The sequence below is a fragment of the Gopherus evgoodei genome, chromosome 2 (assembly GCF_007399415.2).
Source record: "Gopherus evgoodei ecotype Sinaloan lineage chromosome 2, rGopEvg1_v1.p, whole genome shotgun sequence".
NCBI classification, from domain to species: Eukaryota; Metazoa; Chordata; order Testudines; family Testudinidae; genus Gopherus; species Gopherus evgoodei.
The window spans coordinates 277107984-277396341 of NC_044323.1; the positions used below are offsets into that span (position 1 = coordinate 277107984).

At 44.8% G+C, this 288358-nt stretch overlaps 1 long non-coding RNA gene and 1 pseudogene across 2 annotated transcripts; one reads left to right on the forward strand and one right to left on the reverse strand.

The window, feature by feature from the left end:
- Nucleotides 1-56818: 56818 nt before the first annotated feature.
- LOC115647104 lies at nt 56819-187161 on the reverse strand. Of its 2 annotated transcripts, none has more exons than XR_003999211.1 (7): nt 187046-187161; nt 154273-154372; nt 95389-95461; nt 93554-93677; nt 92381-92552; nt 76994-77119; nt 56819-56942 (listed from the first exon to the last, which is right to left on the reverse strand). It is a non-coding gene; the product is annotated as an uncharacterized LOC115647104 (long non-coding RNA). The 2 variants fall into 2 exon arrangements; XR_003999210.1 differs by having other exon boundaries at nt 92381-92569.
- A 3073-nt stretch (nt 187162-190234) lies between these two features.
- LOC115647369 lies at nt 190235-190430 on the forward strand (annotated as a pseudogene).
- Nucleotides 190431-288358: the final 97928 nt, after the last annotated feature.

Genomic DNA, 288358 nt, shown 5'->3' on the forward strand with positions numbered 1-288358 from the left:
ATAGCAAACAGAGGTAAAATCCTTCCAGCAAAAAGAAACATTTAAAAGTTGAGGAAACAAAAATAAGACTAACGCGCCTTGCCTGGCTAATTACTTACAAGTTTGAAACATGAGAGACTGATTCAGAAAGATTTGGAGAGCCTGGATGGATGTCTGGTCCCTCTTAGTCCCAAGAGCGAACAACAACAACACAAAGAGCACAAACAAAAGACTTCCCTCCACAAACATTTGAAAGTATCTTGTCCCCCTATTGGTCCTCTGGTCAGGTGTCAGTCAGGTTTACTGAGCTTCTCAAGCCTTTACAGGTAAAAGAGACATTAACCCTTAACTATCTGTTTATGACAGGGGGACTCTCAGAGGTGACCGTCTGTTCAGAGGCTTCCCCCTCCTGCAAGGAAAGAGGGCTCAGCTGTCTCTCCAGGTCCTTGCAGGTGGGCAGTGCACAAGCTGAGATTGCTGGCTTTTCAACTCTGCCTAGTGGTGCAGGTGCATTTCCCTCTTGCTTCCCTTCCATCCTGGTCGGCAGCCAGTTTATGCAGCCCACTGTGATGGTTAGGCCTCACAAGTTCTAGTTCCTCAGTGAGATACTGATCAGTAAAACAAAAGGAAATGCAGGTGGCAATGACACTTGGGGGCAGGAAGTGAAGCTTATTGGATCAATTTCCTTAGAAGGCCCTTATTACCATAGTAACTGAGCATCTCACAATCATTAATGTATTAATCCTTCCAAGCCCACCCTCCATACAGAAGTACCATTATACCCATTTCACAGATGGGGAATGAAGGCACAGAGAGACTATGTGACTTGCTCAAAGGTACATGGGAAATCTGGTGCTGGAGGGAATTTAACTTGTATTTATCAAGGCCTAGGTTAACATTCTAACCAGTGGAGTAGCCATCCTCTTTACAAGTCCACTGAAGCCAATGGATTAATAAACTGGCCCCTATGATAGCCCCTCTAAAAATAAATCTTCATGTTATCATGTCCTGTCCTCTTGAAGATATGCTGGTCTGTTGTGAGATTTGCTCTTGTGTAACTATAGAGTCCAGTATTAGATGGATGTATGGCACTCCAGAAGATGGAGCATATACTTAGTCACAGAGACCATGAGTTCTGTAGCTTATTCTTCGCTGTCCTGAACCTCAAAATAAGAAAGTTCTGATTTGGGTCAGTTTGCATCGTGGGCAAACATTTGTGTTTATTCTTATTTAATCACAACCATTTCCCCTTTCCCTTTTGCAAAGCACGGAAAGTAGAGAGTTATAAAAGAAACACTTCAACCATAGTATCACTGAAATGATATTGGGCTGTAGTTCAGTGTGGCATTTTGTTCACGCTCTCAAATAATTTACTGTTAATATGTGCATGACATTAATTTTGTTGAAACAGGTGTGTCTGCAAGTTGAAATACTTACTTTAAAGAAAACAGATTTGTTTCTAGTTAATTGTAGCCTGAACAGATGTACAGTATCAATGCTGGAGATCTTATTAGATGGCTCTTCACAGCTCTGGAAATGCACTCGGTTAATTGTACAGCCACCTGCGGTTGTGCAGATGGAAACATCTCTACTCCAGCTGTAATGCTCGCAGAAAGCTCTGCTGGCCTTAACAGAAGCAGCTGTAGGCTTCAGAGAGAGAAGAACTCGAACAGCTTGAGATGTTCTCACTTCTGGATTCCATGCTGCCAGTCGTCCCTGCAGACTGGCTCTTAGGGTCACACTGCACGGCAATCTTTTTATGACTGTAACAAGCCAAAGCAAAGTAACAGCTAAAATATTTAAATCAGAAGAGACTGCTGAACATAAATGCTCAGCCATGGGACTGTGCTGCATATTCAGCAGCTGCTGTGATGTGGGATATTTGTAGCCCTTCTGTCTCGTGTGTTTATGTAAATACTGAGATAAATTAGATCTTATTTGAGGACTAGGAAATACCTGTGTACGCTCAGCTCTCAGATTCTCTGTTATACAGCTTTTAAGCCTGGCACTATGAGTCACTGTTTCCTGACGCAACCTGCAGTGCATTAACATTTATGTCCATGTGATGTGGGGTCTTAACTTACTGAAATGAGGCAGATTAGAAAATGTGACAATTTTGGAGTATTCCACTTGAATTGGAAATAAATTGGAAATTAAAAATGGACACACAAAATGCCCTCCAGCAATGGTGCCCCAAATTTTCCTGTCACCTCCCTCCCCCACCAGTATTGGACTCTGTCCGCCCCTCCCCCATAACTGCATAGTTGGCTTAGCAGAGAAGCTTGGGCTGAAGGTGGAGCTGGAGGCAGAACTTGGGATGTAGATGGGGAGGAGCTGGGGCTAGAGGTAGAGCTGGTCTGAAGGCAGAGTGGGGCTGGGTGGGCATGCCCCTCCTGAATGTTCCTCCACACACACCCCTCAAAGGCATGCCCCGCAGTCTGGGGACCACTGATTTAGGGTCTGACCCTATTCCTCCGGAAATCAATGGCAAAGTTGATGTTACGCTTTTCCTGAAACAGCTTGGGGGCAAAGGTGGTTTTATGCTGGCTTTGCAATTCTCTGGTCCTGGAGCTAATTGAAAAACAAAGTTGGAGCTGTCTGAAAGACATTCTAATTTATGCCCAGAGCCCCAAAGGGTTGTACTGTGGGCTTGATATCACTGTGACCTCTAGTTTCTGTGTTATGCGAAGTGGTAAATAACACTTCCCTATTCACTTTCTCCACACCTCTATCATATCCCTCCCCTTAATTCTCTTTTTTTCCTAAATGGAACAGTCCCGGCCTTCTCAATCTCTCCTCATCTGGGAGCAGTTCCATAGCCCTAATCATTTTTGTTGCCCTTCTCTGCCCCTTTTCCGATTCTAATTTGTTTTTTTTTTAAATTGGGCGACCAACACTGCACAGTATTCAAGGCGTGGCTGCACTATGGATGTATATAGAGGCATTATGATATTTTGTGTTTTATTATCTATCCCTTTCCTAATAGTGCCAACTGTTCTGTTAGCTTTTTTGACTGCTACTGCAGACTGAGTAGATGTTTTCAGAACGAGAGGGCTTCTTCCGTCAACATAGCTACCACTTCTTGGGGAAGTGGAGTAACTATACCGATGGGAGAAGCTCTCCTGGTGGCATAGGTAGCATCTTCACTCAGCACTACAATGATGCAATTGCATCAGTGCAGCACTGTAAGTGTAGACAAACCCTATGTCTTGGCAGGATTGGGGCCTTATTAAGGGCTAGAACAGAATGTGGTCCCTTTTTGTAATGTTGAGTCTTTGAGACATATGTGTTTCACACCCTGGTGCATTACAATGGCTACAAATCCCATTACTGTTCATTATGAGCTGATTGCTTTATGACTAGTGAAGACACATTCAATGCTAATTTCAGTAACACCGGCATAAATATGTAGTGATTCCACTGAGTTTACAGTTTTAATGGAATTAATCCAAATTTACACCAGTGTAATTAAACTCATAACCTAATTTATAATTAAAACTAAAAAAAAACCAGTGTGTCTGATTCTCTTGCTTATTCTGGTTTTACACTATAGTGACTGTAATGGAGATAGTTTTTCTTTATGGTAGCGTGACTTCAGAATCAGGCCTATTGCTTTGAATTACTTATCCAATGGGACTTCAATGAGGGCATGATCCTGCAGTCACTGAAGTCAATGGGAGTCTTGCTAGTGACTTCAGCGGCAGCAGGACTGGGACCTAAAGAGTGTTGCCTGAACTAGGCGTACAGGATTTCTTCCTTCGTTTACAAGAAATAAACCCAAAGTCTCCTTCTCAGAAAAACAGAGCCCAATTCTTCTTCGTTACACCAGCTGTTGAATTCCATTAATTTCAACTCCCCAACAGATGGCATTGTTATGAACAAAACAGTCACTGGGTAATAGTAAGAAACCATTTATGCAAAGACTTGCATGAATATGATGAGACAAGAATTGGGTCCACTGTATCTAGCTGAGTCATCTTATAAGATTAATTTCAAACCCTATTGTCCTTTGTGGTACAAGAACTGACTGGTTAAATAGATTCTGTTGTTTATTTAAGGGCAAGAAATATTTAAACCCCTAATAAGCAACTTGTATTGAAGTACCAAAAAAATGTACACCAAACATTGGAGTCCCTAATTATATTATAATTCCAGAATGTAAACTCTGATTTGAATAAATGAAGGAATATATTAGACTTCTGTTATAAACCATTAATATATGTGTACACTTTAATTCTTCTCAGATATGTTTTTGAAATAAAATTACTTGTATTCACTGACCTTGCCTGGAATAATCTGTGTGCATGTGTGGGTAGGTTATACATTATTTTTAAAATTAATTTTCCAAGCAGAACGTAGGCAAAGAACATAAATTAAAAAAATCATAAAATATGGCCAAGTGTCATATAACAATAGTAATTTAGCTCCATCTAGCTGACAAGCAGAGATCTCAAGTGGAAGGCGATAGTGTAGACCGAAAACAATTCAATCTAATTCTAAACACAGTAGCTGCATAAATTTTAATACTACAGATCATAAAACCATTCTCCAGTGTACTTAGGGTGAAATTCAGCCTTGTGCAGAGGGACAGCCCAAGACATTTGCACCCTGAGGGGGAGTTTCAGAGAAGTGAGTGAGAGTTAATTGCTTAACTTCCTGTCATGGGGCTAGTACCCCACCATCACCCTGGGGTGGGGTATGTGCATGGTAGCCTTGCGGTTAAGTCAGTATGGTTGTGCTCAGTCACTGGGCTATATAGTCTAATGGCTAGAGTCAACAGGACTCCCCTTGTCTGCAGGGAAGCATGGCCCTGTGGCCAGAGTCAATAAGACTCCCCTTAACTGCAGGAAAGTGTGGCCCAATGACCAGAGTCAGTAGGGCTCCCCTTAACTGCAGGGGAATGTGGCCCAACGGCCAGAGTCAAGACAACCATCCTTGACTATAGGGTAGCATTGCCTAATGGCCAGAGTCAATATAATCACCCTTGGTGGCAGGGTAGGGTGGCCTAGCAGCCAGAGTCAATACAGCCACCCTTGGAGGTAGAGTAGGGTGGCCTAGTGGCTGGTGCCTGGGGCCATCACGGGGGGGGTTGACATTGGTAGGGGGGCCCCGACCCAGTGCCCTAACAGCAGCGGTGTGGTCCGCCAGTAGGTCAGCGGAGAATCCCAGCGAAACATGCTGACCTCATGAGAGTGGGAGCTACCACTCCCTCACCCTCCCTGGCTCACTTCCTACTGGCTTTCCTGCAGCAGCGGTCCATGGGGTATTTGGGCCTCCAGGCTCCTCAGCCCTGGACGTTCCCTGGGGTTCCGATAGCGGCAGGCCTCTGGTCCAGGTCTCAAGCTCTTCGGCTCCCATAGGTAAGGGCTGTAATGACTCCTGGGCTGAAGCCCCTACCAAATGTCCTTCTTCCTCAGCAGACCACCCAGACTGAGCTATGCTGCTCCCTTTTATACTGCAGCAGCGGTTGGAGCATGCCTAGCAGGGTCAAGGGGGTGTGGCTTTGGCTGCTGAGAGCGCTGCTTTAACCCCTTCTGTTCCAGTGTGAGGTGAGTCTACCTTGTCACACTTCCATAGACTTTCAGTGGGAGATGGTTATTTAACTCCCATTTATTCTTTGAAAATCTTCCCACACAGAAGAACTCTTTGATCCTTCTGAATAGGATTTGAGTAGGACATGTTTGGTGTGTGGACCCTGTGTTAGTCCTCTGCACAGGGCTAAATTTCAGTCTTCTACTGTACCACCAAGAAGACAAGAGTTGGCTGTTTTTTTGTTTTGGAGTTCATAGTTCTGTTGACTGGCATCAGTGGTAGAAAAGGCAATTTCACAACTAATCTGACTAAAACCATTAGCCAACTTCCACCTACCCTTTTACAACCATTTTCCCCTGATCACATGCGATAGGGTGGACAAACCCCACACTGGAAAGGAAGGTGTTAAAGAGCTGCTCTGGGGTCAAGATGGCCCTGCCCACAACTCACCTGCAAAGCCTGCACAGGCTGGAGGAGGATCTTAAAAAGGGGAGCAGAGTAGCTCAGTGGCAGCCTGCACTCTGAGCTCCTGAGAAGGCGCACCCCAAGAGCATTTGCTGCCTGAGGCCTGGCTGTCATGACCTGACCAAGCCTACAAAGGGACATGTGACTCTCAGAAAGTTACAACTTTATTTTTGTGTTTCAGTTCTTTACCCTGGGAGAGGAGATGGGGTTGGCAAGGAGTGATCCTGGGAGACAGCTGCATAGCACCCTAAGGTGCTGCCTACCATTGTGTCCTGAATCAAAGCCCGGTGGAGAAGATGGGCCCTGGCTCCCCTACCAACTTCTAAAGAGGAACAACTACAGAGGCATATTCCTGATGTGGAGAACTCAGTTTGGGGTAGAAGACCCTGAAGATAAAAGGGTTTGTGCTGCAAGATCGTAACCCAAGATGGGGAGCTCTGAGGCCTTCTACTTAATCCCGAAAGCTCCTGCATTGCTGGACTCTTTATATGTGTCCTGAATATGTGACCTGGCTGGAGGACAGAGTCTCTGGAAAGATAGACCACCACAGGGTGATATGGCAGTCAGAAATGGGGATGCTGGGGAGGAAGACAATCTGCCACCTCCCTGTCCGACAACGAGGTGGTGAGCATACCTCTTCACACCACATGATTTAAGAAAAGAAGAAAAAATATCGTGTCAGCTTCTGACAGCCTTACTGACATCAAGAGAAGCTACTGTCAACATTTCAGTACAGGCACAACATTTGCCAGTCAGATTCCTACCCAGGTGTGGAGGTAGGGAAAGCGCTTTGCCAGTTAGAAGAGTGAAGCTGGGTGAATGATTACCCACACTTGCCTGAAGGTTGGAGAAAAAAGCAGTCTGAGGGTGAGCTCCTCACCCCTGCATCAGCCTCTCTATGCCTGTTAAAAAGACCAGAGTTGTGCAGAGGGGCCCTAAGAGCCCTGTATCCAGCTGAAGAAGATTCCCTTAGTATAGGTACCATGGAAAACAGCTTTAAAGTTGCCTTCTGAGACCCCCTCAGAAAGGCTGGCTTAGAAAATGGGCTGGGGGTACGAGGCTAGAGGTAGAGATTCCATTCAGTATGGCTTCCTATCAGGCAGACCTGGGAGGCTGCTGTAATTTAGACAGGCCTCCAGGGTTGCTTAAGCTACATAGGGGCACCCTTGAGTGCCCAGAGCATCCCAGGATGAGAAGGGAACATAGCCTCCCCTTCTCTTATGCTGTACCTTCTGTGATGCGCCTCTTGCAGGATGTCTGGTTAGAACTAAGCAGCAGGTGCAATAGAAGCAATATAAGCTCTAGCTGGCACCACAGGTGCTAATGGTTCTTATTTATCCAGTCATATTCATTCTCTCTCAAGGTCAGAGGCGGAAGGGGAAAGAGCCTAGTTCCATCAAAGTGAAAACTACATTGATGATCTTTGATTTATTCCTTTAAAAGTCTGGAGGAGGTGGCTAATCACGGTGACACTTTGGCTTTGTCCAAACTACAAACCTGAGTCTTCATCAGTTACATCAGCAGATAGCTAGCGGAGTTTGTATGTTGCTCATGTGCGTGCATACTTGGCTGCTTGCATCAACACTGTGCATGCTCATCAGGAATGCTTGTGTTGCTGCAGACTGGGTAGGTATCCAAGTGTGCCACCGTCCAGCACAATGCTTTTTGGGAGATTTTTGCAATGTGTTGTGGGATAGAAATAACTTGCCCAGGGGCTTGCTGGGAGCTAGCAGCAAGTTCTCAGCATGCAATTTTCATCATCCCCTAATGTCATCCATATCCCATAATCCGCATGGCACTTTTGCAGATCTGACAGATACACAGAGCCTGCAGAGCTCCACACTACTTTCATGAATGCTGCAGGTACAGAACTCATGATTCTCCTAGATTTGCAGACCTGCCGGAAGTACCACAACAATGGGGACATGAGGATTTGTTCGAGGACAGTTTGCTAAAAGACATTTCAAAGTTGTTGATCATGTTGATGGAGCAGCTGACAAGGATGTAGCACTGCTTCTGAGCCTGAGAAATGAGCACGGATTGATGCTATTGCATTGGAACAATGAGCAGTGGCCGCAAAACTTTTGGACATGAAAGGCCATATTCCTAGATCTGTGTGCTGAGCTTGCCCCAGACTTCCAGCAAAGGGACACCAGAATGAGAGCTGCACTGATACTGGAGAAGTGAGTGGTGATTGCAATGCCAGATTGCTACACTGGACTGTTCAGAAAGCTGCAAGCAGGAACATTCTTTCCCGACTGGTGAATTACCTGTGCTGATACTGAAATGCCAATAATGATTCTGGGGGCCCCAGCCCGCCCTTTGCTCCCCTGACTAATGAAGCTCTACACCAGCCACCTGGACGGCACCAAGGAAATATCCAACTACAGCTCAGCAGGTGCAGAATGATGAATAAATGTGCATTTGGTAGACTGAACGGACTCTGGCAGTGATTATTCACTCAATTGGATCTCAGTAAGAAAACTATCCCCATGCTTATAGCTGCTTATTGTGTCTTGCATAATATCTGTCAGGGAAAGCTGCGGCTAGGGTGGGGGGCAAGGTGGAGTGTCTGTCTGCTGACTTTGAACAGCTAGATAAAAAGCCATTACAAGTGTCCAATGTGGAGCTATGTGGCTGAGGGAGCCTTTGAAAGAGCATTGTAACAACCAGTCACAGTAGTGTTCTCTGGGTCTGGAGCTTTGGGTGCTGCTAAGAACTGTGTAGTGGTTGCTGAACATGTGTAAACGTGACTGGTGATTTCTTGAATGTATGAGATATGTGGTGCTTGCTGTACATGTCCAAGTACTGTTTGCTTTGAGTACTGCTGTGCATTCTACAATTTTTGTTGTGAACTAATAAAAACAATGTGAACTTCGCTGAGTGGGAAAAACAGTGCAGAAAGACTGTGCAAAAATACAGGCAATGTAATGCAAATTTTTAACAAATTAAGGGTGGAACTTTAAAATTGGAAAGGTACCAAGCATTTCTGTCTATTTCAGTGCACAAACGTAGTCCATTGTAGCTACATATACACTGATGTGTGAGACTCATGGCTGGTGTTTTCCTTGCTGTTTCTCACTGCTCTGTAAGGATGTGGCCCAGTGACTCTGGGGCAGTGGAGTTTAAAATTGTGACCAGAGTGGTCACTGTTACAGCAAATGGGGCATTGTGGGACAGCTGCTGGAGGACTGTTTGGGTCAATACAGATCACTCAGTGTTTACATTTGCACTGGATTAACCTCAGTATGTGGACTGTGTCTCCACACCATTCAGGGAGATGTTTTCACTGTGTTGCCTTAATGGGGCGCTTATGTTGGCACAAATTGGAATGTAAACACAAGTACAAATAGGTTGATGCAAGGCTACTGACTTCAACCTCACTTTGAAGTGTAGACCAGGTCTTCGTTAAGTAGTCTGCAAAACCAGCAGAAGTAAGGTATACAGGAAATGATGTTCCTTGTAAGCCAGGCTACTGACCCAGCACAGAACCAAGGTGGTTTGGAAGATGTAGGCTTGGAAACAATGCACACAGGGAAGGAGATGGGGCTATAAAAGTGCTTCCATTTGCCAGTAAAACACAGATAAGGGTAGAAGAAAGGAGAAGCACAAATAGCTCAGGAGTGTCTGCACTGATGAAGCTGGGACTGACTGATCACACAGCACCTGTCATCCTAACTGGAGACTATGGGTGTTCCTATAAGACAATATTGACTCATCTATATGCTTGCCCTCCTGATATCTGGCAATAATTCCAGTTCTGTTTTAATGTCAGCCAACCACATAAACACAGCTGCAGTTCCGAGCATCAGGAATAACCATTAAATGACACGTGCTCTTTTTCTGATTGTAAACGTTCCCAGATCCCAGTGCATCTTTAGCAAAGATGCCAATTTTCTGCAGTTATCCAAAAATGAGTAAAAATGAAATTAAAAAGAAAAGATAAGCATCATGTTGGATGCTTTTACCTCCCTCCTGATGTTCTCTTTACCCTCTAAGCCTTTAAACATGATTTCTTTTATTTAAACTAAAAGAAGGACCTATAAAGGGATACAGAAATCTCTTCTGCCAACCAGCTTCCTTAGTTTCTCCTTTCAATGCTTCCAAGCAAGATTGTTGCTCTGTTTCAAACTCCCAATCTTCCAGCTGCTGCCAAAGGATTCTCAGCATTAGAAGGGCTTTGAATTTGTTGTTGTTGTTTTTTTTTAATGTAAAGGTAACTGTTTTTTTAAATCTGATAGATTTCCCTTAACCATATGCCCTATCGCTGCCCACAATGGCCCATTCCCATCACAACATTCCCATAACATCACAACCTGTTGAGCTGTATTCATTGTCACTGGTGGAATGAGCAGCCAGTCATGCGAAAATGGCTGTGTGGAGAGTGGAATGTGAGCAACTAGTTCTTGGGGGCCGGAGGGAGAATGCTGCATCATACCTAGCCAGACAGCAAGAGACTGCAAACAAAGGAAGCATGCTGTGCTAGAGTTTTCCTTTTCATCCTTAGGATTCCCTTGGTTAACAGATATGGAGTTTCAAGTTCTTGCATCCTCAGAGCTAGATTCCTGTTTACGGTCTGTGACAGCTTCCAATCTTCCTCCCTGATTGTTATGTGCCCAGCTAGGGTTGCCAGGTGTCCTGGTTTTGTCCTGAGAAGTCCACTCAAAAGGAGACCTATACAATGTCCGGTCAGATATACTGACTGGACACCAAAAGTCCAGTTACCGTGCCAGCACCAGCTCAGCTGGAGCCGCCTCCTATTTGCATTTCCTGGGCCGGAAGGCTCCGCATCAGGAGCTACAGCTCCTGTCCTAGTCCCAGAGCAGAGGGAGACCAGCTGGGTGGGAGGGGGGAGGTGGAGAGGATCAAGCAACAAGGAAGAGAAAGAGGGGAAAAGCAGCAGGGAAGAGAGGCTGAGAAGTAAGTGGGAGGCTCTTGGGGGAAGAGGCGGTGCAGGGAGGGGGCCTTGAGGAAATATGCAGGGAAGGGGCAGAGCCTTGGGGGAAGAGGTGGGACCGAGGTGGGGTTTGGGGGGGAAGAGGCATAGTAGGGGCGAGGAGGTTCCAGATCTGCTGTTGTAGTGTCCAGTTTTCAGAAATTAGAAAACTGGCAACCCTATGCTCAGCCTACAACCAGACATGTACAACTATAAAACTATAAAATACTATACTATTGTAAGCAAATTCAGGATGAGCTCTACCCTGATATCTGGTGGTGAATTATGGGGAGTGTGGAAAGGAATTTTAGGTATTTGCATTGGCACACCCACCCCATCTAGCATAGCCCATGGCAGCCTGGGATGGTTATTTTGACAGTTCTGGGATCCCCAATTTCTTTGTTATTGAGGCAGGAGGAATAAAATGTTGTCACCCTGATTATGTGAATGAGGAACTATAAGACTGCTTTATGACAGAGACGTCTCAATATCAATTAAATAGCACTTGCTAGAGAAGGGATATGGGTGCCAAAATCCATTGAAATAAGAGAGGTTGGGGACTGGAGTGTACATCTGATGGTATGGGCCCTCCTCTCCTCTCTTGAGGGCCTGGAAAACCAATTGCACATATTCCTTTCTCCACTGTTGAAAAGTAGAGCTAATTTTGATTCCATTAGGAGTCTGTCTAGAGGCTGCTGAGCTGAATTCATGTTGGGCTAATAGTACACCAGCACTAGGGCTCCCCTATTACAAGCTGAAATCACTAAAAGAGTTAAGTTAGCTGAGATTACTGAGTGCTGTGTTAACTAGTGAGGGAGCCTGAAGATTTATTGCTAAGTGGCTGGCAGGGTGGAGCAGTTTGCAGCATGTTGGAGCAGCCCACGGAACAGTGAGCGGAGTGGAGCAGTTTGCGGGGACAGCTGGAGGAGCAGCACAGCAGGTGTAGTGGAGCTGGTCGTGGTGAAGGCTGCAGCAGAACTCCATGGAGAGGCAGAGCAGTTGGCCCTGGCCCACGTAAGGTGCCCCTTAACACCCTGTGTGTGTGCTCACCATTTCCACCCAGGCTGGGGGAGGTAAAACTCTGCAGATAAACTTTTGAACTCTGGGGTGGTAATGACCAGAGACTTTTGGGTTGTTGGACTTTGGGGTGATTGGACTTAAGACCCTAAGGGGGAAAGGACATTGCCAAACGTACTTGGAGGTGGGTTTTTGCTTATGGTTTGTGTTATAATCCTGTTTGTGGTGTTTCTCCAATGTGATGCCGCATTGTTTCCCTCCTTTATTAAAAGGATTTTGCTACACTCAGACTCTGTGCTTGCGAGTGGGGAAGTATTGCCTCCTAGAGGTGCCGGGGGGGCTGTTTGTAATTGTCCCAGGTCACTGGGTGGGGGCTCGAGCCGGTTTTGCATTGTGTTATTGAAACGGAACCCCTGGATACTGAACCCGGCCCTTGTTGCTGCCAAGTCAGAGGGGTAGAAGGGTTACACTATATAGTTATATTAAAACTCTAAAATACTCTTGCTGGAAGGTTGCAACATAACATGACTTTATTTCTTAAAAGCCAGATCTTTACCACAACCACAACAACAAAGAGACAGACAGACAAAGCAGGTTGTCACCTAAAACAAAGAGGCACATCTCCCACCACTTTACCCTAGGCTGTCTCTCTGCAAACTGATTTCTGTTAGGTCCAGAACACATACTTCCCTATAGCACTGCTTAGCCTGCAAACAGGACCAGGAACCCCCCACCCCCAAAATTTAAAGTGACAGCCTACAATTTAGCACAGTTTCAAAACATCTTACTGGCCACTTAGCACAAATACGGCATGGTTTCAGAGCTGTGGTGCTGGAGGAAAGGGGACAGTCTTCATTATCTCCCTCTAGACACCCCTCGCCAATAGAACGCTAGGGTCACTGGCAGTGTCCTTCTGGGCTTCATCTGTTCTGTTCCCAGGGGTGACTTTACCTATGTCAGCTATGCCCTATCCAATGAGAAACAAAGGGGGAGAAAGTGTAACAGAGGAGGTCTGTCTGGGGATGGGAGGCATTGCATGGAGAAGTGCTAGGTCTGGCTAATCAAATATAGAGCCAAGATGGGTAGTGGTGGTCGGGGACTCCCTCCTAAGGGAGATGGAGTCATCCATCTGCCATCCAGACTAGAAAACTCGTGAAGTGTGCTACTTGCCTGGAGCTAGAATTCAGGATGTGACAGAGTGTCTGCCAAGACTGAGCAAGCCCTCGGATCACTACCCCTTCCTACTTCTCCATGTGGGCACCAATGATATGCCAAGAATGACCTTGAGCAGGTCACTGCAAACTATATGGCAAGGACTTTGAGGGGCAAGTCGTGTTCTTGTCCATCCTTCCTGTTGAAGGAAAAGGCCCAGGTAGGGACCATTGAATTGTGGAAGTAAATGTGTAGTTGCACAGGTGGCATCAGAGAAAGGGCTTATTCTTCGACCATGAGATGTTGTTCCAGGAAGAAGGATTGCTAGAAAGAGATGGGATCCACCTAACGAAGAGAAGGAAGAACATCTTCACAGGCAGGGGTGAGGAGGGCTTTAAACTAGGTTCACTGGGGGATGGAGACGTAAGCCCTGAGGTAAGTGAGGAAGTGCGATACTGGGAGGAAACATGAGGAGGATGAAATGGGGGAGGCCTCCTGATTCATACTGAGAAAGCAGGGCAATCGGCTAGTTATCTTAGATGCCTGTACATGAATGCAAGAAGCCTGGGAAACAAGCAGGAAGAATTGGAAATCCTGGCACAGTCAAGGAACTATGATGTGATTGGAATAACAGAGACTTTGTGGGGTAACTCACATGATTGGAGCACTGTCATGGATGGTTATAAACTGTTCAGGAAGGACAAGTGGGGGAGAAAAGGTAGAGGAGTTTCACTGTATGTGAGAGAGAGGTACGATTGCTCAGAGCTCCAGTATGAAACTGGAGAAAAGCCTGTTGAGAGTCCTTGGGTTAAGTTTAGAGGTGAGAGCAACAAGGGTGATGTCGCGGTGGGCGTCTGCTATAGCCCACTAGGCTCTCTCTGGGTATGTTGACAGTGAGCAGGAGGGCATGCTTCCCAGCATGGGCAGACAGACACATGCTAGGATAGGTGCCAACTTCATGGGTGCTCCAGGGCTGGAGCAACCATGGAAAAAAAATAGTGGCAGCCCCACTGGCAGCCCGAAGATCAGTGTCTCTCCCTCCCCCCCAGCACCTCCTGCCTGCTGGCGGCCCCGCCAATCAGTTCCTCCCCTCCTTCCAGCGCCTTCTGCATGTTTAGTGGTGTGCAGGAGGTGCTGGGGGGGAAGGAGCGAGGATGGAGCATGCTTGGAGGAGGGAGCAGAGCAGGGGTGGGAAGAGGCTGGTGGGGGCGGGATGGGGGTGGAAAGAGGCAGGGTGCCGGTGGTGGCTTGGGGATGGGATGGAGTGGGGGCAGGGCCTGGGGCAGAGTGGGGTGTCAAGCACCCCCCAGCAACTCATAAAGATGGTGCCTGTGCATGCTAGTACTGCTTGAGCTAGCGCACTAAACACAGCAGTGTAGCCAGAGCACCATGGGTGGCAGCCTGGACTAGCTGCCTGAGTACAAATCCACCTGGACTCCTGGGATATGTACTTGGGCAGCTAGCCTGAGCCTCTGCTCATGCTATCCCAGCTACACTGCTGCTTTGGCATTCTAGCTTGAGCAGTTTGAACGTGTCGGTCTACCTAACCTTGGGAGCATGCTCCTAGCTGCAGTGCAGGCATACCTTATGTCAGCCTGTCTTCCCTAGACAGCTGCTGACAAGTGACCCTCCCCACCCAACTTCTTCCCTTGAGAAAGGCTTTATAACTGTGTAGTGTCCTTTGGATCTTTAAGCTTCTTGCTGGGGCAAAACAAGTCAGGATCCTTCAAGGAAACAGCTTTTCCCTTTGTCTTTCAAGTGTGTGCTGCAGTGTCCTTAACTAGATCTACTGTGCTGCTTTCTATTTGCTCATTCCAGAGCTCCTTGTAAGTTAGAATTTCCTCTAATCATATCCTACCTCTGGGATGCTTAGCTCACTGACCAGGTCCCTTTCAATATTCAGACCATTTTTATGTATAGGTATCCACAGATTAATACACAGCAGCTTCTATTCCGTCACACTCCCCTTGTTGCTGCACACCCAATTCAGGTCCAAAGCTAAAATTGACAATTCAGCGCTAACACGTGTTATATCTTCATTGTCACCATCCGTTCAGTGGGGGCTGCCAAACCACTCATTGAGCCTACAAGGGAAAAACCAACTGCAAGAGGAGGATGCCTGGCTCCTGAACAAACACCAGTCTGCAAGATTCAGTATGGAAATTGTTATGTTCAGTGCTATGACAAATCTTTCCCCTCCATGAGAGGGATGCAGTACATTTGCAAGACAGCTTTGGAAGTCCTGAATAAATTAGGGTTGCCTTTTTGAAGTAACGATCAGCTATTAAATATTCACACACAACACACATAGGAAAAGCAACTCATTACTTTAAGTAATGAATTATTATTTCTAATTACTTATAGTAGTTAATTTCTTCTAATTATTACACTGGGTAATAAATTACTACTTCTAACTATGCTGTGGGTACAGTCATAGCAGTTAGAAATGCAATTTGCACAGTTGTTTACATCACAAAACATGTTTAAGTAATTGTGCTTCCATAATTATATGGAATGGTTGGTGCTAAATAATGTAACTCATTTTGTAGCTTCAGCTGCCATTTGATTGCAGTTTGTGGGTGGGTGACTGGTTTTTAGGAGGTGCCTATCTGAGGAATACCTATTATTATTTAAAGCTTACATGCTTTGCAGTGTGTGAGTTTTCCTTAATGCACTCTTTGGGGAACATGAACTGCATTATTAAACTTCGTGTGGTTCATATTTCTGTTCAGCCTGAGCACAGCTGAATTCCCTAGAAGCATTGGCCAAATCTTGCCCCCCTACTCAGGGTAAGTCACGCTCTACCCTTCACCCCATTGCCAAGAAATACTGGAGAGCAGAGAGAGCGGGAGAGAGGATAACCTTCCACATAAATCTCACAGGAGTTCCCGCATGCCCTGCCTGCCCTCCTACCCCTGGGCTGAGTTAACGGGGCCTGCTCTCAGACCGAATTGGTTTCCTGCAGATCCACATGAGCTGCCATACTGGCCCATTTACTCTGCACCAATGGAGCAACTCCCGGTAATGGAACTTCCACTGGTTATGGCTGCAAGCAAGGGCTTCCTGGTGAAGGTTGTATTAATTTCCCAGATCTTCTCTGTGAGGTTGGTAGGGAGGTGGGTTGTACATCTCTCACTTGAACAATGACCTTTCCAACCCAGAACCCCCGCAAACCCTGCCCTGGAGTTGTTCTCCACCCTGCAGAGAGTCTTCTATATTAATCCAAGAAAGGGGTGGGAGAACCATACAGCACAGATTGTCTGTCCAACCTGGGACAGGCAACATTTATGCACAGAAGGTCCCACAAGGGAGGTGTGGTCTGAACCCGAGTTATCACTCAATCCTTACTTGCACATGGACCGCAGTGTGAGCTTTGCTTGAGTCAGGCCTTCAGGATTTAGCCCTCTTTTATTTCTTAATTTCTCCTGCCCCTCATTTTGCATCTGCATTTATAATAATCCTCTGTAACATCAGCACTGGTTGCTGTGGAAACGATGTCACAAGCAGAGAGAGACATAGCATGCCATCCGGGGAGGCATCAGAGACAGAAGCAAATAAGCTACAAAGAATCAGCAATCCTGTTTATAATAGACACATCCCTACTTTTGGGGAACCAGAGAGGGAAAAGAAATACAGCACATTTATGAAACATGATAAATTGCTTCTAAAATAATTTAAAGTTTTCTATGAGGCCCCTATGGAACTTTTAAAAATTAAGACACTGAAAAGTTCACTTCACCCCCAACAGTGCATAATAGCAAAGAAACATTTGAGCTAGAGGAGGAATACCCAGCAGTGCTGGGAAAAGCAAAACCCAACTAACACTAATATTTTGTCGTCAATGGTGGATTGTGCCTGAATCTCATGTAGGGGGGCAGGAAGGGAAACTATCTGCCAATTTGTTGGGGTGAGAGGGATGCTATAAAGCACAAAACAATGTTGGAAATGTGGATTACCTGTGAAATGGACTCCAGGACCTTCATGCTGCTTTAAAGTGAGCTAGTCTTTGTTGTGTCTGCATTATGGGCTAATGCATCTTCACCCTACAGTGGTGCTAAATAACATAGGAGAAAATAGTCTTTGAAATCAAAGCCTTCATATTATGGAACACACCTCAGTAGGGTTGCCAGGTATCCAGTTTTCGACTGGAACACCAGTCGAAAAGGGACCCTGGTGGGGACCAGTCGAAAAGGGACCCCAGTGGCTCTGATCAGCGGTGCTGAGCCATTAAAAGTCTGGTCAGTGGCACAGCAGGACTAAGGCAGGCTCCTTGCCTGCACTGGCACCGCTTGGCTCTCGGAAGCATCTGGCATGTCCCTGGGGCCCCTAGGCATAGGGGCGATCAGGGGGCTCCACGAGTTGCCCCTGCCCCAAGTGCTGTCTCTGCAGCTCCCATTGGCTGGGCACCACAGTGAATGGCAGCTGCGGGGGTGGTGCCTGCGGGTGCGAGCAGTGTGCAGAGCCCCCTGGCTTGTCCATCTGGGGGCTCCCTGGTTTGTCCACCTGGCTCTGCACAGCCGGATGCTTTTGGGAGCTGTGCGGAGCCAGGGCAGGCAGGGAGCCTGCCTTAGCCCTGCTGCACCATGGACCGGGAACTACCTGAAGTAAGTGCCACCTGGCTGGAGCCCATACCCCGAACTCCCTCCAGCATTCCAACCCTTTCCCCCAGGTCAGAACTCCCTCTTACACCCTAACTCCCTCCAGATCCCACACCCCAACCCCCTACCCCAGTTCTAAGCCACCTCCTGCACCACAACCCCTCATCCCTGGTCCCACCCCAAAGCCTTCACCCCCAGCTGGATCCCTCACCCCTTCCCACACTCCGGTCCCAGCCTGGTGAAAGTGAGGGTAGGGGAAAGCGACTGACAGAGGGAGGGGGGATGGAGTGAGCAGGGTGCAGGACCTCAGAAGGGGTGGGCAGGGACAGGGCCTCGGGGGAGGGGCAGGACAGGGGGTAGGGCAAGGGTATTTGGTTTTGTGTGATTAGAAAGTTGGCAGTCCTACATCTCAGCAGTCAAAATCCATCAAAACAAAATATCGTTCTGGATGTGCTTAAAGATTTAATGGTACTTTCTCATCTCTGAAAGGGCCTGATTCCAGTGCCACTGATGTCAGGGGGAGTTTTGCCCTTGACTTTAATGACGGCAGGATGCTGTCTATGGGTCTGATCCTGAAAATACACCCAGCAGAGTGCTTACTACCCCAAGTATTTTTAGGAGTTGGTCCATGTCTTCCAATCCCGTCCTATTTAACATTCTAACCAACTTATAAACCAGACGCAGCAATTGTGTTAAAACTGCCTCGCTAAATTACTGTTTTGTTCTGCCTTTGGAGATCTCCTGGGTTTTCATTTCTAATTGAGGTGTTGGTTTCTGTTTCCAAGGATGTGGGGATACACAGTGTAAAGTAGGCAGTGATAAGATTATGACTATTATACTCCCAAATGGGGAATAGAGAGCTATAATTCTGCTAATTATCATGAGTAATTAGCTGTATTCAGAAGTGAAAAATCAGAAGGCCTAGATCACTGCCTCCAACTGTTAATAATGGGCTATTGACTGGCAGTATATGAGACTAGAGGGATGGCTGCTACCTCCATTACCACCGCTGATGAGACTGGGATGAGTTTCCAGTATCATAAAATCATTTGGCCCTGGAGTTTGAGAACATTTCAATATGAAGACGGAAAGTACATGCTGTTACTTGAGTTAACCCTGGTGAAGTTCAACACAGTGAGCTCAGCTGTCAAACTTAGACACCAGCTGTAAATCAGGTTACCCAGTTCCACACAGAGGGTCAGGTCCACTGAAAATGGGCTCTGGTGGATCCAGTGGAGCAATGGTGACTTATTCCAGCTCAGAATCTGTCCCTGAGTTCTCAAGTGTGCACTTAGTCATCCATAGCCAGTTTTTAAAGGTATTTAGATACCTAAAGATGATCAGAAGTGCCTAGGCCCTTACATCCCATCAAGAATCTGCCTCTTAAATAACAATCTGTGGGCCTGGACACCTGCTATTAGGCACTTCTGATTAAGTTTCACACTGGGTATGTGGAAAGGTTGGGGTCATGTCCAAAACAGCCAGCCATTTTCTTGTACAGAAATAATTCCTTTACGCTGTATGATAAAATCATCAAGGCTTGTGAACAAGCATGAACCTGTCATCTGACCTGTCAATCCGCTCCTGAATTTCTCCTCTATGGCTGTGTTCTCCCATGTACTGTGAGAGGAGATGAGACTTGGATTCTTACTTCCAGTCTCTTCCTAATCCTGCAAAAGTTAGGACACCTCTGTACAAACAGCCCCTGTGAGTGCTTGACAGGACTCAGCATTGATCCCTTGACCTAATTAAGACATTGCCCAGATCCTCAGACTTGGTCTTGTAACCATAGGGTGCTTCATTGACTTCAATGGAGTAATGATGATTGACACTACCTGAGTATCTGGCCTATTGTATTCACAGGCTCCAAAGCGAGTTCAGTGTAGTCTTCAGACAGTGAAGGGGAAGCTCTCTAGAGGGCATCTGTTTAGTTCCCTAATGACATCTATAAGATCACTGTTATCTTTTTTTCAGGTACATTCAAGATTACCTGGACTCTGTGTTTTTAACCAGGAATTCAAAAAAGAGAACAAGAAACTTCACTGGGAGTTGCTTATACCCGAGGTAGCTGGCACATAGTCAGTATTTGAAGTCAAGTAGCTGTTTGAAATCTAAACAATTCTCTTTGATGTGGAATAATTTTGCCATGGGGCTCCCCAAGTACAGCAAAAAGCTTGGTAACCCAACTGCAGACCCTTTTGTGGTCAATTTCACAGGCAATTCCAGCTTGGGTGGGAGTGGGGAGTCTTCTAATGCAGTGGTTCTCAACTACCAGTACGCATACCCCAAGGGGTATGCAGAGGTCTTCCAGCGGGTACATCAACTCATCTAGATGTTTGCCTAGTTTTACAACAGTCTACAAAAAAAGCACTAGCACAGCCAGTACAAGCTAAAATTTCATACAGACAATGACTTATTCATACTGCTCTCTATATTATGCACTGAAATATAAGTACAATATTTATATTCTAATTGATTTTATAATTATATGGTAAAAATTAGAAAGCAAGCAATTCTTCAGCAATAGTGTGCTGTGACAATTTTGTATTTTTATATCTGATTTTGTAAGCAAGTAGATTTTAAGTGAGGTGAAACTTGTGGTATACAAGACAAATTCGACTCCTGCAAGGGGTACTGTAGTCTGGAAAGGTTGAGAGCCACTGTTCTAATGGTGCACAGATGGACCTGTGTGTGCTGTAATTGATGTTGATAAAAAGTTATGATTTGTATATCCAGTATCCATCTGACCCATTAACAGAAATTATGTTCTTTCTCTTGATATGTGGCTTTTCAAAGAGTTTTGAAAAGCTTTAAAGTTATCTTTAACTTTTAGACGTGATATGATTCAAAAGTACCTTGATAAACTTCATACCTCAGTTCCTCATCTGTGAAGTGGGGAGAATACTTTCCTGCTTCATACGAGTGTTGTGTGGATAAGACACTCAGATACACTGATGGGAACATAAGAAAGGCCACACTGGGTCAGACTAAAGGTCCATCTAGGTCTATCCTGTCTTCTGACAGTGACCAATGCCAGGTGCCCCAGAGGGAATGAACAGAACAGGTAATCATAAAGTGATCAATCTCCTGTCGCCCATTCTCAACTTCTGGCAAATAGAGGCTAGGGATACCATCCCTGCCCATCTTGGCTAATAGTCATTGATGAACCTATCCTCCATGAACTTATCTAGTTCTTTTTTGAACCCTTATGTTCTTGGCCTTCACAACATCTTCTGGCAAAGAGTTCCACAGGTTGACTGTGTGTTGTGTGAAAAAATACTCCCTTTAGTTTGTTTTAAATCTGCTGCCTATTAATTTCATTTGGTGACCCCTAGTTCTTGTGTTATGAGAAGGAGTAAATAACACTTCCTTATTCACCTTCTCCACATCAGGCATGATTTTACAGACCTCTATCATCTCCAACCTTAGTCATCTCTTTTCCAAGCTGAAAAATCCCAGTCTTATTAATTTCTCCTCATACGGCAGCCATTCCATACCCCTAATCATTTTTGTTGGCCTTTTCTGAACCCTTTCCAACTCCAATATATCTTTTTTGAGATGGGGCGAGAACATCAGATCACCAGATGAGGAGAGCTGTAGTATTTGTGTGCTAGGCAGGCAATGGATAATTTCATTATGACTGTGCCTAAAAAACCTGGGGCTTAATTCTGATCTCACTTACATTGTTCATCTGATGTCAGGAATAGCAGTGTCTTGAGTGACAGTTCAAAAAAAAATTCACCACAAATATATATAAACACACAACAGAGCAATTTTGATTAGTTTACAACCATTCACTCACACCAGTTCAAACTCTAAGTGATAAAAGAACTGGCAGAGATTCTGAGCTCTGTAAGACTGGTGCAAATAAGAAGTAACTGGTGTAAATCAGGAGTAAATGCACTTACATCAATGAAGTTTCATTGCTGCAAAGCCTGTCTGAGATCAGAATTGGGCACATTGACTTAAATTATAATTAGCAGAGAACAAAGTCTCTTACATGGGTCTTATAGCTCAAAAATATTTACACTTAAAATAATTCTCTAGGAATAGCACATTGGCTGGTGTTGCCAGAAGCCTCTGATGTAGGATCTATCCAAATTTCTCTCTCTAACATTCTGGTCCTTCCTGTACAATTGTCTAAAAGTAAATTATTGCAGCGCATAATTCCCAGCATTGTTGAATCCTGTGATAGACGCCATATGTGCAATTATGCCTACATATATGAGGGTTGAGTTAAAAGTGCCAGCCAGACCTTTAATGTTATTTCCTTAATCTTGAGCAGCTGTTATCAGACATAGAGGGCTACAGAACCAACATAGCAAGCTTCAACTATAGAGTCCCAGCAGCCATGTGCCAGAAGAGCATATGCTTGTCATTCCAGAACGATCAGTTCCTTGCCTCTGGAACCATTCTGAGCACCACGCTGATAGCTGCTGGGTTTCTCACAGGTTCTCAGTACGTAGCATCAGGAGGTCCAAATGGCATGACTGAGCAGTAAGGCACTGCTGTGTTGTACTGTATTGGTACACTGGATACAAGGCTTGAGGGCCTTCAATCAGCCGAGAAATTGGATTATGGGAGGATGCACATCCCAGAGTGCTGACAGTATTCACAGAATAAACTATATTGTAAAGAGATTAAAAACAAGAGGCTGAGACTTTTAAAATGACTTCAAACTCTGTGTTTGGATACTTGGGCTGGAGGTGTTAATCCCGGTGATAGATCTGCCATAATTGTACAGCTCTGGCTATTTATTACCATCCTGCTTGCTGGACTTTGCAGGGCCTATTTATTACAATAATATGCTAACAGAGCACTTTTTCATCTGAGGATCTCCACACTCCTTGAAAAGATTCAAAAATATCATTGTTCCCATTTTACAAATGAGAAAACTAAAACATGGAGTGGTTGAGGCTTGCATTCAGCAAAACACTTAAGCACGTGCTTAACTTTAAGCTCAGGGGCAGTCCACTGACTGCAAAGAGACTACTCAGAAGTCAATGAAGTGTTTAAAGTCAATACTAAAATGCAGCCTAAGTGATTTTCCTGGGATCATACAGCAAGTCAGTGACCAAATCCAGGTGTCTGACAGTGAAGCCCCTCTAATAATTATACCACGAATAGAGATACAGTACAGCTTTGATTTTATGAACACCAGTCTTACAAATGGCCAGTTGCACAAACCAATTTTCTGCCCAGGAGATGTGGGTAAGAGAGGAGAGGAATCACATACCAAAAGTGATGTTGATGGAGAACAAATCAACATCCTGTCACATTCTGATGCCTGCAGTGCACTGGAAATCACTTTGCGGTGATTTGAAGAACAAGAAGAATGCCTTGCAGGCCTCCATACTTCCGCTTATGCACCATATCTATCGTCATTCTGAGACTTCTGATTTTATGAGCTTCTCAATCTCTCATTCATTTCTAAAATAGGTGTTCTGCTGTAAATGGTATTTTCATTTGAAAATAACAAGTATTACAGTAAATGCATTCTGTCCAGAGACAGGTCCCAAAGGAGTCTTACACATATCTTCCTGCAAAAAAAGTCAGGGAGTAAACATCATAATCAGCCAGAAGAAGATGTGCTCTGGTAGGTCTTGGGTGTCTTGTAAAGTATGTCTATACAGCAAATAAATTAATTAATAAATGAATTAAGTACAAAGAAAAAGTGTAATCTTAACTCAGGTTAGCTAACCCATATTAAAATAGCAGCAAAACCACTGAATTTAGCTTGGGCCAGGTCCACACTACAGCGTTAAATCGATTTAAACAGCGTTAAATCGATTTAACGCTGTACCCGTCCACACTACAAGGCACTTAAAATCGATTTTAAGGGGTCTTAAAATCGATTTCTGTACTCCAGCTAAACGAAAGGAGTAACCCTAAAATCGATATTACTAAATCGATTTAGGGTTAGTGTGGACAGAAATCGAAGTTATTGGTCCCATTCTTTTACTGAGCTACCCAGAGTGCACTGCTCCGGAAATCGATGGTAGCCTGGGACCATGGACGCACACCACCGAAGTAATGTGCCCTAGTGTGGACGCGTAAAATCGATTTTATAAAATCTGTTTTATAAAATCGATTTTATTAATTTCGATTTTACTCTGTAGTGTGGACGTGGCCTTGGATTAGCAGCGCAAATTCAACCCCAGCCTCCCATATAGGTGTTAACATGAGCTGCTAACCTGAGTTAAAAGCAAAGTTGCTGTGTCTTCAATGCAGTTTTGGAATGTTAGGTTACCTGGGTTAAGAACAGATCTTTTTTTGTAGTGTAGACATACCTATGGAGACACGAGGCCAAAAGCAGACTGCCTGCAAAGCACACCAGTAACCTACTAATATGCATCCTAACTTATTGTTACTGTATGGCTTGCTCAGAGTGGTCTGTTTTGAGGAGTTTATGCAACTAGCTCTTGATTGATTCCCTTGTCCTTATCTTAGACTACCCCTATCCTGCAACCAGAGATGTAATCTGCAGCTTGTTTGACATATCTGGGCTAGCTTTAACAATAACAGCAAGGAGACCCAGCCCTCAGAGTACATACTTGCATTGCTAGCATGCGCTGCAGCCTGCACCACCATGTACTTGCTGCTAGTTTTAGCATGCTAGTCAGATTAATGCTAGCGCAGGTACATCTACATGAGCAGCACTCTTCACCCCTGCTTGCAATGGAGAAATAGCCTTAGTGTAGCAATTAAACACTAAGGAACAGAGATAGAGTTGCTAACTTTCTGATCGCAGAAAACTGAACACCTTTGTCCCACCTCCTTCCCTGCCCCTATCCCCCTCCCTCAGTTGCTTGCTTTCCCTCACCCTTGCTCACTCGCTCATATTCACCGCAGGCTGGGGCAGAGGGTGGGGTGCGGGAGGGGGTGAGGGCTTTGATTGGGGGCATGGGCTCAGGGTGGGGTCAGAAATGAGAGGTTCAGGGTGCAGGAGAGGGTTCCAGGCTGGCATAGGGGGTTCAGGTGTGGGGGTGAAGGCTCTGGCTGGGGGTACAGGCTCTGGAGTGGTGCTGGGGATGAGAGGTTTGGGGTGCAGGAGGGGGCTCTGGGCTGGGAGGTGGGGCCAAGGGGTTCAGAGTGTGGGAGGAGACTCAGAACTGGGGCAGGGGGCTGGGGTATGGGAGGGGGTACGGGCTCCAGGAGGCAGTTTGGGTGTGGGAGCGGGCTCAGGGCTGGGCAGGGGATTTGGAGTACAGGAGAGGGTGCAGGGTGAGGGCTCTGGGAGGGAGTTGGGTGTGGGGGGGGCTTTGGGCTGGGACAGGGGATTGGGGCACGGGAAGAGGTTCAGGGTGCGCTTACATCAGGAGGATCCTGGAAGCAGCCAGCATGTCCCTCCAGCTCCTAGGTACAGGGGGCTACACACGCTGCCCCTGTCTGTGTTGCAAGTGCTGCTGTGAGTGTCGGCTCCGCAGCTCCCATTGGCTGGAAACTGTGGCCAGTGGGAGCTACAGGAGTGTGCCTGCGGCCGGGGAGAGTGTGCAGAGACCCCTGGCTGTTCCTGTGCCTAGGAGCCAAAGGGACATGCTGGCTGCTTCCGGGAGCTGTGCGGAGCTGGCCGCTGCACCCAGTCAGACTTTTTGCAGCCTGGTCAGCTGTGCTGACCAGAGCTGCCAAGGTCCCTTTTCGACCTGATGTTCCAGTCGAAAATGGATTCCTGGCAACCCTAAGCAGAGAGTGATTTGGTAACAACAGTGATTCTGCTGCTCCTACCATGCAGCAGAGTAGGGTGGGGCATTATTAACCTTGTGCTTGCAAGGAATGAATTGTTCCCCTTTCCAAATCAGTCTGTATAACAATGTAAGTCGCTGAGCATAAGAAGGAAGATTTAAGCTGCAGGAGAAGCAGTGGGGAAGATGAAATCCATCCCTCATCTCAAATTCAGGGATGGAGTATGCGGCTGTCTATGTGCTGGAGTAGCAATTGGAGCTGCTGTGCAGCAGTGGCATAGTGTGTGGGCCACAGAATCTGTGTAAATATGGATCCTTCCTCAGACCCTCATCACTGTCCTCCATGTTGGCCTGTGCAGTGAGACCCTTTCTGCATCACACAGGGCACAAAGCCACCCCTGCATGGCTGCTCTGTCTCCAGCAGAGTCCCCAAACGAGGGATTTTAAGCGCTGCGGAGTAACTTGGACTGGGGTTCCACAGCGGTAAATGGGCAAATATATCTCCTGAGAGTTACAAAGCCTATGTTGCGAAGGGAGAAATCAGGATAATGGCTCTAACTGGAGAAAGGAGAAGCAACGGGGAAGAGTTGAACACTTGAGGACATGAGACTCAAACACTGGAGACAAAACTGCCACTGGAAAGGGAAACAAGCCAGGGATTGTGAGGGAGCTGTCAAAGCCCAGATTGCTCCTGCTGTTTGTGCTGACGTACAGAGAGCCAGCTGCTGTGCTATTTGAGTGGCTTTGGCTTGTTTTATTAAATGGTTTTTGCCAAAGGAAATAAAACAATGCTGATATTGAACAGAATTGCTGAAAGACTAGTGGAGCTGTGTGCAACGTGTGCGGTCGTATCCTTCTGGTTCTTGCCATCACTTGGATAATTTCTTTTTAGCAGCGCTTTGGGGCTGTAGGTGAGAGCCAGAGAGAAAAACTGGACAAAGGCACGTTAGACTGCTCTGGATCATTTCATTCTTCCTACCTAACCTCACTCATCTCTGCTATATGTTGTTTTGGGTGCGTTTACTTGTACCCTTAGCATCTGCTGCGTACTATAGGCTGCGTACTACAGTCTGCCTCACCTGATAGAAATATACTGGCTGATCACGAGGAAGAAGAAAGAAAAGACTTGCAGCTCCCTGAACTGAGCCAAAAACACCATGCGTGATAAAAAACACCCAGAGAAGAGTCAGAAAAGTCGGATGGAAATCTTCAACCAAGTCAACATATATTGTGTATAGGCTGTGAGAGATCAGAAGTCATCAGGTGATAATGACATTGCTAAGCACCTAAAGAGTCAGCAGCATCAAGCATTGTCTGTTCTAGCTCAATGCCAAAATGCATCAATCCTTTCAAAGTGATTGTTCTTGAGATTCAGGTACCAGGGCTGACATGCTTTCGTCAAGCTTTCTGGGTGACTACACTATATCTAATAACTCTGTCAGTCGACATGTTTCATTGTAATGTAGGATACCCCATACAGCTCCATTGCTGTGAATATGCATACACCACATACGCTACACTATACTACATACACTACAACTTCAACATTAACCTAATGAAAAAAAAACAACAAAAAACTAGCAAAACGGAAGTCAATTTAGTCCAGTGAGAATATGAGGTTCAAAACCTTATTTTAGAAACACAACCAAATGTTCTGCCTCTGTTACTAACAATAGTTTAGACCACAAAGCTGAAATCCTTATTCAGACATAACCAGCTTTTCACTCTTGGTACTTTTTTTTTACTTTCTGCACCTTGTCCTTCTTGGGCCATGAATCAAAACTGATACTCAGGGAACTTGAGTTCAGTCCCTGGCTCTGAGATAAAATGTCTGTGTCACTTTGCTCCCAGCATTTAATCTCTCTGTGACTCAGTTCCTCATCTGTAAAATGGAGATAATAGTACTCCCTTAGTAAACTCTTTCTATTTAAGCTGAAAGCTTTTTGGGAAAGAGTGTGTGTTTTAATATGTTTGTACAGTACCTAAGACAGTGGAGCCCTGATATTGACTGGGGCAACTAGGCACTGCTGCAATATAACTAAATATCAGTGCAGTGATCTGTCAATCCAGAAAGAGAAAAATGTGGCCATTTTTGGTATGATGGAGGAGGGGAAATCTTACCCTGATACATGTCTCTGTGTAAAGCTCTCAACAGTAAAAAGCATGTTCTAAAATACTATGTAAGGGAAGGCCTGGGAGTAGGATAATACTTCTGGAGGCTGAGCAGCTAGTTCTTTTGCAATGAATTGGGACTATGTCTAGACAGTTAATAACTGTGTGAGATTATGAACTCAAGGGGTCTGTGGCAGGCTGTGTGAAGGGGGTCACTCACTGCAGAGTGGTCAGGCAGGGTGTGGCAGGTCTTTTCTTTCCTGACAGCCACTTTGGTCCTGCAGTGGTTCCCCTTCTGATACTAAGCACCTCTCCAAGGTCATGTGTTTTATTCCCCACTCCTTTCAGCATATATAAAGAGTCCAGCAAGGGGATAGGCCCCTGGCTTAGGTGAGAAATGTAACATTTCCCAGGGTACAATCTAGACTGTTGAACAGCTGTGTCCCCTTAATTCTCTAATCTGGGGGTGCCTTTTACACTGCTGTGCTGTCAGAACATCCACTCCTGGCCTTCTCACACAGCCTTCAGCATGCAAATTCACTCCCAGCTAAATACATGAGCACTCTGACCAGTCACTCATGAATTACATACAGGGTAACACCCACAAATTCCTAGTCCCAGCAGAAATGTGCATCTTGTACTACACAGTACAGTAATTCTGAACAGTATAAGCTCAGAGGAAGTCTCATTTTGTCAAAGAAAAATGATAATGCACAAGCCTTGCTATCCAAAATGGAGTTTCCCCATACACTGTTATCCAAATACACTAGTTAAGATAAAACGATAAGGTAAGTTTGTTAACTACAGTGATAGATTTTAAGTGATTACAAGAGATGATGCATAACAGTCAGGATTGATTAAAAAAGAAAATAGAGTAAAATGCAAGTTAATACTTAACAAACTAAGTGAATTTAAAAGGAAAAAGGGTTGTCTCACCATAAGCATCCTGCAGTCTGTACTAGCTGGAGAGCCTTCCAACTAGACCCACCTCTCCCCCATGTCAATGATGCTTTTTTTGTCTTTTGAGGGTAGTAGCTGCTGTGAGTGGAGATAGGAGGAGAGAGAAGTGAGTTAAAGGCCACTGTCTCTCATTCTTATATACCTCTCTCCACTTGGAGGATTAACCCCAGCTTGTGGATGTGAGAGTTGAACTGGCCCTGTGATGAAATGTAAATTTCTTATTCACATCTTCCCCCAGCTGGAAAATGACTACTTAAACAAGTGATAGCCCTTTAACACATGGCTGGGGCCAATGTGTCTGTCTCTGAAAAACTGGCTTGTGGGTTTTACCCAAAATTACAGCACATTTCAGTAACAATCATACTGTAGAATCTTGTAACTTCACATATAGTGTTGCTACATATATTCCATAATGATAATGATATTCAGCAGATTATGACAATTCACATGATACATCACTAAGTATAATTTGTACAAAACGTATCATAATCTTGTAAAACTGGTGAACATAATAGTACAGACTGTCACAAGGGGGCTATGGGTCTCCCCCCTGAAATGAGGCCTCGGGATCTTGACCGCTCCTAGACTCCCCATATCATGGTCAGCTTCTGCCTTCAGCAACCCCTCCAGGTTAGTTGGGGAACCCAGGCCCCACTCTCTCCTCTGGGCTATGATCTAGAGCCCTGTGTAGGCAGCTAAGTCTTTCACCAACAAAGTGTTCTGCTGCCTCCCTGGATCATTTCCTACCAGACCCCTCTTTCCCAACAGATAAAGGACCTGGAATCAAAGATAAAGTCTCAGACCTGCTGAGACTCACAAATCTCTTCCCCTTGAATTTGGCATGGTCCCTATAGCCAGGACTCAGGCAGCAGGAGCTCAGAGGGCCAGTGACTTCACCTCTACCTTCTGTCTGCTGCCCTCCTGAATGGGCTGCTCCTCCTCCAAGCCATGCATGCTTTGCACATGTGATGGGGTTGCCTGGGCTCAGAGCAGCTGCTTAACCCCTTCTTTACTGGTGCAGGATTTGTATACCCTGTCACAGGCTGCAAACTCCATTGTGAAGGAGTAGCCTGTTGCTTTCAGTTCCCTGTGGTCTGTTTGCCTCCATGTTGTGTTAAAAATTCAAAAGGCTGGTGACAAAAGAACAGCAGTAGAGGAGAGATGACTCTTAACTACCCAATCATTAAAAATCTGTCCACTCTAGGCCCACGTTGCTTCCTGCAGCTCCTATAGGCCAGGAACGGCGAACTGCAGCCACTGGGAGCTGTGAGAGGCCATAGCTGCGGACGCTCAGGTAAACAAAGAGTCTTGTGGCCCACCAGAGGCTTACCCTGAACAAGCCGCGAACCAAGTTTGGGAACCACTGCTCTAGGCAAAAGACTCGTCCCTGCTCAGAGAAACTGGTTTAGCAGGGGGAGATTGTTTTAGATTATTGTCCTACATTTGTGTTTTGGGTGGATTATTTATTAATGAATTTCAAAATGTTTGTGCTCAAAATATAATTGGTATCTTAGTTAGTTGTGGAAGTATTAATCAATTACATTTTTGCTGTTACTGCTGGACTTCTAAAATGATTCTTTGCTTGCTCAATATAATCAAACATCCTAAGTGAAGATTTCCTGTTTAAAAGTAAAGTTTTATTAGGGATGGACAAATTTTAACATTTATTTTTTTTTCAAGCAGTTTGGTGTGTTGCTAGAGCCAAGGTTGAAATAGATTTAGATAATCCTTATGATTTATTAATAATTTTTTCTATAAAACTGCTTACAATAAATGATATCATTTAATCAGTAGTACAAACAGTTGCAGTAGGAGGAATCTTTCATTTAGAAACTCTTTTTTTTGAGTAATAGTAAGTCAGAGTGACTTTTTAAAAACCATTTAGTTTCACTGTTTAGCTTAGACATAAGGGGTTACGAACATCCATCATCGCAATTCTACCGCTTCAGAGTCATCTGCTGGTACCACCAGCAGTACTGCCACTCAGCATACATCAGACAGCCTATAAGAACATAAGAATGGCCTTACAGGGTCAGACCAAAGGTCTATCTAGCCCAGTATCCTGTCTTCCAACAGTGGCCAATGCGAGGTGCTTCAGAGGGAATGAACAGAACAGGCAATCATCCAGTGATTCATCCTATCGCCCATTCTCAGCTTCTGGCAAACAGGCTAGGGATACCATTCTTGCCCATTCTGGCTAATAGCCATTTATGGACCTATCCTCCATGAACTTATCTAGTTCTTTTTTTGAAACCTGTTATAGTCTTTGCTTTCATAACATCCTCTGGCAAAGAGTTCCACAGGTTGACAGAGGTGTACTCTGTGTAAAGAAATGCTACCTTTTGTTAATTTTAAGCCTGGTGCTTATTAATTTCATTTGGTGACCTCTAGTTCTTGTGTTATGGGAAGGAGTAAATAACATTTCCTTATTTACTTTTTCCAGTCATGATTTTATAGACCTCTATCACATCACCTCCTTAGTCTTCTCTTTTCAAAGCTGAAAAGTCCCAGTCTTATTAATCTCTCCTGATACGGAAGCTGTTTCATACCCCTAATAATTTTTGTTGCCCTTTTCCAATTTCAATATATCTTTTGTGAGATGGTGTGACCAGATGTACATGCAGTATTCAAGATGTGGGCCTACCATGGATTTATATACAGACAATACGATATTTTCTGTCTTATTATCTATCCCTTTCCTAATGATTCCCATCATTCTGCTAGCTTTTTTGACTGCCGCTGCACACTGAGTGGATGTTTTCAGAGAACTATCCACAAAGACTCCAAGAGCTCATTCTTGAGTGATAACAGCTAATTTAGAACTCATCATTTTATATGTATAGTTGGGATTATGTTTTCCAATGTGCATTACTTTGCATTTATCAACAATGAATTTCATCTGCCATTTTGTTGCCCAGTCACCCAATTTTGTGAGGTCCCCCTGTAACCCTTCGCAGACTTCTTTGGACTTAATTATCCTGAGTAATTCTATATCATCTCCAAATTTGGCCACCTCACTGTACAGTAAATTATCTGTATACAAATAAACTTTTTTCATTATCCAGTAAAACCATGGATTAGTTCATAATCAGGACCAGCAAATGCCAGCAAGACTCAGCAGATGAAAAGATTGCTCAGTTCATCTATGCAACAAATTCTCCTTTTTGTCTTGTTCAGAACAAACATTATGTCATTATGACCAGACCACAATCATTGCTGGAAGGCTGTTGGATACAGTGTGTGAGAAGGAAATTGAACAGTGTTAAAAAAAAATTCATGGGAAATTCTTTAATCTGAGTCTTGATGGCTGGTGCAGTGTACACAATGATCCAGAATATGTGCTTGTGTGACAACAGAAGATGGGGCTCTCTATCTTACAGAAACAACTGATACATCAGGAAATGCCTTTACAGCAGAATACTTTAAAGAAGTAGCAGTAAAAGCTATAACAAACTGTGAACAAAAATTCAAGTGTCAAGTGCGTAGCTTTGTCATAGACAATGCTGCAAATGTAGAAAAGATGAGAAGAAATATTGAGGAGCATAAGGAAGGGAACCTGAAACTTATAACATATGGATACAGTGTTCATTTGATGCATCTTTTAGCCAAAGACTTAAGTACAACTCCAGGAATAAAAGAAAATGTTGCTGAAATTGCAAAATACTTCTGTAACAATCATTTTACTTCAGCTTGACTGAAGAGAGCAGGAGGATCCCAACTAATTCTTCCCCAGGATGTACAATGAAATTTAGTGGTTGAGTGTTTTGTGCTATTCATTAAGACCTGACCCATTCTGATGATAATTTGTGAAGAAAATTGTGACAAAACAGATATAGGCGGCGAGTTATATGAGCCCATGGTACCCGTGCTCCACCAATATTCAGGAACATGGGCCCAGCTCCATCAATGTTTGGGCTTATATTTTCAGAGCCGTCCCTTCCATAGGATGGACCGGGGCAACTGCCCTGGGCCCTGTGCTTTGGGGGGCCCCCGTGATTCAGGGGAACGCAGGGTCCTGGGCAGCCTGTGGGATTAGCAGGGGGCCTGGGGCTGGCAGCAGTGAGTGACCTGGCCCCAGCCACCCTGTTCTGCCCCATCTCTTCCTGCCCCTGATCCGCCCCCACCCCCACTCCACCCCTTCCCCCAAGCCCCTGCCTCTTCCCACCCCTGCTCTGCTTCCACCCTGCCCCCATTCCACCCATTTCCTCAAGCCCCCAGCCCACCTCTTTCCTGCTTCCGCCCCCTCCCAAGAGTGATACCGGGAACCAGTGGAGCAGGGTGGGCTGGGGCCGGGTCGCTTGCTACTGCCAGCACGAGGCCCTCACTAACTCCCCAGGCCACCCTCGACCCTGTGTCCCCCTTAAGCACAGGGCCCCCCCAAAGTGTGGGGCCCGGGGTGGTTGCCCTGGTCCATCCTATGGACAGGACAGCTCTGCTTGGACCCATTCTGGGCACCACCAAAAATGATATAAACCTGGCACCCATGAAAATAGATGGAACTATTTCATTCAAAGTTGTCAACATCTAGCTGAAGAGAATTAAAGAACATATGCCGAATATACATATTTCCAAAGCCTTGGACAGACAAGAAGATGACTTCTGTATTACTGATGCCGTTGAAATTAGGAAAGAATTTCAAGAGACATTGAAGAAAGAAATACCCAACAACAAAGTTAAATTGCAGGCTGTAATGAAGCAGATTGATCAAGCACTTACACCACTTCATTTTCTTGCCAATATTCTCGACCCAAAGTACCAGGGGAGATTCCGAACTGCTGCAGAAGAAGATGTTGCTATGACATGGCATTTAATAATCACCCATCAAACATGCCAACCATAATAAATTTCAGGGCTGGAGGCAAACCATGTAACCAGTATACGTTTGCTGATGTTTTACAGGAAGCCACACCACTGAACTGTTGGAAATCACTAGCTAAGCAAGCTTTTGACAGCAGTAGCCTCATTTGCAGGCACAGAAAAAATATTTTCTTCATTTGGATGAATTCATTCAAAGTTGAGAAATTGATTGGGAATTGAAAAACCAGAAAAAAAATGCAGCAAAGAATCTTGTGGCACCTTATAGACTAACAGACGTTTTGGAGCATGAGCTTTCGTGGGTGAATACCCACTTCCTCAGATGCATGTCATGACATGCATCTGAGGAAGTGGGTATTCACCCACGAAAGCTCATGCTCCAAAACGTCTGTTAGTCTATAAGGTGCCACAGGATTCTTTGCTGCTTTTACAGATCCAGACTAACACGGCTACCCTCTGATACAGAAAAAAAATGGTTACTTACCTTCTTGTAATTGTTGTTCTTTGAGATGCGTTGTTCATGTCCATTCCAAGCAGGTGTGTGTGCACCACGTGCATGCCAGCTGGAAGATTTTCCCTTAGCAGCATCTGTCAGGTTGGCCTGGGTACCCCCAGGACTGGCGCCTCCAAGGCACCCTATATAGGGGTCCGCCAACCCTCCACCCCCTCAGTTCCTTGTTGCCAGCACTCCAACAGAGGGGCAGCAGGGTGGGTATTGGAATGAACAGCACATCTCAGTTACAAGAAGGTGAATAACCATTTTTTCTTCTTTGAGTAATTGTTCATGTCCATTCCAAGCCGGTGACTCACAAGCCTGAGTTTAGGTGGTGGGGTTGGAGTTCACTGCAGCTTGATGCACTGCGCTACCGAAGGCTGCATCGTCTCTGGCCTGATGTGTGATGGCATAGTGCAGTGTGAATGTATGGATTGAAAACCACGTGGCAGCTCTGCATATTTCCTGTGTTGGGACCTAAGCCAGGAACACTGCAGAAGAGGCCTGTGCCCTTGTGGAGTGGGCTGTAATCAGCGGGGCAGGCACCGTAGCTTGATTGTAGCATTCATGGATGCAGGCCGTGATCCATGAGGAGATATGCTGTGATGAGATGGGGTTCCCCTTCATCCTGTTGGCCACAGCTATGAAGAGTAGGACTGACTTCCTGAATGGTCTGGTTCTTTCAATACAGAATACCAGAGCCCTGCGAACGTCCAGGGAATGCAGCCTATGCTCCGTCCTGGAGGAATGTGGCTTAGGATAAAACACAGGGAGAAAAATATCCTGTCCCAAGTGGAACTGGAAGACCACCTTAGAAAGGAACACCAGGTGTGGCCTGAGTTGGACCTTGTCCTTGTGAAAGACAGTGAAGGGAGGCTCGGATATCAGGGCTCTGAGCTCTGATATCCTCGTAGCCGAGGTGATAGCCATGAGGAATGTGACCTTATTAAGAGAGATACATAAGTGAGCACATAGCCAGGGGCTCAAAGGGGGGCCCTGTGAGGGCAGAGAAGACCAAATTAAGGTCTCAGGCCCGGACAGGTTGTCATGTATGCGGGAAGAGTCTATCCAGGCCCTTGAGGAAGTAACTAACCAGTGGGTTTGCAAAGACTGAAACACTGTCAGCTCCTGGGTGGAACACAGAGATGGCAGCCAGGTGGACCTGAACCAAGAAGAGGGAGAATCCCTGCTGTTTCAGATGAAGTAGGTAGTCAAGTATGAGTGGGGTCGCGGTGAGCAATGGAGCCTGTCCCTGCTGTTCTGCCCAGATGGAATACCATTTCCACTTGGCCACGTAGGTGGACCTGGTGGAGGGTTTCCTGCTACCAAGGAGGACTTGCCTAACCCGTTGTGAGCATCGCATTTCTACAGGGTTCAGCCATGGAGCATCCAGGCTGTGAGGTCGAGAGACTCCAGGTTCAGGTGCTAGAGGCGGCCTTGATCCTGTGTGATCAGGTCCAGGAGCAGGGGCAGCGTGAGAGGCACCTGTACTGACATCTGCAGCAGCGACGTGAACCAATCCTGGCGTGGCCATGCTGGCGCTATCAGAATGACTCAAGCGCGATCCCTGCGAATCTTGAGGAGTACCCTGTGGACCAACGGAATCGGAAGGAAGGCATAGAGCAGGCCACCTTCCCATGAGAGGAGGAAGGCATCTGCGAGCAACCCTGGACTGTGCCCCATGAGGGAGCAGAACTGTTGACACTTCCTGTTGTCCTGCGAGACAAACAGGTCTATCTGGGAATACTCTCAGAGATGGAAGATTGAACGTACCACATCCCAGTGGCGGGACCACTCGTGACCATGGAATGAGCACCTGAGGGTGTCTGCTAGGCCATTCTGCACCCCCTGGAGGTAGGATGCCATCAAGTGAAGTGCATTCTGCATGCAAAAGTCCCATAACGCGAGGGCTTCCCGGTACAGGGGAGAGGAGTGTGCACTCCCCTGTTTGTTGATATAGAACAACGCCGAGGTATTGTCCATGAGGACCTCAACACACCTGCCCATAAAGTAAGATTTGAAAGTCTGGCAGGCAAGACGCACCGCCAGCAGTTCCGTGACACTGATGTGCAAGGAGAAGTCCTCCGAGGACCAAAGGTCGTGGGTCCTGAGGTTCCCCAGATGCACCCCCCACCCCAGATCCAACATATCTGTTACCAAGGATAGGGATGGCTGAGGTCTGGCAAAGGGTACTTCTGCACAGACCTCCCTGGGGTCGAGCCACCACTGTAGGGAGTCTAGCACCACTCGGGGAAGCATCACCACAGAGTCCAGCGTGTCCCTGGCTGGTAGGTACACAATCGTTAACCAGGACTGGAGAGGGCGCAGTTTGAGCCTGGAATGATTCACCACATAGGTGCACGTGGCCATATTCCCCAGCAACTTGAGACAGTTCCTCGCTGTAGTGGTAGGAAACCGCCGGAGGCCTAGAATGATGTTGGACATGTGCCGAAACCTGGACTCTAGGAGGTACGGTCTGGCTTGAGTCGAGTCCAGGACTGTCCCTATGAATTCTATCCACTGGATGGGGGACAGGGTAGACTTGGCCTTGTTTAGCAGGAGGTTGAGCTCTAGGAAGGTTTGTCTGATAAAGGCCACCTGAGCCTCCACCTGTACCTTAGAGCGGCCCTGGATGAGCCAATCGTCCAGGTAGGGAAACACCTGAATCTGGTGCTTGCGCAGGAAAGCTGCTACGACTGCCATGCACTTTGTGAAGACTCTTGGGGCTGTTGACAGACAGAACGGCAGGACTGCAAACTGTAGGTGGGCATTGCCCACCACGAATCTGAGGTAACGTCTGTGCTGAGGTATTATTGCAATATGAAAATACACATCCTTCAAGTCGAGGGTGGTGTACCAGTCTCCTGGATCCATGGAGGGAATGATCCAGGACAGTGAGACCAAGCAGAACTTGTGTTTCTTTACAAACTTGTTCAGACGCTGCAAGTCCAGAATGGGTCCGAGGCCCACTTCCGCCTTTTTTATTAGGAAATACCGGGAATAGAACCTCCTGCCCCTGAGTTCTTGCAAAACTTCCTCCATTACCCCTACAGCGAGGAGGGACTGGACTTCCTGAATTAGAAGTTGCTTGTGAGAGGAGTCCCTGAAGAAGGATGGGGAGGAGGGCTGGTGTGGCGGGAGGGAGAAAACTGGATGAAATATCCCCTCTCTACTGTGCGGAGCACCCAGTGGTCCAACGTGATTCGGGACCAGGCATGGTAGAAGGGGGAGAGACGAGATGAAAATGTAAGGTTGGTAGGAGCCAGAATTCTAACTGGTAGGTCGTCCTCAACCACACCATCAAAGTTGGGGTCTAGGTCTTGATGGAGGCTGCAGTTGGCCTGAAGATTGTCCCGCAGATGGGTGTTGTCTCCTTCTGCCACTCCTACTCCACCTATGCGAGGCCTCTGGGCCGTTCTGGGGCTGATACGGCTATGAGGCTGGATTCAGTCTGAACTGTCTGCGCTGGGTGGCTGGAGTTGCAGGCTGAGCAAGCGTAATGCAGCCCTTGAGTCCTTTAGGCTATGGAGCTGCTTGTCCATTTTTTTGGAAAACAGTGTGGGGCCCTCAAAGTCTTGGATGGTCTTCTGGACCTCATGGGGAAGGCTGGAGACCTGAAGCCAGGCCCCGCCACATCACCAGACCCGTGGCTAGCATGAGGGAGGCTGCATCCGCCGCGTCCTGGGCAGCTTGGAGGAATGCATGCAAAATCAACTTGCCTTCCTCCATCAGAGCGGAGAATTCCGTTCGCGAGTCCTGGGGAAGTTCAGCGAACTTGGACAAGGCCGAGTATGTGTTGTGTCCATACTGGCTCACTATAGCCTGTTGGTTGGCTATGCGCAGTTGCAGGTCCCCTGTTGAGCAGACTTTTCTACCAAAGAGGTCTGGCTTCTTGGCCTCCCTGTTCTTTGGTGTTCAAGTGTGGCCATAAGGCCACCTCCATCAGGAGCACTTTAAGTCTCTGCTCTCTGTCCTTGAAAGTCCTGGGACGGAATCCCTTACAGATACGGCATCAGTCTCTTTGGTGGCTCTCTCCGAGGCACCTCAAGCAGGAAGAGTGCAAGTCACTCTTCGACATAAACTTCCTGCAATCTGCACAGAGTTTAAATCCTGGGGAGCCGGGCATGTCTCGGGGTGGACAAAGATTAAGTTGCAAGGGGGGAACCCCCAACAGCCACTAACTAACTTACAACTAACACTAACTCTAAGACTATGAGCAACAGAACTAAATACACAAATACAGATACTGCTAGGCTTGCTGCGAGACCGAGCAAAGTTCCAGCTAGCCATCACCAGTGGTAAGAAGGAACTGAGGGGGTGGAGGGTCGGCGGGCCCTATATAAGGTGCCATGGAAGTGCCACTGCAGGGGGCAGGGCCAGCTCCAGGCACCAGCGCAGCAAGCAGGTGCTTGGGGCGGCCAACAGAAAGGGGCGGCACGTCCGGCTCTTCAGCGGCAATTTGGCGGAGGGTCCCTCAGTCCCTCTCGGAGGGAAGGATCTGCCCCCGAATTGCTGCCATTTGGGGCTTTTTTTTTTTTTTTTTTTTTTTGCTGCTTGAGGCAGCAAAAACGCTGGAGTCGGCCCTGCCAGGGGGCACCCAGGCCGACCCTACGTATGTAACTTAGTAGTTGTCTCATTTTCAAGAGACTTTGGTGACTAGGAACTTAAGTTCTGGTCACTTTCACTTGGGCATATTTGAAAATGTTATTAGGCTGACCTGGAATTCACTGGTTTAATTCACTGACTACAGTTAGTGCTTCTGTTCCTATAATAAATCGTCTAGCTGTAAATTTGAAATATGTTTTGAGAAGAGAAGTTTATATATCCATAAAATTTAAGGTCATTTTTTAAATAAAAATTTATATGCTGCTTTGTGGATTTAATTAAATTCCAATTACCATCCTAATGCTGCTTGACACAAATCATAAGCAAAAAGTTAATTATCTAGTAAATAAACAATATATCATTCACCATTTATTAACATATTAAAATTTACAATTAGTAAGAATCTGATAATATTAAGCTATATAATTGCTTAAATAAATCTATATAGTTATGGTGTGCCCTCCTAAGTAGCAAACAATGCACCAAATATAGAGTAGAAGCTCTATTTAGTTGTAAATATATGTTTTAATGGTTATATCAACCTATGAGAATGCACCTTTCTTAAGAAAAGAACTGAAGTACAAATGAAAAAGTTGATTAAAGTCAATAATTTAAGTCTAGGCTTTCCACTTGGTGATTCAAATCATGATTTAAATTGCTCATTTAGATAAGTCCACCTGGTCCTCAGTTGTTCCAAAATTCTGGTTAGGAACATGGAGGGGATGTTCCTAGGCACTGCTTTAGTAAGTGTAACTCAATGTATTCATGTCTGAAAGTCGGTGACATCATAGCAGAATTTTCAGAAGCCTTCAGCCTCCATCACTAGCTTCAAGCATTCAGCAGTGACCTTTCAGTGTTCTGCTGCACACCATCCATCCATCCACACATCCATCTCCTTGCTGGTCGCCCTGTACTGTGATGACCCTCCACCATTCCTTCCACAATAACTTTCTCAAAGTTATTTCTGAGGTTATTTCTATCTCTATGCCTAATGTGACCAAAGTACATAATTTTGCATCTGTTAATTTCAACTATCCAGGTCTGTTTCTCTCCAGTCATATTTCTCACATAGGCATTCATCCTTTTTTCCCACCCAGGAGATATGCAAGAGTGTATGCCAGCACCACCCTTCAAAAGCTTCAATTTTCTTCTTGTCAGCAGCATTAACTTCCCACTATTCACATCCATAAATTGCTATGGAAAAAATTAGGCATTTCATCAATTACACCTTCATTCTTGGGAGATGCCACGTTTTTTCCAGTTTCTGAGGGGAGGCCAGAGTTGAGTGAGCCATCCCTAGTCTTCTTCCAATTTTTTTGGAATAATCACATTGGTCGGTCATATATGATCCCAGATAATTAAATTCATAAACTGCCTTTACAGCTTGTCCATTAACTGTGATGTACACTTGCATCCTGTTTTTGTTAGTTGTGTCAACGTATATTCATTTTGTTTTCATTAGATTCTGGAATAGTCCATATTTCTCACTGTTTTTACAGACTCCAACTGTCATAAACAGACACTAAAGGGCTAAGAATTTCACCTACCCTAGCTGACACCGGACCAGAGGAACCAAGGGGGGGACAAGATTTTTCAAGAGGAAGGAGGGAAGTTCTTCCTTTGTTCATTCCATTAAGTTCTGTGCTGGAGTGAAAAAGATCAAGGAATCACCCAGGGTAGTGAGTATTAGAGAAGGAATGAATTAGCTTAGGTTTATTTCCTTTTGTGACTTTGTCTTTTTACATTAGAGGGATAATCAAATTGGGTTTTCTTTTGTGTAACTAAGGTTTTGCCCAGGGAAGCATCCTCTGTGTTTTGAATCTGTTGTCTGTGAGATTTCCTTGCATGTTAATCTCACAGAGGTTTTCATTTCATCTTTCTTTTTCTTTAATTAAATGCTTTCTTTTTAAGAACCTGATTGATTTTTTCCTTGTTTTAAGATCCAAGGGGTTTGGATCGGTGTTCACCAGGAAATTGGTGGAGAAGTCTCTCAAAGTTACCCAGGGAAGGGTTACAGTATTTGGGAGGGAGAGATTTTTGGGGGGAATACAGAGTTTCCCAAATGACTCATAAACAGCTGTTTTAAACGATTTGGGTGGTGGCAGCAACCAGATCTAAGCTAGCACTTAAGCTTAGGGCTTCTCATGCAGGTCCCCACATCTGTACCCTAAAGTTCAGAGTGGAGGTGAAACCTATGATACCAACATTTGTTGCATTGCATTGGTCATTGTAGCAAAGAGCATTATGTCATCAGCATGTCTGAGGTTGGTTAAGAGGGGACCACCAATGAAAATCCCAGCTCCTTCCACTTGTCAAAACCTTCCAAGGCTTGTCTTGTAATAAATTCTGTTAAAGAGGCTTGGGGACAAAATACGCCCTTTTCTCACACCCTGCCCAGTGGAAAATTACTTGTTGCCTACTACTGTTTGCACTGTGGTTTGTTGGTGGTAGAGGCTTGCGATGAGTTCAGTGGGATGTTTTGGAATTCTCATGTCTGCCAGTGTCCTCCAAAGAAGGTTGTGTCAGATGGTATCAAATGCTTTTGAGCAGTCGATGAACCACATAATCAGTGGGTGATTGTAGTCTCTGCATTTTTCAATGATGTGACAGATATTTGTGATTTTGTTACTTGTGCCTGGGCCCTCGCTGACACCAGCTTGTTGTGGTGGTAGTTCTGCTTCTACTCTTCATTTCATGCAATTCTGGATTATGTAGAGCAGAACTTCATCTGTGTGAGATACGGAGATGGCACGATAGTTCCTACACTCTTCTGTCTCCTTTCTTTAGTAAGGGTAGAAAAATTCCCTTTGTCCAGTCCTCTGGCCACTATCTAGTCATCTACACATCATTACAAATTTTCCACATAAGATCAGTACTGCATTTACCAACTGCTTTTGATAATATTGCTGGCACATTATCTACCCTGATGCTTCATTTTCATAATAGCATGCCCTGCTTCCTGTCGCAGGATTGATGGCTCTGGCACCATGCTCTTTTTTCTGTTGTCCTGTAGTTCGAGTGGCTCTGGTGAGGCATACATATTGTCATACTAAGCTTGCCACCTGCATTTAATATCATCCTTCTCAGTGGGCAGTCTGCCATAATGTTCTTTTATTATGTTTGATCACAGGGAAAATCTTTTGTATGAAGTCCAACCATTTGAACATACATTTTGTATTATTACTCCCTTTATAATTCTCAAGTTCCATACATTTTGCCCTTATATATCTGCTCTTGTCTTGTCTAGTCTGCCTTTGAATCTGTCCGCTCATTTTATAATCTCTCTTACGTTCTTCTGTCTCTATGCTGTTCTCATCCACTCTGTGTCATTTTTCTGCCAGCTCAAACACCTTCCCCGTTAATCATGGTGTGGTCCATACTGACTTTTCAGAATGTGTGCTTGAGGTTATTCTCCTCTGTCACCTGTGCCAATGTCTCAAATCCATTCTTGAGAGAAGTTCCATAATTTTTGCTGATTCTTGACAAGTCCAAGCACAATGGACCCATCCAACACTGTATCTTTTTAAGTTTTACTTTGATGTTTGAGGCTGATAGCTGATGGTCTGACCCATAATCTGCACTCGGGAAAGTTTTTGTCCATCGGACACTTGATCTCCAGCATTGCTGTGTGATTACAAAGTTGATTTGCTTCTTTGTCATGCTTTAGTCAGGTGGTATTTTCTTGCCTATGGACACTGATATTTTTATATCTGCAAGTTCCAGACAGTATGCTCCCTTTAACGAATTTTTCCAAGAGAAGAGCTGGCTCAGCAGTCTGCCACTCTGCCATTTGAAAAGAAGGTTCCAAAACACATACCCTTTGGTTGTGGGGCTTGCCAAAGGGTGTCAATTGACACACAGTCTTCAGCAATGAGAGAAGATTAATTTGGCTATGAGCACATGTATCTTTTCTGAGCCACTTTTTTACTTGAGAGGGGCTCAAAGCAAATCCCCAGATCTCAGCACAAACAAACAGAGAAATTGTTTTTAACATCACCCAATGCAGTTCAGGGTAGGGCCAGAGGCCCAGATTCTGGGCTGACCTACAACCACCCCATGCAATCACTGCTCCACACTGGGCTTCCTGAGACAATGTTCTCTAGCAGATACTCCTTTCGTAAACATTGTGGCTCAAGGCTGAAGGGGCTCTTCTGATGCCAGTAGTTTCTCACAAGCTCAATTTACAGACATGAATGAGTGGGAGCACTGGAAAAGCTGACTCGAGTAGAACCCACTCCTGAACTTGGCTACATCTGGCATTTCAGATCCTGCACATACAGTACAGGGGAAGATTGGTAGCTAATGAATTCAGATGCATCTTATGGATTCTGATTATGAATCCGATGGTGACTGTGCAGCTACAAACTGCCCACAATGCAGGGTTCATTGAGTCCTTAGGCAATTGAGATGCATCAAGAGAAAGTAGGGCGTTACTAACAGTGAAGCAAACGTGACTGAAAGCCAGGGAGAGGTAGGAAAGTGCTTTGGTGTAATAGAAAATGACCAGCATACACTATGTGATGCACTGTTACTCATGTCTTAATGGCAGTAATGGAAAAGGAGACTTTTAGGGCTAATCTAATTTACCCACATTTTTATTGAAATTATGCATAACAATTCCACCTACCTATAGCACAAGTTAAGTTTAGATAACCCTACTTAGTAATGCAGTGCAGTATGTGCTCTAATCTAGTTTTTAATGAATAAAAGTCTGCATGTTGGCATGTTCTATAAATAAAAAGCACAGGCCAATAGCTGAACACTGAAAGTGCTAATAATTCTGGAGAGTAAGCAGTTGCTGAATGCTAACATAAAACCAAATGCCCATTAAACTGTATATTTAGTGACAAACCCAAGTTGCAAAATTAATGTCCTAATTTGAACACCTCAGAACTTTAAAGGAATATTTGGATCTGAGGTTTTGGTTTGGAACAGTGTAAAAAGAAAGGCTATTTGCAAGAACTGGTCTTGGATCAAGGTTTCAATTCTGAGTTTCCCTCAGGGTTTGAAGATATTTGTCCTATGGCTTCATAAAGCACTACAGTCAAAGAAGGTCAAGCTTCTCCATTCCAAAGCACTACGTATGGAATATAGAGAGACACCAATGGACTAAGGAAAAATGCAAAAGGTTAGAGGAGCCTCTCTAAGGCTGACTGGCAACTACTTTGAAGATGAACTTGTGACTCATGCAGACATACAATATGTCATTCTTCAGTGCCTTGTGTTGTCATTTATACCTGTAGAAGGTGGGGAAAAAACTCTGTAAATCTAAGTGTAACTCTTCTGCCAGGGGAAGCTGACAGCAACAAGGGCTGAGTTCACTATCTAGGGGTTCTTCTCAACAATACAAAACAGAACTGGCCCCATAATCTGAGAAAACTTAACAGCGCCACTGAGCACCTCTAAAAGGCAATTCTTCCCCACTCACAAGCACTGAGGGTTGATTCACACTACTGCTAAAGTCAATGTAATTTATATCCCTTACGGGTGTGAAAAAGACACCCACCCGAGTAATGCAAGTTAGAGTGATCTAAGCGCTGGCCACACTGGTGCTGTGTTCGTGGAAGACATTCTCCCATGGATATAACTTCTGCCTCTTGTGGAGGTGGATTAATTCTGCTGACAGGCGAGCACTCTCCCATCAGCATAGCGTATCTGAACCAGGCGCACTACAGAAGCGCAACTGCATCGGTACAGCTGAGCGCTGTAACACTCTAGTGTAGACTTGCCCTGAGCCTCTGTATAACAAAATAAAACACTGATTAAAAGGGAGAGGGAACTCAGCATTAATTTGGGAAAATACTGGAACAGTGATTCAAAAGCATGTAAACTGCAAGTAAACACCCACCCCACTGTGCGTTGGGCAGTGTCCTTTGACTCAGTTACCCATCTTGTGGTGTGAAAGTCTAACAATGGGAAATGACTTCTCTTTTCCCTCTGCTGCACCCCACTCAGAGTTTGTTATCCAAGGTTAGCTACATCTCCAGAATCAGGGGATGCCTTTTGGGGGGTTCACCTCCCATTCTTGAGGGGAGCAGGTGGTTGAGTGATGCCTCTACTTGTGCTTATTAGTGTATCTGCAGCTTCTCAGGGGCGCTACTATCGCTGCTGTCTCTTGCTACATTGCTGAGTTCAGAGATTCTATCACTTAATCATGTTCTTAGCAATACCAGCTCTTAATGATTGTTGTGGTTACTTCTTCCACATTGTCTTTCACAGCCACTGTCTAAAGCTTAGTCACATTCAATTAGATTATCACCGGGAAAGAACTAAGACTTTCAAAGAATTTAAACAGCTCTGGTTTTATACATTGGATAGAGGAAGCATTAAATATTTTACAGAGCCTTTTCAACGAGGCCACACCATCAAATGAGAACCTCCATCCTCCACCCCTTAACTCTTACTTGGATTTGGCATCACTACCTCCTACTTAGTGAGTGAGTTTAAAATTAGGGTGACCTCCTCAATTAGTGCTTGCTAAATAGTCTGCTGCCATTTACTCATACAATCAAGATAATCACGTCATTACCCCTGCATTCAGCACTAAAGGAAAATTTAACCCAAAACAGCCAAAATTTGATCAGTTTGGCAAAGCAGCTGTATCCTGTACAGTCAGCTCCTGAAGTCCCCCCTCATTTCCCCCCAGTTTGTCACTAGATGTTAGGGGAGAGTTCATTTAGACTCTGGCTTACATCAGTGACAGAATTTTACTCTGCATTTACCCAGGAGTAAATGATGAAACACAGGGGAAGGCACTGAAAAATCAGGCTCATATTCTGAAATCCGCATTTATAGCTGTTCTTTGGCTTCAGTCACATTTTCCTCTTCTAAAAGTTCATACCCAAGATTTCAACTCTAGTAAAAGAAAGGCATTCTATTCAAATTTCCCTGTGTACTTTTTTAGATGAAAGCTAAGCTCTATAATTAGTGCCCACTTCAAAAACGAAGGTTCCTGAATTATTTATTGGCATAGCAACACAGGAAATGGCTAAGAGAGCCCGTAGATATTCTCCAACAGTCAGGCTGGAGGGATTCAATTTAATAAAAGCAGAAAATAGTATAGCATTTTTCTAAAATACTGAGGGAGGAAAAAAAGCAAAAGTTATGCTAAAGTCACAACAGTATCATATGCCTAAAGGCTTAGGTATAATGCTATTGAGATAAAATTGGAGGAGGCTGGACATCTCTGGGAAATGATACATATTAGCTACCCCAAGGGAACAAGCAAGTTTCACCAAACTTTGCTGAGAAGAATCATGAAGTATGACTTCTGATTTCTGCTTGTAAAAATTTTGCATTGCACTAATTGTCACAGCTCAGCTTTAATTATGGGACAAAAGCAAGTTTAAGTGCTAATTAGGAGAGTCCTTTTTTCTTTCCTTTTGTATGAGTTACAGTGAGGATGAGAACGTCTCTTTGAGAACTAGCAAAAACAATCAAGGGAGTCCACTCTAAGAGAATGCCATTTGTGATGCTTATGTGTCTATTAAAGATTAAACCCCAGCTGCGAACAGAGACTCAGATATTACAGTGGTGCTGGGGGACATATAAGAACCTGGATATGCTCTCTGTCCCTACTTGTGTTTCTGAAAATGGGCGAAGGGAGTATTTTTAAAAGAATCATTTTCATTTTACTGTAACACTATGTGGTCTAAATCTCTAGTGGGGAGGAGCTTTCTGCTGTCATCCCTTGATGAATTGGACAAAGCATCAGAGAATGAGTCACATCTTATTGCAAGATTGTTACCTATTATCCCAGTGTGAACATTATGGTCCCTTTAAAAAAAATTAATCATTTAAATTTTGGGTGTAGGGGTAGTGAAATGTTATCTTATTGTGTGACAAAAGGGCAGCAGAAATGTACTGAATAGGTCCTGAGTGAGAAGTCACTATAACTAAAGTCTCAGTCTTGCGTGGCTTGGTAAAGGAACTCAGACACAAGCCAGAGAGAAGAAAGAGTGAATGTATGTATATTTATCTATGTCTCTGTCTGCCTTATGATGGGGAGCTTATTTGAGTTTTATACCCTAGTGAACTTTCTTCTTCCACAGTATAATGGGAGAGCTGAGCAAATTCTGGGAAGGATCCTCCTATTTCATATTATTAGAAACAAAGTTTTTATAGCAGAGTCAGATGGTATGTGAGGATCTACAATTAGTATTATGGCAGGAGATAGCATTGAGGGGGAGTTATTGTAAGAGGTAATACAGAGGTGGCCCAAGACATTCCGTTGCTATAGCTAGGTGAGGTGTTAGAGTCTCTAGACTGAACTGACTGTAGAGCCAACATTGTGGTAAGAGATGGTGTAGATGCAACATCCATGGTAAGTGAGCACAGAGGAGGCATCAAGGCATCTTGTCATGGAAGTCAGACAGCATCTCTAGGGACTAGAGGTAGACCTGCCTGAGGACAATCAGCAATTCTAGGGCTCCCCTAAACACTGACAACAAACCATGAGTGGGGTGCAGTGGAGGGAAGGTGGGGAAGTGATGTGTTAAAGGGAACTTTTGTCTATCAGACGCTCACATCAGCAGATGGGGGAAACTGAGGCAAATGTTTACTGCTAAAAATGAGGGGGTGATGTTTTCAATATTTGTTTACATGCACTGTTGATTTATTATTGTTGTTTTTGCCCATATTAATGCTGGCTCCTTTCTGCCTTAATATAATTGTCCTTGTTATACAGGCTTAGTGGTTGCAGGAGGGGAAGTATTGCCTGATAAGGAGTCCCAAGCGAAGGTATTTTGTTTGCTCTGCTTCCTGGGGGTTAAGTCAGAGTATTTGCAAACGTTAAGAGGAACCCCTGGTGCTCCAGACAGAAGGGTAATATTATCTTTTGGTTAAGGTCAAGTGTGGTACTGCTGTAGCATATGATGTGTCCCTCTTCCTGGGGGACAATCGCCTATCTTGTGAGGGGAATTGACGCAACAACCTATTCAGTCTTTTCAAACTCTATGTCCCTTTGGATAACACACATGCATACCTGCAGAGCAGTGTTTCTAAACCTTTTCAGGTTGGTGACTAGTTAGCAAAGTAAAAAATGTCCATGACTCCTTTACATTTTCTATAAATAAGTAAAAAAATATCAGTGATAACAATGATAAAAGCCTCTATAACTTATTTGTGTAAGATTTGAGAGGCTGACAGAGAATACAGGATCTTGAAGAGCCAGGGTGTGTGTGGACTCAGGGAGTGAGATTTTCTCTGCTTTAGACAATAAAATTTTTAATGCGTCACAATCCCCGTCATTGCCCTTTGTGATTCTTCCAGGCGCACACGGGGGGTGGGAACCCATCTATAGAGAAACATTGTAGAGAATGTGCACTTTTTACGCAGCTGGTGGTAGGCCTGAGACACTGCAATGTCCTAGGCTGATGTGTGAAATGCCCATAATTCTTTGCAAGTGTCAGCATGCAATAGAGCTAAGATGAGGTTTTATTATCAGTAGAACAATCCTAATGATTGTTCATTTTTATTTGTTTATTGTAGCACATGCGTGTGCTAGGCACCTCAACACAGATAGACATGATCCCCTTCCCCAAGGAGTTTGGAAACTAATTCCAGGCAGAAGGGGGGAAGTGTTTAACCAAATCTTAGGGCAAAGGAGTACATGGGCCACATCCATAAGAGTATGGGTAAAATGTTCAAAAGCACCTGTGTGACTCCGATACTGATTTCAATAGGAGAGAGGCGCCTACAGACCTTTGATAACCAAGGCCTAACCCCCTATGTAGACTCCCTCCTATATGGATGCTAAGCCTCAGACCCTACACTGCTCTGCCTACAAGGTCATTCCCACTATGGTATATCTATGCTCTGAGTTGGGGGTTTGCTTCCCAGCTCGAGGAGACATTGCTCTGCTAGCCCGCAGTGGGCTGGTACTCTAAAAATGAAGCATATTCACAGCAGCTTGAGCAGTGGGAAAGGATAGCCATGCATCTATTATCTCTGAGGGGCACACGCTCAAGGCAGCTCGTCCATCTTGTGGCTTGCGCTGCCATAGCTACACTCTCTTATTAGCATGCTAGCTTGATGAGAGCTACTGTGGGTTTGTGTCCTTGATTGGGGAAGCAGATGCCCCAGCTCCCAGTATATAGACACCCTATGCTGTGGTTAACTAGCTGCACCTGCTGCAGTTAGAAGGAGTCAATTAATGTCTCCCAGCAAGGTGAGATCACCTTGTATCAGGGTGGGTCAACTAAAGGGCCCAAACTCTCAGGTAAAATGATCTTTTGTAGGTTTGGAAGGGCACCACTATATGGCCTGGCCATTACACCACTCCCAGTGGTGATAACCAGGGAGCCTAGTTTCCTGTGATAATTTTTTTTCCCCATTAAAAACCATGAAAATGCGCAATTAAAATGAAATGCTGAACTTTAGTTTCCCTAACACAATATAAATAGGTATGAGTTGAAAACAATGTTTTATTGATATACAGTAGATCCTCATTTATCCAAGCCTCTATTATCCAGCCCTCTGTATTAACCAAACCTCAGCCCTCCCAGGGCTGACAGTGACAGGGCTCTGGCTCTCATCCCCAGGTAGCTGGGGCAGGAGAGAGACAAAGAGAGTGGACACTAGCTCTCTGCAGCCCACTTCGGGTGTGTGTGTGAGGGATGTGGGGGCAGGTACTTTGGAGTGGGGAGAAAAAGAAGATGCACAGAGCCCCTGGCATGGGGGAGAGAAGGTAATGGGGGCACACAGACTTCCTAATATGGGGGAAATTGGCAGTCCTAATGTGGGGACAAGGGGGGGATAAGGACATACAGAGCCCCTGGAATGAGGGGAGGGAAATGAGGGACCCTAGTAGAGGGGAACAGAGGTAATGGAAGGCACACAGACCGTGGAAGGGAGAAAGTTATAGAGGGAAATGGGGAGCAATGGTATGAGATAGAAGGCAGATGTAGGGGCACACAGTACCCATGGTATGTGATGGAGGGAGGAATGTAGGGGGATGGGAGGCAAATGGGGAGCCTGGAAGGAGGTGGAAGGAGAATGGGAAGTGATAGGGAGTCTCTGAAATGGAGGGGCTTGTGGGAGTGACACACAGGGAGCTTGTGGGTGGTGGGAGGGAATAGGATGGCAGAAGCCCCCTGCTGTGTGCAATCAGCTTGGCCTACAGCAGCACTGAAGAGTATGACCCTATAGTCAAGGTAGAAATTTGGCCATATCCCAAGATTCCACCTCTTATTTAGTCCCTTCGACAATTAGCAAAATGCCCTCAGACATTTGGAATTCTGAAACAAAACAGCTGATGCAAGTTGAAAGGGCTGTTATGAAAAGTAAATGGGTAAATAATAGGTGTGTGGAGGGAAAATTTGTCACATATGGTCACAAACACATTGATCAAGGAAATTATACCTTTTGGATTATTGCATTCAAAATGATGCCTATATTTTTTTAATCAGTACACTACTTCACATTACCATCAGAACCTAATATTGTAATTTTAAAAAATCGTGATGCTACTTCTAAATCCCTATTTACAGGTGATCATTACTGACAGTATGATTGATTTGGTTTAATATGGGAAACTGAAAATTCAAACCATGATGAGAGTTGCTACATGCTATGTTATGATAGCTTGCAATATAGGGCTAACAAAAAATATAGATGTTCATTTATGTCACACTCAGGACAACAATCATTTTAATACAGCAGGGATCTCTAGGGGCAGTTTTTCTGGGGGGCAGTTTGACACAGAAGAGTGAGGCAGAACAGGATACCTCAAGGATTTGTACGTTTTATAAGGCACTATTCTGTTGTAATGCTGTGTAATGGTGAAGCATTGCTTTATTATGAATAATATAATCTAAAAGATACATAATTTTCTTGTTCAATGCGATCAAGTGATTACATGTGGAACTCCACCCCCATCCACCCTCTAATTTTCAGTATAGTTTTCATGTACAACTGTAGAGTGAAGTGGGTCTCAGCATTGGTCAAAACCATGATGCATGCATAGGGGTGTGGATTTTTTAATAGCTTAGATAGTAAAGCTGTTCTTCTTTGTCCATCCTGGTGAGATCTGTTCTCTGAGTGATTTTCATACATTTGTAGTACTCAAGGTACCAGGCTAGGGAGCCACAAAAAGATGAATTCTGTCCTACTAAGGTGAATATAATTTCCAATGATCGCTTACCATGCATCTCAGAGGGATGCATGGGTGGATGAATTGTTTGTGTTAATGGGACTAGCATTGCCACAGCTATAGGGAGCTAGCAGCTTTAGACATGCATCATGGTTTGCCCAGTGTGTGTGCCCATTGTGACAAATCCCCCTTTAGGTCAGTGCAACACATGGTTGGCACTGAGACTACATTAATTTTTCCATGGATCCCCCTCTGCACTGTACAAACGCCCCCACTACAGGGGGGTTTAGAGGTGTCTGCTGGCAGGAGAAGCCCTGGGAGCCAAGCTACCTGGAGGCAGACTGAGAGAAAGGGAACTCTGGGGCAGGTGCGGAGGCAGAGCTCCAATATGAAAGGCCTTGTGCCTCTGACAGATTCCCAGAAAACAGAGGTACAAACCCTGCTCTCCCAACACAGGGATTTGTGAAAAATTCAATGGTGGGAAACAATGCAGCATTTACCTTCCCTCCCCACCACCTCTGTCACAGGGACCGCCGAATTTGGCTCCATGTCAATCTAAAACATTGAGGAGAGTTTCACAAACTTGTCTCTCCAAAGCTAAAGCTCAGAGCACTTGCCTGAAGTTTCCTTGAAAAGTCACTACACCTAGGTGAGATTTAAATCACCTATGACTGAGTCCTCCAACTCCCTGGCCATCTCTCACCCACCTCCCCACAACCAGCAGTGACATATGGATCACTTTGCACCGGTCACAGACATTACTAAAGATAAGAGACGTCTCCCTTCCCATTTTCTATCCACCTCTCTCCCAAAGCAGGTAAGAGCAACAAATATGTCATGACAACATGGACAACGTATTTTAAATAAATGGATGTCTGATACCATTGACATCTCTCCTTTTTGCTGGGCCCGTCACTACCTATTATTATTGTCATTATTATTATTTCCAGTGTTGTTATGCCACCATGCTTCCAGCACACCCACCGCTACTCCAGGAACACACTGCTTCAGCTCCACCCACTCCCAGGACTCAACTACGTTACAGTTCCAAAGGGCTTGCTCTTCTGGTGGGACTTCAACATGCATGTCAAAAAGGTCACATGTGCAAATGCCAAAAAACTCATCTCTTTATTTGCCTCCATAAGACTTTCACAGGTAATCTCTGGTCCAATCCAAACAGCTGGTTACACCCTGGACCTCACCTTTGGCCTAAGTGTCAATATCAAGGACATCAAAACCCAACCACTGTGTTGGGAATTCCACTACCTCACTAAGGCAGCAGTCAGATCTTTTCCAACTCCAGGCAACAAGATAGCCCCATGATCCTGATTCAACTGTGAAGACTCATGGACTCCACCAAATTCCAGAGCCTGCTAATGGGCAGCAGCACTCCATCCACAGAATGAGGACTTGAGGATCTGGTGAATCATCATTATGTGGTAATCTTGCTCATCACATCCTGTCCTGCAATGGGCCCTTCTTCCCCATTGGCCACACAAATCTCCTTGGTTTTCTGACACCCTGTGAAGATGAAGAGGGGGCAGAGGCTCAAGCACAGATGGCAGAAAATGAAGGTGATACAAACAGGATGAAACATAAATTGCTTCAAGTCTATGCTAAATCTGCACTGCAGGCCAAGAGAACCTTCCTTCTTCCCCTGGGAAGAGGATGAGAGAACAAACACGTGACAGATTTGTAGTTGCATTACTTAATGCACTGCAGGAAGGTGCTCAGATACTACGGTGATGAACACATTATAAAAAACTATTTAGAACAGAACAGACCCCCCATACACGCACCTCCACTGAGGCTGCACAAACTTCAGTGTCCCCTTTCCATCAGTGCTTCCATCCTCTACCACATTCTGCCTACAAATGCCAAATCCAAACTCTGACGCTGTTTAGCAGGGACATATGCGGCTGGCTTGGGTGGGTTCAGCTTCCTGCCCAGTGGTGGCTCTAAGTCACCAATTTAGCTGTAATTTGCCATAGCTGCACATGTGTTCATTAATTAAAGGGCATTTTTTAAATGCCCATCTGTGCCCTGCTGTGGCTGCCAAGTTGTTCAATTAAGCTGCTGCTGCTTTGGAGCCTCCTACAGGAGCGTGCACATCCTGGGGCTCCGAGGCAGCTGCTTCACACAGAACGGCTGCTAATGGCACAGAGAATTGGGATAATGACACATTTACTTTACTTTCTCCTTTCCCTGAGTGGGCTAAGGTCCCAGCCACTGCAACAGCAGAATCTTTACTGTCATCACCGAAACCATTCAACCCTGCTCTCGAATTAAGCACTTTGTGGTGTGGTATGTGGAAGCTGGAACTGCCATTGCCTGGGTTTAGCTGTTTCCTGGATAAATGAAGAACTCCAGTTTCCCTTCCTGGGAGTGGAATTTAATAAAGACCACAACACATACTTTTAATAAAGATCAGCTTCATCTAAGAAATAAGATTGTTCTGTGGCTGTTACGCTAGATACTATATTAGCGTAAATAAGTTCTGAACAGCTCAGTAAAATGGATGTAGCCTCAATCATGGGGACACTTGCTGATGAGTGACTCTAATGATTATAACACACAGCATGGAAACTCACTGCAGTATTTGAGAAAAGATTTCAGATTCTTCTAGGGAGGTCAGTTTCACAAATATGGGTTGCCCTAGAGGTTACAGTTGTTGTTGCTTATATATTGAAGAGATTTCAGGATAAAGATATTTTAAAAAACATATTTATTTTGTTACAATTAATAATTTAGGGTATAATAACAGATAGACATTTAAAAATGAATTTACTTTGCACTTTTTTTAGTGATGTGCCCAAGCTGCAAAATTGCATCTGACTTGAATTTCAAACCACCCAACTTTGAAGCAGGGCAATGGAGCTTAGGTTCTTCTTTAAATAGATGTACGGGCCAACTGTGACATTTAAATCTGGACTGAGATGCTAAATCTTCTCTGAAGTCTAGGAGGAGAGGGGTTCACATCAGAGATTTTAGTGGGTCCTATCTTTACCGTTTATTGCATTTCTTCAGACAATGAAAATGGACTAGTCATTTTCTCTGTTGTTTGTACTCAGTTGCTAATTATTTTCACTCTTTGTCTTAGGTACTAGCTGGATAGCCAAGGTAATTTTTTTTGTTTTAAGTTTTCATTGAAATTAAAGAAAAAGTATATATTGATATTAGCTTTTGTCTGTGGTTTTAAAGCTAAACTTTAAGGTAAAATTTGAACTAAGCAGGGTTGCTTTAAACAAAACATTGAATTTTCATATCCACTAAAGCACACCAAACTGTGAGCCACAGCCCAAAGGTGGGGCACAAGACAGTCCCAGCTGGGCCGCCATGGGTGGAGTTGAGGGGTCATGGGGGGCGTTGCCCCCCCCCAACTGTGTATGTTGGCAGAGTGGTGTCTTGCAATAGCCCCTGTCCAGCGCTGGAGGAGCCCAGCACCCCTATTGGACAGCAGAGGGCAAAGCAGAGCTGCTGGGCGAGGAGAAGGCACTGGCCCCAAGAGGCAGCAGCTCCCAGTGCAGCTGGAGGAGGCTGGTGGGTTCATGGCCATTCCCATTCTAAGCCACCATATCCGAAGTCTGGGGCTGTTGGGTCCCCTGGAGTATCGGCCCTGCCTCCTCCCCCCAGGGACTGGGGCTCAGTGGTGCTGCTCCGTTTCTGCCTAGACTATGCTGTGATTGGGACTGTCAAGGTAATGCCCAGCCTCAGCTCCAGCGCCTGCCTCTTCCTGGCCCTGAACCCTTCCCTTGTTCCCAGGTAGGGGGTATCTGTGAGGCACGCCGGAATGCTGGGTTGGTGGGCAGGTCTGCCGCGTGACCAACTCAAGCACTCAGTGTGCCGCTGAGGCAGAGGGTATTGGCAGGGACTGACTACAGCACCTGCCTGGCCCCTTCGCTCTCTTGCTGACCCTGGTCCCACCTGAGGTAAGGGGCTGGGCACACCCCATGGGCCCCCTCTCCCAGCCAGACGCATGTTAATAGTGGATCACAGTGGCTATTGCTGCTACATAGGTGGGCTTCAGGGACAAAAGTTTGGGAACCCCTGCACTAACGTGTAGTGTAATCAGCAGCCTTCTTCATGAGTGCTTAGTCCATGCAAGATATAGGAATGATACTAGTTGTGATGAATCTAGAGAGCAGAGTGTTAGTGTGGGAACAAGAGAGAACTACAGATTCCTATCCATGTCCAGCAGCCCCAATCAAATCATCTGATTTATCATGAATTGCCACCTCTTTCTTCTCTACCATGATGGACATTTACCCAAACTGCCCTTCCCTTCTTACATTCTCTCTCTCCCGAGCAAAAGAGGATGTAGAGCATTTTTGGCTTCATGAGATTTTCTTTACAGATCATTTGGGCCTGATTCTAATCTAATTTACATCAGTGTAAATCAGGAGTGACTCCTTTAAAGGTAGTGGAGTTAAAAAATAATTGTGGAAAAATCTGTCCCTTTATTGTTGCTCATTTGTATAGATGCCTTCCAAGGTAATTTCATAGCCTGCTCTTCTTCTTTTTCCTTATCATAGTAAGACTTGAATGGCATATACTGGTAGCTGACCTTTGGATTAAAAAACCCAATAAGTCTACCCCGTTTGGCCCATCTAAAGTTTTGTTAGCATAGAAATTGCTGGCAGTCTACTTTGTACAGTGCCAACTCTTAAATAACTCTCATCCACAGATCCCAAGTCCTCCACAAGTAGAGGTATAATCATTACCCTTTTTACAGATGGGGAAACTGAGGCACAAAGAAGTTTAGTGTCCCCAAAGCAAATCAGCGTCAGAGCCAGGAATATAACTTAGGTCTTCTGACTTCACATCCCATGCTTTGTTTCCTGGACTGTGCTGCCCTCTATTGCCATACTGATTTTACTGCACTGTTATTTTATTAATAAGCAAAGGTGGGTGGATGAGAGAAGACTTCTGGGGAAGACATAACTGTGTATGCAATAACAATGAGGAATCCTTATCGCACCTTAAAGACTAACACATTTATTTTGGCATAAGCTTTCATGGGCTAGAACTCACTTCATCAGATGCATGCAGTGGAAAATACAGCAGCAGGTATAAATACACAGCACATGAAAAGATGGGAGTTGCCTTACCAAATGTGAGGTCAGTCTAACAAGACAATTCAATCAACAGCAGGATACCAAAGGAGGAAAATTAGCTTTTGAAGCGGTAATGAGAGTGGCCCATTTTAGACAGTTGACAAGAAGGTGTGAGTAACAGTAGGGGCAAATTAGTATTGTGGAAATTAGGTTTAGGTTTTGTAATGACCCAACCACTCCCAGTCTTTATTTGGACCTAATCTGATGGTGTCCAGTTTGCAAATTAATTCCAGTTCTGCAGTTTCACATTGGAGTCTGATTTTGAAGTTTTGTTGTTGAAAAATTGCCACTTTTAGGTCTGTTACTGAATGACCAGGGAGATTGAAGTGCTCTCCTGCTGGTTTTTGAATGTTATGATTCCTGATGTCAGATTTGTGTCCATTTATTCTTTTGCGTAGAGACTGTCCGGTTTGGCCAATGTACATGGCAGAGGGGCATTGCTGGCACATGATGGCATATATCACATTGGTAGATGTGCAGGTAAATGAGCCCCTGATGGTGTGGTTAGGTCCTATGATGGTGTCCCTTGAATAGATATGTGGAGAGAGTTGGCAACGGGCTTTGTTGCAGGGTTTGATTCCTGGGTTGGTGTTCTTGTTGTGTGGTGTGTAGTTGCTGGTGAGTATTTGCTTCAGGTTGGGGGGCTGTCTGTAAGCAAGGACTGGCCTGTCCTCCAAGGTCTGTGAGAGTGAGAGCTTGTTCTTCAGGATAGGTTTTAGATCCTTGATGATGCGCTGGAGAGGTTTTAGTCGGGGGCTGAAGGTGACGGCTAGTGGCATTGTGTTACTTCCTTTGTTGGGCCTGTCTTGTAATAGGTGACTTCTGGATACTCTTCTGGCTCTGTCAATCTGTTTCTTCACTTTACCAGTGGGTACTGTAGTTTTAAGAATGCTTAATAGAGATCCTGTAGGTGTTTGTCTCTGTCTGAGGGATCGGAATAAATGCAGTTGTATCTTAAAGCTTAGCTGTAGACAATGGATCGTGTGGTGTGGTCTGGATGAAAGCTGGAGGCACGAAGGTAAGTAAGTATAGCAGTCAGTAGGTTTCTGGCATAGGATGGTGTTTATGTGACCATCGCTTATTAGCACTGTAGTGTCTAGGAAGTGGACTCTTGTGTGGACTGGTCCAGGCTGAGGTTGATGGTGGAATGGAAATTGTTGAAATCTTGGTGGAATTCCTCAAGGGACTCCTTCCCATTGGTCCAGATGATGAAGATGTCACCAGTGTAGTGCAAGTAGAGTAGGGGTGTAAGGAGATGAGAGCTAAGGAAGCGTTGTTCTAATGACCATGTCCAAATCTACATTCTTGGTCATCTGTCTTTGCTGTCTTCTTCTCTTCTGTTTTCTGGCTCCTCCTTTAGTGCCCCTTCACCTCCTATGGGAAAACTGTATCTGTAAGAGCCAGTTGGAACCAGTTATGTTATGCAGAGGTTTGTCTTATGCGATGCTGATCAATTAGAATTCAGACAGAACAAAGAGCTCTTGCAAGTACCTTATGCACTAAGGGTGGAATTCACAAAGGTATTTAGCTGCCTAACTCCCACTGAAGTCGGTGCATGACCACTGACCACCTCCATACTTCCCTCCCCCTTGGACCCTTCCCTCTCCTCTCTGCAGTTCCCTGTCTTTGTTCCCTCTAGCCCCATCTCCTCTGTTATCCCATTTCCCGTAGCGCTGTTCTCCCCCTTCCTGCACTTTCCTCTACACACTGCTCTGCTCCAGAAGCAAAGCCGAAGAGGACCAGAAGCATATTAGCCCTGGTTCATTTAATTTCTTTCACCTCTGCAAGCTCAGAGTGGGGGAGTGAGCAGAGTGGGTAGGAGTGCAAGTTGCGAACTCTGAAGCTTGATAAGGTTAATACTCTTCAGAGCATCATGTTAATTTCAGTTGAACAGACTGGGGCCAAGAGAATAGTATTGGTTGGTTGTATAGACACACTGACTAATCTGACCTTGGACAAAAAAGTCCTGTTTGGTTTCCACAATAGTCACTACTGGGTGATCTCTCCTCCCTGGACCTCAGAGTCCGAGCCACAATGTCTACACAACAATTTTCAGTGCAATACCCTGAGCCCTACAAGCCCGAGCCTGTCAACCCGGGCTTGGAGACTTCCTGCCACAGGCTGCCACTTGCTGTGTAGATGTACCCTAGCTCACTTCAGGAGGCGCACTGGACAGGCTTCAGATGGCAATGACTCCAATTCACTACCTAGCTGGATGGATCAAATCAGGGACCTACGCTGAAATGAGATACCAGTCCTCTGAACCACTTATTTCTGCTAAAGCTTTTTAATTGTACGTTGACTGTGAATTAGAGATCTTGTTCAGTAGTGTGTTCCATCTTTGCTGAACCAACAGCAGAACCACACCATACACACTTCTAGGGGAAAGACAAGGAAAAATGGAGTGCAGAGCTTATACACTATTGATACAAAGCATTTAAAGAACTGGGTGTGAGAGATATTTCAACCTCATGCAGTATCTTTGGGGAACCAGATTGTATCAAGTCTATGTAACGCTGTGGGCCAGGGATTGCATACATCCCCAGGGCAGAGAGTGATTACAGCTCCTCCAGGAACGAGAGAGAGAAAGAGAGAGAGAGAGAGAGTGTGTGTGTGATTAAGGTGGATTGGACTGTCACCCCTCCAGAGAAATATCACCCCCAAGAGGCTTGTATATACTGGTTCAAACTGGGATTTCTGGAGACCAATAGACACAAGTTTTGATATAAAAATTCTGCATTTAAATTGACTTGGGGCCTCCTTTCCGATCCAGAAAATAGACAGGACCTTCTGTCCAAGGGCACCAACCCCTGCCAAGGAGTTGGAAAGATTTTGGCCTACAAGGGCACCATAACACCGATGGGAAGCTATTAACATGATATAGGAAATTTCATTGTTATGTTTTCTCTGTAATGCTTGTACTTTAAGAATATAGGTGCATGCTTAGAAAGAGCTGTGTGGTAACTTGCAACTGCTTCATAGCCCTCTGTGAGAAAGCAAAGCACAGTCACTGTTCTTTAGGCAGAGTGGCTTGTCAGGAATATCCATGGGCGGGGGGTATAATAGGCCCACCACCAGACACCTGGCCATGGGGGTCCTGCCTCTTCGCCTCCCTGCTCCATCTCTTCCCCAAGGCCACCCCCCGACCTGCTGCTGCTGCCTGCCTGGTAAGTTTTATTCCACTCCACTGCCTCCGTCCGGAGGTCCCACTGCTCACTGTGGCCCTCCTTTGCAGTCAGGGCGTCTGGTGGGGGAGTGAGGAGGTGAGTGGGAGACAGGTGTGGGGGTGAGGAGGGGAGTGGTGAGTCAGCAGTGGGGAGGTTCGCAGCATGCAGAGTGAGGAGGCAAGTGGCAGGCAGGCGCGGGGGTGATGAGGCAAGTAGCTAGCAGCGAGCCAGCAGAGGGGGTCCCGTGGCAGGCGGGGAAGTGAGGAGGCGAGCGGTGGGTGTGCAGGGTTCTTGCTGTGGGTAGGAGGAGTTTGGTGGCTGGGTAGGAGGCAAGTGGCAGGTTGGCACGGGGGTCTTGCTGCAGGTGGGGGAGTCTGGCAGGGGAGTGAGGAGGCCAGCGCTGGGTGGGGTGTGTCTGAGGAGGGATGTGGGGGTTGGCGGGGGTCTTACTGTGGGTGGGGAGGGGGGGAATCTGGCAGAGGAGTGAGGAGGAGAGCGGCACGCTGGGGTCTCATGGCAGGCAGGTGGGGGCTGGCGGGGTAGTGAGGAGGAATGCAGTGAACAGCCGTGGGGGGGCTTGTGGCAGGGGGATGAGGAAGGACACAGAGAGCAGCAGGTGGGAGGGTCTCACCCTGGGCGGGGTGAGGATGGATGCAGTGTCAGGAGGCAGGGCCTGAGCAGTGTCAGGGCCTAAGGTGGGGCAGGGTTCGAGTCTGGGTAGGGCTGAGGGTAGAAGAGGCAGGACAGGGAACTAGCCTCCCCCAGGGAAAGCTTCATCTCCCACCATGGGAATATCACAGTGTAAAGCAGGCAGCTGTGCAGCCTTAAACCACCCAGAGATACAAGGCTCCTTGCCCACTCTTGTGATGACTGGAGGCCTAAGACCTGACTGGATATTCCTGGAAGGGACCACAGAACGGAGGGGATACAAGTTAGTTACCTGAAACTGTGACGCTATATTATGCAAATCTTACTCTATACTCTGTATTAATTCCCCACATCTTTTTAAAAAGAACTACACAGGTTTATTGTCTGTAAATGTACTGGCCAGGTGTCTGTTCTACATGTAGAACAATCATAGATGGATGTACTAGAGAGACAAGTGGGTGAGGTAATATCTTTCACAGGCCCAACTCTGTGTAGCTCAAAAACTTGTCTCATTCATCGATGGGAATTGGTCCAATAAAAGACATTACCTCACCCACCTTGTCTCTCTAATACCCTGGGACCAACTGTCATAACATTTTTTCCCAGATCTAGACCTTAGCGTCCAAAATATGGGTGTTAGCATGAAAACCTCCAAGCTTAGTTACCAGCCTGGACCTGGTAAAGCTGCCACCAGCCAGGGATTTATACAGTGCCTAGCTCACTCTGGTCTCCCCAAAACCTTCCCTGGGGGACCCCCAGACTCAGATGCCTTGAGTCTTACAACAAAGGGAAATTACCCCCCCCCTTGTTTCCTTGTTACTCCCTCCCAGGCTACCCTCCCTGGACGATCCTAGGAGATTCCCTGCTTCCAGTCCTGGAAACACAAGTACCGAGAGAGCTAATCTCTCTTCCCCCTTACCCAGAGGGTATGCAAAGTCAGGCTTAGTAAATCTAACACAAAGAGATTTTCTCCCTGACTTCTTCCTCCCACCAATTCCCTGGTGAGCTGCAGACTCAATTCCCTGGAGTCCCCACTAAAGAAAACTCCAACAGGTCTTAAAAAGAAAGCTTTATAAAAAGAAAGAAAAATACATTAAAAATAGTCTCTGTATAAGGTGAAAATATACAGGGTCAATTGCTTAAGAAAAAGAAAAGTGAATAAACAGCCTTATCCAAAAAGAATACAATTTAAAACACTCCAGCAACTACACACATGTAAATACAAAAGAAAACAATATAAACCTATTGTCTTACTATCTTTGTACTTACAACTTGGAAACAGAAGATTAGAAAGCCAGGAGACAGAAAGATCACTCTCAGAGCCGAGAGGACACAGACACAAGACAAAGAACAAAGAACTCACACCCAAAACTTCCCTCCACCCAGATTTGAAAAAGTCTTGTTTCCTGATTGGTCCTCTGGTCAGGTGTTTCAGGTTACTGGTGTTACCCCTTTACAAGTAAAAGAACATTAACCCTTAGCTATCTGTTTATGACACCAACACAGCTACAACACCATTGCAAACAGAAATGTATACTAGCATTTTCAACAAGTTATTTTAAATATAAACGTGTGAGACTATATGTAGTAAATATATCAAGTACATTGAGATAGTATCTATTTGATAGAGAAAGCATGTAATAAATAGAAGAGCCTTGTGATGAATAAGATGTACCATTTTCTGCTTTCTCTGTGCAAATATTTCAAAATTTGGGCAACTTCATGTAGCCAGCCTGCTACTAAAATGTTTTCTTCTTCTCCCCACAAATACAGAACTTGCTTCCAAATTACCCTACCCAGAGGCTCACGTCAGATAAGATTCAGCTCCTCTACCAATAACCAACTTTCTATAAATTAAAGTCTTACAGCTTCTAAGTCCAGTAGCTCATGGCTCTGCAGGAGTCATTTATACCATTGCAAATTAGAGCTGTGACATTTTTAAGTCTAGGAAAGCTATTTTAGGTTCTTTAAAGAAGTTAGCCAGTTGAAGTCAAAGGCCAAAATTTTCAAACTAGAAGTAGCCTGATTTTCAGAGCTACTAAGCAGCTCAGTTTTGTATGCTTATCACGTCAGGGAACAGATCAGGATACATCTATATTTAGATACCTCAAGCAAAAATAAGACTAAGATTTTCAAAAGGGACTAGTGCTCAACTTGAGACCAGTGCTCAAATTGTAGGAGAAGGAGGAGAGGATCCATACTATTTCTAGGGGCTATACCACTTTTGACATTCAAAGGCACTGGGGGGCCTGGCTTTGGACCCCTTACTTCTCCCTGCATGGTCAGCAGCAGAGGCAGGTGCCACCACTCTATGGTGGTGGAGGGATAATCTGGTTGCAGTGAGGGGATGGGCCCTGGAGACAAGAGGAGGCCACCGAAGTGATCAGAGCCCTAGTGCTACTGCTCTCTTGGGGTGAGGTCCACACCAGGTCCTCCTGTCTGGGTTTGGTGCTTCACTGGCAGAAATTAAGCTCCAACGCCTCAGTGTGAAGAAACCCATTCATGACAGCAAGAAGTAAGAGACTTTGCCCAGTGCCCTGGCCAGCTGCTCTGCAGCATAGGCGCCGACGCGGTGGCTGGAGCACCCAGGGGAAAAAAATAGTGGGTGTTTAGCACCCATCAGTGGCCACACCAATCAGCTCTTTCCTCTCTTTGCCCAGCGCCCCCCGCCTGGCAGAGGGCCACACTGTTCAGCTCCTCCCCCTCCCCCCAGTGCCTCCCACCCACCACGGATCAGCTGTTCAGTGGCATGCAGGAGGCGATGGCGGAGGAGGGGGCATAGTGAGGGCAGGGAGTGCTCAGGGGAGGGGGCATAACAGGGCGTGAAGAGGTGGGACGGGGGTGGGAAGAAGTGGAGCACTGGTGGAACAGGGGCCTGGAAGAGGCAGGGTGGCAAGAGTGGGGCCTGGGGTGGAGCAGGGATCGAGCATCCTGGAGGAAAATAGAAAGTCGACACCTGTACTCTGCAGAGATCAGCTCAAGCCTGCTCTGTCTCATCCTGCCTGTTCCTCCTCTAGCAGCATGCTGGGGAATGAGATGAGAAAATGGGTCAGGGATTGGGGGATCCAGGACAAGCGGGAGGGTTGGGGTCTGGGGAACAACATACAAAGGGGCAAAGAGGCAGAGATCAGGAGCTGTCACCACAGTAGACCCAGGGGAGAAGGAGTCTGTGGGTCGGGTGGGGGAAAGTCAAGAGTGAAAGGAGGGACAGAGACGGGGCAGAGGCAGGGCTAGGCAGGCAGAGGAAGTGTTAGATGCAGGGGGAGGCAGAAGTGGAACAGGGGGGCTAGAGGGTGTAGGTGGATTCAGAGGGCGGGGAGAGGCAGGGATGTAGGAACTGTAGGTGCGGACAAGGGCAGAAGGCAGAAGGAAGTGTAAGGGCATTGAGTAAAAGGGGTGCTGTGGGGTGAGTGAAGAGGGCATTAGAAGTGGGGAAGGAGGCAGGGGGAGAAGGTGGGGAGGCAACACGTAGGGGAGATGGGAGAAGATACGTGTAGGGCAGGAGGGACGATTAGAGCTAGAGGAGACAGGAGCAGAAGGAGGGATTAAGCAGAAGGGGCAGGCAGGGAGAGTTATGGGTAGGGAAGGAGGGGACCATCTGCATTCATTAAGCACCACCTTGTTTGTTCCCCTGATTGAGACACCTTGAAAGGGCCCGATTTTCAAGGGATGGATGCTCAGCACTTTCTAAAAATCGTGCCCCTATAACATATCCAACTAGAGACACCGAAAAGTTGAGGAACCCCAAAAATCAGTGGTCACTTTGGACGCCTAGGCCAAGCTTTTCCAACTTTAAGAACACAATGTTGAAAGTTTAGTAGTAGTTGTGACAGATATGGCAATTTCCAGCAATATTCTGGGCAAATCTTATTGAATTAAGTGTAAGTATTTTAGGAGCTCATTCTATTAAAAATGCATTTTTTTTATTACTGGTGGGATTATATGTAGTGTCTCTAGGGAGGATATCTGACTAACATAAACCTTGGGAAATGTTAGGAGCTTCAGAGGCCTCTTTGAACTAATGTGCCGGACAAAAGAAATTAAGTGGGATTCCTAGGAAATACTTGGGAGGAAGCAAACTTCTCACCTCCGGACTCATCCTTTTGAAGCTGTGCCCTGCGAAGAAAGCCTTTGTCTGCTGATCACTTATTACATGAGGAACAAACCAGAGGCCCAAACTGGATAAAAGAATGATTCAGATTCACGGGCATGCCCTGAATTGTGATGTTAATGAATACACCTGACTTTAGAAGCCAACGGATACAAATCCCAATGACATATTTAACAAAATCTTTACAGAAGAATTAATGTTGCTAAAACAGTTTCTGTAACATGACAAGTACAGAATTTATGGTGGGGTAACATGGTGTTAGTTTTTATCAGCACTCATTTGGGATCATGGTTTGCCACTCTTGAGAAGTGTATCCTAAATACTAAACATATTATTAGTATATTACATTAGGGCCAAAGACTGCAACACCCTTACTTACATCACAATTTGACTTCCATGGGAGCTATTTGTAGAGGAAAATAGCCATAGAAATGTAGAGCTGGAAGGGACCTCAAGAGGTCATCTATTCCATACTTAATGTAAGTAAAGGTATCACATCTGGCCCTTAATGCACGTGTCTGTTTTATATAAATTATAATGATGCCATATTTGAAAGACTCCTGAAGTTGTGTTACAAATACTTTGACGATCCAATATTAATGCTCATTTTCAGTTGGCATTAAAAGCCTGAAATATTAGCTGTGAAAGAGTAAAATGCAGTAACTGGCTTGGGCCAGCACATTAATGATGTTTTGTTTAAAATGGGTAGCTTACAAGAAATGGCTTTTAACTATTTATTTAACTTCAGTGATCTCCCACTGGCAAATCTTTTAAAACAGATACACAAAAGGTCAGTGGAAAATTAGAGAACCTTTCCCCACCATTAACCTATTTCTGTTCTCTTCGTGGTCAGAATGAAAAGCAGAGTTTAAAAGAACTGCCACCTGCTTTAATTCCTGGTGTGCCTGAGGAATTCAAAAGTAGACCCAGTAATATGCAAGAATTACTAAACATTCCTGTAATTCTCCACAGATACATATAATCCAATGTGGTGGCAGATAAAAGAATACTGATTAAGGAAGAGAATCTTTAATGTTCTCTCTCTCTCTTTTTTTTTTAACCCTTTGGGGGGGAGTTCATAATTATGTAAATCTTTTATTTCTACATCAAGGAGTTTGAGCAAATGCTGAATAACATCAAAACACTAAATGAATTGTTTTATTTCATCTTTATGAAGCCATTAACACTCCTTGTTCAAAGAGGAAATATAGCTCGAGGTAACAGTTATTCTGTGCTAGAGGTTCTTGAAGGATATTAAAAGATTCACAGCTATATACATTTTACTCAATTAGATCAATACATCTGAGTTACCAGGGGCAACCCAAGTATCTCAGCAGTGCTACGGTTGAGTCAGCCTGAGCAAGCACTATGGACACAATTCTACTCTTAATGAATCTCATGTTAAAACTCCCAGCAGCATCAAAGGGGTAGGCTCTGCCCTAAGGCCACTGGTCTCCCTTCATATTAGCTTGCTTTGTCTTTCAGGATCCTTGGTATTTTGCTGTTTTTACTGGGAGAAGTTTGTTTGAACTTGCCTATCACCTACAGACTAGGAAATATTTGAAAGCATCTGCAGAGCCCTCTTGACACATTTCAGAATCCTGCTTCTCGCACTTCAAGGGTACCATTATCGGTCTGACAAGGCCTCTCAGCCCCTGCCCCACCTCGCCCTTGAGTGCTGCAGTTCAGTTTTCGTCAAAAGTTTCACTGAACACAGTTTTGCATATCACTGAGATACTGAAAATCAAAGTCTCCAAGATGCAGCTTTGATACTGGGTCTTGAATCATGTTTGCTTAACTTTCTAGTTAGAGACAACCACTATGTAGTGCACTTGGTAGCAAACAAGAGATAAGTGTGGTGTTTGTGCCTTGCACCTGTTTGACTGGTTTCCCATCTTCTGTACCATTAAAATTAAATATGCCCTATTCTCTGCTATATTGGCAACTGCCATTTCACATTCATAAGCAGCCTACTACACAGCAGACACACACATTGTTCTCTCTCATTACTACTAAGAACATGGACCAGGTAAAGTGCTACCCCAGTGTAAGTGGTCATAGCTTCATTCGCATTTACCCCATCTGAGGATCTGCCCGAAAGCCACTTCTCTGGAGAGCTTTCAGACAAAGGCCACATCCTACAATATTCTTTGTTAGGAGAAATCCCTGTGTCTGCCTGAATTCAGTGAGGCTAAACACAGAAGCAGATCTCATTGCCAGACAGGGATGTTAAAAATAAATTCAGAGAGCAGGTTACAATTTAAAGAAGTCTAAACACATTAAGCTATGAAAATACACAGTTAAGGCACTTAAACCACCTTAGCTCACCCTGGAGTGGGGAAATATAAAAAGCTTAATGTGTCTTTAAAAGTCAGTTGCATCAAACACACTAAAATCCCCTAGTCTTACAGGTCTAAAGTGTCATGACAGAGCAGAGTTAAGGTAGTTTGAGTTCCCTATTTGTGCATTTTCATATCCTAACATATTTGGATGTCTTTTAAGTGTAACCTTAATTAAGAATTTCCTGAGTTGGTAATGTTTTGGGATAGTTCCAACATCTCTGTATGCCTTTTTATCTTTCAGTTATGTACTTTCAACCTTAGCTTCATCTTACTGTAAGGTGGTTGTTGTTGTTTTTCTATTTGGCATGTAGAGAGACTTCATGGAAAACAAGGCAAGAACTAAAAGCCTTAAGTTGCAGACAGCGGTTGAAGACTCTGCCTGACACTGAACTATCCTTTTAAGTAGGAAAATATATCATCGCTGGCAAGACAGCAGGTGCCCCTAAGTAAGATGAGACCAAATGAAACTTCCTAGTAACATTTGTAGATAGTTTTCATTAGTTTGTGTCTGATCTTTAATCAACTGAATTAACAGAAGGACTTCTATTGTCCTAAGTAGTCTTTGGGGATTGGTCCTGCTTTGAGCAGGGGGTTGGACTAGATGACCGCCTGAGGTCCCTTCCAACCCTGATATTCTACAATTCTATAACTGAATGAACCACTTATTAAAAAAAAACATACAGATTTGAAAATACCTAGCATTGTAAAAGAGCCATCAGTAAGTCACAGTCTAGCCTTTAATAATCATGCAGAGAAGGAAGAGGAAGTGAGAGCCCCACTTAGCGTCCCACCCTCCTTGCCCAAGAACAATGGGTGGGGGGAAGAGGAAAGAATTTGTACTTCAGACACTATTCTGGTACCCAGTGCTCCCAGAGCAGCCGCTGACATGATGTGCAGCTTACACACCACATTTTGTTCAGAACTTTGCCTAAGGTACATCTATCCCAACTATATTAGGGCCAACATATGAACATGTTCCAGGACTTGTCCTGTCAGAACTAAATTAGAAGATAAAACACAAATCACCTCAGAGCAGAATTTTCTCAAATTAGAACTCAAAAGGTGGTGTCCTAGCCAGCAAAACTGAGCGTAGGACTGAATTTTTTATGAAGATGATTGGGCCAAAAAAGATTCCTTATTTGCAACATATCTCTTTCTACCTTAAAGAAGAACCAAATATAGTCACTGCCGTAGAACAATTAAGGACTTACTGTTGCCAGATTATCTATCTTCAAGGACTTGGTTTTACTGGGATTTAATTGAATTAATTCCAGATGGCCTAATTCAGTTGTGTAATTTGGTCCTAGGCTTAGCTAATGAAACAGATGAGTCTAATTATGGTGCAGGAGGTCCATTTTTACAGGTAGTACTATATTGTTTATTTTGCCTCTTAAAAATACATTTCATGAAATATTGGGAAGACTTATTGCAGGGCCAGCCCACAACATTTTGGCACCTGAGGCCAGGGCTGCCTGGGTGGGGGAGGCAAGTGAGGCAATTTGCCCCAGGCCCCGGGCCCCGTGAGTCCTGGCCTGGTGGCGGTCTGGGTCTTCAGTGGCATTTCGGTGGCAGGGGGCCCTTCAGTGCTGCCGATGACGCAGAGAGACTGAAGGGCCTCCCTGCCGCCGAAGACCCAGACCACTGCCGGGTGAGTACAAGCACTGCAGCTCCCTCGCTTTGCCTCAGGTCCCCTGAATCCTCTGGGTGGCCCTGCCTGAGGCGGGGAGCTCAAATGATGCCCTCATTCCCCCTCGCTTGGGCCAAAACTTTAAAAGGTCTCAATTCTGCCTTCTTCCTGTTCTACTCCTCTCGTGATACTGCTCTGCTACCTACCCCAATAAAAGGAGAACTAACAACTTAAAATGCCTTGTTCAAAAATTTTAAGTAACTCAACTTTCAAACACCTGAACAGCAAATGTAACTTTTCTTGTCTGCATAGTTAACACTGGCATTTTTATCTGTTTGAATAATCAAAGTGGTGCTTTCCATGCCTTCTTGGTTGCAAAGATTTGAACTGCTTCCTGAAGGTCCACCTCATGCTCTGTTGAGATAGTTGCAAGGCTGACCAGCCTCTCCTGTGTCATTGTGGAGCGTAGATGTGTTTTTATTAACTTCAGCTTGGAGAAGCTGCGTTCTTCACTGGCAACTGTTACAGTAAGTGTTAGAAGTATGCACAGAGCAACAAAAGCATTTGGAAAGAGGGTGGTCATCTTATTTGAGCACATATATTCCAGAACAGCCTTTGGAGTTGATCCTGCTGAAGTGTATCTTGAAAGGGCTTTCAGTTCGTCACCTAAATCACTCACATCAATATCGCGAATGTCATCATGTGTCAACATTGTCTCTAGTGCCCTGCACTACTGGTGTAGGTCTTCTGCAGGTATAGTGAGGAGTTTTGGAATATCATACAACATCCCAAATATACTGCTGTGTTCCCTGAGCTGCATGAAACATTCTCAACTGACTGTATTGCACAATCTAGAACCCGGTTAAAGAATTCAACTTTGAATTGTTGTTTGGGGTCTCTTATGGGATTATCCCGTGCCTCGTAATCAAAATGTCTTCTTTGGTGACTCTTGTATTCTTGAATGGTTGGGAAAATATCTTCATTGTGAAGTTTCTCTTCCAATTTCTGTGCACTTTTCAGAACATTCTGAAATCTCTCATCTGACAGGTAAGACGTTGCTTTGTCCAGTTGTTCCATTGCTCCAGATATATCAAGGTCAACACCTTGGAGTCTCTTGCTTACAACATTTATTTCAAACAGTATGTCATGTCACAACACTAAGCCACACAAAAATTTGAAGTTATGTATGTTTCTGGTGATTCCATTTCCTTCTGCCATTGTTCTCCCATGAACAGTTCCTGTCATAGCATTATCCTCCATAATGGCAACTATGGCATCATCTATCTTCCCAATTTGGTGTTTGATAGGCTTTATTGCCCCCACTCGACTTTCCCATCATGTGGCACTCAGTGGTTTCAGTGTCAGAGAGGATGTTCCCAGATGTTGCTTCAAAATTTGCCATCGATGAGTTGATGGAGAGAAAAATACATAGATGCTTTGAATTACATTAAAAAATTCAGCAGCCTCACTAGAAGCTGATGCTGAATTGACCACCAAGTTCAATGAATGAGAACTGCATGGGACAAAAAAAGCTTGAGGGTTTAACTCTCAGATCCATGTCTGCACTCCTCTGTTCTTTCCTCTCATGTTGGCACCATTATCGTAGCCCTGACCTCTAAATCAGCTATCACAATTTCTGTATCTTCCAGCTTTTTAAGAAGCACATTTGTCATACCAGCTCCTGTAGTAGTATCACCAATGTCAGTAAATTCTAGAAAATGCTCTCTGACAGTCACCATTGCAGGGACATTTTCACTAGGTTCTGCTGTTGTTACAAAATGCACGATTGAAGTCATTTGTTCCGTATGGCTGATGTCAGGTGTACAGTCCAGAATAACATATTAATATCTTCTGACTTCAGATCTACCACAATCTTCTGTTTGACTTTTGTTGCCAGTAACTTCTGTATGATCTCATTTTGAATTTTTTTTTCCAAGGTAGTGGTGTGTGTACATTTCTTGGGTGGTGACTCTTCTTAGATGCTCCTGGAGTACAGCATCAAACTCAGCCATCAGCTCCACAATTTTAAGGACGTTTCCACTGTTTAGCACATACAGTGATCTGAAGTGCCACACAGTGCTAGATTTTGGGTAGCAAGCATTCTCACAATGGCAATGAGCCTTTTCAGAACATTTTGCCAGTAAAGAGACTCTGATGCAATCTTCTCTTGATGTTGATCATTTATGGTGGCCTTTAACCTTAGTCTCATCTCAAGCTCTTTCCACCTATGGAATGCTCTCTGGTGATTTGCTGCCTTCTCATGGCATGCCAGATTTCTAGTCAGATTTTTCCAGTCCTTTGTTCCTGTAGAACCCAATGCGGCTGGAACATTAGACTGGAAGAGTTTGCAACAAAAACAGTATGCAGCATTCTGGGTTTTTGAGTACATAAGCCATGGCCTCTCCATTTTGTCACCATTGGGGATTTCAGGCTGGTAATGTGTTGGATGGAAACTTCTGTATTCATTGTCTTTGGGGAACATGAAGTTTTTCACTTGCTGTGGCCCATGCAATACAAGGAAGTCTCTCAGGCTACTTCTCAAGTGGGTTCACAGTCCTGGATCATCTAGACTTAAGGAACTAAACTCAGCAGCAGCTGTTTCTTGCACCTCCACCACACTCTTCTCTGATCTACACGTTTCTTCAGGAATGTGCATGGTTACATCCATTTGAGATGGAGATATGGATGCTGCAGTAGCTGCCACGTCACCAGCACTCTAACTGGAAGATCAGGCATCTCCTCACCATTCACATCCTCACTGGGGCCAGAAGGCTCACCGTGAACATTTGTGTCTATGTATCTCAGGAGAGCTACTGCTTTGATAGAAAAGCTTCCATTGCTTTCTTTCTTTTTCTGAATGCTGCCCCACAGGGACATTTTCTTCTTTCACTCATGACTGCCATTCTGTGCCAGCTATAGTGACTCTCAACACTCAATAGAAGGGGATAAATACGCAGGCTGGTAGCAGGGCCTGAGTGAGGGAAGATATCAGCGTCTTAAGGACCTAATTGGCTCCTACTACTTCAGTTGACTGCCTGTTCTCCTCAAGTGGGTTCAGGGAAGCAGAAGGAAACAGGAAGCTCCCTGAGAAGCTGGCGTTAATCAGTCCAGGCTCCTGGAGATGCTAGAGAGGTACATAAGAGGCTCTTCCTCCTCTCTCTCCCTGCAGCTCCTGCTGCTTTCTGTTATTTCCTCTCACCTTTTCTCCTGCCTGCCTGTCTCTTGTGCCCTCCTTCCTCCAGCACAGCACTCCACCATCTCTGTGCATCTAGAGAAGAGAGAATACATATGCACCAGCAGCAGACACAATTTTCTACACTCTGGGTCCTATTGGTGCCCCCACGACCACAGTCTGGCACCTGAGACAGTCGCCTCGTGGTAAGACCAGCTTATTGAGACATCAGTCTGAATCCATTTAACTGAAGATTTCATATTCTTTCCTTATTGATCTTTGTTTCCATATTGACTTTGTATAACAAATAATTGCACTGGATTCTATTACATACTGTGTCCATATGTAGTTTAGTTGTTCTGTGAAGCTCTTACCCTACTCTATGAACAATGGAAAACAAATGAAACTACTAACTGATGATCTCTATTTTCTACCCATTTATATTTGCACTCAGGGGATTTGTTGGAATTTGCTATTGCCAAAATCTAGATTGCTGATCCAAATCCAGGCCAGGTTAGAAGTAACCAAAAGTCTATAGTTATCTGATGTTTATGTAGAAAGAGGCTTGAGTGTTGTAGTGGTTATTGGGGAGGTTTTCAGAGGTACAAATGTCAGTTTGAACCTTCGCTCCATTTGTGCCTTTGATGGTTTGTTCCTACCATTAAAATAATAATAATAATATGCCTTTTTCAAAAGGATGTCTGATCACTGTATACACTACTGATCACAGACTCCCAAAGCAAAGGATCTCGGGTGATGAACCCAGTCAGACCTTCTGGGTAAGCACAGGCTGATACACTGTGCACTGTAGCATGTGGCCTGGTCTAAGAGTGGAGAGAACTGCAGAATTACATCCCTGGAGAGATAAAGGCAGGAGGCCTGGGCGTTGAGGGGGTACACTCAAACCTTCAGAAGGACTGAAATGCAGCTAGCTCTGTAACTGTGGCAACCCGAAGCAGGGAAACAATATAAAAATGCTCTTTCCAAATGCCTCTCTGTCCAAGAGCAAAAACTACACCCATTTGTCTCCCAAATTTACAATTATCTCCAAATTATCCAAGCATGATTAGGGTCTAGTTAATGCTCACCTGCTATATAACATTTTTAGAGAGCACATTCTTTAGAAATTCTATTTTAGAATACCTCACAGATCAGAGATGACAACTGGACCCAATGCAGCTGCAGAGACCCCTAATTTGGGAATCCTAGAATTTAAGGAGAATTTCAGTTTTTGTTATTAAAACAAATTTCTCAGCCCTTTTCCTTCACTAGGGCAGCTAGCCCTCCCGCTGCTCGCACCACCTTGGCTACACTCTATTTTTAGCATGCTAGCTCAATCAGAGCCAGTGTGGGGATTTCTCCTCCAGCTTGAATGTACACCTCCAGCTGAAAATGTAGACATAGCCCGAGAGACACAGGACTCAAAGGATTTTACAGGTTAGAACCAGCTGCTTGAGTTGCATGCTTCAATGGACTGAAAGCTAAAGCAGTTAATACAAGTGAGAAAAATAGTGTTAATAGGTTGAGCTACTGCATTTTGCTCCAGCTCAAGTATTTTAATGTTCTTCAGTAGTATCCTTGTATAGAACACATTGCAATAATCCAGTCTGGAGAATGAATGATTGTGGCAAGGCCTGCATCCAAAAGAAGAGATTATACCCTCTTGGTCAGTTACAGATGGAAGAAATAACTGTTATTGGTCTCTCCTGTTATCTGGCCTCCTATTAGGTCCTAGAAACCCAATCAGATTGTAAACTTAAGCAACAAAGAAAGGCAAACCCTTTCAATCAAAGAAGCAGATATCACTTCTGCTTTCTTTCAACCATTACTCAGCATCACCAGAGACGTACTAGGCCTGAACTCCAAACAGATCACTCTCATCCTGCCCCTGATCTTGGCATCAATTCATCTATACATTAACAAATGCATTTTAATGGATGATGTGACGAGACAGCTCAGTCTCCTGTAAGTTCGATGGTCAAATTTTACAGAAGGTGCAGATTAGTGCTTCTTTGGCTTTTAGGCAATTGTGCTACTTTATCAGATTAAGACCTCTGATGCACCAGTCAGATCCCTGTGACAGTCCCTGTGTGACATCTGCCAGTTGCAGGATTTCTAACCCCCAAACTGCAGCTCATGCTACATCAGATGAGACTGGTCAGGCAAAATTCTATTTCAGACTGAAATTGATACATGATTTCATAATTAAAGGAGGGGTGGAGGTTGCAAAGACTTCCATACACGGGAAGAATGGCCAGTCAAATACACTGGTCTACAATTTTTGAGAAGTCGTCTGCTTCAGAGATAAAATGTGATATTTATTATGTATTTTGATGTGCTGAATTCAAATATGACAATTAAAACAACTGATTGGCTACTGTTTCTAAAATATTTAAGTTTTTACATTTTATGTCTAGGTATATTGTGTAGATAGTAGAGTTTTAATCATAAATTGTAAACCTAGGTCTTTTCATGTGTTTATGGTTGCATTACATGATAATATTTCACCTGTCCTGTTTATGGAACACTTTAAAAATCAGCAAAAGGGTTATATAAATAAAATTTATTATGAAACAAAAGGCAAAAAACTATTATGTACATAGTTTAGTCCTATTCAGTGTCTACTCGGCGCTTCTTGGCTTGTCTCTTGTATTCATTAAATGGAGCATCTCTTGTCACTGTCCAGCAATAGTCTGCAAGCATTGATGGGCTCCATTTGCCCTGATAGCCTGCCAGGAGATTCCACTGCTGTAGTCTGGAGCCCAACAGCTCTGCCTTACTCTTGGGTAGTTCCAAATCCCTGACAAGGTCATTCAGTTCACCTTATGTTATGAGGTGTAGTTCAGAGGAGGAGGATGGGAGAAAATGTGGGTCCTGTGACATTGATGGTTCAGGACCAGAAGTTTCATCCTCTTCCTCTTCCTCGTCTGACTCAAGTGAGAATGATTCTGGTGCATCAGGAACCGGCAGCCCTTCTCCGTGGGGTACTGGGCCTATAGCTGATGGAATGTTTGGATAATGCACAGTCCACTTTTTCTTCTTTGACACACTTTTCCCAACTGGAGGCACCATGCAGAAGTAACAATTGCTGGTATGATCTCTTGGCTCTCTCCAAATCATTGGCACTGCAAAAGGCATAGATTTCCTTTTCCTGTTCAACCACTGGCAAAGATTTGTTGCACAAGTGTTGCAGTATATGTGTGGGGCCCACCTCTTGTCCTGATCTCCAATTTTGCAGCCAAAAGAAAGGCAATAGGCTTTCTTAACCAGAGTGGTTATACTGCGCTTTTGTGATGCAAAAGTCACTTCACCACAAACATAGCAGAAGTTATCTGCACTGTTCACACAAGTACGAGGCATCTCTGCTCACTTTGGCTAAACAGAAATGTGTCCCTTTGCAAAATCAAACACTGACAATTAAGAGAGCACGACACTGTATGATTTCTAGAGCTGATCTAGGGCAATTTGTTCAGCAGAGTGATGTAAGCTTCGTTATGATTGCATCATCCATGACTTCTAGGAATAACATGATGCAATTCATATCATGTATGATGCAATACCAGCTTCAGATTGCATCATTCATTGTTTTGCCTAAAAAGCAAGTACTGTCCAAACCCAGTCATAGATTTATTCATAGATCCAGTCAAAGATGTATTTTAGTCATTTCTGGTTTAAATTGAGATCCCTTCCCTTTATAACTCACCTATCCTCCGCCATTCCCAAGTCAAGGGCATATATACTGACCCAATAGCATATCCTGAAAACTAGAGCCAATCAACAATTTTAAGCATCATTTTCGTTCTCAGTGACCCAGAATTAGTAAAGTTGGACTACATTTATTTCAGAAGCATTTTGGCTGTAGAGCAGTGATATCGGTGGCACAAGATTGAATACCAGTACTGGTAGAAGTACGATAGGTGAGTGCCACTTACAGTATGTATGAAATGAGAAGGTGCAGCAAATCATTAAATGTAATGATCTATTATGGAAAAGAAAAAGCATGGTCCAGAGTCACCTCAGTAATAGCAAGCACTAGAAAAGTTACTTATATGGTATGCTTTAGTGCTGCTATTAACATGCTTCTCTAATAGTCTTTTAAAGAAAACACAAACATTTTAACTTTGTCTTTTATAACTCAAATAAAGTTGATCTCACTGAAGCTGACAGTGAAGTGAACAAGAGGATCCAAAGAGTAATTTGAGATGACAAAAAGAACCCCCCTCCCCCCAAAAAAATAACCCCCAAAACCCTAGCATTCAACTTCAAAAAGTTAACAGTCAACCTGGCTGCTATCTCAATAAGGCAAGAAGAAAGTCAAAATATTGTCTCATCAGGATCCAGAGGAAACACTTACACACTCACTTGGGTATCGTCATAAAAACAGCCAGAACCAGGTATGCAAGCAACAATGCTCCCGGCCTAGGAAAGCCTGGCTCACCATCTACAGAATGTACTGTGTGCTTTGTTCAGTGGTTAAAACAGATTTCAGGCAAGCTTAACAAAGACAACCCAACCCTCTGGTAGTGGAGATTGACTTAACATGAGTTGGGGGAAGGGATGATTTTCAGTTTTCAAATGTTTTCATAACATCATAATATATCTGGCTTAATAGTCAGGTTTTGCTACCAGATTTTAACCTTACCAGACTCCTGTGGGTTGTTATATTTCTTAATGTGTACCAAGTTATAAGCTGTATATAAATGTTTCATGTTGCAATATGAATTGGAATTTATGATATATTTACTGCATCTTCAATGGGTTTTTAATTACTATGGTATTTTTTTTTATTTTTATGTGCATCTCTCTCTCTCACACACACACCCCCACTCACACATAGATAGATACTGGGTAGTTATCTGGGTAGTAACCAGATGTCCTGTTTTTAAAGGGACAGTCCTGTTTTTGACAACTTTTTCTTATATAGGCGCCTATTACCCCCCACCTCCTGTCATGTTTTTTCACAGTTGCTATACGGTCACCCTAGTAATTATCCTTCGACAGCATTTGGAAATATCTAGAGGCCTCCCCTCCCCCAGCCCCTACCCCCAAAATCAGGACTGTGACTGCATTCTGTACATGTAGTAGTAAAGCAAGAGCATATTTTTTCCCCAAATATTAGCTCAGTTAAATGTTTCTGCAGCTGAGTTCCCAGAGAAATAATGAAAAAGTGTTTGGAGATAGCCAGATGCCTGTCCCTTTAAAAGGGAATTCAGCTACAAATGCTCCCTGAAATTATTTTCTATCACAAAGGGAAGTCCTGAATTCAAGAAGCATGAAAAGAAAGAAATCAGTCTAGGATGAGAAGCCAGAAGATAAGGATTATATTTCCGAGAGTTTCTCATGGGTTTGTTGTGTGTTGCTTGGACTCTGGAGGCCCTGGTTTAACAGCCTTTCATGAAGTTTGAGGTGGAGGAAGATCAAAGCTGTTTACTTTTTACCCCATGTCATTCCAAAAGCACATTTTACATGCACAATATATTACTAAAGGAAAAAAGTTTTGCAAGACATCACATTTTTCAAGAACTCCTCATGAAAAGGTAGATTATAAATTTGTTGCAAACTTGCAGGGTTTGCACCTTGGAGAGATCCAACTTCAGATGTCTTGGATTAACTGGTACAGATGTCAGATAGGAAGAACTGTAACAATTAAAGCAGTCAGTAAGCACACCGGCCAAATTAAACTCAGGTTATTAGGCAAAGCCTTAACTAGCCTATTTGGCCAGGAATCAAGAGAGATGCGTCTGCAACCATACCTCTGCTTATTAATCACAATATATTGACAGATGTTCATTACATTTGGTGGTGGAGGAGTCTCCTTGAACACAAAGGCAGATTTGACTGTGGCAGCTGAATTTGCATAACAAAGAGCTTGATTCTTTTTCACACTAGTGTAACTAGAAATAAATGGACCCTCGGGCACTCAAAACAATTCTGTCCCATGTATGATTCTGATGTACAGGGCCTCTTTGTTCTCAGTTTTGGGCCCAAAATGGCTTGTGTGAGGAACATGAACATCAGAGAAAACACACTATGCAAAAAAAAAGGTTTTTGGTGAATATTCAATGTTGTGTACTCCCTTGGTTTGAAAACATAGCCTCTACAGTGACTTTTTATCCCTTTCTCTCTCTCTTACAGGGCACATCTACACTGCAATAGGGAGTGAGCCTCCCAGCTCAGGTCCACAGACTCACACAAGCGTGGCTCTTGCTAGTGCTCTAGAAATGGGTGTGGCTATGTAGCAGCTCAGGCTTTGAAGCCTGGGAGGGAAGGGGTAGTCTTGAGAGTTTTCCTCCCAGTGCAGGAGGTGGAAGCAACATTTCCAGATAACAATAATATACTCAGTTTAGAGTCTATCCCTGTTGTAGGCCTCCTTACCTTTCTGGCATCAGGTGTGGCTGTGACTCCGTTTCTCCTCTGGTATGCTGACTCCCTCCTCTGGTAGGGTTGATTTGGATTTTTTTTAAGTACTTTTGACTCTTGAGCCAAAGGAGAAGTCTTCCTCTTCCAGGGAAACCAAAACATAAACACATAATGGTCCTTCAATCACTTGGGTTCAACAGTCTTTCATCCCATTGATACAGAGCGCCATAGTCCTTCAGCCTTACCGAACCTAAATAGCCTCTTACTCTGTTATGCAAGGATAAACAAGTTCTTGGCTAGGGTTGCCAACTTTCTAATCGCACAAAATCGAACACCCCTGCCTGCCACCTGCCCTGCCCCTTCTCCAAGGCCCCCGCCCCCACATGCTCCATCTCCCCTCCCTCCGTCGCTAGCTCTCCACCACCCTCACTCACTTTCACCTGCCTAAAGCAGGGCATTGGGGTGTGGGAGGGGGGTGAGGGCTCTGGATGGGGGTGCAGGCTCCACATAGGAGCAGAAATGAGGGGTTCATAGAGAGGGCTCTTGACTGGGGCAGGGGGCTGGGGTGCGGGGAGGGGGATGAGGCAGGGTGTTGGGGTGTGTGCGGGCTCTGGGAGGGAGTTTGGGTGTGGGAGAGGAATCCAGGCTGGGGCAGGGAGTTAGGGTGCAGGAGAGGGTTCAGGGTGCAGGGTCCAGGTGGCACTTACTGCGGCTCTCGGGAAGCAGCCGCCAGGTCCCCGCAGCCCTTAGATGCATGGGCGGCCAGGGAGGCTCCACATGCTGCCCTCGAGTCTGCAAGCGCTACTCACGCAGCTCCCATTGGTCACGGTTCCTGGCCAATGGGAATTGCAGAGCCGTCCCTCAGGGCAGGGGCAGCACACAGAACTTCTCTGGTTGCCCACGCATCTCAGGACCGCAGGGACCTGGTGGCCACTTCTGGGAGCTGCGTGGAGTTAGGGCAGGCAGGGAGCCTGCCTTAGCCCTGGGCCCACACTGCTCCACCAACCAGACTTTTAACAGCCTGGTCAGCAATGCTGACCAGAGCCGCCACTGTCCCCTTTTGACCCTATTCTTGGCTATATCTATTCTTGGCTAACCTTCTTTGGTCTGCCCGAGGCGAAACTGATGCAAGGGAATGAGTAGGGACCTCATCCCACCCATCTTGGAAGTTCCAGCCTGTGACCCCTGAACAAGCACAAGCCAGGATCTAACAACAGATCTCATCTTGTTGCCCCAGTAATTTTCCTTTATGTGTTTTACCCTTCCTTGGGGTTCCTGTCTTATCTTCTGTCTCTCTATAGGCCTCAGCATGGGCCCTTTTCACCACAGTCCTGCCTGGGCTAGCTCCCTCAGTGAAGAGGCACTACTCAGGATCTTCCTTTTATCTTGGACTTCTCTAAACAAAGTCAAAAGCTTGCATTATTTAATCATGCAGTCACCTGAGGCCAGCCACATGGTTACTGGCCTACATTTCCCAGCATTCCTTTTGGATCAGATCCCTCACAATGCCCTGGTTGTGCACGGCAGCCACCTGGGGCCATGTCTGGCTTATATATTTCTTTAAAGAGCTAGTGTACATTCTGTTACACTCCCCTCCCTTTCAAGTTCAGGGCTCATTCTGTTTCAAGTGGTGGTTATTTCCTGAGGGACTGATTTTCCTAGTGCAGGACATGTATTACTTCTATTCTTTAATGGGAGGAGTTATACATGTCCTGCAGTGGAAGAAAAGAGCCCCAAGTATAAAGTTCACAGTAAGACCAAAATACACTCAGCTCTGAATATCAATTTCTGCTGGTCCATGAGCTCTGAGAAGCCAGGCAACAATGGAGTAATACAACAGAGTGATTTATTCCTGCATAACAGAATGACTGCTTTGAGTGAGCTCAAGGTTGGAAGGAGACATTTTGCCACCTCTGTGGTTTGCTCATTACTGAGATTTTCCAGTCATTATGGGGCTTATCCAGCAGGCGCTGAAGTCAATGGGTTATTTTGATACAACAAAACCAGTCGGATTCCCAAATGCCTATCAAGACCAACTCTAAAACATTAGGCTATGGAACATGAAGGCCAAAGATATGGCAGCCAAAGTATAGGGTACTAATGGACTTTGTTTCACTGGGCAGTAGAGGAAACTCCCAGGAAACATTAATCCACCACCCCGTCCCTCTCAATTACCTATTATCATACACCGTATGGGCTTATGTTTGCTTTACGAGCTCTGCATTACAGATGTGTGCTGTACATGCATATCTATCTATCTATTAAGCACATCATTCTGTTGCTCTAGTAGCACCACATCTGGACTATCTATTGTACATCTTTTATGGACACCCTAAAAGAACCTATGAAGAGTCACAGTGAATTCTGCACCTTCCAGGATATTCATTTCAGCAGAACTTGTGACAGAGGTGGACTGGAGGTAAAAAAATTCTTTTTTTGGACAAAGCACACCCTCTTTCAGAAGTGTTATCAATGCAGATGTTGTCAGATGTGTTGTCAGATACTACCGATGTAGTGTTATCAGATGTGTTGTCAGATACTACCGGTGTGGTGCTCTGCTCTCTCCAATGTTGGTACCACTCGGCTGCGTGCATGTGTTCCCCCTGTGTGCTGTCCCAGCTCTTCGAAGGTAGCTGACACAGCAGACTCGAAGAGAACCCCCAATGACCATAGAGTCTAGTAAGGTACGAAGGCATGTCGGCCAGGTTTATTGCCGTATTGGACACAACGATAGTTCCCCTAGATTGTTACTCTAGTAAAAGGCATACTACAAATATATGCCCGATGGTTAATGGACTCGGCTCAGTCAGTGGCGGGACTTTCCACTGCCCCCTCGGCCGGACAAAGACACCGACCCAGGGATACATTCTTATACATAGGTACAAACAAGTTACACATCACTCCTGATGTATTGAGGTGCGACCCCTCTACGTAGCAAGGTACAACCCCTCTACGTAATAAGGTGCCGCCTCTCACCTTGTACATGCTGGTTGGAAAAAAACAACTCTATTCATCATATTACCCTTTTGCCCCAGTCATTGGGATGGGTCAGTCTGTTCCTCATTATCTGTGTGGAATGTGCAAGTATGTGAATGTTCTGATCTCTAGTGTTCAGTACCTTTTAGGTACGTATCTTCTTGCAGCATCAGCCCTTTCCTTGCGAGCTTCTGTGAGCAGGGCTTGTCTCTGGCTCACAGCTTCACTTTGCTTTATGTTAGCAAAGTCTTGACCATTACTTTAGTTCAGGCCTCAGGCCTCATACCGGGCCTCTGATACCAAGGTTTATATCTTAGGGCCTCCTCTTACTACAGCAGATATGAAAGGGCTCAGTCACTGCAAATCTATATTTTAGAGCACAGATGCATCTGGAAAACAAGCATTTTCACACTAAGACTGAGATAATTTGCCATACCTGGACTGGCTCTGATGGGAGGATTTTGCTGTCACTATTCTAATGAGGTCCCTATCCATGTTTCTGCTGAAACACTGTTGCATGATCCAAAATGAAAATCAACTCTGGGAAAGGGCTGGTGGAATTTATCTTGCATGTAGTTTTATATATTTTAAAGAAGTTTGGGGTATTCAATATTATTAAAGTAAATGCAGCTTTTGGCAGTGAGAGGAAAAAATTGTTTGGTGTACCCTTTAGAGAGGAAGGCTGGCCTAGTGATTAAGTACACTAGCCTAGCCTTAAGAGACCTGAATTCTGTTCCCTGGACTTCCTGGGAGATCTTGGGTAAATCATTTATTCTCTCCATTCCTCAGTTCTCCATCTGTAAAATGGGAATTATCACTACCTCACAGGTAGTGAGACACTCAGATCCTCAGGTAATGGGGGCCATATAAATACCTTAGATAGATAGCCTGGGATAAATGTGTTACATCTGGATAAAGTGCTCATAACCCTGTCAGTTAAACACTGCACTCATCCAGAACATTTCTCAGGTTGATCAAGATGCCTTCAGCATCCTAAACACCTTGGGCCTATTTGCTGACTCAAAACACACACCTAAACTAAGCCTACCTCACCGCTTCTGGATACCAATTTCTAGCTCTATGGATACTAAATTCATCCATCTGGATGCCATAAAAGGTCAGTGCATTTTTTGCTCGGATGGGGATGGTGCAGAGAGTCTGCCTCACTTGCAAAGCCCACACAAAGGCATGCTTCTTTTTGTTCACTGTGGAGAATTCCTTTATGAGCTGCTCCAGGGGCTGGCCAGCTCCTCACAACCCCAATACAGGGCTGTGCCACACTGACTCAGGGCTATGCCTAAATGTCACAGCTGAGCCAACATGCCCCTAAGGATTAATGGCATTCCCTACTATTAGTGAAAACTTTTAGTGACTTGGGCATAAAAATAAAGAAAGGTCGAATCTGCTTCTGTGTATTAGCTTCCTGAAAGAAAAAATTGTCTTTATCATAGTCTACTAATTTTACTAAGATGCTACATGATTACCACTCTCTGGTCCAACAGCTGGAAGGGGTGAAAACTCATGTACTTACTTATTTACTATATCTGGGGTAAGCTTTTGCAGATCAATAGGCTGCAACTTTTAAAACCGTATTAAGTAAAAATCTTTCCAACTCTGTTTACAAGTAGCTTATGTGAGGGGATTCACTCATCTCCACGTTATATTTTCTGCTACCTGTTTCTATTTCTTTATTAATTAGAGTTTGCATCCCAAGTCAATAATCTGCAAAAATGCTTATATAATGGACTGCTCTTATAGACCACCTCTCTTCCTAGCCTCCCAATCCAAATCCAACACATTTCCTAGAGACAGCAAAGCCAGACTATATGAATTAAAATCTACCATGAAGGAGTAATATTTGACTACCACTCCCTTCTTTGTACTCCCTCACTTTTGCACATATTCCTTCCCTGCCAGTTATAAAACAGATTATATCTATGTTATTATATTATTAGAGGGACAAGGTGGGTGAAGAAATATCTTTTATTGGACCAACTTCTGTTGGCAAGAGAGACAAGCTTTCCAGTCATGGGGAGTGGTGGGGTGGGGTATGAGAGTAGTTGGTGTGACAAAGTTCCTCCTCTACCTTGGTGGGTCCTGCGCTTATTGGTGGATTTGCTCACCTCAGTGATTTTCCCCTCTGGAGGAACCCACAGTCTCAGTCAACTCCTCCTGTGTCTGATCAGGAGTTGCAAGGTTTGGGGGGAACCCAGGCCTGCCCTGTACTCCGGGTTCCATGTGGATTGCAGCTGTCTGTAGTGCCTCTTGTAACAGCTGCATGACAGCTACAACTCCCTGGGCTACTTCCCCATGGCCTCCTCCAAACACCTTCTTTATCCTCACCACAGGACCTTCCTCCTGCTGTCTGATAATACTTGATTGTCTGATAATTCCTCAATCCTCCAGTAGCACACCCTCTCAGTCTCAGCTCCTTGTGCCTCTTGCTCCCAGCTCCTCACATGTGCTTCCTCTCCTCTGGCTCCTCCCTGCCTGACTGGAGTGAGCTCCTTTTTAAACCCAGGTGCCCTGATTAGCCTGCCTTGATTGGCTGCAGGTGTTCTAATCAAAGTAGCTATTTCCACTGCCTTCTAGAAAGATCTTAATTGGCCCCAGGTGCCTTGATTAACCTGGAGCAACTGCCATTTGGTTACCATGGTACTAGGGATTTGTTTAGCCTGGGGCTAACATACCCGTTCCTCAATACTTTACTGTAGCCATCTGGCCTTGCCCCATCACATATCCCCCCCTCTGCTCAACACCATAGGGTTGGGCAACTTGGGATGCCAGGCAGTGTGCTCGTGAAAAACCATCAGTGTTGCCGTGGGGGCATCCAGCCCTGTGCCGTATGCGGAACTGGAATGGTTGGAGGGATAAGAACCACCTGGTGACCCTTGCATTCTTTTCCTTATTTCTCTGCATCCACTGGAGGGGTGCATGGTCCGTCACAAGAGTAAATCGTCGGCCTAAGAGGTAATAACGCAGTGTCTCTATGGCCCATTTGACAGCAAGGCATTCTCTCTCGACTACTGCATACATCTGTTCTCTTGGGAGCAGCTTTCTGCTTAGATAGAGGATCGGATGTTCTTCTTCTTCTATCATTTGTGACAGAACTGCCCCCAACCCCACCTCAGAAGCATCTGTCTGTAAAATAAATTCCTTGGTAAAGTCCAGGGCTATGAGTATGGAGTCATTACTGAGAGCCGTCCGAAGGTCTAAAAATGCCCCCTCTGCTGCGTTGGTCCACTTCACCATGTCTGGACCTCGGGCCTTCACCATGTTCAGTAGAGGACTTGCCCTACTGGCAAAGTGGGGAATAAAACGTCAGTATTAGCCTACCATGCCTAGGAATGCACAGACCTGCTTCTTTCAGGTCGGCCGGGGCCAGTTTTGAATCGCCTCTAGCTTATTAATTTGGGGCTTCACTATACCCCTTCCTACAATATATCCCAGGTACCTAGCCTCTGCTAGCCCTATGGCACATTTAGCAGGATTAGCGGTGAGGCCAGCCCACCTTAAGGTGCGTAGTACTGCCTCAACTTTCTCCAAGTGGGTTCCCCAGTCTGGTGTATGGATGATGACATCATCTAGGTATGCAGCTGCATAACTAGTATAGGGGCGCAGCAGCTTATCCATGAGGCGCTGGAATGAGGCTGGGGCCCCATGTAACCCAAAAGGGAGGACAGTGTACTGGAATAGCCCATCTGGGGTGGAGAACGCTGTCTTTTCTTTAGCTTCTTTGGTCAGGGGAATCTGCCAATACCCTTTTGTTAGATCCAGTGTAGTCAAGAATCGGGCACTACCCAGTCGGTCAACCAGTTCGTCAATGCGTGGTATAAGGTATGCGTCAAATTGGGATACTTCATTCAGTCAGCGACAGTCATTACAGAATCTCGTGGTACCATCAGGTTTGGGCACTAGAACGATTGGACTGCACCACTGACTGTAGGATTCTTCAATAATGCCTAATTCTAACATTTTCTTTACTTTGGCTTGATTTCTTCTCTTTTGGCTGCTGGGATTCAGTAGGGTCTCAGTGTTACCTTGGCTCCGGGGATCGTGTGGATATGGTGATAGGTCTCAGTCGTCCGTCCCGGTTTTGTAGAACACATCTCGGTTGCAATTAATCATGTCAGCTGCCTCGATCTTTTGGATTGGCGTCAAGTCAGGTGATATCTTCACTTGCTCATGTAAGTTATCCTCCTAGGGAAGGGTCTCCTGGGTGACTAAGCATGCTTCTCGATCATGCCAAGGTTTTAGAAGATTGATGTGGTAAATTTGCTTCGGTTTCCTGCGGCCTGGCTGCCGCACCTTACAGTTTACCTCTCCCACGGCTTCAATCACTTCATAGGGTCCCTGTCACTGGGCCAACAGCTTGCTTTTTGCTGTGGACACCAGGACCATTACTCGATCCCCTGGTTGGAACCGTCGAAGCTTTGCTTGGTGGTTATAATGGGTCCGTTGGGTCTCCTGTGCTTTCTCCAGGTGTTCCTGTACAATGGGTGTAACTCGGGCTATCCGATCCCTCATCTGTAGTACATGCTCGACTATGTTCCTTCCAGGATTTGGCTCCTCTTTCCAGGCTTCTCTGGCTATATCCAATATGCCTCAGGGGTGGCACCCATATAGTAGTTTGAATGGAGAGAAACCTGTGGAGGCTTGTGGAACTTCTCAGATGGCGAACATGACGTAAGGCAATAGGGTATCCCAGTCTTTCCCATCCTGGCTCACCACTTTCCTGATCATGGCCTTGAGGGTCCTATTGAAAGTTTCTACAAGACCATCTGTTTGTGGATGGTATACAGAGGTCCGTAGGGCTTGTATATGGAGCAATGAACAGAGATCTTTCATCAACCTGGAAACAAAAGATGTCCCTTGATCAGTCAGTATCTCCTTGGGTAGCCCAGTCCGGGAAAAGATCTGTACTAGCTTCTTAGCTATTGTTTTGGAAGCTGTGTTGCATAGGCGGACAGCTTCCGGGTATCAGGTTGCATAGTCTAGTACAACCAGCACATGTTGGTGGCCCTGAACTGTCTTCTCTAGGGGCCCAATCAGATCCAAGGCTATGCGTTCAAATGGTACCTCTATTATTGGAAGAGGTATCAAAGGGGACCGTAAGTGTGGGCGAGGGCTATGTAGCTGACACTCTGGACAAGAGGTGCAGTATTGCCTGACATCTTCATGTACTCCTGGCCAGAAGAACCTCTGCAGGATCCTGGCCTGGGTTTTCTCTACCCCTAAGTGTTCTCCAAACAGGTGACTGTGGACGAGGCTCAATATGGCTTGTTGATGTATCTCCTGCTCCTGCATTTGTACCACATGGTACAGGAGATCTTTCTTCACTAAAAAGTAGGGTCCTGGACCCTGGACCTTCCCCTCCACTGGTATCCCATCTATCTCAGCCACCTCTTTCCTTATGTTATCATATCTAGGGTCCTCTGCCTGGTCCCGTCTGAAAGTCTCTCTCCCAGGACTAACCTGTCTGAGCTCCCAGGGGTTGACTTCTGCTTCTTCCAATGGCTCGTTGCCAGCACGGCTGGGGCCAGCCTCCAGCTCACCTTCCGTGTTGGTAGTCTCTCTGATGGCTGCTCGTGTCCATCTGCCTACTAGCATGGTCTTCTGGCCCTGGGTCAGGATCCAGGTTCCCAAAGCCTTCGCGGCCTTCCTTTCTTTTTTAGTCTTCTGGGCCTTTTGAGGGGCTGAGAACAGATCCTAAGAAAACTCAGAAAACACTGGGGGTTGACATTTGCCCAGTGATGAGTCGCTGCCAGCAGGGTCTCCACTTCCCTCCAGCCTCTCCGGGGGGAGTAAATTATCAAACCCTGGATAGTCCCTCCCAATAACTACAGGATATGGGAGTTTAGGAACTACGCCCACTGTCACCTTAATGGGTTTCCCCTGAACCTCTATCTCCACTGGAATGGTGGGGTCATGGCTCATGGCCCCATGCACAAATGTCACTGCTACACATTTGGCTTGCAGCAGCTGGCTGCTTTTTACCAGCTTACCCGATATAAGGGTGATAGCACTCCCCGAGTCCACAAGTGCTGTAGTCTCTGCTCCATTTATCTTCACCGGCCTGGTGTAGTTATGCAGGGCTAATGCGACGCCCGCAAGGTGGATAAGGGAGCATGGGACCTCCCAATCCCCCAAGTTGCATTGCATAGGCTCCTCGGTGCTGGAACACTGTGCTGCTATGTGTCCTCACTCCTCACATGCATCTATAATTGTTTGTAACCATTCTCCTATCATGTGGGCTAGGGGGTTTAGTCCCAGCATTCTCCTCACTCAGGCCAATCCCTTCCTTCTGGAGTCTCTGCTGGCTTTCAGCCCCCCTCTTCTTCCCCAGGGGCTTGGCTGTCCCACCTTCCAGGGTTGGGGTTCGGTGTTTGCTACGAAAGGGGCTTACCTTGGGTAGTCGGGTCAATTCACTGGCTGTCATGCGTCTTTCTACCAGCGTGATCATCTCGTCATAGGTGGACGGATCGTTCTGGTTTACCCATTTGCAGAGATCTAGTGGCAGTGCCCTCATGTACCGGTCAATGACCAGAACCTCTAGTATCTCTTCCGGACTCCGGGACTCTGTTTGCAACCACTTTCGTGCGAGATGGATGAGGTCATACAATTGGGACCGTGGGGTTTTGTCTTCCTGGTACCTCCATTCATGATAACACTGGGCCTGCACTGCGGCCGTTACCCCAGATCTGGCCAGGATCTCTGCCTTCAGCTGGGAGTAGTCTGCTGCAGCCTCTTCAGGCAGATCATGATAGGCCTTCTGGGCCTCCCCACACAGGAATGGGGCAAGGATGCCAGACCACTGATCTCGAGGCCAGGCCTCCCGTAGGGCTGTCCTCTCAAAGGCCAGAAGGTATGCCTCTACATCATCCTCCCGCGTCATTTTCTGCAGCCAATGGCTAGCCCGTATGAGCCGTGTCCCATCATGGCCACGGTTCAGCTCTGTAAGGGTCTTTACCTGGTTTACCAGTTCCCGCAACATAGCTCGGCCTTGGGCAGCTTGGTCCATCAGCTGGCAATTAGTCTCTTGCTGCAGCCGCCCTGCTTCTTGCTGGGCGGCTGCCTGGACATGGGTAGCCTCCTGCTGGGCCGCCGTGGCTTGTATCAGTGCCCGCACTATGTCACCCATTGTGGTGACAAAAAAATTAACCCCCTCTCTTTTTTTTTTAAATCACCCTCTTCCTTCCACCGTGCTATACACACCAAAAATCCCACTTCTGACACCAGTTGTGACAAAGTTCCTCCTCTACCTTGGTGGGTCCTGTGCTTATTGGTGGATTTGCTCACCTCAGTGATTTTCCCCTCTGGTGGAACCCACAGTCTCAGTCAACTCCTCCTGTGTCTGATCAGGAGTTGCAAGGTTTGGGGGGGACCCAGGCCCGCCCTCTACTCTGGGTTCCAGCCCATGGCCCTGTGGATTGCAGCTGTCTATAGTGCCTCCTGTAACAGCTGCATGACAGCTACAACTCCCTGGGCTACTTCCCCATGGCCTCCTCCAAACACCTTCTTTATCCTCACCACAGGACCTTCCTCCTGCTGTCTGATAATGCTTGATTGTCTGACAATTCCTCAATCCTCCAGTAGCACACCCTCTCAGTCTCAGCTCCTTGTGCCTCTTGCTCCCAGCTCCTCACATGTGCTTCCTCTCCTCTGGCTCCTCCCTGCCTGACTGGAGTGAGCTCCTTTTTAAACCCAGGTGCCCTGATTAGCCTGCCTTGATTGGCTGCAGGTGTTCTAATCAAAGTAGCTATTTCCACTGCCTTCTAGAAAGATCTTAATTGGCCCCAGGTGCCTTGATTAACCTGGAGCAACTGCCGTTTGGTTACCTTGGTACTAGGGATTTGTTTAGCCTGGGGCTAACATACCTGTTCCTCAGTACTTTACTGTAGCCATCTGGCCTTGCCCCATCACACTGGTTATCGATTTGTTGTAATAAGCCATAAATTCATTGTCTATTCAGTCCATGATTTTTAGTGGCTAGCAACGTTATAAATTTTTGAAGGTGTTGTGCAGGTTTCCTTTGAGGATGAGGACTGAGAAGTCAGATACAGGGTGATAGCTTTATCCGATGAAGTGAGTATTCAGCCACGTAAGCTCATGCTCCAATATGTCTGTTAGTCTATAAGGTGCCACAGGACTTTGCTGCTTTTACAGATCCAGACTAACATGGCTACCCCTCTGATACTTGTTAAAAGGGTTCACCCACAGGTGATATGGTGTTTTTGTCTTTTGTCATTTTCCTGTGTGAGTTCATACGAGTGTTTTGATACATTTCATCGATATCGTTTTATTGGGGAATTTAGTGCACTGGATGAGGTACATCACATGTTGTGATAGGCATGTGTGTGACCCATGAATCTTGAAAGGTGTGTTATGTGTGGGTTTTTCGTCCTAGCTGAGGAGATATGTCTATAGGTTTTGCATCTGTTGTTCTGGCAGCGTCTGGTGCTGCTTTGAGTTGCTGTGTCCTGATCTAGGGGGAGCTTGCTTTTGATGATAAACTTGGAGCAGTTCGGGGGATGGTTGAAGGCCAGAAGAGGGAGCCAGGAAAGATTTATTTCAGGCTGTGGTCCCCACTGAGTGTGGGTTGTAATTATTTAATGATACCTCATATGGTTTCCAGTGTTGGATGGTAGGTAACAACTAGGGGTGTGCGATTGGAGACAGTTTTATTCCTATATTGAAGCAAGTTCTCTTAGGGTATTTGGGTGGTCTGTTCCACAATGCAATCTACATCTCTGGTGGAGTGTCTTTGTTTGGTGAAGGCAGTTTAAATGTTAAGGTGTATATCCTGGACTTTCTCCTCAGAGCATATTCTGTGGTATGAGTGGCTGGCTATAGATAACAGATTTATTGGTGTGTTACTGGATCTGTGAAGGTAGATGTGGTGATCTGCGGGTTTCTTGTATATAATTGTCTGTAGGGTTCCACTGTTGAAGCTGACTGTGGTGTCCAGGAAGTTGATGCTAGTGTAGGAGTGTTCCAGAGAGAGTTTAATGGATGGGTGGTGGTTGTTGAAGTTGTGATGGAAATCTAAAACAGAATTTAGGTCATCCATCCAGAGGATGAAATATCATAGATGTGTCTCAAGTACATCACTGGTTTTGTGGTGTATTTGTCCAGAAATTCTTCTTCAAGGTGGCTCATGAAGAGGTTGGCATATTCCCCACCCCCTTGTGATTAGAGAGGTGTTAACAGATCACTTCACCTTGTATCTTCCTTTGAAATAGCTACTTATGCTAAACAATCTGTTGCACTTTGTGTTCAGCTGTGACACTCTGAATACATTTCCCAGACCTGAAGACCTCTATGTAAGCTTGAAAGCTTACTTCTCTCACCAACAGAAGTTGGCCCAATAAAAGATATGACCTCACCCACCTTGTCTCTCTAATATCCTGTAACCAACAGAGCTATAACAGCACTGCCTGCAACAAGGGTTATTATATTATTGATGGTAGAAATAAGCTGTGTTCCTTTTCAGCCTTCAGGAGAAAGAACTTGAATAGCAATGGGTTTTGTATTCCTTTATAAGTAAGTGTGTGTGTGTGTGTGTGTAACTTGTTGAGGGAAAGCAGAATCAAAGAGGTGAGTTTTGCGTTTAGTTCTAGGAACTCTCACAATTATAGTTTCCATCCAAATGGACCATACCCCTACCCCCCTTCCCCTGTTTTACAACCATTTATTAAGTGGGAGCCCTCTTGTTATTTGTCTCCCAGATAAATGCTTCAAGCAACCGCATTCACAGTAGCAGGGTGAATAGCCCCACAGCGGGCCTGATCCAAAGCCCATTTGGAGTCAGTGGGAATCTTTTCAATTACTTCAATGGGCTTTGGATCAGGCCTGGAGAGAGGAGTATTACATTGCTCCCTAAAAGTGCCAAGAGTTAGGTGCATCATGCTCCCTGCTGGCAGGGTATTCTATAGTCAACATTACCCATTCCAACATTCAACCAAGAACTAGATAAATTCATGGAGGATAGGTTCATCAATGGCTATTAGCCAGGCTGAACAGTGATGGTGTCCCTAGCCTCTTTTCGCCAGAAGCGGGAATGAGCAACAGGGGATGGATCACTTGATGATTACTTGTTCTGTTCATTCCCTCTGGGGCACCTGACATTGGCTACTGTTGAAGACAGGATACTGGGTTAGATGCACCTTTGGTCTGACCCAGTATGGCCTTTCTTATGTTTTTATGTACCCCACCCAGAACACTCTGCCTCACGGTCTTTTAACCCCGTGGACAGGTTTCTCTCAGATTCTCTGAACAATATTTCACTGAGGACTTTAAAGATAAGAACGAGGAACTTGAAACTGATTAGAAATGAAGTAAAGAGTCATTGTAAAGCACAGCATGTGATAGAGGGTACGTCTTCACTACCAGCTGTATCGGCAGGTAGCAATCGATTTCTCGGGGATCGATATATTGTGTCTCATCTAGACTTGATATATCGATCCCTGAACGAGCTCCTGTCGACTCCGGAACTCCACCAACGCGAACGGCGGTAGCGGAGTTGACGGGGGAGCCACGGACGTCGATCCCGCACTGTGAGGACAGTAGGTAACTTGATCTAAGTTACTTCGACTTCAGCTACGCTATTCATGTAGCTGAAGTTGTGTATCTTAGATCGATTTCCCCCTCCCCAGTGTAGACCAGCCCAGACTCTAATCTCATGGGATGTTTGACCTAAAAGGTAGCCATCTGCGGGCTGAACAAGCTGAAGTTTTCATACCACCTTCACTCTGAACCCTGGGTGGACCTCGCTGGGCTAGGCTAGTAGTGATGAAAGCCTGGATTGTCATGTGACAAGACCACATCTGAAACATATACCCGTATGAAGAAGAGACTGACTGCTTCACCTATGTGCACAGGCCAGGGATGGCAAAACAGAACGGAGTGTTCCAGATATGTTTTCCAAAACATCATAGAACCTCATTTTAAAACTGAAATGTTTATTGTTTCTCTGCCATTCCTTTGTCCCTTCTGTGGCAAGAAACAAAAATTCATCAGTGTCACTCTCAGAGCAGAGCTTCAAGGCTAGCACACCCCAAATATTTAGAACCACAGGCTACTTTCATCCATGTCGAACTGAGCAGCAGTGACTGAAGGAAGACAGACAAAGAAGAGGAATTTAATTCACTGAATATGAAAGTGTCAGTTCCAGACACCTTAAGAAGCAAAAACTACAAGATATAAGAAATGGAAAATGCTTGGCTGGTGGAGAGCTGGCTTAGTTATCTAATTTCTTCATGTGTGAAGCTGCTTTTGCTGAAGCAAGGTGCAATGCTGGGTAGCATATCAGCATCATAACACACTACATCTAATGCACAGCAAACAGAACATCCCAGGGGTGCTTACCATGCATGGAATAATAAATAATAACAGAGTATTTTACATTTATATGGTATTTTTCCATCCTGGAGGATTACAAAGCACTTGACAAATTTAAACTGCTCTACAGATTATATATAGAGAACCACTTCTCCCATCACTGAGACACAGCCAGCCTTGTGCACAATACAACATACGTCAGGCATTAGGTTTTATGACAGAACACCAAGAATAGCTAATGTAATTAAAAGTGCCTCAGAAATGTCATGTCACTACCAGGATGCAGGCAGTCTGACCTAATGGCTGAAGCTGTAGTCAGGAGTCAGGCCAGCTCAGATACCAGGGGATCAGAGTCTGCAGCAATGCCAGCGGGCAGACTCAGATATCAGGTAGCAGGAAATTAAAGTCTGAGATGGGGGGGCTGAGTTAGGACACCAGTAGGTCAGAGCAAACAGCAAGAGCAGATAGCACAACAGACGCACTTCTAAGCAGTTGCACAGACAACTTCCTGTTCCTCTTCTTGGTTTAAACAGAAGCAGGTGTAACTTTAGTGCCCGCATGACCAAGATAGAGTCTGTTCTGCAGGCAGCTCTGACCAAGAAAAGGCATGTGCAGGAATGTAACGGGGAAAGTCCCTTCCACCCCAAGGGCACCTGTTCCCCCCAGCACACCCAGGAATGAACACACACACCGGAATAGAACAATGAATATCGGAAAGGGAAATACGTCTTTACAGAGGGATGAATGGAGAAAGACATCAGGGGGAAAGACAGGAGGAGCAGTAAAACTGGGTTGCATTCAACACGAGGCCCACATAAGTCCAGTGTTGGACTCTGAAAAGACAGACACTGAGCAGTGCATCTGCACTCTGAGTTTAGGAGTCCTGGGCAAAGTTGCAATCCAGTGGTGAGTCTTGGGTGCTCCTGGTATCTTGGGCACCAATAAACTTTCCCCAACAAACAACCGTCTGCGGTGCCATCTTCTGCCACTTTCTGCAAACCGGCACAGAGTGACAACCTCCCCACTTAACTAGCTAACAGCCTCCCTTTTTATTCCCAGTGCAAGGTGTAACGCCCCAGTACTCACAGCTCTGGGCAGCAGGGGTACTGGGTCCAACTCCAGTTTGTCCTTCTTGGGAAATTTCCTCCCTGGCACAGTGCTCCTCTTGGCTCCTGTCCTGGTGTACCCAGTCAGCCGCTCTGTCCCTCCCAGGCTTCGGGCAGGTTCTTGGATGCTTTACTTTGTGAGGGCCTGCTTGCTGCATAGGGTTGCCAACTTGGTAATAATATTTAAAAACCAGACATTCCAGCAGGAGTTCTGGAACATCACCTGCCTTGTCACTTCCCCCCTCCCTGCCCAGCCTATTCCCCCAAAGTCCAGTCGCTGCCCCACCCCTTCTTCCAACCTCCCACCTCTGCCTTGCCTCTTCCCCTGAGGCCCCGCCCCCATCCACTCCTCTTCCTTCCCCTGTTGCTCATTGCTTTTCCCTTCTCACCCCCTGCTGCCTGGGTCAGGAGGGGCTCACCTGTGGCGCTGAGGCTGGGAGCTGCAGCTGCCCAACGAAGGTAGGAGGCAGCCTCGGCTGAACAGGGGCTGGAGCAGATGATGACTCTGTGCCTCCCCACCTCCCCCACTCACAGCAACTGGACTTGGGGTGTCTAGTCAGTAGATCTGACTGGACATGTCAGGTCCACTTTTCAACCAGACTTTCCAGTCGAAAACTGGCCACCCTATTGCTGCAGTCCTTCTGTGTGGAGCTCCAGACACACATAGCCTGTTGCTCTCCCTCTCGCTCCACTCCCCCTCACCCGCTCAAAAAACAGCACTTCCTCTTCCTGGAACAATTAGCACTTCCCCCCACCCCTCAGGACAAAGATTTAAAGGGGCCGTGCTTTCTAAACCCCAAAGGGGTTACACAGGGAAAGAATCATGACCCCTGGAGCTCCACCAATCAGATCCCAGGACTGAAGTCCTCTGTCAGAGTTGAGTTTCTAGTTCTGGTGACTGTTAATGGGTCAGTGAGCAGCAGGTTGGGACTTACTGGTGCCTAGGAGCAATGTGGACTCTGACCTGTAGGTAGGCAGAATGCAAGTACTGGCGTACATGCAGGAAACAGTTAAAAAGCCAGGGCTAATGCCTCACTCTTTCAAAAGAGTTTCATGGGATCAAAGGTGATCAGGAGCTCTCTTGTATGACCCACACAGAAGATGGCTCCTTCAGAAGTACAGTATTCTACAGAACATAATAGCATCGATTTACCTTATAGCTGAGCTGGTTCAAATGAGGATATCACAGAGACAGAGGTTTTTCCCTTCCCTATGCAGGCTGACAGCCTGCTCTGCCAGGATCTTGAAGCCGAAGAAGGGCAGAACATGCAGGATGGCTGAGTGGACGAAAAAGGAATCTGGTTTTAGGTGGAGGGAAACTTTCTTTTAAAGACCTTATTTTTGGGCTGGTATCCACAAAGGTATTTAAGTGCCTACATCCTGCTCAGTTGCTGCCTAACCCTGTAGGTGCCTAGGTGGCCTCTGAGCATGGCTACTGGATCAGGCTCCTCAGGGGAGTTCACACAAAATAGCTGGAAGGGGAGGGAAGGTCCTTCCTTTAAAACTGTGTGGATAGGGTATTCCCCCAGGATATGGAATCCCCTGGTTTAAGTCCCTCTTCCCTTGAAGGGGAGAAGTGATTTGAATAAGAATTTGCCCCCCTAACATGAGATGACAGTACTAGGCAGTAGTGTCATTCTAACTCTTTCTCTGACCCAATTAATATTTAAGTATTCCATTGCAGGGGTGCTGGAAAATTTTGTATAGAATATTAGGGTTGGAAGAGACCTCAGGAGGTCATCTAGTCCAACCCCCTGCTCAAAGGGGGACCAATCCCCAGATGGATTTTTGCCCCAGACCCCTAAATGGCCCCCTCAAGGATTGAGCTCACAACCCTAGGTTTAGGAGGCTAATGCTCAAACCAGTGAGCTATCCCTCCCCTCCATGAGGAGTGCTGAGAGCCATTGGACCAAACTGTAAACCCTGTATATAATGGCAACTACTTCAAGCCAGGAGGTGCTGCAGCACCCACCACACCCCTAGTTCCAGCACCTATGTTCCATTGTTTAATTAAAGTGTAAGAACTTTAAGTGGAGAGATTGAGGAAAATACACATTGGACTGTTCCATAGCCTAGTGGCTAGGGTGTGTCCCTTACTTAGAGGTGGCTGATCCCTGTTCAAGTCCCTTCTCCTCTGGAAGAGAGGGGATTTGAATCAGTGGCAAAGGTGGGTCTCCAACATCTTGGGTGTCTACCTAACCACAAAGCTAAAGATTATAAGGGAAGGCCTCCTTCCTGGCTGTCCTGTTTCAGGTCCTGCACACAGTTTAAGGTGGCTCAGCACCTCTCTTCCCCTCCAATTCATGGATCGCTAACAGAATTTGATGCCAATTTCCAAGAGAGGGGCAGGCTCCTCTCCTTGGTATCTCCCATTGGTTATGTTAGTTGCTCCCCACCCAGCATGCTGGTTTTTGCAGAGTCCGTTCTATGGTGTTTATGTCTCCCCATGCATTATATAGAAGCCTAACATCTAACGCAGGCTTTGTGGATTACTGTATTTTTCCTGTGATATTTTAGGCACTGCAGCACTCTGTACAGCGATACCTAAGTCCTTTTGTGGATCCTACCCTTAGGGACCTCAACGACCTCGGTGGAAAGGGAGTGGAGAATGAAAAATTTCCGGTCAAGAGCTAACTGGTGGCACATCTCAGCACTTGATTCTGCAGAAGATACTAATTAAGGGGGAATGAGTCCTAATCCTGATTGCCCTCCACTAAATCCAACTCCATAGTGCAAAGGGAAGTTGACAAGCAGGAAAGGGAAGGAGGAGATGTGGGTGGTGAGAGGAGGATGGGTAGTTGGACTGTAATCTGAAGAGGCATGGAAGGGACCTGTGCCACAGGGTACCCAAAACATCACTCACAGTAGAGGACAGATGGGTGTTTGTTGCAGAATGGCTGGGAGTACCTGGGGATGGAGGAGTAGCAGGAAATGGAACGCTTCAGAGAAGCTGGGAGTGCCAACTGCAAAGTGCGGGAGTGAGCTTACCTGAGAGAGGAGAGGACAATTCTGAATGAAGCCTCAGATCCAAACACACCTAGGTTCTGGAGTGGCTTGGCAGCTGCAAGTGAAGACAGAAAGACTGCTGTGGAGAGTTGCAAGGTAGAGCTTCTTCAGGCAGGTCTCCAGGAGTAGGGTCGCCAACTTTGGTTGGATGAATTCCTGGAGATTTCATCACATCACATGATCTTTAATTAAAGATTAATGTTTAATTCCTGGAGACTCTAGGACAACCCTGGAGGGTTGGCAACCCTACTCCAGGCATAGGTGCTGGAGCAATTTGTATAGTGGGGGTGCTCAAAGCTGTTGAACCAAACTGTAAACCCTGTATATGATGGACACTACTTCAAACCAGGGAGTGCTGCCGCACCTCCAGCACCACTAGTTCCAGCACCTATGTCTACAGGCAGTTGGGAGTGCATGGTCTCTGGACAGAGAGTGATGATGACTGGACCCTGCAACATATTACCTGATTGGACCTGTAGAGGGAGTTCACCTTTTGGGTAGGAAGGGAATGTATTTGCTGAACATCAGGAAGTGGGCTCTGGGTTCCCTTCTCTCCCTCTCTTGTTGAGGGCTAGGGATCTAGGAGGAGGCATGCTGGGCTAGTTTCTGTCCAGACTTAATAATCCTGACAAATGTTGCTTAACCATACATCCTTAGTTTTAGTTGTAAAAAGATCTGAAGTAAAATATTTTTGGAAGCATATGGGTATTTTTTGGTGTGAGACTTCACAATTGTTTTGTAAATATGCACATGCCTCTTTAATCTGGATCTGTGAGGATCCCCAACCAAAGTTTCAAATCAAGCATTGACATGGGATTAATCATGATAGTGACACCTCACCAGATAGCAGTGATGAGAACTCAGCCTTTGAGGAAAGAATCCTCACTGACACAGCATCACACCTCTATTGATTTGAAAGCTGCACAAAGGCCAGCTATTGGTACAAAGGCCACGTAATTAAAACTGTCTGTGAGGGGCTGCAGGGTCTGGTGTGCCCTACACCTCTCAATCTGATGCTTGGGATTACAATGGATGGTTCCAGAGCGGGAAGCCAATTTTGGCTTTCTAACCATGCTGTGCCCCTAACAATAGAATTGTGTTAGAGAGTTCCTCAGTCTCATGGCGTGCTTCAATTTCCCTGGGAGAGTTATCAGAAGGCCTCTATTATGTATTGAGACATGCCTGAACATTAGCAGGAAACTTTAGGTGATCAGAAGTTAATACACACACTAGGATATGTAGCCACATACTTTAGCCAGAGCCTGTGAGGTATTTCACAAGTTTCAAGCTACCAGGCAAAATGAGAAAAGGATTAGCTGTTTTTTCCACGTGGGTGGGAAGGGTGTGTCAGAACATAAAGTTCCCATGGTGAGGCCCAGAAAATCCCCTCAAAGGGAAAGAAAACTTGAGACAAATTGTCTTGCTGATTTTAGCCAAAGGTTCAACATGTGTTCACTGATTTTAGACTGGTTAAGCGTAGGCCAAAATCAAAACCATTTCCTAGGTAAATACAACGTCAGAGAGAGAACTCAAAATATTTGGATGTTAATTACCACTTAGCTGAAATAAGGGCTGATCTAGGAATATTTGCCACATAACTCAGGGGTAGGGCATTATGACAAATACCCTCACAGAAAAACTTCAGTGGGATGAAATAAAATAAAATAGAATGAAAACCTAAATCTGAATTAATAATGCTGCCCTGACATGGAGAGGACAGTGCTTAGCCAGTTGGGTTCGTATTTTCCTTCATGATAGAAAAACATGCTCTGTGGTGATAGTGATGCAGAGAGAAATGTGCTTCCCCTCCAAAATTACTGCAGTTTACCAAAAATGCCAGCTAGAGATTTCTGGAAATACCTCTGTAGGGTATTAGCCATGCCACAGTTCAGGAGGCTGGCAAGATTAAATTGCCAGTGCAAACTGGCACACAAACAGCCAATATAAATTTCCTTCTGACTGTTACTGCAGAGAAACAATATAGTCCACAATATGGTTAGAATTTGGAGATCACAGAACAAATCTTTATGGGAAGAGAATATCTTAATTTTACACTAGCTACAAAGGAAAAGCCCACAACTCTGCACAGTCTGAACCGTAGCTTTGAGTTTATTGGTGGGGGTGGGTGGAATAGGTAGTATCTAAAAATGTCTACTGCCAGGGCCAAATAAAAGATGAGGCTCTTTTCAGCACTACTTAAGGTTTTATGTAGAGTTTCACGGTACTGAAACCCAGAACCCTGGTAAATAGACTGCGAAAAATGTTCCTATAAGAATCTACAAGATGTGACCAATGCCATAAACTTTAATGAAGGTTGCTATGGCTAGGGAGATAGAACAAATGGAAAGTATTTTAACTGACAGGTGCAATGAAAGAATAGTTGTCCGCACTGTTCAGCAACACGGTAAGGATAATCCCTTTGCTATCCCAGAGCACTGGTGAATACAAAGATGGAAAGCCGTTCCACAGAACTATGCTGCAAGGAACAGCTGGGATTGACTCAGGTGCTCCACAATATATGCTGAAGTGTTTTCTACAGGACCTAAAGATTTGACTAGTGTAGCATGGCATACAAACTAGGAGAGCTCCCTGTGAAACTGTGGCTAAGCAAAAATAGAATGATATAGCTGTTCAGACTGAGTTTAGTTTAAAATCAGAGAAGCAACAGCATATGGGCTTCCTCATTTGTGATGGTTAAGGCCCTTTGTTACTGGCTTTTATTTTGTTTAAAATTTCCTAGGAGTTTATCAGTGTTTATTACAACAAATAGAAAATGGGTGATATGCAGTGCAAAAATTAACTTCACTGTTTTATAGATAAATATTGGGGGACAGAAGGTCATAAAAAAAGCAACAAAAAGAGAAAAGTAAGAGTTTATGAAACCATTTCTCTAATCCCCATTGCAGAAATAAAGCTTCCTTTTAAAACAGTTTTCTGTTTCTTACTCTTGATAGAAGGGGCTTCAGTGTGAATTCCAAAAGACCTGTGTGGTGTAGCCGCACAACAAGTTATTTCAGTGTCTTTTCCAAGGTTCATCCTCCTGCAGTCCTGGATGTAGCTGAATTCAGAAAAATATTCTCTCCACATTAGCTGAGCCAGGCAGGACAGTGAGGATGTGAGAAGCAGCATGGCTCAGCTTTGGGAATTCGATGCAGTGGGTTTTCCAAATTTCCAATGGAGTGATGTCACTCTTGTCTGGAGGAAAGCATCGCCATGTGCACATGGAATTCACTTTCCAGTTTAGCCCTGTTTTCATTCAGAGCCACAATGGGGAGTCTAATACAAAAATAATCATGACATTTATCAGTAGAGGCCACCCTTTTGCAATGGGAGATCAAACAGCACAATGACTTTCCAGAATGATAGCTTGCTCTAAAGAGCTTCCAGGGACATATTATGAGTGACAGTAGCTTTCCATTTCCTTGGCAGCTCTGCGTTAAGGTCTTTGGAAAGCCTTTCTGAGCGTATCCTGCTCACTGACCGGCAAAAAGGACATGAAAAGATTTGTTTTTTTTCTGGACTTTCCCCAGATGTGCTTTGTGCTAAAGTTCCACAGAGACATTATTGATCAAAATGCCACACACCTTTGTTAGAGAACGTTCTGTCTGTTGAAGAACAGGATTCCCATTTCTTCTGCACTTCATGTGATGGCTGAAAGTTTCAATCAGCACTCAAGGAAAGCAGCAGGTGGCAGATGCCTAGTACTCATGGGGGGAGGCAAGTGGGACTGGTGGGGGTTGCCTGGTATTCATTGTGATGTAGCAGTTGAAGAAACCTTTTTCTCCTTGTGGGTCTGTTGCTGCAGCAGTCAGGTGACCTTGCGCATCTCGCGCCCCCACTGCAGCATAGCAGTTACCCTCTTCTGAGCAGGAACATCATGAGAGGCGACTGAGCTGTCATCTTTCCTTCTGGAATGGGGAGCTAAGTCCAGGAAGTTCTGGAGCATCCCAAATTTGGTGAAAATAATGTTTTTTTTAAATCCCAGGAATTTGGGGAGGAAATCTATAAAAATTGAAAACAAAGGGCCTTAGTGATGGTGTGTGTCTGTTACAGCTATCCCCTATTCCATTTTGTTTCTTACAGCTGTCCCCAGACACCATTTTGTTTTCTGTTCTCCTGTGGCCGCCCTTCCCTGGCTGTTAAGTTGTTTACCAGGGCCACTGCCCTTCTCAAAGGGAGGGCCCCTTAAGTTGTTTAACAAGAGCCATTGCCTTTCTCAAAGGGATGGCCACTTGTGCTGCGTGCTAAGTGGGACCACTGCCCTGTTCAAAGGGTTAGTCCTGTTATCACCTCGTTGAGCCTGGGCTTGGTGTAGGGTAGGCAATGTCCAGAGCTGCAAGGCCTATTGTGGTTTTAAGATCCTGGGCATGAGTCATAGGCCTCATGTGCTCTTGAGTCACCTATTGCACAGGACTATGTCCAGACATGTCTCTGGGCTTACCTTCAGTTTTTTCCCTGTGTCCCCGCCCCTGTGACAGAGGGAGCCTATCAGGATTACTGGCGGGAAACTGCCCAAGTTTGCCTTTAAAACCAGACATTTTTGAAACACACCTCAGAAAGGTTCCTGCATTGCTGCCTGGTCTGATCAGCCAAGGGTTCTGGGGGGCCCTTTCTCCGCTCTCGTTTTATTTTTGAGCGTACCCCTGTTTTTTGAACGCCCCCCCCACGAAGAAGGAATTGCTACCTGAGAGATCTCTTGATTATTGAGACTGTACCGAGCCCTCCTTGCCTCTTCTGATGTTGCTGCTGCTTCTGCCTTTGCTGCTGCCTTGGGGACTGGTAAGAATCCCTCTGTAAAACTTTCTATACTTTTATTTTATTATTTTAGCTGCTGGCTCTGTTTCCCCAGCACACAGACTCAAGCTAAACCTTGGTCTGTGTCTTAAAACCTCTCTTAAACTCCAGGGCTCTTTGCCGCTAAAAATAAGTGTGCCGCTGCTAAGCTCTGCTCCTGTGGGCTTTGCCTTGGGGCTCTCTGCTTTCAGCTGTATCCACCGCTGTAGCCACCATCCCTTGGCTTCCTTGGGAGCTGGGTCCTGGACACATACCACTCTGCCCTCTGTAACCTCCCTATAGCATAAGGTGCACCATAGGTCTTGTTTTTTTTAGTTTAATAAGTCATAGTTTGTTAAGACTGTAGAGCTTGTAAGTTTCAACTGCCTTGTTATAGTTACTGTTTTGTTGCTCCGTATAGTTGCTTGTTATAGCTTTGCTTTGAATTGTGATATTTGTTGTTTTGCCTAGTCGTTGGTTAAGATAGATAAGGTTTTTTGCTGCTTAAATTCGCCTTCCTGCTGTCCCGATCTCTCCCTGAACTTTCCCGTGTCTGTTTTTCCCCCGCTCCAATCTCCCCCTCTGTGTGCTCCTCCGTGTCTCTCTGTTATAACCCTTTGCTGCTTTTCCCCCGCACCTGCACTCCCTCCGAACTTCCCAACTCCTTGCTGCTTCCCCCCCCGCGTCTGCATCGCCCTCCGAACTTCCCAAACCCCTTGCTGCTTCTCCCCCTGTATAACTTCCCTAACCCTTTGCTGCTTTTTCCCCCGCATCTGCACTCTCTCCGAACTTCCCAAACCCCTTGCTGCTTCTCCCCCTGTGAAACTTCCCAAACCCTTTGCTTTTTTTTTTTTTACCTTTGTTTTTGGTGTCCACTTGTTGCTTAAACCTCTCTCTAGCCCTTCTTTACACTTCTCCGCTGCCCCTCCCCTACCGAAGATCACCATCACACTGCTCCGTTGTCCTTACCCTGCAGGGCTTCAGAGTCTCTCGCTGCTTCCGGCCACTCGTCTGCATACCACTAATCACTCACTCCCCCCGTCCCCCCCGTTTCTTGACCCAGCCTTTATATTGATATTGTATTGTTGTACTGTAACTCACATTTTACTTGTAATTATAACACCCCATTGGTTGCCTCCACTTTTCTGATATACTTTGTATTTACATTGATGCCACTGTGTTACATTGTGTATCTAGCTATTAACTCATATAGAAGCTACCATTTTATTTTGCATTTCTTTTGGGTACGCTTTGCATTTCCACACTGTATCTAGAGTTGCTTATTGACTGTACTGTATCCCATTGTGCTGAACCCCACTTGCTGTAGCCCACTATTAGAACTCCCTACACTGTTCAATAAGAACCCCCCCATCGTATTTCATTATTAAATTCCCACCACTTCCTTTTTTTTTCCTTTAATAAAGAAATTAATTGGAACCCCAGCTGTGTGGTAATTGCTCCACAAGATCCCATATACCTGTAGGCAGGGACAGTGTGGAGTTAAAGATGCTCAGATGCTACAGTGCTGAGGGTGGCATAAGAATCTATCTAGAATAGTAGATAAAAAGGACCAAATCTTCATCTTGTGTATTGAAAAACACGCTCTCATTGATGGTATAGTTAAAGATGTCTGTCCATCACCACAAATGCAATACAACACAAATCCAATACATCAGCTCCAGCCTGGAAGGGGTTGGAAAAGCACTGCAGAGGGCAAGGTAAAACCCTGGCTGACTGGGGGAAGTGGCTGCAGCTGGGGCCATGCCCCAAACTGAGCAACTCCAGAAGAAGGCCAGGGAAGCCAGGAGCAAGCAGTCTCCTTCTGCCTGTAGAAAGAGAAGGGCCTGGCTGCAGGGGGCTAGACACAAGGTGCCTGAATGAAGCAGGGCTGGGGAAGGCAGAGGAGCTGGGGAGCTCCGGCCTGGAAAGACCCAGGCTGCGGCCTAGCATTGGGCTAAAAGGTACTGGGGGTTGAAGGGGGCAGCCGAGGGGTAGGCCACGGCAGCAGGTCCAAATCCAACTTTGTCAGTGATGAGTGGCTGATACTGCAGTCTGCCCCAGGGTGTAGGGACTAGACAATGACTGGCAGTAGTTGTACACTGAGGCAAGGTGGGAATAGTGGGTGGGGGTTCCCTGGAGAGGGGAGACCCTAAGACGGAGGGGTTACTGCCAGCGGCAGCACCCCAGGTAAAAGGGTACCGGGTTCAGGGAGGGACACGGGGGCCAGAGGACAGGTGATCACCGGCCTGCAGAGGGCGCTCCGGAGCTGGAATTGAGCTAATTCCCAGGAGTCACCAGCAGGAGGTGCCGCAGGGGTGAGGTCTGCTTGTCTACACACTTCAACACATTAACAGTCACTGGTTTTCAACCTTGAATTTGGTATCTTGTTACTGATAGGTCACAGGGACCCCAAGAGTACATAAAGTAGCCACATCCTGTAGTCACAAGGACTTTCTTGAGTAGAATATCAGGCTATTTGGACTTTGCTATGCCCTGGTAATATTCCAACACCTTTTGGACAGAGTCCAAGCAGGGCTATTCTTGGATGATGCTATTGTTCTTGGAAAAAGTGTATAGGCAATGCGAAATAGGTTCTGGTGAGTTTTTCAACACTTATTTACTGCTAAATTAAAGCTAAAACCTATTAAATACTGTTTATTTGGGCATCAGTTCTCATATATATTGTACCTAATCTCTGAGACAGGGATTGCTATTAACCTGGGGGAGATCTGCAAAACTGAGTGACGAGTCCCAGGGAATTATTAGAGTGCAGAGAAATGGAATCCAGCTGAGGTTCTGCCAGATAGCATATCACAGAGCCATCAAAATCCAGATTCCATTGACAAAAATGTAAAGGAGTTTATGCAACACCTCAAAAAAGACCTAGAATGAAACCAAGCAACATGGATTTCCCACACAGACACTTGACACTCCTCTTAGGAATCAGGCTAGTGGTGTAGTAGTCTGGCATCTCTGACAGGTCTACCTGTGAGTTGTTTGATTTGACATATTTGTATTTAGGAATGTAAGAGATTAGATATCAAACAGCAGTAAAATATTCATGCTGGGAGGGCTTGTATATAGCAGAATGCTGGGATGACCACAACGTTGTCTGAGCACAGAATGAGAGTATTATTACCCAATGGGACTGTAAGGAGATTTCAGTTCTTGGGGGAATGAATTTGCCAAGCACCAGGAAGTGTGTGCTGGGTTGTTTTGGCTGTGTCTCTGCTTTTGAGGTATAGGAAGCAGAGTTATTCTGCTAGTTTCCATTCAGAGTTGATCCCACTAAATATTTGCTACCTATCCTTAATTTTAGCTTTATCATTAGGGAACATGTTTTAGAGAACATGAGTTATTTGGGGGGACTTTACGATTGTTTTATAAGTGAAAAAGTACCTTTACCACCTGAGTTTCTCCCTCCAGTTGGTGTTTTGTTTCTCAAAGTTATTATTTATTTTTAATTCACTCAACGCTATTTTTTCCTACAGTGATACAGTTTTGGTGTATAGATTTTACCCCAAGGGGAAGCACTACATTTTTGGTGTGTAGTACCTTGAGTCCATGTGACTTTTTTTCCCTAGAACCCCCAGATCTGTCAGTTGCTGTCAAACTAATAGGCATCAGAGCTCCCAAAGATGGGACTCCTTGCTGGCTCAAGAAGGCCAAATGTCTGCCTGAGAGCCCCACAAAACAAGTTGCTCAGGCATAGAAAAGCATGGTCCCTAGTTGGTTCCTCCAGCACTTGTACCAGAATAGCAAATAGGGCAGTGAGCAGCTTGGATTAACATTGAAATCTTTGGTGAGCTTAAACTCAAAAAGAAAAGCTGGACATGCACAAGTCCATGGGGCCAGATGTAATGTAGCCAACTCCCTTAGCATCTTTGGCTAATGTGATTGCAGAGCCACTGGCCATTGTCTTTGAAAATTTGTGGTGATCGTGGGAGGTCCTGGACAATTGGAAAAAGGCAAATATAGTGCCCATATTTGAAAAAAGGAAGAAAGCGAACCCGGGGAACTACAGCCTTGCTTCAGTCCTCAGCAAAATCATGGAGCAGGTCCTCAAGGAATCTGTTTTGAAGCACTTGGAGGAGAGAAAGGTGATCAGGAACAGTCAACATGGATTCACCAAGGGCATGTCATGCTTGACTAACCTGATTGCCTTCTATGATGAAATAACTAGTTCTGTGGATATGAGGAAAGCAGTGGATGTGATATATCTTGACTTTAGCAAAGCTTTTGATATGGTCTCTGTGATACAGCATGGCCAAAGGGCAGCAGGAGAGGGCTAGAAGGGAGCCTTATTCCCTGTAAGGGGAAGAAAGTTTGCTATAGATTAATTAGAGCACCTGAAGCCAATTAGAGCACCTGAAGCCAGTCACATGATAAAAACCCCTGCTTCAATCAGACAGTGTGGGAGTTGGAGCAGAGAGGAATTGGTGTTGGAGCAGAGAACAGTTTGAAGGAAAGCAGAGGAGTTTGGAGAAGTGCTGCAGTGAGCTAAAGACCCTAGGTAATGGGGCACCTGGCTTGTACAGAGGGAGGGTAGGAAGCCCCCCACAAGCTGAAGGGCAGGAGAAGGAAGTAGCCCAGGGGAAGGAAGTGTCAGTTCAAGTGGTTTACCACTATCCTCAGGGCCCCTGGGCTGGGATCTGGAGTAGAGGGCAGGCCCAAGTCCCTGCCTCTCTACTCCCCTCCTCTAGAACACTAGTGGGGCAATTAACATTCCACTGCAGGGGCAAGAAATGGTGCCCTGAACCGCCCCCCAAAGAAGAGAAAGCGTGAGACCCATCAAAATAGTGCCGGCAATTTGTCAGAGTCTCCCACAGTATTCTTGCCAGGAAGTTAAAGAAGTATAGGTTGGATGTATGGACTATAAGGGGGATAGAAAGCTGGCTAGATTGTTGGGCTCAATGGGTAGTGATCATTGGCTTGATATCTAGTTGGCAAGCAGAGCGCCTCAGAGGTTGGTCCTGGGGCTGGTTTTGTTCAACATCTTTAATGATCTGGATGATGGGATGAATTGCACCCTCAGCAAGTTTGCAGATGACTCTAAGCTGGGGGGAGAAGAAGATACGCTGGAAGGTAGGGATAGGGTCCAGTGTGTCCTAGACAAACTGGAGGATTGGCCCAAAATAAATCTGATGAGGTTCAACAAGGACAAGTGCAGGCTGGGGGGCTCATTGGCTAAGCAGCAGTTCTGCAGAATAGGACCTGGGGATTACAGAGGATGAGAAGCTGGATATGAGTCAGCAGCGTGTTCTTGTTGCCAAGAAAGGCAACGGCATAATGGGCTGCATTTGTAGGAGCATTGCCAGCAGATCGAGGGAAGTGATCTAATCGCACTGGTGAGGCCACACCTGGAGTATTGTGTCCAGTTTTGGTCCCCCACTACAGAAGGGATGTGGACAAATTGGAGAGAGTCCAGAGGAGGGTAACAAAAATGATTAGAGTGCTGGGGCACATGACTTACATGGAAAGGCTGAGGGAACTGGGGTAATTTAGTCTGCAGAAGAGAAGATTGAGGGGGGGATTTGATAGCAGCCTTCGACTACCTGAAGGGGAGTTCCCAAGAGGATGGAGCTAGGCTGTTCTCAGTGGTGGCAGATGACGGAAGAAGCAGCAGTGGTCTCAAGTTGCAGTGGGGGAGGTCTAGGTTGGATATAGGCTGACTAGACAGGGGGCAGGAGTAATAGAAGTCTATATAAGAAAAAGACCCAAAATCGGGGCTGTCCCTATACAATTGGGACATCTGGTCACCCTAGTTGGATATTAGGAAACAGTATTTCCCTAGGAGGGTGGTGAAGCACTGGAATGGGTTACCTAGGGAGGTGGTAGAATCTCTATCCTTAGAGGTTTTTAAGGCCTGGCTTGACAAGGCCCTGGCTGGGATGATTTAGTTGGTGCTGGTCCTGCTTTGAGCAGGGGGTTGGACTAGATGACCTCCTGAGGTCTCTCCCAACCCTAATATTCTATGATTATATTATTCTTTTCTGGTGCACGCTGTAACACGGCTATTGCACAATAATAAATACTCTCTGACATCTGCACCTTGTTTGTACCCCGAGATGGGAGTCAGGAAAGGAACCTGATGCTCACGAAAAGGCAAATGGGGTAGATCTCTTTAGAAAAATGTAGGCAAGAATAACCAGAGAATATCTGCCAAGTAACAATCCTTTCGGAAACATTTGGAGATAAAAAAAGGGAGCTGGTATATTAATATTGGAGAGACTGATATCTAATAACAGAAAAGCAACACTAATAAGAGTTACATTGCTAAAAACAGACCGTGATTGATTTAATAGATACATAGAATGCAGTGGAAAATGTACAGTTAGTTACCAGTAAAAGCAGCAAAGAATCCTGTGGCACCTTATAGACTAACAGACGTTTTGGAGCATGAGCTTTCGAGGGAAGTGATCTAATCGCACTGGTGAGGCATCTGAGGAAGTGGGTATTCACCCACAAAAGCTTATGCTCCAAAACATCTGTTAGTCTATAAGGTGCCACAGGATTCTTTGCTGCTTTTACAGATCCAGACTAACATGGCTACCCCTCTGATACTTGTTACCAGTAAAAGCATTCATTTGATAAAATGCCACATAAATAGGGTTCAGACCCAGCCAGAAATGAACAAAATTGAAAACAGAGTTATGCTGAGAGTAAAGACCCACAATAGGGCACTCGTATCAAATGGAAGACAGCAGATGTGAGTTTGCAAATCTACATTATTCTAATGGACCAAGAGGACAGCAGAAGTAAATTTAATTGGGATCAAATTTACTGATGACCCCAAAACCAGAACGGCAGCAAAACCTAAGAGGAGAAAACAGAAATACTCAGTAACCCAGAGAAATGGGGACATCTGCTCACTGCAATGCTCCACTGCTCTTATCTTATGTAAGGGGGTGGTGTATTCTTAGGAAAGGTGATATTACCCAGAGCAGGGAAGGATTTATAGAACCAATAATGATTGCAAGTGTAACCATATTTAAAGGTTCTTTTTATAACACCCTGCAAGGCTTCCACGTGAAAACATGAAGGGTTCTTAAATGGAAATGCAGCCAATAGACCATTTAGATTTTGTAAGGAACCCTGTGTTTAGCTCCTCTAACAGTTTTTCAGAAGCTTATTTACCTAGTTTGGTAGGTGCCAGTTTACAGGGAAAGAAAACATCGGAGTGTTTTATTTATCCCAGATTTCCAAGAAGGGCAGCCCATGACCATTATTATATTTCCTTATATGGTGGATATATGTCTGTTTTCTTCCTGGTAAAATTTTTTTTATCACTTTGGCATGGAGAGGAGCTCTCTTTATGTGGCAACCCACTCCATTGCTGAATCCTATGGACAGTCCCTTATTCTGAATTCAATTGTACTCGAGGATTTGGTGTTGTCCTTGAAGGCATCACAAGGCAGACAATGTTTCAATTTCAAGTACAAGCACGCAAGCTCAGGAATGCAACATTCAAGTCTAGTAATTTTCAACTTAAAATATAAAAGTTTTGGGAGGACTCCAAAGACAGATAGGCATGTGGATGCATGGAGGGGTTGCCAGAGGCTATGATTCAGGGTGTCAAGTGAAACCTAGCTGGAGTATCAGAGACTCCATAGGAAAATGAAAAAGTGCCTCCTGTGTTCAGTTTATTTTATTATTCCTCTTCCATTTGCTAAAACAAAGCAAACCAGATTTCATAAATAGGAAGATTTCATACAGCTTATTTCTGTATTAAACATGGTGAAATGCAGCAATACAGCAAAATTAATGACTGAGTGTGGCACTTTGGATTTTTCAAACATCATGACATAGGTTTTGAAAATGAACTTTTGATGACAAATTTAGTGTTTATTTCTTTTTCCTTTGCTTTATTGTTGCTTGAATGCCTCATGACATCCTTCAGACAGATCCATAATGAAATAATTGCTGGGTATATCCCCACAGTTCAGTCATAAATCTTGCCTTTGGTTGCCTTTTGTGATGTCCATGCTAATTTCCATAGTTTCCAAATACTGCTAGTGGCTTTTTTTCTCTGTATTTATTTTTCTCCATTTTTCAAATCTTTGGTGACCAACTCACTTCGAAACATCCTTGTACAAGTTCCACATAGATGAAAAAATAGCTGCTAATAAATAAAACACAACAAAATATCAGTACTTTGATCTGTGAAATCTGTTGGGCCCTAGCATATAATTCAATAAGTCAGGATAGATGCTTTTTCAACAACCTTCGGTGATGAAGGACAGAGATTGTTATAGTCTACCAACCTCTTGGCAATCCCTAGAAAGGTTGCTGCAGATTCTGCAATCATTCACTGAGACATTGTCATAAAGTAGAGTGCATGGTAAATTCTTAAAGGATAACATTGTCCCTCTGGTGCACTGTGTAACCAGTGGGAGCTGATATTAGGTTAGACCAGGCCAATGCTATATTTTCCTGGGTCCTCTGAAGTCATCGTCTCTTAGTTTTGATCTCGTGATCCCCAAGGTCTCAGCTCTGCTTCCCCTCTGCCCTGAGGTAGAGTAAGATTACCTGGCACAGTGGGGCTCCAGTCAATGTAGGTGACCAGTCTTGTGAGCCCTAGATGCATTCCTGCTCCCAACCTAAATGGAGGAGTGGGCCCAAAAGTTCCTCAATTACTTCACCAATACAGAATCCAAGTGTTACAGGATATCATCATAGTGTGGAAGGAGAACAACACATCTTGAAGAACCACCGTAACTGTAGAGTAAAACAAAATTTTTTCCCTTCTCAAGTGGTATTCCATATGTATTCTGCATGTGGTGCCTCACAACCAGTGACTTTGTAGGGAGAAGTGCAGAGCCTATTTGAATAATGATTGTAGGACAGCTCTGCCAACGCATGCATCAGATCTTGATGCCTCAACAAGGGAATAATGCTCTGTAAAAGTTTAGACTGACCCCCCCACCATGGAGCCACCTTGCATGTTGCAGAGACTGGTATGCTTCTCAGGGAAGCCACGGCAGCTGCTCAAGCCCTATTAGAGTGGGTTCTAAACACCATGGGTGGATCTAATCTAGATAACTCATAACGTGATTTAATAAAATTAGACACCCACATAGATAGTCTGTGGGTAGATATTGCCTGACCTCTCATACTCTCTGCAAACATTATGAAAAGCCATGATGGAATGACTTTGTTCTGTCCAGGTAAACTGATAGAATATCAGCTACATCAAGGGTGTGTGGTTTTGCTTCTCCCCTGGCCAGAGTGGGATTTGGGAAAGAAACCTGGGAAATGAATCAACTGAGCTAAAGGTTCTTTTTTTTTTTAAACATTTTCTCTGTAATGCTTTTAACCTTAAAAGTAAACAAGCTTGTTTCAAAAGCACTGTGACAGTTACACTGTGTATGTCTCTCAAGAGAAGGCAAAGCAGGCCTGCTTAGGCAATCTGCCTTTTGCTTGGCATATCACAGCATAGTAAGGGATCTGTGCAGCCTGGAAATACCCCATTCAGGAGGGAGAGAGAAGTGTCTCTTCACCCAAGAGAGGCGATGGCTAAAGAGCCTGAAGCCTAGAGTGGGTGCCATTGCACACCCATAGAAGGGGAATAGAAGTGTTGTTACCCTGAACTGTGACACTAGCTCCAGAGATGAATAGTTTTTTGGCAAAGGGAGGGACGATCATGCTCCATCCTGTCAGTTGACATAAAACATTGCTTTTGCATTGTCTGTCCTGAGCTGGACTGTCAGTTCATGAAGCAAGAAGAGAAATGTGATACGTACTAGCCAAACAGCTCTGAGCTCTAGTATATTTACATGAAGGCAAGTCAGTTCACGAGTTGATAGACCTTTGGTTTGAAGATAGTCCAGATGTGCTCCCCACCCCAGCATAGAAGCATCCTTCAACAGTGTCTAGATGGGAAGAGGTGGAGAAAACGGTCCTCCTATGCATACCCAGAATGAGTCTTTCCACCAATTTAATGATGAGAGATCTTCTGGGGGAACTTGTACACTTATGCCCATCCATGTGGTGTCTCTTTGGTAGAAACACAGATTTCAGCCACCATTGCAGGCAGTGTAGGTGAAGTCTGGCATGCTATGTTACATAAATGTAGGAGGGCATGTGACTGAGAAGTCTGAAGCAGGCTCATATGGACATTTGAGGATAACCCTGATGAGGTCTACTGTGGCATTGAATCTGTCTTGTGGCAGATAAACTCTTGCCATTGTAGAATCTAGCATGGCCCCTATGAAATCTATTATCAGAGTCATACTAGAATTGACTTTTCTCTGTTGATTCTGAGACCCAGGACAGTGAAAAGTTTTACGAACATGTGAATGGAGTCATTCATTTGTTGTGGTGATTTCCCTCAAATTTGCCAATCATCACGCTACAGGTGTACCTGGAGCCCTTGCTTTCTCAGGTATGCCACCATGACTGCCAAGCTTTTCCTGTTGATATCCAGGAAGTGGGTGGACAAAGCCCGCTCACTGCTAAAGGACATCCACCCTAGCTTAAGGGGAGGATCCACAGGTCTGTGATATCAAATAAATATGGGGGACAACTAATGAAAAAACAGGATCAGGAGTGAGGTCATAGGGCGAAATGAAGGGAACCTAACAGGGACACCGAGCAGAGAACCCCGGAGAGCGCCCACTGCTCCTCGAAGGTGTCAAGGGAGCCAGCGGATGCCGCCAGAGGAACTCTTCCCAGATGCATGAACGGACGGAGGAGCAGAAATAGGTCCCACAGTCACAGGAAATCCCATCGGCCAACCTCCTCTCCCTGGTTTGGTAGATAGCTAGTTTGGCCAGGGCTAAGAGGAGGTTGATAAGGAGATCTCGTGACTTCGTGGGGCCATGGATGGGGAGTGCATAGATGAACAGATGAGGGAAAAAGTGCAACCAAAAATGTAATAAGAGATCTAGGAGGAGCCGGAATAGGAGCTGCAACCTGGCGAACTCTAGATAAATGTGCGCCAGGGTTTTCTTCATGCCGCAAAAGGGGCAGGTGTTTGGGATAGGGGTAAACCGCGCCAAGTACATGCCCATGCCCATGCTCATGGCCCCGTGAAGGAGCCACCAACTGATATCCCCAGTGGGCTTTGGAATCCGGGTGGAATATAGGCTGGCCCACCGGGGCTTCTCACCCTCGAGAGGTGGCAGGAGGTTCTGCCACTTAGTGTCGGGGCGGGACGCGAGGGTGAGGAAGCGAAGGGTGTGGAGCATGAGCATGTACAGATACTTCCTTGGCATGGTCTGGAACAGAACGGGTTGCAAGTCGTGCAGCCAGCTCACAGTGAAAGGGCGGGGGGGGTGGTTGGGTCCACGGGGCAGGGGCCCGATGAAAAGGTTCACAGGGTCTGGGGTGGAGGGTGGGCAGGGCGCACCCTCTCACAGGACCCAGTGGAGGTAGGCCTGAGCAGAGGGTGGTAAAGCGGCCTTCACCTCCTGAAGTACGCGCCGGGGAGTACGAGTTCTGGAGAACCCCATGAGCTAAGTGAGCGTCAGGAGATCCATCCAGTCTCCCCGGTCGTAGTCCAGGAGGTCTCCGACCCTGGTGACTTCTGCCAAGACCAGCCTCAGGCACACCGTGGGGGACTCCGCCACCTGCACATGATGACTGCCAAACTTTTGGTGAATATTCTTAGCACTGTTGAAAGACCAAAGGGCAGGACTATGGGATTCCCTGTGTACTGGGTGGATTGATAAATGAAAGTATGCATCCTGCAGCTTGAGAATAAATAGAACCTCAAAATTTTCCAAACAGTTCTTGATCAAAGCATTAAATTTGCTGTCTTCAGGTGTGTGCAGGATGAGTAGTCATAGAAGAGGGTCTCCTCCAGTAAAATTTCTGCTTTTCCCTAAGTTGTTCAGAGGATCTTTGTTGAGGACCTTTGTCTACAATAACGTTGCGGTCTGGATTATTTTCTTGTATATGCTGTTGTATAAACCCCCAAAGATGTAAGTGTAGCATGCACATCTTTCAAGAAGTGCAGGACTTCATCAGTCTTGATGTTAAAGAGGTCACAGATGTCTGGACTTCCTTTGGTATCCCTGTAACCAGGAAGCTCTGGGCATGACAATGGATGTGGCAATAGATCTTGCTGCTGTGTCTGATGCACCTAGTGCTGCCTGAAAAGAAGTATCGGCTGTAAACTAACCATCACTGATAATGAATTTTAGTGCTTCCCTGTGTTCTTGGGGAAATTTTTCAATAAAGTTAGATACTTTGTCCCAGTGTAGGTAATTGTATTTTGCTAATAGGGACTGATAATTAGCAATATACATTTCTAAACTTCAAAACAAAATTGTTGGGAGGATCTTTAGCCTTGGAGTTGGTTTCAGAGGCCTTTGCTGTCTGGACTGCTCATGATCAGCCACTATCACTACAAATCCTTAGGCTCGGTGATTGTAACAGTACTGGAACCCAGCTGATATTGCTTCCTTGCCTTTTTTAAGATGGGCTCTGAAGATGCTCAGGTTTGCAAAAAATGTTTTGCCAGCTCTAATAACTGCTCATTAACTGGCCTGACCATTCTCCCTGGCATTATCTGATGCAAAAGATCAAGTAGCTTCTGTGATTTTTCCTGCAGTTTCAACTGAGATCTCAAGGGGATACACCATTTGATGGAGCAATTATTGGAAAGGCTTCATCAGGCGATAAGAAGTGGTGGGCACTACTGCCTCATCTAGGGATGACAAGGAAATGGCTGCGGGAAATAATGGCTTCTCTGTCTGAATGTCCTCCTCATTTTATTGTTTATCTTGCTGCAGTGTGAGGAAGTGCATCCTGGGGAGGAGGACTTTGTAGGGGGGGCAGTAGGGGTTGGTTTCCTTGTAGATTGCATGCTCTGAGGTGCTGAGTAAGACCAGGTCTGAACGTTATAGGAGTAAGGGGTTGAGGGCCTCAGGGTGCATACTAAGGTGAATTCTCTTTCCTAGATCCTTTAGGTCTCAGTCTATAATGTCTGGCCCTAGATTCTCTGTCTGACTAGTAGGAGTCAAAGAGTGGGGCTGAGGTGAGCGAGTAGGAGGTGACTCTCTGCTGTGCTCTGAGGGAGAGGTGTAAAAAGTATTCCTCTAGTGGCAGGGCTACTCGAACAGGGGCTTGAGGGTTTTGTCAGTACTGAAGATGTGCGTGGCCCTGTCACAGTGTGGTTAGTTTGTTACCCTGACATTTGGACCCAAGCCATCCCAATAATGGCCAGCCTATGGCTGTAAGTCAATTGTCAATTTGGTCCATTGAAATGGTAACAGGAGGTGGCCTGCCCTTGGGGAATTACCCAGACTTTACCCTTGGAGGACTCCCTAGAACAGATTAGTTCTGTTTACCTGAGGAGGATATGAATACACCCCGCCACTCAAGGATTGCCACTCAAGCACTAATTCTTTGAAAATAAATTAATGGTTATTTAAACACATAAATCAATTACAATATATTCAACAGAAAAATTCAGTAACCCAAGCTGCAGTAAGGTGATGCAATGAACTACACCAGTGGCTATCAACCTTTCCAGATCACTGTACCCCTTTCAAGAGTCTGATTTGTCTTATGTACCCCTAAGTTTTACCTCACTTAAAAACTTACAAAATCAGACATAAAAATACAAGTGTCACAGAACACTATTATTGAAAAATTGCTTACTTTCTCATTTTACTATATAATTATAAAATACATCAATTGCAATATAAATATTGTACTTACATTTCAGTGTCTAGTATTCAGAGCAGTATAAACAAATCAGTCTATGAAATTTTAGTGTATACTGAGTTTTCTAGTGCTTTTTACGTAGCCTGTTGTAAAACTAGGCATATATGTAGATGAGTTGGAAGACCGCTGAGTACCCCAAGGGGTACACGTACCCATGGTTGAGAACCACTGAACTATACAACCCATATACAATACAGTACACATAACCCCTTATATGTATGTATAAAGCCTCAATGCAATGCTGGAATATAGTACAAAACCTATTACAATGTAACATACAAATCCCTTATACATACGTATGAGATAACATTACAATATTACACATTAAATAACATTGCTAAGTAAATAGCATTCTATGAGCGGTGATCAGGCAATCATAGAATGGGTTGGGTAAAATCCATTCAGGATGTAGACATCCCGTTTTATTTACAACCATATCCATGCATTCTTTATATTCAAGATGATTATACTTACACCTACTCTTCTTCAAATCCCTCTGATTTGTCTAGGTCCTTCTGCTCTATCAAAATGCTTTCAGCTCTTTGATAGATTGTTCTGCCTGCTTCTTCAATCTCCACTTTCTGATCTGCTACACACCCACACTGAAGCCTGTCAGCTCTCTGCCTTATATAAGATTTTTGACCCTTTCTGAATGGTTGCTCTCTCACTGCTAGCAATTTGCATAGCCCCCTCCTGGTGGGTCTGGCCAATCAGCTTCATTTGTCATTTGAGCCAGACCTCAGCTGAGAAACTCCTTCTCACTTGACTGACGCCTCCCTTCAGATATTTTGGAGTGAATTTAATCTTACCCTGCTGAATTTTACTTCACTCCAGTAACCTGTATGCTATTGGTCAGTTTGCCCTAACTCCTCCATTTTGATTTTCTGAGGTAAAATCAATGCAGCCGCCATTTTGGATTTTTAGTTAACCTTACCTTAAACTACCACTATTTAATATTGATAAAAAGCCTTAAATCTACAACTAACTACATTTTTGTGCATGTTTAAGCATTATGATTCTGTCACAACTTTTGTTCTGCTAACTGGGGCAGATGAAAGGATGTTTTCGCCCTCTCTGCATGCTTACAGCTGGTGGCTGATTGCTCTCCTTGGTGCTGCTGCTTTTCTTACACAGGATAATGCAGCTAAAAGCCTCTTGTATGAAGGTAGCACTGTGCACAGCACTCTCACAGTGGATAGTAGTGGTGACTCAGGCTGTGCAGTCATCTTTAAATCACACACTGCCAAAAAACGTGCTGAGAAGGTCAATGTCAAAAGCAATTGCTCTGAAGTAGCCAGTACGAGGGTTATGGGTAGTGAGGTCATCAGCACCGTGTGCACCAATGATGGTACTAAACAATTGGTACTGGGTGAAGGACTGATCTCCATTCAAGACTAACAGTGGTAGGTGACCCATTTCTGTGAAGGTGCCAGAGGAACCCTGATTTGTGTCACGAACAAGTCTTTAACTGAGCAGTTTGAGAGCATCTATGTATGCCTGTTTCTACTTGAGCCCTCAGAGGATGACCTCAGTCTGTGCTCACTGCTCCTTCCTACCCCTTTCAGAAGACTGGGTGGAGGAGTATTTAGCTTCTCTCACACGATGATAACTTCTTCGATGAATGAGACCAAGAGTTGAGGGATAAGCTGCTGCTCACAGGAGCACTCAGAGATGCAATCTGCTTGGGTCTGTTACAGGTTTTTTCCTCTGGAGCTAAGGATGCTGTCATTGAGCGCTCCAGGAGAAAAAGCTTATGTTGGGTTTCTATAGCCTTCTGAGTTCTTCTGGAGAGAGAATGATACATTGAATACTCACTGGGGAGTGCCTACCTCAAGTGCCCATCTATCAGCTGCATAGCCAGAAGAAGAGCAAGTTTTGAAGCCTGGGGACTTCACTTCAGACATAGGGGCTAAAACCTATTACCAGAGAAGACCCTAACTCTGAGGGGAGTGTTTTAAATAGTGGCTGGGTAGTAATAACTAAAAATAATGAGCTATAATGATACTATTTACACTACTACTAACTATATACAGAAGGGATTTAAATCACACAGCACTCACAAGAAGGGTTCCATTTCACAGCCCCAAGAGGTATGAAGGAATGAAGGGATGGTTTGGCCCACTCAAAATTTTATGCCTTTGGGTGGGAAGGCACAAATGCATCTGGGGCACAGGCCTGGCTCCAGTGGACACCGCTGGCCAGAAGAATCTGATCTTGCACCAGAGAGGGAATACATATGGATCTTCACTAGAAGATTAACTAAGGAGTTAGCCCCAGTGTGAACCAACCAGTACAAGAGACCTTCAGCTAAGACCATATTCAAAAAGGTACCTCAGATATACAATGATTTAATCACAGTAGCTATGTGAAGGGGGGAGTACAAATCTAGAAGATCTGCAACATCTAGATCTAATGAGCTGGCAAACTGACATTGGAAATGAGACACATTGGTGCACAGAGATCCATAAGGCATGAGGAAATAAGGCTGTGTGGCTCTCTGAAATGGGTGCATTGTTTATCTATGACAGGAAGCCAGTCAGGAGGAGAAGCTGGGGAAGGTACTAGGGATATGTGATTCCATGAAGCAAAGAAAGATGAAGCTTTGGGGATAATACTGCTTTTCTTAGTTTAATCAAGTTGCTTGTTCACTGGCAGAGGAGAAAGCAACCCTTCCTTTACCATGCCACTTGACAGTCCTCGTAACCCCAATACCATTGTCACTCTTAAGAAACGTGCCAAGTGTGGGACTCCCATTACATCAATGGTGGTTTATACAAAGACCAAGAATAGGCTATGGCTAAATGACTGTGTCAGTCAGCTTCTTCCTGCTAACAGCCTGCACTACAATGTACATACCACACAAGGAATAAGAGAGACAAAGGAATCAATTCCCAGCTGGAAAAGCCAGGCTGTGGTCCTGCCCCACCATACCTTGATTCTCTGACATTTAGGAGGAGGATGCTTTCATCTGGGTCCAAGAGAAATAGGAAGCAGAGAGTGGATTCTCAGCAGTGAAAGAGAACAAATCTTCTCTCATCTACTTTCAGTGTAAAGAAGAACAGAAAGGGAATCATATCTAGCACAGAGCCTGCAGCATCAATGCTGCTCATCTACCTAAAACTCTGAACTCTGCCAAAAAAGGCCTGGAGAAGCAATCGCTTTATTTCTTGTTTTATTTTGGAAAGAACTGAAAGAGCCCACCAGGGTTGTGGCAGAAGACTTGCTGCCTTGGCTTAGAGAACTGAGGGAAGCCTGGATTTCCCCCTCAGAATTGACAGGCTAAAGTCTTAAAAGGACAGGTCTAGTATTTTCCCTTGGACATTTTAATTTTAGCACCTGAGACTACCACCCCGGCCTAACATTGAACACAGTCACTCTGCTACATCTGAACTTCAACAGCAATCAAATATACTTCTGTGATACATACTCCTCACACTATTGCTGTCTGTTTCCTATGGCTAAAACATAATTAAAATAAATGAGGACAGCATACAGTTGGTTGCATGTCCTTGTTTCAACAGAGCATGAAAATGAAGCTAAAGAAAAGTCTTGGTAAAGAATGTGTCTTATGATTTGGTTTCCCCTCTAAAATATGCAGCTGTTATACTGGTATATGACCAACTCAGACTTCAGAATGTTTACTAAAAACTTGACCAAAGTTGTTCTGTCAGTGCCTTAGGAATCCTGACATAGTTCACATTTTCTTCATCTCCCAAACTGTCATGAGATGAATCTCTTGTTCTCTGATGGTAGAGAAGGAAAGTAATTTTGGATTAGTATCAACAATAAATTCTGTAATAGGCTTTCTAATGACTAGGTTCTGACAGCGTCAACTTTCTTCCAGCACTCTTCAACTGATAAAATAATTGCCTTGGCCTGGAAAATAAGCCCCAAGAAATCCCCCTGGCCAGATGTTACTGGAGAAGGTCCGAATTTCAATCCAGATCTGCATGAGTTGGCTCCTCACAGCTATCTTTTATCTTTATGATACCTGAACCATCCCTGAAATACTAGGCATTCAAAATCCAATCCAAATTCTGGGGCTCAGGCTCATCTCTAATATCTCCTTTTCTCTTCCTTTTTAAAATGTCATAGTGAAAGATCTTTAAATCTGAATCTATTATTATTAGCTATTACACTACTTCCTAATGACTCCAATCAGGGTCCCATTGTACTAGGCACTGCACAGACAAATAATAGAAAAAGAGCCTGTCTTCTGAAGAACTGTCAATCTATAAGTACTTATATAGCCCACCAATGTAATATCTGAGTGTCTTGAAAGATTTTAAAAGTAGAAATAACAATGGCAATCTGTTACTCGCTCTTTCTTCCTTCTTAGCCTGTAGGAGATATAACTTGATTAGGATTATTCTTTTAAAGTGGGTGAGTGGGTGTGTTGTGTGTCTATTAGAAGAGATTATTGAGGGGAAGCCAAATCAAAGAAATTAGTTTTTCACTTAGTTCTGCATGTAGTGAGACTTAAGCCTTGCAAGGTTCCATCGTCCAGGCCCAGTTCTGTCTCCAGCACGCACAAGTCTCCTGCTATTGGTCAACAATTTCAAGGTTCTGTTGGAACACAGCAGCCATGAGAAGTCATATTTTGAAGAAGAAAAGACGGTTACTCACCTTTGTAACTGTTGTTCTTCGAGATGTGTTGCTCATATCCATTCCAGGTAGGTGTACGCGCCGCGCGTGCACGTCTGCGGGAAACTTTTTACCCTAGCAACTCCAGTGGGCCGGCAGGTCGCCCCCTAGAATGGCGCCACTATGGCACTAGATATATACCCCTGCCGGCCCGCCCGCTCCTCAGTTCCTTCTTGCTGGCTACTCCGACAGTGGGGAAGGAGGGCGAGTGTGGAATGGATATGAGCAACACATCTCGAAGAACAACAGTTACAAAGGTGAGTAACCGTCTTTTCTTCTTCGAGTGATTGCTCATATCCATTCCAGGTAGGTGATTCCCAAGCCTTACCTAGGCGGTGGGATCGGAGTGAGAAGTCGTGGCCTGGAGCACTGCAGAACCAAAGGCCGCATCATCTCTGGACTGCTGGACCAAGGCGTAATGGGAAGCGAATGTATGGACCGATGACCAGGTCGCCGCCCTACAGATCTCTTGGATCGGGACGCGGGCGAGGAAAGCCAGCGATGACACCTGTGCTCTGGTGGAGTGAGCAGTCACACGGCCCGTCGGAACTTGGGCCAGGTCGTAGCAGGTCCTGATGCAGGAGGTAACCCATGAAGATAACCTTTGGGAGGAAACTGGTAGCCCCTTGACCCGGTCCACTACTGCCACAAATAACTGGGGGGACTTGCGGAAGGGTTTGGTCCTGTCCACATAAAATGCTAGTGCTCGACGGACATCTAGCGAGTGGAGCTGCTTCTCCCTGCGGGACGAATGGGGCTTGGGAAAGAAGACTGGGAGGAAAATCTCTTGGTTCACATGGAAAGCTGAGACCACCTTGGGAAGAAAGGCAGGGTGAGGCCTCAGCTGTACCTTGTCCTTATGGAAGATGGTATATGGCGGGTCCACTGTGAGGGCCCTCAGTTCGGACACTCGTCTAGCTGAGGTAATGGCCACTAGGAAGGTGGTCTTCCACGAGAGGTAGAGCAGGGAGCAAGTAGCTATTGGCTCGAATGGAGAGGCCATGAGCCGAGTCAGGACCAGGTTGAGGTCCCATGAAGGGGCTGGAAGGCGAATTTGTGGATAGAGCCGCTCCAGCCCCTTCAGGAATCTCGCCACCATAGGGTGAGGGAAGACCGAATAGCCGTCCACTCCAGGATGAAACGCAGAGATGGCGGCTAGGTGGACTCGGAGAGATGACAGTGCCAGACCCTGGGTCTTCAGGGACCAGATATAGTCTAACAGAGTGGTGACGGGAGTCTCCGTAGGACGAAGAGCTTTCTCTGAACACCAGCAGGAGAAACGCTTCCACTTAGCTGTGTAAGTCGCTCTGGTGGAAGGCTTCCTGCTGCTCATGAGAACCTCGCGAACCGGGGTGGAACATCGCAACTCAGAGTCTGTCAACCATGCAGGAGCCATGCCATCAGGTGAAGAGACGGAAGGTCCGGGTGACAGAGCCTGCCATGGTCCTGAGTGATCAGGTCCTGATGAAGGGGCAGGGTAACTGGGTTGGCTACTGAGAGGTCGAGCAACATGGGATACCAGTGCTGTCTGGCCCATGCTGGAGCTATGAGAATCACCCGGGCTCTGTCTCTGCGCACCTTGATGAGAACTCTGTGAATCAGCGGGATGGGCGGGAAAGCATAACACAGGCGGGCTGTCCATGGGATCAGGAATGCATCCGCTAGAGACCCTGACTCCCGACCCTGGAAGGAGCAGAATGTTCGACACTTCCTGTTCACCCTGGACGCGAAGAGGTCCATCCAGGGACGACCCCACCTCTGGAAGAGTGAGAGGGCGACGTCCGGACGGAGGGACCACTCGTGCGAACGGAAGGATCTGCTCAGCCGATCCGCTAGGGTGTTCCGCACTCCCGGGAGATAGGAGGCTGAAAGGTGAATTGAATGGGCTATGCAAAACTCCCAGAGACGTATTGCCTCGAGACAGAGTGGAGAGGACCTGGTGCCGCCCTGCTTGTTGATGTAAAACATGGTCGTTGTGTTGTCGGTGAAGACCGCGACACAACGACCTTGAAGGAGATGGACAAACGCTTGACAAGCAAGGCGGACCGCCCTCAACTCCCGTACGTTGATATGGAGGTTGATCTCTTGTGGCGTCCACAAGCCCTGGGTTCTCTGGGTGCCGCAGTGAGCCCCCCATCCCAGATCGGAGGCGTCCGTGGTCAGGGATGCCGAAGGTTGGGGCGGATGAAACGGGAGCCCCGCACAGACTACCGATTGGTCCAGCCACCATCGAAGAGAGTCCAGCACCCTCTGAGGGACGGTGACGACCGTGTCCAACGACTGTCTGGCCGGCCGATACTGCGCAATGAGCCATGATTGAAGAGGTCTCATGCGGAGTCGAGCATATGCTGTTACAAATGTGCAGGCTGCCATGTGGCCTAGGAGGGCCAGGCACGTTCGTAGAGAGGTCATCGGGGCCGCTCACAAACGTAGAATGATGTCCGACAAGGACTGGAACCTGGGCAAGGGTAACAAGGCCCTGGCCAGGGTAGAATCTAGAACGGCCCCGATAAACTCTATCCGCTGCGTGGGAAGTAGAGTAGACTTGTCCACATTGATTACGAGGCCCAAGGTCGCAAAGAGGGTGCTGATCCTGTCAACATGGTCGCGGACCTGTAGCTCCGACGTGCCTTGGATCAGCCAGTCGTCCAAGTAGGGGAAGACGTGGATGCGGCAACGTCGAAGATGTGCGACGACGACTGCCATGCATTTTGTAAAGACTCTCGGGGCCGTAGAGAGGCCAAACGGAAGGACCGCAAATTGGTAATGTTGGCGGTCGGCCACGAAGCGGAGGAAACGCCTGTGTTGGGGGGTAATCGAGATATGAAAGTAGGCGTCCTGCATATCGAGGGCGGCGTACCAGTCTCCGGGATCCAGGGAAGGGATGATGGTTCCAAGGGATACCATGCGGAACTTCAACTTCACGATATACTTGTTGAGTTCCCGCAGGTCGAGAATGGGCCTGAGGCCGCCCTTGGATTTGGGGATTAGAAAGTAACGGGAATAAAACCCCTTGCCCTTCTCGTTGTCCGGAACCACCTCTATGGCTCCCTTGGGAAGGAGCGCGTGCACCTCCTGACGGAGGAATTGCTCGTGAGAGGGGTCCCTGAAGAGGGACGGGGAAGGTGGGTGGGAGGGTGGGGGCAAAGAAAACTGCAGGCGATAGCCGGCCTGCACCGTACGCAAGACCCAACGGTCCGACATTATTTGGGTCCACGCAGGGAAGAAAAAGGAAAGGCGGTTGGAAAACTGCAGGGAAGGATCCGGAGGGGAAACTGGTACTGCGCCCCCGGGCGCACCTTCAAAACGAAGGCTTAGGTCCTGGAGGGGCCTTGGTGGAGCCTTGGTTCTGCCCCGTTTGCCCACCAGACTGCCTGCGGCGGTTGTTCCTGCCTCGGCGCCTCAAAAGGCCCTGCCGTGGGCGGAATTGAGAGTATGGCCACCGCAGCTGCTGCCTGAATGGCCTACGTTGTGTCGCCGGCGTATGCATGCCCAGCGACCTTATGATGACCCTGTTATCTTTTAGATCCTTCAATCTAGGGTCTGTTTTATCCGAAAACCCTGTTATCTTTTAGATCCTTCAATCTAGGGTCTGTTTTATCCGAAAACAGGTCCTGGCCTTCGAAGGGGAAGTCCTGGATTGTGTGCTGGAGCTCCGGCGGAAGGCCAGAGACCTGCAGCCAAGAAATCCCGCGCATCGTAAGCCCTGTAGCTCGGGTCCGAGCGGCCGAGTCGGCAGCATCAAGGGAGGCCTGTAGCGATGTTCTTGCTACTTTCTTGCCCTCATCCAGGATGGTGGAAAATTCCTGGCATGCATCCTGGGGCAAGAGCTCCACAAACTTCCCCGTCGCTACCCAGGAATTGAAAGAGTAGCGGCTGAGGAGGGCCTGTTGGTTTGAGACCCGGAGCTGCAGCGCCCCCGCCGAATAGACCTTGCGGCCCAGGAGGTCCATCCGCCTCGCCTCCTTTGACTTGGACGCTGGGGCCTCTTGCCCGTGGCGCTCCCTATCGTTCACTGACTGGACCACCAACGAGCAGGGGGTCGGGTGAACATATAAGTATTCATAGCCCTTTGAGGGGGCCATGTACTTTCGCTCCATCCCTCGAGCCGTCGGAGGGATGGAGGCCGGTGACTGCCAGATGTTAGTGGCATTAGTCTGGATCGTTTTTATGAAGGGCAGTGCCACTCTGGTGGGCGCATCGGATGAAAGGATGCTCACCACCGGGTCCTCAATTTCCGACACCTCCTCCGCCTGCAAGTTCAGATTCTGTGCCATCCAGCAGAGGAGGTCCTGGTGTGCCCTCAAATCCAGTGGGGGGGGGGGGCTGGAGGACGAGGTGCCCGCCACAGCCTCATCCGGAGACGAGGAGGAAGAGACCCCCGGCAACAAGGTGTCCACGGGGAGTTCCGTGAGGGGCTGCACCTCCGTTTCCGGAGAGAGCTCTGGGTCCCGGTGAGTATCGTCCGTTTCCGGGGAGTGAGGGGGTCTAGACGCCGTCGCCTCCGGTGGTCTGCGCTCCGCCACAGGGCGGGGGGTAATGTGTTGCGGACTCTGGGCCTGAGAGTATGCCCATGGGGTCCAAAACCCCCACTGTGGAGGCCCTCGTTCTTGTGGTGGAGGGTCTTGGAACAGGCCCGCGTGCCTGTCCTGTGTCATGGCATAGACACTGTCAGTGTGGGAGGAAACTGATGGCTCCCTAGTAGGCCAGGGGGGCGCCGAGCTTGGATGACATGCAGCTCTATGCGCCGTGACTGACGCTCCCCTCGGTGCCGAGGCTCGGTGCCACGACCCACATCAGTACCGGGATCGAGACCAGGAACGGCGTGATGATCTGTGCCGAGATCCCGACCGGGAGCGGGAGCGATGTCGGTGCCGGGAGCGGGACCACGACCTTCTGTGAACGCGGTGCCGGGCCAGCAGCGGAGACCGGGACCTACCATCAGCGCAGTGCCAGGAGGTCGACCGGGTTCGGGACCTGCCACCGGTTCGGTGCCGGGAGGTCGACCGCGGGGCCGAACGCCGAGGCGAATGGCTCCTGGAGTCTCGGTGCCGGTGGTGAGATGAGCCCGACCGGGACCGTGCGGATGGTGATCGGTGCCGCGAGTACAACCGGTACCGTCTGGGCGACCGGTGCCGGGACTCCGAGCGGCGCCCCGAGCGTGAGCGTTCGTGCCTCCGGGGTGATCGGTGCCGGGACTTGGGAGACAGCGCTCGAAGCATCGGCTTACCCCTGGAAGTTATGCATCCCGGGGGTGCCAGCTGAGGCTGAGATTGCTCCGTAAGTGCAATTAAGTCCTGGGCTAAGGCGAAGGTCTCCGGCGTCGATGGGACCCTTAGCTCGACCCCTGATCTTACGGGGGAGCTAGGTGGAGCTGGACTCGACGGACCTTCTGGGCCCGGAGTCGACAGCAGTCCTGCAGGCGGTGCCGCGGCTAAGGTAGGTGCCGGGCGGTCCGCTCGGGCCTGCCTTGATGGTGTCACAGACGCCGAGGGATGTAGATCTGTTCCTGGTGCCGGAGATGGTCGGTGCCGGGGAGTCTTGCCGGTGCCGGCGCGGTCCGGTGCCATAGTAGAACTGGCTGACTGCGCCGCCGGTGCCGGAGACAGGGCCGCTTCCATGAGGAGAGCGCAAAGTCTTTGGTCTCTCTCCTTTTTAGTGCGAGGCTTAAAGGCCTTGCAAATGCGGCACTTGTCGCTAATGTGCGATTCCCCAAGGCACTTAAGGCACGCGTCGTGGGGATCGCTCGTAGGCATAGGCTTCTTGGACGCCAAGCACTGCTTGAAACCCGGCGAGCCAGGCATGGGCCCGGTGCCGGGTGCCGGGGAGGGCAACGGCCCACCCGCAGGCAATGTTCGATAACTATTTACAAGATTCTAACTAACTACTAGACTAAAGGACTATCTACAACTCAACTAAGAACTATCTATAATCAAACAACGAAGACGAACAGGAGAGCTAGGGACGTGGAGGTCAGCAAGCCGCACTCCACAGTTCCAGCAACCGACACGGCGGTAAGAAGGAACTGAGGAGCGGGCAGGCCGGCAGGGGTATATATCTAGTGCCATAGTGGCGCCACTCTAGGGGGCGACCTGCTGGCCCACTGGAGTTGCTAGGGTAAAAAGTTTCTGGCAGACGTGCACGCACGGCGCGTACACCTACCTGGAATGGATATGAGCAATCACTCGAAGAAAAAGAGGTGATTTCTCAGGCCCAATGCAATGCAGGGCTTTGAATATCAAGACAACGACCTCAAACTGGACTGTGTATTTCATAGGGAGCCAGCACAGAGGGCAGAGTACCAAGTTGCTCTGCTCACAGTGACCTGCATTGCTAATCAGATGTGCTGCTCTGGTTTTGCACCAGTTAAAACATAGTGCAGCTGTATGTGTGTGACTTCATTCCTAAAACTAAGGAGCTTCAGTTCCCATATCTAGATGTGTGGATCACTGTGGTCAGGTCTGGAAGCACTGCATTCTTCTGACCGGTTGTATTCCTCTGAGAGAACTAAAACAGTTCACCTTTGTTTTAAGGCTATCTGACTGCAGTGTGTGTCTATGTTGTAATAGGGTTACATGCACAGCAAAATACAGCATGACACTGAACCGAGGCCATATGCTTGAAATGACAAAACTCACTGATTTTCTATCACCATTTTGCTACCTCTGCTACACTACACTACATCCCCACTTTGTGATAAAATAATTTTCTTACAATACAATGATACAGTAAGATAAAGAGAAAAGACTGATAGCATCTAATAATGGCATCAGTATCATCACTTCATAATATGTAACGTAGCATTGACTAGTGAATCATCTCAACAGCCCTGTAAGGTCATATTTTTATCTCCATTTTGCAGATGAGGACAATTAATGTGGAGTGGTTAAGGGCTGGATTCTGCACCACTGAAGTTAATAGTTGATTTCAGCTGAAGTGAAGATCAGGTTCTGGATGATTTGTTTAAGGCCAGAGTGAGTCAGCAGCTTTTTCTTTCCTTTCCTGGCTCCTTGTTTTGTTGTCAAAAGTCCCAGGCTGGGCTGAATTTACAGCCTTTTTTGACAAGACAGGACACACTTCAAGACTATGTATGGGGCAACGGGATAGGAAAAAGACAGCAGGCGTACAGTGGCTACTGCCTCCACCACCTCCTATTCTAGGAGTCACCAGGAGCGGGAGAACTCTGGCTGACAGAGGAAGCTGGAAATCTTGGGGGGGACCCAACTTCTGCAGAAGAGTTGGGGTGCCAAAACCCAACTTGTTAGTAGCAGGAGCAGCATACAGGCGCATATGTCTTGATACCTGTGGATTCCTTGATTGGTGTGGAAGCAGAGAAGAGAAATGATTTCCTGGCTCCCAGACCTGTGCTCAGGCTACTCTATCTGAAAATGTAGCTTTTCAGCCTGCATGTTGGTAGGATAAGCACCACATGTGCCTAGCTGAATTCATCTCACATTCAGTTAAGCTTTAACATTGAAAAAAAGTTTGGGCTTGTCCTGGGAGCATAGACTTTATGGATTGCCGACACCGTGGCAAAAGGCTCACTTCACTGTTAAGGCTGTTCAATCAGAATGACAGATAAAGATTGCCTTTGGCTTCAATTCATTATTCTGTCAAGGATTTAGCCATATCAACCAATTAAAAATTATGTGCGACCAGTTGAAAATAATTGTACTTGTTAGTTTTTTCCCAGTGACTGTAAGGTCGAATCCTTGAGAGAATAGCGATTTGTGAGTGATGCCAGTTGCTTGTAGTTTTATCCTTTTCCAGCTCTATATTTTATTCTCCCTCAGGAGTTTTTTTTCCAAAATGGCATCTTTTTATTTAATAGATTCCTCTGTCTTTTTCTGATATGCAGAGATTAGCTGCAGGCTCCCCTAACCTTGACCTGTGTTGCCATGTCATATAAATTATTCAGAAAGTTTAGTTTTTGAAACGGGCACTAATTATATAACTTAACTCCCAGATAAAACAGACACAGAGAACTTGAAGAAGCTCCACAAGACTTTCTTCCCCTGAAGTGGAGTCTTGGTGTATCAATTATACACACCATGTATTTCAATACTTTCAGTGTACTGCTTGGCATGTTTCATTTTTAAAGTTTTAGGCTTTTTCTCAGAGCACATCTTGTCTCCTCTCTCCCCTCCCATTTTATTTTATTTTATTTTATTTTATTCATGCTACTTCTCTTTTTGGGTTATTAAATGCTCAAAGTACTGAAATGTGAAAGGTAAACTTGTAATGCCAGCACCGGCTTCAAGAACAAGGTGATAGGTTACAGAGCAGCGTATTTTCCCTCATGACACCCAGCTTCTGCCAATCTCACTGTCTTCAGTACTTGATTCCTCATCTGCATTGGGACTGCAGCATCACCATGTAGGAAGGAGCTGTGTAGAAGATCAAATCATTGCACCAGAAAATAAAAGAATTTATTATCTCTGCTGGTGGCTGCTTTGTTGCCTAGATTCTCCTCTTCCTCCGAATCATTATGTTTTAGAGCTGAGATGCCTGAAGGGGATAAAGCAGCCCTGAAAGCTGGGCTGATTGGGAAAGCAGCCACAGCTGTGGCCAGCTTAATCAGGGCCCAGCTGGCCCTTATAAGAGGACTGGGGCCAGAAGCTGAAGACAGGTTCTCCTAGGGTGGAGCAGTGCTGGGGAGCTCCAGCCTAGCAAAGCTGCAGGCCAAACTCAGGAATAGGCAGAGGCAGCTGGTCCAACCCCCCTTGCTGATGATGAGTAGTTTACAGAGCAGTCTGCCTCAGGGAGTGGGGGCTGGGCTAGACAATGACTGGAAGTAGCCACTGAGGTGAGGAGGGGATAGAGGGTGCGGTTTCCCCTGGGAGGGAAGACCCAGAGTGAGGGGGTACTGCAGTGGGCAGAACCCTTGGGAAAAGGTCACTAGGGTCTGGGAAGGACACGGGGCCAGAGGCAGATGAGACATCAGCTGGCAGAAGGCACTCCAGAGCTAGAAAAGAGCTAATTTCCTAGACAGCCAGCAGGAGGCACCATGCCGGTGAGTCGCTGCACCGCCACATGGGTGGGAAATGGAATTTCAGTTCTGCGGGACAAAATTTCAACACTTTGAAATTTCCTTTCATACCCCATCAGGCCAAATGTTGACGTTTACCACGGAACAGAAATTTCAAAATATTTCATTTCAGAAGCATTCAAACAATCTTTCTGAAACATTTAATGTCTAAACATTATACTATAATAAATTTGAATATTAAATAAAGACATAAAATATAATAAAGCTATACTAAAATTAATTACAAGTTAAACAAATTAAGCTAAATCAAAGTGAGAAAGGCAAAACATTTTAATTCAAAGGGTTTCAAAAATGTTTCCATTGAAAATGTCATCAAAATCAACACCTTCCTGCAAAACATTAAGATTTTGAAACAGCATTTTCCAAAAGAAAACGACTAGTGCTATTGAATTTCCCCTTTTTGTATTTCTCTTTGAAGTTTAACATTAGAAATATGCCATATGATTGCCTGGCTCCTTAAAATATGGACAATTGGCTTTTCTGCGTGAGCCTAGGAGTCACCCCCTCAAGCCAAATGAGCGGAGTCAAGGATCAGGACCACAGGACACCCAGGGGCATAGTCGAGAGCAGAGCCAAGGATCAGAACCAGGGATTAGAAGCCAAATGCCCAAGCCAATGAGTGAGCCAGAGACTGAAAAGCAGACCCAGGGGTGTCAAGGATGGAGAAGGGCAGGAGTTGAAGCAGGCACAAGAGCAGGTAAGGCAGGAGCAAGCACAGTGAGCAGGGTGCAACCTGGAACTGGGGTGCTGCTAAGCCCTCTGGTATACCAATCTTGGCCCCCTCTAATGCTGTGACAAGCTGCGGACTGCTCCCAGTCCTGCACTCACACAAACATTTACACAGGCAGGGACACACCCAGCTTCAGTTACATGAATGCTTCTCCTCAGCCATTCATGAACTAACAAAACCTAAATGTAATTTCCCCAGTACTAATTTCCCCCTAATGTTACTCTCACCTTCTTGTCAACTGTCTGAAATGGGCCACTCTCATTATCACTTCAAAAGTTATTTTTCCTCCCTTGGTATCATGCTGTAAATTGAATTGTCTCATTAGACTGACCTCATACTTGGTAAGGGAACTCACATCTTTTCATGTATTTATACCTGCTCGTGTATTTTCCACTTCATGCATCTGACGAAGTGGGTTCTAGCCCATGAAAGTTTATGCCCAAATAAATTTGTTAGTCTCTAAGGTGCCACAAAGACTTCTCATTGTTTTCGCTGATACAGACTAACATGGCTACCACTCTGAAACCTAACAATAGAGAGACTCCAGCCAATTCCCCACAGCTCCCTAGCCTTTCACCCCTGGACTGTACCATCCTGCCCTGATCAAAAGCCTGACCAGTATAAAATTAATACCTAGTTGGCCCTTTCCTCAATGTGGAGAGGACATGCACAGGTTTTTGTTCGCTGAGTAGATTTACCATGCACGTCACTGTTTTAGGTGAAAAATATAAAACAGATTTATTAACTACAGAAAGACAGATTTTAAGTGATAAATAGTGAGCATACAGATCAGTGCAGATTACCTAAGAAATAAACAAAACACAATCTAAGTTCTACAAACTAGACTGGATATGAATTAAGCAGTGTTTCACTCTGATGGTACAAACAGTCCTCCAATCTTCCATACACAGTTAGGACCTCCTTCTTTCCCCCTTGGGGCCTCTTTCCCCAGTTCAGTCTTTGTTCCTAAGGTGTTTCCAGGTCTTGAATTGTAAGGGGAGTGAGGCCAAGTGATGATGTCACTCCCTTTCTTTTATAGCTTCTTCCAGCTTGCTGGAAAGATCTTTGCTTATGACATAGGGGTCAACACCCTAGGTCAAGCATCCTCCATTGCCTACATCCTCCCTCTGGGAAGCCTGCATTGCAAACAATCCTTGTGATAGTCATTGGGCATGTGGCTTCCCTTCAATGGAGCCATTAGCACTGTCTAACTTCTTCACTGTTGTACCTGAAAGGCCAGTTGTGGGTGTTTCCAACTTCAGAACATATTTCAGTAACACACAAAACTCCATAACTTCACATACAATAACAGCACATATAATCCAACAGGATATTAATGTTCAACAGATCAAGACTTTTAGCGTGATACCTCAGGAAGCATACTTTGTACAAAACATTCGAATATGGGAGTGCCAGGGTGTTGCTCTGGGGCACAGAGTGTCACAGTAGTAGTTGCAGCAAAGAATCCTGTGGCACCTTATAGACTAACAGACGTTTTGGAGCATGAGCTTTCGTGGGTGAATACTCACTTCCTCAGATGCATGCAGGAAGTGGGTATTCACCCACGAAAGCTCATGCTCCAAAACGTCTGTTAGTCTATAAGGTGCCACAGGATTCTTTGCTGCTTTTACAGATCCAGACTAACACGGCTACCCTCTGATACTTGACACAGTAGTAGTTAGCTCCTCTTCTCTACCAATTAGGAAGTGCCATAAATCAGGCAGTCCATGCTGGGATCTGCTGTGTCGAGTCTGTTTCTAGAAGATTGTCTTCACTGAAACAGCACAACTCAAGTTTGAGCTGATCCAGCCTGATTTCTGTGGGTGCAGTTGCACCCCTGGGCCCCACCTAAAGCTGCCCCAGTAGCTAGTCTCTGGAGTTGTTCATGTTATTGCTGCTGTGATTCTTGGACCATCAACTGGCTTGCTACCGTTACCACATGAACTGCTACTGTGCAGCTCTTTGGGATTGTTGGAGCACACCAATCACTTAATCATATACCCCATTTCCCTGTTTAACTAATGGGGTTTTATGGTCCTGCTGACTATATTGCTTAGCCACAAGCCTTACTGAAGTAGAAATTCTGGGATTGCTTTAGCTGAAAATTCCTTTTTCCTGAGCATCTTTATTTTGAACTGCTCCAGCTGAAGAACACAAAAGAGAGAGAAAAAAAGATTCCTAATCTCAGAGGTTGGCCCTGACACTATAGATCTGTTCACCTCCCCCATGACTTCCTCCCATGCATTAGTCCCACATGTCATCACACACACAGAACTGGTGTAAAGGATCAGTGGTTTGCAGAAGGTCAGGTCTGATCAGGATCTTCTAACTAGGATTTCCTTTAAAGCAGAAAAAAAATAATAGCTCCAGGTATTAAATCTTGGTTTGGCAGGGAGCAGAGGAAAATAATATTAATAATTTTTACTAGGGCTTGCTTTGTCATATCATCATCCAGTCTACAAATCCTTTTTATTCTCCAGTATTGGTATCTATTTGTAATTACAACACTGGAAAAAGTATTAGTTCACAACACCCGTTACTGCCTTGTAACATGTTATTGTGGGGTACCTTGCAGGTGTGGCTGTCTTCTCCTCAAACCAAGTAGTTTCATCCTCTTAAAATCCCATCCAAAGATAGTTGCTTTCAGGAGGCTGTAATTCTGTGCGAACTCCTCATCTATACCCTAATAAGCCTGAGCTCCCCTCTTAGGAAAGAGGCCAGTCTGGAAGCTCAATCCTCCCTGACCCATCTGCCAACCATGGATACCCTCTCAACACATGATAACAATGTCTCCACCTCTTCCTCAGATTCCCAGTCAGGCAACCCATGTTGGGATTTACACATGAGCTGCTTTTATCTCTCTACCCCTCAAGGTTTGAACCCAGAAGTTTTTGGAAGTTGTGTCCCAAAGTCATTACTAAGAAATGATAAAACATAAAGCATTTTGTCTTCTCACCTGTTTGTTCAGCACCTATTCAAAGGGGACCTATTCCTGATTGGGCCTTTAGGTTCCACTGCAATACAGGTAATCAATACAGGTAATCATGAGAAGCATCTATAGGGATGGAACAGGGTATTTTATCCCCACCAAAGACACAAAGCCATGAACCTACTTGGTGGATGGTTTATAAAAATGTGTATGTCCATCCACTCTTGCAGGAGATGGAAAGATTCTGCAGTGGACATTATTTTCAAATGCTGTCCATCCAAAATGGATTTAACTGATTTTTTAAGTGCACCCCCAAATTCTCTGCAGTACCATCTGTCAAGCAGCTTCATCTGGGGAACTAAGTGGTGGTTGGGTGGTAGAGGAAGAGGACAATTCATTTGCCTACTATGATCAGGCTTTGGGTCTATGGGTTGAGCTGCAATAATGGATGCTGCCCCTTCATGAGTTTGGAACTGCTGGATCTGTGATAAATAGAACTGGCCAGAAAATGGAATTTCTGCCTTGCAAGAAGTTTTGAGACTTTTAAATGTTGTTTGGTCTCCCTTTGGGACACAAAGCCTCAAGCTCAAAGTTTTTCTCAAAATAATTCACTTTGGAAACAATAAACTATTTCATTTCAGTAATGTCAAAACTAAATGTTTCCACCATATTTGACTTGGAACAGGAAGCCAAATAGTGGCCATTTTGCTTCAATTTCTAATGCGTTGGTTAGACAGGGGAAGGGCAAGGGGCGAGTTGGTTAGGGAGGACTGATTGACATACATAAAATTAAATAAACAACAAATAAATAAATCCTCCCCACCCCTATAATGGGAGATAAGGGGTAGGGAGGAAGAGCCTGAGGGACACTCTGCCACTCCATGCGGTGACCCAACATCTGACAACCAAATATGATCATCTGGCACCACTCTGAAAGGAGCTCCCCTGTATACAGTGGGAGCTTCCCCCCAAGTCTTCCCACCCAAACCTTGTCCAGCGGAGGTGGAGGCAGTGATAGTCTCCCTCACCTAGAAGCTGTGTCTAACAATTGCATCCTCTCCAGAGCCGAACTAGTGGAGCAAAATTTTAGAGGAAGATGATGGTCTCTGGACACTAGCTTGCTGGTGTCAGCCTCTAGAAGGGAAGCAGCCTCACGTGGTGCTGGATTAAATGGAGTTGAGCTAACCTCCTCCTGCTCATTATCATTGCTATCACCACTTCCAGAACCCTCAGTGATTGATGGTGCCTCAGAGAAATACTCCTCTCAGTGCGAGCTGTGTGCCTCAGGCCAAGTGGATTCTGCTGGCTCCCCCTCCTCAAGGAAATCTCGTTCCCCTTCCTTTGCTTCCTGGGGTTCATGGTGCAGAGCGTCCACAACAACGTCTCCATTGAGCAACCTCAAGATTCAAGAGCTGGTCTTCTTCCCCACCATAAGTTGCTACATAGAAGAATTCTGCTTCCAAGCAGCCCACGCTGAGGTCTGCGGGTTCCTCTAACACAGCTCTCAGATGGGGAGTGTGAGAGAAAGGACAACACTGCTGGCATTGGGAACAGCACTAGGAAAATTCCTTTTATTTGTTTGTGAGTCCAACCTGAACTCCCTCCAGCTCCCTCTTTTCATCATTCAAAACAGAGGGGCAGGCTATGTGAGGTGAGATCAATGAATATGTCTTGCTTCACAGCAGTAGCCATCAGCTGTGGGATAAGAGAAGCTGATGCAGTACCTGTTGCTGGGAATCCAGTTTCAAACCCTAATCGAGGGAGCGTGACCAGGAACAGAGAGCTGCCACTCACACTGTGACTTCGTGTGGCTAAATGGAACCATCCTGAAACAGCATTCCCTCATCCAATGAAAGAACACCCTCGGTGTGACAAGAACCACCACCCTAAAATGGAATTTTTTCCACTTCAAGTTGAAATGAAAAAAGAAAGTCAAAAATGAAATGAGAAAGTTAGAATGAAATGAGAAAATTGGAACAAAATGAAAGAGTTGAAACACAACTAAATGCTAAAGTCAGGACAAAATAAAATAATCCAGGTTGATTTTGAACCATTCTGAAATTTTTTCATTGAAAATTTCATCAGAATTGATGCATTCCCTCGAAACATTTAGATTTTGACAAAATTGTATTTTCTAACAGAAAACTGTTCCTTCAAAAAAATTTCAGCCAACTCTAGTGTTAACCAAAGATTCTCCCCTATTCTGTCCCCTCCATGCCAGCTCATGCTAAGCTGGCTCAGTCTGTGTGTACCCCCACTGAGAGATGTGATAAGGTCCAGAGGCACCGAGGGTCTTTTTTGGGTTCTCTGTGAGGATCAAGTTTTATCCCAAACTATTTTACATCCTAACACTTCAGATTAATTAGTTAATGCATTTATTTGTGTGAAAGCATTTAGTTCAGGCTGCCTTTCATGGTTTCCCTTGAAGAGTGCTATTGTCATGAAAAAAATAGGTGAGGATTCATTTGAAAATAAGGTCTCTAGATAATTTCATTGTGACTGGAAAAAGAGGTGGGTGCTGAAAGCACTTTCATTGTGGTTGATTAGACAGAGTTTGGCAAATGTTTTTATTTCAGCATGAGCAATATTAACCCTTTAAAACCTTTTGAAATGGACACACACTGTGGAAATGGAAAAACCCCAGCCAATTGGTTTTGTGGTGTCCCGTTCAAACTGACTGGCATCTTAGTGTGAGATTTCCTCCCTCCCCTGCACAGATACAGGCTCCACACAGAGCATGAAGAAATGGCTTTTGGGTGGGGGAAGTCTATGCTGGGGCTGTGGGTACAGAATTCACTACAACTCCCATTGATTGTGGGGCAGACTCTCTACAACGACCACTGCAGCCCCTGGGCTGAAATAAGGATTGTTACACTTGCATATTCCCTAATTTGAGGGCTATGGCTATCAGCTCTGTGTGACCAATGACTCACATCCATGAACACAGCCTTCTCTGGCCTGCCCTGACCTACCCCCTCTGAGTTCAGCTTTGCAGCAAGCAAATGGGGGTGTGCAAAGACTCGTTGCATACCTTCACTGCAGCCACCCATGCACTGCACAGCAGAATTGGGATCCTTGTTCTGCACTGTGGTCTTTCTCGGCCCCTCTTAATATGAGTGAATTTTGTTCTTAGTGCATAACCTCATACGAATACACAGCAGCGTCAATTCTTCCTGGCGTGTGGAGTGTGGGTAGATGGACTCATGCTAGTGGGGCTCGAGCTAGGTTGGAACTCCTTGAAGATGGCAGGAGGGAGCATCCATTCTCCTCCCCTTGGTGTCAGGACAACACCCGGGGGCCTCTCCTTCTAGAGTCAGGATGCTCTGTGAGTACAGCGGGAGGGAATACTTTCTAAAGTTGTGATTCCACAAGGTGTCATACAGCAGTTACCACTGGGGAGAAGAATTGGAGGATGAGCTCATGATGGCAGCTGTGCATGAGCAAGCTCCTATGCTGCCACTCTAAGACTTATTTAATATAAACTTTACTTGATGTAATTCTTTAGTTACTGAGCCATCAGCTCTTGTCACTGCTGTGCTAAACACGCCAGCCTTCGCTGCCCATTAATCCAACTTACCCTCCAGGCCTTCACCTTTCTCCCAAGCTGCCCATCATACATGAGAGGCACTCCCTGTAAAAATCCATAAAGGCATCCCATTATCCTCCTTTAAAACCATTCCCTGCCATGAGGCCTACAAAACACTCAGCAGTAGCTAAGTAGCTGATGTGCTGTGACCGCTGCCTACTGTACTAAACAAGATTGCTTCTCTCTTACTTTGTCCTTTCCCACTTTTTCCCCTATTTGTTTGATGTATCCACCTGTTCTCAGATCATTAGGTAAGACTGTACGGATAATGCTTGTCAAGCGTGTACAACAGCTAGCACAATGGGGACCTTGACCCCTGATTAGAACCTCTAGGCCACAGATGATGAGTAACTCTTGATGGTGGAGGGACACAACTGAAAGGTTGGTGTTGCCTCTGGGAGGGGAAGAGACATGGAGAAAGTTGAAACTAGCCTAGTGACTTTGGCTGGACTTTTGCTGGCAGCTGGAGCAGAGCTGTTCAGGTGAGAAGCCCTGTCCTGCGAGGTGCCTGGCCAGTGGGCTGGCTGGGGGAGGCAGGCAATGCTGCAGGTCTGGAGCTGGTTTGCATGCAGGGCGTGAGCCTGGGAGCAGTGGTGGAAGACAGCCCAACTCAGGGAGCGAGGGGAAGAGGAGGGGATGCCAGTGCAGACTGTGCTTCCATTAAATCAGTTGCTTTGTGCCCCAGTGGAGAGTGGAAGGCGCTGAGTTGTTAAGAAACAAGCAGGATTAAGCCCACCCAGTCCCCTGCTGTCTCGAGGTGCAGTGGGAAAAGGAAGGCAGAAAGCAGAATCTGAGGTGCCAGGTGACCCTGCATGCCCCCCCACCTCATGCATCACCTCTGCTCTAGGTGCTACTACTAATAATGCTATGCATTAATAATAATTATGTTATGTATTATTTAATTTGTGGCCGTAGCTTCAATTTGAATTTTTTTCTGTTTAAATAGGGGTGTTTAATTCTGTTGTGGTTTTGAATTCACTTTGCAGAGAGACATACACCTGTGCTGGGATCCAGAGTGCATTTTAAACTTGAAGGGTCTGTCTCTTCCCCACTCACATTGACAGGTTTTTACACTAGTCAAGTATTATAGATGTTTGTGGAGTTAATCCTAGTTTATACCAGTGTAAGTGAGAGAGAAATTGGGCACTGATGGTCCAGTCTGCTGTCCATCACATTGGTGTGAATTCAGTAATTCCATTTACTTCAATAGTGTCATTTTGAAATTACAATAATTCAGCCAAGATCAGGATTTGTCTTAAACTTATGGGAATGCAGTAATGAGGAGACTAGATTTTTAACAGGGACCCTGGGTCACATTTCATCCATGTGCTCCAGTTGATAGCAGTGGTTTTGCACAGGTGTAACTGAATACATTTGCTCATTATTTTCAGGTAAGCAAAATGGAGGAAATAATTCTTTATGATAAATGTTGTGACTGTGTTTACCTTGCTGGGGTGGGGTGGGGGGTTCTCTCTCTCTTTATGTCAGGGAAAAAAAATAAGTCTATGGAAAAATAGAGCAGAATAACATTCAAAAGAGACAGAAAAATAGATCAGTGATGCTCTTTTTCAACAAGACAAACACTTTGTTAATTACAATGCATCAAAGGCATGAATGAGCCTGCAGCACTCTAGACAAAAAGACAGCAATCAAATCAGGGACAATGTACTGTGCTGTCATGTTCAATATTTTAAATCCTAAAGACCAATCTTCAGTGGAATGCTAGTATGTCTGGGATGCAAACATAATGTCATTCAGATAAGGCATTAAAGTTTAGTTAGACTGAACTAATTAACAGTGAAGCTTATTGTGCATTTTTATTAGAGATGGGAGAGACACATGAAGTTTGGATAGGATATGGAAGTTCCCAAAGTTTGAGGATTTTCAGTTAAGGGATCTCTGTTCAGTCTATTATATAGGCTGCCACAAGGTTCAGATCTTGAAGCATCCAGATCCAGACATTTTCCCCATGTTTGCATCTAGGGATATGGTTCATTTCTGTTTATTACTGTGTCAAATTTTATACCATCTGAAACACTGTTGATTTCATTTGATTAAAACCCAGCATGAGAGTTTTCATGCAGTGACTTCTATTGTGATTTGGTAAGAAAATGGGTGGTCTGGGGGGTGAAAAAAAAATCTTCCATGTATTTTTGTAGCATATGAACAAAGATACTGGAGGAAAAGCAAAAGTAAGGCTAATTATATTTTAATTATATGTTCAGGATAAACACATTGTAAGAACATGACTTGGCAGCAAAACAACAGGATCCTGACATGTCAGATTCTGTGTAGACAACAAATCATTTGATAAATTCAATCTCCTTTGGTTCCTTTTGCTAAATAATCTATGTAGCAGCTCTAGTGAGTTATTGGATTTCAAAAAATACATTGCAAGCTCCTGATGTGTACGCATTGCTGATAATGTATTGGGATAAAGGTTATACTTTGCTTAGGGGCAAGCTAAATCCAGCTTTATTGGCATGTTCTTATAGATGCTCTGAAGATCAGTGGTGAATTAAAGTTGCAGTGCTATTAAAGGAACATTGGCAATCTTTAAGAAACATCTAAAGTACTAAAGCAGATTCCTTTTACTAGTTGATAGATACAGAACATGTTGCTTTACCATGAGCAAAAAACAAACAGATCCTTTCGATCTGAATAACATATTTTTAGATTAATAGAACAACAAAAGTAACTTTGCCCTGAGAAAACTCATGGTGTGTGTCTTCTCTGACCGTCTGGGTTAGTCTAAGCATATAGCACACAGTGGGAAAGAGCTAGCTATTTAAAGATGCAGTTCACCATGAGCATCACAGTTTCAGACACCAAATGAACATGGCAAAGACTTTCTTGCAAAGAGTCCTGTCAAATGAGTGCTGCAGTGGTCTGCCAGAAGGGCAGAACAATGGGGCTAAGGCTACTGCTTATGCTGAACTAGGTGAACTGATGTTCAGATCTGCTGTGGCAAGCTCTTCATTCTGTGTGATACTAAATCATGCTATAGCATCTTTCCTCTACAAAAGATGGTTACTTACCTTTGTAACTGTTGTTCTTCGAGATGTGTTGCTCATATCCATTCCAGTTAGGTGTGTGCGCGCCGCGTGCACGTTCGTCGGAGAAACTTTTACCCTAGCAACCCAGGCGGGTCGGCTGGGCGCCCCCTGGAGTGGTGCCGCTATGGCGCCCAATATATATCCCAGCCGACCCGGCTACCCTTCAGTTCCTTCTTGCCGGCTACTCCGACAGTGGGGAAGGAGGGTGGGTTTGGAATGGATATGAGCAACACATCTCGAAGAACAACAGTTACAAAGGTAAGTAACCGTCTTTTCTTCTTCGAGTGATTGCTCATATCCATTCCAGTTAGGTGATTCCCAAGCCTTACCTAGGCGGTGGGGTCGGAGCGAGATGTGGCGGTATTTAAAACTGCTACGCCGAAGGCTGCATCATCTCTTGATTGTCTGACCAGCGCATAGTGTGCGGTGAATGTGTGGACCGATGACCAGGTCGCTGCACGGCATATCTCCTGGATAGGCACGTGCGCCAGGAAGGCTGCCGACGTCGCCTGAGCTCTCGTGGAATGTGCCGTGAGGTGGCTAGAGGGGACACGAGCTAAGTCGTAGCATGTGCGAATGCATGCAGTTACCCAGGAGGAAATCCTCTGAGGGGAGATTGGTTGACCTCTCATCCGTTCTGCGATCGCCACAAACAGCTGAGGGGACTTCCGAAATGGCTTTGTTCGCTCGATGTAGAAAGCGAGCGCTCTACGTACATCTAAGGAGTGCAGCTGCTGCTCCCGCCGAGAAGAGTGTGGCTTTGGGAAGAAGACGGGGAGGAAGATGTCCTGGTTGGTATGGAAGGCAGAAACAACCTTAGGGAGGAACGCCGGGTGGGGTTGCAGGTGCACTTTGTCCTTATGGAAGATGGTGTAGAGTGGATCCACTGTGAGAGCTCTCAGCTCTGAGACCCGCCTGGCCGATGTAATGGCCACCAAGAAGGCCGTCTTCCATGACAGGTACGTGAGCGAGCAAGTCACCAGTGGCTCGAATGGCGGGAGCGTGAGCCTGTTCAGGACCAGTTAAGGTCCCAGGTAGGAGCAGGGCGGTGTACGGGGGGGTAGAGACGCTCCAGGCCTTTAACAAACCTGGTGACTAAGGGGTGGGAGAATACGGAGCGGCCACCCTCTCCTGGCCGAGAGGAGGATATGGCTGCTAAGTGTACCTTTAAGGAGGATGTCGCCAGGCCCTGCTGCTTAAGGTACCAGAGGTAGTCTAGGACCGTGGGAATTGGGGTCTGCGTAGGGTTCACCCCTTGAGAAGCGCACCGCAAGAGAAACGCTTCACTTGGCCCTGTACGTTGAGCGAGTGGAAGGCTTCCTGCTGTTAAGGAGTATATGTTGGACCGGTGCGGAGCAGCTGAGCTCCGTCGTGTTCAGCCATGCAGGAGCCACGCCGTGAGGTGCAGGGCTCGCAGGTCCGGGTGACGAAGCGTGCCGTGATCCTGCGTAATCAGGTCTGGGTGGAGAGGAAGGGGAATTGGGGGGTCCACAGATAGGTCCAGCAAGGCGGTGAACCAGTGCTGTCTGGGCCACGCAGGTGCGATCAGGATTAGATGCGCTTTGTCCCTGCGCAGCTTCAACAGGACCTTGTGCACCAGAGGGAACGGAGGGAAGGCATACAGGAGGTGGCGGGTCCATGGCAGGAGAAATGCGTCCGTGATCGACCTGGGAGAGAGACCTTGAAAGGAGCAAAACTCCTGGCACTTCCTGTTGGACTTGGTTGCGAAGAGGTCTATGCGGGGAAATCCCCACCTCTGGAAGATGGAATGGATGACATCCGGTCTGATCGATCATTCGTGGCAGAGGAAGGATCGGCTGAGTCTGTCCGCCAGCGTGTTCTTGACCCCTAGGAGGAAGGATGCCACCAGGTCTATCAGCTGGGCTATGCAGAAGTCCCAGAGTCGAATGGCTTCCTGACATAGGGGAGACAAATGGGTTCCCCCCTGTTTGTTGATATAATACATGGCCGTTGTGTTGTCTGTGAGTACGGAAACACAACGGCCGTGTAGGTGTCGTTGAAACGCCTGGCAGGCGAGGCGGACTGCCCTTAGCTCCCGGACATTTATGTGGAGTGACAGCTCTTGGGACGACCAGAGGCCCTGGGTGCGCAGGTCCCCTAAGTGGGCTCCACACCCCAGGGATGATGCATCGGTTGTTAGAGTCACCGATGGTTGCTGTGAATGGAACGGCATCCCCGCACATACTAGAGATGGGGTCAGCCACCAGTCGAGGGAGCGGAGAGGGTCGGGGAGGACCGTCACCAATACATCCAGGTGGTCCCTGCTCGGGCGGAATACTGAATGAAGCCACATTTGGAAGGGCCTCATTTGGAGCCTGGCATGCTTTGTCATGTAAGTGCATGCGGCCATATGCCCTAGAAGTGTGAGGCAGGTGCGAGCCAAGGTGATTCGGGAGGCCTGTAAGCTCCGAATGATCACACCGATCGTCTGGAAGCGAGGTTGAGGTAAGTAGGCCCTGGCCTGAGTAGAGTCCAGGGTCGCACCTATGAAGTCTAACCTCTGTGTGGGGACCAGGCTGGATTTCTCGGCATTGATAAGCAGGCCTAGCTGGGAGAAGAGGTCCATAATGGCCTCGACATGTCATCGCACCTGCGACTGGGAGGACCCTTTCAGGAGCCAGTCGTCGAGGTACGGGAAGACGTGGATTTTCCGCCGACGGAGGTGGGCAGCCACAACGGCCATGCACTTGGTAAACACCCTTGGGGCTGTGGAGAGGCCGAAGGGCAGGACTGCGAACTGGAAGTACTGATGTCTGACCGTGAAGCAGAGGTACTTCCTGTGCGGTGGAAAGATGGCGATACGGAAGTACGTGTCCTTCATGTCGAGGGCGGCATACCAGTCTCCAGGATCCAGGGATGGGATAATGGTTCCCAGGGAGATCATGCGGAACTTCAACTTGAGCATCCACTTGTTGAGGCCCCGCAGGTCTAGGATGGGTCTGAGACCTCCCTTGGATTTGGGGATCAGAAAGTATCGGGAGTAGAATCCCTTGCCTCTCTCGCCTAGAGGTACTTCCTCTATAGCTCCCGCCGCAAGGAGGGAACGAACCTCCTGCAGGAGGGTTTCCTCGTGAGAGGGGTCCCTGAAGATGGACCGGGAAGGGGGGCGGGAAGGGGGTGAGGAAGCAAATTGCAGATGGTATCCGTGCTTCACTGTGCGTAGCACCCAACGGTCTGATGTTAATTGGGACCACGCCTGGAGGAAGTGGGAGAGGCGGTTGGAGAAGGTAGGGGAAGGATCCTGTCTTGAGTCTGGTATGCCATCCCCGGGCGCACCTTCAAAAGCCGGACTTGGGGCCCGGCTGTGCCTTGGAAGGCCCTTGGTTCTGGCCTCCCTGGGAGCTGGATTGGCGTCTGCGTCCCCCCCGGCCACGCCGTCTATTGAGGTTCTGACGGGGTGGGAAGTATGGTCGCCTTGCTTGGGGCCTGAAGGGTCTACGCTGGGTGGAAGGTGTATGCATCCCCAGCGAGCGAATGATGACTCGATTGTCCTTCAGGTTTTGTAATTTGGAGTCTGTCTTGTCCGAGAACAACCCTTTCCCGTCAAAAGGTAGGTCCTGGACTGTATATTGTAGTTCCGGGGGTAGTGTGGAGGCTTGAAGCCATGAAATGCGCCTCATGGTTATTCCGGACGCCAGCGTTCTGGCTGCCGAGTCAGCCGCGTCGAGGGAGGCCTGGAGGGAGGTCCTGGCCACCTTCTTACCCTCCTCCAGGAACGCGTTAAATTCCGGGCGTGAGTCCTGGGGTAGCAGTTCGGCGAACTTACCCACCTCTGCCCATATGTTGTAGTTATAGCGCCCCAGTAGGGCCTGCTGGTTGGCCACACGGAGTTGCAAGGCCCCAGCTGAGTATACCTTGCGACCCATGAGGTCCATCCACTTAGCCTCCTTGGATTTAGGGGCCGGTGCCTGCTGGCCATGCCGTTCCCTGTCGTTGACCGACTGAGCCACTAGGGAGGAGGGTGGACATACAGGTACTCGTACCCCCGAGAGGGTACCATGTACTTCCTTTCCACTCCCTTAGCTGTCGGCGGGATGGAGGCTGGTGACTGCCACAGGTTCTCGGCGGTAGACTGGATAGTCTTTATGAATGGGAGGGCTACCCGGGTAGGAGCATCGGCCGAGAGGATGCTCACTATGAGGTCCTCAACCTCTGAGACCTCCTCCACCGGGAGGTTGATATTAAGGGCCACTCTACGGAGGAGGTCCTGGTGGGCCCTGAGGTCTATAGGTGGAGGTCCCGACGCTGACGACCCAGCCACTGCCTCATCTGGCGAGGAAGAGGAGGAGGATACTCCGGGGATGAGGGTATCCTGTGCGGTCTCTTGTTCTTGGCCTGGTTCCTGCTCGTGTTGCCCCGGGGAGTCTGGAGGCGGCTGTTTGTCCGACTCAACCATGGGGGGGCGGGAAACAGTGGCCTCTGGCACCCGATGCTCTGAGGCAGTGGAACGTGTCTGAGGCACGGGGGCACCCTGGGCCTGATGGTAAGCCCAGGGTGTCCAAAAGCCCCACTGTTGGGCACCCTTGTCCTGTGGGTGGGGGTCTTGGAACACTCCCAGCGGTACTTCGGTGTCCTGGTCCCGTTCGTAATAGCTACCCGCCTGGGAGGATGCCGACGTGCCCCTGGATGGCCACGGTGGAGCGGCGAAAGCCGGTGCCGAGGTACCAACCGACCTCACACCTCTGGATAGTGGTGACCGGTGTCGGTATCGGTGTTGAGAGCAAGACCGGGACCTGCGACCGGCTCGGTGCCGGGAGGTCGACCGGGATCGCGAGTGCCGTTGTCTAGATCTGCTCCTGGAGGTGCGTTGCCCACCGCGGTGCCGTGAGCTGGAGCGGTGCCGGGAGTACCGAGTTGACGCTCGGGACATTGACCGGTGCCGGGAGCCTGACCGGTACCGAGAGCGTGAGCGGTACCGGGGTGATCGGTGCCGGGAGCCTGACCGGTGCCGGGGTGATCGGTGCCGGGAGTCTGACCGGTGCCGAGGCGATCGGTGCCGGGAGTCCGACCGGTGCCGGGATCGGGATCAACGTCGCAAGCCTGAGTGGCGTCTCGATGCCGAGCGTCCGCGGGACCGCGATCTGGAGCGGTGCCGGTCTGCTACATGACCGAAGCTGGTCTGGTCAGGGTCGGTTTGCCCATACAGTATAGTACCTGCACCGGCGGTGCCGGGGGTAAGGGCATCGGTGCCTCGGTGATGGTGATTAGCTCTCTCGCTGCGGCAAACATCTCCGGGATAGAGGGTGAAGCGAGCTCTACCACGGTGTGTACCGGGGAGCTGCCAGGTGCCGGACTCGACGGCCCTCGCGGGGTCGGAGTCAACGGTACCGGCTTAGACGGTGCCACGGCAGGTATCGGTGCCGGGTGATCCGCCTTCTGCGCAGGATCTGATTGTGGGGCGGCTGGTGGCAAGATGATCTGTGCCTTCGCCGCCTTCGGCCTCGGGGAGAGGGAGCGGCTCTGGGCCGGTTTCGGTGCCGGCTTCTTGGTGGTAGCACACGGTGCCGCGGTGCCCTTGCTCACCGGCTGACTTGCGCTCGGTGCCGAGGGCGAAGGTGTCAGGGCCGCTTCCATGAGGAGCTGTCTCAATCTAATGTCCCGCTCCTTCTTGGTCCTCGGCTTAAAGGACTTACAGATCGGGCACTTGGCCGATAAGTGCGACTCCCCGAGGCACTTCAAGCAGTAGTCATGGGGGTCTCCAACTGGCATGGGCTTGTGACAAGCCGAGCCTTGAAGCCCGATGAGCCGGACATGGGCTCCGGCTCCCGGTGCGGGGGAGGAGGGAGGTACCCCCGATCCCCTCACTACAACTAATAACTACACTAACAACACTAGATAACTGACTAACTAACAACTATATATCTATATATGTACAATAACAACTATAACTACTATATACAACGATAGCGAAATGAGCTGCTAGGGAGTGTGGAGGTCAGCGAAGCCGCGCTCCACAGTTCCAACGACCGACACGGGCGGTAAGAAGGAACTGAAGGGTGGCCGGGTCGGCTGGGATATATATTGGGCGCCATAGCGGCGCCACTCCGGGGGCACCCAGCCGACCCGCCTGGGTTGCTAGGGTAAAAGTTTCTCCGACGAACGTGCACGCAGCGCGCACACACCTAACTGGAATGCATATGAGCAATCACTCGAAGAAGAAGCAGTCTTTCAAAAATGCTTTATAAATTTAAAAGTGAGGAAGTACCTCCTTTCCCTCTCCTATTGAAGAGATAAATCATACCAGGCGCTAGGATATTTCGGCCACTGCTTTGGAAATCAAGAGACATTCTGTATCGAGCTGGTGTTGACATCTTTACAGTGCCTTTTGAATTTTGATCAAGGCTTGTATTCATTCAGCACATGTACTCGGGCATACACTGCCATGTTCCTCCACTTTATGTGGATTGTGAGTAAGCGTGGATGGTTCTAATTCATACAGAGAAATTCCTGCTTGGGCTCATACTCATTCCCAGCAGACCATTTATTTCCAGCATCCATATTACACTGGGTTGGGTTCGAGTTCCAGTATCTTTAGGTATCCCCCCGTCCTGCTTATTCTGCTCCAGGCTGTTTACAGGCTTATTACACTCATCCTTGAAGGCTGTAACCTGTGACTGGTGTTCGCTATGATATATTCATGTCATTGTGCCATTTTCCATGGCTAAACAGATTACTGGATTTGTTTGTTATTTTCTTTGTCCCTTATTCCCTTGAGACATTCTGTGCCCTTTTTTCTGATCCTAAGGGGGCAGAGTAGACTATAAAAAAATTAATAATGGTGATACCCAATCTCCCAGAACTGGAAGGGACCCCAAAGGGACATTGAGTCTAGCCCCCTATCTACACTAGCAGGACCAAGTACTGATTTTGCCCTAGATCCCTCAGTGGCCCTCTCAAGGACTGAACTCATAACCCTGGGTTTAGTAGGTTAATGTTCAAACCACTGAGCTATCCCTCCCCCTATATGAAGTATTAGCCTGTGCTGACTGCATGGTCAATATTCTTCACAAATGTGTGTGTGATTTTGTATAACTTGTCAGACTTCTGGTGCACAGTACTGAGCAGAGTGTCACCACTGTGCTTTCTGCTGCAAGTGGGGACAGCTAGGCTCCATGAGAATGGCTTCCTAGGGCCATTTCCCCCCCACAAATAGAGCTAACTTATACCTCCCCTGCCTGCATGCAAGTGGGGTGTGTGTGTGCAGAAAGCCCATCCTGCCTCAGTAAACCACCTACAAATAGCCAGAAGAGCATGAAGGGTAGGGGACAGCTTGCTGGGGTGAGGAGAATCCCCCAATGCACCACTAGAGCTGGACTGGGGAGCAAGCAGTGTTCCCAGGGCTCTACCCTCAATACCCAGGAAACATAATGCCTCAATACACTGCTGCTCAAGTGCCTCCACGGCATGCCTCAACCTCACAAGAGGCATAATAGAGCCGTCTGATGAGCTCTCTCTCTCTCATATGATAGCATTTTGTCCTGAAGCAGTATTCTTCAAAGCACCATTTCTCCCTGTCAAGCTGTTCCACATCTAAGGCAAGAAGCTCCTTTACAGAATCACTTCTACTCTCAGGCAAACTCTTTAAAGTATATAATATTGTTACCAAAACTCGGTAAAGACTCCTTGAATTTTTCATCATGTCCTTTCATGCCATTTGCCAAGAGATCTGTGGGAATATAACTTAATGTCTATATATTGTGGGAAATGCCTGGTTTTTGCCTTTCTTCATGTGGGAAAAAAGTTTTGTTTGTTTCATTTTTTAAATGAGAACTGAGGAAAGTCAGCTTTATGCTTTGAAGGTATGAGGCAGGTACAGCAAGTGGGGGTCAGAGTTAACAGGTTGAAGAATAAAGCTCAGTTGATACAGTAACTGCAGCAGCATCCATGTCTGTGCAATAGCTGCTTGGGTGAACAAAATAAGAGGAAAAAAAAACAGAAGAGCACAAAAAGGAGCAAGAGCCAAGATTTTTAAAAATAACTAGTGATTTTGGTGCCTCAGTTCTTCGACACCCAACTGAATCCCGAGAAAGTGCTGAGCACCCATCTTTTGAAAAATCAGCCCCCTGTGAGATGTCTCAACATGGACACCTCAAAATCAAGGCACCCAAAATCATGAATAACTTTAGAAAATCTTGGCCAGTGTAAACAAAGGAAAAAAACAGCTTAACTCTACAACATAGTGGAAAGCTACAGAGCTGTCAGCTACAGTGGAACAGTCAGAGCTTAATCCTGCCTTCGCTTAAATCACAAAATCAAATGGTGCCACATGCACAAGATGAGCACCAAGGGATTATAGAGAGAAAAATCCTTTTTTCAGTGAAAAATCTGGCTTTTCCTGATGGACGCATTAGTTTACAAGTAGCACAAAGACAGGTTTCAGAGTAGCAGCCATGTTAGTCTGTATCTGCAAAAAGAACAGGAGTACTTGTGGCACCTTAGAGACTAACAAATTTATTTGAGCATAAGCTTTCGTGGGCTACAGCCCACTTCATCGGACTTGAACTTGGGTCTCTCCACTTCCAGGAGAATACCCAATGGGCTATTCAGGTTGCTCTCATTCTGTCCTGTTAAAGCTGTTCCATTGTGCATAAATAACTAAATAAGCCTTGAAGTGGGAGGCGTGTGTCTCCTACATCCCAGGTAAGTGCACTAACCAAGGGGCTGTAGAGTCATTCTGACTCTCTCTGTCCCAATGCACATTTAAGTATTTATACCAGGGGTTGGCAACCTTCGGCACGTGGCCTATTGGGGTAATTCACTGACGAGCTGCAAGACATTTTGTTTACATTGACCGTCAGCAGGCACATCCCCCCGCAACTCCCAGTGGCCACAGTTTGCTGTTCCCAGCCAATGGAAGCTGTGGGAAATGGTGGCCAGCAAATCCCTGCAGCCCGCGCCACTTCCTGCAGCTCCCATTGGCCGGGAACGGCAAACCATGGCCACTGGGAGCTGCAGTGGGCTGTGCCTGTGGATGGTCAATGTAAACAAAACATCTCATGACCCACCAACAGATTACCCTGATGGGCCACGTGCTGAAGGTTGCTGTCCCCAGATTTATATACATTGGAACAGCTTCAACAGAAGAGACTGAGCAAATCTGCACAACCCAGTGGTCATGGCACTCTCCTGGGAGTAGGAAGTCTCCAGTTCATATTCTTTTGCCACATTAGGCAGAGAAGGGAATTGAACCAGAGTCTTTCCCATCTGGGATGAGAGCTCTAATGACTGGCCTGAATGTTGTAAAGGGGATACCACCTCCTCTGGCATTTTGTGAGCAGTAGAATCTGGTTGGTGGCTTCTTAGACAGCCTTCTGGATCGATAGGTAAGGGAAATGCTTAGTTTGAAGATGACATTGGGTTTAGGTGATTGGCACCTGGGCATCTAAACTGGGATGGCTGTGTGGATGCTCAGATTTTTAGACACCTAGGGGACTTCACCAGTGGACATTTAGGTGCCTAGAGATTTTAGACACCTACAAAGTTAGGTGACAACTTAGCAGGTGTTTTGAGGACCTCAGTGGCACCTAAATGTTGGGATTAGCCATCTAAAGTGGCAGTTATGTGCCTTAGTGCTTTTGTGCATATAGCCCTAAGTCTGATTAATCCAGAGTAAATTGTCAGAATCTGGGTCAAAATGTTCCATGGTTATATCATGGAACAGAGGCCTAAAAATCACAGGGATAAAAAAAAATAGCAACATCAAAATGCAAGAAAAAAATCAGCTGTCAAGAAGGCAATTTTCATCAGGGAAGAGACCTGTCTTTTTCAAAATATCATCTGTACTGCCCTTTAAACTCAAAGAGAAAAATGTATCCAAAATGTTTTATTTTGGAATGTGTGTGTGAGATACTCTTAGGGAGTTATTTTAGAAAGTGTTTTGGGACTACTAACACCTCTCCGATCTTAAAGAAGCAGATGTAACATTACTGGAAGTCACCAGGTGGTGCTATTACAGATAGTACATTCAAATGTACAAAGTGGGTTATCCTGAAGTTAAATCTTGGGGGAAACGCTTTTTGAGAACTGAGCATATCTCCAGCAAAGTCTGTTCTGCCTGAATATCTCCTTCTGACTAGATTATTTTTAGATGTAACTGCTGCCAACAGGTTATACCTGTTCAAGAGAACAAAATGTTAGATGGGGCCAAACAGTACAGCAGAGACAACAATAAGATGTGATTCTCATGCTGAAAGCTATGAGGTTTTTTTTTAGAGTTTATTTTATAATTGCAGATATACCAATCTCCTGGAACTGGAAGGGACCTTGAAAGGTCATCAAGTCCAGCTCCCTGCCTTCACTAGCAGGACCATGTACTGATTTTTGCCCCAGATCCATAAGTGGCCCCCCTCAAGGCTTAAATTCACAACCCTGGGTTTAGCAGGCCAATTCGCAAACCATTGAGCTATCCTTCTCCCCACTATAAGTAACTCTCAATGGGAGTTAATTATAACCCTCAGTAGAGGACTAGTGCCCCTTTTTGTTGGTTCTATTTACACCAGTGTAATTCCAAGTGAGAGCAGGATTTGACCATAAAGGGTAAGAGGAAAGTAGTGAGAGGGGAAAATAATTTCTTCTCCAATTTGCTGAGGAACGGACACTCATTCTTTCAACCACCACCCTCTTCTGCCATACTCAGCTGTCTTTCAAGTACCCTGACTCAAGACTGGCATATGACATGTTCAGTTAGCAGTGGCAAACAGATATTTAGGATGGTTCTTGTTAGCTATAACCATCCATCCATCAATACTTGGAGATAAATCACTAACAGATGTTCCCACAATGGGAGAAGGACCACTGTCACTAATTCTAATCATTCTTCCATAACAAGCTGAATCAATAAGCTCCTACCTCACCCTTACTCTGAATTACTCCCAGAGTTTATTTTTATATTCTTCTTCTTTGCTGGTATTTTTAAATTAGATACAGATAGTAGCATCTGCTCTAAGCACTTTATGTACTGTTAGCCCTAAAGCAGTTCTTGCTCACTTCAGTTGATTCAATGGAGGGAAAAGAGGAAGATGAACATGAGATTCTGGGCCCCTGAGGTATGTTCATCAATATTTCAAATCTTCCTGCAGTGGCAATTGGCCTACTGGCATAGACTGCTCTGCTTGTGTAAAGACAGAATGTATCCATACAATCCAGCAGCCTTGCAAAATTCGACTCTCTCACTTACCTTAGGTGCGTAAAATATCATCACTAGGGTGAAGGTGGATGAGTAGATATTGTGCCTGGACTGGAACTTCTGAATGAAAATTTTGCAAGGGTGTCATAAAGTTTAACATCTTGCCTAGTACACTTGATGCTTCTATATATCTGTTTCTGTCTATAAAGGAAGAGCGAGAGGGTGAGATTGTTTGCAGGGCTCAGACAAATATGACTGCAAGTGTTGGAAATGCCAGACAAACTACAGGGTGTATTTTGTTCATATGTGCTAGGAGGAGTAATCTTAGGAATGCGGACTACAGAATGAAGTGATCACACAGAATGCTTTTGCGCGACACACTGCTATTGAGTGCAGTACTTCATCTGTTCTCTTGCTTTAAGAGTACATTAGAAGCCCTGACAGTGTGGGAAGCTCTGGTTCTGAAGAGTTCTGAGTGCAGCGAAGATTGATTTAAAGATGCAACCCATGGCACTGAATGTAATGAAATGTTGCAACAATATTGGAAAAAGCAAAATCTACTAAGCCCTGTTGTTATGGCAGCCCTTCATGGAGCAAAAAGCTAAATGATTTGGAGCAGTCTGATGATAATATCTAGAGTGACCAGACATCCTGATATTATCGGAACTGCTGATATTAGGGGATTTGTCTTAAATACACAACCATTACACCTCCCCTCAAAAAAAGTGTCCCAATTTTTCACACTTGCTATCTGGTCACCCTAATGATAACTAACCCGAATTCCCCAACAACCATCTTTTGAGGAATACACACTCGACTAAACAAAATAGGGAAAAATCTTGCAGTCTTTACTTGGGTTTAATTAAAACTCCCTTTAAAAAATCAACACCAAACAAAATTTATGCAAACAAGCACGTGTTTGTAATGTCTCAACACGATGTACTGTTTTGTTTTGGTAGCATGGATATAAACCAGTAGGCAACAACTACATCTAAGAATGAGTTTTAGGTGAAATTCAGGCACAGGTGAGAGATTTTATTTGGTGGTATGCTTAGCTGAAAAAACCAAAATTCATAGCTGACAATAAGCATTTCTTTCAAGGGCTACCTGTTTAACTTGACTGACTCTCAGTAGAACTTATGCATCTAAGTCTTTTGGATGTTCTTGAAAATCCTACCCTGAATGTATGAACATTTGGTTCTTGGATGAAATGCTTATTCACAACTGTGATGCAGTTCTTTTTAGATGCTGAGCATAAATTATATTAAAAGTCAATGGATATGTCTACACGGTAGCTCAGCTAAAAATAGCAGTATAGATATTGTGGCACTGGTGATGGCTTGGGCTAGCTACCTGAGCTCAGACCCAGAGGATTGGGTGGGCTTGGACCCAGGCAGCTAGCCCAAGCCACTGACAGTACTGCAGTGTCCACGCTGCTATTTTTTGCATGCTAGCTTTGGTTGAGCTGGTGGGAGTTTGTCTGTCCCCGTCCCAGGAATCACACCTCCCAGCTGCAGTGTAGACATAGTCAATGAGAGTTGTGCGCTCAGGTCACTCACGTCAAACATAAAGAATATCTGTAATAGCTACATCTAGTGATTCTCATTAATGATACAATATTAGGAGGAAAGAGAGAAACATCAAGAGCAATAAAATAACCAAACACTGAAAAATCTTTTGATAGTCTCACTAGTCTATCTATACTACAAGCTCAATAAATGCAGCTTTTAATATAAATCTGGAAAGTTAATCAAAGCACCATACACATGCCCATCTGTCATGAACCATGATAGAAAAATGTCTGCCACTAACAATACACAGAAAAACACAATTATTCATCTTTGAACTTGAAACGTGAACACACAGTACTGGAACCAAAAAGCATACAAAAAGGACAAGACAAATGCCCATATATTATTAATGTATGCAGGTGATTCTGCTTACAATTAAAAATCTAATGTACAAACCACCAAAATCACTCAGCATTATATTAAAATCTGGAAAAGCATCAGGTTATAAAATATGTTGGACAAATCAGATGTACTTCCCTTGTCAAAATGCTGCCCAAAATTTTATTAGCCTCTTGGAATTAGAGCCAGAAAAACACAATTTATGTACAGATCAAACTGACTAGTGGTTTGACTGGCATAATCAATGACAAAATAGAATCAGCAATCTAAAGCCTCTGCAATGAGTTAGTGCTGCAAAAATCACTGTTTGACAACTCAAAATAATTTTTGTGGGGATGGGGGAGAGACGATGGTTAAATGCTATCAATTCATATTCCAATTATCTAAGGAAAAATCATTAATTTGGTATAATTAAAAGCTGTGATTAAAATTTGAAAATCTACAGGAAAAAATGGGCTATGAAGACCACCATGCAAAATTCAATCTCACCCAAAGCTGTAGGAAAATCTGGGCTGTCTGGATGTCAGAAAATACTTTCTGTTGTTGAGATCTACAGTAGCAGGCTGTTATGATTCCCTCGCCACTCTGAACTCTAGGGTACAGTTGTGGAGACTCGCATGAAAGACCCCCTAAGCTTATATTCCACCATCTTAGGTTAAAAACTTTTCCAAGGCACAAATTTCTTTCCTTGTTCTTGGACGGTATTGCTGCCACCACCAAGTGATTTAAACAAAAATTTAGGGAGGGGCCACTTGGAGCCCTATTCCCCCAAAATATCCCCCCAAGCTTCTTCACTCGTTTTCCTGGGGAGGCTTGAAAATAAGTACCAACCAATTGGTTACAATGTGAGCACAGAATAAACCCCTTGGTTTTTAGGACACTGAAAATCAATCAGGTTCTTAAAAGAAGAACTTTATTACAAAGAAAAAAGCAAAAGAATCACCTCTGCAAAATCAGGATGGAAGGTAACTTTATAGGGTAATAAAAAGATTTAATACACAGAGGATTCCCCTCTAGGTTCAGCTTCAAAGTTACAAAAACAGGAATAAAATTCACTCTTAGCATAGGGAAAATTCACAAGCCAAAACAAAAGATAATCTAATGCATTTCCTTTCCCTTACTTACAATTTTTGTAATCTTATATGCTCATTTCAGGACTGTTTTCAGGAGATGTTTTTCCTGTTTGGTCTCTCTCTCCATCCAGAGAGGGAACAAACAAAGAGTACAAACAAAACCTCCTCCCCCGCCGGCCACTTTGGAAAGTATCTTCCTTCCCTATTGGTCCTTCTTGTCAGATGCCATCGGGGTTAATTGAACTGATTAACCCCTTACAGGTAAGGCAATTCAGGAGGGATTTTATGCTACCCTTAGCTGTATGTTTATGACACAGGCTGTGAAACTGTGTCTGTAATGAAGAGGTGGAAGCTCCATAATTTGAGTCCTTTAAAACTAGACAAAATAAAAAGCTGGAGAACATACTGTAGGGAACATTCTTATATTGGCAGTGGAAGACTAGATCTAATAGTGCCTTTCCAATTCCAGGAAGACCTAGGCCTATTTTGTGATTTGCTAGCATAGACCTTTGCGCTTATACAGACTTCCACTGAAGTCAGTGTTGAGTGAAGCAGTCTACACTTGCATTTCAGATGCAAGGCCAGGCCCTGAATCACTATGTGACATATACATAATGATGAAATGAAACTGATCACTGGCCCTGGATAATAGAAATTTTTTTTTTGTTTGTTTTTTTGGAGGGGGGGAGGAATTATAGCAATTAAGAAGCCTCTTGAATCTCTTCATGCATATTCCAGCAACCTGCCATAAATGGAAGTTTGGGGATCAGATTAATAAAGCAAGAAAATTACTGTCAAGCAAGAACTAATGGGCCAAATCCACAGATTCATGTTCAGAGTTTACTTCTTGTTTATTCAGTCTTTCCTTTCACTAACAGTACTACAGTCAATGGGAGTTAGAACCTCAGGATTTGTCCCCATGGGCTTGATCCTCAGATGGTGTAAACTGGCATAACTGCATTATGACAGCTGAGGATCTGGTCCTTTTAATGAAGGATTTATTTCAAATATACAAATACATTGGAAGAAAAAACCCAACCAGATGAATGATGGGACATGGAAAATAAACATATTTTATATATAAAATAAATATATGTTACATAACATAAGAACATAGGAATCGCCCTACTGGGTCAGACCAAGGGTCAGTTTATCCCAATTTCCTGTCTTTTGACAGGGACCAGTGCCAGGTGCCCCAGAGAGAATGAACAAAACAAGTAATCATCAAGTGATCCATCCCCTGTTGCTCATTCCCAGCTTCTGACAAACAGAGGCTAGGGACACCATTTCTGCACATTCTGGCTAATAGCCATTGATGGACCTATCCTCCATGAATTTATCTAGTTCTTTTTTGAACCCTGTTATGGTCTTGGCCTTCACAACATCCTCTGGCAAGGAGTTCCACAGGTTAACTGTGCATTGTGTGAAGAAACACTTCCTTTTATTAGTTTTAAACCTGCTGCCTATTAATTTCATTTGGTGACCCCTGGTTCTTTTTTTCCTGAGAAGTAGTACACAACACTTATTTATCTACCTACTCTACACCAGTCATAATTTTATAGACCTCAGTCATGTCTCCCATTGACTGTCTCTTTTCCAAGCTGAAAAGTCCCAGTCTGATTAATTTCTCCTCATACGGAAGCCATTCCATACCCCTATTACCTGGACTTACAAAGTAAATAAAATTATTTGCTAGATATGAGGCAAATTCTGCTTTTCATTGAATCCAGAGTAGCTCTATTGACTTCACTGGAGTTACTCTACATTTAAAATACTGTCACTGAGAGCAAAATTTGACTTGGGGACTTGATTTTATTTTTAATTTAGATTTGTATTAAAGTGTGAAACTTCTTAATGATAAATAACTTTGTTGCTATAAAGTCTGGCCCTGATGGTTTGTTATAATGTTGTTTATTGTGCAGGCCCATCACCTCTCGCGGACATCTCCATTGCCCCATTTATTCTTATTATTTATTTGTATTACAGTAACACCCAGAGAACCCGAATGAGACCAGGGCTCCATTGTGCTACTAGACACTGTACACACACAGTAAGAGAAGGTCCCTACTGTAAGAGGTTTGCAGTCTCAATAGACAAAAGATGGGTGGGGAGAGATGGCCCTGAGATCGACTTACCCAAAGTCACACAGAAGGTCAGTGACCGTGCCAGGAAGAATCCAGGTCTTCTGAGTTCCAGTCCAGTGCCCTACGCACACTGCTCTATTGTAAAAAGCAGATACCCTGGCATTGGTATTTCCGCATCATACTCTGTTGCTAAATGCAAAGGAATTACTTACAGTTGCTTCTTTGCAATTTGCTGACGCCTTTGATTCCTACATTCTGCACAGCAGTGGTCTGGCAGCTCATTATTGTACAGTGGCTCATGGTACTGGACAGCTGGCATTGGAAAGAAAAAACAGATGTGGGATTTTTATGTTGAGACTAAAGAAACCCAGCCGTTATTGATTTCCCAAAGTGATATCAGAAAAATATGTCAAATTTGGGACCTTTCTCAGGTTTTGTGGAATTATATCCATTTCGCTATTTCTTTCTTTCAGAGAACACTATTGGCCAGCAACCTTTATTATTTACAATAGGCCTCATTTAGTGACATGAAAATTAATTGCCAAATTCCCACCCAGCTGACAGGCCTGCACATTTAATGCTGTGCTTTTTTATTGGCTATGCTGCGGTATGTAGACCTAAAGAAGCCTGAGACGGGTTAGGTAGTGCATATTACCCAGCGCAGAACGAGTGCATTGTACTTGAGCTGCAGACAATGCAGAAACAGAAGTCTCTCGGATTGCCCCAGTTGTAGGTAGATATACACTGCTGAGCCTCAGGCACATGAAGGGAAATAATGGGCAACCTAATTTAATACTGAATTAGATACACTAGCTCTCACTGCCTTCAGTATTATGCCTTGCTATAAAAATGTCTACACAGCTTGGAAATCATCTTTATGTAGGGTTTGGGATAGCAAATGAGATCAAGTTTGAAAGGACAGGAACCACTGTATCAAATTCTGTCAGAGTCAACCTCGTCCTTGTAACCACAGTCGATATCAAACCGCAACTCCATATTCAAACAGCCCAAGCACTGGGACAGTATAACTCTGAACGTTGAGGTTCTGACCTGTCTCTGCTTCCAGGGCTGTCGTAACTTTCCTACTCAGATCTGAACCTTAGAGTTCAGAACATGAGAAGCTAGCATGAAACCTCCAAACTTAATTACCAGCATGGATCTGATATTGCTGCCACCAGCCAGAGAATTCCAGTGTCTGGCTCACTCTGGTCTCCCCAAAACCTTCCCTGGGGGGACCCCAAGACTCAGATGCCCTGAGTCTCACCACAAAGGGGAATAACCCACTTCCCTTCCCCCTCTTTACCTCCTCCCAGATTTCCCTGCTTCAAGTCCTTGAAACACAAGTACTGAGAGATCAAATCTCTCCCTCCCCTCCCCCAGAGGGTATGCAAAGTCAGGCTTAGTAAATCTAACACAAAGAGATTCTCTCTTCCCCCCTGTCTTCTTCCTCCCACCAATTCCCTGGTGAGCTGCAAACTCAATCCCCTTGAGCCCCCACAAAAAAAATCCAACAGGTCTTAAAAAGAAAGCTTTATATAAAAAGAAAGAAAAAGACATAAAATTGGTCTCTGTATCAAGGTGACAATATACAGGGTCAATTGCTTAAAAGAAAAAATGAATAAACAGCCTTATCCAAAAGGATTACAATTTAAAACACTCCAGCAACTACACACACGTAAATACAAAAAAACAATATAAACCTATTGTCTTACTATCCTTGTACTTACAACTTGGAAACAGAAGATTAGAAAGCCTGGAGATAGAGAGATCACTCTCAGAGTCGAGAAAGAGAACAGACCAAGAACAAAGGACTCACACCCAAAACTTCCCTCCACCCAGATTTGAAAAGTCTTGTTTCTGATTGGTCCTCTGGTCAGGTGTTTCAGGTCACTGTTTGTTAACTTTTTTATAGGTGAAAGAGACATTAACCCTTAGCTATCTGTTTATGACACGCCCCCCAAAATGCAGACAGTGGGGAACCTCACTGGTGGCGATTTCCTCCTAGAACTTTAAAATAAACAGATTAATACAACACATGCACCTTTACATATACCACTAAGTATATAACTAACAGACTTTTACATTTTAAGAACACTTTTTAACTACTGGATTTTGGGAAACTTTCACGAGAGAGTGCATCAGCTACTTCATTAGAAGCTCCTGAAATGTGCTGAATTTCAAAATCAAAATCTTGGAGGGCTAAACTCCAATGAAGAAGTTTCTTGTTGTTCCCCTTGGCAGTATGAAGCCACTTTAGCGCAGCATGGTCAGTTTGTAGCTGGAACCGCCGTCCCCAAACATATGGGCGTAGCTTTTCCAGGGCGTACACAATAGCATAGCATTCCTTTTCACTGACTGACCAGTGACTTTCCCTCTCAGACAGTTTCTTGCTGAGAAACACGAAGTTGTGATCCGTTGCGTCCTGCATGAGAACTGCTCCTATACCACGCTCAGATGCATCTGTGGTTACTAGGAATGGTTTGTCAAAGTCCGGGGCCCTGAGCACAGGGTCAGACATGAGCGTCGCCTTAAGTTGGGTAAAGGCCTTTTGACACTCATCAGTCCACTTAACTGCATTTGGCTGGGTCTTTTTGGTCAGGTCGGTCAGTGGGGCAGCGATTTGGCTATAGTGTGGTACAAATCGCCTGTAGTACCTGGCCAAGCCTAAGAAGGATTGAACCTGTTTCTTTGACTTTGGGACAGGCCACTTTTGGATAGCATCCACCTTGGCCTGTAGGGGGTTTATGGTTCCTCGACCCACCTGGTGTCCCAAGTAAGTCACTCTGTTTTAGCATATTTGACACTTTTTGGCCTTAACAGTTAGCCCGGCCTGCCTGATGTGCTCAAAGACCTTTTCCAGGTGTTCTAGGTGTTCGGGCCAGGAGTCCGAAAAAATAGCCACATCATCGAGGTAGGCAACTGCATATTCTTCCAGTCCTGCTAGTAGACCATCTACCAGCCTCTGGAAGGTGGCGGGTGCATTTCGAAGGCTGAAAGGAAGGACATTAAATTCATACACCCCCGCATGGGTGACGAATGCTGACCTTTCCTTGGCAGGTTCGTCTAGCGGTACTTGCCAGTACCCCTTGGTTAAGTCTATTGTAGAGATGAACTGGGCACAGCCCAACTTTTCCAATAGCTCATCGGTGCGAGGCATTGGATAGTTGTCTGGATGAGTTACCGCATTTAGCTTACAGTAGTCCACGCAAAAGCGTATTTCCCCATCTGGTTTGGGTACCAGAACCACTGGAGATGCCCATGCACTGGTAGATGAGCGTATTATACCCATCTGTAGCATGTTCTGGATCTCCCGTTCTATAGCAGCTTGGGTGTGAGGAGACACCTGGTAGGGTGGGGTTCTAATTGGGTGAGCATTACCTGTGTCAATGGAGTGGTATGCCCGTTCAGTCCGTCCTGGGGTGGCTGAGAACAATGGGGCGAAGCTAGTGCACAGCTCCTTGATTTGTTGCTGCTGCAGACGTTCCAGGGTTGTGGAGAGGTTCACCTCTTCCACGCCAACATCTTTTTTCCCTTCGTAGTAGACACCTTCAGGCCACTCAGCATCATCTCCCTGGACTGTAAACTGACAAACCTGTAACTCTCTGGAATAGAAAGGCTTGAGAGAATTAACATGGTACACTCTGGGTTTTAGAGAGGAATTGGAAAATGCTATGAGGTAGTTAACCACTCCCAGGCGCTCTTGGACTGTGAATGGCCCTTCCCATGATGCTTCCGTCTTACAAGCCTGTTGCGCCTTCAAGACCATAACCTGGTCTCCTACCTTGAAGGAACGTTCTCTGGTATGTTTGTCATACCAGGCCTTTTGCTCTTCCTGAGCATTTTTTAGGTTTTCTTTAGCAAGCGCTAAAGAGTGTCGGAGGGTGCTTTGTAGGTTGCTTACAAAGTCCAGAATGTTAGTTCCTGGAGAAGGCGTAAACCCCTCCCATTGCTGCTTCACCAACTGTAATGGCCCCTTAACCTCATGGCCATACACAAGTTCAAATGGTGAAAACCCTAAACTGGGATGTGGTACAGCCCTGTAGGGAAAAAGCAACTGCTGCAACACTAGGTCTCAATTATTGGAGTGTTCGTTGACGAATTTACGTATCATGGCCCCCAAAGTTCCATTAAACCTTTCGACCAGGCCATTGGTTTGATGGTGGTACGGGGTGGCAACCAAGTGATTCACCCCATGAGTTTCCCATAGTTCTTTCATGGTCCCTGCCAGGAAATTAGATCCTGAATCTGTAAGGCTGTCAGAGGGCCAACCTACCCTGGCAAAAATGTCTGTTAGTGCCTGGCACACAGTTTTAGCCCTGGTGTTGCCTAGAGCTACTGCTTCTGGCCATCGGGTAGCAAAGCCCACGAAAGTCAGTACGTACTGCTTTCCTCTGGGTGTCTTTTTTGGGAAAGGACCCAGAATATCCACAGTTACTTGCTGAAATGGGACCTCAATTATGGGGAGTGGCTGGAGAGGGGCCTTGACCTGGTCTTGGGGCTTTCCCTCCCTTTGGCATACCTCACAAGACCGGACATACTTGGCAATGTCCTTGCCCATCCCCTCCCAGTGGAAGGACTTCCCCAGTCTGTCTTTGGTTCTGTTCACCCCAGCATGGCCACTGGGATGATCATGAGCTAAGCTTAAGAGCTTTCCCCAGTACTTCGTTGTTACCACCAACTGTTTTTGTGGCTGCCATTCTTCCCGGTGTCCACCAGAAAGACTTTCCTTGTATAAAAGTCCTTGGTCTATCACAAACCGGGATCGGTGAGCAGAGCTGAGAGGCGGTGGGGTGCTCCGTGCCGCCGCCCAAGCTTTTTGAAGGCTGTCATGTGCTTCCTGCTCAGTCTGGAACTGTTCCCTTGAGGCTGGGGGCACCAGTTCTTCCTCAGACTGTGGACTTGGGCTTGGTCCCTCTGTAAGCGATGTAGGTGATGGGGTTGTTTCCGTTGCTGGTGAACTGCTCTCCGGTGGTGCACCTGAGGGTATTTCAGGCTCTGGCTGAGCCTCGTCGGTATGGTTGTCTGTTGCTTCTGCCAGTTCTGGCTCGCTGGCGCTTTGTGGCACTGAAGTTGAAGATGTGGTTGCGATTGCTGGCGCTGATGCTGATTTTGGGAGCTGTTCCAGTTCCGGGCCTGGGACTGGAGGTGCTGTGGCTGTTTCTGTTGTTGGCAGGGAATCCGGGTCCACTACCTCCGTCTGGGTGTCTGGTAGCACAGATGGGTTTCCTGTGGACGGTTCAGGAACAGGAATGGGTCTGGAAGCTTGCCTGGTTTGGCTACGTGTAACCATTCCCACCCTCTTGGCCCACTTCACCTGGTTGGCCAAATCTTCCCCCAGTAGCATGGGAATGGAATAATTGTCATAGACTGCAAAAGTCCACCTTCCTGACCAGCCTTTGTACTGGACAGGCAGTTCAGCTGTAGGCAAGTCTACAGCTTGTGACATGAAGGGGTCACTTGGGCCTCTGGGTTGATGAATTTGGGGTCCACGAAGGATTAGTGGATAGCTGACACTTGTGCCCCCGTGTTTCTCCATGCAGTAACCTTCTTTCCACCCACTCTCAAATTTTCCCTTCGCTCCAAGGGTATTTGAGAGGCATCTGGGCCTGGGGATCTTTTGGGTGATGGTGGTGTAATGACTTGCACCCGGTTGGGGTTCTTTGGGCAGTTGGCCTTTATATGTCCCAGTTCATTACACTTAAAGCATCTTCCATCTGACTGGTCACTGGGTCGAGGTGGGTTACTGGAGACTGGTGAGGTGGAAGAATGGGGTGTCTGTGGCTTTCCTTGGGTTGTAGGTGGGGTCTTGGGTTGCCCTCGGTTGTAGGGTTTATTGTCGGTGTGCCCCTTGGGGTATTCATTCCCCTTGACAGTAGCTTTCTGCCACTTCCAACCATTTGGCTCCATTCTCCCCCACCTCGGTGAGATTTTTGGGTTTTCCATCTTGTATGTACCGTGTTATGTCCTCAGGAACACCATCCAAGAACTGCTCCATTTGTATGAGGAGGTGCAGTTCGTCCAAGGATTTAACATTGTTTCCTGATATCCAGGCCTCATAATTTTTCCCAACGTAGTAGGGGTGTCTTGGAAATGACACATCTGGTTTCCACTTTTGGGTTCTGAAATGTCGACGGGCATGATCCGGGGTTATCCCCATTCTGAATCTGGCCTTGGTTTGAAACAGTTTATAATCGTTCATTCTGTCCTTTGGCATTTCAGCCGCCACCTCTGCTAAGGGTCCACTGAGCTGTGACCTCAGCTCTACCATGTACTGGTCTTCAGGGATGCTGTACCCAAGACAGGCCCTTTCAAAATTTTCTAAGAAGGCCTCAGTGTCATCACCTGCCTTGTAGGTGGGAAATTTCTTGTGATGTGGAACAATCATTGGCGCAGGGTTGTTAGGACTGGCGGGAGCATCCTGCCTGGCCCGCGCCAAGTCCATTTCATGCTTTCTCTCTTTTTCCCTCTCTTCACTCTGTTTTTGTTATTTTTCCATTTCTTGTTGGTGTTTCTCCCTCTCTCGTTGGTGGGCTGGATCTTTGGCTGCTTGCTCTCTTTTGTAGGCTGCCAGTTTGCTGTTTTCTTCCCTTTCTTTCAGCTCCACCTCTTTTTGTCTTCTTTCCATTTGTTGCCTGTGGTCTGCTTCTTTGATTTGTACCTCTGCCTCCATTTTTGCCTTGGAAGTCATGGTTCCTGTTTTCTTGTGTTGGGGTGCCCTCTGGTGTTTATTGTTTGAACTGCTGGCTCTCTGTTGTCTCCTGGGGTTTGCCTAGCAACAGTGCCTTTTTTTTTCTTCCTCTAGCTAGTCTTTTAAATGTAAAGTAAACCAGAAAAACCACTTTATTTGCATGTGTGTTGTGCTGGGTACTTGACTCTCAATTGGAGTGCTATAGTTTAACAAAAGACCCTTTGTCAACCTTAATAGTTCCTTGCTTAATATGCAAGCCAAACTGCAACTGAGAGAACAGAAAAAAAATTCTCTCTGGTTCCTTTTTCTCTCTGCTTAAAAGCCCTAGCAGAGAAAAAGAAAATAATATTCCTACTGGCTTCTGGATCTTATCTTTCCACACCGCTGCCACTCATGTCGTAACTTTCCTACTCAGATCTGAACCTTAGAGTTCAGAACATGAGAAGCTAGCATGAAACCTCCAAACTTAATTACCAGCTTGGATCTGATATCGCTGCCACCAGCCAGAGAATTCCAGTGTCTGGCTCACTCTGGTCTCCCCAAAACCTTCCCTGGGGGGACCCCAAGACTCAGATGCCCTGAGTCTCACAACAAAGGGGAATAACCCACTTCCCTTCCCCCTCTTTACCTCCTCCCAGATTTCCCTGCTTCAAGTCCTTGAAACACAAGTACCGAGATATCAAATCTCTCCTTCCCCTCCCCCAGAGGGTATGCAAAGTCAGGCTTAGTAAATCTAACACAAAGAGATTCTCTCTTCCCCCCTGTCTTCTTCCTCCCACCAATTCCCTGGTGAGCTGCAGACTCAATCCCCTTGAGCCCCCACAAAAAAAAATTCAACAGGTCCTAAAAAGAAAGCTTTATATAAAAAGAAAGAAAAAGACATAAAATTGGTCTCTGTATCTAGGTGACAATATACAGGGTCAATTGCTTAAAAGAAAAAATGAATAAACAGTCTTATCCAAAAGGATTACAATTTAAAACATTCCAGCAACTACACACATGTAAATACCAAAAAATATATAAACCTATTGTCTTACTATCCTTGTACTTACAACTTGGAAACAGAAGATTAGAAAGCCTGGAGATAGAGAGATCACTCTCAGAGCCAAGAAAGAGAACAGACCAAGAACAAAGGACTCACACCCAAAACTTCCCTCCACCCAGATTTGAAAAAGTCTTGTTTCCTGATTGGTCCTCTGGTCAGGTGTTTCAGGTCACTGTTTGTTAACCCTTTTATAGGTGAAAGAGACATTAACCCTTAGCTATCTGTTTATGACAAAGGCAGATAACTGTGAAGTTTTGCATGAGCCCCAAAAAAACAGTGGTTCAAATCTGATCTTACTTAAAAGTACATCAGGATTAGCACTCACATCAAAGTAAAAATGCCATAAAATTGATCAAAGAGATCAGAATTAGGCCCCGATGCCCTAGCTAATCTGCGTGGAACCACACATGACATACCCTAGTCATGCTGAAGGTGCAAGGATACTATGGGATGAAGGCTGTATTAGAAAAGAACAGAATGGATATTAAAGATGCCATGGCATTTTTGTAAGAATTTGGGTTTCCCTTCCTGTCTTTACCGAGTATTTCCCCTATCTCCACTGTTATTTCCCCACCTTCTCACTCCAGTGATGGTGCATTTTAGTTGTGCTGTATGTAAATAGCTTTTATTTTGGATTCCCACAGGAAAAAGTGTTTATCTTTGAAAAGTCATGGAAGATGAGAAAGATTCCAGAGGACTGGAAAAGGGCAAATATAATGGCTGTGACGGGTTGAATCACAGAAACTCCCTTGGGACTGCCAACTGATGTGCTAAGACTACTTCTATCCCTGTTTTCCCTGCCAGCTCAGGACTTCACCACTCTGTCTTGCTGAGCCAGACACTCTTGTCTACTTCAACAAAGACCCAGAGTCTCAATTACCTGCCCCAAAGCTGCAGGTTTACCTGAAAACAGCTCACAGAAGTGTACTTGTCTTTAGCACCCAGATGCCCAACTCCTAATGGGGTCTAAACCCAAATAAATCTGTTTAACCCTGTATAAAGCTTATGCAGGATAAACTCATAAATTGTTCGCCCTCTATAACACTGATAGAGAGATATGCACAGTTGTTTGCTCCCTCAGGTATTAATACATACTCTGGGTTAATTAGTAAGTAAAAAGTGATTTTATTAAATACAGAAAGTGGGATCTAAGTTGTTCCAAGTAGTAACAGACAGAACAAAGTAAGTTACCAAGCAAAATAAAATGTGCAAATCTATGTCTAATCAAACTAAATACAGATAAGATCCTCACCAGTTCCAGAATGCTCCCTTTTACAGATTAATCTCCTTTTAGCCTGGGTCCAGCATTCACTCACACCCCCTGTAGTTACTGTCCTTTGTTCCAGTTTCCTTTAAGTATCCTGGGGAGGTGGAGAGGATTCTTCTTTAGCCAGCTGAAGACAAAATGGAGGGGTCTCCCACGGGTTTAAATAGACTTTCTCTTGTGGGTGGAGACCCCTCCTCTCTCTTATGCAAAGTCCAGCTCCAAGATGGAGTTCTGGAGTCACCTGAGCAAGTCACATGTCTATGCATGACTCAGTCTTTACAGGCAGAAGCCAATTTCCACATGGTATTTTGTATGTCTCCAGGAAGACTTCTTATGTGGATTGGAGCCTTCCCAGCTCTTTAGTCTGTTAAGTGCTTCTGGATTGAGCACTTAATTTGCACATTCCTCTCCCAAAAAGTGACCAAATGTTCTAACTAAGGCTACTTAGAAATCAAGCAATTATACAGCCAATGTTCATAACTTTGAACACATGAATGATGCCTGCATACAACTAGGATGAATATAACCAGTAGATAATAACCTTTACATAGATATGTTACATGGCATATGTAGCAAAACCCTATTCCAGTTATATCATACATACATTTATGAGCACCCCCACCCCATAAAACCTTATGGGGTACACTGTCACAGTGTCAATCTATAAAAAGGGAAAAAATGGACAACCAGGGGAATTACAGACCAGTCAGTTTAACCTCTGTACCTGGAAAGATAATGGAGCAAATAATTAAGCAATCAATTTTCAAACATCTAGAATATAATAAGGTGACAAGTAACAGTCAGCATGGATTTGTCAAGAACAAATCATGTCAAACCAACCTGATAGTTTTCTTTGACAGGGTAACAAGCCTTGTGGATGGGGGGAAGAGGTGGTATATCTTGACTTTAGTAAAGGTTTTGATACTGTCTTGCAGACCTTCTCATAAACAAATTAGGGAAATGCAAGCTAGATGGAGCTACTATAAGTTGGGTGCATAACTGGTTGGAAAACCATTTCCAGAGAGTAGTTATCAGTGATTCACAGTCATGCCAGAAGGGCATAATGAGTGGGATCCCACAGGGATCAGCTCTGGGTTCGGTTCTGTTCAGTATCTTCATCAACAATTTAGATAATGGCATAGAGAGAACACTTATAAAGTTTGCGGACAATACCAAGCTGAGAGGGGTTGCAAGTGCTTTGGAGGATAGGATTTAAATTCAAAATGATCTGGACAAACTGGAGAAATGGTCTGAAGTAAACAGAATGAAATTCAATAATGACAAATGCAAAGTACTCCTCTTAGGAAGGAACAATCAGTTGCACACATACAAAATGGGAAATGACTGCCTAGGAAGGAGTACTGCAGAAAGGGATCTGAGGCTTATAGTGGACCACAAGCTAAATATGAGTCAACAGTGAACACTGTTGCAAAAAAAGCAAACATCATTCTGGGATGTATTATCAGGAGTGTTGTAACCACGACATGAGACATAATTGTTCCGCTCTACTCTGCACTGATTAGGCCTCAGCTGGAGTATTGTATTCAGTTTTGGGCATCACATTTCAGGAAAGATGTGGACAAATTGGAGAAAGTCCAGAGAAGAGCAACAAAAATGATTAAAGGTCTACAAAACATGACCTGTGAGGGAAGATTGAAAAAACTGGGTTTGTTTAGTCTGGAGAAGAGAAGGTTGAGAGGGGACATGATAACAGTTTTCAAGTACATAAAAGGTTGTTATTAGGAGGAGGGAGGATAGGACAAGAAGCAATGGGCTTAAATTGTAGAAAGGGCGGTTTAGGTTGGACATTATGAAAAATTTTCTAACAGTCAGTGTGGTTAAGCACTGGAATAAATTGCCTAGGAAGGTTGTGGACTCTCCATCATTGGAGATTTTAAGAGCAGATTGGACAAATACCTGTCAGGAATGGTCTAGACTTTAGATAATACTTAGTCCTGCCATGAGTGCATGGGACTGGACTAGATGATCTTCTGAGGTCCCTTCCAGTCCTATGATTCTTTGATAAACATGAAATAATATTAAACGTCTCAGAATAATGGACCAGATCCTCAACTGATGGAACTCAACTTCAGCTATGCTGAATTATTACTGCTCAGGAACTGGTCCAGTATTTTTAATTGATACACAAATATTTCTAACCTCTTTGTCCATTCCTCTCCCTCCCCATTTATTTTAATGTGTGGATGTTACGCTTCCATTTTTAATTTTGATTTCACCCAGGATGTTGTCACCAAATGCTAATCTGGCAGCCAGCCAAATAGCTCTCCTGGTTCCAGGTGGATTTGTTTTCCCAAGCAAAGGAATAAATTAAACCTAATTTTTCTGCAAGGTATCATCTGCACCAGTGGCTCATATCCTTTTTGGCCTCTTTCCATCTAACAACCGCTGTCAACAAGCACCTCTTTTGATTAGCCATAAGATTCAAGTTTAATAGTGTTCTCACAGCTGCTACAAATCCTCTTCTTGATTAGACTACAACGAACACTACAGCACAGCACTTCCAAGAGTTTTTTTTTCCTACCACCCAGGAGGAAACACTAGTCACACACATCTCAGAATTGCCTTCTTGAATACATTGTCCTCATAGCATCTGAATGTTAGCAACCTCTATTCTCAGGGCCCCAGCTCTGTTGCTGAGCTTCTTGACATACACACCAATAGTTTGTGTTATTGCTTAAGACTGTTTGAGTTCTTGGAAGCGACGCCACGTCTTGATTTTTGTGTATTGTCTCTATTTTTTCCTAAAAATGCCATTATAGAAGGGCTGTCAATTAATCACAGTTAACTCAAGCGATTAACTCAAAACAAATTAACTAAGTTAAAAAAAAATCATGATTAATCACAGTTTTAATTGCACTGTTAAACAATAATAGAATACCAATTTAAACTCATTATAAATATTTTGGATGTTTCTCTACATTTTCAAATATATTGATTTTAATTACAACACAGAATACAAAGCATACCATTCTCACTTTATATTATTATTTTTTATTACAAATATTTGCACGGTAATAATGAAAAACAAAAGAAATAACATTTTTAAATTTACCTCATACAAGTACTGTAGTGCAATCTTTTTAATGTGAAATTGCAACTTACAAATGTAGAATTATTTTCCTTACATAACTGCACTGAAAAAACCAAACAATGTAAACCTTTAGAGCTGACAAGTCCACTCAGTCCTACTTGTTCAGCCAATCGCTAAGACAAACAAGTTTGTTACATTTATGGGAGATAATGCTGCCAGCTACTTATTTACAATGTCATCTGAGAGTAAGAACAGGTGGGTTCTGGACTTGATAATGATCCAAAGCAGTGTGGATTGGTGCACCTTTATTTTCATAATCTGAGTCAGATGCCACCACCAGAAAATTATTTTCTTTTATGGTGGTTTGGGTTCTGTAATTTCTCCATCAGAGTGTTGCTTGTCCCTCTCCAATTTTGGAAGGCACTTCAGATTCTTAAACCTTGGCTTGAGTGCTGTGTTTTGTCAAATCTTCAGTGAAAGTGTTCTTAAATCAAACAACATATGCTGGGCCATCATCCGAGACTGTCATAACACAAAATATATGTCAGAATGTGGGAAAAATTATGGACCGGGGGACATACAATTCTCTCCCAAGGAGTTCAGTCACAAATTTAAGTAACACATTTTTTTAATGAGCGTTATCAGCATGGAAGCACGTCCTCTGAAATTATGGTCAAAGCATGAAGGAGCATATGAACGTTTAGCTTATCTGGCAGGTAAATACCTTGCAACACTGGCTACAACAGTGCCATGTGAACGCCAGTTCTCACTTTCAGGTTATACATATGCATAAGGGTTCCAAGCCCTTTCCCCATATCCATGCTTTCACACCCCACTAATTTAGCTGTGCCTCATTTCTTATTGCTGTCAGTTCCCTTAGTCTTATAACAGCTACATCAAGGAGCTACCATAGCAACTTAAGGTTATTACAGAATCCCCTGAAATGTTACATTCTACAGTATTAACTGGCACACTGCAATATATTTTCAGACTATTGCTGCATAATTTTCAGAACATCATCGCTTAACACATCTTTTACTGTAATCTTACACTTTACTTGGACAAGGTTGTCTTTCAGTCAACTATTCATGCCAACCTGCTTCAGGCCTACAGCCTTGTGTGGCTAAGCTAAATATTTTGCAGGCCTGAGGCCTCTGGCCCTGTGTTACAACATTAATTAATACTTACATTTCACCTCTATATACTAAATATACTTAATATTTTTTATTCTTGGCTACAGGGGGAAAGGGCTGGGAAGAAGAGGGTAAGAGGTGGGACAGGTATGGAGTGAAATTCAAATGACGAGACAGAAAGGGGAGGTTTGGAGCAAACATCCAGTCAGCACTGGGCAGAGAAATGCTGGGATTCCCTCCGAGTAGGGTTGCCAACTTTCTAACTGCACAAAACTGAACACCCTAGCCCTGCCTGTTCCCAGTGCCCCCCTGAGCACAGCAAGTTTCAGCGCTGTAAAGTGCAAGTGTAGACAGTGTACCAACGCTGGCAGCTAGGCCCCTCAAGAGCTGTCAAGGTCTTATTCCCACTTTGAACTTTAGCATCCAGAATGTGGGGACCTGCATGTACCCCTCTAAACTTAATTCCTAGCTTAGATCTGATAATGCTGCCACCAACCAAAATATAGCGTTTGGTACACTTTCTGGGGTGCAGGAGGAGGCTCCAGGTTGGGGAGTGGGGCCGAGGGACTTGGAGTGTGGGAAGGGGCTGAGGGTTGAGGCAGGGTGTTGGGGTGCAGGAGGGAGTGAGGGCTCTGGGCTGGGGGTGCGGGCTCTGGGCTGGGGCCAGAGATGAGGGCTTTGGGGTTCAGGAGGGGGCTGTGGGTTGAGGCAGGGGGTTGTGGTGCAGTGGGGGTGAAGGCTCCGTCTGGGGATGCAGGCTCTGGGTTGGAGCTGGGGATGAGGGGTTTGGGTGAAGGAGGGGGCTCCAGGTTTTGGGGGGCTGAGGACTGGGGCAGGGGATTGGGGCATGGGTTTACCTCGTGCAGCTCCCAGTCAGGAGTGCAGCAGGAGGAGGCTAAGGCAGGCTGCCTGCCTGTCCTGGCATCGCGGTGCCTGCACAACAGAAGCGGAGGTCTGGCACTAGTAGGCGGGGGAGGGGCCAGGAGGCGCCTCATGCACTGCTCTTTCCTGCAGGCACTGCCCCTCCAGCTCCCATTGGCCGGTGCTGGAGCGGGGGCTGCGCACGGAGCCCTGTGGCCCCTCCAACTAGGAGCTGGACCTGCTGGCCACTTCTGGGACACAGCACGGTGCCTCAGGACACATAGGGACTAGCCTGCCTTAGTGCTGCAGCATCACTGACCGGAAGTGCCAAGGTCTCTTTTCAACCAGGTGTTCCAGTCAAAAAATGGACACCTGGTCACTCTACCTCCGAGACCTCTCCAGTCAGCTTATCTAGAACACCTTGGCCAGTACTGGAAGAATACTTCATACAGTTCTCTGGGATCCAAAAAACTCAGTCTCCAACGCATCATTCAGGTTACTTTATTAGGCCTGTAACACCTCTTTGCCCACTCTAGACCCAGACACAGGGGGGTTAGGTACAGGGTGTTACCACAGTTCCAATTCAAGTCATATACTACTCAGTTTATATACATCTTTCCTAGCTACAGACATCTCTACTTTTTGCATGTAAGGACCAGTCACTTTGCAGATTGTGTAAAACAAGTTTATCAGTTCAGGGCATTCCTGCCTGCTTTGTTTACCATAAACATACCCAGATTAGTTTAGTTAGTTTCTGCCTCCCTTATTTACTGTAAACATTCACAATAGGTAGCTGTTTCTGGAATTACTTGTGTAAGCAGAGTCAGGATGAGCTCTACCCTGACATCTGGTGGTGAATTATGGCAAGTGTGGAAAGAATTTCAGAAAGTGTGAAATCTCAGGTATTTGCATGGGCACACCCATCATAGCCCAAGGCAGCCTGGGATGGTTATTTTGACAGCTCTGGGATCCCCAATTTCTTTGTTATTGGGGCAGGATAAATAAAGTGTCACCACCTGATTATGTGAATGAGGAACTACGAGACTGCTTTATGACAGAGATGTCTCAATATAAATTAAGTGACACTTGCTAGACAAGGGACATGGGTTCCAAAACCCAGTGATTTGAGAGAGGGTGGGGATTGGTGTGTGCATCTGGTGGGATGGGCTGTTTTTTAAGGGCCTGGAACATCAATTGTACATCCTTGTCTCTCTGCTGTTAAAGAGTAGAGCTACTTTTGACTCTGTTAGGAGTTCATCTAGAGACTGCTGAGCTGAATTCATGTTGGGCTAATGGTGCAACAGCACTAGTATTCCCCTACTAAGAGCTGAAATCACTAAAAGAGCTGAGTTGAGATCACTGAATGCTGTGTTAGCTAGTGGGGGAGCCTGCAGACATATTGTTAAGTGGCTGGCAGAGTGGAGCAGTTTACAGCATGTTGGAGCAGGCCATAGAACAGTGAGTGGAGCGGAGCGGTTTGCAGGGATGGCTGGAATGACTCATGGGTTGGCTGGAGGAGTGGTACAGCTGGAGTTGGTTGTGGTGAAGGCTTCAGCAGAACTCCATGGAGAGGTGGAGCAGTTGGTCCTGGCCCATGTAAGGTGCCCCTTAACACCCTGTGTGGGCTTCCCCTCCCCCACCCAGGCTGGGGTGTGTGTGTGTAAAACTCTGCAGATAAACTTTTGAACTCTGGGGTAGCACTGACCAGTGACTTTTGGGTTGTTGGACTTTGAGGTGATTGGACTTAAGACCCTAAGGGGGAAAGGAGATTGCCAGATGTACTTGGAGGTGGGGTTTTTTTTGCTTATGGTTTGTGTTATAATCCTGTTTGTGGTATTTCTCCAATGTGATGCCACATTGTTTCCCTCCTTTATTAAAAGGATTTTGTTACACTCAGACTCTGTGCTTGCGAGTGGGGAAGTATTGCCTCCTCGAGGTGCCCGGGGGTGGTGGTATGTAAGTGTTACCAGGTCACTGGGTGGGGGCTCGAGCCGGTTATGCATTGTGTTATTAAAACAGAACCCCTGGATACTGAACCCGGCCCTTGTTGCTGCCAACTCAAAGGGGCAGAAGGGTTAAACTTGTTTTGTTCTGGCTTGTTCAGGCTTGTCTCATGTCAGTTGTTAGACCTACAAGAAAGTCTGCTCAGAACTACACAAAGTTTTCTGACTGTACAAAGGTCCCTGCTCTGGCTGTCTCTACTTCTGCCAGCTGGAGCTTCTGGTTGGCTTGGCTGCTTTCTGCAGTTTTTTTCCAAGATACATGGTTCGAGAAGGGGAGGCACCACTAGGGTTGCCAACGCTCCAGGATTGTTCTGGAGTCTCCAGGAATTAAAGATTAATCTTTAATTAAAGATTATGTAATGTGATGAAACTGCCAGGAATATGGCCAACCAAAGTTGGCAACCCTAGGCACCACCTGGGTCCCAGTGACCCCAAAGTGTGTGTCAGCAGAGTTCTCTACACAGTTCTGGATTCAGGGAGGTATTGGGGGAGGGGTGGCCCAACCTGCATCCTATTTTCCCCCTTCCCTCCTAGTGTAGCAGCCCTACTTTAGCTGCTTCTATCAGGAGTCTGCCTAGTTCTTCTCTGAAGTTTTTCTCCAAGTCCACATGCCAAGCTGAGGGCATTTGACTTGACTTCCACCTTTTTTCAAATCTCACCTGATCAGATGTCTTGCAGTCCTTGCCTTGACCTCTCCGCTTCCATGTCCCTCATCACTGAATGCTCTAATATATTTGGCATACTGCCCTTTCCTATGATGAATCTGCTTTCTTGAACTTTTTATTTGACATCATCTGGACTGCTCACATGCTTAAAGTTAAGTGCATGCATAAGATTTTGCAGGATTGGGGCCTGTGGGTTTATGTCCCTCTTAGGTGAGACTGAAGTAGCACCTAAACCTTGTGCTGGTCTCTCTGAACAGGGGTGGATTTCATGCAAAATGTGTAGGTTTTTTTGATCCACTCAAACAGGGATCTGCTGGTAAATATCTGCAATCTCATTATATGTCACCTTAAACTAAATTATGGATTTATCCAGGGGTGAAAGTAGAAATAGGGACTTACTGGTACAGGACTGGGTTGGGGCTGGCTCTGGTGCCCAGAAGGGGCGGGGCCTCAGGCAGAAGAGGTGGGAATCGGTGGAGGGTCAGAGCCAGCCCTGGCCTGCCCTGTACTGGTAAGTGCCCTCTCCCTCCTCCGCTGGGGTAGCAGTGACAGCCGGGGGCTCTGGCAGCAGTTTAAAGGGCCCAGGGCTCGGCCACCGCTATCACCCTGGGCCCTTTAAACCACTGCTGGAGCCCCCGACAGCCGCTGCTACCCCAGGGCTCCAGCAGCAGCGCTCCAGGGGCTATTTAAAGGGCCTCTACCACCCCGGCCCTTTAAATAGCCCCCGGAGCCCTGGAGTAGCAGTTGCGGGGCTCCGGGGGCTATTTAAAGGGCCCAGGACAGTAGAGGCAGTGGGAGCCCTGGCCCTTTAAATAACCCTTGGAGCCCTGCTGCTACTCCAGAGCTCTGGCAGCAGGTCTCTGGTGGCAATTTAAATTGCCACCTGGGGAAGCCGGGCCACCCCAGTACGGTGCACTGGCTCTTGCCAGTACACCGTACAGGGGCTTACCGGCTTTCTTTCACCTCTGGATTTATCCACTGTAGCATATGAGGGGGTAGGGAGCAGCCTGTGCCCCAGGGTAGGTTGGAGAGCGGAATTACAGCTGTAGAAGTCATGGGAGTCTGTGGGGAGCATGGTTTGCATTGTCTCTTTGTGTCCCTGCTGGACAGACACATAGTCTGTGCTCTCCTTGCAGCTGCTTATTGGTACCATGGGAGGAAGGGCCATGACCTTGCTTAGAAATGTTCTGTAAGGCCACCTAACACTGCAGGCAGCAGTAGCTGCCCTTTCCTGTCCTAGCCAATTATGACTTCCTCCTATGCACTGAATAAACAGGACTTTGGGGCCTAATGTTCCCTCGGTCATGGACTCTGAAGGATCGCATGGTTTAACCTATTCACTGGGCATGATGCTGGTACCACTGAAGTTAGTGGAAAAATTCTTTTCTTGAGTGGGAACAGGATCAAGCACATTATTTGTTATGGCTGGGAATTACACTGACGTACCTTCACTAGGTGCCTTTCTAAATTAGCAACACAGGAATGTGAAAAGGAGTCCAGCTGCAATGGCTGTCATGTTTTAGGGAGTTTAATTATTTTTCAATTACTTTTTGTTTCAGTCGAACATTTCTTCTCATCCATATTTGCTCAGTCTGCCTGACTATTGAATGGCAACTCATGTGTAATAGCAGCATTGCATAATCTTTGATGCACAGAAGACTATCTTGAAGTTCTTGGCTCCTTGGATAATGCAAATAAGGCTGATCAAAAGATTTTTGACTGAACCCGAACATTTCCTGACAACACTATATGAAAAGACACCAGTGTCTTATATTTTCCAATCATGATATGGGGAAGACAAAGATTAGATGATTAATCAGCCTTTAGGCTGTAGAAAAATCCATTTTGATCTTGCTGAAACAGTCAAACTACTGCTGTATCAATTTAGTTATTTCCACATGATGCAGAGACTGAGAATATAAATTCGTCCCAAACTTTCATCTCTTGAGCTTCCTCCCCAGAGGAAAATTAAGACTGGGCAAAAGGGGAAAAAAATGGTAAACATGATTGTACAAAGAACTTCCAAAGGAAGGATGAAAGTCAAATGTTGAAAGCCCACTGATGTTTCCTTTAGTTTCTTCCTTGTGTAAGTCATGAAAATCCCAGTTATACACTCCTCTCCCCACCCCAACCCCCCAGCATATTGATTTTATGGCTTGATGGAATTCATACAATTCAAACCTTCCTTTAATCTTTAAGTTTTTAAGTGTGCTTTCTTTAACCTTGCCTAAACCAAGCAAGCATACTTCTGTCCTCGCAAAAGCTTACAACTATAATTGACGAGCTGATATAGAAGATTGTGCCAAGGGAACAGATCATTAAAAAAAAAAGTAATTATGTCGAACAAACAAGGTAATCCTGGAGAAGGCAGGAACTAGGCAAACTAGGTGACAAGGGCAGACAAAAGCAGAGACAACAGCTGATTGATAAACGTTAATGAACTTATTTCTCAGCAGGGAGTAACAGAAGTAGGCAGCATAGCACTGTTGCAAATTCTGGTACTGTTGGACCAATACTCCACATATCTTGTTAAGAAGCAAAATGAATCATGATCAAAGTAGGTTTGGAGCTATGGATATCATGTTGGACTATTACTATTCTTTTTGGAAATGTTTCTATCCAGCTCTTCAATTAGGGCAGGCAAATTTTAAATAGATCCTTCTGTTAGAACTCAGCAATTGATTTCCAAATGATGTCTACAACTCATCTTAATGTTTCTTTGTTCTCAAACAAGACTACATTTTCAGCATGCTGGATCACTTCCAGCAACGATGGGAAATGGGCATTTAATTTCCCATACTGCTCAAAATGTCTTGGAGTAACACAGCTCCAGGGGAGGAGAGAGAGAATCTCAGCAAATGGCAGGGCTTTAACGTGGCTTGTGTAGTCACGGCACAGCGCTGGGAGAGAGCTCTCCTAGTGCTCTTGTCATAAACAGATAGATAAGGGTTAATGTCTCTTTTACCTGTAAAGGGTTAAAAAGCTCAGTGAACCTGGCTGACAGCTGACCAAAGGACCAATCGGGGGACAAGATACTTTCAAATCTTGGTGCAGGGAAGTCTTTGTTTGTGCTTTTTGTGTTGTTCATTGTTCTCTCTTGGGATTAAGAGGAGCCAGTCGTGCAACCAGTTTTCTCCAATCTTTCTGAAACAGTCTCTCATGTTCAAAATAGTAAGTAATAGCTAGAAGGCGGAATAGTCTTTTTGCTTGTTTTCTTTATTTGCAAATGTGTATTTTGCTGGAAGGATATTTTACCTCTGTTTGCTGTAACTTATACTTAGGCTAGGGGGGAGGGAGTCCCTCTGGTCTATATAAAGCTGAGACCCTGTAAACATTTTCCATCTTGATTTTACAGAGGTAATTTTTACTTTTTCTTTCTTTAATTAAAAGCTTTTCTTTTTAAGAACCTGATTGATTTTTTTTTCTTGTGTAAGACCAAAGGGGATTGGGTCTGAACTCACCAGGGATAGGTGGGGGAAAGGAGAGGGGGGAGGATTAATTCCTCTCTGTTTTAGGATCCAATGAGTTTGGATCAGTGTATAACTCAGGGTAACCCAGGGAGGGGAAAACCTGGGAGGGGAAGGAGGGGGAATGGTTTATTCCTCTTTGTTTTAAGACCCAAGGGATTTGGGTCATAGGTTCCCCAGAGGTTTTTGGGGGACAGAAAGTATACCAAACGCTATATTTTGGTTGGTGGCAGCGTTATCAGATCTAAGCTAGGAATTAAGTTTAGAGGGGTACATGCAGGTCCCCACTTTCTGGATGCTAAAGTTCAAAGTGGGAATAAGACCTTGACAGCTCTAAAAAATATACCTTCTTGAGGGGCCTAGCTGCCAGCGCTGGTACACTGGCTACACTTGCGCTTTACAGCGCTGATACTTGCTGTGCTCAGGGGGTTTTTTTTGACGCCCCTAAGCGAGAAAGTTGCAGCACTGTAAAGTGCCAGTGTAGACAAGCCCTCTAATAAGGCCCAATTTTCAGAAGCACTCAGCACCCAACAGCTCGCATTGTGTCACTTGTGGTGAGATTCTCATGGAAGCTCAGTACTCAGTGTGCTGGATTGTCTTGAAACTTTAGCTTGATTGTGGCTTAGAGCCACACCCCTGCAGGAAGTGTGTGCGAAGGGGTCTGCTGCAATAGGACTGGAGTCTTCATAAAAAGCTGCTAGTGAAACATAAACTAGCCAGGAGGAATTCTGGCCACTGTACTTCCTCCGGAGGAATTCATGTCTCAGTGGCAGCTCTTCTGGGCCAAAAGAGGGCATAATATATGCTCCACTCTGTGACCAGCCAACTCCAGTGGCTATAGTTGACTGAGTTACATCCATGACCCCACTTGCCTCTCTCCACTTCTTTTTAGGGAAAACTAGCACTACCACCAGTACAAGTCATATGGAGGCACTGTAGTTGCCAGTTGTCCCTCACGCAGTGTGTGGTCCCGCCTGCATAAACCCATTCACAACCTTAGTGATTATAACAATCCTTATCTATCTCTCAGGGGTAATTACTTGTCCTATAATTCTTCGAGGATACTAAATATCATCATCATTAGTCTTTCACCATCCATTTCCCCATGCAATATCTCACCCAGAATGTCTGACCAGAGCAACTGTGTGTGAAAGTATGTCAGATGAATCTTGCTGTGCAGCATTTTGTTACATGTGATTGCATTTAGCATGTGGAAATGTGTGCTTACACTGGCGGATAAACTCTGCCCAAGTTGTGCCCATCCTTTCCTGGTTAGTAGTGCCATCAGATACAACACAATCAATAATGTGTTCATTTAGAGAGTCAGCAGCTAATTAAAAGCCTAATGAAGAATTAGAATAAAACAACCTACCCATCCACATGCTACAAACAGTATTTCCCATTGGAAACTAGCAGCTAAAGTAGAGCTGTGCAAATGACTGGTTTTTTTTTTGATTCGCTGGCCGTTCCAAAATATTGAAAATGTTTGGTTTTGGATCAACCAGAAGAAAAAAATGTTTGTGAGCCAAAAAGTAAAAAAAATCACTTTGAGTAGAATAAAATGTTTTATTTCCCCTAGAACAAAGTGTTTTGTTTTGATCTGAAGATTTCTTACTTTTTTTTTTTAATTAAAACTGAAGGAAATTTCAAAATGAAAGGTCATCTCAAACTGAAAAATCAAGACTTTTCATTCGGAAAGTGTCAAAACAAAATTGCTCAGGTTTTTTTTTTCGGAATTGTTTTGGTCAAATCTGCATTTTGTGGTGAAAAAAAATTGTGGTGAAAAAAACCTTTCAGTGAAAAACTTTTGCCTGGTTCTAAACCAGAGCCCTTGCTTTAGATTTGCCTACACACCACACTGTAGACATTTTGGCTATGTCTACATGCCACTTATGTCAGTGTAAAGTATGTCACTCTGGGGTGTGAAGCAAGTCTAAGGGGAAAAACAGTTTAAAAGATCTGGCAGTCCTTCAAGGAGACATTACTAAGCATACAAGAGCAAACTATTCCACTGCTTAGGAAAAATAGGCAGTATGTTAAAAGACCACTCTGGCCAGGGCCGGCTTTAGGAAGTGTGGGGCCCGATTCGAATACTCGGCGGCGGTCCGGGTCTTCAGCGGCACTTTACAAATACATTAGAAGTAATAGGAAAACCAAGGACAGGATAGGCCCATTACTCAATGAAGGGGGGGCGCAGGGGGAAAACAATAACAGAAAACGTGGAAATGAGAGAAGTGCCAAACAACACAACAAATCCTGCATCTTGGCAGGGGACAGACTAGATGATCCATGCAGTCCCTTCTAACTCTATGGGCTTGCATACACTTGCAAGCTGGAGCGCATTAAAGCAGCCATGGGTGCCCTGACTTCTGAGGTGTTCACACTGGCAAGGCACTTAGAGTGCCTGAACTCTGCAGCTGGAGTGCTCCTGGTAATCCACCTCCATGAGAAGCATAAAGCTTGCTGCACTCCAGCTGAAATGCCCGGGCGTCAGTGTGGATGACGTGTTGCATTACTGCACTGTGATTGGCCTCTGAAAATGTCCCATGATCCCCTGAAGTCAAGTGGCCACTGTTCCCATTGTTTTGAACTCGGCTGCAGAAACGTGGATATCCCCTTTCAAAGCTCCGTTTCTGACAGCCGGCATGCTTATCTGCTCCGGGACTGTCATGGTATAATCCCAACTCTGAACCTTAGCGTCCAAAAGATGGGGTACCAGCATGAATTCTTCTAAGCTCAATTACCAGCTTAGTATCTGTAGCGCTGCCACCAACCAGGAATTCCAGTGCCTGGTACACTCTGGTCCCCCAAAAACTTGCCCGGGGACCCCCAAGACTCAGACCCTCTGGATCTTAACACAAGGAAAGTAAACCCTTTCCCTCACCATTGCCTCTCCCAGGCTTCCCCTCCCTGGGTTACCCTAGAAGATCACTGTGATTCAAACTCCTTGAATCTTAAAACAGAGAGGAAAATTCACCTTCCCCCCTCCTTCTCTCTCCCCCTCCCAGACTCTCCCTGAGAGAGAAAGTAATCCTAACACAGAGAGAACATTAACCTTTCTCTCTCCCTTCCCTCCTTTCTCCCCACCAATTCCCTGGTGGAGCCAGACCCCGTCCCCTGGGGTCTCAACAGAATAAAAAAACAATCAAGTTCTTAAACAAGAAAAGCTTTTAATTAAAGAAAGAAAAAAACAGTAAAAATTATCTTTGTAAACTTAAGATGGAATATGTTACAGGGTCTTTCAGCTAGACACTGGGAATACCCTCCCAGCCTAAGTGTACAAGTACAAATTAAAATCCTTTCAGCAAAATACAAATTTGAACTTCTTCCAGCCAAATACACATTTGCAAATAAAGAAAACAAGCATAAGCCTAACTCGCCTTATCTATCTAGTACTCACTATTCTGGACATATAAGAGACTGTATCAGAGAGATTGGAGAGAAACCTGGTTGCGCGTCTGGTCACTCTCAGAACCCAGAGTGAACAACCACCAAAAACTAACAGCACACACAAAAACTTCCCTCCCTCAAGATCTGAAGGTATCTTGTCCCGACTGGTCCTCTGGTCAGGTGAAAGCCAGGCTCACTGAACTCGTTAACCCTTTACAGGCAAAAGAGACATGAAGTACTCCTGTTCTATTAACTCTTAACTATCTGTTTATGACAGGGACAAAGCAACCATTACTGTGGAATGCTGTGTGTGACAGAGAGAGGCAGGCGGGGTGGGAGGGGATGAAGGAGGACCTGCTGCTGTCTGAACTTACAAGACAGCGGCTGACACACTCTCTGCCCCCCAAAACACACTCTCTCTCCCCTCACATACACACGACGCACTCCTTGTCACACTCTACTCCCCCCCATTTGAAAAGCACATTGCAGCCCTGTCATAACCTAGTCCCAGATTTGGACCTTAGCATCCAAAATATGGGGGTTAGCATGAAAACCTCCAAGCTTAGTTACCAGTTTGGACCTGGTAAAGCTGCCACCACCCAAAAAATTAGAGTGTTTTGGGGCACTCTGGTCCCCCCAAACCTTCCCTGGGGACCCCAAGACCCAAATCCCTTGAGTCTCACAACAAAGGGAAATAAACCTTTTCCCTTCCCCCCTCCAGGAGTTCCTGGAGAGACACACAGAAGCAAGCTCCGTGAATCTAAACAGAGGGATTCCACCCTTCCCGTTTCCAGCCTTGGAAAACAGAAGTACCGAGAGCTAATCTCTCTTCCCCCCTCACCCAGAGGGAATGCAAAGTCAGGCTAGTAAATCTAACACACACAGATTTCCCCGTGACTTCTTCCTCCCACCAATACCCTGGTGAGCACAAACTCAATTCCCTGGAGTTCCCCACTAAAGAAAAACTCCAACAGGTCTTAAAAAGAAAGCTTTATGTAAAAAGAAAGAAAAATACATTAAAATGGTCTCTCTGTATTAAGGTGACAAATACAGGGTCAATTGCTGAAAAGAAATATGAATAAACAGCCTTATTCAAAAAGAATACAATTCAAAACACTCCAGCAACTATACCATGTAAATACAAAAGAAAAAAACAATAACCCCTATTGTATTATGATCTCAGTACTCACAACTTGGAAACAGAAGATTAGAAAGCAGGAAACAGAAATCCTCCCATAGCCGAGAGAGAGACAGGCAGAAGACCAAGAACAAAGGACTCACACACAAACTTCTCTCCACTCAGACCTGAAAAAGTCTGGTTTCCTGATTGGTCCTCTGGTCAGGTGCTTCAGGTTACCTCTTTCCAGGTGTAAGAGACATTAACCCTTAGCTATCTGTTTATGACAAGCCCCTTGCACACTGAGATAGCCATCACAATGCACTGCTCTTTGTGGCATTGCAAGAGCTGCTAATGTGGCCACAGCAGTGCGCTTGCAGCTGACAGTGTAAACATACGGCAGCATTTTCCCTGCTGTGATCTCCGAAGGCTGGTGTCATAAACAGATAGTTAAGGGTTAATGCCTCTTTTACCTGTAAAGGGTTAAGAAGTTCATCTAGCCTAGCTGACACCTGACCAGAGGAACCAATGGGGGAACAAGATGTTTCAAAAGGAAGGAGGGAAGTTTTCCTTTGTTTAGTCAGTTTCAGTTTCAGCCGGAGTGAAAAAGATCAAGGAACCAGCCTCTTATCAGAGCAGTAAGTTTTAGAAAGGAATAAATAGGTTTATGTTTATTTCCTTTGTAACTTGTCTTGTACTATTAAGGGAATTATCAAATTTGGGTATTCTTGTGTGTATTAAGATTTTTGCCCAGGGGAACATCCTCTGTGTTTGGAATCTGTTGTCTGTGAGAGTAGCTGGTATGCTAATCTCTCCCAGAGGGTTTTCTTTTACCTTTCTTTTCTTCAGTTAAAAGCCTTTTTCTTAATACCTGATTGATTTTTTCCTTGTTTTTTAGATCAAAGGGGTTTGGATCTGGATACACCAGGAGTTGGTGGGAGAAAGGAGGGGGGATGGTTAATTTCTCCTTGTTTTAAGATCCAAGGGGTTTGGATCTGTGTTCACCAGGAAATTGGTGAAGTATCTCAAGGCTACCCAGGGAAGAAAAGTAGTGCTTGGGGGTGGTGGCAGCGATACCAGATCTAAGCTGGTAATTAAACTTAGAAGTGTCCATGCCGGTCCCCACATCTGTACCCTAAAGTTCAGAGTGGGGAAGGAATCTTGACAGCTGGTTTAATGCCCAGCGCTCTACATCTGCAAGTGTAACCAAGCCATGTGATTCTATGACTTTTGTTTCAGTTTTCACCAAAGATTTTTAGTAGCAATTGGACATCAAACATAGCAAACACCAGTGAAAATGCAGTTGGATTTGAGGCTAAAATAGGAAAAGAACACATTAAAAATTACTTTAAAAAGTTAGATGTCTTTAGATCACAAGCCTTAATGAAATACATCCTAGAATGCTCAGTGAGCTGACTGAGGAGATATCTGATCCATTGGCGATTATCTTTGAAAACTCATAGAAGATGAGAGAGATTCCAGAGGACTGGAAAAGGGCAAACATAGTGCCAATCTATAAAAAAGGAAATAAGGACAACCCAGGGAATTACAGACATGTCAGTTTAACTTCAGTACCCAGAAAGATAATGGAGCAAAAAATCAAGCAATCAATTTGCAAACACCTAGAAGATAATAAGATAAGTAACAGTTAGCATAGGTTTGTCAAGAACAAATAGTGTCAAACCCAATAGTTTTCTTTGACAAGGTAACAAGCCCGTGGATGGGGGGAAGTGGTAGATGTGGTATATCTTGACAGTAGTAAGAGATTGTCTCACATGACCTTCTCATAAACAAACTAGGGAAATACAACCTAGATGGAACTACTATAAGGTGGGTGCATAACTTATTGGAAAACAGTTGTCATAGAGCAGTTATTTGTGGTTCACAGTCAAGGGCATATCAAATGGGGTCCCACAGGGATTGGTCCTGTGTCTGGTTCTGTTCAGTATCTTCATAAATGATTTAGATAATGGCCATATAAAGTTTGCGGATGATACAAAGCTGGGAGAGGTTGTAAGTGCTTTGGAGGATAGGATTACAATTCGAAATGTTCTGGACAAACTGGAGAAATGGTCTGAAGTAAATAGGATGCAATTCAATAAGGACAAATGAAAAGTATTCCACTTAGGAAGGAACAATTAATTTCACATATTCAAAATGAGAAATTACTGCATAGGAAGGAGTACTTTGGAAAGGAATCTGGGATTATAGTGGATCACAAGCTAACTATGAGTCAACAGTGTAACACTGTTGCAAAAAAAAGTGAACATCATCCTGGGATGTATTAGCAGGAGTGTTGTAAGCAAACCCAAGAAATAATTCTTCTGCTCTACTCAGTGCTGATAAGGCCTCAACAGAAGTATTGTGTCAAGTTCTAGGTGACACATTTCAGGAAAGATGTGGACAAATTGAAGAAAGTCTAGAGAAGAGCAACAAAAATGATTTAAGGTCTAGAAAACATGATCTCTGAGGGAAGACTGAAAACATTCGGTTTGTTTATTCTGGAGAAGAGAAGACTGAGAGGGGACATGATAACTGTTTTCAAGAACATAGAAAGTTCTTACAAGAAGGAGGGCAAAAATTGTTCTTGTTAACATCTGAGGATAGGACAAAAAACAAAGGGGTTAAATTGCAGCAAGGGCAGTCTAGGTTGGACATTAGGAAAAACTTCCTAACCAGGGTAGTTAAGCACCAGAATAAATTGCCTAGGGAGGTTATGGAGGTTTTTATGAACAGGTTAGACAAACACCTTTCAGAGATGGTCTAGATAATACTTAGCTCTGCCTTGAGTGCAAGAGACTGGACTAGAAGATCTCTTGAGGTCCATTCCAATCATATGATTCTGTGTGAATCCTTCCACCAATTGCACAAAGACTTCTTACAGGAATCTACCACTGTAGCAATAAAGAGGGCTGTTTCGTAGCTGAAGGGGTGAAGGATATGGCAAGGAAGATGAGAGGTGGAGGTTATAACAGATTCACTATTTTCCACCTTGCATCTGGGATGTTTAAGGAGCGTGGAAGCCTCTCAAAGTTTCTGGAGTGATTTTCAGAAAAGGTGGGATTTCCTACAAGTAGGAGAATGGTAAGATTGGCCTTCAGGTTCAGAAAACATCCCTCATTGGAGATCTTGGCTCCCTACTGCTGACTTTCTCCATTATGGTCACTAGTGCAAAAGAAATATGCTTTGCATGTTCAAAGCTGCATAGGCTCTAATTTCATAGAATCATTAGGGTTGGAAGGGATCATCTGATCCAACCCCTGCTCAAAGCAGGACCAATCCCCAAATGATTTTCTTAAGGATTGAACTCATAACCCTGGGTTTAGCATGCCAATACTCAAACCACTAAGCTATTGCTATCCCTTGCCTCCTAGAGAACTCTTGGCTTGACTAGGCTAGCTAGAGGATTGTTGCTTTAGGTATTGCCGAGCAGGGAGAAGGAGAAGATTAGTGGAGTGACCTGTGTGTGTCTTCAGTTTATGCAAATGAAAGGGGATGGCTACTTTGAGCAGCTTTGCTTTGATAGGCAGCCTATGGAAGGGGTTGCGGAGGACAGAGTTGAGAGCCAGAATCTGATCACTTGGGGCTTCTTGTAGTGCTCTCTCTCATGAAAACCAAATTGCAGCAACACCCAGTTAGAGGACAACGTGCCAAAATGGCCTCTGACTGGCAGGGAAGGTGCTGGTTAAGACTATGCTTTCAGGGGTTGTTTATCTAGAGTGTACTGCACTGGCTGCTTTTTGCTGTAAAAGGGTATCCTGTTTCCTTCTGAGAGAAGGAAGGTATGTAGTCTGACTGATTAGCTATAGGCTTGTTCTTCAAGGTGTGACTATGGGGAGCTGTGCTGCTTGTGGGTTTGGTAGGCTAAGCCTGCAGCAATGAAATGCTCTGCTTCTTCTCAGCTGCTTAGAGGTACTGACTTCCTAATATGCCCTAGGCCCTGTCCCTGTCCCCACTCCACCTTCTTCCCCAAGACCCCACTCTGCCCCTTTCTGCTCCTGCCCCTGAGCACACCTCACTCTCATTTCTGCTACAGTGCCTCCTACACTCTGCAGAACAGCTGATCCACAGCAGGTGTGAGGTGCTCATGATGGGGCTGCCAGTGGGTGTTCAGCACCCACCATTTTTTGTCATGGGTGCTCTAGCCCTGGAGCACCCACAGAGTTGTCACCTATACAGCAGCTGCATGACTGGGCTGTACTTTTGAACAGTCTTTAGAAAAGGCCTTTTTTTGCAGGCATACTGTGTGCCTGTTAAATCTTTGCTCCCAAAATCTGCAGTCAGATGGTTTACTATTAATTGTTTATCTTCTTGCTCTTCCTTCTTTTATTTCATATTCATAGCTTTTTCTGTTTCTCCACTAAGTCTGATAGTTCCTGTCCACATGGCACTTCAATTGTCATCCACACTGAGATGATTAGATGACACTTTGCTGCTAACGCCAGAGCAATTGGTGCTTGGGAAGATTTTGTCTGTTCCCACCTGGCATTTCAGAGATCAGGACAGCAGCCTGTATTCCTGCCATTCTTGCTCTCTAAGGAGCCTGGAACATGCCACCAACTCTAGGTTACATACTGCCAAGCAACTTTCTTCCAAGTGAATAGCGACTGGACATTTTGACTGGATTTACTGGGACTCTGGTCTGGTTCAAAGGAAAGCCTGTGGCCATATATCTTTGCTTTAAAGTAAAAGCTGAAACCAGAAAAATTGGGAGCTCCTGCTCCCCGGAGAATAGTGAGACTGGCCTTCAGGTTCAGGAAACACCCCTAGTTGGACAGCCTGGCTCCCCGCTGCTGACTTCCTCCATTTTGGTCATTGGTGCCAAAGAAACAAGCTCTGGGTGTCCAAAACTGCTTAGGCTGTTGTTTCTAGAGAGCTCTTCACTTGGCCAGCTAGAGCAGTGGTCCCCAACCTTTTGGGCTGGCAGGCGCCAGCCGAAGGACCACTGAGGTGGTGGAGCGACGCCTCTCGTAGACGATAAGAGGTGTCAGCGAGAGGCGTCGCTGCCCAAATGCTGCTGAACTTCGGCGGCATTTCAGCGGGTGCTCTCCCAGGGTCCAGGATGCCGGGGCATTAAGATGGCCCCGCGTTGGAGACCACTGAACTAGAGGATTGTTGTCTTAGGCTCTGTGGAGCAGGGAGAAGATTGGTGGAGTGGCCTGTGTGTGTCTTCAGTTTATGCAAATGAAAAGGGATGGCTACTTTGAGCATCTTTGTTTTGATAGGCAGCCTAGGGAAAGGGGCCATGGAGGGCAGAGTTGAGAGCCAGGATCTGTTCATGTGGGGCTTCTCGTCGTGCTCTTTCTCTCATGAAGGCCAAATAGTAGCAACCACCAGTTAGAGGACAATACGCCAGAATGGTCTGTGACTGGCAGAGGGGCTGATAGTTAAGGCTTGGGGGTGTCCTTTCTTCAGTTGATAAGTAGAGAAAGTTAGCTGTAAAAGGCTGGGCTTGTTATCTGTTATGTACCACTGTAGTGTTTCTTTCTGACTGTGAGTGTGGTAGAAAGTGCTGTTCTATAACAGTTACTTTTTTCTGTAGAAGAGTGTCTTGCTTTTTCTCTCAGAAAAAGGGAGCAGAGTCTCTCTGGTTAGCGTTGAATTTATTGTGCTTAGTGTGTAAAAAAGCATTTGGGTGTGGGTGCTAGGACGTGTACTGCTTGTGGATTAAGTTTGCTGAGCTCTGAGCAATTAAATATTCTATTTGCCTTCAGGTATGGTGTGAGTCAGCTGTGTTTTTCAGTAGTTTTTAGGAAAAGGCTTTCTCTGTATGTGTAGTGTGTTTCTTTTATGTTTTTGCTCCAAACTCTGTAGTCAACATGTTTACCGTTGAAAGATTGTCTTTATTCTCTTGTTTGTTCTGCTTCATCTTCATAGCTATTTCTGCTTCTTTGCTAAATCTGACAGATTATCTTTTCATGGCACCCTATCAATTGTACTCCACACTGGAATGAATGGATGATTCTTCACTGCTAACAACACTGGATCCACTGATGCTTGGGCAGTTTTTGTTTCTTCTCACTGGTATTTCTAAGATCAGAACAGCAACCAGCATTCCCACCATTCAGACTCTGTGGGGAGCATTTCTGAGATCAGAAGGATAGTGGCCAGCATTCCCAAAATTCAGTGTCCATGAAAAGTCTAGAATACTTCACCAACTCTAGGTTACATACTGCGGAGCGACTTTCATCCAGATGTATAGTGATTAGAAATGTTGGGGAGGCAGGGCCGCCCCGAGGATTCAGGGGGCCTGGAGCAAAGCAATTTCAGGGGCCCCTTTCATAAAAAAAATTGAAATACTATACAATACTATATCCTTATGGGGGCCCCTGCAGGACTTGGCGCAATTGCCCCACTTCCTCCGCACCCACAAGCGGCCTTGGGAAAAATAAACCTGCATCTCAGCACAAACATAGTTTTGAGAAAACTTCTTTACAAGGTATCACTGATTCTCAGCATCAGCTAGTGCTAGAAGGCACTAAAGCTCATTAAAAGGGTTGGAGAAATATTTTCCGTCAAAACTTTTTCTCGATCGAAAACTAGGGGTTTTTAAAAAGCAGAAAAAGATCACAAACAATGTCTGCTTTCCTTCAAAATTTGTTGTGTTTTTTTTAATTGAAAAGCTGAAATTAGTCTGCCAAAACCTGAATATGGTTTGGGGTTTCAGAAGTGTGTGGCCAAATATTTGCTGCTTGCTGTGTTTGATTATTTAAAGAAACAATAAAAAAATTCTGCTTAAAAAAAATCCAAAACTTTTGAACCACCTCAGCTTGTGACCAAACACCTGAGCCTATCCAGTCAGACCTTTTTCCAGGTTTCTGATACTCTGCTGGCTTCCTTGACTCATATCTGTCTCCATAACTTTGGGTTCATTTAGCTTAGAACATTAGAACAGCCATACTGGGTCAAACCAAAGGTCCATCCAGCCCAGTATCCTGTCTGCTGACAATGTCTAATGCCAAGTGCTCCAGAGAGAGTAAACCTAACAGGCAATGATCAAATGATCTCTCTCCTGCCATGCATCTCCAGTAGGGTGACCAGACAGCAAGTGTGAAAAATAGAGACAGGGGGTTGGGGGCTAATAGGAGCCTATGTAAAAAAAAGACCCAAAAATCGGGCCTGTCCCTATAAAATCAGGACATCTGGACATCCTAATCTCCACTCTCTGATAAACAGAGGCTAGGGACACCATTTCTTACCCACCCTGGCTAATAGCCATTAATGGAGTTAACCTCCATGGATTAATCTGTTTCCTAGAGACTGGTTCCATGGGGTCCCTTACAAACTGGAGACTGTTCCTGTGGGTTTGTCTTTAATATAGCTTATGTACATACTCCATGAACTGAGCATTTGAGCTTGTTCCAGAATCTGGGATGAGCCTGTGTTGTGAAAACCAAAATGCTCAAAATAGCACATGCGTGTGAATGGACACAGGGTGCTAAAATTAAATTAACCTAGGGGTTCTCAAACTGGGGGTCAGGACCCCTCAGGGGGTCAATGACGTTATTACTAGGGGTCACAAGCTGTCAGCCCCCACCTCAAACCGCACTTTGCCTCCAGCATTTATAATAGTGTTAAATACATTTAAAAGTGTTTTTAATTTATAAAGGGCGGGGGTCACACTCAGAGTTTTGCTATGTGAAAGGGGTCATCAGTATAAAAGTTTGAGAACCACTGAATTAACCCCTCTGAAGCCTCAGGGAATGCGGGGGAGGGGGTCTCCCTTGGTAGGGTTGGGAAGGATATTGCTCTTCTCATGTGATCCCTCCCCCAGTAGCTAATTTTAAATGAAGCTACCCTCCCCTGACATGAATCTCCCTATGGCAGTGAAATTAAATATAGACTATAATTTGGCATTTGAGAAGCAAAAGAGGTGGTAGCCCTAATGGAAAAGCTAACAGCTTGGCTCTTCTGCAAGCCTTAAGCTGATGTATGAGCTTCAGGGTAGGGAAGGCTGTGCCTCCCAAACAGCCTGGCCCTGCCCCCTATCCGACTCCCACCCACTTCCTGCCCCCTGACTGCCCCCCTCAGAGCCCCCAACCCATCCTGCTCTTTGTCTCCTCACTGTCCCACAGAAACCCCCCCACTCCCAACCCTGCCCCCCCCCGCTCCCTGCCTGCCCCCATACCTATCCACCCCCCCGCTGAGACCCGACAAACCCCCGGAACGCAAACGATCCAACTCCCCCCCATTCCCTGTCCCCTGACCGCCCCCCAACCTCTGCCCCCTCACTATCCCCAGGACTCCCTGCCCCTTCGCCAACCCCCCCGCCCCTTTACCCCCAGGTTCCCCCTCACCCGGAGCGGAGCCAGCAGCTTCACCCCACGGCGGCTGAGGGCCTCCGCCGGGGCCCCTGAGCTCCGCCCCGCTCAGAGACGCGTGGTCCGGGGGGGGGCTGCGAGCTGCAGGCCGAGCGGAGGGAACTCAGGCCCCGCTGCAGCTCGCAGCCCCGCCCCCTGACCACGCGGCTCTGAGCGGGGCGGAGCTCAGGGGCCCCCGCGGCGAAGCGCCGGGCTCCGATCCGGGTCAGGGTCCGCGAGAGGGGCAGAGGAGGGTCCGGCCAGGGCCGGGGAGGGAGCCTCAGCCATTCTCCTGGGCGCCCCCGCGGAGCTTGGGGCGTGGGGCAAATTGCCCCGCTTGTCCCCCTCTGGGCGGCCTTGTGTGGAGGTCTATCTGGACTCTGCTATAGATCAAACGAAAGCATCTGGTATATATCCTGGCTATTAAGTAGTATCCCACATTTTCTTTTTTTATTTGTAAAAAAAATAAATTAGGAATTTTTCAGTATGTTTTCCAAACATTAAATCTGGGATGAAATCATGTTAAAAAAATAAGAAAACTGAAAAATTGGGGGAGGGAGGAAAGAAAAAAAAGCTTTTGTAACATACACATTTTACTACAGTATGATTGAAACTTCTTTTTTTAATGCACAAAGGTATGTTTTGTCTCTCTCAGAGCTGGTAATTTTTTTCTAGAAATTCTGGTTTGTGTATATGCACATAATTTTCTTTAAAGTATCCTCTTGCTGGCTTAGAGGTAGTCCACCTTTGAAAAGAAGTGCTCTGCATCAGTAGATAATAAGATACAGTCAAAGCTTGCCATGCCACTTTGCTGAAGTTGGGAAGTGTGTCTTGATGACTGTTCCAAAAAGCCAGCGCATCCAGTTTCACATTGTCAGGGTAAGGCAAGTTCATATAAGTAGTAAATTCCCTTTTCAGATCTGAAACTTCATCTTTAGTGACAAATAGTTGAGCCATTCTGGCATAGTGGTCACAACCTGCTGCCAAATTCACTTTGAGAAAGGAGGTGAAACACCTGGATGACATTCCAAAAAGAATCTTCAGCAGTTTCTGATTTAGAACCAACAAACTCAGCATGATCTAGGAGATGCATTCAGCACAGTCCACGCATTATTTATGTGGCAGGCTACTAGTAAAGTACAAGGTCATCCACCGATGTGGCACAACAGGAGTAGATAATCAGCAGTTGGCTTTGTACTAGTCTCACATTGTGTAAAACAAAGCCTTCAACTTGTTCGCATGCTTGAAAATGGCACCAAATCCAATTATGCAAAATTTCACTTATTTCATTTCTTCTGTAACAGTAGCTGCTGATGGTGCAATGTTGAGCAGGACAGGTAATACATAACAGCTCCAGTTTCTGATTGAGTTTAATCTCCTGTGTAAATTTAGCTATGTCGGAAGCAGAATCTGTGTTAGTTGTGGCCATATTCTCCCAAGATAGTTGGTCCTTCTCAAACATGTCAGTTATTGCTGTGTCGACAAAACCAGTGTCAGCAGAGGCAATGAATGTCACCTCAGCACAAAACAGTGCAGATTTATTCACTTTGAAATAAAAAAACAAAACCAAAAGGCCAAGAATTAAACGGTCAAAAGCATCAGGAGACCAATAAAAAATTAGACTAGACACCACATTTCTTGCAATTAATTCCATCATTTTCTTTCAGATACTTATGAATGAAGTTGTCCACATTAGGAAGGGTTTTTGCTGCTGGACGGTTGTCCAGCAAAACAAAGATCACACACACACACATTCATAGCTTTATTCTCTCTTTCATTAAGGCCCTGATGAAAGCTCCTGATACTGACGGTTTATCCCAAAGTTCACTTTCTTCTTTAAGCTTCTTGTGTTGTTTGCTTTTTATTCTGTCAATGTGAGTACTGACCTCAATGCGGCTGTACTTGCAGCGCAATGCATCCTCTTCACTCCTGTCTTTATTTGTCTTGAAAGTTCTAAGCACTGATTTTCTTGTTGGTATTCAGGCACAGATTTGTGTTTTCATCCCATGTTTACCTTTTTACCTTATCTTTATCTGTGGAGGATTGATTAAATTCAGTGCCACACTAAACAGATGCAAAGAAATAGGCAGGCAGCATCTCCTTGTGAGCCAATCATAGCGTGATATTCACATTGTTTGATTTTTCTGACCTGTGTTGTGCGTGTGTTCTGTATTTTACACTGCGAGACTGCTTCCATCTCAGAGCTTCAGGACACAACAATTGCTTGAAGTGTTAGTGTTTAACAAAAATAAATACCCCAAAAATATTGAATGGCTTGATAAATGGGTGTAAATCAGTAGAATCTGAACTCTTTGAATTAAAAAACCTGGTAACTTGTCAATGAATATCAGTAAAAACTGAAAACACAGAACACTACTTATAAGTCAAAGCTTCTGGGGTGGTTCCCCCCAAAATTGGGAGTTCCTGCTTCCTGGAGAATGGTGAGACTGGTCCTCAGGTTCAGGAAACACTCCTAGTTGGAGACCCCTGCTCCCCATTGCTGACTTCCTCCATTATGGTCACTAGTGCCAAAGAATCATGCTCTGGGTTTGTGCCTTAACAAGGGCGAGGCTAGTGAGGCACTTGCCTCGAGTGCGCAAAGTGGAGGAATGCAGCTCTACCACAATCAGCAGCACTTCGGAGGCAGCTCTACCGCTACTGCTTCAACGGCAATTCTACAGCGGCTCCCTGAGTCCCTCTCCTAGAGAAGGACGCACTGCCAAATTGCGGAGGAAGAATGAATGAAGCAGCAGCTGCAATTTGACGGCAGGTCATTCCCTCCGACAGGGACTCAGGGACCCGCCGAAGAAGAGCCTGGAGCCGGCCCTTGCCTCTGGCGCAAAAATTCCTTGTTATGACTCTGCTCTAGGTGTCCAAAACTGCATAGGCTCTAGTTTCTAGAGAGCTCTTGGCTTGGCCAACTAGAGGATTGTTGTTTTAGGCTCTGCAGGTGAAGTGGCCTGTCTGTGTCTTCAGTTTATGCAAATTAAAGGGGATGACTACTTTGAGCAGGTTTGCTTTGATAGGGAGCCTACAGAAGGGGACTATGGAGGACAGAGTTGAGAGCCAGGATCTGTTCACATGGGGCTTCTTGTAGTGCTGTCTGTCTTTGAAGGCCAAATTGTAGCAACCACTAGTTAGAGGGCAAAGCCCCAGATTGGTCTGTGACTGGCAGGAGTGTTTGTTAAGATCATGCTTTCAGAGGTTATTTCTTTATCTGATGAGTGCCTCTGAAAGGTTGGTCTTGTTAATCCTGATGTAGCCTTGTGGTGTTTTTTCTGAGCATGAAAATGGTGGAGAGTATTGTTCTCTGGTAGTTGTTTTTTATTGTAGAAGAGTGTTTTCTTCTTTCTCAGAAGAGCAGGTATGAAAAACAGTCTGGTTAGTTATCTTTAATTATGCTTTGCTGGGTAGGTGAAAAAGTGCTTGGGTGTGGTTGCTGGGAGCTGTGCTGCTTGTGAGTTTATTGTGCTGAGATGCTTTGTCTGTTTTTCTTTTGCTTGTTTTGCTTCATCTTTCTAGCTATTTCTGTCCTTTCACTAAGTCTGACAGTTCCTGTCCCAATGGCACTTGTTGATTGTTCTCTACACGGGGATGAATTTATGATGCTTCCCTGCTAACATCTTTGGAGCCACTGATGCTTGGGACTATTTTGTCTGTTTCCTCCTGGCATTTTGGATATCAGAGGATAGCAGTCAGCATTCCCATCATTCACTCTCTCTAAGGAGCTTATAACACGTCACCAACTCTAGATTACACACTGCCGAGTGACTTCCATCTAGGCAAGTAGTGATTAGACATTTTGATGGGGTTTATCTGGACTCTGGTCTGGTTCAAAGGCAAGCCTCTGCCTATACATCCTTGCTCTTTTGGAGTGGTTCCCCGGGGTGGGAGGGTCTCTATGCCTCATCACACAACTGCCCATCAAGTCTAGCAACTTGGGCTGAGTGAGGGCAGAGTGATGTTGCCCTAAAACCTGAATATGCAACATGTATGCCCAAGCTGTTGCTCGATGAGTCGGTGCAGTAGCAGTCTCCAAAAGGCATACCATGCCAACTTTTCCAAACACTGACCTTAATGAGGGGCATTCCTGAGCGATTCTGAATTAAAGGAAAATGGCCAGCACTTGGCAGGAGCAGGCTGAGGTATTAGTTAATTAAATTCCTTGTCGTTTTTCCTTTCATGGTAATGCTAAATCCAGGGATAAGTTGCTTGGCAACAGCTCTGGCTACTACTATTCTTCCAGCCCTTGCTTTTAGGCTTGAGATTAAACGTACTTGAGTACGTAAATCACCAGCTGAGGCCTGGCAGATTTTATGTATTTCTTAGAAAAGAGCCAAACATTAATTGATAATACAATGCACTTTCATTTACGTTTGAATAATAAAGCAATGTGATCTCTGTTCAGAGCTCAGCCCTCAGCCAGCGCCATATATTATTCATGGTTTCAAAATGTAATAAAGATGCATACTTAATATCTGTTTTCCAATTAAAGTTTATGGCTGGAGGTTGATGATGGCTGTATTTTTGGCAGTTCTTTTTAATTTTCTTCAAATGCTTCTCTGGGAATTCCGGAGGCAGTTTCAAACAAAAAGACATTGAGTGTTTTAAAAAAAGTGAAGATGTATTTTGTAGCCGAAATGGTATATATGAACATATGTGGAAATTGTCACATATGGTGGCTAAAGGTAGGCACTTAAATAGATATCTGGGCACCTGAGCCAAAGTAGCTTGGCTTTCCAGTGGTGCTGAGCAGTCGCATTTCCCACTGATACTGATGGGAATTGGATGCACCTTAGCTAAATAGCTTAATTTTTCAGATGGTTAGCATCTGGGGCTCACAATGTGATTCATTGTGAAAAATGCTAATATCATTCTGGGGTGTATTGACAGGAGTGTTGTATCTTAGACATAAGAGGTAATTGTCCTGCTCTACTCATCACTGGTGAGGCCTCAGCTGGAATACTATATCCAGTTCTGGGTGCCATACTTAAGGAAAGATGTAGACAAATTGGAGAGAGTCCAGAGGACAGCAACAAAAATGACAAACGGTTTAGAAAATCTGACCTATAAGGAAAGGTTCAGTGTTCGGTCTTGAGAAAAGACAACTAGGAGAAGACCTGATAACAGTCTTCAAATATGTTAAGTCTTGTTATAAAGAAAACTCAGATCAATTTCTGTGTCCACTGAAGGTAGGACAAGAAGTAATAGGCTTAATCTTTAACAAGGGAAACCTAGGTTAGATATTAGGAAAAACTTTCTAACTATAAAAGGAGTTAAGTTTTGGAACAGGCTTCTGAGGATGGTTGTGAAAACCCCGTCACTGGAGGTTTTCAAGAACAGGTTGGACATTCACTTTGCAGGGAAGATCTAGGCTTTCCTGGTCCTGCCTCAGTGCAGGGGACGGGACTTGATGGCTTCTCAAGATCCCTTCCAGTCCTACATTTCTATGAAGCATCTGTGCCCTCAGTGCATATAGACTGGGGCTCTCCAGGGTTCTGTTACCTGGTGTTCCAGGACATCCAAGGCATCAGGCCATTGGTGGCTCTTCACAGCATTGCGACCTGCTATGCTAGAGGAGAAGAGGCTGCCGTGCTGCTGGAAGAAGGAAGGTAGTTGGGGAAGTGAACAGTGGAATGTAGAAGAGATATTGAATGATTTATCTGCTTGTTTCCTGATTGGCATTGTTGGACTATGCTGCCTCACAACCATAGGGCCTGATCCAAAGCCCACTGACATCAATGAAAAGCCCTTAATTTGTAAGCACTCCAGGGCAGATATAGTCTTTGCTTTTTCCCATGGACTCAACAGCAACAAATGATATGTGTGTGGGCTTATCTGTGATAGTTCAGCCCTGCTGGTTAGAAGGTAGTAACACAGACTGAATACTACAATTCTTTTTTTGCCCTCTTTTATTCCAATTACACTCTACACAGTCCTGAATCTTTTTTTTAAATTGCAGTGTCGCTTTTTCTAGAGAAGGACGTTCAATGAGATTCTTAAAAGGAGTTTAACAGGAGGATAGTGTCTCATAACCCCCCTGTGAGTTAACTGGAAATGGAGGAATGTATTAACATTTTTATTCACTACATTTCCCCCTCAATCAAACTGACATTGTTCCTTCTTCTCCAAGCTTTTAGAAATAAAAGGAGAGGCAATTAAAAAGAGCCCTGGCTGAATGCAGCTCCACAGGGTACTATATCCTCGGCCACTAGCCCTGTGTGCAGCTGTAGTAGCATGGCCTGAATTGCGGGCTCCAGGTAATGGGAAGAGAGCAGGTTTGTGGAACCAATGCTGAGTGCCTGCCAGAACAGCTGGCTGCATGAACAGGGGAAAGCATACTGTATCCTTTTAAAGGATGTAGCAATTGACTTCCTGCTCCTCTACAGCACAGCAATCGTGCTCCAGAAGCACTTTGTCTCTGAGACCCACTGCCTCCTAGTGCTTCCCTTAGGGAGAGTGTGCCTATGTGCATGGTTTTCTATGTGTGCCATGCCCTTCACTCAGGCTATGCTTGGACTCAATCTATCCTTTATGTTACTAACTTGACTTCTGTGCCATATCCTGTGAGCAGCACTTGTGCATCAATGGACTCTATTGTGGGTAAGTGGCAGGCTGTTCAGGACAGGGGCTAGTAATCTGTTATCTGGGTTGCAAGTCTGGAAAGGAAGTGGTAGGTGGCTTTAAGTCACCTTTGCTATCCCAACACCAGGCTAGTTTCTGGCATAGGTTAGAGCCTGCTCTACTCGATCATACAGCCTTTAGGGTCCATGAAGGGAGCTGGGCACAGGAAAACCCCATCCACAGCCCTGCTTCCTTGGTCATGCAGTCCTCTAGTAGAGGGGATGGCTCTGAAACCACTACAGAGGAGGCAGGGGGAAAACTCTAGTGGCTAGTTAATCTGTTTTAGGGGTGCTTCCCTCGACTTGTGGAACAGGGCAAAAAAGTCCTAATGTCCCAGGGTATCAGGTCTTTATCTGCACTTTGTTCTGGGCCTAGCAAGATTTTGTATCTTTAATATTAATAATGAATAAAGTTGCAGCAGCCTAACTTGCCCCACTCTACAAACTGACTTCCAGAATCCAAGAGCAGCAAGTGTCAGAATCTCCAGCAGTGCCCCACCTCAGAGCCCAGTAGGATGGCCCGTAGGGTAGGAAGTTATCGAGAGGAAGGTGTGATGTTATTCCCATTCTTTTCAAACCTCCTAGATACTTTAAAATTCTTGCTTCTGTTACAGAACAGCTGAGTTTTAGATTGGCCTAGTCTATTCCCCTTTTCTCTCTATGCGGATGCTGCCAGCCTCCTGGTTTCTTTTGCTCAATTTCTCCAATTTCTGCACAAGCCCTTTAATAATATTTTTTGAGGTTTCAGTGCTTCTTCCCTTATTAGTACGTTCAAATCCCAAATTTAATCTGTTAAATAGTTCATTTCATTTGCAAGCACACTCATCCTTTTTGTCTCTCTCCTCAACCAGATCTTTATGCTTTGAGCTTTCCCTTCTTCTCTTCTGTACTGCTGTGTAGCTGGCATTCCCCCATGAGCTCTTTCTCATGAGTCTATTGTTTCTGTAAGAACATTGTTTGGATGAAATCTGCCCCATCTGTATAGGCTTTATGTACCTCAAAATGACACTAATATGCCACAAAAATAAAAGCCTCTCTTCGTATCAGCTCTCCATCCATACATTCAAGTTACTATTGTGTCTTGGCCTTGTTTTCTCCTGAACAAGTCATAGGTATGTAAGCAGAGTCAGGATGAGCTCTACCCTGACATCTGGTGGTGAATTATGGTGAATGTGGAGAAGAATTTCAGAGGCTGATCATGTTTGCATAGGCACACCCACTCCGCCTAGTATAGCCCACGGCAGCCTAAAATGGTTACTTTCACAGCTGTGGAATCTCCAATTTCTTTGTTATTGGGGCAGGAGGAATAAAGTGTTGTCATCCTGATTAAGTAAATGAGGAACTATGAAACTGTTTTATGATAAAGAGTTTCACTATCAACTAAATAGCACTTGCTAGACAAGGGATGTGAGTTCCAAAACCCAGTGAATTGGAAAAGAGGTGGTCTGGGTCAATTTTTTAACCCCTTAAGACTATAGATACAAATTACTGAGCTGACCTCACTATGGGCTAATGGTGCACTAGCACTGGGCCTCCCCTACTGTGAGCTGAAATCACTAAAGAGCTGGAATTGCTGAGCTGAGGGCACTCCCTACTGTGCTAACTAGTGGAGGAACCTGAAGTTATACTATGGAGCAGAGTAGCTGGCAGAGTGGAGTGGAGCAGTTTGTGGAGCCATGGTGTGAGTGGAGCTGAGCAGTTTGTGGGGACAGCTGGAGGAGCAGAGTGGAGCGGCTGGTAGAGCGGAGTGGTTCTTGGAGAAGGCGGAAGCAGGACCCCACAGAGAGGCAGGGCTGGGGCGGGGGACCTCTACGGATAGATTCTTGAACTCTGGGGCTGCACTGACCCAGGACAGAGACTTTTGGATTGTGGGACTTTTGGGACTGTGGGTGATCTTTGGGTTGCTGAACTCTAGAGACATTTGGGGTCTTGGACTTTGGAGTCTTAGGGTGATTTGGGGGTGGCTGGACTCAAGAGCCCAGGGAAAATGACATGGCCCAATTTCCTGGGGTGGGCCTTTGCTCACGGTTTGGTCTATGAACTCTAGTTGAGGTGTTTTCCCAATTTAATGCTTGTTGTTTACCTCATGTAATTAAACCTTTTCTGCTACACTGAGACTCTGTGCTTGCGAGAGGGGAAGTATTGCCTCTTCGAGGCGCCCAGGGGTGTGTATAAGATTTTCCCAGGTCACTGGGTGAGGGCTAGAGCTGGTTTTGCATTATGTTGTAGGGAAGGGACCCCTATGTATTGAACCCGGCTCTTGCTGCTATCAGTTCGGCCTGGCAGAAGAGTTACATTTTTGGGGGCTCATCCGGGATCCTGGGTCAGTTCCCCTTGCAAGCACATCTTGAGTGATCCATTGAATTGGGAAGACCCCAAATTACCTTGTTGTTTTGATCTGTTGTATTTGGAAAAGATTAGAGTTTGTTTAATGGCCCTACACTTGTTAGAGGACTGGTGCAAGGGGATGAATATTGACCCCAGGAACTGTCTTCTGGTAACGGGGGTGCTGGAGGCAGTTGATGAGGGCTCAATAGAACCTATCTTAAGGTCATCCACTGAGTACCTGCCTAAGTGCAAAATGCATGGGCGCATTTTTATGAGGGAGGAGGGGGCTTTTTCTGTACTGTGTGGGCTGCCCTCAGCTGTGGACCCTCTACAGGTTCCATGCATGATAGCAGTGGAAGATGGTGAGTGGAAGGTAATAACCACTGGGAGCCAGCCTTCACCAGCTCCTACCCCTGAGGTAGAGTTTTTAAACAAAATGTCAGCCTTTTGGGGGAAAGAGGGAAAAACTTTGGCTGATATGTTGGGTCTGTTGGGCCTTAAGCCGGGAGCCCCACACCAGGAGACTGCTCCTTCACCTGATGAGTGGGTGAAGGCTTTGAGGCAAGCATTAGAGAAGGTTATGCCACCCCACCCTGAGTCAAGCCCCTATCATAAACTGAGGTTGTTTTCTGGAGGTCCCACCCCAATACCCGGGGAGCAAGCATTTGAACCCTGGCTGGAGCACACCAATGAGATGCTGCAGGAGTGGGCAGTGCCTGATGCTGAAAAAAGAAGGTGACTAGTAGAGTGTTTCAGGGGGCCATCCCTAGATGTGATTCATGCCCTGAAGCTCGGTAACCCTGGGGTCAAGGTGAAGGACTGCCTAGAGGGCCTGGATCACACCTTTGGGAGAACTGAGGGTCCAGAGGATGTTTATTGCAAGTTCCTCAATGCCAGGCAACAAAAGGGAGAGAAGATTTCTGCCGATATCCAGAGGTTGGAGAAATTATTGCAGAGAGCCATCATGAGGGGAGCAGTAGCAGTTGAGCAAATGAACCAGACTAGATTGGCTCAGATTGTGAGAGGAATTCAATGTCAGAACCCAATCCTTCTCCACCTTCAATTAAGAGAACAGCAAGATAAACCACCAAGTCACTCTCGCTTGATAAAAGAGGTCCGAGAGGAAGAAGAGAGGCAGACAACTGGCGAGATTTGGGAGGTGCAGCAACACCAGGCAACTGGCACAACCTCCATATGGATGCCCAAGGCACTAATGGTGAATCCTCAAGAGGAACTTACCCAGCGAGTGCAGGTCCTTAGCTTAGCGAACAGGAGCTGCTAACAGGGAGTTTTGCAAGGGAGTTCTCCAGGTGAAGGAGGAGCACATACAGCATCTGTGGGGTAAGTGACTGTCTGCAGTGTGTGTGTGTGTGTGTTTGTGTTTGTGTTTGGGGGTTACTTGCTGTGTGCTGAGCTTGTGTTTGTCAGTCTGTTTGGTTTGTTTGTTTGAAGGACCGTGTGCTGTAGCTGGCAGTTGTAGGCAGAGCTACCAAGGAAGGTTTGAAAGCTAGAAGCCTCTGGTAATTGGCTGAGCCTTAACCAGTGGGTGGGGCATTCACTCAGGCCAGGGCTGTATAAAGCTGCGCACAAGTGACCAGGGAGCTTAGCGAACAGGAGCTGCTAACAGGGAGTTTTGCAAGGGAGTTTGGAAGGGGAGGAGGAAGGGAGTGGGGGTCCCTTGTTGGTCTCATCCGTGACCCATTGGCCTCTGAACCTATAAACCAAGCCCCGTCCTAAACCTTTCTGTTTAAAGCAGGGCAGAGCAGACCGGGAGCTGCAGACGGGAATTTGAGAGAGTTTGACAGAGGGAGGCTTACAATGGTGAGGAGGACCCGCAACACCTGTACCAGCACTGCTTCTGTCTCCTCCACCTGTGCCTGTAGCCAGACAGAGCACCAAAACATGGATGCTTTTACCCAAATTCTGGTGTGGGCTTGCAAAGACTGTAATTTGCAATTTCCACTTACTGATATCCAGGCTGGGGGTGGCATCCAATGTGAAAGGTGCCTACTGATGGAATCTCTCAGGCAGCAGGTGGGAGAGCTACTGGAGGAGGTGGCTAGGCTGAGGAACATCCATATCCATGAGCAATTCCTGGACAGTATCTATGTGGAGACAGCTGACGTAGCTGTCCCAGATCACAGGACTACTGACACACCAGTGGAGGAGGAGATGGCTCAGGGTGTATCTGACACACCAGTGGAGGAGGAGATGGCTCAGGGTGGACACAGCCAGCTGGTTACTTCTGGCAGCAGGCAGTGCTCCACCCCTGCTGCGAACTCTCCTGCTGTGGTAATAGATAACCGTTATGCTCTTCTTGATACAGGAGAGAAGGAATCACCCCCAACAGTTAAGGAGGCGAAGCCTCGTCCCCTAAGGCTGGGAGGTCTGCTGCCACCACTGATAATAAGAAACATAGGGTAGTGGTGGTTGGAGACTCTCTGCTGAGGGGGACGGAGACACCCATCTGTCGTCCTGACCGTTCATCCCGGGAGGTATGCTGCCTGCCAGGGGCCCGTATCCGAGATGTTACAGAGGCATTGTCGAAGATTATCCGGCCTTCTGACTACTGCCCCATGCTACTCATCCATGTGGGCACAAATGATACTGCGAGGTGTGACACTGAGCAGATGAAGAGTGACTACAGGGTTCTGGGAGTATGGGTTAAGGAGTTTGGAGCACAGGTGGTATTCTCTTCGATTCTTCCTGTCGAAGGTAGGGGCCCGGGCAGAGACAGATGCATCGTGGAGGTGAATGCCTGGCTGCGAAGATGGTGTCGCCAGGAGTGCTTTGGCTTCCTCGACCATGGGATGCTATTCGAGGAAGGACTGCTAGACACAGATGGCGTTCACCTTTCGAGGAGGGGAAAGGCCTTATTTGCGCACAGACTGGCTAACCTAGTAAGGAGGGCTTTAAACTAGGTTCGACGGGGACAGGTGAGCAAAGCCCACAGGTAAGTGAGGAACAAGACCTGGGAGATGGGTTGGAAACAGGAGGGAGCACGGGCTATAATGGCAGAGAGAAATGAGGGTCAGGGGAAAGCTGGGAGGCAAGATCAAACCAGTATCTTAGATGCCTATATACAAATGCAAGAAGTATGGGTAATAAGCAGGAAGAACTGGAAGTGCTAATAAATAAATACAACTATGACATTGTTGGCATTACTGAAACTTGGTGGGATAATACACACAACTGGAATGTTGGTGTGGATGGGTATAGTTTTGTAGGTCACGCAAGATCTCGTGGTTAAGCCAAGATGGTCTTTTGCCACATTTTCTATCTTTCCTAACCATCGGAATAGCTTGCTTTTGGGCCCTTAATAGCGTCCCTTTGAAAAACTGCCAACTCTCCTCAGTTGTTTTTCCCCTCAGTCTTGATTCCCATGGAACCTTACCTATCAGCTCTCTGAGCTTACCAAAATCCACCTTCCTGAAATCCATTGTCTCTATTTTGCTGTACTCCCTTGCTTGGGGAAAAAGGGAGGAGGTGTTGCCTTATATATTAAAAATGTACACACTTGGACTGAGGTAGAGATGGACATAGGAGATGGGAGTGTTGAGAGTCTCTGGTTAGGCAAAAAGGGGTAAAAAACACGGGTGATGTCATGCTGAGAGTCTACTACAGGCCACCTAATCAGGCGGAAGAGGTGGATGAGGCTTTTTTCAAACAGCTAACAAAATCATCCAAAGCCCAAGATTTGGTGGTGATGGGGGACTTCAACTATCCAGATATATGTTGGGTAAATAACACCGCAAGGCACAGACTATCCACTAAGTTCCTGGACTGCATTGCAGACAACTTTTTATTTCAGAAAGTTGAAAAAGCTACTGGGGGGAAGCTGTTCTAGACTTGATTTTAACAAATGGGGAAGAACTCATTGAGAATTTGAAAGTAGAAGCAAGCTTGGGTGAAAGTGATCATGAAATAATAGAGTTTGCAATTCTAAGGAAGGGTAGAAGGGAGTACAGCAAAATAGAGACAATGGATTTCAGGAAGGCGGATTCTGGTAAGCTCAGAGAGCTGATAGGTAAGGTCCCATGGGAATCAAGACTGAGGGGAAAAACAACTGAGGAGAGTTGGCAGTTTTTCAAAGGGACGCTATTAAGGGCCCAAAAGCAAGCTATTCCGATGGTTAGGAAAGATAGAAAATGTGGCAAAAGACCACCTTGGCTTAACCACGAGATCTTGCGTGACCTACAAAATAAAAAGGCGTCATATAAAAAATGGAAACTAGGTCAGATTACAAAGGACGAATATAGGCAAATAACACAGGAATGCAGAGGCAAGATTAGAAAAGCAAAGGCACAAAATGAGCTCAAACTAGCTATGGGAATAAAGGGAAACAAGAAGACTTTTTATCAATACATTAGAAGCAAGAGGAAGACCAAGGACAGGATAGGCCCACTGCTCAGTGAGGAGGGGGAAACAGTAACGGGAGACTTGGAAATGGCAGAGATGCTTAATGACTTCTTTGTTTCGGTCTTCGCTGAGAATTCTGTAGGAATGTCTAATATAGTGAATGCTTACGGGAAGAGGGTAGGTTTAGAAGAGAAAATAAAAAAAGAGCAAGTAAAAAATCACTTAGAAAAGTTAGATGCCTGCAAGTCACCAGGGCCTGATGAAATGCATCCTAGAATACTCAAGGAGTTAATAGAGGAGGTATCTGAGCCTCTAGCTATTATCTTTGGGAAATCATGGGAGACGGTGGAGATTCCAGAAGACTGGAAGGGGGCAAATATAGTGCCCATCTATAAAAAGGGAAATAAAACAACCCAGGAAACTACAGACCAGTTAGTTTAACTTCTGTGCCAGGGAAGATAATGGAGCAGATAATTAAAGAAATCATCTGCAAACACTTGGAAGGTGGTAAGGTGATAGGGAATAGCCAGCATGGATTTGTAAAGAACAAATTGTGTCAAACTAATCTGATAGCATTCTTTGATAGGATAACGAGCCTTGTGGATAAGGGAGAAGCGGTGGATGTGATATACCTAGACTTTAGTAAGGCATTTGATACGGTCTCACATGATATTCTTATAGATAAACTAGGAAAGTACAATTTAGATGGGGCTACTATAAGGTGGGTGCAAAACTGGCTGGATAACCGTACTCAGAGAGTAGTTATTAATGGCTCCCAATCCTGCTGGAAAGGTATAACGAGTGGGGTTCCACAGGGGTCTGTTTTGGGACCGGCTCTGTTCAATATCTTCATCAACGATTTAGATGTTGGCATAGAAAGTACGCTTATTAAGTTTGCGGACGATACCAAACTGCAAGGGATTGCAACTGCTTTGGAGGACAGGGTCAAAATTCAAAATGATCTGGAAAAATTGGAGAAATGGTCTGAGGTAAACAGGATGAAGTTCAATAAAGATAAATGCAAAGTGCTCCACTTAGGAAGGAACAATCAGTTTCACACATACAGAATGGGAAGAGACTGTCTAGGAAGGAGTATGGCAGAAAGAGATCTAGGGGTCATAGTAGACCACAAGCTTAATATGAGTCAACAGTGTGATACTGTTGCAAAAAAAGCAAATGTGATTCTGGGATGCATTAACAGGTGTGTTGTAAACAAGACACGAGAAGACATTCTTCTGCTTTACTCTGCACTGGTTAGGCCTCAACTGGAGTATTGTGTCCAGTTCTGGGCACCGCATTTCAAGAAAGATGTGGAGAAACTGGAGAGGGTCCAGAGAAGAGCAACGAGAATGACTAAAGGTCTTGAGAACATGACCTATGAAGGAAGGCTGAAGGAATTGGGTTTCTTTAGTTTGGAAAAGAGAAGACTGAGAGGGGACATGATAGCAGTTTTCAGGTATCTAAAAGGGTGTCATCAGGAGGAGGGAGAAAACTTGTTCACCTTAGCCTCCAATGATAGAACAAGAAGCAATGGGCTTAAACTGCAGCAAGGGAGATTTAGGTTGGACATTAGGAAAAAGTTCCTAACTGTCAGGGTAGTTAAACACTGGAATAGATTGCCTAGGGAAGTTATGGAATCTCCATCTCTGGAGATATTTAAGAGTAGGTTAGATAAATGTCTATTAGGGATAGTCTAGTCAATATTTGGTCCTGCCATGAGGGCAGGGGACTGGACTCGATGACCTCTCGAGGTCCCTTCCAGTCCTAGAGTCTATGAGTCTATGAGTCCTGACACAGAAAGTGACTGAACTAAAGAATACCTTCGATTCAGCAAAGACTTCAAGGTGCAAGGAACCTTCTGCTACCACGGTCCAGAGGACTATGTTTAGAACCTCTGCACAACTCCGACAGCAAGGGAAAGGACAATCCTTCTTCTGCTACTGGTGTGGCCAGGGTGGGCACATTGCTGCAAGCTGTCAGAATGGAGAGAATCCCATGCTGGTATATCAAAAGCTGAGGACCACCTGGGAAAAGTTGGGAAACAGCCCCAGGGCCTGGGAAGGGAGCTGCCTAGGCCTACAGGATGTGGAGGTTCCCCTGGAAGGAACCATGTGGCCCAAATCCCCCCAGGATTGATTGGATCCTGAGCGGAGGTCACTGTAAAGGTTGAAGAGACAGAACGTAGAGTAGTGCTTGACACTGGATCCCAGGTGACTATCATATTCCAGTCTTTCTACCAGCAGATTCTTAGGCATCTGCCTATATGGCCCCTGACAGGGCTTGGCCTGTGTGGCCTCAGCATGGATGAATACCCCTATAATGGCTATGTCATAGTACACCTGGAATTCCCAGAAGAGATTGCTGTTGTTAGACAGGAGGTGGACACTGCTGCTTTACTATGCCCTGAACTCAAAGGAGCCTCTGATGTGTCTGTGCTAATAGGGACCAACTCCAGCCTCTTTAAGATACTTGCCGATTACTGCAGACAACAAGCAGGAGACCAATATCTGAACACTTGGTGATACACGCACACTGTGCCGCGGCCTACAGAAAAATTGAGGGCACAAGAAAAGTGACACCTGATTTGCCAGTGGGAGCACTGAGGTATGCGGGCCCGGTCCCTTTAATGGTGCCTGCAATGTCAGAAAAGGAGGTGATTGTCAGGAGTACCTGCCTAAAAGATAGTAAGGGAACATTAGCTGTGATAGAGCAGCCAATCGAGGGAGGGCTCCCAGAAGGAGTGCTGGTTGTCAGTGGAGTCATAACCCTACCTGCTGAAGCCCTGGAGGAGGTGACTATACTGGTTGCTAATGAAACACTCCATGATGTGTTTGTAAAACCAGGGCAGAAGATTGCAGACATCTTTGAGCCTGAAAGCATTGTGAGACCCCAGTGTGAAGCTGAAGTTCCAATGATAGATACTGCGAAGTTTGACTTCGGGGACTCACCACTGTCTGAGGAGTGGAAGGATTGCCTGAAGAAGAAGCTTTGCGAGAGATCCAAGGTGATCTCACTACATGAGTGGGACGTGGGATGTGCCAAAGGAGTGGAACACCACATCAGGCTACAAGACCCCCGACTTTTCAGGGAGAGGTCTAGGAGGCTTGCCCTCTCTGAGATGGAAGATGTATGCCATCATCTTCAAGAGCTGATTGCAAATGGTATCATTACAGAGTCCCAAGCCCCTATGCCTCATCCATTGTGGTTGTTCGTAAGAAGAGTGGAAAAATCCGGATGTGTATTGGCTACCACACCCTAAACAGGCGCACTACAGTTAATCAATACACCATGCCTTGAGTACAAGATGCCTTGGACTGTTTGCTGGGTAGCCAGTGGTTCTCTGTGTTGGATCTTTGGAGTGGATACTACCAGATCTCTCTGGGAGAAGAAGATAAGGAGAAGACAGCCTTCATTTGCCCATTAGGGTTCTACCAGTTCGAACACATGCCGCAAGAGATTTCTGGGTCCCCTGCCACATTTCAATGACTTATGGAAAAAGTCGTGGGAGATATGAATGTACTGCAAGTGTTAGTTTACTTGGATGACCTGATTGTGTTTGGAAAAACCTTGCAGGAACATGAAGAAAGTCTTCTTAAAATGTTCGATAGGTTGGAGGCATATGGTCTGAAGCTTTCAATTGACAAATGCCAGTTCTGCCAAACCTCAGTGAAGTATGTGGGTCACATCGTGTCCCAAGAGGGTGTGAGTACTGATCCCGATTAAAATAGAAGCACTCACTACCTGACCACATCCCATTAACTACAGAGAACTCAAGACCTTTCTTGGATTTAGTGGCTACTACCGCAGATTTATGAAGAACTATGCTACGATTGTAAAACCTCTGAATGATCTTACCAGGGGATACCAGTCCAACAAGAATAAATCTAAGACTCAGAATAAGAGAAGGCCTCCAAAGCCTCCTGTGCAGAGACACTATGGGCCCTTTGAACCGTTTGGGCCACGGTGGGATTAGAGATGTGAGAGGGCTTTTCGGGAAATCATTACTCGCCTAACTCATGCTCCCATCCTAGTCTTTGCTGATCCAAGCAAACCTGCATACTGATGCCAGTTTGGAGGGTCTGGGAGCAGTACTTTACCAGGAAGTGAAAGGCAAACACAAACCTGTAGCCTTTGCCAGCCAAGGACTGTCTGACAGTGAAACTCGCTATCCCATCCACAAGCTGGAGTTCTTGGCCTTGAAATGGGCCATCACTGAGAAATTTCAAGACTACTTGTATGGTGCTCAGTTCCAGGTGTGGACAGACAGTATCCCACTGACTTATGTGTTAACAAGTGCTAAGTTGGATACTATAGGGCAGAGATGGGTGGCTGCCTTGGCTAGCTATGAGTTCAGCATTCAATACCGATCAGGGAGAAGCAATGTAGATGCAGATGCATTGTCCAGACATCCACAGGCACCTGAAGTTGCTGTGATACCCACGGATGGCGTGAGAGCTATTTGCAGCGTGAGTCGCCGAGAGTCGAAGGCCCATGAGAGCCTGCATGGATGTGTTGCTGAAGCTTTGGGCCTGCCCCCTGAATGCGTGCCTTCTGCTTCAGTGAACTATATCGCTTTGGACTAATCTCCCTTGCCCATGCTCAATGCGGCTGACTGGCAGGAAGCTCAGCTGCAAGATATTGACATTCATGATACACTACTTGCCAAAAGGGAGGGGCAAAGCCCAGCTGCGGTTGTCCCGCCTAACCCAGAGGGTAAACTCCTATTGAGAGAATAGACCAAACTAAAACTGATTCAGGGAGTGCTACATCGCGTGACCACAGATCCTTTACAAAAACAATGAACTCAACTAGTGCTGCCGAAAGAGACAAAGCCCTGGCCATGAGGGCCCTGCATGATGACTTTGGACATTTAGGAATGGAGAGGACCCTGGAACTTATTCACAGTAGGTTCTATTGGCTCCGGATGGCCAAAGATGTTCACAGAAAATGTGAAACCTGCGCTCGATGTGTTCAAAGGAAAACTCTGCCCACGAGGGCTGCATATCTGAAGAACATCACCAGCAACAAACCTCTGGAGCTGGTATGCATTGATTTCTTATCCTTAGAAGTGGACAAGAGGAATAGTGGGAACATTCTAGTCGTGACCGACCATTGTACACAATATGCACAGGCATATCCCACACATGATCAGAAGGCCACTACAGTTGCTCGAGTACTGTGGGACAAATATTTTTCAGTTTATGGATTCCCAGCCCGGATACACTCGGATCAGGGGCGGGACTTTGAGAGTCACCTTCTGAAGGAAGTGCTTAGGATAGCAGGAATTAAAAAGTCTAGAACAACGCCTTATCACCTGCAAGGTGATCCTCAGCCAGAAAGGTTCAACCGAACTCTGTTAGATGTGTTAGGGACTTTGCGGCCAGAGCAGAAGGCAACCTGGAGCCAACATGTCATATTTCTGGTGCACGCCTACAACGCCACAAAGAACGACGCTACATGAGTCACCCGATATCTCTTGATGTTTGGCCGAGAACCAAGATTACCCATAGACCTGTGCTTTGGTGTATCCGAGGATGGAGATAGCTATGAAACTCATCAGCAATATGTATCCTGACTATGAGAAAAGCTGTGGGATGTTTATCACTTAGCTGCATCTGCAGCTCGGAAGAATGCAGACCTCAACAAACATCGATATGGTGCTAGGGTACATCTGCAAGAGCTTCAACCAGGGGACAGAGTCTTGCTGCAAAATTTGGGTATTGCTGGCAAACACAAGATAGCTGACAGATGGAAGGCAATACCCTACTTGGTGATGGAAAAGCTAGGAGACCTGCCGGTCTACAAGATCAAACCTGAAGAGGGTCCAAGGCAGACAAAGACAGTGCATAGATACCTTTTGCTCCCTGTGGGGGAATTGGTAGGCACCCCTTATAAGATGGGCCACAACAAGGCAACTGGGCAGAACGAAGGTACTGTACCAAAGCCGCCTTCCAACGTGGACAGCCGGCCTCCTGCAGCTAACCTACCCCTAACTCAGCACATCTGAGAGTGAGTCTGAGGAGGAAGACACAACCAGGGTGTATCCTGGGATGAAGACAAGATTTCAGTCTTGATCAGCTGAATCAAAGAGAGCACCTTCTCTTCTGCCCTAAACCCCATGGCAGAAGTATTTAGGCCTATTCCTGACACTCCTGAGCCACTGGTGGGACCCCCCTGTGATGACGTACACAGGTTATTGGACAGTGGAGACATACAGGTGGAGGATGTCCTGAGCACTTTCGACCCTCCACTGTTAGAATTAGAAATGCAGGGGCCTATGCCAGTATCCGAGGGGACCTCACAGGAAACCTCCCCATCCATTGCTCAAGAGGATGTCCCCCCTACCATGGCAACAGAGATTCTCAGTAGGTGAGACAGGGTAATAAGACCAGTAAAACCGTTGACCTATGATGCACCTGGGGTGACTAGTGAGGAGTGAATACATTTAGCACACAGGTTGTGGAAGCTGAAGTAGGCTATCTGAGGCCTTTTGGAGGGGACTAGTGAATTGGTATAGTAGGGAATGTGATTTGTCGAGAGGACAAATTCTCAGCTGGGGGGAGGATGTAAGCAGAGTCAGGATGAGCTCTACCCTGACATCTGGTGGTGAATTATGGCAAGTGTGGAAAAGAATTTCAGAGGCTGATCATGTTTGCATAGGCACACCCACTCTGCCTAGCATAGCCCACGGCAGCCTAAAATGGTTACTTTCACAGCTGTGGGATCCCCAATTTCTTTGTAACTGGGGCAGGAGGAATAAAGTGTTGTCACCCTGATTAAGTAAATGAGGAACTATGAAACCATTTTATGATAAAGGGTTTCACTATCAACTAAATAGCACTTGCTAGACAAGGGACATGGGTTCCAACGCCGGGGGGGGGGGGTGTTTTGTGTGAGTCAGAAGCACCAATTCTACCCACTTCTCTCCCCACTGTGAAATATCAGATTTGAGTTTTGATTCCCTTAAGAATCTAGGTACAGGTTACTGAGCTGAACTCCCCGTGGGCTAATGGTGCATTAGCACTATGGTTCCCCTCCTGTGAGCTAAAATCACTGAAGAGCTTGAATTGCTGAGCTGAGAGCACTGAGTACTGTGCTAACTAGTGGAGAAGCCTGAAGCTATACTGTGGAGCAGAGTGGCTTGTGGAGTGGAGTAGTTTGTGAGGATGGCTGGAGATGCAGAGCAGAGTAGCTGATAGAGTGGAGCAGTTTATGGAGAAGGTGGAAGGAGAACCCCATGGAGAGGCAAGGCAGTTGGCCCTGGACCACGTAAGGTGCCCCTTTCTACCCAGGCTGTGGGGGTGGGGGCCTCTGAAGATAGACTCTTGAACTCTGGGGCTACACTGACTTGGGACAGAGACTTTTGGATTGTGGGACTTTTGGGACTGTGGGTGATCTCTGCGTTGCTGAACTCTAGGGACATTTGGGGTCTTGGACTTTGGAGTCTTAGGGTGATTTGGGGTTGCTGGACTCAAGAGCCCAGGGAAAAGAACATGGCCCAATTTCCTGGGGTGGGTCTTTGCTCATGGTTTGGTCTATGAACTCTAGTTGAGGTGTTTTCCCAATTTAATGCTTGTTGTTTATCTCATGTAATTAAACCTTTTCTGCTACACCAAGACTCTGTGCTTGTGAGAGAGGAAGTATTGCCTCTTCGAGGCACCCAGGGGTGTGTGTAAAATTTTCCCAGGTCACTGGGTGAGGGCTCGAGCTGGTTTTGCATTATGTTGTAGGGAAGGGACCCCTATGTATTGAACTTGGCCCTTGCTGCTATCAATTCGGCCTGGCAGAAGGGTTACACTTAATAATGAAGAGGAACAATTGCAAAGGTTGTCCCAACCCTTCTTCCCTAAGCTTTACATTTGCTTCCTGTAATTCCTGGTCAGAAATAGCTCAGTTTTGATAAGCTTTGATAATCTTGCGGCACACTGCAAGACATGTTTTCTTAGGAGGAAAGCAAATATTGTTGCAGATGATGTTTAAAGAAAAAATCTGGGGGGATTTGGTGTATTTTTGTGTTACTCACTTATTGCTGTATTTTAATACCTAAAGAGTTGCTGCTGCTTTTTTTGATTTGTTGGGCCTTATTCTCATTTACTGTAAGAAGGCCACCACTCTGGCAGGGGCTTTGTGTGAATGAAATTCTAGCCCATTGTGGTTCGAAAGTATGTATCAGAGGCCTGGTGTGTTCAGTTAGGAGCTTCTTGTTACTGCTTTGTTATGAATCTAAAGAATAAATTCACTTATTTTTTAAATGTAGAAAACTTATAAACACCTCTTCCTCCTCATCTATTGGTTTAATCAACATGAGAATGGAATAAAAAAGAAAAGGGAATTTGGGAAATATTTTTGCATTCAGGAAGAGATTAGAAAAGAGCAAATGCAAAAGAGAAGAGGATTCAATTGGGTTTAATACGTAACACAATCACATGCTGAAACCCTTTCTTATCCCACTGCAGATGAGACTGTTTATTTTAGAGGGGAAACAGGTTAGAGAGGACATAAGGGTGCATAGGATGTTCAGAAAAGTGACTGGAATATAGTAGATCTGGGACTTCAATTCACTCTCTTTTATTAGGGGAACAAAGGGACAGCCAATACAAATGAAAGGCAGCAAATTTAAAACTAAGAAGATATTTTTTCATTCAATCCACAATTAGCCTGTGGAACATATTGCCATGAAATAATGATGAGACCAAGGGTGTAGCAGGATTCGGGGAACCAGGCATTTATATGGATAGTGAAAACAGCCAGACTTAAAGCAGTAAGATTTTTTTTTTAAAGGGAGAGGGATATGAACCTCAGGTTTCAGGGCACAAGCCAACCTCTGAGTCAGTGGTTCTCAAAGTTTTCCATCCTGAGAAGACCCTCTTAGTCACCTCCTATTTAGCAATATGGTGGGGAGGGAGTGTGGTTGCAACCCCCAACACCTGTTTGCGAGCCCCCCAGGCTATGAAAAATCTTCCTCTTTGAGGAGTGTATGAAGCTTCGGCTTTTATAGTTATACATGTCAAGAGTTTGCTTCCAAAGAGGCACCTTTACATTCCATCCTTTGCACTGCACCATCATATTATTTAAGATCTCTGCTGCAGCTTTAGGTTGCTCCTTCACTGAGTTTTAAAGCTCTGCTGTCCAGCGGCTCCGTGTTGTAAAGTGGGGGATTCAGTGTATAGTTCTTGTCTCTGGGTACAGATGCTTAAAGTATTCAAAGTCAGTATGAAAGGTTCAGTGGTAAGGCTGAAGGATACGTTACCAGAATAAATGGTACAGCCATGCAGGGAATGAGATGCATCTGACTGACGGATGATCTGTTATATATATATGAAAAAAATGCTCAGCAATCATAGATTATTTGTCTGCAATTTTTCCATCATTTCTCACAAGTAATTGTTAGCATTATTTGACATCCATCTTCCAATTTGTTGCCGTGATGGACTCCAGCCCGCCAAGCAGAGGGATGAAATCCTGCTTATCTCTGTTTTCTTATCTTCCCTCTGAATAAAACTCTGCTACATACAAATGTCTTGGACAGAGAACTACTTGTTATACCAAGGCACTTCCTGGTCTTCCAGCATTCAGTTTCTTGATGTACCCCAACACTCAAGTTTTTGTTGTGTTCTGTCAAGCAATGGAGATGAAAGCAACACACCATGACTTGCTTACTGGTTCATGCCTTGTATTTAATTGTTTAAATTGTTCACTGTGTGCTATATTTAGTTCCTAACTATTTATCAAAACTGAGTTTCAGTTGGTTAATCTATAAAAAATCAGGGGAGTTTGTGGCTGGGTGAAGATGAAAAGATTCTGAGGTACTTATCTGGATTTATTTATCCAAGTCATTTTGTTTTGGAGATTGAGATGGAAGACTGTTGTATCTAATACTAGCTGAATACAGCTATAGTTTGTAAATTCGGTATACACTTAAGAACACTGGAAGGGGCTTATGAAATAAGGCAGGATGTTCTCAGATACAGCAATGAAGGCCATAAATATCTAGGCAAGTAGATAGAAAGAGAAGAAAGAGTGAAACAAAAGTTAAATCTCTTGCCTTTATTTGAATAAGGAATCCAGTTTAATATTGCTCATTGCTTGACTACTACAGTCAAAATTATAACAAGATTTCCTAATCTCACTAAAAGCCTGATTTTTCCAGCACTTCCTGGTTCTGACTAGGTTAGACACAGCCTCACAAAAAGGTCTTCCTATTAAAACCATGAAGGAAATAAACAAATAAAAATAAACTAAACTGTTTTGAACCCCTCCTCCCACCAAAAAAATAAGCAGGGATTTGGTTGTATTCATTTCTGGAGAATGGCTGACTGATTTTAACTCTGTCCAAAGTGGCTGACCCATGCACAGTGTGGTTATGTGCAGAGAGCTGACTAACAAGAACAACTAGTGACTACCTGTGGTGGGTTACATTCACCACTGGAGCACCCCTTTGCCATCCAGTCTTGGTGCTGCCATTCTCTTTGGCTACCAGCACCATCCTCAAGTCGTCAGCTGGCCTCTGGGGGTCTGTGACTCAGCCAAACAACTGGGTCACATACTCCAAAAGTCATTCCAGGGTATAACAAACTCAAAGAAAAAAAATTAGAAACAGTTCCTTGCTCTTCAGGGCCAATTATAAACAAGACAGGCTCTTCCCCTTTCTGGGTTAAATTCCCTCTCTGGGATTGAATCAGCAGGGTTCCTTCTTAATCCTTGCCACCAATAGTGGCCAGTAATTGGCACTTTGTTGGTTCCAGCTAGGAAATGACTTGCTGTCCGCAGGCAAATCCTTTTTATTTTTATTGGGCCTTGTTTGACTGTTGCTGGTCCCCAGCCCTTCTGGCTGCTGGACGACCAGATCTTGCTGGTTTCCAAAATGGCTGCTCTTTTCTTCACCTTTTAACTGTTTTTTTGGGGTGGGATGCAGCAGAGCAGCAAGGGCTCCATTAGGTTGCCACAAGAGCCTGGTACACCCAGTCACACCGCCCATGTCATCTCTGTTGACAAATACTAAGATTTATGTCATTGTTGCTACCATATAACTAGCCCTTAACAACAAAAACAAGACTTGCCTTAATTCTGCAGAAATAGCAGATTATCAGTAGTGAGTGAAATTGCTTAAAAATATTAACCCCCAAGTCAACGCAAAACTATTTCCCATTTCTAGGTTTTGAATGTTGTTTATCACCATTGTATATGTATGAATTTCCACAGATCCCTGATGAATATATACTGTTGCTGCTCTGTTACCCCTTGCATCCATCTGATTCTCAGATATTCATGGATCTCATGGGATCTGTGGATTCAGAGAGCAGAACTCCAGCTTCTGGTCTGGTAGGGCAGACTCCACTGTATGCACTTGTGTACATGGGTTACAAAGGTTTCAGGGCACCAGTGAATTGGTCCCATTTTGTTTTTTTTCCCCTTATATCTCCTAAATGTCTATTCTGCTTTGCTTCAAAACATCTTAGGAAAATTCTGCCTTTAGATCAAGCCTGACAGATTGCAGGTGGATTAATTTAGTTTTGACAAAGCTGGGGAGAGGAGTCAAAATGGATTTATAATTGGAGGCTTGTTTCACCCTTATCTGTGCAAGAGATTAGCACCTCTCTATTATGCAATGAATACATAATTGATATATGCTATAGATAGAAATAAAATAGATACATCTTAGTTCAGCTGATTAAATATTTTATTTATTGCATGCATCTTTATGAGTTGATTGTAATATTTTTTTCCTAAATAGTGAAAGTTAAAAATATTTGACACTCTCACACACTAACTACTCAGCCTTGAGTAGGGTTCCCAGCAAGTAGATTCATATTTGGAGGATGGAATAAATCTTGCTTCCAGCATTTAAAAACACTTAACTCTATTTTAGTTGACACAATGTGCAAAGTCTTACACCAGACAGTCTGAGTACTTGCAAAACTTAACTGATCCAATCTGCATGTTTTGCCCTGACCAATCTGTCTGCGCAGTGTACTTCTATCCCTTTTGGTCCAGATGATCTTAGCTCTGTCACGTGATGTTTCTTAACTAGCATATACAAAACCTACCAGTACCATAAACTTTTGAACCTCATTTTCAATGGTTCCTTCATTAGAAGTTTTGTGTTCATTGTTACTTGTCACCATCAGTCAATTCACTGTTAATTCTGTCTTTTAAAAAACCTTTTCTCACCCTCTGCATTAAATATGCCCCAATAATCTTCAAAAAACTTAAAAGATGCTCACTTGCCCTGGAAAGGTTCAAAATTGTATGTAGTGTCTTGTAGTTCTTGTGCTAGTAAAACTCTTACTGAGGTTGATGGGAGTGTTGGTTGCATGCAGAGTATGAGATAAGCCCCTATGGTGCTAAGACCAAAAAATGCTCCCACACACCAGCTGCATATTGATCAAATGGCTCTTTGTTTCCTTAAGATGAAAAGCAAGTTAGACTTCCCAGTGGTTTCTGAATTCCTTGTGCAGGCAAAATCCCCATTGTAGTCAATGGAGGCATTGCCTGTCTGAAGACTGTAGGATCAGGCCCCTTAACTCCTTCTGGATATATTTATTGTCATTTTTATTACACTAGCCCTAAGTACCACCTTATACCAGGCTCAACACAAACAGATGCTGTGCTTGCCCCAGTGCTGAGCAATAACTGAGGATTGAGGGGAGAGGGGACAATCAAAATAGATACATAGCTAGAAACTCTATTTTTGTGTTACATCAATATGTACATGCATGCACGGAGGTAGAAGTGAGTCTTGAGAACGGGAGAGTTGGCAGTAGCTTTATGGATCTGTTCAGGAATGGTGGGACAGTGCTGGGAGAACATAAAAATGTCTGTGGGAAGGAGAAGCAGATAAGCTGCCATCACTGGAGAGCAGGGCAGGTGGTGGAAGGGTTGAAGGCGTTGAATAAGGAAGGGCAGAGTCAGGAAAGGCCTCTAAACATGTCATAGCAAACTTCTGTTCTACTAATTGCTACTTCTTACAGATTAGTGAGGAAATCCTGGAGCTCTACTTCTGGGCTCTTAGAGGACTAACAGCTCTGTTGAACCCAGGTCTGGGGGCATTCATAGAAGCAGCTATAGGCTAACCGTCCACCTGGAAGCCATAGCTTCCCTGGAACCTATAAACCCAGCCCCAGTATGAGACTCCACCCCTGAAGTCCCAGAGCAGCTGATTAGCCAATTGACCTTATATGAGCCAACAGTAGGAAGAGGAAGCTGTCTGAACGGCTTGGTGTCAGGTGCTTCTCTGGGTTGATTTCCTAGCATCTGACTTGTAGTTGCTAACATCCAGGTTTTCTCCTGATAGGTTCCAATTTCCAGTTTGTCTCCTGCTTCTGACTTCCTGGTATCCTGACCCAGCTGACCCTAGAGCTGGCTGCCCATGACCTGGCGATGGTAGCTCCTCCTACATGACTCCTCAGCCTCACCTCTTGGGAGCTGGAGGCTGCGTTAGCAGCTGAGCATACACACAGCTGGTGTCAGAGACAGGCTGGAGGCAGGTCTTTCCTGTGCTCACAATCTCTCTTCATGACCACCTGGAGGATTACTAAGGGTTTGAATGGGGAGGGGAATGTATGGGCAGGTGAGTTTGGGTTACACTGAACTCAAAATCCCAAGGTGAAGTTCTCTTGGCTTCAGGGCCAGGCTTCAGGTCCAGGAAAAGACTCCCTGAGCAATCCATAACAGTGGTAGCATGGACTAGTACATAAGGCAAAGGACTATGCATCAGGAGAGCTGCATTCTAATCCTGGTTCTGTCACTGACCTGTTGGGTTAACTTGACCAGCTCCCTCTTTTTTTTTGCCCGTGTTTCTCTTCAACCCAATTTCTGTTTTGTCTATTTAGATTGTAAGCTCTGTCACTTAGTGTTTGTACTGTCCCTATACAAATTGGGAATTTGGGGTCCCAATCTCCACTGGGATCTCTAGGTTCTACCATGATACTAATATTTATTAGTAATTAAGATTTGGGTTTATAATATGACAAAACCCCAAATCATGCTAGTTTTGACTAGTTTTATTATGAATCTTTTCATAACTCTTATTAGCTGTTGAAAGTTGTGCCATAGATCAGCGGAAAGAGGATTACCCCTACACTTTCAATAAGGTCTCAGGTTTGATCTGCAGCCTCTGTTTCACAAGGTATTAATGATCTCCATATTTTAGAGGTGCAATTGCTTTATATAAATCAAAGAATGCAGTGAGAGGGTTATTCTGCCTTCACCCATTCTTAACTTTTCATTGCAGGTAAGGAGTAGGGTGAATATTCCTGACTGCATTGTTACTCTTGAAGATTCCATCAGTGAGTTAGCCACAAAAAACTTTTCACCAACAGCCATTCACCAAAAAACATAATTTGTTTCTGTGTCACGTCTGACATTTAACTCTCTAAAATTATATTAAATATAACCATATGGTTCTCTACGTTATTTCCTTTTATAAAGTAACCTTTTTTGTGTGTGTGTGTGGGAAACCCTATCCTAATTACAATAAGTAAAACTAAAACCAAAGGTACATTCAATATATTCATTTGACATTTGGTCACTGCTTTGGTATAAGGGACCTGAAAGAGATGCTCAAATCGAAGAGGCAAGAACCTAGTCCCAGGAAATGAGAGAAAGCTGACACACACAACGATGTGGGGATGGAAGAGCCAGGGATTTGTCATCCTATAACAGTGACATCAGTCTATAACTATCTTCAGCATGATTTCAGCATCAATAGTGCTCCCCCCTACATATCACCATTCTTTATCATTTCCTTAGCTACCTGTCAGTTGAACAGCTCTAAAAATAAAGCCCAACTGCCATTAAACTTGTGCTAGTCTTAGTAAAGAGGCCAAAGACTGAATGACTATTAAAACTGACCTATCCTGTGATCCTCAGAGATGGTCCCTCCAAAGCAGGGAGGTGAGAGGGAAATTTCCCCACTGCTGGTGCCTATGTTATGCCAGTAGCATGGATAATTAGGGAATTTTTTCACAGGATTGTGCATTGGGCTTACAATTTTGCAGAATCTACTCCTTCACCAATAGACTACTGATTTTTTTTCAAGCTGGACTCTGAGCTAAGAGTATCCAAATCCATACTCCCCAGATCCTTTCACAAAATACAGTTCTCGCTGTTTTTGTTTGAATGTTTATTTCTCAGATTTCCCATTCCACCCCTATGAATTATTTTTTAAATCAGCAGAGATCTGTGAGTTTTTTGCCTTTCTCTGCATCATGGGGCATGGGTCGTTTGTAGGTTTAAACTAGTATAAATAGTGGATTCTCTGTAACTTGAAGTTTTTAAATCATGATTTGAGGATTTCAGTAACTCAACCCTGGTCTACAATGCAACTTCAGCTATGTGACTAACGTAGCTGAAGTCGACATAGTTAGATCGACTTACCATGGTGTCTTCACCGCGGTGAGTCGACTGCTGCCACTCCCCCGTCGAATCCGCCTGCGCCTCTTGTGGCGGTGGAGTACAAGAGTTGATGGGAGAGTGCTCGGGGATTGATCGCTGCCTGCCGATCTGGCGGATAGTGTAGACATACCCTCAGCCAGTAGTTAGGGGTCTATTACAGGATTTGATGGGTGGGGTTCTGTGGCCTGCAATATGCAGAAGGTCAGACTAGATGATCATGGTGGTCACTTCTGACATTAAAATCTATGAAAAGTCCTTGGGGGACTTCTGGAATTGTTTAGACTTCTCCTGGAGCTCCAAGGGCAAATAGTCTTGCCAAGAAAAGGAAATGTCATTCTTGAATCTCTGACTTTACTATGTACACACCCGAAAGATGTCAGTTGCAGTCTCTTTATCACATCAGAACAGAGGTGCAGAAAATGGCTGGCTGTTTCTGCATTCCCTTTTGACCCTTTGTGGGTTAATGAAATGATAAGTTATGCACAGTGTTAACAGCCACTAACCCCCATTGCCCACCTATTCATGAGCTGTCCCCGCAAAAAAGAGAATAAGACCAAATACTGAAAACTTAATAAAGAAAGACATGGGAGTGTCTCATTAGAGGGGATGGTACGTACTTCAAGTAATTTTTGAATTATGATAACATCAGAGGCTCCATTCAGAATCAGGGCCTTGGTTTGCTAGGTGTTGTACAAACACAGAAGAAGAGATTATCCCTATCCTGAAGATCCACAATCTAGAATATGGACAAAGGTGCAACAAGGAGTAGCAACAATGGGCTGGTATCATGGGGTGTATATACCCCATTCTACCATGGCCCCTAAGGTGTTAACAGGTAGGCCTGCTTTCTCCTCAGCTGTGGCTAATCGCTAGGCCAGCAACAGCTGGAGGATAAAGTGGCTGCGAGCAGAGGAGTGGGGCAGCTGCCAGAGAGACTACTGAGGAGACACTCTAGTAGCAGGCTGGTAGGAAGCTGCCTAGGAAGTTGGACTTCCAGAAAGGGGGAATCAGAGCCTTTGAAAGTCTGCCTAGGGAAGAATTGAGGTGGAAAGCAGCAAGCAGGGGCAGCTCCAGGCACCAGTGCGCCAAGTGCATGCTGGGGGTAGCAAGCCATGGGGGGTGCGGTCTGATGGTCACCATGAGGGCGACAGTCAGGCAGCCTTTGGCGGCATGCCTGCAGGAGGTCCACCAGTCCCATGGCTTCAGCGGTAATTCAGCGGTGGGGATGCTGAAGGCTTGGGACCGGTGGACCTCCCACAGGCATGCCGTCGAATCCACATTACCAGTGGATGTCCCACAGGCACGCTGCCGAAAGCCACCTGCCTACCATGCTTGGGGTGGCAAAATACATAGAACTGCCCCTGGCAGCAAGGGATTATGAGGAACTGGTCCCAGCTGCTAAATTCAGGGTCCCTGGGCTGGAACTCCACCCCTTTGAGCCCTGCTGCTGGAGGCCATGTAGGGACTTCATGTGGGGCTGCTGCTGGAGCCTAGTGTTTTCAGGCAGTTTCATGTGGCTCTGGGTGAGGGATGGGAAAGGGAAGGTTAAAAATCCTGGCTGCCAATGCTGCAAGTAAATATAATTTAATATAAAAAGATTATGTAAATGAGTGATGGTGTTAAGATGAGTTGGAGGGTCTTTGCAGGAGTAGAATGTTCAGAGGCAGAACCTCTACTGAAGAAAAATTATGGAGAGCCACATCAAATGCTTTATACACAACAAAAGCTCAGCAGTGGATCCAAGAGTGCTATCCTGAAAAATGAATTTTGGGACACCACTATAATAACTCTCTATTATGCCCTTGGTCTGTTCTTCCCAAGGTATGAGTTCCTGGGGCTGTTAAGAAAACATTAAAGGACATGGTTATAACCTTCCCATAAAGTAATTGACACAGGCAGTATTCTTTCCAAAACAAAGTATCTTCTTATTTATGTAATTTATAATCCCTACTACAATATGATCTAAAAATCCAAACAAGGCACAAAATCCTTGAGACACAAATCCCTTATTGCAAGATAAAGAGCATTCAGACTACAATAGCATATGGTTTAAATGATTCTAAGCGAAGCAATTTGATGCAAGTGGCCGGTTTGCAACAAATTGCTGACAGCAGATCTTAAATTGCTTTAAAGTTTACATAGATATTTAGCAATTAATACCAGAATTTTATGCATTCTTATCATCACATACACACACTAACCAACCCAAAAAACTTATTGTATATTTATACTAAACGATAATTCAAAGAATATCAAGCTTAATCTATAAATCCATTGATGTTTCCTTTTAAAAATCGTTGCTGCTGTTCAATTCCTGACAGTCAGCTCTGCTCCACTCCAGCTTTCTTTTCCCGCTCTGCAATAGTCTTTTTCTTTGTCTTCTTCTGCTGGGTTCTTGGCTCTGTCTGAATGCCTCTCTGTCTCTCAGATGCAGACTCTGGACTCCGAAACGGTTGCTGGCAGCTGGCCTTTTATGCTACATTGTAGCTCTCTCTTAATATACCTATTCTTAATATTACCTCTCTTAATATATCTGTTCTTAGAAGCAATTACTTCACTCACCCACGCCCAGTCTTAACTGTTACCTCAGAATTCTGATTGAAAGCTCTGACCTTTAAAGCAAGTTGTGACTGGTATGAGTGGGCTCTGACCAGCTAGCAGCTCAGCTAACTGACCTCTCTGTCACCCCTTACTGCATGGTGTCTCTTTCAGGTTCTCTGCTTTTGACCCTCACACCTGTCCATTTTTTCTTTTGTTATTCCCCATATTTATTTGAGGCCTGGGCTCAGTGACTCCTCCCTGTGGCTTACGGCTAGGCTGGGGGAGGGGCCGTAAGCCATAGATGAGCTTGCGCCTACCCACCTCCCAGAACCCATCAGGATCCCTTACTGCATGTGCCCAGTAGCCACCAATTTTGTACATGCTCACAGTTGTCATTTACCTCAGAGCTGTGATTCTACTGGTCTACACACATATACTTGGCTCTTAGGACCACCATTTTAGAAATCCTAAGTTCTCATGGAGCATCCAGCTCAGGGTGGAGAAATTTTTACTTATTCAGAATAGAGGTCATAAATACAATGTAGAGGCTGGAGAATTTTCTCTGGTAATAGGAGGACCATATGCAAAGATTTGGGGAAGAAGGTTCAGGAAGGTTTCCCTCAGTTTTTGCATTTGCAGAGTCCTTGCCTTCCCCTGAGTGCAAGGATTCCAAATCTGCTGCTAGTAGGCCACCTCAGCTGACCCCATGTTGGTGGGCTCAGCATGTGTTCATAGATCAACAGTGGCACAGCAGCCACACTCCTTGTGGACTCCAATAGATACTGTGCCTATCTGAGGCATGATGCTTTCTGAGGCTTCTCTGCTGGTGGGACGGCTGTATGCCACTTGCTATGCCTTGAACATGAGAATGGCCATACAGGATCAGGCCACTGGCCCATCAAGCTCAGTATCCTGTCTTCTGATAGTGGCTGGTGAGAGATGCTTTGGAGGCAATGAACAGAACAGGGCAATTATTGTGTGATCCATCCCCTGTCATCCATTCTCAACACAAATGAGCCCTGAAAGTATGCCAAAAAACTTGGGCTCAACAACTTAGCATGCAGTGTTGGGGAGAAGGCTGGTAGGGAGCTGATTGTGTGAATAATTGCAATTTTCCACTGCAAATGTGTTGTTTGCTTCTCAACTTTATCCACACAGGAAGCAAGTTTAGAGATTTTCCTCATTAGCTACTTTTAAGTTCTTAATATTAAGCTCAAAAATCTCTAAATAAAAAGCATTATTTTGTAAGTAAAACTCTATTCTCTTTCTCCTAGACTTAAGTTTTTTTTAGCATTTAGTATGTAGCTTTCATTAATAACAGCTAATCTCAGTAAGCAATGCTGCACATCAGATGGGAACTTTAGTTTTACTTTCAACTTTCCCATCTGTTAATTTAGTAACGTTCTAACTCAGATTATGCCAAATCCTCCACAATTAGAGATCTAAATTCCCCAGGTTGAATAAATACTAATCCAGCCTTTGAGCCTCATGAAGGGATCCGTTTTTAATCCTCAAAATGAAGTCAGGACACAGTACAAGTCAGACTACGGTTCTCAGTTTCTAAAAAAAAAGTTCCCTTAAGCCTTGTCTATACAGGGATTTGCCCCAATTCCAACTATTAGTGGCCAACTGATGGTATAGCTCAGTATTGCCAACCCCAGGCATTCAGAAGTCAGGAGCAAGGCCCAAAATATCATAAATTTTAAAATAAATAAATATTAGATTCTTTTTAACTTGTCTTCGGGTTTTCTGAACCTCTAGGTTACATTTACTTCATATTTTCAAGGTAACCCAACAAGGCTAGAATCCCTTGAGAGGCGAGAGAGAGAGAGATGAAATTCTCAGGTAATTACTTATCCCCATAAGCTGAGGACTTTAAGAAAACCACCAAGTATTGCAAGGACTGTCAACAAAGCCCTAGTATAGACAGAGTAAACCAAAACTGGCACTGGTTCTGCTTGGCAAATCAAACTGCATACTCAAAAAGAAGGGTTTAAGTACCAGACATAAAATGGGGTGAACGGATTATCATGCATTGGACAGAAAGATGGGGATCTCATTGGATGAGCTTCCATGCTACTCCTAGGAAAAGAAAGACAAAGGAGAAACCACAAGAGATGGAAGGGCAGGAGGATATGGCTTAGTCTCACCTTTACAGATGAGGGAAGCCCAAATAAAAAATCCTGGTGTATTTTAGGTGCAGTTCTCAGTATATTTGTACTGATTTATCCAACCTTCACTTTAACTCAAAGCCTAAACTGACTATTAAGGCCATCACTTCATTTTTCAGTCACCTGAAGCCAGTATATACATGTAAATTATCTAGTGGTCGGAGACCAGCTGTAAAACCTGAGCACAACTGGGTGAGTTCAGCACACCATGGCAGCCCCAATCCTGTGGGGAAGATTGGGGTTGCATAAGTGTGACTGAGGGCATATGCTGGCCTTGTGGCTTTAAAGCAGAACACAGTTTGAAATGTATTTACCTAAAATTGGTTTCTCTACTGCAGGGCATCCCAGGTTCATTACAGCTGTAAATACTGGGAATCCAAGCAATTCAGCTGATTCTCACTGCATGCTTTACACCGAATGTTGACTGGGGTCCTGTCTCACACTAGTGTTAGTGGCTGTGAGGGAATGTATCGGTCTTTATTTAGCAGACATTACTCATGAGCATTGTCGTCTTAATGGTAATTGTACCATATCCTCATGTCCCTGAAAAGCAGAGGACGTGAACTGATACAAGGACACACTTTTCTTTGTGGCTGGAAATCCAGGAGGAAGGAGCTGCGCGGGCTCACACACATACACACACATATGGGTCTCTATCAGCAGAGCTGCCTAAAAAGAAGAGACGCTTTATTCCACAATTGTTCATATTATTGATAATGTTACGTAATGGGTAAGGAGTGGTAGTAGTAGTGTAGTGGTAAGAACTAGAGCAGGGGAGTATGAGTCAGGACTCCTGGCTTCTGTTGTCGAATCTATGTTGCTGATCATGACAGCAGGTAAGTCACTTGATGTCTCTGTATCTTAGTTTCTCCATGCATAATGTAGGTATAATACTGTGACTGTTGGTGCCTGGTGGGACCACATCAAGAATGCTTAATCAGGGCAAACTGCAATGGATAGGGAAGACAATTCTCAAAACTGGTGTTTATTCTAATAATTAGATTTATTAAAACACCTTCTACAATATCTTACTGGTTACCTAGAAGCCAAAACCACAGCTCCCTTAAAGCAAACCAGCTGTGGGCTCCCACCCAGACAACCAAGTCAAATATGATGAAAAGTACTGAAAATCTTGTTCATAATATATAAAGTTCTACCAATCCCAAGAGATCAGACACATTAGCCACCAAGTCAATGAATATTTCAGATCTTCTCCACATACACACTTACAGCCAATTCTTATTAACTAAACCAATCTTTATTTTTTTTTTTAAAGAGAGAACATTGTGGTCAAAAGATCATTATACATACAGATGTGAATAGGGTTCTTAGGTCAGTTTTATAATAGCTATGGTGAGCTGCTTAGTTGCAAAAAGTTCTTTCCAGAATCAATTCTTCAAGTTATAATTTAAATCAGCAGTCCATATATAGTTTGTTCAAATTCTTACATGAGAATTAGCAGGTTAATTCAGACTGGAGCTGGAGACCTCAGTCTTGCGACTCGAGCTTCCCCATACCAAGCTTAAGCAGATCTGAGATAACAGGAGCAGGGCCTTAGAGTTATTTTATAGATTTCTGGCAGGCTACTGATAGGTATTCCTTGGCTGAAGAATAGATAATATCAATTGTGGCTTTGAAGTAAAACCTCATATTTTCTATGTTTACAGGCATATTTAGTTGCCTTTATCAGCATAAGGTGTAATTATCCATTAAGCAGTTCATAGACAGTTTACTACAAACAATGATATCATCTATATGTTAATATTCCCCTTTGATCTCTGAATCAATAGACTATAGTAACAGACAGGAACTGTCTGGTTACATGTGTAACATCTAACAAGATGTAAGTAAACAAATACAGTTGGTATTTTCTCCCAATTCTCTAACAATACAGGGTTACATTTCAAAGCTCTAGTCTATCTAACATGGCTTTGTTTGCTATTGATAGGGAATAGCCTTATTTACCATTTACATACTTTTCTAATATGTCTTTAAAGGTAGAATTTGGGTCATTTGGCCTGTAAATTGCATAACCCTTTTTGACTCAGTGTCTCAAATATAGTAAAAATATAGTGCTTGCTGCACAAGGAGGCTGTGCCAATTAATTAATTGTAAAGTGCTTTGAGACCCTTTAATGAAAAACCATAAGTACATGGGATTATTGTGTTAGTATGTATAGAGAGTAATTAAATTTGTAGAAATAAAGTTCATTGCAAAGATCTTCTATAATGGCAGCCCAACCCTGTAGGTGGTGTAATTAACTTGTGCACAGTGAATTCTTATCCATTAATGTCCATCAGATCATAAGCACTTGCTTTCTTTGTACCCAGCTCTTTGCCATTGCATATTTTGAGTGTAAGCAGTGTCTGAATGAGCTCTTCCCTGCCATCTAGTGATGAGCTGGGGAAGAATTCTTCATGAATCAACCTTGTCTGCATAGGCATACTAACCCATACCTACGTGCACAGCATGATGGGAATACTTTGCCCAAATGATGACTTTTGTCTGGTGTTGGATCACAAGTCATTTTGTTATTTGGGCAGGAAAGGGGTAGTAAAGGCTTGTTATTCTTGTTGTGTGAATCAAGGACATCAGAACTGTGCTTGGCATACCCTGATTGAGGGACTCACCCTCAACAAAACTGCCCTTGCTAGGCAGGGGTCAGAGGCGCCAACAGCTATTAGAGTTAAGGTAGATAAATATTTGTGGCAGGTTATAGTGCTTGCCTTAACTACCCTAGGTGCTATTTTGTTCTTGCTTTTTTGCTATGTAATAATAGAACTGATTAATATTCTATTGAGAGTGCTTTGTTGTAGATCAATGCAGCTGAAATCACTGATAACTAGGTGTAAATATTAAACCTGCTTTGGGACAGTATCTTTAATGCATGAGACCACCCAGCCTTTATTATCAGTGAGGTTCTACCACTAACAGCTAAAATCAGTGGGAGCTGTGTTAAATAGTGAGCTCTCAAGACAACCCAGAGGGTGCCGAGTGGAGTAGGGAGCAGTTGGTGCTGGAGCAAGTGCCCAGATAACAGAGCAAACAAGCTGCCTTTTTCTACCCTATTGCCCCCAAATGCCCCTAACAACAGAGTAGGAGATGAGCTTGTGTGGATATACCTCTGAACTCTGGGTCTTCACTGACTATGGATGACAACTGTGAGTGGGGTGCAGTGAAGAGAGAAGGAAGGGGCACATTAAAGGAGCTTTTTGTCATTGGACTTAAATACCTGAGGCAAAAAGACACTACCCAACATATTTTGGGATGTGGGTTTTGCTCATGGTTTTATGCTTGCACTGTTTCCCCAAGTTGATGCCAGGTTACTTTCCCCCTTTTTATTACAGGTTTGTTTTCTACACTCAGGGTCTGTGCTGGCAAGAAAGGAAGTATTGCCTCTTAGAGACACCCAAGTGGTGATGGGTAATTGTCCCAGTTTACTGGGTGGGGGCTTGAGCCGGTTCTCTTTCGCATTGAACCCAGCCCTTGCTGCTACCGACTCCAACTGGCAGAAAGGTTACAGGACTAATCCCTTCCATCAGAACACATGAAAATCAATATATACATAATAACTTTAAGCACTTACATAGTGCTTTTCATCTGGGCAGTAACTGAATATTTTAATTTTATGGATGAGGAAACTGAGGTAAGAAATTGAAGAATCTTATCCAAGACCATTGAAGTTTGCCAGACATGGGAGTAGATAGCATTTCCCATATTTTTATGCAAAATCAAAACTAAAACACATTTAAAAATGGTGTGGCAAAATAGTAGGCCATATCGTCAGCTGGTGTAAATCTGTGTCACCTCATTGACTTAAATGAAGCCATGCTGATTTACACTACCTGAGAAGCTGGTCTATTCTGTCCCTCTCCAAGCCTCCCTCTTCCCCTTGCGCCAAACACAAGTTCTATTGAACTCAGACCTCTAAAGGTTTTGACTGTGATCATTCAGTTGCTGCACCCTAGCCCAAATGCAATCTAAGATTATAGCTCAGTGAATAATGGATTTTTTTGGTCTTTTGGCAATTCTGAAAAATGGGAGGGGTATTCTTGGGCAAACCAAAATTTCTTCAAAAATTTTGCCAAATTGAAAGTGTGTTGTGTGTGTGGGGTGAAGTCTGGGGTTGTATCAAATATTTGTTTTTTGTTTTGAATATATTTTAGTGGTTTTTTTTTTAAATTGAAGAAAACTTCAAAACAAATTTGTTTTGGTTTTAAAAAAATGCAAACATTTTGATTTGGCGGGAGGGAGGGATTTCTTTCCCAGTGGAAACATTTTTTGGAATTTGATGGATGTTTTGACATCACCTAATTTACTTTGTTTTTCTGGGAAAAAATGGCCAATTTTTTTTACCCAGTTTAACTTTATTATATAGTATCAAGTAAAGAGCTGGACATATTTCTCTCCACTGAGTGGAAGGAAGTCTCCAGCTCCCTGTGCATCTGCTCCCTACACTGAATTTTGCTGATTCAAGAAAAGATTAGGGTGTGGACATGGGGTGGATGTGTCTGAGTAACTTATAAAATGCAAACTGCTTCCTACTTAGGGATGAGCTCTTCCTAGTTGTCAGGAGTTACTCAGGGCTGGTCTCCACTACAGGGGGATTGATGCTGCTACAACTGATGCAGCAGGGACTGATTTAGTGTGTCTACTGAAGACCCACTAAATTAATGGCAGAAAGCTTTCCGGTCGAACCTGGTACTCCAGCTCTCCCAGAAGAATAAGGAAAGTTGACCAAAGGGTGTCTCCCGTCAACTCAGTGCCGTAAAGACACCGAGGTAAGTCAATCTAAGTTATGTCAACTCCAGCTATGTTATTCACATACCTGAAGAAGTGTAACCTAGGTCGACTTACCCCCATAGCAAAGACAAGCCCTCAGTGTCCGCATGGCACCACTCTCATTAAGTAGCATCAGGTTCTCCTGCTGCCTCCTATGCATCATTCTTTCACTGAGTATATGTGCACAACACTGCTCCTGTGCAAAGCAGGGTTAAGCCTGTTTTTTTTAAATTTCAGACTTTAATCAAATAGTCCCTTATATGAATGCAAAGTAATCTTGCGCATAGGCCATTGTCTAACTAGTAACCAACATGTTGATTTCTGAGTTTGCATGATCCATGCAGACAGCAATGTTATCCTAAGAAGCTCTGAAGCACCAGCTGCCGTATCTATGAATCTGTGACACAGATGCCCATTGGTGCCAATGGGCAAAGGGTTCACTGTTCTTTACAAGCAACTCCTGCCTAAGAGCTGACAAACTCATCACACCTAATTCACCACTTTCATAGTATTTACCTGTGAAAAGTAGCATGGGTGATCTCTACTGAAAGCTTGTAACTTATCAATATGCACAATTAGTGTGAGATGTCTGTATGGGTAATATTTAAGGAATAATGTAACTATATTGAAAACTATGCCTTATGGTCTTGGAGTAAAAGTCACCATGGAATCAGATGACTTGGTGATGGCCCATTCAAGCAGGAAGGAATTGTCACCATGCCCTGGTCAGCCGGTGATTATAATGCAAGTTTCAATTGTCTACCCTTGTCCCATCCCAGAACAGTCAATAGAAACAATCAAAGACAGCTGCGAACAATCAAAACCACTTGGAGGTAAAAGGGAACTTTATAACAGACTGGGGATCACCTGTCTGTGAATAAAGACAAAAGACTGATTCAGTATGTCACAGGTGGAGAAAGACACTCTTCATCCATTCACTGAAGAGACACCGTATTGAGCAGGTGCATTTTATGAAAGATTGATCCTGGTTCCTGGGAAGCCAGGCTGCTCTGCAATAGGCTGAACTTTGTATGTGTGTGTGTGGGGGGGAAACCTTCTTGATTAAATAGAAAAGGTAACTATTAGTAAGTTTAGGCCCTAGTTCAAACTTTATGATTTTGTAACCAGATATTTCCATCACTCTCTTATTTCTAGTGGAACCTCTTTTTGTTCTTAAATAAACCTTTTTGTTGTATTATCAGTGCTGTGTATTATACAGAAGTGGCAATTTAAGGTAGAACTAGTAAACTTGGGGACAGAGAGGCTGGAATTTCTGTGAGTTGGGCTGGATATCACAGAAGAATTCAGGGGGTCTCAGTGACTGAGGTGCACCTCTTGCTAACCTGCAAGGTGGAGACAGGGATGGCATAGACCAGAGAAGACAGTTTGAGTGGTTGATGGAGCTAACAGCTAGCCACCACAGGCAAGACTCCCTCTTGGGAGGCAGGAGGTAACAAGCTGACTCACAGTCCTGGGTACCCGGAGAACTATCACAGCATCTTTATCATGAAACCTAAAATCCTCGCATTAAGTTAACGTTTACCAAACTCTGCTTCCTCTCTTTATGCTGCAGATACTATCTATACTCCTATAGAACCTCCCTTCCCTCCCTTCCTGGGGCAGTAGTCACACCTTTAGAATCATAGACGATTAGGGTAGTAAGAGACCTCAGGAGGTGATCTAGTCCAAGCTGCTGCTCAAAGCAGGACCACCCTAACTAAATCATCAAGCCCAACTAAATCAGCTTTGTCAAGCCAGGCCTTAAAAATCTCTAAGGATGGAGATTCTACCACCTCCCTAGGTAACCCTATCATACTCTTGCCATGCATTTCTCTATGAGGAAACTAATTAAACTTGCAGAAAGACCAGAACTGAGCACAATATTTCAGCAGCAGCCTCACCATTTCCAAATGCAAAGGTAAAATTACCTCTTTCCTCTATTCAAGATTCCCCTGATTATGCATCCGAGAATTGCATTAGCCCTTTTGACCACAGTGTCAAACTGTGTCAAACCAGTGTTCAGTTAATTATCTAGCAAGGCCCCCAAATCTTCTTTCAGAGTCACTGCTTCCCAGGATAAAGGCCCCCATTGTTCTTTGTTCCTAGATGTATAAATTTAGCCATATTTAAACACACATTATTTGCTTATTCCCAGCTTGCCAAGTGATCTATACCTCTCTGAGGGTACGTCCAGACTACCTGCCATATCGGTGGGCAGAGATTGATTTTTCAAGGTTCGATATATCACGTCTCATCTAGACACGATATATCGATCCCCGAACGCACTCCTGTTGACTCCAGAATTCCACCGGAGTGAGCGGTGGTAGTGGAGTCAACACAGAGAGCCGTGGACGTCGATCCCGTGCCATGAGGACGGGAGGTAAGTTAGAATCAGATACTTCGACTTCAGCTATAGCTACGGTATTCCCGTAGCTGAAGTTGCATATCTTACATCAACACCCCCCCACAGTGTAGACCAGGCCTGCATCAATGACATGTCCCCTTCCCACTCCCCCCATTTTTGTGTCATTTGCAAACTTTAAATGTGGTGAGTTTGTTTTCTTCCATGAGCACCATCCTGCCAAGATTCTGTATTAGAGAGATGGGAATAATTTGCTTTCAAATCATGGAGTACTGAAGCCCTAGCCATTGATTGAACAAGGAGGCCTGTGTCAGGCTTCTGTGATTATAATCATCGTTATATTCAATAGATGGCTCAGATTAAATCACTCAGAGAAGCAGGTAGTTCTGAAACTGACCAAGTCTGCAGCTATTTCCTCCAGTGCACTGTACAGTGAATCAAAGAGAACTAGAAAGGCGACATGGTTACTTTAACTGTCTTCTGCCTAATCATTGTGGGATCCACGTGCGAAACACAAATTTGGGCTGTCAGTAAAATTTTTCATAAAGACTTCTGCTGCCCACCACTAGGCTTTGCTTCTATTTACTCTGGGCCACGTAAGGCCATTTAGGCACCACTCTGCACTGGGGGTTGTGTGACGCTTTGGAGTCATTGGGGTGCACCAGAAGTATTCCTCCCAGAGTACATGGAGGAGAATCCAAACTGCTACATGGGCATAAGGGGTGCAGCATGCATTATGCAGTTCAGATGGCTAATGTGGCTCATTGACACATAAAGGAGAGGAATCATGGCTCTGCCTACTCTCTGCATTTTCGGAGCATCTTGGTAGCAATCCTGCAATCTTCTGGATGAAGGGGCTGTAGTTCTGGTCATCTTTGCTCCTTATGTGCCCATACAAGGGATAGCCAGAATGCAGGCCTTTGTTTTTGTATCTCTCTTTCTTCCCTTCACTTTCTCCCTTCCCCTTCCTCCTTTCTGTCTCCAGGAAATACCCAATTTTGTATGTTTATCTGAATACAATCAAAGGCTGATATCTGAATTAAGAGCCTATCCTGAGGTTCTTCTTCCTGATGCAGCTACTTGAAATATGAGGCTTATTAGCACCGGTCTTTGACTGATTGCCAGGATGCAGCTCTCCTAACCACTTCTGAACAGGTTATGGAAAGTGCTTTGACAAAACAACATCAAAACACCTAAGATAGAATTAACACAGCAAGTATTTATCTAAAATCTTGCGCTGAAACTTCATGCATGTTTAAAATATGTTCTGGTTAGTTTTTCTTATTACCTATCAGCCTTCAGACTTTTCAAAATCTGATTTAATTGCTGGGAACAAAATACAAGAGCAAATTAATGCACAGTGTTTAACATGTATACCTAAATATATAGTTGTGAGCTTAACAGATAATAATGAATGCAGCACTTTTATAATAACGAATACAGTAACTTTATCAGCATTTCTGAGAATGTATAACAATGGTTTTGATAAATGTAGTTCTTATTGTAGTAAAAATATTGTCAAAGCTGCATTCAATGCTGCAGCTCGATCACTTTGCCCTTAAGAATCTTACACAAGCCTGTAAAACCAGGTTTGTTATTCTTGCTATGTAATATCCTAATGAAATCAATGGCATAGGAATCCCATTTTTTTCCATGGGATTTTGGTCTTCATTAAAAATGTGTTACAAGGTTAACTACACAGTGTAAAGTTTTTTAAAATGTTATTATTTACCTTCCCAGAGAGAAACAATACTGGGGCTTGGAATATTGTTAGCCAACTAGCTTGCATGTGCAAATTGTTGGCTCCTGCCTGATTATCTCTTCAGAAGGAAAAATAGTTGTTTGTGGCTTCCCCCTGTTTCCCCCAAGACTACTAGCTTCATCTCATTGTTTAGAATAGTAAATCCAAATTCTACAACCAGTTGCTCTGGTCTAACTGAGCATAGAGCAGGGATTTAGTGTATTAAAATTTTTACACTTAGAATAGTAGGGCCAGATTCACTGGTGTAAGTCTGAAGTAATTCCAGTGAAGTCAATGAAGGTTCTTCCAGGTTTACACCAGAGTAAGTGAAAGCAGAATCTGGCTCATGAACATCAGAATGGATATTCATATTTGGGTATTTTATCAAGTGTATTGACTCACAATTAACCTCAGCTTCACCTCTGTTGTTTTTCATAAAGCACTGGCTAGTTTATCACTATCGTGTAAGAAAAACACTCAGTATCGCAAGACTTGCCATATAATTGAAAAAGTTGGTAACACTGCTCAGAGAATCACAATCTGACTCCCAGTCTTTCCGCAGCTGTGCAGAGGAAGTAAACTGGACTGGGCCTACATCCACCACAATGTATGTCACTAGACAGTGAGCATAGCTATGCCAAAGTTCCAGGCAGTCCCCAAACCCTCTCCTCACTTGTGCTTGAAGAAAGTAGTGACTGTTTCTAGAGCTTGTCTCTCCCCATTCCCCAAGGCTGCTACCTGAGGTATAGGTAGCACACACCCAAAGGAATAAGGGGTCACTTTACACACCCTTACTCCTTTGCATGGAGTCTGTAGTGACAATGTAGTCCTTCAGCTCAAGAGGTAGGAGCCTGTATTATTTGGAGCAGAAAGACTTGATTTCATAGACATAGGCATTCTAAGGCCAGAAGTGACCACAGTGCTCATGTGTCCTGACCTCCTATATAACACAGGCCATAGAACTTTGCCGAAATAATTCCTGTTAGACCTGAAGCTTATCATTTAGAAAAAAACATCCAATCTTGATTTCAGAATAGCTAGTGATGGCTCATACTGTTGCACTGCATGGCTTATCAGCTCTTGTCTTACCTGGCAGCCACCTGACCATTCTCATTTGGCAGTGTGAAGTTCTTCTCTCTTCCTCATTGGCCAGCATTCTGACTCATAAGTTATGGCTGGCCTAATCATGATTTTATACACTTTGTTCTTTTGTTTACGTTGCATGTTCTTATAGCCAAAAATTCCTGTTATCTATTCATGCGATTTCTAACATCTACAATCACATTCCCATCACAGCTCAATACTGAACGGAGTTATTTCAATTGTTGCACAGACTTGAACTCTATTTCTTCTAGAGTCCATAAGCATAGAATCATAGGACTGGAAGGGACCTTGAGAGATCATCTAGTCCAGTCCCCTGCACTCATGGCAGGACTAAATATTATCTAGACCAGGGGTCAGCAACCTGCGGCTCCAGAGCCACATGTGTCTCTTTGGCTGCCTCCTTGTGGGCAGCCATTTTATGAGGGAGTGGATGTGGAGGCTCTGGCCAGGAGGTGCTTACTACAGGCAGCTCCCAGCTGGTGGCACAGCAGGGGTCAGCAGGCCTGCCTGCCCAGGCCCCACACCACTCCTGGAATCAGCTGACTGCTGGCACGTCTCTGTGTACCATTGGCAGTGGGGGAGGCAGCTCTGCGCACTACCCCCACACCCAACACCATCCTCACAGATCCCATTGGCTGGTTTCTGGCCAGTGGGAGCTGTGGGGGTGATGCTTGCGGGCATGGGCAGAGCACGGAGACCCGCTGCACCCCTACCCCCAAGGGGCATGCAGAGACATGCCAGCAGCCAGCTGCTTCTGGGAGCAGCGTGGGGCAAGGGGAGGCAGGCAGCTGCTGATCCCTGCTGTACAACTGGCCAGGAACCACCTGTGGTAAGCTCCACCCAGCCAGAGCTTCCACCTCACACCCCCTCAAAAATGTCTGCTCACAAGAGGGCAGCCACAGAGATGCAAAGGAGCAGCCAAAGAGCGGTATGCCAACCCCTGGTCTAGATAATATTTAGTCCTGCCATGAGTGCAGGGAACTGGACTAGATGATCTCTCAAGGTCCCTTCCAGTCCTATGATTCTATGACTCTATGAAATAAGAATTTTTACCACATTTCCTAATTTGATGTGTTCCAACCCCAGTTTGTACTAAAAATAAAAGCACAGTTCTGTGGGACAGATCCTCTGCTGATGTAAATCGGCAGCAATGGAACAATACCAATTTATACCAGTTAACTATTTGACCCTGTAATAAAGCATGTATCGGACAAAGCAATGCAATTCTAGTGCAGTGCTTTCAAACTGAATTTTCTAAGGCAGATTTTCTACTCATTTTTGTGCTTAGCTTTTTGAAGATGCATTTTCATCTTTTCAGGATGGCCATATGTTTGTGTGTCGTATTGCTAGAGAGATCCATATTTTTGGTGTTGTAGCGAGACTTGACGTGGATCTGAGCCCATCAGTTATTGGCAGTAGTATTACATGCTTTTTGCAGTCTGTCTAAAGAATTTCACTGGAAAAACTTCATTCCCTTAGCAATGTGCTATCAAGATGATATTCATCATCACAGTATAGAACAGTAGACTCACAGCAATCATCAAATATGGAACTTTATACCAAAGAAGCAAGAAGTAAATTCTAAAAATGGCTCAAAAACCAGAGCTCACTTTTAAGATAGATATGTATTTTCTTGGCCTGCACAATCTTTGTTTTGTGTACAAATCCTGACTTGCATATGAATATAGGTATCTGAGCATGCAAATCAGAGTTTATGTAAGTGCACTGGAATCTGTGTGTCCAAGATGTGAATGTATGAAAAGCATGCACACAGTTTAGCATGCACACTTGGAAATATAGCCATACTGGTTTTAGTCTGCCCTACTTACTCCTGATGGTGAACAGATCACATGTCACTGGAGGGAGTAAACTCCATAGAGGAATGGGAATTGCTTAGGGTAGTGCAAGGAGGTATAACTAGGGCCAATTTGATAACATTTAGAGATGGAAAATTTAGCTTGGCTATCATGACTTTTTTTTAGAACTCTTCTATTCTGACATTGTCCTCCAAGGAATGCTGGAAGTCCCATTGCTTGAATCATTTAAAACACTTGTGTCACAATGGGGCTTCCATCACTTCCCTGGAGGCCTGCAGCACAGTCCAATAGATATTGTTTACTATTGAGAAGAAAGGAAAGAGCACTGTACTCTCTAGGGAATAAGCTCGCATTGTCAGGGGAAGGGGCTTGTCATAAACAGATAGTTAAAGGTTAATAGAACAGGAGTACTTCATGTCTCTTTTGCCTGTAAAGGGTTAACAAGTTCAGTGAGCCTGGCTGTCACCTGACCAGAGGACCAATCAGGGGACAGGATACTTTCAAATCTTGAGGGAGGGAAGTTTTTGTGTGTGCTGTTAGTGTTTGGTTGTTGTTCTCTCTGGGTTCTGAGAGTGACCAGACGTGCAACCAAGTTTCTCTCCAATCTCTCTGATACAGTCTCTTATATGTCCAGAATAGTAAGTACTAGGTGATAAGGCAAGTTAGACTTATGTTTGTTTTCTTTATTTGCAAATGTGTATTTGGCTGCAAGGAGTTCAAATTTGTATTTTGCTGAAAGGATTTTAATTTGTACTTGTATACTTAGGCTGGGAGGGTATTCCCAGGGTCTATAGCTGAAAGACCCTGTAACATATTCCATCTTAAATTTACAAAGATAATTTTTACTGTTTTTTCTTTCTTTAATTAAAAGCTTTTCTTGTTTAAGAACCTGATTGTTCTTTTTTTATGGTGAGACCCCAGGGGACTGGGTCTGGATCCACCAGGGAATTGGTGGGGAGAAAGGAGGGAAGGGAGAGAGAAAGGTTAATTTTCTCTCTGTGTTAGGATTACTTTCTCTCTCAGGGAGAGTCTGGGAGGGGGAGAGAGAAGGAGGGGGGAAGGTGAATTTTCCTCTCTGTTTTAAGATTCAAGGAGTTTGAATCACGGTGATCTTCCAGGGTAACCCAGGGAGGGGAAGCCTGGGAGAGGCAACGGTGAGGGAAAGGGTTTACTTTCCTTCTGTTAAGATCCAGAGGGATTGGGTCCTGGGGGTCCCCGGGCAAGGTTTTGGGGGGACTAGAGTGTACCAGGCACTGGAATTCCTGGTTGGTGGCAGCGCTACAAGTACTAAGCTGGTAATTGAGTTTAGAGGAATTCATGCTGGTACCTCATCTCTTGGACGCTAAGGTTCAGAGTGGGGAATTATGCCATGACAGAGCTAAATAGAAACAATTGGGAAAATACCTGTAACTGAGGCAGAATTCATGGCTTTTTTTTTCCTGCCTGATGCATTCTACATTAAAGCTCTGTATAACACTTATTGGGGCCCTTTGTAGCTCTCTCTCCTTGTATGGTTATTTGACTCTAGCTCATTTTTATGTTCATATCATTGGTTTATTGGATTGGACTGCTGACTACAAGACTGTCGGCAGTAGAATATCACATCACTGAAATGAAATTTCCTAACACTAAAATCTTGCTCTGCGGAATAATTTCCTAAAGGAAATGGTGGGAATCCTACTGTTTGAGTCATTTAAAACTGGCCTGGAGAAACTGCTAGAAAATATACCGTAGGGAACAATCCTGCAGTGGTAGGGAGATGGATTAGATGGCCTAAGAAGTCTTTTTCATGTCTATTGTCTCTGATTGCCTGCATTAATATTTTTTGCAGCTCCAGTGAAAACAAGAGATGTTCCTTTAGTGACATTCCAGTTATAGAAACTGAGAGAATGAGCTTTTAATTTCTTAATGACTTTACCTAAGTGAAGAACAATGACCTTTCCTTTAAGGAGAAGAACAGGAGACACATTTATTAACTAAAAAGACAAGAAGATGCCAGTGTGTCAGCTTAAATGTGAGTGGAAAGATCAAACATTGAATTCTAAATCTGTGACAGGAAGTCCCTTCTGACACCTGCAAGTATAATGTATGTTTAATAAAGGAAGAACAATTTCCTTCTTGTAAAAGTGCTTGGAATTTCTAATTCATTTGGTTCAATAGTTATTAAAACTTTGGCTGTGTAGCTGCCTTCAGCGTTTTTTTATAGTATCTCTTTATTTTTCAAGAGGACAGTTAGGCAGTTGTTCTATTCTTGTATGTGGGCTTGGAAGAATTGAGTTTTTTTCTATAATTTTGATGGATAATATAGTTCGTTAAGCATTTTTATTTAATAGATTTAAATTTCACAGTTGCAAGAAATTACAGGAGGGTGTCAGACAATAACCATTTAATGACAGATGTTGAGATTCAAAGAGTTAAAGCTTTTTATAACTCTTAAAACACAAAGTGTCATCACAGGTCAAAATGTACAAACTACATATTCTTAAATCAAACTAAATTCTCAGGCAGCATTTTTTTTTACTTTGCCTAGCTGTAAATTTCTGTTATTATCACTAGAAATATTTTGCGTGTGTGTGTGTATGTGTGGTGAAATTGATGTTTATTGACACTCACCAACAAATATCTAATGCTTCTAAACCTACATATATGCTTTGTGTTTGACCAAGACTTATTTACAATTCTCTGGAAATGTAAAGGGCAGGGGGCAGGGGGACTGGCAAGGGAGTAAGTTACAGTTAAACACACCTTAAGGACTATGAGCCTTATGCTGCTAGACTGATGGAGATGGGCTTGAGCATAAATGAGAATCAGGTCCTCTGTACTTTACAATTATCTAAATCTAAGGGTTGGATTCTGCTTCCACTGGAGTCATTCAAAAAACTACTGGTTTTAACAGGACTAGGATCAAGCCTTAAATCAGGAAATATATATAGAATATTATATTATTGTGGAAATGACAATGTTGCATCAGAGAACGTGAAGATTTTCTGGATAGATGTCAGTGTTTGGTGCTGGAAGCACAACATGCTGGAAGAATCAGAGAGTGCAGTGCATAACGGGGAAGAATATTGGCAGCATGTGACCTCTAGAAGAAGAAAAAGGAGAACCTATGTACGCCCAAAGCAGATAGAGGTGCGAAACCATTTTCAGGCTCTCTGCACAGGTACTACTGTAGAGAAGCATTTGGAAAAGACCTCTGAGGGAAGGGATCAGAAAGAGACCCCATCGGCCGAAAGGCATGGGATGCATTGTCCTAGGGATGGGAGTTCCATGACCACCACTCCCAAGAGGAAGAGACAGGTGGTGGTGGTCAGGGACTCCCTCCTAAGGGAGACGGAGTCATCCATCTGCCATCCAGACTGGGGAACTCAAGAAATGTGCTGCTCGCCAGGAGCTAGAATCCAGGATGTGACAGAGTATCCGCCGAGACAGATCAAGACCTCGGACCACTACCCCTTCCTACTTCTCCACGTGGTCACCAATGATACTGCCAAGAATGGCCTTGAGTGGATCACTACAGACTATGTGGCTTTGGGAAAAAGGATAAAGGAGTTAAAAGCGCAAGTCATGTTCTCGTCCATCCTTCCTGTTGAAGGAAAAGGACCAGGAAGGAATCGTCAAATTGTGGAGGTGAATGCGTGGTTACACAGGTGGTGTCAGAGAGATGGCTTTGGATTCTTCAACCATGGGATGTTGTTCCAGGAAAAAGGATAGCTAGGAAGAGATGGGATCCACCTGACGAAGAGAGGGAAGAATATCTCCACAGGCAGGCTTGCTAACTTGGTGAGGAGGGCTTTAAACTAGGTTTGCCGGGGGATGGTGACCAAAGCCCAGAGGTAAGTAGGGAAGTGGGATACCGGGAGGAAATAGAATGAGGGAGGTACAAGATGGGAAACATCCTGATTCATAGTGAGAAAGTAGGGCAATTGGCTAGTTATCTTAGGTGCATGTACACAAACGCAAGAAGCCTGGGAAACAAGCAAGAAGAATTGGAAGTCCTGGCACAATCAAGGAACTATGATGTAATTGGAATAACAGAGACATGATGGAACAAGCACTTGGAGGAGAGGAAGGTGATCAGAAACAGTCAGCATGGATTCACCAAGGGCAAATCGTGCCTGATCAACCTGATTGCCTTCTATGATGAGATAACTGGCTCTGTGGATATCGGGAAAGCGGTGGGTGTGATATATCTTGACTTTAGTAAAGCCTTTGATACAGTTTCCCACAGTATTCTTACCAGCAAGTTAAAGACGTATGGATTGGATGAATGGACTATAAGGTGGATAGAAAGCTGGCTAGATTGTCGGGCTCAATGGGTAGTGATCAACAGTTCAATGTCTAGTTGGCAGCTGGTAACAAGTGGAGTGCCCCAAGAGTCGGTCCTGGGGCCGGTTTTGTTCAGCATCTTTATTAATGATCTGGATGATGAGATGAATTGCACCCTCAGCAAGTTCGCAGATGACATTAAGATGGGGGGTAGGGATAGGGCCCAGAGTGACCTAGACAAAGTGGAGGATTGGGCCAAAAGAAATCTGATGAGGTTCAACAAGGATAAGTGCAGAATCCTGCACTTAGAAAGGAAGAATCCCATGCACCATTACAGGCTGGGGACCGACTGGCTAAGAACCAGTTCTGCAGAAAAGGACCTGGGGATTACAGTGTATGAGAAGCTAGATATGAGTCAACAGTGTGCTCTTGCTGCCAAGAAGGCCAATGGTATATTGGGCTGAATTAGTAGGAGCATTGCCAGCAGATCAAGGGAAGTGATTATTCCCCTCTATTCGGCACTGGTGAGCCACACCTGGAGTATTGTGTCCAGTTTTGGTCCCCGCACTACAGAAGGGATGTAGACAAATTGGAGATAGTCCAGCAGAGGACAACGAAAATGATTAGGGGCCTGGGGCACATAACTTATGAGGAGAGGCTGAGGGAACTGGGGTTATTTAGTCTGCGGAAGAGAAGAGTGAGGGGAGATTTGATAGCAGCCTTCAGCTACCTGAAGGGGGGTTCCAAAGAGGATGGAGAACAAGAAGCAATGTTCTCAAGTTGCAGTGAGGGAGATCTAGGCTGAATGTTAGGAAACACTATTTCACTAGGAGAGTGATGAAGCACTTACCTAAGGAGGTGGTGGAATCTCCATCTTTAGAGGTTTTTAAGGCCCAGCTTGACAAAGCCCTAACTGGGATGATTTAGTTCATGTTGGTCCTGCTTTGAGCAGGGGATTGGACTGGATGACCTCCTGAGGTCACTTCCAACCCTAATATTCTATGATTCTATGAAATAATAACAATTTAGAGGAGAGTAGAGCCTACATGTTAGAGATGGGGATGTAGGGTCCGGACTTCTTGGTTGTATTCCCAGTTAAATACTGAACCAATTTGACCCTGGCAAGTCAAATAACCTTGGTGTGCGCCCTGTAAATATGTTTTTCATGGAAGACAATCGTGAGGGTGGGAAGTGTTGAGACAGACTTTCGCTTCACCCAGAACTGGAGAGCAGTCAGCCTTGCAGCCACTCAGCAGCAATTATTATAGCCTCAGGCTGTAACACTGGCTGTCACTCACTTATGTGCTTTGGCCAGAGCAGTACAGGCTGTTGTAATGGCTCTGAATCAGTGAGTGAGAGTGAATACAAAGCACTAGTGCTAGTGGAGAATTCTGATTAATAGCATTTTACATTACTTGGCACAAATGGAAATGGCCACCACTCAAGGCGCAAGGCTCTGCAGAATCCCTTCTAGTGCCTCAGTACCCAGTAGGACCAATAAACTTCCTTCAGTGCTCTATGTTTCAAGATTTGCAGGGCAGTGTGATAAAGACACAGCACCAATATGCATTTTCTGTTAGCTTTGAGAGTTTTCTAGTCACAGAGAGTAGCAGCTGACCAAGCTCTACCTTAACAGAAGGTTAATGACTCGGAAGGAAGAGCCAAACATGAGCTCTTCAGATTGTTGTGGTGTTTCCCATAAAGAAAGAGCAAAATGTGTTTTCAGTGTCAATGATTGACTTTTAGTTCAGGTTTTGGACAACAACCAAGAGAGAGAATGAATGTTAAGGGCCTCAGATACCTCATTGTGAGTCAGGGAATCCCATTGTTAAATTTCATGTAAGCAAATGGAGAAGCACACCCAAAGACTCCAGGAAAGAGACACCAAACTGTTCTGTAACATTCTGCATCTGAACTTAAACAGAAAATAGCAGCTGGGTTGTGGCTGCCCTGCAGCCGGTTGGGGGACCCCTCTACTTTTAAAGGAGCACTACACAGAAGACAAAATGAAAGTTGGCATGGGGATAAGCACTGGCGGCAAAGGCATCTTTTCACACTCCGTATTCTGGCTTGTAAAGTTATGGCAGCACTTTCCTCAATGCTGATGAAAGGAGGGCATTTTGTTTATCCAGTAACATGCTGAGACTACTGCATGCAGCTGGAATCCAATTGTTATACTTATTGCTGAAAGCAGCTAAAAGGAGGCCTTTCTGAAACCTTAGAATGGGGTCAGCAACCTTTAGCACATGGCCCATCAGGGTAATCCACTCGTGGGCCTCCAGACATTTTGTTTACATTGACTGTCCGCAGGCACAGCCCCCTGCAGCTCCCAGTGGCCATGGTTCGCCACTCCCAGCTAATGGAGCTGTGGGAAGTGGTGGCCAGCACATCCCTGCAGCCCGTGCTGCTTCCTGCAGCTCCCATTGGCTGGGAACGGTGAACCACAGCCACTAGGAGCTGCAGGGGCGGCCATGCCTGTGGATGGTCAATATAAATAAAACATCTGGTGGCCCGCCAGTGGATTACTCTGATGGGCTGCGTGCCAAAGTTTGCCGACCCCTGCCTTAGCACAACTAACAGGCCAGGAGAGGTGGGCGGAAGTGAATGACCACAAGCAGTAAATGTGACCCTGTGCCCTCCTGACATGAGTTGTTTTTCTGAAGCATGCGGTTTTGCAAGATGGAAAGTCTGGCAATCGTTAACTATTGCTATGTGAAATACAGCTGGTTAACTGATGGAAAACTCCAGACTTAATTTAGTTTCTGCTCAGCAGTTTTTGTTTTTGTTTTTGATGAACAAGACAATATGTAATAACAAATTGGGTCTAAAAAGAGGAAGAAATCTGAGCTCGGTGTTCACTTGAACACTTGGACACTCTTTAAGTTCCTCTATGGATGGGAGGCTGGTCACTGGACTTCTCTCCTTCCTGATTCAGAAACTACTTGCTGGTAGCTGCTCTTTTTATGCTGTACTTTGATTCTCCTCCAATTCTTAGAAGCAATGACCTCATTCACACATGCTCAGTATCAGCCATTCCTTCAGAACTGTGACTGACAGCTCTGACTTTTAGAACAAGTTATGGCTGGTATGAATGGGCTGTGACTAGTCAGGTAGCTGACCACTCTTTCACCCCTTACTGCACATGCGCAGTAGCCACTAATCTTGCACATGCTCACTATTGTTGTTTACCTCAGAGCTGCTATCCTGCTTACACACACACACACACACACACACACACACACACACACACACACACACACACACACACACACACACACACACACACACACACACACACACACACACACACACACACACACACACACCTGGCCCTTTTCAAGGGCACCATATTGGAAATTCAGGGTTTTCTACCAATTGACTGAGCTTTTTACCTTATCTCTAGGGCCCTATCAAATTCACAGTTCATTCTGGGCAATTTCACAGTCACATGATTTTAAAAATCATAAATGTCATGATTTCAGTTATTTAAGTCTGAAATTGCATGGTGTGGTAATTGTAGGGGTTCTGACTCAAAGTGGAATGGGGGGGCAGGGTTTTGCAAGGTTATTGTAGAGGGAGTTGAGGTAGTACCACCGTTACTTCTGTGCTGCTCCTGGCAGCAGTGCTGTCTTCAGAGTTGTGCAGCTGGAAAGTGGCGGCTGCAAGCTGGGAGCCCAGTCTAAAGGCAGAGCTGCCACCACCAGCAGCAGAGCAGAAGTAAGGATGGCCTGGTATGGTATTGCCACCCTTACATTTGCACTGCTGCCTTCAGAGCTAGGCCCTCGGTCAGCAGTCGCCACTCTCTGGCCACTCAGATCTGAAGACAGCAGCACAGAAGTAAGGGTGGAAATACCTTACCATGCCACCCTTACTTCTGCACTGTTGCAGGCACGGTGCTGTCTTCAGAGTTGAGTGCTTGGCCAGCAGCCGCCACTCTCTGGCCACTGAACTCTGAAGGCAACGCACAAGTTAGGGTGGCAATACCTTGATCCCCCCTACAATAACCTTGTGATCCTCCAATGACCCCCTTTTAAGTCAGGACTCCCAGTTTGGGAAACGCTCATCTCCCCCCATGAAATCTGTATAGTGTAGGGTAAAAGTACACAACAGACCAGATTTCCCAAAGGGAGGCCAGATTTCATGGTCCATGGCGCATTTTTCAAATCCATGAATTTGGTTGGGCCCTACTTATCTCAGTACTGAGCATGCTAAAAATCAGCAGCTTAAAGTGGAGCAGTTACTGTTTGTTCAGAATAGAGATCAGGTACACAAAATGGAGGCTGGATAATTTCTCCAGTAACGCTCCCTCCTCAACCAAACCATGGGCTGGGATTCCTTTGTGACTGAGGGTGCATGTTAGGCAGTTGGAGCTGTTTTTCTGCTCACAAACCTGCTCCTTTCTTTGAAAGCAGCAGGACACATCGTATACATTTAGTGTTCTACCTAGTCCGAAAGCTCACAAAATAGGAGATTAACATGCATGTATGGATCAAAGCTACCTAATCTAATTTAGAGCCTAAAAGCTTTATGTTCTCCTCCAAGGGCCAATGGAACTGTAGAGACTGAGGCTATGTCTACACTACTGCTGTAAATCAACCTAAATTACACAACTCCAGCTACATGAATAACTTAGCTGAAGTCTATGTAGGTTACGTTGACTTATTGTGGTGTCTACACCATGCTAGGTTGACAGGAGACACTCTCACTTTAACTTACTCCTTTCTTTCCTGGTGGAGTACCGAGGTCGGCAAGAGAGCGCTCTGCCATCAATTAATGGGTCTTCACTAGTCCAACTAAATCAACCGCCGTGCATTGACTGGTGGAGCATCGATCCCACGGTGGTCTAGACATAGCCTGAGTGTAAAATAGTGAACTGCTGTTAGAATGTATCCATGGTCCCTAAGTAAGGTTGCCAACCCTCCAGGAGTGGCCTAGAGTCTCCAGGAATTAAAGTTTAATTTTTAATTAATGATTCTGTCATATGATTGAATTGGTAACCCTATATCAAAGGCCCTTATTGAGTAGCACTCTAGCTTTGTGGGTAGACTGCCTAGAGTAGGCTGCCAGGAGTCCAGGTTCTATTCTCAGCTTTCATACTAACTGGCTGTGTGACTCTTTTGTCTATTAGATTACCAGGTTTGGGTGGCAAGGAAGTCTCTTGATATGTGTATGTACAGTGCCTAGGACAAAGGAATCCCTGTCTCAATATATTTAGCTTAATAAATTGAAGCTTAAGCAATGACTTGATTACAGACTATAAATGTCTACATGGGGAACAAATAATGGGCTCTTCAGTCTAGCAGACAAAGGTATAACACAAACCAATAACTGGAAGTTGAAGCTAGACAAATTCAGATGGAAATAAGGCATCATTTGTAATAGGGAGAGTAACTAACCATTGTTCCAATGTACCAGGGGCAGTGAGGTATTCTTCATCACAGATGATTTTTAAATCAAATTTGGATGTTTTTCTACGTGATCTGGTCTAGGAATTATTTTGGAGAAGTTCTATGGCCTGCGCTATACAGGAGGACAGAATAGATTAATAGAATAGATTAGAATAGAATAGGATAAAATGGTCCCTTCTGGCTTTGGATCTGACTGATTTAGGATCTCTAGGCAATACTGCAATACAAATAATATACTTAAAAAGAGCAATTGTGTGAGTGGAAAGGTAATCATGGCCTTCAATGTGCTTAGAAAAGCTTCGTCCTTCCTAAGCTGGTAATATTTTTATTATTATATTATCACAAAGCATCTTAGAACATCTTTGACAGGAAGTGTGCTCAACAAGCACATTATTGTTAGGGCTAGGAGTCTCTCTTGCATGCTATGTAAACCAATACAAATAAAATATTTCATTCTGTTTAAAATGTATATTGCTTTTATTTTGAAGCAGCTTGAAATTGAATGCCCTTACAATGCTGTAAAAAGCAGCTAATAGGAAGCCCCCAAATTTACTTCCTTTTATTTTCATTCTTGTTTTATGCTGTGCTGGACAGTGTCTTATTTATGAGCCATTCATGAGCCTGTCATCAGAGGTATATTAAATGATTAACTAACTGCCCAAGACCTATTCAGAAAATTGTGTGAATCAGAGATTGGTTACATATGATCAAAAATTTACTTTGACGCTTCAGGAATTAAAGGGCCTCTGGTTTCAATAAACAAATTAAGAAACACATAAAAATTACAACCCTGCAGAGACTCATCTGAGTGCCACTGTAATTTAGGAGTATATTTTCTGAAATAAAGGATGGGTGATCCCTGACATTAAGACGTGATCTTGCTACAAATGAAGTTGGTTGTCCTTGTGGCTCTAGTCAATTCCCTTTGGCTTGCACAGGTCAGGACTGAAATCCTGAATTTCCCTCTCCTCCCCCCACCCTGAAAAAACAACAACAATATACTTAGTTTTTGATGAAAACTGATTTTTTTTGCACCATTTCCATTCAGTTGGAAAGGCATTTTCATTCAAAGATATGTTTAACCAGAAAATGTTCTGTCATCTGTACATTGGCCCGTGATGTGTGCTAATACCCATTTCACTATAAAACTGTCATCACATATAGCACAGCAAGCAAAGCAACAGTCATGAGTAATTTCTGCCCTGGATGTTCATGTGTGGTGTAGCTTCTGCTTTGTAAGGTGTGCAAAGTGGTGACCGAGGTCAAACGATGTCCTTCTCTGTTGGAAGGCAGGGCTCTGACTGCTTAGCAAGGCAGAGAGCTGCAGACTGCAACTAAGAGCAGCTTCTGCTGTCTGCAACCATTTAGGCAAACTAGGTGGCCGCTTAGGGCGCCTAGCTATTGGGGGTGGCTAAAAGTCCCCTCAGGTGAGGAGGTGGAGTGGAGGTGAGCTGGGTGGGGGGTCGTGCGGGGAGGGCTGCTCGCAGTAACGAGGAGGGGAGGGAGGTGCACAGGGGAACAGCTTCCCGCCCCAGCTTACCTCCATTCTGCCTCCTCCACTGAGCACACAGCCCAGCTCTAAGTCTCCTCCAATTGGCGCCGCACGCCTGGGCGGGGAGGAGAATTAGAATGGCACCAGCGTGCTCAGTGGAGGAGGCGGAGCCGAGGTGAGCTGGATGGGGGAAAACCCAGGCAGTGTTAGTTGCCGTGGGGGGAGTTGCCCCAGGCAGGGTTAGCTGCCATGGGGGGACGGGGTGGAGAGGGATTAGCTGTTGTGGTGGGGGGGGTAGCTGCTGCGGGGGAGCTCCCTGGGTGGGGGGCTGAGTTAGCTGCCGTGGGGGGGCTGGGTTAGCTGGGTGCGGGGTGCAAGGTGGAAGTTTCGCCTAGGGTGCGAAACTTCCTTGCACCGGCCCTGGCTGTCTGTGATATCAAGTAAGAATTCAGTAAGGTAATTGCCAAATACAAGCGCTTCTGGTTCTAATGAAAAGAACACTACAAGAGCAGCACATGGGCATCCAAAAGCTTACTTTGACTATATGGAAGGGATAGTATACAGCGCCCTGGTTTACGCTATGAACTTATGTCAGTATAACTAAGTCACTCAGCGCCACTGTACGCCCCTGAGCGATGCACTTATACTGACTGAACTCAGTGTAGGCAGCGTCCTTACTCTGCTCTACAGCTGTACCGCTGCAGCGCTGTAAGCCTAGACAAGTGTACTCAAGTGTTTCATATTTAAGACAAAGATCCTCATGCCCCCAAGCCTGATGTGAAAGCTTTTCTCTTGCTACTCTCCTGCCATGGAACCTGGTACTAATGAGCCCCACTCCCAGCTCTGACAGACGGGTGAGGAATCCTAGGCAGCTGTCCCACTCCATGGGTGTTCCTCCTCTCCCCCGTTTCATCCCAGTACAGTGGGCCCAATTTGCCAGGAGATTTTGTCTCCCATCTCACAGAGCGAGAGGCCCGAGATGGCCTTCCAACTCCCTGTCTATTCCACACCCACCTTTGTAGATGCAGCTTCATGCTGCAAAAGTCATTTAGGCAGAAATTTCATTTCCCTCCCGCCAGACCAATAATTTTGTGCCCTGGTAATAACTATGTGTGATGTTCCGCTGGTGTTATCTGGATCAGTGATCTGCTAGGATACTCCAATCCTTGACTCTGGGAGCCAGCCTTACCCTGCTTTGTTGTGAGAAGCCCCACTCCCGGGCTGTTTACACACAGTCTCTGGCATGTAAGCTGCTCCCAGCTACGGGAGTGAGCACTTTTGGCCAGCCGCTGCTTCGATTGTACAACTGAATGACACTAGCCAATATCTCCAGTCCCAGACACAACCCTAGGAACCGCAATCTTGCAGTGTTCAATTATATCTCCTGGACGCTGCAAGGTTATATGAGTTCATCAATTTAACAAAGTAATTGATATGTACCAGGCTTTTTATCCCAAGGGAAGTCTCTGACACACTTCAAACCAAACACACTGCTTCAGGTAGAATAAACAAACAAATTTCTTAACTACAAAAGATAGATTTTAAGTGATTATAAATCAAAGCACAAGAAGTCAGATTTGGTCAAATGAAATAAAAGCAAAATGCATTCTAAGCTGACCTTAACACTTCCAGTGACCTTACAAACTTGGATACTTCTCACCACAGGCTGGCTGGTTGCCCTTCAGCCAGGCTCTCCCCATTGATAAGCGCTTCAGTCACTTGGTGGTGGTGTCTGTAGGTGTAGGTGGAAGAGAGAAGAAGAGCATGGCAAACATCTCTCCCTTTCATCATGTTCTTTCTTCCCTCTTAGCTTTGCCCCTCCACTCCCTTCAGAGTCAGGTGAGCATTACCTCATCATAGTCCCAAACTGACCAAGGGAAGGGGGGTGACTCACTTGAGAGTCCAACAGATCCTTTGTTGCTGCCTAGGCCAGTGTCCTTTGGTCCTGTGAGGCTGGGCTGGGTCTGTCCTGTACATGCCCTGATGAGGTGTGAATTGCCCCTCTGCTCCTGGAGAGTTTTGCCTGGGCTTGTTTTAAACTATGAGGGCACATTTTCAGCTTCATAACTATATACATGAAATTACAACGTATAACATTACTATAACAACAATGCTCAGTGCACCTGACATGACAAACTTTGCACTGGATACCACACAATCATGAGGATGAACATGGGGGTGCAGGGTGTTCCTCCGAGGTACAGAGAGTCACCCAGGTACTGTGTCCCAATTCGGAAGGAAGCCATAATGCTTAGGATCAGAGTGTAGTAAAGGGAACTTTGAAAATGCCCCTTAGTCTTGCACTGGGGCTGTTTGTTCAGTTAAGTGTGGGAGCCCTCGCTGAAAGAACTTCAGTATTGGTAGATCCCCCTAGTGGAAATGCCCTGCAGAGTCTGAGATACAGGCACTGTTGTCCCCTGCATGGATCCTTCATTTGAAAGAGGGAGGTGCTAGGCTGTTCAATTAACAGTGCATAGAATTAGGAAACTGGCAAATGTACAGCATTTCCCTTTGATTTGTTTTCCTTTCTCATTTTTCTGGCTGGAGCAGTGGTCCATGAGTCCCAAAGGCAAACTCCAATGCTTTGAATATTTAACCTAAAACATTAAAGTAATCTTTGCCTTTTGCCCCTCTAAGACTTCAAGAGTTAGTATGTTTTGTTTGGTGCCCAGCTAATTAGCTCTCTAAGAGATGTTAATAATTAAGCTAATAATTACTACACTTCCACAACTGACCTTGAGGTAACTCTAATGCAAATACATTAAAGATGAATATAATTATTCCTGGAAAAATATCTTGTCAGAATAAAGTGATTAGCATATTTATAACTACTCCTGTGCTATTTCAGAAAACACGGGCATTCAGTAACTTCCAGCAGCACTAGAAGGTTGCTGAGTTCAAGCATCAGGACAGTGTGACTTGGTTGATAACATACCATCTTTCACCTGTGAATTGACAGTTCAAATTCAGCTTGAGATCCTATATGAATGAATCATGCTAGGTATTATTTAGTGCCATCCCTTGGTATGTATCTCTCTGGGGTCATGGTGCTCCCTTAGCAGTGAGCACAAGGCAAACACAGGCATATGCTCTAAATAGCTGTTTTTCTTGTTTATGTTTTGCATGCAGTCAGATCAATGCTTTGTCCTGTACTGCCAAAGTATTGTTTTGCCAGTAGGGTACAGTGGCCTCAGAGGTGGGGGGAGGGGAGAAAACAAAAGTGAAATCCCTTATAAGTACAGGAATAGAAAAACAAAATCCCCATACTACTGCATATCCAGAAGCTGCCTGATCAAATCCCATAGCACATAGAAATACAGAAAACATCAATTGTCATTGTTTTCTGCATTTGTCACCTGATACAGGTCTTAGAATATCAAGGTTGCAAGGGACCTCAGGAGGTCATCTAGTCCAACCCTTTGCTTAAAGGAGGGCTACCCCCACACAGGTATTTGCCCTGTCTCCCTAACTGCCCCCCTTAAGAATTGAACTCACAACCCTAGTTTAGCAGGTTAATACTCAAACTACTGAGTGAGCCCTCTCCCCTGTGGATTAATCCTCTTAGTGTTCCCTGTGGAGGAGATAAGTATGTATTAGAGCTATCCCGCTCTCACAAATGTGGAAATTGAGGCACAGAGGTGTTGACTGGCTTGCCAAAGTTCAAGTGACAATATATTTTGCATGTGTGTGAGGGAGAGAGAAAGAGAGAGATCCTGTTACCATTAACCCAAAGGAGACCACAGGGGTCCTGTCATTGCAGCCCAATAGGGAAGCTCTCCTTTAGACCAAGTGGTAGAAACCTGTGTTTCTGGAACCACAGGACCTGTGTTCTTGTCCCAGGTCCTATGCATGAGAGTGATTTATCTGGTAATTATATCTGCAGCATATGGATTCATTACAATGTGACCTTGGGCAAGTCGCTGAAGGCCTCACTTTCAGAGGTGCAGAGCAGGTCAGGGATTTTTCAACTAAAGTTTTTCTTGTTGGAAAATGCTGATTCATGGGAACCAAAACTTCCTGCGGAAACATATTAGCTTCAACAGGCCCAGTATGGAATTTCTGGTCCACACGAGACAAAAAGAAACCTCCAAATAGTCAATAATCTATGCTTAGGGGACTCACCTGAGATGTCAGAAAAGCGTGTTAAAGCCCATGCTTTGAATCAAGCAGAACAGGAGGTTTGACCCTGAGTCTGCCACATCCCAGTTGAGTGCCTGAACCAATAGGCTAGTGGCTACTCTGATTTTTCATGACAAACTTTGAAAAGTCTCAGGTTCATCCTGTTGTGTAGTGAAATCAAATGCCGAAACCTCAACAATTATGGTGAAATTGAATTCTGGTCTTGTAGCCAGCCCAAGTGCTGAGCCTCTCCACTTCCCATTGATGCCCATTTAAGTCAATAAGACTACTTGGGCATGAAATTAATAATGGATTAAGTTGCTCTGTGGGGCTCAAGCCAGAGGTCTTAGCACCTAGCAGAGAAGAGCCCATAATAGCCCTTTTAGCAATATATTCCCTATTTGTTTCTTGCTAATTCTTATGATTTTAAAGTGGTAAGATAGCATGGGACAGTACAAAGTGATACTAAATAATCCACTGAAAATGGAGACTGACAAACTAAGCATTTTCTTCTCGGACCAGCAAATATGCCAGCTTGCTGATCGTTCTCTTTATTTGATCTGACATATCTGTAGCATGAGTCATTCTCTGCAGCCTTAGGAAAATTTGTTCTCTATAAGCATCTTAGAGTCATGAATGTCTCAGTGTTAGGGGACAGAAGGAAATTCCTTCTGAATATGTTTCATCAAAACAGAGTAGTTGATTTTCTTAAGGCTTGAAGCTTGCTATAAAAAAGGAAAATGGCACACTTGTATTACTACAAAGAAAGGGAGCTTAGTTTGCAGGCTGAGACACAGAGATAACGGAATCATGTTTCATAGAAAATGTAACACTGTACTAAATATGCCAGGCAGTAAATGATTTTGTGTACAGATAATAAGGGCCTGGGCCCGCTTCCATTGAAATTGATGGAAATTCTGCTGTTGCCCTTAAGCGTAGAATTGAACCTTAGATGATTTTATTATTCATATTATAGTAACAGTGAGGAAATCCAGTCAAGGATCAGGGCCCCATTGTGCTAGGTGCTAGACACCCGCACCCCAGAGCTCTCGCCATTTGCGGCAGGCAGAATGCTGCCACTGGATGAAATAGCCAAACAGATGAGGTGGGTTAGAACAGAAACCAAGCTCATTTAGCAGAAAAGTAGAAGTGTCAACTCACTACTAACCTCACACATGCTTGGAAACTTTCAAAGCTTTGGCGGTTATATTTTAATTTCAAAGGTTTGTCTTGTTCAAGCTGAAGTCAACAAAAATAAATGAATTTATACTAGATGTACACTAGTGTAACTGAGAGAAGCACCTGTCCTCTAGACTATATGATTTTTCTTATAGCAGTTCAGTTTCCCCACTACAGTTAGGGTCATGCCATGTTTTCAGAACCCTCTTTTCAGTCTTTTGTGTCTGCACAATTTCTCTTTACAAAGTAATAAACTAGGGGGAAGGGAGGAGTTGATTCTGATGTTCTGGGCTAAATTTTCTGCCCCCAAATTTCTCTTTTTGCACATCTGTGATGTGAGGTTAAAGATCTAAGTAGGTATCCAGACATTTGTGAAATACATTAATTGAGTTTTGTGTGCGCTACAAAAACTGTGCTCTGCTAAAGTGAATCCATCTTTCTACACGTGACGTAAATGTGTCAAAAAATCTACCCACATAGAGAAAGGAAGAGCTAGTTCCTTGAAGTATTGATCAGCTTTCCAAAGCTCCCCCTTCAGCCTCGATTCTTTTTGGCACCTCCTCTTTCCTGTTTGGCACACATCAGCATGGAGCAGTTGGCCTAAGCAGGCCTCTTAACAGATTCAAACTGTTTTCCATCCACTGACCTTCTCACCCTCGAATAATTCCTCTTGGTTAGGGCTGAGGAACAGTGCTGGGGAACTGGCACTGGTGCCATTCACATTGTAGCTGTTCTGTGGATAAATAGAGAGTTTCCTTCTGCAGGGCTGTTACTGTTTATGAAAGATGCTAGATTAAGGAGCAAATCCTGGTCTCTCTTGAGGCTTTTGAGGTCACCAGGGACAATGGAACTAGTGCAGTCTTGGGGCAGGGGAGCAGAGAAGGCAGGTGTGGGCTGGGGCTGAAGAGTCCGCTGTTAAGGGGTAGTCTGATCCTTCCCTCCCATGGAAGTAGAGGGTCATTGCACAGCACCCCGGCTTGCCATTCCCACTGGTGGTAGGAGTCACCAAATACACAACCTGACTTGCTGGGACAATTACTGAGGAGAGGATTTTGGTCTTGCTGCAAACACATCTAAAACCAGTAATAATTTTGGTCTCCTGAAGGTAAAATCTGAGCTCCTATTCCCTTCTGTCCTGTTCTCCGGTCAGCACTTTTTTCTCTTGCCGTCCGATTGCTATTTTTAATTTGTACTCTAAAATCTGTCCTCTCTTTGGACCAGAAGTTTTTCTTTGAACTACATAGACCCCTGTTGTTGAATGTTGTTGAAATGGGTGTGTTCTCAAGAAAGCGAATGAGCAGATTTTTCTTCTCATTCCATATGTTGCCAGACTAGCAGGCAATATATTTTTCAAGCTGCACGGATAGACTCTGTTCATGAATTCTCAGTGCCAGGTCCTGCCCCCTGCAGTGCAGCTGGGGAAAGGAGCAGGATTTTAGTTTCTGTCTTATCTAGGTATTTAATTATAATACCTGGGTTTTGTATAGTACTTTTCCTCACTAGATCTTAAAGTGCTTTACAAAGGAGGTCAGTATCATTATCCCCATTTTACAGATGGGGCACAGGCTTGCACTAGCAGGCTGGTGCCAAAGTTGAGATGAGAACTTAGGTCTTCTGAGTGCTATTTCATTGAGCTAGCCACTAGGCCAACAGTTCTCAGACTTTAACCCAAGGACTCTCATTTTGATTTAAAAAATTTTAGGGACCCCCCAAACCCCCTGCTGCTCAGCCCCTGCCCCTTTCCCTGAGGCCAAGCCCCTGGCCTGCCCCCTTTCCTAGGCCACATCCCCGCTCACTCGACCCCCCCTCCCTCCATTGCTTGTTCTCCCCCTCCTTCACTCACTTTCACAAGGCTGGGGCAGGGGATTGGGGTGCAGGAGGGGTTGCAGGCTCTGTGAGGGAGTTTGGGTGTGGGAGGAGGTGTGGGGTGTGGGCTCTGGGCTGGGAGTTTGAGTGAAGGAGGGAGTGAGTGGTGCGGGCTCTGGGCTGAGAATTTGGGTGTAGGAGGGGGTGCAGGGTCTGGAAGGGAGTTTGGGTGCTGGAGGGGACTCTGGGCTGAGGCAGGGGGTGGAGTGAGGGATGTGAGAGGGAGTTTGGGTGCAGGAGGAGGCTCGGGCTGGGGCAGGGAGGTGGGGTGCAGGAGGGGGTACAGGCTCTGGGAGGGAGTTTGGATGTGGGCTCTGGATTGGGGTGTAGGAGGGAGTGACGGGGTGGCGCTTACCTTGGGTGGCTCCCAAAAGCAACCAGCCCATCTCTGGCAGCGATTCCTAGGTGAGGGACGTGGGGGGTCTCTGCACGATGTTCATCCCTGCAGGCACCACACCCACAGAATTGTGGCCAATAGTAGCTGTGGAGTCAGTGCTTGGGCTGGGGGCAGCGCGCAGAGACCCATTGCCCCTTCCCAGACCGCAGGGATGTGCTGGTCACTTCCAGGAGCAGGGCAGACTGTCCATACTCCTCCTCCTCCCTCCCAGCACCTCCTTTATGCTGGGAGGGAGGGAAAGACGTTGAGGGAAGGACGAGGGAGGAGTTGATCAATGGGAACCCCCAGGGGACTGCAGACCCCAGTTTGAGAAACTCTGCACTAGGCCACAGTGTTTCTACTATGTGGCTTCCCTCATGAGAGAGCCTAAGCATCTCTCTAACACTAAGGAGTTTATCCTCAAAACACCTCTCTGACATAGGCACATATTTATTGCCCAGTTTTACATATGGAGAAACTGAGGCACAGAGAGACTAAGACCATGATCTAGCAAATAACTTGCTTAATTTTAAACTTACTTATGTGCTTTGGTAGATCAGGACCAGAGTCCTCAGTGTCCTGCAGGCTCGAGCACTATATTAACACAATGGATGATTGTTATTCATTTTAAGTATTGTTAGGGTTGGTGTCACCAGGTGGTGCTCTTGCATACAGTCTGAGTTCTCTTAGCAAGCCACACTACACAGTTTGTGAAGACATGCTGAAGCACTCATTTGTCAGCATCGAACTTGATGTTGGTTCTTTGTTGTGGGTTTCAGCCTTCATTCCTCTATCTAGAGTAAATTTTTGGGACAGAGTTGCTTCCTTGGAATCAAGCACTGGTCTTAGGCTGAGTTGTCTGAAATGAGGGGTTGCCTGCATGCTGTTTGGAATCACTGCTGTTCCAGGACTGGCTTACTTTGAGTAAATAAGACAAGCTCTGCACTAAGAAGATACTTAGGGTCTGTGTCTCTGATTTTTCTCCAATGGGAAGCTGATATGCAAGGCCCTGAAGTCAGGTGCTGCTCACCAGATGGACAACAGCAAACTCCTATGACTAGGCCTTACTCACCAGGCTAAGAACTACTCATGTGAGTAAGAGTTTGCAAGGTCATGCCCTAGAAAGAGAGGCAGTATGTGTAAAATTCCTTGGGAACACAGGGCTGGTACAAGGCTTTCTGTACCACTTAATAGGGGCAATGCAGGGTTCTCTTGGCTGAATGGTAGCACAGAAGTACCTGTGTACCACTATGCACAGCAGAATTAGATTCCGCACTAGTCCCCCCAAGAAGCCCTTATAGGGGTGGGGAGGAGCCAATGGAGGGGTTGCAGACTTGCATTTATGAAGATCCAGCAATTCTTGAGTTCTGAGAAATAGGTAGGGAGGAAATTTGGCTGCTGTCCAGCAGACTGAGCATGGTGCAGTGTAGGAGAGCCTTGCACACGTGTGTGTGCATGTGTGTGTGGTTCTTCTCTCCAAATACCTGCTCCTCTCACACAGAGCCTGGTTTACTAAGGATTTATTTTGTGGATGGAATAAATTTCATCCTATAAATATATTATTTTTGTTTTATGCTCTTTGCAGAATTTCAAAGGTTGCCTCAGCATGCTGCTCATTACTGAATCATTGAAAACATATAGAGAAAAGTATGTGGGCTGTGAAACATTTTGTTTTTGTAATGCTTGACTTCAATCTGTGCAGTATTTAATTTCCAGTCTAGAGTAGTTTATTTGAGGCATATAGGTTGTAATAATGTTTGACATGGGTGTCAGATCTGTTAGTCTAGCTAGAATAAATCCTGTGTTACTCTTCCATTCTTCTTTGCCAGTCCAAAACTATAGGAGGATTTCTGTCAAAAATGAAGACAAGGAGTTTTTGTCTTTGAGAAAGGACAAACTAGAGTGTCAATTAATCTATTCTAAGGTCAAAATCACAGGAATAAATGCACTGTTATAACTTTGACAGCTGTGTTATCTTTCTGGTAACAGAAAAGAATTTGTAGAGAATATTATTTTGTTCTTTTTATACAATATATCTACATGCAGGAAATTATATTAGTAGTGGGATTATTTTTTGCAATGTTGTTATTTTTCTTTCTTGTGCTCATATGTCAAATTACTTTATATTGTCGGGGGAGGGAAGAAGCTGCAAATAAATACTAAAACAACTAGAAAAAAGCTCAGTTAATGGAAGCTCGGTTTTTAATGTTAATTACTGCTAATATTAAAAATCATTTGAAACATATTTAGGGAGGGATAGATGTTTCAATACATGCAAGTGAGCATCCGTATGCTTGGGACTGAGGAACAAAGGAGCCAGAGGACGCTATAAATTATGCTGCCCCCAGGAATACCAGCAGAGAGGAGGCCAGGAAGCTGGAGTATGGGCTGTTCTGGAGTTTTCCCCCACAATGTATTTTCAAAAGAAAATCATAGAATCATAGCAGATTAGGGTTGGACAAGACCTCAGGAAGTCATCTAGTCCAACCCCCTGCTCAAAGCAGGACCAATCCCCAGCTAAATCATCCCAGCCAGGGCTTTGTCAGTCTTGACCTTAAAAACCTCTAAGGATGGAGATTCCACCACCTCCCTAGATTACCCATTCCAGTGATTCACCACCCTTCTGGTGAAATAGTGTTTCCTAATATCCAACCTAGACCTCCCCCGCTGCAACTTGAGACCATTGCTGCTTGTTCTGTCATTTACCACCACTGAGAACAGCCTAGCTCCATCCTCTATCAAATCCCCCTCCAGTGTATCTACCTCTCCCCACAGTTTAGTGTAATCTGCGAATTTGCTGAGGGTGCAATTCATCCCATCATATAGATAATTAATGACACTGTTGAACAAAACCAGCCCCAGGACTGACCTCTGGGGCACTCCACTTCATACCAGCTGCCAGCTAGACATTGAGCCATTGATGACTACCTGATGAACCCAATGATCTAGCCATCTTTCAGTCCATTCATCCAATCCATACTTATTTAGCTTGCTGGCATGAATACTGAAAAGCTTTGCTAAAGTCAAGGTATATTATGTCCACTGCTTTCCCCATATCCACAAAGCCAGTTATTCTATCATAGAAGGCAATCAGGTTGGTCAGGCATGACTTGCCCTTGGTGAATCCATGTTGACTGTTCCTGATCACCTTCCTCTCCTCCAAGTACTTCAAAATGGATCCTTGAGGATCTGTTCCATGATTTTTCCAGGGACTGAGGTGAAGCTGATCGGTCTGTAGTTCCCTGGATTCTCCTTCTTCCCTTTTTTAAAGATGGGCACTATAGTTGCCTTTTTCCAAACAACTTTTCCCCGCAATCGCCACAAGTTTTCAAAGATAATGGCCAATGGCTCCGTCAAGATTGAATCACAACGCTGTCACTCCAAGTGCAGAAGTATGGCCCCCAAGGATTTTAAAAATTATTACTTGCCACTCCAGGCTTGTATTAAACTCCCAAGGTTACAGCTTTTCTATGACCTTGGTTGCCATCACCCAAATGCAAAAAAACCCACTGTGAACCTGGGAAGGAGCACTTGGGAATTCCTCCCTGTGGAGTACCCTCAAGCCATTTCACCCCCCCACCCACCTCCAGGGAAGAGCTGAGAAAGAAACAAAGAAAATTAGCTGTCCTCTTAGGACACCAAAAATCCAATCCTGTTCTTAAAAAAGGTAAATTTTATTAAAAACAAAAAGAAGAAGATACACCTGGAATGTAGGCTTTTGCTAGATTTTAAAAGAGCAATTCCAAAAATCAAGCACCCAAAATTGCTTTCTTGGGATTCAGTTTAAAGGTTACAAGCAAACAAAAACATCTGGGGTTAGCACAAAGGAGTCCACAAGCCAATAAGAAATAAAAGAAATAACCCTAATGCCATTTAGCTAAACATTCTGATCTACTTACATATTTGGAGTTCAGATAAGTAGTTCTAGGTGTGATCTGATGATTTATGATCATACCTGGCTTAAGTTGCTTACAGCATGGCTGCTCTCCCTCCAGCCCAGAGAACAACAGACAAAAGGAAAGTTTCTTTCCCAATTTTAAAAAGTTATACCTTCCAATTTGCTCTTTTTGTCAGGTGCTAACTTTTTTTCTTTACCGGGGGGACTTTTTAACCCTTTACAGGTAAAGCAAGTAAAGAACAGCTACCAAGAGGGATTCTACAGCTAACTGACTGGCTGGGTGTCCATCAAAGGGAGCTATCCCCCACTTTATCTATCATAGCCCTGCAATCAAATCAACCAGCTCCCTCAGCACCCTTGGATGCATTGCATCTGGCCCCATGGACTTGTGACTGTCCAGCTTTTCTAAATAGTCCTTAACCTGTTCTTTCACCAATGAGGACTGCTCAACTCCTCCCCATATTGTGCTGCCCAGTGCAGTAGTCTGGGAGCTTACCTTGTGTGTGAAGACCAAGGCAAAAAAAGCATTGAGTACTTCAGCTTTTCCCACATCATCTTAACAGGTTAACGATGTTGCCTCCCCCATTCAGTAAGGGTTCCACAGTTTCCCTGACCATCTTCTTGTTGCTAACATACTTGTAAAAGCCCTTCTTGTTATTCTTCACATCCCTTGCTATCTGCAATTCCACTTGTGCATTGGCCTTCCTGATTTCACTCCTGCATGCTCAAGCAATATTTTTACACTCTGTTCAAGTTTCCACTACTTGTAAGCTTCGTTTTTGTGTTTAAGCTCACCAAAGATTTCTCTGTTAAGCCAAGCTGGTCGCCTGCCATATTTGCAATTCTTTCTGCACATTGGGATGGTTTGTTCCTGTGCTCTCAATAAGGCTTCTTTAAAATACACTCCTTTCCCTCTCATATTAGTCTCTCAAAGAATCATGCCCATCAGTTCCATGAGGGAGTCAAAGTCTGCTTTTCTGAAGTCCAGGGTCTGTATTTTGCTGCTCTCCTTTCTTCCTTTTGTCAGGATCCAGAACTCGACCATCTCATAGTCACTGCTGTCCAGGTTGCCACCCACTTCTACTTCCCTTACCAATTCTTCCCTGTTTGTGAGCAGCAAGTCAAGAGGAGCACAGCCCCTAGTTGGTTCCACCAGCACTTGCACAAGGAAGTTGTCCCCAACACTCTCCAAAAGCTTCCTGGATTGTCTGTGCACTGCTTTATTGCTCTCTCAGTCAGGGTGATTGAAGTCCCCATGAGAAACAGGGTCTGTGATGTGGAATTTATTAGTTGTCTGAAGAAAGCCCTGTCTACCTCATCCTCCTGGTGGTCTAAAGCAGATGCCCACCACATCAGCCTTGTTGCTCTCGCCTCTAAACTTAATCCAAAGACTCTCAACAGGCTTTTCTCCAGTTTCATACCGGAGCTCTGAGCAATCAAATTGCTCTTTTATATACAGTGCAACTTCTCCACCTTTTCTCTCCTGCTTGTCCTTCCTGAACAGTTTATACCCATCCATGACAGTGCTCCAGTCATGTGAGTTACCCCACCAAGTCTCTGTTATTCCAATCACATCATAGATCCTTCACTATACCAGGACTTCCAATTCTTCCTGCTTGTTTCCAGGCTTCTTGCATTCGTGTACAGACACCTAAGTTAACTAGCTGATTGCCCTACTTTCTCAGTATGAATTAGAAGGCCTTCCCTGTTGCGCCCTCCTCCTTGTGTTTCCTCCTGGTATCCCACTTCCCCACTTACCGCAGTGCTTAGGTCTCCGTCCCCTGGCAAACTTAATTTAAAGCCCATCTCACTAGATTAGCAAGTCTGTGTGCGGAGATTCTCTTCCCTCTCTTCATTAGGTGGATCTCATTTCTTCCTAGCAATCCTTGTTCCCGGAACAACATCCCATGGTTGAAGAATCCAAAGCCCTCTCTCCAATACCAACTTCATAACCACACATTTACTTCCACAATTTGATGGTCCTTTCCTGGGCCTTTTCCTTCAACGTGGAGGATGGACGAGAACATGATTTGACCCTCAAACTCCTTTATCCTTCTTTCCGGAGCCACGTAGTCTGCAGTGACCTGCTCAAGGTCATTCTTGGCTGTATCATTGGTGCCCACATGGAGAAGTAGAAAGGGATATCAGTTTGAGGACTTGCTCAGTCTCGGCAGACACTCCATCACATCCTGAATTCTAGTTCCAGGCAAGCAGCAAACTTCATGAGTTTCCCGGTGTGGGCGGCAGATGGAGGACTCCATCCCTGACCACCACCACCACTCATCTCCTCCTCTTGAGAGTGGTGATCATGGAACCCCCATCCCTAGGACAATGCATCCCATGCCTTCTGATTGATGGGGTCTCCTTCTGATCCCTTCCCTCAGATGACTTTTCCAAACCATTCTCCACTGTAGTATCTATGCAAAGAGCCTGAAAATAGTTTCTTACTTCTATCTGCATTGGGGGTACATGGGTTCTCCTCTTTCTTCTTCTGGAGTTCACACACTGCCAGTTTTCTTCCCTGTTCTGCACTTCCCTCTGTGATTCTTCAGCATATCGTACTTGCAGTACCAAACGCTGGCTTCTAACCAGAAAGTCTTCATTTTCTCTGATGCAACGCAGGATTGATACTTGCGTCTCTAGTCCTTTAACTACTCTTCCAATATGGAGACCAGCTTGCACTTCGTACAGATGAAATCTCTTCTATCCTCTGGGAAAAAGATAAACATGGCACATCCTGTGCAGATCACAACAGCTGATCGCTCACTATCCATATTGTCTTCCTTCTAAGAGCCTCTTCAAATGTTGTATTTACTGCTCACAGAAGCCTGAAAGGCAAAAACTCTATGGGAACTCCCAGGCAAACTACCTCTGTTTGCTTCTCGGTTTGCAAAATGTGGTTTCACATTGATATTTTGACTTTTCATATTGACTTGAGATAGAACTAATGTCAAAACAGTGGCATTTCCCCGAATTCCTCTTTATATTGCACAATTGACCACATTTTCAACAGGCCTCAACTAACAGGCCTATGAAGTTTGTGGGCCTGCTTGTGCACTTAAAAAGGTAATTACAGACTGTAGCAAGGCAGTCACCCCACTCCGGGAAGGGGTTAAAAACAGCTCTGGGAAAGGACTGCCCCAGGGAGCCAATCAGGAGCGGGTTTAAGGCAGCCAATCAGGGCCAGGCTGGGCCAGTATAACAATAGCTAATGGAGGAGCTGGATCAGTCTCACTCCAGCCTTAGAGTGGGAAGGACCTAGCTGCCTGGGAGCATAGGGTACCTGAAGCAGAGCAATGCTGGGGAGGGGCAGGCAGAGCTGGGGAGCTCTGGCCTGGTGAGTCCCCTGGCTGAGGCCTTGCTGAAGGCCAAAGGAGGTACTTGGGCTGCAGGGAGACAGCTGGGCCAAGAAAGGCAGCAGGTCCAACCCCCTTGCCAGTGATGAGTGTCCATCACATACTGCAGTTTGCCCCAGGGAAAGGGGGCTAGATGATGACTGGCAGTAGCCAGTGAGGCAAGGTGGGCTTAGAGGGTTGGGTGTTCCCCTGGGAGAGGAGACCCAGAGTTTGGAGGTATTGTGGTGGGTAGAAACCCAAGGGAGAGGGGTCCAGGGGTCCGGGAGGGACATGGGGCCTGAGGCAGGAGAGACGCCGGCCAGCAAGAGGCGCTCCGAGTGCTGGAATTGAGGAAATTCCCAGATGACCAGCAGGAGGTGCTGTGGTGGTGAGTGCTCAATCTGCTACACAGACAATTATGTATTTGCAGACAGGGTTGGTTGCCTGACAAATCCCACTGAAGTCAATGGGAAGTTTCTATTGGCTTTAATGGGGTTTGACTGGGCCCTATGTGAAATAAAGATGGTTGCAAGATGGTGAAACATTTTCATAAAAATTGTTGAAAATTCTGCATGAGAAAATTTGTCACCTTTAAATTTGGAAATAATTTTCATCTCTAATGTGAACAGAGGAACCTTCACTTTTTGGGGGTGCATTAATGGATGCACTGAAGAGCCTGGCACTGTCTCTTAGATCTGATGTCATTGGGATAGGAAAGGCATTCAGACACCCAGAAAGAAGTGAAAACAGCTCATATATTTTTGTGAGTAAGAGTAAATGCCAAGAATTCAGCCACTGTATTTAAATTAACGCTGACCTCGGCCAGCTGCAAGTTACACAATCTTTTTTTCTATCTTCTAATGCTAGAGAGCTTCTTGTCTATTCTTCAGAAGAAAGCAACCTTTTCTTGATTTTAAAGCAACTGTTACACAGACAGTTGTCCACTAGAGCCACTCAGGCATATTCATACAAACAACCAATAATAATATCGAACCAAACATGGAAACAGTATCATGCTACAGAAAAAAATTAAGGTTGGGACTTTCAAAAGTGCTCAGAATTGGAATAACTCTGCTCTCATAGACGTTACCATTGATTTCAGTGAGAACAGAGTTAGACCATGAGTAAGAGCTTCTGAAAATTCCACCCTAAACACACAAGATACTTTTCACAGTGCACGTCTCTTCATTCGCATTGTCCTTGAACCTGATGATTAATTAGATACAAATGAGCTTAAGTTACCCATTACTCCAATACACTACAGAAATCACTTTACTTTGGAAATGATACAAGTACAATAAAATGCAGGTGAGTTATGAGAAACTGATAGATGCAAATAAGCGAATCTCTAATGAACCATAAGTTCTGATGGTTCCATGGGGCCAATATGCCTGGGTTCAGTTCTCAACTCTGGTACTGACTTGCTACATGGTCTTTGACAGGCCACTTGGTTTCTGTCCTAGTTTGCCAAGTTATTAAATAGTGTCACAACCATTGCTGACTTCAACCCAGTATTGTGGCTTGTGAAGTTTAGTTAGTTAACAAATGGGAGGTGTGCAAACTGGGAAGGACTGCACTGAGAATGCCAAAATTATTGATGCTTAGAAAAAATCTCAGATTACAAACCCCCCAAAAATAATATCTTAGGTAAAATATATTTGCCTTAGGCTTTTTTATTGTAGTGCTGCCCATTACCCTATTGTCTGAGTACCTCCATGTAAAATCAGTTAGCAAGACCAGAAGTCCCTGGTGGACTGAATGCCGTCTCTCAGGGCAGAGTTTACTATCACTAGTAGTCTAGCAGGAATTTGTACATTAACATTGGTATTCATAGGCCATATCCAATACCCTATTGCCCTGCTGGGAAACATCACTTTTCAGTGACACAGAGAATAACCACCGTTTCCTGACAATCAAGGAAGAGTTCATACCTGAGTGTTCAAAAAAGAGCACTTTAAAATGTGGTTGTAGTCTGAGAAGTAATGGTAAAGCTAGCACTATTTCTTGTCTCCCAGTGAATTCCAAATCAAATGTGCTTTCTCTACCAATAGAGATACAGCGTCAAATTCCAGGCTGACATAGTTCCATCAACTTGGTTTTTTAGCATCCATCCCTGCAAACTCAAACTGGTTTGTCAGAATCAACCTAAGTTCTTTCCTTCTCGTCCATCCATCACCTGCTGTAATGGTTCTGCAGGCCAAATTATACTGTCAGTGCCTCCTGTGGAGCCCCATTGACTTCTGTGGAATTGCACAGCTGGAACTGATTGGAATTTAGTGAGCAATATTGTGGAAGGTGCACAAGAAGGAATAAAATCCATCTGGCTTTTTGTCTCTTTATGCCGTTTTGACTCTCAATGGTAAAAAAGCACTAAAAACTTGTATTTAACACTAAAGCCAGCAGATGTGACTTTGGATGCAGCATAGGAGCAGAAGTGTTGCGTAAGAAGGTGGGTATTTTTACAGTCCCTTTTCAGAGTAGAACTGCACTTTAAATGCAAGCGCTGTAGAAATTAAAATTATGATTATTATTTTATTATTACTAGAGTGGGTAGGCACGGTACTTAAGAAGGTTTTGGTAAACAAATCCTCTAAGACTGACATCCTCACTGCTCCAGAGAATCCTGAACAGATAGTATAACTAATGTCATCCATTCAAAAATCATGAGTCTGGCCCCCTCAAAATCACGAGATTAGTTTAAAATCATGTTTTGTTCTTTCAAAAAAATGTCGAGCTGTTTTCTGAGCCCTTTAGGGGGCACTGAGTTCACATATTCAAGATTTTTCTCTGCAACCATGAGAGCTAGAAAGTTAGTATTTAAAAAAAAATAAAGCTGAGGTTCTCCTGTAATCACTTGCAGCTGGGGATTAAGGAAAATGCCAAATATCACGAGACTCGTAATAAAATTGTGCAAGTTGGCCACACTGAATATGTCCAGGGCCGGCGCTTCCATTTAGGCGGCCTAGGCAATCGCCTCGGGCACCAGGATTATTGGTGGGCGGCATTTTGCCGGAGGGGGAGGCAGGCAGCTCCGGTGGAGCTGCCGCAGTCGTGCCTGCGGAGGGTTCGCTGGTCCGCGGCTCTGGTGGACCTCTCGCAGGCACCACTGTGGCAGCTCCACCTGACCCACGGGACCAGGGCACGGGGCGGTGAAATTGCCGTGCGCCTAGGGTGCTAACACCCCTAGCGCCAGTCCTGAATATGTCAAGCACTATTAAGCTCATGGAGGCTTGAAGCTTTGAAGCAGGTCACTGTACATGTCCTATTTATTGCACTGGACCATGCACAAGGCTCCGATATACCAGCAGGAGTTCAAACTTACTCTTCATAGATCAGCCCTACAGGTTATCTTTTTTCCTCACTTTGTTTTCTCTGCTTCATCAAATGTAGCTTAACAAGTTTATAACTATGAAGAAGCCAGTGTCATTCCTTTCATCTCAGATGGTGTTTTCCCAGCCTACAAAATTCTTTTTGATATCATAAGCAGTGAGCGCAATTACCACATCTGTTGCCTTTTTACACTAGCCTGCTCTCAAACTGTACTTGGAGAGCCGCTGGCTTTTTGTGCCATCTCTTGTGTATGCACTTCATAAAAATACTTTGGAAAGCAAGGGAAACTTCTCTCTTTTTCTTTGGAATAGAAGGTCAGAGGACAACACTTCTGAGCTAGTCAGAGGTATGGAATCAGTTTTGTTTGCCTCTGTCTGGGATATAGATTCTTGTACACACTGATCTGTTTCATGTTTGCTTATGTTGGGCAACTCCTTTCATTGGTGCGCAGTTGCTCACCCAAATGTCCCTATTAATGTCAGGGGGACTACTTGGGTGAGTGGCCAGCACTGTGACAAAAGGGTTCATAATCTGACCCACTGCCATTTTCAGAACCTAAGACTGTGCCTTTTTTGATCGCTCCTCCATTAATTTTTTGTTACCCAGTCTTTTCATGGAAATCACAATAGGTAAGAGTGTATAATGTAGAAAGTTCTCCTTTTACATTGGCTTGAGATCTGTACTTAATTTTATTTCATTCATTTACAAAAAGTTAGCCAACCTACAAGGTAGATCAAGAGCTTCTGTTCTCCCTGCCTCATTACACAAGAACAAGAGGAGATTCAATGGAATAAAAAGGTGGGAAATTCCAAACTGATAAAAAGAAATATTTTTTTCACATGGCATGCAATTACATGGCAGAATTCATGGCCACAAGATATTGTTAAGGCGAAAAATGTAGCAAGATTAAAAAAGGCACTGGATATTTATATGGATAACAAACATATCCAGAGCTGTTATCATTAAGAGCAACCAGTTGTGGAAGGGATAGTAAACCTTATGAGATGAGGAGGAGGCCTGATGTTGGGGGCAGATTAACCTACGTCTCCATAGTCTACTATGGAGTTTCTTACACCTTCCTCTGAAACATTTTATGTTGGCCACTGTCAGAGACAGCATACTGGACTAGATGGCCTGAGGTCTGATCTAGATGGTGATTTCTTTGTTCCTCATCTGCCCTGAAGTGAATAACTATAAATATTTGTGTGTTATGTAAAAATGCATGCTTCCAGTCTTGGAAATGTACTCCTTATTCCACAATGAGCTGCAAGCATGCTTCTGCTCATTGACCAAGTGCTAGAGTGGCACAAAAATCGAACAGGGACGGTGAAAATGGACTATATATCACACATAAGAAAAATGAATAGGTTACCTAAATGACACCACCAACTGTTTAATTATGCAATGAAATTATTGTCTACCCTTCACTGTCTGTAAAATCCGGTTTACTGCAGTCAGATTTTAAAGAGCGTCTATAAATCTAGGTCTAATGCCACAGTATGGCATCTTCCCATATAATTCAAAAGCCTATCTCTTGAAAGACATTGTGACTGTCATTGTTACTTGACAAATTATATGTTTAACACTCAATGGCAGAGTCATGGGATATGCGCCATGCAGGGGGAGAACTCTCAAACTTTAGATGGGTCACTGCAGGGATCTGATGTTGATTTCCATAAAAATTCCTAAATTCAGTGACACAACAGGTTTGAATCATGACAGTGTTAGCTAACTCCATCCTCCTTACAGAGTACATAAAATGAATATCATGTATCTAGATCCTCAGCTGGTGTAAAGTGGCATAGCTCTATTGAAGCCAGTGTAAGGGTACGTCCAGACTACCCACCGGATCGGCAGGTAGCGATCCCAGACTTGGACCTTAGCGTCCAAAATATGGGGGTTAGCATGAAAAACCTCCAAGCTTAGTTACCAGCTTGGACCTGGTACTGCTGCCACCACCCAAAAATTAGAGTGTTTTGGGGCACTCTGGTCCCCCCGAAACCCTTCCCTGGGGACCCCAAGACCCAAACCCTTGAGTCTCACAACAAAGGGAAATAAAACTTTTCCCTTCCCCCCTCCAGGTGCTCCTGGAGAGATACACAGAAGCAACCTCCGTGAATCTAAGCAAAGGGAGTTCACCCTCTGTAATTCCAGTCCAGGAAACAAAAGCACTTTCCTCTTCACCCAGAGGGAATGCAAAATCAGGCTAGTAAATCTAACATACACAGACCTCCCCCTGACTTCTTCCTCCCACCAATTCCCTGGTGAGCTGCAGACCCAATTCCCTGAAGTTCCCCACTAAAGAAAACTTCAACAGGTCTTAAAAGAAGCTTTATAGAAAAAGAAAGAAAAATACATACAAATGGTCTCTCTGTATTAAGGTGAGAAATACAGGGCAATTGCTTAAAAGAAATATGAATAAACAGCCTTATTCAAAAAGAATACAATTCAAAGCACTTTAGCAATTATAGACATGTAAATACAAAAGAACATATAAATCCCTATCTGATCTTTGGTACTCACAACTGGGAAACAGAAGATTAGAAAGCAGGAAATAGAAAAACTTCTCATCCGAGAGAGCATACAGGCAGAAGACAAAGAACTCAGACACAAAATTCCCTCCACCCAGAGTTGAAAAAAATCCTGTTTCCTGATTGGTCCTCTGGTCAGGTGTTTCAGGTTACTTCTTTCCAGGTGAAAGAGACATTAACCCTTAGCTATCTGTTTATGACAGTAGCGATCTATTGGGGATCGATATATCACGTCTCGTCTAGATGCGATATATTGATCCCAAAACGCATTCCCGTTGACTCCGGAACTCCACCAGGGTGAGTGGTGAAAGCAGAGTCGATGGGGGAGCCATGGGCATTGATCCCCTGCTGTGGGGATAGGAGGTAAGTCGAAATAAGATACATCAAATTCAGCTATGCTATTCCCGTAGTTGAAGTTGTGTATCATACATCGACACCCCCCCCCAGCGTAGCCCAGGCCTAAGTCAGCATAATTCCCATTGACTTCACTAGAGCTCCACTGATTTACAGCAGCCGAAGATCTGGCCATGATAGTGGGTAAATCTAGAGAATTCCTTGAAAGATTGAATGACTGTGTGGGCACTTTTTATCGATATTTGATACTTTCTCTATTTAATCTGTTTATCTAATACATTTATAATGCCCACACCCCCATGCTGATGACTAACGGAATGGATTGGCTTTGGTGTCCTTGGTAACAATTTCTTTTCCTAGTACAGAATGGCTACTGCTTTCCACTTCAGAGGTGGCTGCATTTCAGTGGTGAAGTGATTCTTATATCCTATTGGGATTCCTTGAGGCAAAAGGCACTGCATAGGGCATCATAGTATTTTCTTGGTCTAGGAGGACATGGAATATTGTTCAGGAGCATTTAAGAGATAAGCTTTGTCATCTATAAGAAAAGAAAAGTAATTCATTTAAAAGTAAACCTTCATTTGGAATTCAGGGGTAAATTTTCAACACAGTGCATGGGGATTCACTTGCTAGATTCACATAAATATATATATGACAGAAGCTGTGTACTTCAGTCCTTAAGCTGTGCTGAGAACAGCTACTATTCTCCTTGAATTTCAATACACTGCAATGATTAAGCAACTTCAGTTTTGTCTTGTTTTTTGGAGTTTGAGTAAATCATGATGAGGTCCTGGGAATTTGGCAAGTGTGTTTAGTTAGAGTATTCCATACTGAGCAGTGCACACCATCTGCATATTAAGTGAATGGAAACATTTTTCTGTTTCTCCAACCTCAGCATGTGCTAGTGCACTAATTACCACACGTGGGCAATCTGTGACTCCCAGGACAGATGGGAATCTAGCGCAGTAGCAAATTCACGCATTACTTGCTGTTAATACTGAATTTCTCCAGGACAACTAGCATGAATCCTGCATACTGATCAATGCAGAAAGATGAGGCTGACTAGGTAATGTTGGTAGCTCCTTATCCTCTGAGGTTGTTTGATATTAACTAGTTGGCTTTTCTGGTGAATCACTGGAATGGGTTACCTAGAGAGGTGGTGGAATCTCCATCCTTAGAGGTTTTTAAGGCCCTGCTTGAGAAAGTCGTGGCTGGGATGATTTAATTGGTGTTGGTCCTGCTTTGAGCAGGGGCTTGGACTAGATGACCTCTTGAGGTCTTTTCCAACCCTAATCTTCTATGGTTCTATATATATTTGCTGCACTTATTCTTCATGAGGACTAAAAGCAACAGTGATGCCTCCTCTAACTGGTGACTGGTAAGGGATAGTTCTGATCTTTTGGATTAAAATGTATGCCTTCATAATTTCAGGTAGATTAGGCCTGAGTAGAAGCAAAATTTGTCACAGATAATACAGTGTCACAGGCATAGCTTCTACTTTTTGCCAGTTATAATGAGAGGGAAATCCATTATGTGGTTTGACTGTTTAATTCCTTTATTGCTTCAGAATCATGTTTGAGTCTGAGTAAGTTCTTTTTAGTTTATTCTGTTTATTTCTTATTACATTGATGGATTCTCCATTATCTGAAGTCTTTTAGTGAAGACTGCATTTGTTTCTATAGGAATTCTCCAGATCATCCACAAGTATTGGATAAAAATCTATGGCTTGTGTTATGCAGGATATCAGACTAGCTACTCAAAATGGTCCTTTGTGACCTTCAGATCTATGAATCCATGAATCGTCTATGTAGGTTGAATGTGTATGTCACATTGACAGGGCGAGCTGAGCTCTAGACTTCTTTTAATGCCTCGCAAGTACACCCCTTTGGGGTCAAGTACACCCCTCTGTGAGCAGAACCACATGGTCTAACCATTCGTACATTGGATCTCTTGGCTGCAACACCCTCTCTGTTTACCAGTTGTGTTAACTCGACAGGCACGTGTCAGCCCTTCTCCTCTGGGAGACTGTGACAGCAGCTGATTATGGTGACTTAAAAACAGCATCTTCAAAACAAAGCACTATTTATTTACCTAAAGGTATACAGCACACAAAGCAAAGGGTAAAAATATTAAAGGTCTATACACCTATTTCTCCTTACGTTGGCCCTAATCTTATCTTGCATGGTCTGGTAAATTCCATTCAGCCCAGTTACCTCCATCTCTGGATTGGGAGAGGCAGCCTACTTGCTGCAGTTTCTGTCTCTCTTTCTGATAGACTCCAGCTGATGCTGACAGCCCATTCCACCACCTTCCTCCCTAAGCTAGCATCTCTAAGGTTTTAGTATCCCCTTTGATCCTAGGTTTGAGATTAGGAAGAATAAATCTTGCCAGCCTCAATGGAAAAAGGTAGGGGTATTTCTGATTTAATAATATTCCCATTGTTTCCTCAAGAACTCTTGGTATTCTCTGGACTGTGCCTTATGTTGCCTTCTTTTGTTTTCTGTTTGTTTCCCATCAACTGCCTCCTGAGATTTAACTCTGTGCAGTCAGACAGATTCATATCAAACAGGTAAACTGAGCTGCATATGTATAAAAAATAATACACACAACTCCCTCATTCTCCACAGTGTATGTTGAATATTTCAGTGTGCATAATAATATTTTTCACTTATAAAGCATTGTTCATCTTTAGATCTCAGAGAACTATGAAAACATCAATTAACAATGAAAACTCACAGTACTTTTGTGAAGTACAAAAGGTCCGAACATTTTTAAAAGAGCATCCACTAGCTTTGATTGTTTCCATCTCTGGGTGCTGACTTTAGACAACCAGTACAGCCCGAAATGGTCTGTGCCTGCCTATATGAGAAACCATCTCTCTCCCTATGCAGGGTTGCCAGGTGTACGGTTTTCGGCTGGAACACCTGGTTGAAAAGGGACCCTGGCACCCCCAGTCAGAATCCTTACTTCTGCCCACACCCCAATTCCCTGCCCCAGCCTGGTGAAAATGAGCAAGTGAGTGAGGGTGGGGGAGAATGAGCGACAGAGGGAGGTGGGCTGAAGTGAGCAGGGACGGGGTCTCAGGGAAGGGGCAGGGCAAGGCTGTTCAGTTTCATGTGATTAGAAAGTTTGCAACCCTATCCCTGTGTAATGCTGCTGCCAGGGCCAGTGCAACCATTTAGGCAACCTAGGCAGTCTCCTAAGGCACTAGGATTTGGGGGGCCGCATTTTCTTCACAGCAACGGAGGCGGCCAGATCTTTGGCTGCCCCAGTCGCCGCTGGCATTTAGGCAGAGGGAGCTGGGGCAGGGGAGTGCAGGGAGAGCTGCTTGAAGCAAGTAAGGGGGTGGGGGTGGCATGCAGGGGAACTCCCCGCCCCAACTCACCCCTGCTCCGCCTCCTCCCCGAGCACGCCATGGCTGCTTCATTTCTCCAGCCTCCCAGGCTTGCAGTGCCTAAGCTGGGGCGGGGCAGGGGGGAGCTGCCGCATGGGGGGCACCTCAGGGCAGGAGCTCAGGGACGGGAGAGGGTGCAAGGTGGAAGTTTCGCCTAGGGCGCAAAACATCCTTGCACCGGCCCTGACTGCTGCAGCTGTGATCAGTGGTGATGCTTTTTATTTCAACAAAAGGGGTTGAGGTGTTCTTCATTAGGGTCCTTCAGCTTCCATCATTAGTCTGAATTATTCCAGGATTATTGACCTTTAGGACCCACTGCAAGGTCCAGTTTTTTGTCTGGGTATCTGAACGAAGTGAGACATGATTTATTGCTATTTAACATTTTCATCAATGGCCAGGCAGAAGACATAAAATCATCACTGATTAAGTTTGCAACTGACATAAAAAATTGGGGAGTGATAAATAATGAGGAAGACAGGTCACTGATTCAGAGCTATCTGGATCACTTGGTAAACTGGGCATGCAAAACAATATGTTTTAATATGTAACATTAAATTAAATTTAATAATATGTAAACGTGTACATCTGGTAACAAAAAATATAAGTCATATGTGCAGGATGGGGGACTCTCTCCTGGGAAGCAATGACTATGAAAAAGATTTTGGGGTTGTGGTGAATAATCAGCTCCGATGTGACATTGTGTCCAAAAGAGCTGTTGCAATCCTGGGATGCATAAATAGGGGAATCTGGAGTTGGAGTAGGAGTAGATTATTTTACCTCTATTTGGCATTGGTGAGACCACTGATGAAATACTGTGTCCAGTTCTGTTTTTTCCCAATGCAGGAAGGATGTTGATAAATTGAAGAGGATTCAAAGAAGAGCCACAAGAATGATCAAAGTAATAGAAAAAAATGCCTTGCAGTGGTATACTCAAGGCATATAATCTCTTTAGTTTAACAAAGAGAAGGGAAAGAGATGACTTGATTATATTCTGTAAGTACCTACATGGGGAACAAATATTGGACAATGGACTCTTGAATCTGGCAGAGAAGGATCATTTTGCACCTAAAGGCTGGAATCTGAAGCTTCATACTACAATCAAGATATACATTTTTAACAGTGAGGATAATTAATTATTGGAAACATTTATCAATGGTCAAGGTGGATTCTCTTTCAGTGACAATTTTTAAATCAAGATTGGATGTTTTTCTAAAAGATCTGCTCTAGGAATTATTTTGGGGAGATTCTATGGTTTGTGTTATATAGGAGGTCAAACTAGATGGTACTTCTGGCCTTGGAATTTATGAATCTATGATGAGCAAAATTGTCTATGGAAGGACGAGTTCGGTGGAGAAAGTCCCAGGTATTGGGTGGTGTTAAGAGTGGATTTATTTTGGAGGGGTTACTGCTCATTTTGTTTGCTGTTGGTTGTATTTTAACTTTAAATAAAGTGAAAGGTGCCCATAGTAGCAGACAGATGGTTATTTAAGTGATTACAAGTAGAAAGAAATACAATAAAAATACTAAAGTTCTTCAGTCTGATTTTTTTTTCCAGAGGCTTTGAGCACCAATAGCTCTGTCTGAAGTCAGTGGGAGCTGCAGGAGCTCAGCATTTCTGAAACCGAAGCCCCAGAGGTATCAAATTAAAGGCCCAAAGACTGGGGGACATGGAAATAGTGATCATTTGAGAATTTTGGCTCAAGTTATTTGCCTGAAGTAGCAGAATGAGCAAAACGGACCCAGAAACAGAGCCTGATCCTCAACATTCTGTTCTAACACCTGCACAATGCTCTCCACTCTTATTTATACTGACCATTTAGGAATTATTGTTACAATATGGAGGTGAAATCCTGGCCCCATTAGTATCAGTGGCAAAATTCCCTTTGACATCAACAGGGCTGGAATTTCACCCTAGATGTCAAGTGCACAGTTATGGAAATATTGATAGTCCCTTAATTACAGCCCTTCTTTATGGTGGTGGTAGATGTGTATGGGTTTATTTTTTTAAGATGTAACAATTTATGACTTGGTTTATTTGAAACATGTCCTTATTGTCTGAGAATTATTCTACTTGTGCTTTACGTGTGTCAATAGAAAGACATCAGCAGAGTATTTCATTTTCTTGTGATCTGTATTGAATACTGATGTGCGAGAAGCAAAGTGTGAACAAAGAGGTAAAATTACACAGATAGAGACATGTAAGAGTTAAGGGGCACAAAAGAGAAAGCACAAGCAGAAAAGAAAGAAGAATTACAGGAGATAGTGTAAGGATAACTAAAGTTGCCCACACATTCCAAGAGCGACCTATTAGCTAACACTGGGAAGAGAAGGCACAAGGGAACCCTGTAGCTTGTATGTACTAGAGAAACACAGTGCAGGATTATATTTTCTAACCAGATGGACATACAGTGAGCTCAAGGGCCATGTTCTTCTCTCTTACTTGGTGTGCATCGGAAATGACTCCATTGATGTCAACAGAGTTACACTAGTGTAAATTCTACTTAATTTAGCGGAGAGCCAGACCCCTTGTGTTTCATTTGTTTGAATGAAAAGATACCAAGTGGAAAAATCTCCATGATGGGGTTTAGGATTTAAAAGCAGAAATGAAGGGAAACCAGCTCTTAAAATATTTCTGAGTAAATATGTGGGAGTGAATCAATCTCTTGGAAGGTCAGAAGCTTGTGGAAATTGAACAGCCCAGCCTCTTAGAGATGGCCTTTTAGTGAGGAGGATAAATATGTATTCAGAAAGGCTCGAATTAACTGACCTTCTTTTCAAATTTGAACTCATTTGTTAGTTTCGTGAAAGCCCTTCAGCACTCTCTCAATAATAATTTTTTCCACGTGGTTGAATTCTGAATGAATATTCATCCTTCTGAAGAGAAGAGAGTGACACAAAGCATGGTCTACACTGGGGGGAGTATCGATTTAAGATACGCAACTTCAGCTATGAGAATAGCATGGCTGAAGTCGGCGTATCTTAGATCGACTTAGATTGACTTACTTTGTGTCCTCGCGGTGTGGGATTGACAGCCACTGCTCCCCTATTGACTCTGCTTCCGCCTCTTCTCTTGGAGGAGTTCCAGAGTCGATGGGGAGCACGTTTGGGGATTGATGTATCACGTCTAGATGAGACGCGATACATCGATCCCTGATAGACATACCCCAAAACTTCCTTCAATGGATGGAGCTGAAAACAACTCTTCCTGAAGGGTGAGGTAGCTCTTCAAGGAAATTTCCAGCCAGAGGGCTTTTGCATTGTTCTTTTCTCACTTTTTTTCATAGGGCTTTTCCATATTTTCTGCCCCTGAGGCAGGCAGGGGCAAGTCTTAGATAGCAGTGCAATGTGTGGCCACTGGTCCACCATGACCAGAATTTCTCTTTTTAAAGTCCCTTTTTAAAGCACTGTCCCAATGTGTGCCCACAATTACATGTGAACTTCAATGCTTGTGCAAGGCATAATAGTCACTTCCTAGAGATCAATGCCCTCTCTTTCTTTATGGAACAGGCACAATAAAGACAGCAATAATGAAAGCTTTCCCATCTATATGCCTTAAATCTTATGTAGAGGGACTACATCTAGATAGTTCATGCTTACTTTTGGTCAGTCATTGGCCTTTTTATGGCACAGAGGAATGAAAGTCCAGATTCACAAATTTACTGAAATCAATGGATTGTGGATTTGGGCTGAAATGACTTGCCTGAGTTTAGTGGCAAAGGCAGGAACAGAACAAAGGTCTCCTATCTCTGTTTCCAGTGCCCTATCCACTAAACTATGCTGCATCTCCTTGGGAACCAATTAATGTCAGTTTTGTAGCCCAAACACCAGCAAAGGGACTGAGACTCCATCTATTTTAATTTAAACCAACTATATCTTAAGCATCTCCCAAACAAAAAATTCGATGTTGAAGCAATATCATTAAGATTGTAAAGTCAAGCACCCAAAACTTAGGAAAAAGTAGATTTAGGGTTGAGTGGACAATCTGAATTATTCATCTTTGTGCATATGCATTATGAAACATGATCATATATTATTGTTGCCGCATCTCCCTTACCTTCTGTTTTCTCATTCCTTTTACACGGGATTACTTTTCTTTGGGGAAAGGATACATTGCATAAACCTCTATCAAACTAATTTTTTAAATGAAATGTAAAATGAGCTGTACTCTACAAGCCACTCCAATCTGTGCATTAGACAGCTATTGTTGCATTACTCGGGCAGGTGAATGCACAATGCTGATAACATGTGAGGCAGAGACAAAGGATTATCCAGTGGTTAGGCCACTGACCTAAGACTTAGGAGACTCAGTTCATTTTTCTGCTGTGCCACAGAATTTTTGTGTCATCTTGGGGAAGTCACTTCATCTCTCTGTACCTCCATTCCCGATCTGTACAATGGGGATAAAGTACTTCCCTACTTCACTAAAGTATTGTGAGGATAAATACATTCAATATTGTGAGGTGCCCAAATGCTGTGGTGATGGGAATGTGTGCCAATGGGCTAGTAATGTACACCCCTAAAGTGGCTTATTGCTATAATAAACAATTCCTTTATATGATGCTGCTAAACACCTGGGGATTAAATAGGGTACTCTGGTATAAAAAGGGTTGTCAGTACTCACATATACTCATTCCAGTTACAGCCATCGCTGTTATCCAAAGGTTTTTTTATTTAATTTTTACACATAAAGTGCTTTCCTTTGTACTAGAAGTTGTTGAAACCAACACTATTACCACAATTGCTCCGTTACAAGCTTCTGAGAAATGAGAGTCAAAATCTTGTAGAATATATTTGAAAAGAGCAGTTCCCCGCCGGTAACACTTTTCCATCTTTTTAAGCTTTTGTTGAATATCTCCACTGGTTGGCAACCAACACAATGGTTTTGCAAGAAGCCCTACTTTTAGTCAGTACTTTTTCTATAGATATCACTTTTAAACAATCAAAGGCTTCTTGTTTAATTATAGAGTCATTCTCTGCTAAGAAATAAAACCCTCAGCCATTTTATTAACTATGGTGGCAGCCAAACAACTATAATTGATTCTTTTTCCCAATGTACAATTTACAGGCTAAACGCAGCAGGGGTGGGCAAACTTTGTTGTTTGGCTAATTATGAACCCACTCAAACTGTGAGTATCCAAAAGATTGAGTTGAACACGAGCACGATTGGATTCATGTCGCCTTTAGGAGAGAACTTCAGAAAAAGGGAAAGCGAGGAGGAAAAATATAGGGGGTTACATAGTTATTTATCTAAAGCAAAGTGTGTTTTAAGATATGTTAAATGCATATGTTGAAGTCAGGTACTGAGTATCAGTTAAACAGGACAGAATCATAGGGGCTGGTTCTATTGTGTTACCCTGGTGTAAATTCAGAGTAACTCCAATTGAATTGAACTGGTGTATAACCAGCATGAATGTATTATTAAATTACCTACTATAGGCTTGAGCCTGTGAGGTGGTGGGTGCCCTCAACTCACACTGATAGCAGTGTAGTGGATGATGGCACCTCCCAGGAGCGCTCAGCACCATACTGAGCTCAAAGTGCCCCAAACGGTGTTAGGTGCTTGATCAACAAACTAAAAAAAAAGACACATTACCTCCCCCAAGGAAGCTCCATAATTGGTAACGCGTGGGCAGACTGAGACAACTGGAAGGAGTCACAGTGGAGTCAGTGAGGCTCGCCATGAGTACAGCTATTAGGGTGGCCAATGAAGGCATCCCCAAAACACCGGACATCCCCAAAACGCTGGACATGCTGGTACTTCTGGGAATGACCTGGATCTGCCACCACCTGCATGACCCCACCCCTGCCAGCGTGACCTTGCATGCTGGCAGGTGCAGAGCAGCGTGCCCCCTTGCAGCATTATACCAGACAAAACCACATCCATTTGAGATCAATACCGAACAGGGGACAAACCATGAAAAAACAGGATCATCTGGCTTAAAACTGGGCAAGTGTACTGCCTAACCAAGACCTAGAAGAAGACAAGAGACAATACAATGTGACAATGGAGATAGGAGGCCTTTCCTATAACTGTCTTGCCAGCCATATATATAGCAATGATTTAAACTGCGCCTGCCTAAACAGGAGATATTTACTGCTTTAATTTTGAAACTAATGGCCATGTTACTGAAGCAGCAATAGCATGAAGGAGACGTGCCGTTTGCTTCTCAAAGGCATTCCAAACAGCAGCTGCGCAGTCTTCGACAACTGGGGAATGGCTACAGATGACATACATCGTTGCTACTAATATTGTATCAGTCTGCAATGCAGTGAAAGTGTCCTTTAAATAGAACATGCCATGTAGAGCCACACCAAGAAGGCTGGCTGGAGCTAACATTGCTCTATTGGAAGCTGTTATTCATGAAGCCATGCTGCCCTTTGAAGTTGATTGTCCCATTTGCTGTATTTATAGCTCAGTCAAATATTCTTATTGATTTGAGGATTCAGTATTTTCTTTAGTAAAGGCCTAATGAGGAAGGGTGTCTGGTGAGTCTCCGGAGAATACAGCTGCTTGTATGCTGATTAATGCTGATGCTGTCGGAATGTTGACCCAAGATTATGCTGCTCTACGCCGGAGCTTACTGTGTTGTGCCTTTCAATATCAGATCATGGCCTAATGAGCTGTTTTTAATTGAATATTACTGGCAATTAGCCTATCAGATGCAAGAAAAGATAGAACAGCTTTTCTTTCTAATTGTTGTAAACATTTGTTACAGGCAATCATTTAAATTTAGTTAGGTTTTAACTCATCCGAGTTTTTGGAAAGGAGATACTTGTGCTTGCTGTCTTAAACCAATCTCAAAATTATAAGGGTTATGATGAGACCTTGTTGGGGGGCAGATAATCTCGTGTTCCAACTGAGGGGTTTCTTGTACCATCAGAAGTAAAATTTTCAAAAGTGCCTGTGTGACTTAGGAGCCTAAGTCCCATTCTCAAAAGCGACTTAGGCACTTAGGAGTTAAAGTCACATTGATTTTTTTCACTGACACTTAGGATCCTACAGCCCAGATCCTTTCCATGGGAGTTAGGTGCCTACATACCATTGAAGATCTGGGCTTAAGTCATTTATGAAATTGGGACTTAGGCTTTTAAGTCACTGAGGTGGTTTTGAAAATGTTACCGCTGGTGCTGGCCGCTGCCTGAGACAGGATACTGGACTTGATGGTCCCGGGGGAGTCTGATCCAGTTTGTCAGTTCCCATGTTCCTATTCAATTATCCTAAGCCTCTGAGCAGCAAAGGGATTTATGTATCAAATGTGCTGAAATATGCACATTACCAACAATGCTCAATCTACAGGAGGTCAGACTAGATGATCACAACAGTCCCTTCTGGTCTTGGGATATTGGACTGTGAGTGGAAGATTCTATTGTTCTCTTATGGGATGTGATGGAAACATTGAATTTTGCAACTGAAGTTGTAAGTGTTTGGGGTTTTTTTCCTTCTAAGCTGTAAGACGCTCTCCCAAGGCCAGATTCTGTCATCCTTACTCATGCTATGTATACCTTGACTCCCTGGTTGGTGACAGAATACATCCCCCATTTTACCATAATCATTCATCATGCAAAAGCTTGTAGTGAATGAAATGAGCAGGAGTCACTTGTTGTCTTACAGCAGGAGAAAAGGTCATGTGGAGCTGTAAAACACCATCCCGCCAGTAGGAGGGAAATGTGTCTGAAGACCTAGGGTCTGATTCTTACACCAGTGTAACAGAATGAATGCCACTGACCTCCATGAAGTTACACAAACATAATGGAGTAGTAAATGAGGTCCAGGGCATTTGGATCTTCCTATATGATAAAGGTTGAAAAGAAGAAGCTTTATCTACAGCTATTGGATTTAGTGCCTGTATTAAAATTATGCCGTTTTCTGTACCTAAATCATATAACCTAACTAGCTGTTTTCACCAAAGACAAATCTGTGCTGTCACAAATGAACAGATCTCTGCCCTATTTGAAGACAAGAAAATGAACAATGGTTACAAAGGCTCTGCATACAAAGCATGTGTTTATGCTGGTATGGATTGTTCTTCTTAGTGCTAGATATTTAATTTGTTTTTTGAAAATGTATTTATCTTTTATAGCCCGGGAAAGATCCTGCTGCAGAATACAGTACATTAATTCACTCAAGTGGAGATATTTCTTAAGTGGATGAATCTTTGTAGAAATCAAACTAAAAACCTGAAATGATGGATTTAGCCACTAGAGGGTGTTTTGAAGAGAGGTCTATCCTTAGAATGTTTCTCTGGATGAATGATGTTTTAACCCAGTAGTTCATTCTTATAGCACAAGGTATTGAACATGAAGTATTTTGGCTGCAGAGTTGATGTTTATTTTTTTATCCTCAGTGTTTTTGGCTGGAGTGAAGATTAATAAGGGCCAGGGCCAGTGAAACTTAAAAACTGGATGTTGCAGTGCAGAAATTTATGTAAGCCATTATTTAAGAGCTTCTGTGGCATTCCACTGACCTCCGCAGCATGACAACTAAATGATGGGCCCAATCCCTGGGCTGTGTCCAATTTCTGCTCAGTGCAGCTCAAGGTTGGGCAAAGATAGCTATGAGTCTTAGGGTTGTTCTAATTTGCATCTGTCCACCTACAGCAAAGAGTAACTGGCACAGCAACTAGCAATTGCCAGAGCCTGTGAATGGCTTGGTCAGACCCCTTTCTCAGGAAGTAGGAAGTGGTATAGGAATTACACTGCTAAACCAGACCTTTGTCACTAGGGGTTCTCCCAGAATTCTCCCCTAGCTGAGCAGGGCAAAGATTTGTTGTGGATTAATTTGTTTCATCTATCTGTGTATTTTTATTTCTGTAACTACAGGTGCTTCAAAGCTGCCAAGAGCCCATCTGCTTCAGTGCTATAAACCTAAGGAAATGCATTTATTGTAAGGTCACTTGTGTGAACATAAGCCAAGATTTATTTTTTTAAAATGAGCTCCCAAAGTTCCAAGTCTGCAGCCTTTGGGCAAACCCATGATATAAAGGTTTGATCATAATAACAAAGGGCCAAAGAGCAGCCCAACTTGCTGTGCAGGGACTAATGAGGCACAAGGCTATGCTCCTATGTGGACTATTCATGCGGTAGGTAGCTGTGCAGGGAGAGATGCAGTCTCCATCGCGCTGTCACATTCCCTCCACACTGTGACTGTGGGTTGGGTGAGGAAGGGACAGAAGCTAGGCAGAGTGACTCTGGCATTCCAAGATCTGTGCACTGCACCACGTATCGAGCTGAGGCTGGTTATTTCTCCCTCAGAGCAAAGGGAAATGTGGCAGAGTCTGAGTCACAATATGCCTCTCCAGTTCTGCTCCTAGGGCAGCACAACAGTGCACAGCGCTTGTAGCAAAGCCTCAACTAAGCAAAGTCAGGCTCCTAAAACTGTATGGAGGCACTTGAGGTATGAGGCTTGATTTCCAAAATTGCTGAACTCTGTTACTTTATCCTCCCCCACCCTCTGTCAGGTTTAATAGGGCCTGAAAATAAGACACTGCCAAACCTGATACAGGCACGATTAGCCCCTGGCTACTTCACCTCTAAATTGAAATATATAAACAAAATACAGATGCAGCTAGAGCATTCTTAACACAAATAGCTTGAGGTGCAGTAACTTATAACAGAAGGGAAACTGCTATACAGATATATACATCGCTAACACCTTAACAAAAAAACAGTCATGTGTATTACTGTGCAATAGAGAAAAGGCTTTAAGCAATCCTCTATCACTCCAAACAAGTGATCAATGTTTTACATGCCTAAAGAATTTCTCTCATGCTAATTATCTATTATCTTATGCAGAGTTCGCAATAAAAAGCAAAAACAAAACAAAGTCTAGAAGTGCCCAGTGATAAATTACTCAATTTAACAACAAAAAATAGTAGTCCTGGTTTTTCTTTTCTTTTTGAAGTGTTTGCTTAGAAGTGCTTTTCCTGTTATATCATTAGCACAAACATAATGATATAATGGGAAAGATGAGTAATAGATTACTTACAGGACTGACTTTTTTCACTTAGAAGGTGTAAAAATGTGTATGACCTTCTCTTAAAAAAATTGTATGTTGCCGAGGGTGACGTGGTATAATAAGGTTAATGAGTAAAGAAATAACAAAATCTATTTTCATCATTCTTCACAGAACCAAATCACAGTACAGGGGAAACAGATGCTTTGGAACCCAGCCGAGTTGCTGATCAGTAGAAGCTGATTATCTATTAATGAGAGGTTTTTAGTGGTGTACCCTGGTGTAAAACCCACTAGACTCTATTCAACAAGCCATCAGTTGCAAATACCATGTATATGAATCACTTGATTGATGTAAAAAATTTGAAACAGATTTTCCCCAGTGCCCTGTGGATTGTCATGCACTAGTGCTCTCTTATCTGTTTATGTTAATGAAACCAGATTCTTCAGTAAGTAAATATGTGTAGTATTTAATTAAACTCACTGCTGGGCTCAGTGTGAGAATGTAGCCTGTATTTTTTTTTAGTATTATTTTACTGTAATTCTTTCTCTTTTTCCACCCATTTTTCCCTTCCAGCAGCCTCACTCCCTTGACAGAGGGAACATGATTCTCATTTTGGCTTTATCTGTACTAGAAAGCTGTACTAGTTAAAGATCTGTCAGCAGAAAGCCACCATCACAACCCGTTAAGGTTGTGCTATATGTAGGAAAGAAAAACCAAATACACAAATAAGAACATAAGAATGGGCATACTGGGCCAGACCAAAGGTCCATCTAGCCCAGTATCGTGTCTTCTGACAGTGGCCAATGTCAGGTGCTTTAGAGGGAATAAACAGAACAGGTAATCATCAAGTGATCCTTTCCCTATCTCCCATTCCCAGCTTCTGGCAAACAGAGGCTACGGATACTTCAGAGCATGGTTTTGCATCCCTGCCCATCCTGGCTAATAGCCACCGATGAATCTATCCTCCATGAACTCATCTAGTTATTTTTTGAATCCTGTTAGTCTTGCCCTTCACAATATCTTCTGGCAAAGAGTTCCACAGGGTGACTGTGCATTGTGTGAAGAAATACTTCCTTTTGTTCATTTTAAACATGCTGCCTATTAATTTCATTTGTTGCCCCCTAGTTCTTGTGTTATGGGAAGGAGTAAATAACACTTCCTTATTTACTTTCTCCACACCAGTCATGATTTTATGGACCTCTATCATATCTCGCCTTAGTCTCTTTTTGAAGCTGAAAAGTCCCAGTCTTATTATTCTCTCCTCATAGGGAAGCTTTTCCATACCCCTAATCATTTTTCTTGCCCATTTCTTTACCTTTTCCAATTCTGATGAGGTTTTTTGAGATGGGACAACTAGTCTACACACAGTATTCAAGATGTGGGCATGCCACTGATCTATCTAGAGGCAATATGACATTTTCTGTTCTATTATCTATCCCTTTCCTAATGATTCCCAACATTCTGTTAGCTTTTTTACTGCCGCTGCACATTGAGTGGAAGTTTTCAGAGAACTATCCACAATGACTCCAAGATCTTTCTTGAGTGGTAACAGTTAATTTAGACACCATCATTTTATATGTCTAGTTGGGATTATGTTATCCAATGTGCATTACTTTGCATTTATCAACATTGAATTTCATAGAATTATAGAATATTAGGGTTGGAAGGGACCTCAGGAGGTCATCTAGTCCAATCCCCTGCTCAAAGGAGAACCAGTTCCCAACTAAATCATCCCAGCCAGGGCTTTGTCAAGCTGGGTCTTAAAAACCTCTAAGGATGGAGATTCCACCACCTCCCTAGGTAACCCATTCCAGTGATTCACCACCCTCCTAGTGAAAGTGTTTCCTAATATCCAGCCTAGACCTCCCCAACTGCAACTTGAGACTATTGTTTCTTTTTTTGTCACCTGCCACCACTGAGAACAGCCTAGCACCATTCTCTTTGGAACCCCCCTTCAGGTAGTTGAAGGCTGCTACCAAATCCTCCCTCACTTTCCTCTTCTGCAGACTAAATAACCCCAGTTCCCTCAGCCTCTCCTTGTAAGTTATGTGCCCCAGCCCCCTAATCATTTGTGTTGCCCTTTGCTGGACTCTCTCCAATTTGTCCACATTCCTTCTATAGTCGGGGGACCAAAACTGGACACAATACTCCAGGTGTGGCCTCACCAGCGCCAAATACAGGGGAATAATCACTTCCCTCGATCTGCTGCCAATGCTCCTACTTATACAGCCCAATATGCCGTTGGCCTTCTTGGCAACAAGGGCACACTGCTGACTCATATACAGCTTCTCATCCATTGTATTCTCTGGGTCCTTTTCTGCAGAACTGCTGCTTAACCAGTCAGTCCCCAGTCTGTAGTGGTGCATGGGATTCTTCCATTCTAAGTGCAGGACTCTGCATTTGTCCTTGTTGAACCTTATCAGATTTCTTTTGGCCCAATCTTCCAATTTGTCTAGGTGACTCCAGACTCTATCCCTACCCTCCAGCATATCTGCCTCTCCCCCCAGCTTAAGGTCACCTGCGCACTTGCTGAGGGTGCAATTCATCTCATCATTCAGATCATTAATAAAGATGCTGAACAAAATCAGCCCCGGGACCAAACCCTGGGGCACTCCGCTTGATACCGGCTGCCAACTAGACATTGAGCCATTGATCACTACCTGTTGAGCCTAACAATCTAGCCAGCTTTCTATCCACCTAGTAGTCCATTCATCAAATCCATACTTCTTTAACTTGCTGGCAAGAATACTGTGGGAGACCGTATCAAAAGCTTTGCTAAAGTCAAGATATCACATCCACCACTTTCCCGATATCCACAGAGCCAGTTATCTCATCCTAGAAGGCAATCATCCATTTTGTTGCCCAGTCATCCAGTTTTGTGAGATCCTTTTATAACTCTTCACAGTCTGCTTTGACTTAACTATCTTGGGTGGTTTTGTATCATCTGCAAATTTTGCTACCTCGCAGTTTATCCCTTTTTCCAGATCATTTATGAATATGTTGAATTGTACTGGTCCCAGTACAGACCCCAGGAGGCACCACTATTTACCTCTCTCCATGCCAAAACTGACAATTTATTCCTACCCTTTGTTTCCTATCTTTTAACTGATCCACGAGAGGACCTTCCCTTTTATCCCATGATATCTTGCTTTGCTTAAGAGCCTTTGGTTGAGGGACCCTGTGAAAGGCTTTCTGAAAGTCCAAGTATACTATAGTCACTGGATGACTCTTGTCTACATGCTTGTTGGCCCCCTCAAAGAATTCTAGTAGATTGGTGAGGCATGATTTCCCTTTAAAAAAAATTTTACTCTTCCCCAACAAAGATAAGAATGGCCGAAGGTCCATCTAGCCCAGTATCCTGTCTTCCAACAGTGGCCAATGCCAGGTGCCCCAGAGGGACTGAACAGGTAATCATCAAGTGATCCATCCTCTGTTGCCCATTCCCAGCTTCTGGCAAACAGAGGCTAGAGACACCATCCCTGCCCATCTTGGCTAATAGCCTTTGATGAACTTATCCTCCATTAATTTATCTAGCTCTTTTTTGAAGAACTTCTCTGGCCTTCACAATATCCTCTGGCAAAGAGTTTCACATTTGAGTTCCTTCAGAACTATTGGTGAATACCATCTGGTCCTGGTGACTTATTACTGTTTAATTTATCAATGACACATCAATCTGGAACAGTTCCTCAGATCTGTCACCTAAAAAGAATGGCTTAGGTTGGGGAATCTCCCTCACATCCTCAGTTGTGAAAACTGATGCAACCAATTAATTTAGTTTCTCCTCAATGTCCTTATCTTCCTTGAGTGCTCCTTTAGCATCTCGATTGTCCAGTAGCACACTGGTTGTTTAGCAGACTTCCTGTTTCTGATGTACTTAAAAAAAAATTTTGCTGTTACTTTTTGAGACTTTGTCTAGCTGTTCTTTGAATTCTTTTTTGGCCTTCCTAATTATATTTTACACTTCAATTGCCAGAGTTTATGTTCCTTTCTATTTTCCTCACTAGGATTTAACTTCCACTTTTTAAAGGATGCCTTTTTGCCTTTCACTGCTTCTTTTACTTTGTCGGTTAGCCATGGTGGCACTTTTTTGATCCTCTTGCTGAGTTTAAGTTGAAGTATACATTTAAATTGAGCCTCTATGTTGTCTTGAAAAAGTTTCCATACAGCTTGCAGGGATTTCACTTTGGGCACTGGACCTTTTTATTTCTGTTTAACTAACTTCTTCATTTTTGTGTATTTCTCCTTTCTGAAATCAAATGCTACTGTGGTGGGCTGCTATGGTGTTTTCCCCACAGAGATGTTAAATTTTATTATTTTATGTGAAAGCAGCAAAGAATCCTGTGGCACTTTATAGACTAACAGATGTTTTGGAGCATGAGCTTTCATGGGTGAATACCCACTTCATCAGATGCATGTAGTGGAAATTTCCAGGGGCAGGTATGTATATGCAAGCAAGCTAGAGATAATGAGGTTAGTTCAATCAGGGAGGATGAGGCCCTGTTCTAGCAGTTGAGGTGTGAAAACCAAGGGAGGAGAAACTGGTTTTGTGGTTGGCAAGCCATTCACAGTCTTTTTTAAATCCTGAGCTGATGGTGTCAAATTTGCAGATGAACTGAAGCTCAGCAGTTTCTCTTTGAAGTCTGGTCCTGAATTTTTTTTGCTGCAGGATGGCCACCTTAAGGTCTACTATAGTGTGGCCAGGGAGGTTGAAGTGTTCTCCTACAGGTTTTTGTATATTGCCATTCCTAATATCTGATTTGTGTCCATTTATCCTTTTCCATAGCGACTGTCCAGTTTGGCCGATGTACATAGCAGAGGGGCATTGCTGGCATATGATGGCGTATATTACATTGGTGGACATGCAGGTGAATGAACCGGTGATGGTGTGGCTGATCTGGTTAGGTCCTGTGATGATGTCGCTGGTGTAGATGTGTGGGCAGAGTTGGCATCGAGGTTTGTTGCATGGATTGGTTCCTGAGCTAGAGTTACTATGGTGCGGTGTGCAGTTACTGGTGAGAATATGTTTCAGGTTGTCTGTGGGTGAGGACTGGCCTGCCATTCAAGGCCTGGGAAAGTGATGATGCATTGGAGGGGTTTTAGCTGGGGACTATATGTGATGGCCAGTGGAGTCCTGTTGGTTTCTTTCTTGGATTTGTCTTGCAGTAAGAGGCTTCTGGATACACGTCTGGCTCTGTTGATCTGTTTCCTTATTTCCTCGTGCGGGTATTGTAGTTTTGAGAATGCTTGGTGGAGATTTTGTAGGTGTTGGTCTCTGTCTGAGGGGTTAGAGCAGATGCGGTTGTACCTCAGTGCTTGGCTGTAGACAATGGATCGTGTGATGTGCCCAGGATGGAAGCTGGAGGCATGAAGGTAGGCATAGCGGTTGGTAGGTTTTTGGTATAGGGTGCTGTTAATATTACCATCATTTATTTGCACTGTGGTATCTAGGAAGTGGACCTCCCGTGTAGATTGGTCCAGGCTCAGGTTGACGGTGGGGTGGAAGCTGTTGAAATCGTGGTGGAATTTTTCCAGAGTCTCCTTCCCATGGGTCCAGATGATGAAGATGTCATCAATGTAGCACAGGTAGAGAAGGGGCATGAGTGGATGAGAGCTGAGGAAGCGTTGTTCCAGGTCGGCCATAAAAATATTGGCATATTATGGGGCCATGCGGGTGCCCATAGCGGTGCCACTGATCTGGAGATATATATTGTCATCAAATTTGAAATAGTTGTGTGTGAGAATAAAGGCACAGAGCTCAGCAGCCAGTTGTGCTGTGACATCATCAGGGATACTGTTCCTGACAGCTTGTATTCCATCTGTGTGTGGGAGAACACTTCAACATCCCTGGCCACACTATAGCAGACCTTAAGGTGGCCATCCTGCAGCAAAAAAAATTCAGGACCAGACTTCAAAGAGAAACTGCTGAGCTTCAGTTCATCTGTAAATTTGACACCATCAGCTCAGGATTAAACAAAGACTGTGAATGGCTTGCCAACTACAAAACCAGTTTCTCCTCCCTTGGTTTTCACACCTCAACTGCTAAAACAGGGCCTCATCCTCCCTGATTGAACTAACCTCATTATCTCTAGCTTGCTTGCATATATATACCTGCCCCTGGAAATTTCCACTACATGCATCTAATGAAGTGGGTATTCACTCACAAAAGCTCATGCTCCAAAAGTCTGTTAGTCTATAAGGTGCCACAGGATTCTTTGCTGCTTTTACAGATCCAGACTAACACGGCTACCCCTCTGATATTATTTTATGGTCACTAGTACTAAGTGGCTCAGTTATATTCACCTCTTGGATCAGCTCCTGTGCTCCGCTTAGGACTAAATCAAGAATTGCCTGTGCTTTTGTGAATTCCAGGACTAGCTGCTTCAAGAAGCAGTCATTTAAGATGTCTAGAAACTTTATCACTGCATCCCTTCCTGAGGTGACATGTACCCAGCCAATATGGGGTGTAACCGTGCCTTTGTGGGTCACAACTGAAAATACCCAATTCAGGACAAACTGTTGAGAAATAGGGCAGACACACCCCAAAGCTGGAGGTTATTCTCCCATGAGATATACCAAACCAGCAACAAAACTAAACTTCTGTCTCACCACACTGGCCAACAAGAAGTCAGGAAAGCAGTTTCCTTAGCTATTCCAGTCCTTGTATCACCACCAAAAACACTGGATTTAAAGATGAATGGTTCTTTACGACCAGTCTCATCAAATACAGGGTTCTTCTGATCCCAAAGGACCAGCCACAGACCCAGGTCAATATATTACTCAGATCTTACCCCAAAATCACACTGATGCCAATCCTTCAGTGTCTAAAATCTAAAAGTTTATTTATAAAAAGAAAGAAAGGTGAGAGTTAAAATTGGTTAAAGGAATCAAATACACACAATAAATGCAAAGTTCTTGATTCAGGCTTGTAGCAGTGGTGGAATGAACTGTTGGCTTAAGTCAAGTCTCTGGCTGCTTCCAAATCATTGAAAGCAGTCCCTTGGTTAGAATGTTCCCATTAGTACAAATTCATAGTCCAGAGCTTTGAGCAGGAAAGAGGCAAAATTGAGGTGTTTTATAGCTTCAGCCATGTGGTGGGAAACCCATTATTTCAAACCAAGCCCTCAGCTCAGCCAGTGGAAAATTACAGGTGACAATATGGGGTTTGGAGTCACATGGGCAAGTCAGTTGTCCATGCGTAATTTTGCTTAGTCACAGCAGCGGCCACCTATACTTCAGATGGAACATCCACAGGAAAGTCCGTTAAGTGTAGATGGGCATCTCCCTGGTCCATTGTGAGTTAAGTGTCCCTTGATGAGCCACTTAATTTGAATAGTCCCTTTAAGATGTGCTAGTTAACTACCTTGTGGGCATTACTCTAGGAGTAAACATTTGAAATACAGGTATAGAGCCAATACTCATAAATTCAAATACAAAAATGATACCTGCATACCAATAGCATAACCATATTCAGCAAATCATAACCTTTCCATAGACATCTTACTTGCCACATTTTGTACAAGATTTGTTGGAAGTATATAACAGTGGTAGCAACAATGATCTATATGGTGCTATTTTAATCAGATAATGTCACATGGGGATAATTGAAATTCCCCATTATTATTGAGACTATTAAAAATAAAAAAAACTCTCTAATCTCCTTGAGCATTTCACAGTCATTATCATCATCCTGGTCAGGGGATCAGTAGTATACCCTTCTCCTATATTCAGAATGGGGGATAACTGGCTTAATAACAGCACTGCTGAGAAGGATTTGGGAGTTGTGGTGGATCACAACCTCGACGTGATTCAGCAATGCTGATGCTGGGGGTGGAAAAAAAAGCAAATGCAATTTGGGGTTGCATTAACAAGAGGAATAGCATGCAAGTCATGGAAGGTGATAGTATGCTCTACTTGGCACCGGGTAGGCCTCAACTGGAGTACTGTGTCCAGTTTTGGTCACTGCTGTACATAAATGATGTAGCAAGACTAGAAAGGAGATCCAAAGGCGAGTGACACAGATGATCAAAGGGCTGGAATGCAAGCTATATGTGCAAAGGCTAAAGGATGTGGGTGTGTTTAGTTTGGAAAAAAGATTAATGTGGGGATGAGATAGTGGTTTTCAAAGACTTGAAATGCTGCCATAAAAAAGATGGAAAAAAATTGCCCTCTTGCCACAGAGGGCAGGACAAGAGGCAATGGGTTCAAACTACACCATAGTAGATTTAGATTAAATCTCAGGAAAAGTTTCCTAAGTGTAAGAACAATGGGACAATGTAATAAATTGCCTGGGGAAGTTGTGGAAGCCCCTTCACTAAAGGTTTTCAAAAGGAGCCTTGATGGCAATCTGTCTTAGATGATTTAGACAGAACAAATCCTGCATCGTGGCAGGGGGTTAGACTAGATGATCCTTGTGAGCCCTTCTAATCCGATGATTCTATGTTGGTCCCAGGATATTAGAGAGAAAAAGTGGGTCCAACTTAAGTTGGCCCAATAAAAGATATTACTTCATCCACCTTGTGTCTCAAGTGAACTTGGTTTAAAAATTCATGAGTTTTTTTTTTCTAAGAGATTACATTTTAGGTTCATTTTATTTGCCCTCTGGCTTCTAAGCCTTTAGGATTCATATTTCCAAACTTTTCTCCACAACTAAGAAAGCAAGAACAGCTCATTATTTTAAATGAAAACTGAAATACTCTCATACTCAAACTCAAGAGCTGGAGCTTTAAGGAAACACCAAAGAGCATCAGACTAGTGATGAAATCATGTGTTGGCAGCACTGCAAACTTTCTCTTTGTGGATGCAAGTGGAAATCCCCTGGGGTGAATCCTGGTCCCACTGAAGTTCATGGAAAAACTCCTATTATCTCCACTTGGTCCAAGATTTGCTCTCACCTCACATGAAAGCAAATGATCAGTTAAAAGTTAATGAAATGAAAGCAGCTAATCAAACAACCATCGGGGTGAAATTTTTTTTTCTAAACTTTTCAGCAAAAATTACCAAAAAAAAAAGTCAAATATCACATTAATTTTTTTATGATGAGTGAAAAGGGACAAGTTTTGTTTAATAACAAAACAAACAATGATTTTTGAAATGGATGACCCGGTTGTGTTGCTAACTCATTCTTCTGCAGAGAGGAAGATCTAACCCTGCAACAGGAGATAGGGAGAGTCACAAGCAGTTGGCCTTTTAAGAGGAGGTGGGTCTTAGGTTTATCAGGTGGAGATAACTTGTCCCCCCACCAGATGGGGAAAATGGGTCATGTAACTCAATCAGGCTGAGGGCTGCAGAGAGGAGGGATAAGGTCTTCTACAGGAGACCCTGTGATTCCAGGGGAGAAAATACACCAGCAAGATATGGCTCAGGACTGGTCTGCCAAAGCAGGGAAAAGCTGTAGGCTGGAAGGCCTGGTTTGAACTTTGAAGACTTTATTTTCACAGATTATTCAAAACAATAAAACTGTTTTTTATATATGGAGATATCCTATCTCCTAGAACTGGAAGAGACCCTGAAAGATCATTCAGTCTAGCCCCCTGCCTTTACTAGCAGGACCAAGTACTGATTTTGCCCCAGATCCCTAAGTAGCCCCCTCAAGGATTGAGTTCACAACCCTGGGTTTAGCAAGCTAATGCTCAAACCACTGAGCTATCCCTCCCTGCTGCCTTGTGTTATTAGCCAAGTAAAAAGTCTGTGTGGAGTTTGAAGGGACCTGGTAACGATGCTGGTTCTGGTGGGACTCAACTGAGAGTGCCAATTCAGGATGAATTGCTTAAAGCAGGGCAGTTACAACCCAAGGCTGGGGTTTTTCCACCTCTAAAGCAAACCAAACCAGCCAGACAGAGAGGACTTTGGTTTTACCCCACTGATTAACCACAAGTCACACAAGCAACTCCCTTATATACACTTCAGTTTCCCAGTATCACCACTGGCACTACTCATTATGGGTATAAATGGTTATGAAAACCAATACCCTAGTTAAAAAAAAGAGGTTCTCTCTATCCCAATGGACCAAGCTCCAGACCCAGGTCAATATACAAATCAGATCTGACCCACAAATCATGTCGTTGTCAATCCTTTAGAATCTAAAGGTTTATTCATAAAATGAAAAAGATACAGATGAGAGCTAGAATTGGTTAAATGGAATCAGTTACATACAGAAATGGCATACTTCTTGGTTCAGGCTTGTAGCAGTGATAGAATAAACTGCAGGTTCAAATCAAGTCTCTGTAGTACATCCACAGCTGGTATGGGTCATTCAGTCCTTTGTTTCAGAGCTTCAGTTTGTACCAAAGTCCCTCCAGAGGTAAGAAGCAGGATAGAAGACAAGATGGAGGAGATGCATCAGACTTTTATAGTCTCTTGCCATATGGTCTCCACTTTCTTTGTCCCAAAGACAAGCATTACAGCATATGGCATGAAAAAACCTTAGAGTTTTGTCCATAGGCATGTCCCTGCATGCCTTGCTGAGTTACAAGGTGTATCTGCCTTCTTTCAATGGGTCATTCGTATACCTGATGGTCTTTAATGGGCCATCAAACAGGCTAGGCAGTGCTTATGCCAAATTATCTGGGCGTCACCCAAAA